The sequence below is a fragment of the Malaclemys terrapin genome, chromosome 1 (assembly GCF_027887155.1).
Source record: "Malaclemys terrapin pileata isolate rMalTer1 chromosome 1, rMalTer1.hap1, whole genome shotgun sequence".
NCBI lineage: Eukaryota > Metazoa > Chordata > Testudines > Emydidae > Malaclemys > Malaclemys terrapin.
Genome location: NC_071505.1, coordinates 10,347,727 through 10,636,084, shown reverse-complemented (window position 1 = coordinate 10,636,084; position 288,358 = coordinate 10,347,727). Strand labels below are relative to the sequence as shown.

Here is a 288,358-nt window from a genome sequence, read left to right as displayed (position 1 = left end):
GGACAGCAGGCTTTATCGGAGTGTCATACGGTGTATTGCTCAATTATTTATATTATTGCAGTCATGGCTACAGGCTGTGCCTGAGGTCCAGACTGTGTTAAGTGCTGTACACACACATAGCAAGAGGCATTCCCTGCCCCAAAGAGCTAAATAGGCGAGACTGTTAAGGTTATGAAAAAGGAAGTGCTGTTTATGCACATTTTACAGATGAAAAATGGAGGCACAGCAAGTGAAAGGCCTTGACCCATTGAAGACGAGTGACTTGCCCAACAGCACAAAGAGTACCTGTGACAGAGTAACAGAGGGTCCTGTGGCACCTTTGAGACTAACAGAAGTATTGGGAGCATAAGTTTTCGTGGGTAAGAACCTCACTTCTTCTTGCATCTGAAGAAGTGAGGTTCTCACCCACGAAAGCTTATGCTCCCAATACTTCTGTTAGTCTCAAAGGTGCCACAGGACCCTCTGTTGCTTTTTACAGATTCAGACTAACACGGCTACCCCTCTGATATGTGACAGAGCAGATCACTGTACCCAGATCTCCTGATTCCCAGCCCAGTGCCTTACCCATAGACCAATTTATGTGGCTTAGAAAAAAAGGACCTCAAACTGATTTTCTGGGAACCCTGACCAATATCTAGTAAATTCATTTTTATATACGTCTGACGAAGTGGGTATTCACCCACAAAAGCTTATGCTCCAATACGTCTGTTAGTCTTAAAGGTGCCACGGGACTCTCTGTTATTTTTATATACGTATTTCTTTATCCACTTGGAACTTTGAATTTCCCCCAAAATGAGGGAGTGTCATTAAAATGTAGAGGAATACCACACAAGTAATAATAAATACACCTATTGTGTCTTTCATCTCTGGATCTTAAAGCACTTTACAAACTTTAATGAGTGGCGGTCTAATAAAAAAACAGGTTTTGTTTTATTTGGAGCGAATAAGGAACTCACGCTTAATAATACAATATTTTGCATTTACCGTATACGAAGTCTTCTATTAAAAATAGTACGTAGCTTTTATATAGCACTTTTCATCAATAGATCTCAAAGCATGTCACAAAGGAGGGCAGTATCATTATGCCCATTTTACAGATGGGGAAACCGAGGCACGGAAAGGGGAAGTGACTTGCCCAAGTTTCCCCAGCAGGCCAGTCGCAAAGTCAGGAATAAAATGCAAGTCTCCTACCTCCCAGTCAGGTGTTGCAGCCTGTAGACCCAACTACCTCCCTATTAATAGACCGCTACTGCATTACTCTTATTTTATGCCAGCACAACTTCATTGATTTCATTTTATTTTAAAGGGAAATTTATGTATTTTCAAAACCCACCTGAATGGGATGCTGGGGTTGAAAGTTCAAGAGGCTGATCCAAAATGCATTAACGTCAAGGGGAGTTTTTCCATTGACTTCAATGGGCCTTGGATCAGGTCCTGGTCCTGCAGTACAAAGTTGAGTTTACCACATTGGCTGGAAGCTGTCCTCATTTCACACAGACAATAAAGCATCACCACTGTTAAACTGAAGCCATAGAGATTTACCTTCAGCGAACTCACCCCTGTGTTTGCAGTATTTCCTAAGCACGTGCCTTTCTTTGTGCTGGGGATAGGCAAATACTGAATTAATATTATTTGGGTATCTCAGGCAACAGACACGTTTTTCCTATATGGCCACTGCGCTGCACATGTGTGCATGGACGTCTCAGTCACGGTTGCTGTGGGAACCAAATCTTTCAATCTCCTGACTCCTGTGCATTGACATTCTTAGCCATAACGTTGCACTGACGTGGCTTTGTGCATCGAATTTAAATGAGCACACCCGAGGGTATAATCTATTAGAAGCCACACACCATTGAAGGGCAGTGACCATGTAAATGCAGCTTATCGGTTTGATTGTCTGTAAGTGGGCACAGAGACAAAGGGAATGTACTGTGCTTTTGTTGGAATCAAGGTACTGTTGGCAGAAATAGGTCAATAAGCAAATGACAACGCTCCTCCCCCTTCCACCTTGAACCATCTAGGCAAGCTGAGATGACTCAGGAAAGCAGTTGAGCTGGGAGTGAAAACCGGTTGGTTTGTTTTTCTTATTATTCTACTGGGTTTTCTTATTTGTAAAGTAAAGTAATGTTTGTGAAAGGTGCCGGATCAACAGCCCTCAGAACTGGAAGCCTCTAGTCATAGAACAGGTGCAATATAGCAGGAGCAGTTCAAACCGTCCTGCAGTGCTCTGCCAGCCTCCCTCAACCTGGAGAATCACCATTGCATGGCTGGGCAGACTCATTTATCGTAGAGTGCCTAACTACCTTTGAGGATCTGGGCCTTAGCGCCAGATTCTATCACCCATACATCCATTGACTCTGTCACTAAGCAGCTACATATTGTGATTCTGCGGTCTTCAATGATCTGGGGAAAGTCGAACCTGTAACCTAGCAGTTAAGGCTGTCTAGGCTTTGAGCAAACCAGTGCCCCATTATGGCTTTATGATAATCCATTGATGGATTTTTTTTTGTCAGAAAGTCACTGTTGGGTATAAAAAAGAGAGTGAATTGGTAAAAGATACTGTGACGCTGGCAGATCAGATGCCTGCTCATGCCAAGGCCCCAGGCCTCACTGAACACTTACAAATGCATAGCTGGAAACCAGTCTTGCTTACCTGTGTGTTAGCAGTATCAAAACAGCCATTGGCTGTTAAGTTCATAAGCATGTGTTTAGTGTTATAAAATGCTTGTAGGATGCTGCATGTGTTGTTCTCACTCAACTCTACCCCATGTTATAAAGTGACAACAAGCATCTGCACTGTAAACCTCTGTGACTACGTAACTCATCAAACAGGGGAAAAGCCTTTTGTAATGCAAATGATGGCCTCTATCAAAAAGATGTTAAATCCTGTTCATTAAATCCAAATGAGCCATTGCATGAGATCAAGGATCAAAGACTTTGTTAAGTGCATTCCTCCCCTCATTCACGAAGAAGGGACTTGCATGGGAACTGTTGCTCTCGGCTTGATTTCTGAGGGAAGACAATATTAAAATGTCTCACAAGGAAAAATGATCATCTCTTTGCAGTTTGAACTCTCACAGGACTAGAGACTCTCAATTGAAGCCAGGGGTTATCCTTAGATTTGCCCTGAAAGACCTTTTGAATTGACCTATCACTGCAACTCTGTCGCTCTGAGGATTTAGACTGGGGCTCATTTGTGTTATATGCTTGCTTGCTTGAACCTGTAAATAACTCTCATTTTTCCTAGTTAGTAAACCTTTCGTTAGTTTATTACAGAATTGGCTACAGGCATTGTTGTTTGCATGAGATCTAAGATACAAATTGATCTGGGGTAAGTGACTGGTCTCATGGAACAGGAAGCAACCTGAATATTTTGTGATTTTTGCTGTAAGTGACCATTTATCACTAAGTCCAGCTTGCCTAGGTGACAAGATAGGAGAGTCTAGAGGGACCGTCTGTGACTCCAGGGTCAGACTGATATAGTGATCAGAGTTCACTTCTGTTACTGGGTTGGTGAAATCTAATTACAGAACTTACCAGCAGTTTGGGGTGTCTGCCCTGTTTTTGACAATCTGAGGTAGGCACTCATAGTCATGAGCCACTCCAGTCAGTGGGACAGATACTTAGACATCTGTTAAGTAGATTAAACATATTTACAGAGGCAGCAGTCATTATACCTCTTGTGAACTAGCCAAAAAAAGGAGCCACTGTCATGACTATAGGTGGGCAGAGAAAGGTCATTCCGTCTCATGGAGGATTTTGATATTTCAAAATTTGATTTCATACCAATTCAGAACAAAACCTAAATATTCCTAAAATCTCCATGAACGGGAGTAGAGCCCCAGCGCTGGGGCAGCCCTCATGGAAGCCTGGGGGGTCTCTGATTCCAAGGCAGTCTGTGTGGCACGTTGCCTTGGACTTGCAAACCGTGGAAGCCCTGCAGGCCAGAGCTGCAAGACTGGGAGCTGGGGCTCCCTGGACTTCCAGGTTCTTGGTTGTCTGTCAGTCTGCCTGGCAGGTGGCTGAGGAGCTTGGCAGGTGAGCTAGTGCGAGGCAGGGTCTGAAACCTGCCTGGCTTCCCTCTGAACATCATTGACATTGAACTCTTTCCACGAAACCGTTTCAATTTAGATGACTCGGCGAATTCCAATAACAAAGCGTTTCATCAGAATTTTTCCAACCAGCTGTAGCCATGACAATGATCTACCTACAGGGATAAACTGGAAGAGATTTAAGGCCTAGGGGCCATTACCCTAAAATTGTAGGATGCAAAAACAACGTCTGAACAGTGCACAAAGCGCAGCTCCAGGAGCTGGGATTCTCACTTATTTACAGACGTGCAGTGGATTTATCAAATTGTGGCTCTCTGGATAGTTAAGTGAAGGGAAATCAGAGAAAGGAAAGAATTATTAGTTCACCCAACCCATTTCCCAGCTAGTGCAGGATTGTCCCCAACAGTGTATTTGTGAGTGTTTTCCAGACTTGTTTTACAATGGTTAAGAAGCCTCACATACCTCGTCTATACACGCCTGCTTCCCTTGACACAAGGATTTAAACTCTGCAGTCTGGCAAGTCTTATCTCATGATCTTTAACCACAATGATGACATCAGATGCCAATCTCAAAGTATCGTGTTTATGACTTAGATCTCAATTCCATCCCCTGGGGTTTTATAGAGCCATTACATAAAAATGATGACTCTACACCAGATAGTAAAAGTGTCTGCTTAATAGAAGAGATGTTCTCTGAACTGTGCCCAAGCAACATGGTTCCCTCTTCAATAGGTCTGCAGTGCCACAGGCAATAGTGATGACTACAAGATAGAGGAAGGTGCTGAGAGAACCAAAGAGAAGCATTGAGGAGCTCTGCATCTTTCCTCCCAAACCAGTTCCTCTCCCTCCTTACTCCCCCGTTCTTGCCAACACCTGTATCCTCCCCCTGGCTCACATCCTTGGTGTCATCTTTGTCCCCTATCTCCCACTCCGAGTCCTCACACATCCGGATCCTGCTCTTTCTTTCTTCAAAACAGATAGAAAAATCCACACCTTCCTCACCATCTCCGTGGTTAATGTATTTGCCCCTTCCCCAGGTTTTTAGTACCCATACCTCAATCACCGCCTCTTTGCCCCCTCAAATCCCATCTCGCTCCTCTCTAGCCATAACATGGCCGCTAAAATCCATTTTCTTCTGAGCACAGCACCGTCTTGGCTTCCCCTTGCTTTCTGTATCAAGTTCAAGCTTCTCGTCCTGTCCTTGAAGCCAATGCATGACTCCTCCCTGGCTATAACACTGCTTTCCTTTCTTACCACTTCCCACCCCTGGTGGCGCTTCATAATCTCCTCTCACCCCCGCCATCTTCATGCCTTCGCCCATGATACCCCCAAAGCTAGCATCCCCCACCCGAGCACACCACGCACCCAACTTGTCTTCATTCATATCCCTCCTTAAAAGTCAGTACCGCTTAGAGATGCACAGACACTAACCCGTGTCAGCAAACCTACTCTCACCACCCTTTCATTAAAACAAAATGAGCAAACAGGTCCAATCAAAATGATACTCTATGCTGCCGCATTGATCTATCTGTCTATCAGGGCTGGTCACACATTTTTCATTGAAATTTCTCCAGATGGAAAATTGGGTTTTCAATTCAACAACGATTGTCATGGAAAGTGTTCACTTTCCTCAAAACTTTTCAATGGAAAACGGAAACATTTTCCGCCGAAACCCAAAATATTTTCCGTTTTTCTCGAGGCATGATGTGGTATACATCCCACACTGGCAGAGAAAGAGTTAACTGGAGCCAGAGAGCAATGAGTGGAGGTGGGGGCCAGGCCCGATTTAGGATTAGGCCTAGCCGGGGAGGAGCTGGGTGCCTGAATGAAGGACGAGTCCCAACTGAGAGGAGCAGGGTGACTAATTAAGGAGAGGACTCCAGGACAGTAGATGGGAGGCAGCAGGCCAGGCTAGGCTCTGGACTCCTGTCCAGAGAAGGGAGCCTTGGCAGCTGGCCAGGAGAGACACTGGGAAAAGTCCAGAGTGGAACAAGCTCCTGTGGTGAGCCTGGACAAGAGGGCAGACAACAGAGAGGCAGCCCAGGGTTCAGGTTTCTGGAGGAAAGAGACATGCACACACACAGAGAAAGAGCCTGGGGAGAGGAGGCAAGGAGTCGGGCCTCCAAGGAGAAGGCTCTGGAAGGCATCACTCGGTATAAGTGCCAGAAAGAACTCTGCAGAGCCAGGGAAGGGGCAAAGAGTCTGCGGAGGAGAAGGGACCGAGTGGGGAAAAGGGTCCAGACACAGGTTGAGGTAGGAAGTGGTCCAGGGATGCAGCAAGGACTCTGAAGAAACAGACCTTAACTGCTTGCTGTAGGGACCCTGGACTGGAGCCCAGAGTGTGGGTGGGCGGCTGAGTTCCCCTACTGGCCCCTGAGGAAAGTGGCATGGAAACAGGAAGGACCGTAGGCATTTTGCCATCTAGGGGAAAAAACATTCCCCCGCCTCTCCCTGAGCAAAAAAAAGAAAAAAGGAGAGGCCGAGCAGCACAGCAGTATGGATATTGGCCCCCAGGGCAACTGCCCTGATCCACCGCCCTCAGAACTGGCCCTGCGCAAAAGCCCCCTGATAGAAGGCTTGCAAGGACTATTAAGCCCACACTTCGGCCGAAGACCTGGAACGTGGTCACTGGACTCTTGTTTGGTGGGACCCCAAGGGGTGGGGCTAAATGGGAGGGGTGGGGCTAAATGGGAAGGCGGGGCTAAATGGGAAGGGGTGGGGCTAAATGGGAGCTGGCTGAAGGGCTGAGTTATAGCAAGCAGACGGCCGGAGTGACTGTGGGCAGGGAATTGCAGAGGATGAGAGCCTGCCATACCACATCCAGCCACGAGGAGGCGCAAGAACAGTGAAAAGTCAAAATTTTCCATACGTAAAAAAAAACCCATTTTCCAACCAGCTCTTCTTTCTATCTATCCATCCATCCCATGCTTATCCCCACAGCAGCTGAGGAGGACCAGACAGGGAGGGTGCTGGGGTGCAGTGGGGATGGAAAAAGTAGTATGGGGTGATGTCAGTACAGACTGTATCATAATGCATGCGCTCAAAGGGGTGTGTGCACAAAGGGGGTGTACGCACGGCCAGCCTCAATTCTCGCCCTTCCTACCTTTTGAGTGCCTGACTTTGCAGCCTGAATGTTCTTTCAATATAGGTGGGGATTTTTGGCGGGAGGCAGCATGTCATGTGACTTGGACATGGGTGGCCAGGCCTATGGTCAGAGCAGGAACTGGTACCCAGGAATCGGAACCCAGGTGCCAGAGCCAAGGGTCACTGCTGGAGTCAGGCATCAGAACACTGAAGGTCGGAACCGGGTTACCTGGAGTGAGGCAAGGCAGGTGCAGGGTCAGGGCCGGATTAACTCTCCTGTGGGCCCGGGGCTATTACATTTTGGGGGGCCCCTGTATACAAGTCTTTTTCCTAATTTAAAACAAAACAATCACAATTATGGCATCGAGTCTATTAACGCTATACTAAACTTGCCTTTTAGGGATAACTCAGTGGTTTGAGCATTGGCCTGCTAAACCCAGTGTTGTGAGTTCAATCCTTGAGGGGGCCATTTAGGGCTCTGGGGCAAAAATCTGTCTGGAGATTGGTCCTGCTTTGAGCAGGGGGTTGGACTAGATGACCTCCTGAGGTCCCTTCCAACCCTGATATTCTATGATTCTATGCGCATCCCTGGGGGGAGAGGGACAGCGTGTCTCTGTGCGCTGCCCGCACCTGCAAGCACCACCCCCACAGCTCCCATTGGCTGGTTGGGAGCTGCAGGGGCAGTGCGCAAAGCTGCCTCCCCCTCTCCCCCAGCCAGGGGGCCGTAGAGATGTGCCAGCAGCCGGCCGCTTCCGGGAGTGGTGTGGGGGCACAACATGCAGGCAGCCTGCCTGAGCCCTGCTGCGCCAGGGCCCCCCTTAGCCCAGGGCCCTGAGCTAAAGCCCCTGCATTAATCCAGCCCTGTGCATGGTGAGGGAACAAGCAGACACAGCAGCTACCACAGCCATGAGCAAACACTTTGAGCAGCCGCTGAACTGCGGCTGCTGCTTCTCCTGGGCTTAAGAGCCAGTCTGCCAATGAGGCAGTGTAGCCAATCAGGCAACCTATTACAAGCCTGTTGCGCTCATTGGGAAGCCTGGAGACCGGCTCTGCTGCAGGCCCTGATCCCTGACAGGAGGGATGGAACAACAGAGACACAGTGCAATACGTAAAGGAGATCACAAGAAGTGGTCTTCATTCTACAGTCAATGCACGGATCAGACCAAGCCAATTTCACCGCTTCCATGGGAACAGTGCCCAAGTGGGATGTAACGAATGCATCATAGATTCCTAGATTCCAAGGTCAGAAGGGACCAAAGTCATCTAGTCTGACCTCCTGCATAACACAGGCCAGAGAACTTCCCCCAAATAGTTCCTACAGCAGATCTTTTAGAAGATCATCCAGTCATCCGTGCGGGTCCATTTTACCCCAAACTCTCACGTCGAAGGAGATTCAGTGCTGTGCAGAAGGCAAGCACAAGGCCAAGGTGCCATGTGAGGCCCTGAGGGGCTAAAGACGAGCAAAAGTCTCTGTGCCAGGCTCTGTCCCTCTGCACAGCTTTGAACTTCATCCATTCCGAGGTTCTGAGGCTGCTTGAAGCGTTGCCCCCGTGAGATGGAGCCACATCTTTCTGGACTCAATAAAGCCACTCTAAAGCTCATTGCTGATAAGGACAGTTTCACTCCCTTCAGACGGGCAAGCTGCCCGCTGTGCTCAGTAAAGACACAGTTGAGGCCTTTGCCCCATATGTATCAATACTCCTAACGCTCAAATAGCCAGTTCTGTGCGAGATGTTTTCAAATCGTTCTCCCAGAGCTAGATAAGAGGCACAAAGGCTACTGCATATATTTCTGCGAGAGGGAGACATGTTCGGCACCTTTCTGTTACAATGCCTTCCATTGTTCTTTGTTTGACTGGAATTATAAAAATAAAAATAACAGCTTATGCAGGCACTTCAACATAGGAGAGCTTGTAGTGCAGTCTGAGGCCACTGGCATTACTCAGTTCTCCTAATGTACAATTTGCCTTTTAATCATTAACCATTTTCTTAGCAGTATTAATCTGAGCTCCAGAGGAATCGCTCTAGAAAGAGCTTTGATCACTTTGGGGAGTTATTTTTAAAAATCTTAATACCAAGAGGAATCTAATGAATTGGAATCTTTCCATTGATTCCAATGGGCTTGGGAACAAGCCAGTTGTTGGTATAAAGTTGTCTTGTAAAAAGTCAATTTTGAAATTTACACATGATTAAAAACTAAGACATCGACTGTCTTATCAAGGATCAGACTTTTACAGAGGCGCAGATTTGCCAGAATATATACAGGGTTGAAGCGAGACAGATGACCACCTATCAGACAGGGAGTAAAAGAGCCAAAAAGTGTAAGAGAAAGATCTAAAGGGTGATAAAACACAGAACAGTGAAAAATGTGACAATAAAATACTAAATGTGAAATGCACTTGTATTCATTCAGCCCAAAGCCTGCATTAGAACATGTTTTACGAAAAGCTTAACAGAGCAAAAACTAATCCAAGAAGGAGTTACAAAGAAAATGTACCACCCATGATACAAGGGAATGCTAAGAAAGGAGCCAGTGTGGTCTGGGTGTTGGTGTCAGGAAATCTGAGTTCTTATGCTGGTTCTATCACTTACCTGCTCAATGACCTTGGGCAAGTCACATCCTCTCTCTCTCTCTCTCTTTTTCCCTTTGTGTGTCTTATTTAAACTGTAATCTCTTTGGGGCAGGGACTGTCTCTTGCTCTGCGTTTGCCCAGTGCCTAGCACAATGGGGTCCTGATCTTGATTGGCTCTAAACTACACCATTATACAAATAATAATAATAATAATTAATAATAGACATAAAGGCTATTTGATGTCCCCAGTGATGCATATATGGCTAAATTGAGTAATCTTCCGCACTGTTACCCTCACTTGTGTTATGTTTAACATTTAGGGAAGTAGTTTAGTTGTAAACTGCAGCATCTCCCTGCCAACCTCTCCCTCTAACCCTACGCCCATTCTGTGGTCTAACCCCACCCCCACTCTGCAAGGGAAGGGGCACATTATGGTGTAGGGCAGCTGGTAGAGGTGTCTCTGCGAAGGGCTTTGCGCACCGTCGAGCTCTCTAAAACAATAAGTAAACACCACTCATCCTCACATGTGCTTATTCTTTTACCATCAACCAGACTGTTCAGTCAAGATGAAATTAATCAGAAGCGACAGCTAAAGTGGAAACAAAAGATGAAGATGATATTTCAGCCAGTGCATTGTGATGTTTACCAAACAAGTTACAGGGTTACCGCATTTGGTTCAGGATTTACATAAGTCTCACAAGAGGATTATGAGAAACGCCCCATCGAAGCACTTAGCAGCAAGTAGCAGAGAAGGACTAAGTTTCTCAGGGAAGCAATCAGACTATTTTATGTGAACATGTTTATCCTCTGTTTACCTGACTTCCCATCGTGCCTTTATATGTCACGGGCTATGTTATGTTTCCCACATGCACAGTGGGCAAACTAGGTGTTTCCAAGCCTAGCTAACTTTTACTTCAGATCAAGTAAATGAGAAGTATAAAATCTCCATGTGAGTGAGAGCATACAGAGAGTCACTCCGAAACATTCTGCATCTGAAATGAAACACAAAATGGCAGCTGCCTCCCAGTTCCCCCCTGCAGCAGGTAGGGAGTATCTACAATTAAAGGTGTAGTACAGAGAAAACAGAATCTCCTTTCAGTTACAATCACAGGGTGTTATATCACTGTGTCAAAACAAGGGCTGTGCAAATTGTTCACTATGAAACCAGATGCCATATGATTTTCACTTCCCCATAACCTGGGTTATAATTATGAAATGGAGATCAATCTGATTTATGGCTCGCTAAGGTTCACGCAACTTCTAAGAAAACCTGGCGCTGAGTTATGACTTTGCATCGAAACCATGCGACTTCTCAGACGGTTCCGAACGCAGTTCACTTAGGGATTTTGAGTTTTGCTGAACGTAAAACTCAAAGCGAAACTTTGGGGGCTTACAAATGAGAAGAAACTAAAATCAAGGGCAAAGTTTGCATAAACCACAGGGGAAGTGAAACCACCATATTTTACGTAGATCTGGTGAAAACATGACAGCTTCATGTGAATGATACCAAAGATCCTCTCCTCTTCCCTGAAGGGTGAAAGAAGGGGTCAGTCAATCTGTCAGTCCGTCTGTGGGTCTGTACAGCGCCCATCACCATAGTATCTTAGTAGAGCTGATTTTAAAATGTTTTTTGTGGGAAATATTGAAAACTTTTTTTTTTATTTCCCATTCCATTTGTTTGTTTGTTTGTTTGTGTTTCAAGGAAATGAAACCGAAACCAAAACATTTTTTGTTTTCAGAAAGCAAAAATTTTTAATTTCTGTTCTCCACACACATACATACATTCCTTTTTCTCCTCTTTTCCAGTGACAAAATTTGCCACTAGGAAAAAGTGGGGAATGAGTGAGAAAAGTGGAGGAAAAATGTAAAACCGAAACACTTTTCCACCAAAAATATTTTCAGTGGAAAATTATCAACCAACCTTGTACCTAATGGTGAAACTTGTGAAACTATGAAATAACTTCTCTAGAGGTGGTAGAAACTCCAACCCTTGGGTCATTTAAAACTGAGCAAGAGAAGAGCGTGAAAATATGTAAGAGAGGCCAATGCTGCGCTTAGCAGGTGACTTGATTGGGGGATCCAATCCCGCGGCAGTGCTACAGCCCTGAAATCAATGGGATTTCTGCATGCAGAGTAGGCGACCTAGAGCTATAGGCGTTTTTGCATCTCTGATTGCCATGATATTTAATGTGGGGGAGGAAGGAATGTCTATGGGTCTGATCCTGTGAGCCATTGAACATTACCTGAGAAGTCCTCAGTTCCTATTGATTTCAATAGGCTGATAGCGTTTCTCAAGAGCCACTGAGTACCTTGCAGGATTGAGGCTAACATGGAGGTGAACAGTAGTCTGACATGGATCTATTCCAGGGATCAGCAACCTTTGGCACACGACCCGTCAGGGAAATCCACTGGCGGCCTGGGACAATTTGTTCACCTGCAGCGTCCGCAGGTTCGGCCGATCACAGCTCCCACTGGCCGCGGTTCGCCATTCCAGGCCAATGGGGGCTGCGGGAAGCGGTGGCCAGCACATCTCTCAGCCCACGGCGCTTCCCTCAGCCCCCATTGGTCTGGGACGGCGAACCGCGGCCAGCTGCGATCGGCCGAACATAGGTTGCCGATCCCGGATCTATTCTCTTAGCAGCATTTGCTTCTTGTACCTAAACCTTCCAGAGGGACTGACTCTGCTTTTTAACCAGCTATAGTTATAAGACTATATTATACCAGGGGTGGCCAACCTGTGGCTCCAGAAACTCTTCAGAAGTTTCCAATGTGCCGGGGCTGCTCTCTGCTCAACCCCTGACTCTGCCACAGGCCCTGCCCCCACTCCACCCCTTCCCGGCCTCTCCCCTGAGCCTGCAGTGCCCTCGCTCTCCCCCCCAGAGCCTCCTGCACGCCACGAAACAGCTGATCTGGAGGGGCGGGGAGTGAGGGGGCGGGGAGCTGCTGGGGGGCTGCTGACATATTACTGTGGCTCTTTGGCAATGTACATTGGTAAATTCTGGCTCCTTCTCAGGCTCAGGTTGGCCACCCCGGATATTAGACATTACACTGGAGTTTCCCTTTGAATGACACTGGTTATCATATTTAAGCACATTATATTTTTTCCTCTATTCCTGTGGAGATTTGGGGCCACGTCCTCAGTGAGGGTAAATCAGTGTCATTCCACGGAAGTCAGTGGGGCTATGTTGACCAGCTACGGCTCTAGCGCTTTATAACCTAATGGCTCGATTCAGAAAGTTATCGGTTTCCAAATGATTTTTCTATTTTCGGTTGCATTTCCTGGCACTTGATTCTCCGGGTGATTCAAAGGATTTCCTGGACCCTGGCTCTGCAGTGAGGTCAGCCATTCTGAACGTGTCTTCAGTCACACAGGCACTGAATAATAAAATTAATAAATAATAGCCGCCTACGCTGTCACTATGTCAAATGGTAAAAAAAAATGATAGCCGGCCCATTTAATTTCAAGTCAATGGAGGGATTTACAGGATTCATTTCTGAAACTGGATCTATTTGACTCTAATGAGACAAAATATGGGAATGTTAAGACTCTGCCTTACATTACTTCCCTGGTATCTGAATAAAGAAAAAGTAGGTACAAAGAGAACTGTGCTAAGGACCCCCTGTAATGGGTCCCCCCTTTGTCTCAACACCCTGCCTTAAATTAACTCCAGTTTTGTTTGACCCGGGGTTGCAGACCTAATTCTAAAGACAAGCCCCCGGGTAGTCTCTTAAAAGTGACCTCGACCACTTGAAATCTATGCAGCTTCAACAAATGCGACAAAAGTATTTAAAATGTGCCTAGCACACTGTGGTTGCTACTAGAAATAGGGGGAGGGTGACATTTTTCATCCAAAACTCTTTTTTGACAAAAAAATGTATATTCACATCAAATGATTCATTTAGCAAGTGCGCATCACATTTCACAATATTTGGACCAAAAAAAAAAAAAAAGAAGAAAACAATTTTGAAGAACAGTAGACTAGTAAGAGGCCAATATGGCTCCATTAGGAACTCTTTCATACCCTGAAAATCACAAAGGAAGTCTCCAAAAAGTGGAAAGTTGGACAAATTGCTACGGATGAATATAAAATAATAGTGCACACATGTAGGGACAAAATCAGAAAGGCTAAGGCAGTGGTTCTCAAACGTTTGTCCTGGTGACCCCTTTCACACAGCAAGCCGCTGAGTGTGACCCCCCCCCCCTTATAAATTACAAATACTTTTTAATATATTTAACACCATTATAAATGCTGGAGGCAAAGCGAGGTTTGGGGTGGAGGCTGACAGCCCATGACCCCCCATATAATAACCTTGAGACGCCCTGAGGGGTCCTGACCCCCAGTTTGAGAACCCCTGGGCTAAGACATAAAAGGAGTTATACCTAGCAAGAGACATAAAAGATAACAAAAAGAGGTTCTATAAATACATTAGGAGCAAAAGAAAGACAAAGGAAAGAATAGGTCTTCTACTTAGCAGGGCAGGAGAGCTAATAACAGATGACATCAAGAAGGTTGAGGTGTGTAATTGTAAGGGGACCGGGTGTGGTGAGCGAGGGGGACCCTAGGCAGCGTGCCCAGCTCAGGGAGATGCCCCCAGCCAAGAGTCCTTCAGGCCAGACTTGGAGGGGGATTGTAACCCCAACAGGGCGGGGGCAACTCTGGGAAGAAGGGTCCTGCCACCTAGAGCCTGAGGGCGTGTGGCCACTGCCAGAGCAAGTGTCCGACTCACAGCGTCCCTGCAGCACAGCCAAGGCCTGACAAGGAGGCCTGGGCTGTGTGAGGAACAGACTGAACTTCACTTACATTCCAGAGACGCTGGTTGTGATGTCCCCGTGCCACAGAGCGGGGTGACGTGTTTTCCTTTCCTGTCCCATTTGTTCCTTATTTTTTTTAATTGATTGCTGTTTCATAAATTGTATTTGCTTTGAACTATATTTGATGATCAGTGGGTCAGGGAAGCATCCAGTGCAGAGAGAGCACCCTGGAGTGGGGACACCCTAGCCCCTGCCCTAAGTGACCACGACAAGGCTGGGGGGTCGAGTCTCCCAGGAATCCTGGGCCCAGCCTTGTTGGGGGTTACGAGGAGAGTGGAAGGGGGCTCCTCTAGGTCAGGCAGGGCTCCGGGTAAATGGAGTGGGAGCAAGGACTCAGATCCTTTCGCTAGCCGATTTCACCGGGATAGTGTATAAGCCAGGAAAGTTCCCCACAATAACAGGACTATTCCCCTTACCTAATGCCTCTTTTGCTTCAGTCTTCACTTAAAAAAGTTAATTGTGACCAGATACTCAACACAACTAATAATATAAACAAGGGGGAGGGGGGACACAAGCCAGAATAGGGAAAGAACGGGTTACAGAATATTTAGATAAGTTAGATATATTCAAGTTGGCAGGGCCTGATGAAATTCATCCTAGGGTACTTAAGGAACTAGCTGAAGCAATCCCGGAACCATTAGTGATTATCTTCAAGACCTCATGGAGGACGGGTGAGCTCCCAGAGAACTGGAGAAGGGTAAATGTACCTATCGTTAAAAAGGGGACCAGAGGACCCAGGGAATTATAGTCCTGTCAGCCTAACTTTGATACCTGGAAAGATACTGGAACCAACTATCAAACACTCAATTTGTAAGCACCTAGAGGATAATAGGTAGGGCTGAAGATTTGTCACAGCATTTTTTATCAGAAATCATGGAGCCATCACAGTAAATTTAGTAGAAGTCACGAGTTACTACATTTTCTATGACTGCTCCCTGAGCTTTGATAAAAAATGCCTTTCCCCTCTCCCTGCTGAGGGGGCACCGACCACCTGCAGTGGCACCCTACACCCCAGTACCACAACCCTAATCCCGACCCAGGGCAGAGGGGCGGCACAGAGGGGGATTGGGGAGCAAGCCCAACCCACCTTCACTCCTCAGAAGCAATTCCTGTGGCTCCTGTGTCCTGTGGGACTGGGCCCGATGCCCCTCTCCAGTCATGATGGAGGGTTGGGTGAGTCAAACCATTAATAAGACGGCGACCCAGAGTGCCCAAAGCAGGGAGCCGGGCCCAGCCATGAGGGACAGGAGATGCAGGGGTGAGTAACGGACACAGAAAAGAGTCATGGACAAACAGAAAAATCACGCTATCTGTGACGGTTTTCCCACCATGACAAACCTGCAGCCCTAACAGTAGGGTAATAAGTTATAGCCAGTATGGATTTATTTTGTCAGGAATAAGTCATGCCAAACCAACCTAACTTCCTTCTTTGACAGGGTTACGAGTCTCACGCTGGCCTAGTGGATGGGGGAAACAGTGGATGAGAGATACAGTATACTCCTGTTTATCCGAAACTCTATTATCCAAACCCAGGGCTGGTGCAACTACTAGGCAAACTAGGCAACCACCTAGGGCGCCTAGTGGTTGAGGGTGCCTAAAAGCCCGCTCAGGCGAGGAGGTGAAGTGGAAATGAGCTGGGGCGGGGGAGCACGGGGAAGATCGACTGCAGTAACGGGGGGGGTGCACAGGGGAACCGCTCCCCACCCCAGATCACCTCCACTCTCCCTCCTCCACTGAGCACACAGCCCCCACTCTAATTCTCCTCCAATCGGCGCCGCAAGCCTGGGAGGGGAGGAGAATTAGAGCGGCGCCGGCTCTGGGCTGAGCCTGGGGCAGGCGGTTGGGGTTCAGAAGGGGTCTGGGGTACGGGCTCTGGGAGAGAGTTTGGGTGCAGGAGGGGACTCTGGGCTGGGGCAGGAGTTTGGGGTGCAGGAGGGGGCTCAGGGCTAGGGCAGGGGTTGGGGTGCAGGGGGGAGTGCGGGTTCTGGGCTGGGGCCGAGGGGTTCCGAGTGTGGGAGGAGGCTTCAGGCTAAGCCTGGGGCAGGGGGTTGGGGTGGAGGAGGGGGTGCACGGTGCAAGCTCTGGGAGGGAGTTTGGGCGCTGGAGGGGGGTCAGGGCTGGGGCAGGGGTTTGGGGTCAGGAGGGGGCTTGGGGAGCAGGATGTGGTGCATGGTGCGGTTCCAGGAGGGGGATCAGGGTTGGGGCAGAGGGTTGGGGTGCAGGAGGGGGCTTGGTGCATCATGGTGCGGTTCCAGGAGGGGGATCAGGGTTGGGGCAGAGGGTTGGGGTTCAGGAGGGGGCTTGGGGTGCATGGTGCTGGTTCCAGGAGGGGGATCAGGGTTGGGGCAGAGGGTTGGGGTGCAGGAGGGGGCTTGGTGCATGGTGCGGTTCCAGGAGAGGGATCAGGGCTGGGGCAGGGGTTTGGGGTGCAGGAGGGGGCTTGGGGAGCAGGATGTGGTGCATGGTGCGGTTCCAGGAGGGGGATCAGGGTTGGGGCAGAGGGTTGGGGTTCAGGAGGCAGTGATGGGTGTGGGCTCCGGCTGGGTGGCACTTACCTCGGGCAGCTCCCAGTCAGCAGCACAGCAGGGCTAAGGCAGGATCCCTGCCTACCCTGGCCCTGAGCCACTCCCAGAAGTGGCCAGCATGTCGCTGTGGCCCCTGGCCGGGAGGCCTAGGGGGCTCCATGCGCTGCCCCTGTCTGCAGGCACCGCCTGTGCCACTCCATTGGCTGCCGTTCCTGACCAATAGGAGCTGCGGAGTCGGCACTCGGGACGGGGGCAGCACGCGTAGACCCTCTCCTCTCCCAGGTGCTGCAGGGATGTGCCAGCTGCTTCTGGGAGCAGCGCGGGGCCAGGGCAGGCAGAGAGTCTGCCTTACTCCTGGCTGGGAGTCTCTGCTCTGCCTCTCCCAGACTGCAGCCTTCCCTCTCGCATCTTGCGCCTACCTGCATCGTCTGTCACCGGCCTTGTGGCAGCGCCAGGAGCCCTCGCAGTCCTGCTGCCATGGGAGTGAATGAGCAGTGCAGAGCAGCCAGGCCCTGCAAGGAGAAGGAAGAGAACAAGCCCCCGGGGGGGGTAGAGGGGGAGGCCACTCTGCTGCTCACTGGCTCCTGCCCTCTGGACTATCCAATCTTCTGATTGCCCTCCTAAAATCCGTGTCCTCCCTGCTATTTGGCAAATGGGGAGTGTATTGTATCTTCATTTTAGTAAGGCTAAAATCCCACATGACTTTCTCATAAGCAAACTAGGGAAACGTGGTCTAGATGAAATTACTATAAGGTGGGTGCACAACAGGTTGAAAGACCACCCTCAAACAGTCATTATCAATGGTTTTCTGTCAAATTAGGAGGATGTATTAAGTGGGGTCCTGCAGGGGGTCTGTCCAGGGTCCATTCAACATTTTCATTCACAATTTGGATAATGGAGTAGACAGTGTGCTTATAACATTTTTGAATGACACCAAGTTAGGAGGGGTGGCTAGCACCCTGTCGGACAGGATTAGAATTCAAAATGACAGTGACAAATTGGAGAATTTGGTCTGAAATCAGCAAGATGACATTCCACAAAGACAAGTGTAGAGTTTTTCACTTAGGACTTTTGCTTTTACTTCCATTTTCTTTTTCTTTTTTAAAGATTAAAAAAAACTTAAATGAAACAAAACATTTTATTTCAAGTCAAATGGACTGTTTCGTTCAACCTAAAATGAACTTTTTTTTTTACTTTGCTTTGTCAAAAAAAATTGAATACGGTTCATTTCAGGTCAACTGAAATTTTATTTTTAATTGTTGGTGCAGTCTCTGAACTAAAAGTTGGTTATTCACACAGTTCTACCCAGAAATATGTAATAAAATTAGTTTACATACATCTGCTACTGATTTCTCTGCTAATATTTGTGGTTTTACAATCACTTTCTTTTTTTTAAAATAGTTTCTCTCAGCCTGGACAACTGACAGTCAATGAGGTCACGTTGGCTATGGTTTATAGTCAATTTCACTTTCAGGTTCCCAGCACAGTAATATTTGTGTTGCCAACATCACAAGGGAATAATTACATGTTTAAAGAACACTACTTCCATTGGAATTTACTTTTTAAAAAAACAGTGTTTCTGTTGCTCTTGGCTGTTGCAGGAGTGTGGTCATTATTGTGAAATCTCAGTTTTGGACCAGATTCCAACAGAGTTCTTTTAACCATTCAGTACTTAACCCTCCTGTACAAGGTGATTAGTTGGCTCACTGCCAGGTTAGGAGCACATGAGATGGTGACTCATCGGTTTCCAGGAGTCACAAGATGAGCAGAGTTTCCTCTCTGAGTCACTGAATAAAGATCCCTGCATTAGGTGGCCTTTTTGTCATACCACAGGGTTCTGCTGAGTGACTCACACAGGTAAAGTACATATGGTGCAATCAGCAGCCATCATGAAAATAATGCACGAGCCCACCTACAGAGCAAGCAAGAAATGCAAAATCTCTCCTGTCAGTTAGGGATCCAACATGATTACAGACTGTAACAGGTTTATGCAGGGCTACCAGCAGGAGACTTATAATCTGTGTTTTCAGTGGGTCACACATCTATGGGCAAAGTCATTGGGAATCTTGCCCATATATTAAAAAATATGCCTTGGCAACATAAATAAGATGCTATCAGAAGTGCCCCCTGGATATTTATTTTCTCAGCTGGGTTTTCATGGTTTATCTAAATGACTGTCCCCAGTGCTTCATGGGACACACCGTACAACTCACAAAAGCTAGAATTAAGCAGCCTGAATGCAAGGGAATGTATTATAAATATAAATGCAGTGTGTCCAGGTTTGGCAAGCAGACGAGAGAACTGAAGCAGGCTGAGAAGGGGCAGGGATTAGAGATGAGCAGGAAATGGGTTTCCCATCCATGAATATTTTCAAGAGTTCAAAAATGTTTTCCCATCTTAAATTGGATGAAGAGTCAAAATCTTGAAAATATTCACAAACCAAATGATTTTCCATTTCAGAACTGAAAATGTTTAGTTTTGATCATTTTGAAACGTTTCATTTCAGTTTGGACTTTTTTTTTTTTAGCTTTTTTAATCTAATTAGCTAAATTTCAAAATGAAAAATCATTTCAAACCAGACACGTCCGAATTTTTTTGTTCTTGAAATGTCGGCATGAAACGTTTCAACCGTTACAAAACTTTTTTCTGGACCTTTTTGAAGTTGAGAAGTTCTCCTAACTAATGCTTTTGCGGATTGGGAAGTCTGTCCCGCTGACTTCAGTTGGCTTTGTATCAGGCACTTGATCTATTGTAGGCTGCTCTGTATATCCCTATCAGTATATTAAGTAATCGCTGTGTATATTGCTAGCAGTATATGAGTGGGTGCAGGGGGTGCTGCAGCACCCCCAGGTTTTACGCAGGGCCACTGGCTCCACGCCCTGCTCCCCAGCTGCTGGCCCTGTGCCCGGGGCTCCGCTCCCCAAACCCACGCCCGGGGCTCAGATCCCAGCTGCCGGCCTCGCTTCCCAGCCATTGGCCGTGTGCCCGGGGCCCGCTCCCAGAGCCCCAGTCTCGGTCCCATGCCTGGGACTCTGCTCTTTGGGCAATGGCCCCGCTCCCTAGCCCCTGGCCTCTGGCCCTATGCCAGTGGCCCCGCACTCAGTCCCCTGCTCCCGGTGCTCTGCTCCCGGGCTCCTGGCCACTGGCCCCACGACCAGGGCTCTGCTACTGGCCTTGCACGTGGGTCCTGGTTCCGCTCATAGCCCCGTCCTGCCTTTACCCCCTTACCCGTGTCCAGGTCCCCCCCTCCTGGAGACACAACACTGCTCCTGGCCCCTGCTGAGGGGGTATGCGGACGGGGGTAGCGGAGCTGGCTTTTAGCACCCCCGCTATTAAAAGGGTCCCAGCGCCACTGAACAGAACAGACCCGATTTACATTCTCCTAGCCAAACCCAGATCCTGCCATGTGTCTTTGGGTCTCTCAGGCCACGGCCACGTTACAGACTTCTGCCAGCAACAGCTCTGGTGGGCAGGGGGTTGATGAGGTCTGATCTCTGACCAACGTAGCCGTGCTGACAAAAACCCCTAGTGCAGATGCGGCTATTCCAGGGTTTTTTCCTACTACAGCTTGTTCTGCTCATAGGTGGGGAGGAGGGGTGTGAAATAAGCTATACCAATTAGAAGCACTTTGCTAGTATAGTATACGGGTGTACCTATCCCAATAAAGTGCACCTAATGTAGACATGGCTTCTGTCTGGTTCCCTCATGTTCAAAGTGGATTCAGTGCTTCCCAAGGACAGCAGGCTAGACCATTAAGGCAGCGGCTTTGGGGTCACAGCATCAGCAGATGGGGTCAAGGCGATCCCTAGTGTATTGAGGACGCCATTTTACTCATCACAGCATGACCTCACCTGGAAGGTGCGTGCAAGATAATGCTACGTGGAGAAAACTATTTTGCTCTGCAAAATGGCGTCCTCCATGCTGTCTGGGGTCCCAGGAGGAAATAGTTCATTAAAATGGGGTCATGCCAGCAAGTTTGGGAACCCCTGCATGAAGGCTACTGCTCTGGCATTATTTCTTAACAACCCTTAAGAGTAAGGTCTTGGGGGACTACTGGAAAAGGCCTTCTTCCATTTTTCCATTCAGATCCCTGCTTTGAAATATTCTTTCCATTCTATAATACAGAGACAGCATGCTAGTGACAGATCCAGAGATGATGTTACTACCTGCTAAAGAGCACCCCACAATGTCATAGTGGGTTCATTGTACAAAACAAAAGAAGACAGACTCCCTTCTCCATGGTGTTAATAATCCAAATAGACAACACAATGCTGCACTGACAGACCCAAGAGAACTATTTTATGTACAGGATACAATATCCTTTTAACAATTGTACAAAATTAATCACTCCTTTAATTTTTCTTTCATTCATGATACACAATACACACCCACAGCAGGGAAGTTGGTCTTACCTTCTGATAAATGTGCACTGAAGAGACTTGGTAACCTTCCCTTTCATACCATGAATCAATGTATGCACAAGAGCTTGTTATCTAAAGCCATTCAGAGTTATCTGTCTCTGTAACTTCCTGCTTCTCAAGTCTAAAACAGCACCACCTCATTCTGCGAGCTGACCAGTCTTCATGATGCACTCTAACTCAACCAGAAATTATGGGCTTCATCCAGGAATGACTTGAGGAAAGTCTAGGGCTTGTCTCTGGCCTGTGTTATAATTAGGGGAAAAAGGGATAGCTCAGTGGTTTGAGCATTAGCCTGCTAAACCCAGGGTTGTGAGTTCAATCTTTAAGGGGGCCATTTAGAGATCAGGGGGGGAATTAGTCCTCTCTAGTGAAGGCAAGGGACTAGACTTGATGACCTTTCAAGGTCCCTTCCAGCTCTATGAGATAGGTATATCTCCATATAGTATTATTAGTTATGATAATTGATTGATTTTACCATAGTGCCTAGTCATGGACCAGATCCCTATTATAGGAGGCCAGACTAGATGACCAAAATGGTCCTTTAAAATCTAAGGCCTTAAAATCTGTGAATCTATGAGCTAAAACACAGACTCATCAGACTATCCCTATTCATCAAAGCCCTTAAGCATGTGGGCCTTATGCTGAACAGGCATGGGTTTAAGCACGTGCTTACAATGCTTTGTTGAATCAGGACCTCAACAGGGTTGGTTGGGCCTGGTCAGAACTAGGATGGGAGACCTCCAAGAAAAGCAATCACAGGGTGATGCAAGAATTAAGGGGCTGATTCCATAAAGTGCTAATGCAATCAGTTCCTACTAGTCAATGGAAACTGAGGAGCCTTGTCAACATCTTGCTGGCTTAGATGTTCATCAAGTGGGGCTCCTCCCTCTGCATCAACGCTTGGCCTATGCCTGAGCATGGTCCTGGAGACAGTGCACCGCTGGAGATGCTGCCTGTCATAGGGAGACATTGAGAACTTGACCCTGACAAAGTGTCATCACTCAAAATTCTAGGGTGATTTTGGAGAGGTTGGCAGAGTTGCAAAGGGGTATCGAGAAAAGGAGACTTGACGAGCAAAGGCTGCTGCGGGTAGTCTGTGGAGTACGGTCTATGCAGTAATGGAAATGACGTGGCTGAAAAGAGGATGTGTGGTTGGGTGGCTTAACTTTTCATTTCGTTGCTTTTATGGGTCTGAGTCAGTTACGCGTGTTGCAGCCCTCCCTGCGTCACAGCAGTGGATTTGGGGGTTGGGTTTATTTTTGTATAATACTATCCTGGGTCTGACATAAATAGAGAAAAGGTGGGAAACTCAAAGACTAAAAATACTCCATTCCCATGGGCAAATCCAGTTTGCCACATTCACATGGACAATTAATGAGACCTCGAGTATGAGTCAGATCAACTGGATTTGCCTTGTGACTTGTTCTGATGCATTTAGGAATTTCATGGCTCTGACAAATCATTATAGTGTTACTTACAGAGCTGCTTAGACTGGGCCTGACTCTGATCTCAGTTACACCTGCGTAAATCTGGAATAACTCCATTAAAGCAAAACCAGCGTAAGATCAGAAGCAGGCCCACTGCTGTATTGTGTAAATAACTATTTGTGTCTCCAGAATAGAATCTCCTAGGAACAGTAACTGCTTCTGGGTAGAAGCTAGTTTTTCCTGTAAAACATGCTAATGATTTTGGTTTTGTTTTCAAACATGCCAGCAGTTTAGGCCATATCATGGATGCCGCTGTTGCACAATTCCAGTTTTTGAAGCAAATCAAAACCTTTTTTGGGGAGTTTATATAAGCAAACAAAAAATTCATCCAGAAGTAGGGAAAGGAGGGTTGCCAGGTGTCCAGTTTTTGACAGGAAAGTCTGGTTGAAAAGGGACCTGTGCAGTGTCCAGTCAGTAGTGCTGACCGGTCACCAAAAGTCCAGTTAACACAGTAACCAGCTTCCACCACCGGGAGGGCGGGATGAGCAGCTGACACCAGAGGGAGGGATCCTGACTGCATGCACCATTTAAGGAGCAGAGCTGGCAGCCAGGGTCACCACCTGTGATGGCCCAGTGGGGCTTCTCTGCCTCCCAGGGCCCTGGCTCTTTCCGGCCCCTCATTCTGAGGATTCAACCCCCTCCTCCCCCATCTCTCCTCCGTGCCCTGATTGGGCAGGCTGGCTCCGCATCAGCTCCTCCCAGCCCGGCTCTGCAGGCAGCAAGCAAGTCCTGGGAGAGTGGGGAGAGATGGGGAAAGGGGGGAGCGAGCGCCAGGGGTAGGGGGGCCTGTAGTGTCCGGTTTTGAAAAATTGGAAAGTTGGCAACCCTAGAGAAGAGATGTAAATGTATGACTTGAATGTGTCCAAGTCATTCTCCTGCAAATATTAATATCTGTCTGACTCTCTAACTAGGTTCTTATATTGGTGACTGTGATGGAGCTTAAACCCTTTCATCTATAAGGCAAGGGAAAGAATCCCAATTAGTCATGCTCCGCACCTGGGAGGGAGGTTAGCTAATTGCCTCCTGACCGGAGGAGGCAGCGGAAGGCCTTATAAAGAGCTAAAGGAGCTCAGTTTGGGGAGCACAGACCCAAGAAAGAAGAGGTAGGGAGTTCCCTCCTTCTCCGTCTCCTGGGAAGGGCCTGGGGTAGGCAGACTGGGGAAGGCTGTGGGGACAGAACTGATCCCAGTGGCAGGTTCTGGAAAGAGGGGCAAGATCCAGGGAGAGACTGCAGAGAAGGCAGGATTGTCCTACAAAGAAAGACCCACAGTGACCAGAGTAGGATCCTGTGGAGGGAGCCCCAAGACAGGGTTTGTAAGCAGAAACAGAAGACTACAATAGCCCAAGGGGGCAGAAGAATTATTCAGTTTTGTTTGGACTTGTTCATGGTATCCCAGAAGGAGGATGAACTTAAGAACAGAAGAACGGCCATACTGTGTCAGACCAAAGGTCCTTCTAGCCCAGTATCCTGTCTTCTGACAGTAGCCAGTGCTAGGTGCCCCAGAGGGAATGAACACTTTGAACAGAACAGGTAACCATCAAGTGATCCATCCCCTGTCGCCCATTCCCAGTTTCTGGCAAACAGAGGCTAGGGACACCATCCCTGCCCATCCTGACTAATAGCCATTGATGGACCTATCCTCCACGAACTTATCTAGTTCTTTTTTGAACCCTGTTATAGTCTTGGCCTTCACAACATCTTCTGGCAAGGAGTTCCACAGGTTGACCGTGCGTTGTGTGAAAAAATACTTCCTTTTGTTTGTTTTAAACCTGCTGCCTGTTAATTTCATTTGGTGGCCCCTAGTTCTTGTGTTATCAGGAGTAAATAACACTTCCTAATTTACTTTCTCCATACCCATAGACGCCTATCATATCCCCCCTTAGTCATCTCTTTTCCAAGCTGAAAAGTCCCAGTCTTATGAATCTCTCCTCATATGGCAGCCGTTCCATACCCCTCATCATTTTTGTAAACTTGATGTGACTTGGCTGAAGGGCTGAGTCACAGAAGACCCAGCGAGAGACAGGCAAGCAGCAGGAGGTGCTGGAGCTGACGTCCCATGCAAGGTCACATCTGGGCACATGGGGGTGCCCTTAGATGGTCATCCTTCCAGTGACCATCCCCATAGAATCTGGGTTCCAATGTCAAGATTTGGTTCAGGAACAAATTATATGGTGCAGTTAAACAATGTTCAGTCCAGATTTACTGAATCCTGTGTTTCCAACTGGCCACATGTCACCATAACAAACTGCACCCCCGGCCATAGCTGCCATCTTTGTTGTAGGGAGTAGCATAGGTGGAAAATAACCTCTTTATTACATGAGTCATTCACTGCGGTAGAGTAGCCATGGACTAAATGGATCATGGAGACCAAACTCCCTTTTTAGCCCTAGTTAGGTCTCTCCAGGGCAGGGTGAAGGTCCATCAGGAAGGTGAAACGGCTGAAACATCTACTTCCTCTCTGTGCTGTCACTTCTCTGTGGCTGCCATTGCCAGCCGGGCGTGTCTCACAGACACTAAATACACATGCAAAAAAATAATAATTTTGGTTCCCTCTTAACGAGGGTGATAAAAATGCTGCTTCTGTTGCCAAGCGACAGCTGGCAGAGCAGGAAAAGGAACGTGTCAGTTTCTCTTTCCAGGGGCTGAGAAACTGTGAGTCGGACCTTCTTCCCGTTGAGTTCCTGTTATTCTCCAAAGGCAGCTTCAGCAGATAAATAAAGAAGAGGCGTCTCCTTTTCTCAGCCAAATCCGAATGTTTGTCTGGTGTTGCTGCCTTGTGAATCAGTAGCCAGTGCGGTCAGGAGAATCACGTTTCCATCTGGTACGTACACTCTAGTGCCAGATGGGGGATTGGTGGCTGAATAGCAATGATGTGATCTTCATCACCCTCCTCGTGAGATTCATGATGATCTTCCAGTTTAGTCACCGTTTAGCTCATCAAAATGCTGTCTTTCTCCTGTGTGTCCCCAAAACATTTAGGCTGCATTTCACAAAGACCTGGTTGGTTTTACATTCACCTACTTCAATCACAACCAAGACTCATTTCAACTTGTACGTAGCACCTTGTGGCTGAGGATCTCAAGCATTTATGAATTTTATCCGAGTATCATGCCCCAAATGCATGGCACCCGGTCGTGAATGGGTTCACTGTTCGCTCAAAACATGCCGACAGACCATCATAATGGATAAAAACTCTCAGGTGACTTTCTTTTATCCAAACCTGGGAGCCTAAAGTTAGGCAGTGTTCTGCAGCAGAAGGAAACCTGCAATGTGCAGACGTGCATATCTATATTATGTGATAACGTTGAGAGGCACAAATACAAAAGCAGAGACTAGAGATGCATTTTGGGGGATCCATTCTCCACTGCGTCCAAGCTCCATTCCGACACAGTGGAGCCCGTAGCATCTCCCTGATCCTCCACCGCCCAGCCCTGGCCTCAACTAGAGCTGCGGAGAAGTTCTAACTTACCCCACTGCCATCAGGTCCCTTAAGGTGCATCCACGCTGCAGCTGGGAGTGTGCTTTCCAGTCCAGGTAGACAGACACATGCTAACTCTGCTTTTGCTACCATGCTAAAATTAGTAGCATAACCAGGAGTAGCACAGATAGCAGCATTGGGCTAGCTGCCCGAGTATGTATCTAGGGGGTCCGGGTGGTTTGTACTCAGCCTGCCAGCCCAAGCCGCTGCCTGTGCTACCCTTGGCTACACTGCTGTTCTTAGTACATTAACTCAGGAAGAGCCGTCTACTCACACAAGGAAGCATGCTCCTAGCTACAGTATAGACATACCGTTAGTGACTTGGCACCAGTGGGAGATCAGTGTAATGGAGCTCTGGTCTGCCACACTCACCGTCCACCCCCAAAGCATCCTGAGATGCCTCCTACACCACAGGTCAGTGCGTGGCTGGCACAGGATGTAGCTACACCAACTCCACCAGCTTTATGCTAATGGAGAGTTGCACTGCATAGGGGGAGCTCTTAATGACCATTTCTGGACAGTTCCCATCCACTTTGTGCTGCTCAAGCATTACAAAACGGACATAGCAGCCCAGAGACTCTGACCCTTTGAATTGACCCCTTGATTCGTTTTCCAAGGCTCAGCACAGTAATTCATTTAAAAGGAAAAATATAAAATAGAAAGCTTAGAGAACCACACAAGGAATTTCTAGAGTCTTCTATGACACCCCTGACTGACATAAACTATACCAACGTAAGTGAGAAAGTGTAGAGGCCCTAAGTCATGATCCTCTAGCAGTGGTTTGAGCATTGGCCTGCTAAACCCAGGGTTGTGAGCTCAATCCTTGAGGGGCCATTTAGGGATCTGGGACAAAGATCTGCCAGGAACGGTACTTGGTCCTACTGTGAAGGCAGGGGGCTGGACTCGATGACCTTTCAAGGTCCCTTCCAGTTGTAAGAGATAGGTATATCTCCATATAATATAAAAAAGAGGGCGGGGGGATAAACAAATCCCAATTCAATTCCTCCACTCCAACAAGAAACCCGGAAAGGTAAGAACAGCCTGAGCTCAGACAGTTCCCCCCATCCCAAAGACTCCCAAGGGAAGAGTGAGTTAAAATGAGGGCCATTGTGTTCAGGATGGGTGTTATTTTTTTAAATGATCTGGACTTTCTGTGTATTTCTTGCGCTTAAGTAAAGAGTGCTGGTGTTTTAGAATCCTGTGCAAAGTGTGTGTTATCTGCTACATCTGCCATGCGCCCCTGGATGAGATAAACTGTGGGCCCACATGGCTGGCGCTCTGGGAAAGGGTGTGTTAGAGCAAAGGGAGCGTCTGAGGGGGTCAGCACTGGTAACAGGGGCTAGGTTATGGTAGCTGGATCACCAGGTCTTCAGCGTCAGGAGGGTGTGCTAGACAGAGGGTCTGCAACCCAAGAGTTTGCCTAAGAACCCTAAAACATGGGCAGTGCCTGGGTTCTGTTCAGACTCCAGAGGCTTAAAGCACCTGGAGATTCAGAGATTGGATCCCACCACAGCAGTTTGGTGAGTAGCCAAGAGGGGGCGCTCGACTAGATCTATGACATAGGCATGAACAAGTTTGCATAAGACATCAGTTCAAATCTGTCAGCAAAGGGGAATCTAACCGTGCTGTTTGGACAACAGTGAGGGGAGTAGAAAGGACTTAAGGCCTGGTTCTCATCTACACTACGGCCCCTTTACATCGCTCTGGCAGTACATTGCACTTGCACCCACTCTTAAGGCCCCAGAATGGTGTAGAAAGGCCGTAGCATGATTGAGAATTCAGGCCACTGTGTGTAAATCCAGACTAGATCCATCAGTTTACTGCAGCTTCTCGGTACATGACATTGGTGGCGGATTCTGTTTGTCAGAAACGTGTAAGACCACTTGATTTAATGGCTCTCGGGAGGTATAGTGTTCAGGGGGTGTTGTTATGTAGGGATTACGACCAAGTGGACTTAAAGGCCTATAAATACTCATTCACAGATTTATAGAGCTTTTTGCCTTGGGCCATGGAAGAAGAGCACTTGGGTTGCATGCTATGGCTTGTTCACCAAAGCTGTTGTCCATTGTTTCCCAGGTCTAGTATCGCACACTAGGTCTATTCTACATATGTATAAGTCTGATCAAGGGACTTATTTACAACTCAGTTCCACTGTGCTGTTTTTTGAGATTACCTATGAAAACTAGCTTTGATCCATGTTACCAACATTACATCAATTGTTTTGTGTGATTGTAGCAATCTGGACTAAGTAGGAAGGCTGGTATTAAAGCCACCTAATCAATGCTGCTGAATGCTTGCTAGAGCCATAAAATAACATTAACACCTTTCTTTCTTTATTTCTATTACAATAGCACCTAGGCGCACCAATCAAGGATCAGAGCCTCATTTTTCAAGGTGTTGAATAGACACCCAGAAAAAAGACAGTCCCTGCCCGCAAAGAACTCACAGTCTAGGTTATGAGAAGATACACTAGTTGGACAAGATTAACAAACAGACAACAGGGGGACACAGGGAAGGACAAGGTCACAATAAAGTTATCAAATATTTAACCAGAGATCTAAGCTCATTAGTAATCACCTTCCTAGTCAATGTCTTGTGTAGGTATATGACAGAGTGCTCTCAATGAAAGAATGTGGAGACTTTAGGTGATTTTAACCTTACCTTTTGTTCTTTAGACTTATGGAAAGAGATTTCTGTTTCAAGCTCCCAATTTATCTATTTTAAATTATGAGCAAATCAATACGTGACTGCAAAAGTTAAGAAAAACTTGACATTGTGCTTTGAAGCTATGGCCTTGAGGTTTGTTGTCTTGAGAGTAATGGGCATTAACTCAAGTCTGGAGGCTAAACATAATTGAAACTTCATGATGAGCAAGGTGGATATTCCAGCATTTGCTAGTTCCACAGAAACTACACACACACACACCCTACCCACTGGATATTAAGTTGCAAACTCTCCTCTCACTAGAACAAACTATCAGTGGTGGTCCATTCCCTGAGGTCAGACACTGTCTCTTTGGAGCTACTGAAAGCTTTTAGAAAATATCCTCTCTTTGCAAGGGGTCGCATACAGTGCAAAGTTCAGGTAAATGCAGCATCCTTTCATGTTTTATTTCTCTTAATGCTCAGATAATCTTTATCTCTGTGCCTGGAGCCATGTGGGCTTGAACTGTAAGATTTCACAAACAAAGCCACATTGGGCCTTCTGAGAACTTGGATGGGGAGACTGCCAAGAAGAGTAAATCGGTGCAGTAGGACTAGCACTGGGGATTCAGCAGAGGGCATTCTTCCCTTGGTATATTGAACCAATGCCCAAGATGATGTTAGCGGGCAATGTGCTGTAGAACGTCCTCCCTTTAAGATGCAAATTAACATCAAATAACTTGTGGTCATTAAAAATTCGTCGGCACTTTTCATAAGTGTGCTGGCTACATTTCAATTTGGTAATTAAAATTTGCCTGCAGTTTAAACTGTTTACTGTATTTTTCTACCCTCCCTGACATAAAGTGTTGTACAGTGTTGCTCGGCTCTGTTCAGCAGCTGTTATGCTCCACCCTAGAAGTGGCTGCATTTCAGTGGAGGGAAGAGGCCCTGAAGTGATTCCCATATGCATAGTTTGTAGAGCACTTCAGATGAAAGGCACTACATAAATGCCAATCATTTAAAATCTTCAGTCTCAGAGAGGACTGAACGTTTCCATCCTGAGGAGTGTGGTGATTCAAGAAATGAGCTAACCACTCAGTCTTGTGACGTAGGGCTCAGACAGGACCTATAACTCCTTTTCCTCTCTATTTATCTTCTCCCTGCGTGTTATGTCTATTATTTTAATGAGAGAGGACTTGCAGTCCTCCGCCACCTCCCACCCATTCCCAGCTCTCCATTGCCGGAGGACTGAGTTTTGGTCCTGATCCTGAGATCCCATGAGCACCCATAGCCCCCATTGGTCCATGATGCACCTTTTACAACGTTGGCTTGCAGCAGAGAACCACACGTTAATGCAAAGTGGAGCCTGCATATTGTTCCAGGAGGTAACTAAAGCCTAAAATGTACTCAGTGTTTATAGCCTCCAGGCCTTATAAACAGTGTGTGTAGAAGTGACTCACTGGTCAGGTTAGTGATCCATCGCTGGGGAAGGAATCCCTGTTGTTATTAACAACAGTGAGGCACGTTCTGCCCTGTTATACCTGTCCAAGGGCAGGGTCCCCATTCAGAATCCCTCTTCAGCAAATGACTTAAGCACAGGCTTAAGTCCCATTGACGCTGGCTCTGATTCAGTGAGGTCCTTAAGCGTGTGCCTTTAATTTATTTCACCTGCTTAAAGTCAGGCATGTGGTTAAGGATCTCATTGAATCAGGGCCTTAAATGGGACTTGAGCACATACTTAAGTGCTTTGCTGAAGAGGGATGAACTTAAGCCCCCGCTCCAAATCTCTGTTGAATTGGGGCCTTCAGCTAGGGTATGTTTATACTCTGGTTTGTCAGGTGTGGAGTCTTTTGTTGTTACATTAATTTGTTTTTCATTTGAATGTGTGGCCAGAGAGACAACAACGTGGCCTGTAAAAAAAGGATAAATAAATCTATTAATGCATGAAAGATGAGAATAAAAGGCTCCAACATTCCATCATTCCCCGATATGTCCCTATGCCCAGCCCGGCTCATGGTTTTGCCAAGAATCAGGTGTTGCCTGGGCTCGTCTCTATTTTAACTAGCTCTAGTTAAAACGCTTGACTTCAGCTCTTGGACTGAAAAGTTAACAGCCTTGGTTACAGCGATGTTTTAAACCCTCTAATAGGAACCTCTTGTAATGGAAACGCTGACAGAGGCAGTAGAAAGGAGACAATGTAATTAACAGCTCACCTTTATTTGGATTAAATTCCATTATCGCATGTGGTGGGTAACTTTCTTCTGCTCAGACTGATGGCATTTTGCTGCTTCATGTGAGTGGAAAGCACGGCTTAAAAATAATACCAATTGTATTTTTGCATTTATATTCTGCTTTACATCCAAGGAGCTCAAAGTGCTTTACAAATATTAAAGGCATATGGCCCAAGTAAACCTCCCACTTCTGTCTGAAATGTTTTTATCTTCCTCGGTTACAAATGACACCTACAATTATTCTAATAAGAAATCGGGGGCGGGGGGAGGGAGTTCTCTGTTTTATCAGTTTGTTTACTTTGTGCATTTGACTGCACTTTGCATTAAATTCACTTCCCCATTACTTCAATGGGACTATTTACAAGCTTTAAAATTAAGCATGTGCTTAAGTCTTTCAGGACTGGAGCCTTAGGGTATCCAGGATAAAAGGAGCACATATGCCTTTAGCTGGCCCTCTGCACAGAGTGAATTTCATCCAAAAGGCACAGTCAATTTCACCATAGTCAGTCTTTCCTGGTATTTCTGTGGGTCTGCCATACAGGAATGGGGCACAGAAAAACATCTAAAAAAGAAAACAGGAAAATGGGGCTATGAACTAGGATTGGTAGAAAAATATCTAATTTCAGTGAAAATTTATTTTTTTTCCCTCTTCTTCCCCCCCAGCCAGCTCTACTTTTAACTCATCTTTTGAAAAAAGACTAGATCTCAAACTGGCAGTGTCTCTAGAGGGCCAGTGCAAATAATCAAGCTGAATATTGTGCCCTTAGGTTTAACAAACTCCAGCTTTGTTGGACTGACGGGAAGCAGTTCCAATGTTGAGAAATCCGTTGGAAAGAGCCCATCAGCGGTGCCCATATTCTAGCCCTGGGACCTCTAGGGAGAGCACATCAGCTGACCTGAGCTGCCATGCAGGGTATGGGGGAGGAGGCAGTTTTGCAGGAAGAGAAGTAGAACTTTAAAGATCAGTATTAATTAGCACCTAGCAATGAAGAGGAAGTGACCCTTTTTCTAAGTCTCTAGCCTCCAAGGATCTCAAAGCATTTTACAGACATTAACGAATTAAACCCTAATACCACCTAGTGAGGTCAGTGGTGTTATCAGTGGGCGGACTGAACCGAAGAGAGGTTAAGAGCCAGATTCACAAAGGAACTTAGGCAACTAACTGCAAGTTTAAGTGCACACGTACAACATTTAGGTGCCACTGGCATTCACAAAGTCCCTGCTCAGCTGCCACCCCACCTGGTAGGCACCTAAACTTACTTAGCTCCAACATTTTTGCAGTAAAAGTTCCCTCCATGCCTAAGTTTCTGCCTGTGGGCACCTCCCTGCTGCCTCCCTCTAGGCAGCCAGACTCCTAAAACTCAGCTGGCTCCACTAAGCAAAGGAAACTAGGCATTCGGCTGCCTATCTCACCTGTGGAGCCCAATCTGGTGGACGAGCGTGGAGCTGGCCCTATCGGCTCAGGTCCCATTTGGCCAGAGGTGCTGCTGCCCACCTTCTAACTTTCCACCCAGTGATTAGCACATTCACCCGGGATATAGGAGCTCCAGGTTGAATTCCCCCCTCTGCTTGATAGGGAGAAAGGATTTGACTAGGGAACTGCTACCTCTCAGGGGAGTGCCCTAATCATTAAGCTATGGGTTATTAGGATGTGGGGCTCTCCCACAGCAGCATATCACATAGTCCAGTGGTTAGGGGGCGCTCCTGAGCGAGGGGGGAAACACTGTTCAAATACTTTCTCTCTATATCAAGCAGAGGGGCAAATGGAACCTAGGTATCCTACATCCTAGGTGAGTACGCTAACAATGGGGCTATAAGGTGGACTGTGATGGGGCTTGCAAGAATCAGCTTAGACGCTTGATTCCAGGAGACAGGCTCCAGGCTGTAGTTCACAAGCAGAGATAGGCAGTTTTCTGAAACCTCAATTCAGGTGCTGAATTCCCCAAGAGAGGAGGGTCTTAAGAAACAACCCTTTCAATCAACATCTCCCATGGGCTAGTTTAGGTGACGCCCTGCTCAAGGGGCTGGTTATTGTGAATTCCATTCTTCCGACCCTCTCTCTCCCCGTTCATTCTATATGGAACCTGGGAATTTACCCCCAGTTTGTGAATCCCAGTGATTTTCTACACGTTGCAACGGAGTCGGCACTAGGCATAAGCAGACTAGGCAAATGCTTAGGGCCCCAAGCAGCTCAAAGGGGCCCCCTATTTGCTTTTTATTGTGTTTTGTGGGATGGGGGATATTCCTGCTTAGGGCCCTGTAGTGGGGTGGTCACCAGGAGAACCCCCAAGCTGCAGGCCTGGATAAAGACCGGGACAGGTACTGGGGCTACAGAGGGGTAGCCTGGTATAGGCAAAGGCAGCAGGTCCAAACCCCCCTTTGCCAGTGATGAATGGCGTGTACACTGCAGTCTGCCCCAGTGAGCGGGGGCTAGATAGTGACCGGCAATAGCCATATTCTGAGACGAAGTGGGGATAGTGGGTGGGGGTACTGCTGGGGGCAGCACCCAGTTAAAGGGGCACCGGGGTCCTGGGAGGGACACGGGGGCCAGCAGTGGCGGCGAGACACGGGCCTGAAGAGGGCACTCTGGAAGCTGGAGAGCTAATTCCCGGAAGTAACCAGCAGGAGGCGCGGCCGGGTGAGTCTGTGCCCTGTTACAGGCCCCCAGTGAGCTAGCACCGCCCCTGCATTGCAACATTGGCTACGTCCAAACTATGAGCTAGAGGTGTGTTTTCCCTGCTCATGCACGCTACTTGCCCTTGCTCTCATCAAGCTAGCATGGGTAACCATTTGGAGCACATACCCGCCAGTGTCAGGGCACCATAGCAGCACTGGAGATGGGAGGGTACAGACGTTATCACACATCTACCAGCCACCCAAAAAATCCAGATTGCAAAATTGGAATACTACCCAGGTGACAAATCTACACACTCCAGGCATCAAATTGCCCTCAGGAGCCTTGGGCCATGAGGATCAGGGGTTCAGGTTTGTTTTCAAGTAGTGTGGGTTCTTTTCAAGTAGTTTGACATGTCTGTAATTACATTATCCCACTGGCTGGCAGAGGTTCTTTCATGGGCTTAGCAATGCTAGCAGTGCACGGGAGGTGTTTGTTTGGGAGATGGGCTTACTGCTCACGTTCCTGTTTCTAGGTCAGCAAGCAAAGCAATTACTCTATAGAAGGGCAAGCCCAGAGGCTGGGTTTTAGTTTTGCCTCCAAAAAACCTCATTTGTTTATTTGCAGAACCATACCCCCATGGTAGTTCAGAGCGGAGTCCTGATTTAGCCAGCCTCCCAAAGTGCAATGGGGTGGGAAGGGTTGGATAAATGGCTTCAGATGTGGTCAGTCACCTTGGGCAGGTCTACACTACAGCCGGGATCGACACTCTGAGATCAATCCACCGACGGTCGATTTAGCAAGTCTAGTGAAGACCCTCCAGATCGACAGCAGATCGCTCTCCAGTCGACCTCTGTACTCTACCCCCCGATGGGAAGAGTAAGGTAAGTCAACGTTTCTCCCGTCGACCCCCTGCAGTGTAGACCACTTGGTAACTCGATCTAAGGTATGTTGACTCCAGCTACATTATTCACCTAGCTGAAGTTGCGTAGCGTAGGTCAACTTACCGCGGTAGTGTAGACATAGCAATGCTGAACTGGGCTCACCTAGCACCACACAAGTCCAGGCAATAGATACCAGGGCTTGGATCATATTGGACCCCTGATATTTCCCTTCAGCATTTTCTCTAGAAACTCTTCTGCAGTGAGCTGCAGCCGGTTCACGTCTGCGGGGCCCATGAGATCTGATGGTGTACATGTATATCAAGCCTCTGAGAGGACAGGAGTCTGGCCTGTGAGCTGCTCCAGCGCTTTGGCTGCTCATGGCCCCCCAGCATTGACACTGAGAGAGAGTTTGCAGCTGTGCAATCCGTGCATTGGCATCTCCATTTCACCCTGACCATAAGTCATGAGGAAGGTGTTTAAAGCGAAGCAGATGCATATGTGCAGAATCAAGGCCTGAGCCACACCCCACAATGTCTCCCCCCCTTTTTTTTGTGTTCACAAACTGATCCTGATTCCTATTGCCATATTCACTAACCATAAGTATTAAATGAATATGAACATATTCCAGCCTATTGGTCTTTGCAAATTACCCATTTTCTCTTCAACTATCCATGAATCCCTTTTGCTGGTGTGTGCTGGTCTGTGCTTGAATAGGTAACTGGGACTTTTTAAACAAGAGGATAATGAATGATACTTGTGGGATTCACAAATATTTTCACTAATACTGGTGGTAATCTCTAAAATAGCTGAGTCCACCCAGGACCGTAAAGTTAAGGACCTTAAAAATCTGTCCTAGCGTTGGACTGGAAGCCACTGAAAATAGCAAGGCACCAGCGTGATGTTCTCACCCATGTGCTCTACCTAGAATGTGGGCCCCAGTATTCTGAACCAACTGGTGTATCTGCCTGGCCTTCAGGATCATCCTCAGGTACAGTGAATGGCAATAGCCTAGGGCAGGGGTTGGCAACCTATGGCACGCGTGCCGAAGGTGGCACACGAGCCGATTTTCAGCGGCACTCACACTGCCCGGGTCCTGGCCACCGCTCTGGGGGTTCTGCATTTTAATTTAATTTTAGCTGAAGCTTCTTAAGCATTTTAAAAACCTTATTTCCTTTACATACAACCCTAGTTTAGTTATATATTATAGACATATAGAAAGAGACCTTCTAAAAACGTTAAAATATATTACTGGTACGCGAAACCTTAAATCAGAGTGAATAAATGAAGACTCGGCACACCACTTCTGAAAGGTTGCCTAATTGGCACATACTGGTGCTCTGTAGTCTGCCAGGGGACAGGTACAGTGTAATGGTGAGAAGGCATCAGTTCATCTTACGCACTATCTGAACAGCCTGAGTCATAGTTAATGTTGCATCTCTGTCCTTGTTTGTTTCAAGATGCTGGGATCCATATTTACAGTACTGTAACGGAAAGTAGAATTTGACCCAGAGTTAATGGCTAATCCATTTGCTCCACACCTCTCACGTCTTTACTGTTCTTTTTTGAACTTTCCTTTGACTTTTCAGCACATGAAACTGTTTGGATCAGATAACAGATTAGCCAATCAACTCAAAAACAAATTAGCGCTGCTCTGGGTCTGTATCATCTGGCTCAATTTCACTCTGACCTTCACTAAATTGCGTGAAATACCGTTGTGCTGACTGAAGGGGTTAGCCTGTAGCCAAAAGTAGATTAGGAAGAATGGAAGTGTGGTGGCTAGCAATGTTCTTTTGTCCAGCTTTTATTCATTGCCAGACAACAGTATTTCATTCTTCCGATAATTACATTTGCCTCGCCTTTCATTTTCTGTGAATTTCTTAAGGCAAAAGGTGCCAGCTTGAGATCCCCAGAGACTCTGGTCCTCTATCCAGAGTACAGTCAGTCAGTACACGTTGTCCTACACATTTTCCTGGCAATGCTTCCTAGCCCTGGAGGTGTTGAGAGAACTGTAGGGCTAAACAGATGTCAATAGTTAGTTAACAGAGGTGCCAGTAGATGGCGCTCAAGAATACATTCCCAGGCTGGGTAGGACCAATAAAACTTCTTGTGCCCTGCAAATGGCTTCCTCTGTGCAACTCTTTATATGAGCTCTTAAGAGGGGGAACCACCGGGGGGGCGGGGTACATTCTCCATGGCCCCATTTAATCCTTGACCTCTCTGGATTTGTCTTGATTAGGAAGAGTGGGTGAGTTATGTTGGGCCTAGCTAAACCCAATCTAAACTCAACTCTTGTCCCTAGGGTAGAGGCAGGATGTAATACTTTGTAATTCCTGCCTAAGCTAGTGCCTGAGCCAAGCAAACCATAAGCCACAGAACATCAACTGCTTGTCTTCACTTTCAAGGCCCGTCACAGTCAGTCCCCACCCTGCCCTATCATCTCTCATTCCTTGTAGAGCTGTCAACGCTCACCTCCGATTGGCTCACGATGCCGGCCTCCATCACCCACTTGTGACATCTTCAAACAAGCACTTTCATGCTTTCTCCCATGCTGCCCCACTCACTTGCGGGACATTCCCCATAAACATCTGCAAAGCTACCTTACTATCCACCTTCAACGCCCTCCTCAAAATTCTCCTTTGCCATGAGTCCTACAAAGACCCCGACAAAGGTTAGGCTGTTGGTGTGGTGAGATCACCGCCTATCAGACTGACTCCTTGTACCTTCCTGTCTGCATGTATCCATCTGTTGTCTCTTGTCCTATACTTAGATTGTACTTAGCTCTTTGGGACAGGGACTGACTTTTGTATTCTATGTTTGCAGCACAATGGGGTCCTGGTCCCTGACTAATGCTCTGCGCAGTACAGTAATATAAATAATAACCAATCAATGAACAGCCATGTCCTAGTTTTCTATATGGAGGACATATGTACTGCCCCCTCCGTCATTTTCTGTATCTCGCTCTATCATTTCAGGACATTTGCTGGAAGTGTTCAATGCGTCTCCTAGCTATATAGGGAAAATTAGCTAAATTATTCGCCAGTATATTAATATGTCTATAGCACCATAGGTGTGTCTGGTTCTTCTAGAATGGTTGAGAGCCAGCAGTTCCCGTGAGACTGTGCAGGAGGTAGGTTCAGATTGATGGGCATTTGCAACTACCTGAGGTTTTAGGACCGAGCAGTCAGTCACCTGATTATCTGGCAGAAGGTGCTGTAGCTTATCATGGGATCCTGCTGCATCTGGAGAATAACAACCCTGTGCTCAGTAGGGTGCCTTACAGCTCTGATGGTTTGGGGAAGAAAGGGAGGAGGTTTCTACATTGTCTGGTATTATCTACCCGGGTGATGGATGCAGCTCAGGGCTGGAGGCTGGTTAGAAGCACTGAATTGACAGAACAAGGATTAATGGTCTCAAGTTGCAGTTGGGGAGGTTTAGGTTGGATATTAGGAAAAACTTTTTCACTAGGAGGGTGGTGAAGCACTGGAATGGGTTACCTAGGGAGGTGGTGGAATCTCCTTCCTTAGAGGTTTTTAAGGTCAGGCTTGACAAAGCCCTGGCTGGGATGATTTTAGTTGGGAATTGGTCCTGCTTTGAGCAGGGGATTGGACTAAATGACCTCCTGAGGTCTCTTCCTCCGCCTTGCATGGCCCTGCAAAGCACCTTCCCCTGTGCATGGTTTATGACCTTCCTTGGCCCTCTGGTAACACTTCGTTATTCAACATGTCAAGGGCCATCATTACCAGTTTAGACAAGAGCTCAGACTTCTCACGAAGTTTGCTTATCTAATCACCATTGTCAACATTTTAAATTCAGCTTCCTCAATACAAGGGTGTTCTTCTAATCACTGGAGGGATCAAAGGGTACTAGTTCTTATCTCAAAGGATCTGTGTGTGTACCCAATTCAAGAGAGCTTTTCTTCCAAGTGCTGTTTCACACCCCTGTATCTCATCCACTGCAGCCTTTTTGAGTAAGGTCTATTAGCATTTATAGGGCCTATCAGCCCAGGATATGTCCTTTGATTCCATGGCTGTATCATTAGCCAGCAACGACATTTAATTCCTCTCTTTAGTGATTACAGTTAGATGGGTGGATCAGTGTTTAGGCCTGGCACAGATGTTGTACATGTATAACCATTAGGGGACGACAGTGGATGAGAAGCTGGATATGAGTCAGAAGTGCGCCCTTGTTGCCAAGAAGGCTAATGGCATATTGGGCTGCATTAGTAGGAGCATTGCCAGCAAATCGGGGGAAGTGATTATTCCCCTCTGTTCAGCATTGGTGAGGCCACATCTGGAGTATTGTGTTCAGTTTTGGTCCTCCCACTACAGAAAGGATGAGGAAAAATTGGAGAGACTCCAGCGGAGGGCAACGAAAATGATCAGGGGGCTGGGGCACATGGTTTACAAGGAGAAGCTGGGGGAACTGGGCTTGTTTAGTCTGCAGAAAAGAAGAGTGAGGAAGGATTTGATAGCAGGGAGGGAGGTTCCAAAGAGGATGGAGCTTGGCTGTTCTCAGTGGTGGCAGATGACAGAACAAGGAGCAATGGTCTCAAGTTGCAGTGGGGGAGGTCTAGGTTGGATATTAGGAAACACTATTTCGCTAGGAGGGTGGTGAAGCACTGGAATGGGTTACCTAGGGAGGTGGTGGAATCTCCATCCTTAGAGGTTTTTAAGGCCCAGCTTGACAAAGCCCTGGCTGGGATGATTTAGTTGGGGTTGGTCCTGCTTTGAGCAGGGGGTTGGACTAGATGACCTCCTGAGGACTCTTTCACCCTAATATTCTATGATTAGGGTTGAGCATGTGATTTTTTTTTTTTTAACCAAGTAGCTGTACTAGCACAACCGCTTGTGTGGATGCAGTTATCCCAGTGTAAAGGTGCCTTTCCCAGTATCGTTTATTTCCCTTCCCATTTGGGAATGAGGTATACTGGTATGAGGCAGCGTTATACAGGTATAACTACACCCATACCAGGAGTTTTACCACTTTAACTATACAAGTTTATTATTATAATTATTATTACTATTTATTGCATTATTGTAGCACCTAGGAGCCTTCTTCATGGATCAGGACCCTGTTGTGCTAGGTGCTGTACAAACACACAACAAAAGACAGTCCCTGCTCCAAAGAACATAACATCTGAGGCCTGGTCTACACTAGAGACCTATAGCAGTATAACTACATCACTCGGATGTGAAAAATCCACACCCCTGAATGACAGTTATACCAACCTTAACCCTGCATGTAGACAGCACTGTATCGGCCGGATAGCTTCTCCAGCTGACAAAGCTACTGCCTCTCGGGGAGGTGGGCTAAGTACGAGCTCTCTCCTATCGGTGTAGAGCGTCTTCATTACAGCACTACACCGGTGCAGCTGCAGCAGTCCAGCTGCGCCAATGCAATGTTTTAAGTGTAGACATGCCCTCTGTAGTTAAAGCAGTACAACCTTGGTGTGTAGGGAAGGCCTCAGATTGTAGCAGATCCTCTTTCTAAAATCCCCCCGATCTAAAGAGATCCATTGCTAGTGCTGATGCCTAATGCTCTGTGTGTGTGTGTGTGTGTGTGTTTGTGTGTGTGATGACAAAGAGAAAAATGTAGGATTTGGGTGGACAAGTAATTTCCTGCATTTACTTCACACTCCGGGCTGCAGCCGTATCATGTGAGTCTCCTTAGCTGTTGCTGGGTTTTCGGATCTTTATCAGCTTCCAGGTTTATGTGGGGTTGAACATTACAGATCTGTAATCTGATGTCTGACGAAGTGGGTACTCACCCACGAAAGCTTATGCTCCAATATATCTGCTAGTCTATAAGGTGCCACAGGACTCTTTGTTGCTTATTACAGATCTGTAGGAATTTAGGATCCAAAATCCAGCCTGTGCAATAGCAAAGGCTGCTGCTCTTCCGGCCCTCCCAGGGCAGCTGGGGAGCAATAAAGCAGAACAGATAAATGAGTGATGCAGAGAGAGAGAGAAAGAGACAAAGGGAAAGTGCTCTACAAATATGGAATGTGTCAGGCTCACCTCTGCAGGAGGAAGAAGAGGGGGTGGGGCAGGTGATCTGAACTAGAGAAGAAGTACTCCTGTTCTTTTTGCGGATACAGACTAACACGGCTGCTACTCTAAAGGCTCCAGGTGTGCTCTCAGTCACAGAAGCTGATATTTACTCCGCTTTCTGGCTGCAGGGGAATAAGCAGAAGCAAAACCTGCAGTCCTTTTCTTACCTCTCCCCAAAGCCAAAACAGCCCTGGAGCAGGAGGGAGGGACAAGGGATGACTGACGGTCCAGTGTCTGACAGCCTGGCTTCTATGGGATTCCTAAAGCGGGAGTCTCCCCATATCTGGTCAAACGGGGGGGCAGTGTTCTTTCTCCTTTTACTTAACTCTTTACACACTGTGTTAACTGGTATCGATGGTCCATTTGATCGTGTAACTTCGCATAGCTAATAGGCACTTCCCTCGAAGTGTTTTACGAGCATTGGCCCAGATGCATAGCTGGTGCGACTGGCCTAGCATGCGGAAGGAACTTTGGAGTTGGCCCATTTTATTGTATTGATCTCTTTCCCTGTGATTTATAAACATGCCCATTGTATGGATGTGCCCATTCACATTGCAGTAACTGAAGCTGTAAGTTCATTGGGGCAGGGACTGTCTGCTTCTCCTTGTTTGTGCCATGCCTAGCATAATGGGGCCCTGATACTGGTTGGACCATCGGACCATAATAAGCATGGTTAACATGAGTGGTGGGAGGAGAGCTGGTGGGGGTCCCAGTTGGCCTTGGAATCTATAAATCCCCCTGTTCATTCCCTCCCTTCCTGGGCCACATCTGCAAGTGTTGAACATGTTGAGGGCAATGCAGGCAATCCTGTTCTCCCAAAGCCAGCAGTTCTCCCCCGTCTTCCACTCCTTACCCGGTCCATTAGTCCCTCCGCCCCTAACCCATTCACCAGTCCCTCATGCATAAGCCAAGCTCTTCTCTTTGCTTTTGCTGACAAGTGCAGGAAGGGATGCAAAGCTCAGTTGATGACTCTACCCACCCTGAGTAAGAAACCAAAGATTTCATTCAGTGAACAAGCCAAGTGGCTCTGAGATACTTTGGCTAAGTTACCTTCGTTCTCGAGGCTTGTTCTGACCCAACTTGCTTATTTGAAAGTAGAATCAGCTCTGTATACTTTGTATGGAAATTATTAAAAGATAATAAGCCAGCAAACTTGCAATCAAACAAATTTATCACCAGACCTAACTACTATGAATTTTACAGAACTAATTAAGAAAACACAATTATCAAATCAAGCTCACAAATTGTAATCGACTCTTGGCCTGCTAAATCCAGAGTTGTGAGTTCAATCCTTGAGGGGACCATTTAAGGATCAGGGGCAAAAAAAGTGGGGGATTAGCCCTACTTTGAGCAGGGAGTTGGACTAGATGACTTCCTGAGGTCTCTTCCAACCCTGATATTCTATGAAAGTTTTGGAATCAAAACCAAACTGGTTTAAGGGCTTGTCTACACTTAAAACGCTACAGTTGCAGTGCATCAGTGAAGGGGGAAGAGGTTCTCCTGTCAGGATAGACACTCCACCTCCCCAAGAGGCAGTTGCTAGGTCAGTGGGAAAATTCTCCCATCCACCTAGCACTTTCTACACCAGGGGTTAGATCAGTTTAACTGTGTCGCTCAGGGGTGTGGATTTTTCACCTCCCTGAGCTACATGGTTATACCAACCTAGTTTCCTAGTATAGACCAGGCCTAACTTTGCTTGGAGGCCGGCAGCCGCGGCCGGAGGAGCAAGGGGAGGGGGGCGCAGGCTGGCGGCCGGCAGCCATGGGAGGACAGCAGGCGCGGCTGGAGGAGTGGGGGGTGGGAGGGCACAGCATGGCGGCCGGCAGCTGCGGCCGCAGGAGAGGGGGGGAGCCACGGGGGTGGCACGGCAGGGCCGGAGGAGCCATGGGGGGGGAGGGCGGGGCGGCCGGAGGAGGAGCCAATGGGGGGGGTGCGGAGCTGCTGGAGGAGGAGCCATGGGGGCGTGGCCAGAGGAGGAGCCAAGGGGGCGGGCGCCTTCTTTATGTTTGCTCCCCCTCCTCTTAGAAGCTGGCTACGCCACTGCTTGGAAGCCTGAGTGATAGGCTCCTTCTGGAGTTCATGCTTACTGAGGGTATGTCTACACTACCCGCCAGATCGGCAGGCAGCAATCGATCCAGCGGGGATCGATTTATTGCGTCTAGTCTGGACACGATAAATCGACCCCCAAGCGCTCTCCCGTCAACTCCTGGACTCCAGTGCCGTGAGAGGCACAGGCAGAGTTGACGGGGGAGCAGCAGCAGTCGACTCACCGCGGTGAAGACACCACGGTAAGTTGATATAAATACCTCGACTTCAGCTACGTTATTCACGTAGCTGAAGTTGCGTAACTTAGATCGATCACGGGCCCCCCCACCCCCAGTGTAGACCAGGGTTGAGTATTTGTTCCCCTCCAGTCTGCTTTGGTACCACAGTAACCAGCAGCTCAGACTCCCTCTTACAGAGTACGGCGGAGTTTCACTGACACTTGTCACTCAACCCAAAGGGGATTTTCAAGCAGGACTTGCTTCAAATTTAAGTTTAGGGAATGATTACTGGTGCCTTCCGAGTGTGAACACGTCAGCTAGCATTCAGACTGCACACACACATTCAGTCCTCGAAAGAACTAGCAAAAAAGAATAATGGGAAGTCGTCTTCACCTTTTGAAATAAAAGATCAAAAGAAACCAGACTAATATAGAAATTTAGATATACATTTGTGTTCATGTACCCTGGTTACAGACACCTTAGAAAAACCTAAGAAAGACAGATAGGAATCCCTTTGCCCCCCACTAAAATGTATTCCTGTCTGGGGTGGAATGAGACAACTGTTGATCAAAGCACAACAAATAAAGAAAGATATCCTAGCCCATTGAAACTCTGGGGGACGTAGGTAGGCAAAATGAGATTGCACATATTCAGGGCTGGCCAGAATGTCCGTGATTGATAAACTTCCTACTCTTGCAGAAAATTATATCAGGTTTTTAATGACCACAACTGTTCAGGACATGATCGCATACAAAAGCAACAGGGCCATATCCTGGCCCCTGCTGCAGCTGTTTTACACTGCCCCGGCATCTTAATTGTCTGGTGCAGGATTCCTCCAGCCTAGGGGAACCTCAGGTGGTCTAGAGCCAGAAAGGCTCAGAAGTGTAGAACTGGAAGGGACCTCAATAGGTCATCTAGTCCAGTCCCCTGCACTCAAGGCAGGACTACATAATAACTAGACTATTCCTGACAAGTGTTTGTCTAATCTCTTTCTAAAAATCTCCAATGATGGAGATTCCACAACCTCCCTAGGTAATTTGTTCCAGTGCGTAACTATCCTGACAGTTAGGAAGTTTTTCATAATGTCCAACCTACGTCTCCCTTGCTGCAATTTAAGCCCATTGCTGCTTGTTCTATCCTCAGAGGTTAAGGAAAACACATTTTTCACTGTCCTTGTAACAACCTATTATGTACTTGAAAACTGTTATCATGTCCCCTCTCAGTCTTCTCTTCTCCAGACTAAACAAACCCAATTTTTTTCAATTTTCCCTCATAAGTCACATTTTCTAGCCCTTTAATCATTTTTGTTGCTCTTCTCTGGACTTTCCCCAATTTGTCTATATCTTTCCTGAAATGTGCTGCCCAGAAGTGGACACAAAAGTCCAGTTGAGGCTTAATCAGGACGGAGTAGAGCGGAAGAATTACTTCTCGCGACTTGCTTACAACACTCACATGCTAATACGGCCCAGAATAAGGTTTGCTTTTTTTTTTTGCAACAGTGTTACACTGTTGACTCTCATTTAGCTTCTGATCCACTATGATCCCAGATCCCTTTCCACAGTACTTCTTCCTACACAGTTATTTCCCATTTTGTATGTGTGCAACCGATTGTTCCTTCCTAAGTGCAGTACTTTGCATTTGTCCTTATTGAATTTCATCCTATTTACTTCAGACCATTTCTCCAGTTTGTCCAGATCATTTTGAATTTTAATCCTATCCTCCAAAGCACTTGCAACCCCTCCCAGTTTGGTATCATCTGCAAACTTTTTAAGTGTACTCTCTATGCCATTATCTAAATCATTGATGAAGATATTGAACAGAACCAATCCCTGCAGGACCCCACTCAATATGCCCTTCCAGCTTGACTGTGAACCACTGATAAGTGATCTCTGGGAATGGTTTTCCAAACAGTTATGCACCCACCTTATAGGTAGCTCCATCTAGGTTATATGTCCCTTGTTCGTTTATGAGATGGTCATAGAATATCAGGGTTGGAAGGGACCTCAGGAGGTCATCTAGTCCAACCCCCTGCTCAAAGCAGGACCAATCCCCAGACAGATTTTTGCCCCAGATCCCTAAATGGCCCCCTCAAGGATTGAACTCACAACCCTGGATTTAGCAGGCCAATGCTCAAACCACTGAGCTAGCCCTCCCCAATCATGAAATATAGTATCAAAAGCCTTACTAAAGTGAAGATATACCACATTTACCTCTACCCCACCCCCATCCACAAGGCCTGTTACCCTGTGAAAGAAAGCTATCAGGTTGGTTTGACAAGATTTGTTCTTGACAAATCCATGCTGACTGTTATTTATCACCTCATTATCTTCTAGGTATTTGCAAACTGATTGATTGATTATTTGCTCCATTATCTTTCCGGGTACAGAAGTTAAGCTGACAGTTCTGTACTTCCCCTGGGCTGTCCTTATTTTCCTTTTTATATATTGGGACTATATTTGCCCTGTTCCAGTCCTCTCCCGTCTTCCATGACTTTTCAAAGATAATCGCTAATGGCTCAGGTATCTTCTCAGTCTGCTCCTTGAGTATTCCAGGATGTATTTCATCAGGCCTGCCAACTTGAAGACATCTAAATTGTTTAAGTAATTTTTAACTTGTTCTTTCCCTATTTTAGCCTCAGATCCTACCTTTTGTTCACTGGCATTCACTATGTTAGATGTCCGATCCCTACTAACCTTTTGGTAAAAACTGAAACAAAAAAAGGCATTTAGCACTTCTGCTACTTCCACATTTTCCATTATTGGCTTTCCCTCCTCATTGAGTAATGGGCCTATCTTATCCTTGGTCTTTCTCTTGCTTCTAATGAATTTGTAGAATGTTTTCTTGTTACCCTTTATGTCTCTAGCTAGTTTAATCTGATCTTGTGTCATGGCCTTGTTAATTTTGTCCCTACAGGCTTGTGTGGTTTTTTTTATATATATATATACTCATCCTTCGTAACTTGACCTAGTTTTCTCTTTTTGTGGGACTCATTTTTGAGTTTCAGACCATTGAAGATCTCCTGGTTAAGCCAGAGTGGCCTCTTGCCATACCTCCTGTCTTTCCTACCCAGTGGGACAGTTTGCTCTTGTGCCCTTATTAATGTCTCTTTGAAAAACTGCCAACTTTCTCAAACTGTTTTTCCCCTAAGGCTATGTTAGGTCGACTTACAGCCACTGCATTAATTACTACAGTGGCGGTTGTCCACACTACCCTCCGTCTGTCGGTGGTGCACATCATGAACAGGAGCACTTCCAAGGACTGAAGAGGGGCAGTGTGGCAAGCAGGGAGCCGGGACCCCAGAGGCAGCAGGGCTCCATGTGAGGAGCAGGGAATCTGGGCAACAGCCCAAGCCAAGAGCCTGGATGGCAGCCTAGCTTGGAGTGGATCCCGGGCAGCAGTTGCTTTCTTGTCAATTTCACAGCTCCTGGGCAGCTATGAAACTGACAAGAATGAAAGCCAACAGCCCATGTAAGGAACAGGTGTCTCCACTGACACTGCATCACCCTAACTACACTGACATAAGCCCCACGCCTCTCATGGAGCTGGTTTTATTATGTCGGCATAGCAGGGGAGTTACATCGGCGGGAGGAGCATTTCAGCATCTACGCCTCCACTGTTTTGTCAACAACAGCTGACTTTTAGTTTTGTCGACAAAACTGTGTAGTGTAGACAAGGCCTTAGCCACCCTTCCCAGGAGATCTTACCTACCAACTCCCTGAGTTTGCTAAAGTCTGCCTTCCTGAAATGTATTATCTTTATTGTGCTGTTTTCCCTCCTACCATTCCCTTGGTATCATGAACTCATCATCTCATGATCACTTTCAGCCAAGCTGCCTTCCACTTTTAAATTCTCAACCAGTTCCTCCCTATTTGTCAAAATCCAATCTCGAACAACCTCTCCCCTAGTTGCTTTCTTCACCTTCTGAAACTAAAAACTGTCTCCAATACATTCCAAGAACTTGTTGGATAATCGGTGCCCTGCTGTGTTATTTTTCCAACAGATTTCTGGGTGGTTGAAGTTCCCCCTCACCACCAAGTCCTGTGCTTTGGATGATTTTGTTAGTTGTATAAAAAAAGCCTCATCCACCTATTCTTCCTGGTTAAGTAGTCTATAGCAGATCTCTACCATGGCATCATCCTTGTTGTTGTTGTTGTTTCTTTTTTTTTAAACCCTTTTATCCTTACCCAGGGCAGGACATCTCCTTGGGAAGGCACAACTCACATTGTTTTTGCTTGCAGTACAACAGGTTTCTTTTGGGGGAAGCTTTTATTTCCCTGACATTATAAAATAGGCCTTCAAGAAGCTCTGTGCAAAATGACGACCATGTAACCATGCAGTTTGCCTGCTTCCATTGCAAACCAGATAGTTATGAGTGAATCTGGTTTATGATTTTGAATCAAAACCATGTGAAATTGGCAGTTTCTTGGGCCTCAGACTTTCCAGGCAAAGCTGGGTGAGTCTTGACTGCTATGACCTGGTTTCACTTTGAGTTTTGGGATTGGTCTGAAACTGAAACTCAGGGCTTGGGGGTGTGTGAATCTGCTTGTCCTGAAAGTGAATCAGACACCCTGAACCTTAGCAAACTGAAATCAATGACCCTACCCTCCTATGCCAATTCACAGCTTGTTCCCGTTCCCATCTAAAGCAGAAGGTGGTTTGTCATTGGCTTATATGGGGCAGCCTGTGCTACAGTGACTGGCGTGCCACTCCCCTCCCGGGCTTAGCTACTTTCTCTTTAGACTGAAAAGCTATCAAATGTGTAGTGGTGTTAGGGCCAGGAAGAATTCTGTAACTGTGACTAATCCAAGTTAATTTTATTGGATCCTTTGTACATTTTTCATTGACCTCTCAGAATCAGTTTAAATAAAAAGTGAATGGATTTATTGGGAGTCAGTATGTCTACCTTTTGTGCAGCCCAGTGTCTATAGAGGTGTAATATCCTCATCCATCTTAACCAGTAATCATGATCGTTGAGAGTAGAACCATGCAATTACAGGAAATTCTCCTAAATTTCAGCTAACAGGGACTCAGTAGTAAAATGTATCTAACACAAAGGAGATGATCAAGGGCCCGATCCTTACCATGCTACTGGCCTAGTCTTTTTACTGCTTTGCATCATAAAACATGCGTAGTCAATGGAGGACCGTTGCACCAGCCAGAGTGACCACAGTTGATGGTGTCACCCCAGGCATTGTGTAGTGAAGTTCCCAGATCTGGCTCAATCCTGCTAATCCACAAATCTCTGGGGTGGCCCTGCGAGCAGCTCCAGGTAAGGTCAGGGCGTACACTGCTTCGCTGGGGTGGTTTGGTCCATCTTGGTGACACAGCTGAAAAGCGTGCCATGCTGCTTTTGAATATGATGAGCAATTGGAGGAAGGCCAGATCTCTGCGGGATTGTGACATTTCGCGCAAAGTCAAACCACCAAGGATTTGGTGCTGATAGCACATATGGATAGCCACTCCAAATCTGCCTGCAAGAGAGTCCAGATTTCGGACCCAGATAGCAATACAGGTAGTACAGAGGTTGGACAGGTCCTGAACTTTATCTCAGCACAAAGACGTTTTTGCATCCAGAAGCAAGACATGGGCTTTGTAGTCTTTACAACTGTGAGGGACCCCAGTTTATTCAAAGGAGCTACCCACGGTAGTAAAGCACTCCACCTGGGAGTAGGGCCCAGATCCTCAAAGGTATTTAGGCGCCTAACTCCCATTGATTTCAGTGGACGTTAGGCACCTAAATACCTTTACAGCTCTGGGCCTAAGTTTAAAGGACTCAAGCCTACCTTAGGTCAATGGATTTGGTGACAGATCCTTGAATGGCAATACAATTGCTCACAATGTCCAGTTGCTGGGACTGATCACTATCTGATGCCTCAGAGGAAAGAGAAATAATTATCCAAAAATAAACACAGTAGTAAGGGCTCTACCAATAGTGCAATTCTGTATTAGGGTCAAAATTCTGTCTTAATCTCTGCAACGATCAGTTTATGCTCTTACTAATGCAATTTGATTGTTCATAGAATCATAGAAGATTAGGGTTGGAAGAGACCTCAGGAGATCATCTAGTCCAACCCCCTGCTCAAAGCAGGACGAACCCCAATTAAACCATCCCAGCCAAGGCTTTGTCAAGCCTGACCTTAAAACCTCGAAGGATGGAGATTCCACCACCTCCCTAGGTAACGCATTCCAGTGCTTCACCACCCTCCTAGTGAAATAGTGTTTCCTAATATCCAACCTAGACCTCCCCCCACTGCAACTTGAGACCATTGCTTCTTGTTCTATCATCTGCCACCACTGAGAACAGCCGAGCTCCATCCTCTTTGGAACCCCCCTTCAGGTAGTTGAAGGCTGCTATCAAATCCCCCCTCACTCTTCTCTTCTGCAGACTAAACAAGCCCAGTTCCCTCAGCCTCTCCTCATAAGTCATGTGCCCCAACCCTCTAGTCATTTTTGTTGCCCTCTGCTGGACTCTCTCCAATTTGTACACATGCTTTCTGTAGTGAAGGGCCCAAATCTGGACTCAATACTCCAGATGTGGCCTCACCAGTGCCAAAGAGAGGGGAATAATCATGTCCATCAATCTGCTAGCAATGCTCCTACTAATGCACCCGAATACGCCGTTAGCCTTCTTGGAACAAGGGCACACTGCTGACTCATATCCAGCTTCTCTTCCACTGTAATCCCCAGGTCCTTTTCCTCAGAACTGCTGCTTAGCCAGTCGGTCCCCAGCCTATAGCAGTGCATGGGATTCTTCCGTCTAAGGACTCTGCACTTGTCCTTGTTGAACCTCATCTGATTTCCTTTGGCCCAATCCTCCAATTTGTCTAGGTCACTCTGGACCCTATCCCTGCTCTCCAGCATATCTACCTCTCCCCCCCAGCTTAGTGTCATCTGCAAACTTGCTGAGGGTGCAATCCATCCCATCATCCAGATCATTAATTGCATTTTTGATAGAAAACTGTTCCATAGACATTTTTGACCAGCTCTATTATTTGTCATAAAATGATCCTTTCATTTTAAAAATCCTTCCGCGGCATTGAACTCGGACTCCTGCAGCAGTGAGTCCCACAAGTCTCCAAATAGAACACATTCAAAGAAGCAATTGTTTGCAGGGTTCTGCTGGGTTTTTAACAATGGTGTCCTGAGCCCAATGTTAAGTGACTGTAAATTGCATTTCACTTGGAAGTCCATTTCACTGTTGCACATTAACATTTCAATGTCTTTTCCTGGATTCTGTTTATTTGCCGCTCACCCTTAGTGTTGCTTTCTCAGTTCAAAACCCACAAGTGATGCACAGATAGGATGACTCATGTTATTATCAGTGGCCTGTTCAAAATGAATGTGTTGGTCTCTGTTTATTCATAGCAGACAGCTATCCGCATCACAGGAAGTGTCAGCACTGTGTGCACTAATTGGCCCTCTTACTGGGAGTCTCAGCAGAGGTGCCTAGGACAGACTGGGCTATGGAGACTGAACTGCCCCTCAAATCAGCATGGAGGCAGATTGGCATAGCAGTGTGGAGGAAGCCAAGGCCTGTGCTGCAGATAAGCATCAATAGAAGATTTCAAACTCCAGAGCTGTCAGGCCAGCAGCCTTTGCCTGAAAAGAAAAGGTGACTCTAAATCAGTGGTTCTTACCCTGGGGTGCATGCACCCCCTGGGGGTGCAAGATGCCCTTTCTGGGGGTGCAAGACATGTCAGATTTTTTTTTTAGAAGGTAAATCATCGAAAACACAAATTACTGCTCTAAGTAAACTTGGAATACACACGCTCAGGTTTCCACCACCAAATCAGCTCTTCAAAGTCAGCCCAGCTTTTCAGCTGTGGCAAAGAGCCCGGTGTGACGTTGTGCAGTCTATATGGTTTTATAAAAACATGATAATAAGTGAATATAATATAACTGAGATCGTTTTAGAAAAATATGGTAAAAAGTGAATATAACGTAACTGGGATATGCTTCATGCAAAAGGTCTCTTGTAAGCTATCGTTACAAAGCTTATAATCTACTGAGTGTGATCATCCGATTTGTATAAATGTACCACTCTTGTATCTAAAACTAGAAATATAAAATATAACTCTGAGGGCCTCTTGTAATTATGTAAAGAGTGGGCCATTAATGATGGTTTGGAATCTTGATGACTCCCATTGTCTGCAGATGGCTGTGTTTACCTGTGAGTCTTCCTGTATATGTGTGTGCTGGCAAGTGAGTAATGAAGTCTTGCAGTGACATGTGATCATGTCACCTGAACTGGAATCCATCTTTAACCTGGTGCATTTCCAGTGAGTGGGGGGGGGGGAGGTGGAAACCCAGAGGGACAAAGGGTTCCTGCCTTATGCAAAAGATATATAAAGGGGTGGAAGAGAACAAGGGGAGAGAGGAGCCATCATGAAGAATCCCTTAGCTATCACCTGAGATGGAACAAGAGCTGTACCAGGGGAAAGAATTGTGCCCAGGCCTGGAAGGTGTCCAGTCTGAGAAAAACTTACTGAAGCATCTCTGAGGGTGAGATTATCTGTATTCAGTTTGATCAGGCATAGATTTGCGCATTTTATTTTATTTTGCTTGGTGACTTACTTTGTTCTGTCTGTTACTACTTGGAACCACTTAAATCCTATTTTCGGTATTTAATAAAATCACTTTTTATTTAGTAACTTACTCAGAGTATGTATTAATACCTGGGGGAGCAAACAACTGTGCATATCTCTCTATCAGTGTTATAGAGGGCGAACAATTTATGAGTTTGCCCTGCATAAGCTTTATACAGGGTAAAACGGATTTATTTGGGTTTAGACCCCATTGGGAGTTGGGCATCTGAGTGCTAAAGACAAGCACACTTCTGTGAGCTGTTTTCAGGTAAACTTGCAGCTTTGGGGCAAGTGATTTAGACCCTGGGTCTGTGTTGGAGCAGACGGGAGTGTCTGGCTCAGCAAGACAGGGTGCTGGAGTCCTGAGCTGGCAGGGAAAACGGGAGCAGAGGTAGTCTTTGCACATCAGGTGGCAGCTCCCAAGGGGGTTTCTGTGATCCAGCCCGTCACACCCGGTTCCTCTGAGGCTAGCTGGCTGGCATCCTTGCAGTTCTTAATCTTCTGCCTATCAGCCATCAGCTGTGGTCCGGTAGCTGACAGACTATGGTGCAATGGGTCTTACGAGGTAGCAGAAACTGCACTAGCAGGCTCTGTCAGGGAAAGAAAGCAGCAACGGGGTGGTATGCGTGCCTGGCAGGGGCTGGCATCTTTTCCAGCAGTTGGGAAGAAGCAATTAGCATTCTACAGAGCCCTGCTGCAGTGTTGCATTGCACATTCACGAGGACCCGGCCACCCCAGGCTTCAACTATTCAGACACTGACATGCAATTGTGTGCAGCATTCCAAAGGATGAATAGCATTGGCCTAAATTCCAGACACAGCTACTCAGCGCTGACACCCGCTCCCAGAACACACACACACACACACATATTTCCCTTACAGCGTGAAGAGCTGTCCAAATTGTTAAGTCATGCAGCAGACACACTCTCCCTGTCCTCTCTAGCCCTCCCTCCACCACAACTTCACATGTTGAAATGGATTCTTTTTATAGACTTACATATGCCCCCTTCCCTCACCCCCCAGCAATCTATCTAGGATGCCTAGATGCAGCAGTAATAGGTGCCTTAGAGATTACCACAGACTAGGAAAAAAACAACAAGGAGTCTGGTGGCACCTTAAAGACTAACCGATTTATTTGGGCATAAGCTTTCGTGGGTAAAAACCTCACTTCTTCAGATGCATAGAGTGAAAGTTACAGATGTAGGCATTATATACTGACACATGGAGAGCAGGGAGTTACTTTGCAAGTGGAGAAACAGTGTTGACAGGGCCCACTAGGGGTTCTCAAACTGGGGTCGGGACCCCTCGGGGGTCACAAGGTCATTACATGGGGGGTCGCAAGCTGTCAGCCTCAACCCCAAACCCCGCTTGTCTCCAGCATTTATAATGGTGCTAAATATATTAAGCAGTGTGTTTAACTCATTGGGGGGGTCGCACTCAGAGGTTTGCAACTTAATTGGCCTCTCAGAGTTGGTAAGACAACTCCCACCTGTTCATGCTCTCTGAATGTGTGTATATATATCTCCTCAATATTTATTCCACTCTATATGCATCCGAAGAAGTGGGCTGTAGTCCACGAAAGCTTATGCTCTAATAAATTTGTTAGTCTCTAAGGTGCCACAAGTACTCCTGTTCTTTTTGCGGATACAGACTAACACGGCTGCTACTCTGAAATGTGAAAGGGGTCGCCAGTAAAAAAGTTTGAGACCCGCTGCCATAGACAGACAGCCAGCCCTTTATCACCTCGCTGGTGGTGCATGGCATTTCGAAAGCACCTATCTCCTGCAAGAGGGCTAGTGTAGTGTCAAGCGATCTACAATGAATTATAGCTGCATTCAAAGTAAAAGCTTCGGGCTGTGACCTGTTGTGTGGATAAGGGCACCAAGACGGATGAAGATCTTAATGAAACCTTTGTTTACGATTACAATAGTAAATAGTGACTTTTGTGTGGGCCCCACCCCGCTTTAGTAGGGAGTAAATGATTTCTGCCTTGCTCCCCATTACTTACGTCTCACTAGCCCATGACTTTAGGAGGAAACTGGAAGACTCCTTCTTACAGACCTTTAAACTTGTCCTGGTCCATTTGTCGCCGACTGCGGCTGGCTTTTTTTACAGACCATTTTATGTGACAGACTGAATCAGACTTTTGTTATCCTGGACAACTTAGAGTACAGGCCTCTGCATGACAGCTCAGCCCTGGAGAAAAGAAAGCTCCCTAATGGAAGATCTGAGACTGGTCTCTGTCATAGAACCATAAGGTTAGATGGGTCCGCAAGGGTCATCTAGTGATTCTAGTCTACCCCCCTGCCAAGACGTAGTATTTGTTGTCTTTGTCGTGTCCATGCTCATAGGTGCTTGCAATAAACCCGTGTGCTGGTTAAATAAACCTGGAAAGATGCCCCTGTTATTACAAATTAACAACGATGTTTGATTATAATTATTGTCTTATTATTTTGTTACATATTTACATATTTAAGTAGCTACCAAAGTGTGCTAGACACCTTACAGACAAATGAGACAATAAAGTCCCTTATCTGAGGAGCTAACAATATAAGGCCTAGATTCTGATCGCTTTACTCACATCCATTGCATATTACTCTCAGAGTAAAGTACTACGTAATGTCAGAGCCCTAAATAGTGGCATCCCTTTATGGGAAACCCTGACAGAATTTAATCAAGACGAAACCAATAAGGTTGTACAGCCATTTATTAGGGTTCTACAGAAATGACTCTTCAGTGTCATAGGAGCTGATTGCCAGCTGGTGCACGCTGCCAGTGCCCCATGGATGGAACCACGACAATTTACACCAGCTGAGGATCTGCCCCATAGCATTCAATAGTGCATGAAATCCTTCCTCTGGGTCTTTTTATACCATTGTCCCACTCCACTGCAGCAATGGAATTCGCTATTAAATCCTGTAGAACTTCACATAAGGGCACAGATGGTGGGGGGTGAGATGCAACAAGATGCAAATGGTTAATTCCATCTTGCCCTGTTCTAAACACCCTTTTGATTGGGGAGGAGTAAATATTTTTAAACCTCCTGGAGAAAATAATGTTCCTTGTTAGCCAAAACCCATCTGAGGAAGGTGGTTTTGCTTGCATGTCAGCCTCCAACTTTGGAGGGTGTAATGTGTGCATGAAGTCGGGTTTGGATCACATTTATGATGTCGGGGGGAGGGAGGTTCCTTGCTGTTGACTTAGTTCTTTTGGTAGACAGAGCAATGAAAAGGCAAGGCCCATATCTGGAAATAGTCCCTCTATTGACCAAAATCACAGCCTTATCTCTGGGATTTAAACTGCTTCTGGGAACATCTGGATTTTTGGTTGCACATGTTCTAGCACTTTCATCCAGGGTGGTGTTTCTTCACTCGATCATGATTATCATTTCTGCTGGTGTCTAAACTTCAGTGATACTTTTTGGTCACAGCCATTTGTCTGGGCCAGATGCTCCGCCTGTGACACGCTCCATTGCTGTGGATTTGAACAGGAATTTAACACTGGTACCAGGACTGGCGTTAAAAATCCATTAAACTGAGATCTTCTATTTATCCAAAAGCAGAACAGGCTGCCACAATGCAAGCTTCTCCCATCAGGATCTATGCTGATCTGTAGCCCAACCATTCAACAAGGTCCATGCGATTTTTGGACCTTGGACAATAATGATGAGTAGGGAAGCTTGTACTGAGTCTTCTAAGACTGCCAACAAATGATCTTCTAAAACCCTTTAACTAGGGGCTCAAATGGGTTGGTAGGTTCTGTCTCATAGCTACGTGTTTGCTAGGAACTGAGCTGGGATCACCAACTCGTTTGACCTAGGTTAGTTTTTCTGTGTAATTAACTAGCTTGCCTACAGACTCACAGAAGCTAGAATTAGAAAAGACGTACTAGCCCATCTCTAGTTGTGTGCTTGGCTTTGGGTCTGGTTGTCCCCAAGGAAAAGGGGCAAGTTATGAAATCGTCTCAGAGGACCTGATCCAAAGGCAATGGAAATGAATGGCATGAGTCACCCTGGGCTTTGACTCACGGCCTTTGGGTGAACTTTAGAAACCTAAAACAGTTTAATTGGCATAATTTTAGTTCCATCGATTTTGGTCAAATTCACTAGGTGTTTGATTGGCGGGACAAGCTCGCCAAGTATTCCCAAAGTGTAGTGAAAAGACAGGCCTATGGAGCATCTGTCAGTGGGTATGATACACCCAGGAGAGCATTACACACATTGTGTTTGGGGATTGATCTGCTGTGACATTCCTGCAACAGGCCACCTCTGCCATCACTCTCCTTTCTCCTACAGTCCAGCACCGTCTTTCATCCTCACTCTTTGAGACATCCTTTATGATTCCTGATCGTGTATGGGAATCTTCGTCACACTTCCTTGGAGATCATGGCATAGAAAGGATCTCTCTGGTTCAATCTCTCCTTTGTCCCACTGGCTGCATAGTCACTCGTCTCTGGGGTTAGGCTGTGCTCTACGCCTCCCAAAATCCACCTCTAGCGTGTGGCCGCCGAGGATACATCTTCACAGCACAGTTAGCTGGGTGTTAGCCCTAACTCAACTCCAGCTAAACTCTAACTAGCTGACCCAAGGGATGCTGATGCTTGAGGCAGTCATGCAACAATTCAGCAGCGGCTAATCCAATCACTCTGTGCTGCTAATCCAATCCCGCTGTGTAACTCAATGGTTGTTCTGAAATGTTCTTGCCCCCCCTTGAGCGGGGCTGGAGCGCTCACTGGAGCTACCTGCTGCAGCGAAGCCACGCCGGGTTTCTGTACTCATATTCTGCCTCAGAACAGGCAGGGGGACGTCTTTGCAGGGGCGGGATGCGTTTTGTTTGTGTGGGTGTCGAAAAGCGTAGTGGGGACGCTACCCTTCTGAACAGAGCTGCGGAGCACTTGCTGGTGGTCTGCAGAGAGCTGGTTTGTCCCACGGTCCTGGGCGATGCTGCTTTGTTTTTATTGCATTAAGAGCAAGATAACAATACATTCCATTCCAGCCAAATGTTACGGTTCCATGCGGGCAATTGCTGTGTCTGTCCAGGGACACTAGCCAACTGCCCGTGGGAGCAGAGGTGCTGGAACAATTTGTATAGTGCGGGTGCTGAGAGCCATTGAACCAAACTGTAAGCCCTGTATATGATGGGAACCACTTCAAGCCAGGGGGTGCGGCAGCACCCCTCGTTCGAGCACCTAGGCGTGGGAAGGAAGGAGGTCGGAGCGATTGCAAATCGGCGGGGAAGTGTGGCATCGTTGTTGAACCAGGGCCTGCCCTAGGAAAAAGCCGGGGAACCCCTGCTCTACAGGCCCACGACCGGGACTGACCTGCTCTAAAATTAGTCCTGCTGGAAAGCGAGACCTCCTGTTAGGAAGGGAATTTTATTTTGGGAAACGCTAGAAATAGTTCTAGCTGTAGACAGGTAAAGAACCAGAGCGGATTGGAAATACTTTGTAGCAAGCAAAGCTTCAGGCATGTTGAAGAAACTGCTCTGTACGCTCAGAGGGGCTGGAGCAAGGAGTGCTGGGGGGTGCAGCTGCACCCCCTGGCTTGAAGTGGTTCCCATCATATCCAGGGTTTACAGTTTGATTCAATGGCTCTCAGACCCCGCACTATACACATTGTTCCAGTGCCCCTGTATATGATCAGAGGGATTTTTTTTAACTCTTTCAATGCCCGCAGGCGGAAGGTGCCACTTCCTTAGGACCCGGCAAGCACAGTTCTGTGGGCACGCACGACAAGCCCCCCCGTGAGGGCTCTGGAGAGTTAATGCCATTCATCAAGACTAAGATGGCCCTTTAAGACTTCCGGGTTGAGAACCGAGATGGTGTGGAGTTATGCCCTCCCTTCCCCCACTGCCCTCCCCGTAGTCCATTGACAGTGTAACAGGGAGTAAGTGGTGTGATTTAAAACACACCCCTTAGTTAACTAGGGCAGAGCTCCATTCTTCAGCCTGTTTCTTTCCTGCATGCAAATCCCCTGTGTCCGTGGTTTCTCTTCTCCACCTCGCGTAGCATCTTGCAGCGAGGCATCGCCTGATCTCCCCCAAGATCCAATTAGAATCCAGGCCCTTCCGCCCCACGCCCCCTTTGTGAAGGCAGGAGTTGTCCTCCTCGCCCTTGCTCCAGCCAGTCGCCAAGGTAACGCAGCAGCGAAACAAGCGGGCCCAGCTATTCGGGCCAGCTCCCTGAAGGATGGTTCAGCATCCATTAACCCTTTCATGGCTGCACATTAGGTGGGCGGGGGATGCTGATGTTCTCTTGATACATTCCAACCTCTGTCTCTGCCAGAGCGGTTAAGGGGTGTGTGAAAAGATACCAAGGACTTCACTTCCCCCTCGTAACTCATCATGTAGAGCCCGGAAGGCTCGCTAACGCCCTCCCTGTTTTCCCCACATTTGGAATTTCCTGGTAGTTTCCTTTTCTTTCCCTCTCTGGACAGTCGATATAGATTCAAGCCCATGCAATAGGGCCCCCTCTCTGTGCAAATGGAACAATCTTCCCTTTGCCTTCAGCGGTCTCAAGCGTGATTTTTTTTTTTAAGTCCCAAGAGATCACAGCATTAATAAACAGCACTCAATGCGGTGGGTAAGGCCTCAGGTAACTACGCAGGGTGACCAGACAGCAAGTGTGAAAAATCAGGACAGGTGGTGGGGGGTAATAGGAGCCTATATAAGAAAAAGACCCAAAAATCAGGACTGTCCGTATAAAATCGGGACATCTGGTCACCCTATAACCATGGCAGAGGGGAAACCGTTGCATTATTAGCGGTGGTATGTCTGAGTGACTGACTAAAGGCACACCTATCTATCTAAGGTACTTAGAGCCACCTAGGACCACAGTATCTGGGCACCTTACATCCTTTAACGGTGTTCGCCTCACAACACCCCCCTGAAATAGGGCATTTCTAGCAGCCTCATGCCACAGACTTGCTCAACATCACCCAGAAAGTCTGCAGCAGAACTCAGGTCTCCTAAGTGCCTGCCCTGAGCACTGGCCCTCTTTCCTCCTTGCGTTACAGCCTGTGTGTGTTTGAGCACCGCTAGCCCTGTAATTCAGGTTTTGTATTAAGCAGAGAGGAATCTGAATCACAAAACTCAGATGGGGACCTCGGTCAATGTTTCTCAAATGCAGCCACCGTGGCTGCCACAGACGCTTTTGGTGCAGCCGTGACAGCCTCCTGTGCAGTGATTGGCGGGGTGGGGAGGGCACAAAGCATCCGCCCCTCCCCCTCCTTCTTCCCCTCCCTCCTTGTTGCTCCTGGATGTGCCACTTCTGGAGAGAGGTGGGGCACAGCGCTGCAGGAGCACGGTGGGTTCTTGACCCACCTTGGCGGGAGGGGGTTTGGGCAGCAGGCTCCAGCAGTGGGACTTCAGGAACCTGGCCATCTGGGCCTGGGCTCCAACCGTGGGACAGCGGGTACTGACCTCCCTCCCCCCCGCCCCCCGGCTCTGGCCAGGTGGCCCTGGCCTCCAGCTGCGGGGCTTCTCAATGGTAGCAATGGTCTCAAGTTGCAGTGAGGGAGGTTTACGTTGGATATTAGGAAAAACTTTTTCACTAGGAGGGTGGTGAAGCACTGGAATGGGTTACGTAGGGAGGTGGTGGAATCTCCTTCCTTTGAGGTTTTTAAGGTCAGGCTTGACAAGCCCTGGCTGGGATGATGTAGTTGGGGATTGGTCCTGCTTTGAGCAGGGGGTTGGACTAGGACCTCATGAGGTCCCTTCCAACCCTGATATTCTGTGATTCCATGATTCGGCCTCCTGCCCCTGGTTCCAGCGGCACAGCAGCAGCAGGCGCCGACCCACAGCTCCGGCCACGCAGCCCCAGCCCCTGGCACTGATCCCCTGCCCCAGCTGCATGGCATCAGGCGCTGACCCACAGCTGTGTGCCCGGGCTCTGGCCACGGAGTGGTGGGAACTGGCCCTGGGTGCTGACCCTTGACCCTGGCCACACAGCAGCGAGCGCTGGCTCTGGCTGCGGGCACTGAGGCCCGGTCCTGGCAGACATCAGGCCATGGCTCTGGCCACGCAACAGTGGGACTCATCCCCCATCCCCATCGCCTCTGGACCCCGCTGCCTCCCACAGCCCTGTATCCATCCCCCCCAACCTCCAGGACCCTGCTGCCTTCCTGGCCTCATCCCCATCACCCCCACTGCCTCCCCCGGCCCTGCATCCATCCCACCATCGCCTCTGGCCCCTGCTACCTCCCCGCTTGACCCCCCCATCCAGGGCTTAAAGGGTTCTTGGGGCTTGCTGAGAAAAGTGATATTAACAAACATGCAAGTACCACTTTTCTCAGCAGACTACTAGCTATCTGTGAAAAGGGATAGTTGTATGTCTGTTAATTATCAGAGGGGTAGCCGTGTTAGTCTGAATCTGTAAAAAGCAACAGAGGGTCCTGTGGCACCTTTGAGACTAACAGAAGTACTGGGAGCATAAGCTTTCGTGGGTAAGAACCTCACTTCTTCAGATGCCATCTGAAGAAGTGAGGTTCTTACCCACGAAAGCTTATGCTCCCAGTACTTCTGTTAGTCTCAAAGGTGCCACAGGACCCTCTGTTGCTTATGTCTGTTAATATCACTTATCACTTTCCAGAGCCCCCCAGGTAGCTACTAAGTGTGCTGTGATATTAACAAATATACAACTATCACTTTTCACAGCAAACCCCAGGACTCACTAAGCCCTGGATGCGGGGGCCAAAGCGGGAGGCAGCTAGGGTGACCAGATGTCAGAATTTTATAGGGACAGTCCCAATTTTGGGGTCTTTTTCTTATATAATCTCCTATTACCCCCCACCCCGTCCCGATTTTTCACATTTACTGTCTGGTCTAGAGGCAGCATTATTTATGTTATTGAGTCTGCCAAAAAAACCCTACACATATACATTACAATGATTTGCCCAAATACATGTGTTAGTCTCTAAGGTGCCACAAGGACTCCTTGTTGTTGTTAATGATTTGGATGTGAATCTGTATATTTAATTGTTTTTCCTAAAGTTAATTAAGTATTTTATGGGAAAAAAAGAGTCAGTGCGGCCACCGGTGAGAGTTGGTAGCCGCACTCTGAGGCCACCAAAAAATTTATTGCGAGAACCCCTGACCGAGGTGCTGGAACGAAGGGTGCAGGGTGGGGGGGTGCTGCGGGTGCTGCCGCACCCCCTGGCTTGAAGTGGTTTCCATCACAAACAGCGTTTACAGTTTGGTTCAAGGTTCTCAGCACCTGCACTATACAAATTGTTCCAGCACCGTTGGACATGGATTTCCAAGTTGGGGGGCTGGAATTCAAGGCTTTGGTTCTGTCCCTTCTCCAGGAATAAGAACAGAGGAATTGCCACACCAGAGCAACAATCTGCTTAGTCCAGTGTCCCATTTCCCACAGCAGCCAGCATAAGAGGACATGCAAGGAACCCTGTAATGAATGAGATGCCCAGAGGAAACTTTTCCTTTATCTCAGGCTATCAGTTGGCTCATGCCCTGAAGCTTGAAGGTTTCTATCCCTTTTCTAATTGTGGATGTGCTCCTTAGTTGAACCTTTTGTTAATCCTACTAAGCTCCAGGCCTGAGTGCTATCTTGTGAAAATGACTTTCACAGCCTAGTTAGCAGCTGTTAGCAGTTTGAAATGTGTTGCCTTTTGTTTCACTGCCTGGCCCTTGAAAGCCAGGATGGGTTGAATGAAACCACAGCTAGGCGTGCCTGAATCACTTCCTCTACACCACTACATCAATCTCCTCCCTAAATTAAATGGTCCCAATCTTGTCAATCTCTCCCTCCCTCCAGCAATCTTTCCCTGGCTCTGATCATTTTCACTGCCAGTCTCTGAACTCCTTTCTGTTATGAGGTAGGGAAACCAGTACTGAAATAAAAACAACAAGGAGTCTGGTGGCACCTTAAAGACTAACAGATTTATTTGGGCATAAGCTTTCGTGAGTAAAAACCTCACTTCTTCGGATGAAATAATGGGCCTAATTCTGCTCTCACAAGTAGGGCTGGTGGGAATTTTTTTGGATGGCAAGGGGTTTTTTGACTTTTAATTGAAAAATGAAATTTCCTGTCTCCAAATCATTAATTTTTGGAAATTAAAATATTTGGGGAAAAAAGCTTTAACATTCTTCAAAATGTTTATAATTTGTTTGCACTAGTGGGAAAATTCCCACTTTCTTTCTAGTGTATTCTCTTCCCTTCCCTTTTTTTCCAATGGGAGGTGGGGGGGTTAAGGGAAAGTAAAAATGTGACAGGGGAGACCCCTGAAAATTAAAAAAAAAAAATCAACAATTTTTCCACAGAGCCAGAGGGCAGAGGGAGCTGGGCTCTGGTCCCCGAGCCCCAAGGAGCCAGCCCAACGTGGGGAGAGGGAGCTATGTTTGGGTGGGCCCGTATGCTAAGTGGGTGGCCCGCAGCCCACCCGTGGCTACACCTTTACTTTCTGCCCCCGCCAAAAAAAAGTTAACCTGTCCAAACTATCTATCGCAGGGCCACTGTTTGTACTCCTCCAAGCGACACCTCAGAGGCAGATGTGTTATGAAACACCAGCGCCGTACGCCTCCGTGTGCTGCTACACATGGGCAGCTTGTGGGAAGCGTGATGGCATCTGCCAGGACAAGACGTGTGGGGCGCTCGCTGCCTGTTGCGTTGGCTCAACTCTTCCTGGCTGGGTCTTGGGAGCGGCCAAGTCGGGATCAGAATCCCAACTATTTGTGGAGTAGGATCGGGGGGGGGGGGCATTCAGCAACAGTTATTCCACTTCTCCAGGCTCGCTGGACCCTTCTGGGAGAGGCTGGGATGCGCCGGGGAGCAGCAGTTAGATTTTGTCTGGCTGTTCTGTTCTAACCCCTCTGTCTGACTTCATCCTATTTCAGCTCCACTGGCCCACAGCATAGGTTACCAAAGGTCACGTTCAAAGCTGCTGATCGTAATATTACAGGGCCGCCTGCCTGTGCCTTGCAAACACAGGAGTCGGGGGGAAGGGGCGCTTACAGCCCAGGACTTGCTGGTTTGTTTTGCTTCTCTTGTCGGCCATCTTGTTTATTTTAGGGCCTTGGGGAAGGGCATTCAGAATCAGCAGTGTAACCACACAAGGGACAAATTTCCTCCAGTCTGTAAGCTGACTCGGATCCAGCTAGCTATAGGCTCTCTCCCTCCCAACTCAGGCATTTCTCACTCACACGGAGTGGATGGGAATCAGTGGTACATGGCACAAGACTGCAGAATCAGGCCCCAATTTATCATCATTACTATTGTGCATTTGTAGCAGTCCCCTCTGCTGGCCAGCAGCGGCACTGCTCAACTGTGTGTCAGAGGCCACCTAGCGCTAACAGCTGATGGAGATTCTCCTTTAACTCTCTCTAAATGCCAGGTTTGTATGGCACCTGCCACAATGACAGCTAAGTGCTAGATGTCTGTGCTTCCGGAGCAGAAGGACTCGAGTGCTAGTCCTGCTGCCATGAAGTTTTGAATGGCCAAACGTGTAGCAAAGGAACAATTGTGAACCCCTAGGTGGCCACTGATTTGTTGCACTATACGGACCAGATCCTGAGCTGGGTAACTAATGCAGCACCCTTTCCTTTAGTGGAGCTGAATGTTGATAAATGCAAAGTAATGCACGTTGGAAAACATAACCCCAACTATACATATAAAATGATGGGGTCTGAATTAGCTGTTACCACTCAAGAAAGAAACCTTGGAGTCAGTGTGGAGAGTTCTCCGAAAACATCCACTCAATGGGCAGTGGCAGTCAAAAAAGCGAACAGAATGTAGGGAATCATTAAGAAAGGGATAGATAATAAGACAAAAATATCACATTGCCTCTATATAAATCCATGGTACGCCCACATCTTGAATACTGCATGTAGATGTGATCGCCCCATCTCAAAAAAGATATATTGGAATTGGAAAAGGTTCAGAAAAGAGCAATAAAAATGATGAGGGGTATGGGACGGCTTCCATACGAGGAGAGATTAATAAGATAGGACTTTTCAGCTTGAAAAAGAGATGACTAAGTGGGGATAGGATAGATGTCTATAAAATCATGACTGCTGTGGAGAAAGTAAATAAAGAAGTGTTATTTACTCCTTCTCATAACAATAGAACTAGGGTCACCAAAGGCAGCAGGTTTAAAACAAACAAAAGGAAGTATTTCTTCACACAACGCACAGTCAACCTGTGGAACTCCTTGCCGGAGGATGTTGTGAAGGCCAAGACTATAACAGAGTTTTAAAAAGAACTAGATAAATTCATGGAGGATAAATCCATCAATGGCTATTAGACACAATGGGCCGGGTCATAGGCGCTGACTTCTTTGGCACCGGTGAGTGCTCAACCCCACTTTGCCTCCGGCCCCGCCCCGACTCCACCCCTATCCCACCCCCGCTCACCCCATTCCAACCCCCTTCCCCAAATCCCCGTCCCGGCCCTACCTCTTCCCCACCTCCTCCCTGAGCGCACCACATTCCCGCTCCTCTCCCCTCCCTCCTGAAGCTTTCAACAGCTGTTTGGCGGAGGCAAGTGCTGGAAGGTAGATGGAGGAGCAGGAACGTGGCACACTCAGGGAAGAAGGCGAAGGAGGTGAGGCGGGGCAGGGCGGGGAGCTTGGCTGCCAGTGGGTGCAGAGCCCCAGAGCACCCACGAAGTCAGCGCCTATGGACCGGGATGGTGTCTCTAGGCTCTGTTTGCTAGAAGCTTGGAATGGGCAACAGGGGACTGATCACTTAATGATTACCTGTTCTGTTCATTCCCTCTGGGGCACCTGGCACTGGCCACTGTCAGAAAACAGGATACTGGGCTAGATGGACCTTTGGTCTGACCCAGTATGGCCGTTCCGATGGTCTTATGAGCTATACTTATTTACACCAGCTCAGGATCCGCTCCTATATGTTCGATAAACCGTCCCCCGCTGCATGGAGGGAGAAGGCATCATAACAACAGCAGGATACCAACAGCAAAGCAGTTGCATTTATTGTACTGGCAGTGATTTTCTCACAGTGCCAATGGCGTTCACTGATTAACAGCGAAAGAAATGGGTAGATCCCTGCCCCCAGGAGCTTACAGTATAAGTCAGACAGAGCACGGCTAGGGATTTGCCATGAAATGTGTCTCCATAGCTGACATAAGCCATCATCCCTTACCTCATGGCTAACTGCTTTCAACGGAGAGCAGGCCAGCCCCTGCGCCATACAATATTTCAGAGGCACAAAGGGAAAGCAGCCAAGTGGCTGATACAGGCTAAGACATCTCATGCCAGGAGAGGGTTTTCCTGCTATTCAGGCTTTCCCTGTGCTCTCCAGTCTGTCTGTCTGTAGCCATCTGTTGTCGCTTGTCTTACACTTAGATTGCAAACTCCTTGGGGCAGGGACAGTCTTTCTGTTCAGCATCTTGGACTATGGGGTCCCAGGCCATAACTATGGTTGCTAGGGACAATCACAATTCAAATAATACATTTTTCCGTTCCTTAAGTTCCAATTATATCCCCTTGGTGCACACTAAATAACTCCTTGCTGCGCTCTCTCTCTCTCTCTCTCTCACACACACACACACCCCACTGGATCTCAACACCATGGCCCTGACGTTGCTGAAGAGGGTTTCATCTGGGATCCAAACTTGGATCCAGATTGTGTGGCTGGTGTCTCCAACCTCTAAGATCAAATCAGTCCTGAACTTTGGGTGGTTAAAACACCAGGTGTGACTGGAAACTGCAGCTTGTTTAATCACAGCCTATCTTAGTGGGATGCTTAGCTAAGCTCTATCCATCTCCTGGAATGTTTTTGCTCTTCCCTCAGAAATCAATCCCTTCGGGCCCTCAGCAAGGTTGACTGGAGCTCTTGTCACTCCCTCCTCCTGTTTGTCTACATCTTGCTGGTATTTGGGTGGCCAGAACTGAAAGCCAGATTCCAAGCACAGTCTCACCAGAGCTGCATAGCGGAGAGGGACTAGCTCCTCCCTGCAGTAGGTTGCAGGAACCACCTGATGGTAATGTCCATGTTGATGGCTAATTTTTTTGCTCCTTTACTAGCCAAAAAATTTAGCCAACTTTACCTTTTTTCCTTGCCACAGAAGTCAAACCCCAAAAACTTGTTCCACGCCCTCAGCCGAGAGGTGCATAGAATCTAGAACCGTGGGGCTGGATGGGACCACAAGAGGTCATCTAGTCCAGCCCCCTACATTGAGACAGGACCAAGTATCCCTGACAGCTGTTTATCTATCCCGTTCTTTAAACTCACTAGTGCCAGGGATTCCACAACCTCCCTTGGAAGCCTGTTCCAGAGCTTAACGACCCTCATAGTTAAAAAGTTTTTTTTTTTTTTAAGATCTAACCTAAACCTCCCTTGCTACAGATTCAGCCTATTATGTCTTGTCCTACCCTCAGTGAACATGGAGAACAATTGGTCAGCATCCTCTTTATAACAGCCCTTAACATATGTGAAGACTGTTATAGAATCATAGAATATCAGGGTTGGAAGGGACTTCAGGAGGTCATCTAGTCCAGCCCCTTGCTCAAAACAGGACCAATCCCCAGACAGATTTTTACCCCAATTCCCTAAACAGCCCCCTCAAGGATTAAACTCACAACCCTGGGTTTAGGAGGCCAATGGTCAAACCACTGAGCTATCCCTCCCACCAGACTCTCCATCATTCTTCTTTTCTCAAGACTAAACATGCCCCGTTTTCCAAACCTTTTCTCATTTGTGTTGCTCTCCTTGGGCCTCTCTCCAATTTCTTAAAGTGTGAGGGGTTTGAGTGCCTGTGTTCAGTCTAAGCAATACGTACTTCTGGAGGGCTCGCTTGTTGCACCATAAAGGTTCACTCCTTTGATTTCATCCTTTCCTTGTTATACAAACGTAGCTCTACTTGCTGTGACGCCTTGCAGAACTGGCTCAGCTGGGATCTCCGTTGTAGCCGCACCCACAAGTTCCTTGGCTTTGCTACTCCTGGAGTAGCTTGCAGAGACTGGTGAACGGGCGAGGATTAGATGGTAAGAGCAGAGAAAAGAGCCTCCTGTCAGGAGTAACCTTTAAAGCTGCCCTGCCTGGAGGAACATCTCCTCTTTGCAAAGATACAAAATGTACCGCACAAAGAACCGAGTCGGGGGGGGGGGAGGGGGGCTGGATGCTTCATAACACACCCGTGTGCTGCACATGTGCAGGAGCTGAGGGCTCTCAGGCCAGACCAAAGCACCTTGGTAAGAGGTCTCTTTTGAGATGAGAAGCTCTGGTGGCCTCTTCTCCTTCCCGAGTAGATGACTTGCTTTAGAGCCAACAGGGCATGTATCCTCCAGTAGCAAAACTAGATCCCTGGCTGGCACTGGAATCTCCAGCCACCATGGGATTAACACATAGACCTTTCTATGGTGGCTTCCTCATGAGTTGGGCACTATTGGAGTAAGCCCATTGGCAAAGGCAGAAATTGGTTGTCGATGCTGTCACACGTGTCTCATGAACCTTAACATGCATGACATGCAGTGACCGGTGTAACACGGAGACCGATGTACCAGAGACTTCACGGCAGCAGAAATTTCCTGATAGCCTTGAAAATACCCTGATCCAAGTTATGTTTATGCAAGCAAGCTTCTTATCTGGGTAAGCAGAGCAAGGCCAATGCTATCTGGACTTTCTGCACAGCTCCTGCTTGTCTGGTAAACAGGGGAGGCAGCGTGTTCATATGTTATGGCTAATGGCTATTATTAGTTTTGGGTAACACAGACGAGCGAAATTTTGTTTTTTTTCAGGACAGCTCCCTCCCTCCCTCCACTGGTGTCCCAAGCTGGAGACCATGGTCCTATTTAGGCACAGAACAGGTAACAGGGGCAAGTTCCCCGCCATCCCCACATCACCTTCTGCCAGGGTGTTCAAACCTGCATGGAGAGTTGGTGTCTATTGGGGAGTTTGGTCTCTGGGCCTGTTTAGGCTTCTATGCAAGAGGCCAGCTCCTCAGCTGGTGAAAACTGGCTTAGCTTCATTAACTTCAATGGTGCTACACTGATTTACACCAGCTGACAATCTGGCCCAAGGAGTTTATCACTTGAGGGCAGATTTTGCCCTCCATTACCTCAGAGTAAATCCACAGCAGCTCCCCTGAGCTTAATGGAGGTAACAGAGCACAGTTTAGCCCTTGGGATGTTGGTTTCTGTAGTGCACCAATGTTCCCTCCCCAAGGGGGTCCACAGCCTCTGGATGAGAACTGCATTGATTAAAGAAAACAAGGAAACTATGCCTGGATTGTAAACTCCACCTGGAATGTTGTGGCCCGGGACCATGAATAAATGAGCAAGGTTCAGGGTTAGCTTTGGAGGAACAGTCCAAAGTTTGGATACTTATCCAACCAGGAGGAACCCCCTTTCCCATGGCCCAGAGCCACCCGGGCATCCCCTACCGGGCTGTGGACCCTCATGGAGTGGGAACACTGGGATTTCCTCTTTTTCACGACTTCTGGGTTTTTACTAGGCTGACTCACCACCTACTCCCCCATCCCCTCCTCAGCTTCAGGACCCCTCTAGACCCCCTCCTTCTGGCTTCTTCCAAAGGTGACTGACTGGCCTGCTCCCTCCTTGCATTGGTTTGGGGATGGCTACGAGACCTAGTGACCCAGAGTTCTTTAGCAGAAACTGGGTCCCAGATCCTCAGCTCAGTGTGAATCCACGTAGCTCCACTGACACAGCTCTGTTGACTTCAGTTTACCCCGGTTGAGGATCTTTGAATGGCCCAGTGCCCTGTGGGGCTCTGATTTTAAGGCTTTTGTCCTGCAGCAGTGCACTCTGGGAAGTCTTGTCCAGTGAGTTTCTGGACGCTGTTGCTACAGTCGTAAGGTTGGGATCAGGGGCTGGACAAGTCACCTGCCTGCCAGGAGAGTTGGAGTAGGAAGTAGGCCTGTCAACTGGCTCCTCAACAAGCAAACAAAAATTCACGGAGAACAGCTCGCTAACCCTCTTTTGAAGGGGAATTTTGGGAGCTAGTCCCTGCCAACCCACCCCATGAAAACAGAAAGTGGGGAGAGAAGCAATCACCCATTTGCTTCCACCACCCACAGGAGCAGGCTAGTAGGACACCAAGGATCTTAGAAAACATGACACAAACCACCATGCGCCATCTTCTGCTGGGATGTTTTGCAGGAGACCCAGCCCACCCCAGCCAAGCAGACAGGTTGCTGCTTCCTCTGCTTCTGAGTGGGGACCTTCCTGCTACCCCACAGGGAGGATCCGCTCCCCTCCACCCCCCCGCCATGCTACTGGCCCTACGACCACCACCACTCCAAGTGGGGGGGAAGGCCGCAATGCAGGAGTGAAGCCCCAGGCGGATCTGTGTTGCAGTGTGCCTAGGACCCTGGATTGCTTTAATCCAGGACTGTGGATGTGGTGTGTTCTGGAGTGGGGGTTTATAAAATGCAGAACCCTCCAAAAGTTCAGAGATTTAGACTACAACCAAAGCATTAACATGTTGCCGTTTGGCCCGTCTCAAAAAGCGAGGTTAGAGCTGCTCTAAACCAGCCCAGTTAGGAGGGGCGGAGGCTGAAGCCTGACTTGGACTGACCCATTCTGCAAAGCCTATTTATGGGGTGCAACAGCTCGTAGGTATAGTAGGGGCCTGTGCCGCGTCAGCCAAAGGGTTAATTAACAGAGATGAGCCCGAACCAGCTGGGTCCAAACCCTTCTGGACTGTGGAGATATTCATAGCCACATCCAACCTTTGCAACTGGCTCCCATCTGCCCAAAGGCCCAACCCGATGCCCCCACATTGTGGGGAAGCTGGAACCAGAACTTGGCTGCTCAGGCCTCTCTGTAACAGCACAGCTAAGGACTTGAACCTCTCCCGTTCAAAGTAACAGGAGGTTTGCCAACCCACGTCAAAGGGAACAGAACGAAGCCCTAGATGGGGAGGGATCTCCTCAGTGAAACTAGGGTGACCAGATGTCCCGATTTTTGGGTCTTTTTCTTATATAGGCTCCTATTGCTCCCCCACCCCCTGTCCTGATTTTTCACACTTGCTGTCTGGTCACCCTAAGTGAAACAAAGTATTCTTTGGTTACTGTTCTGCTGAACCAGGAAAAACCCTTGCAGGGGAGTTAACCAACAACTCTCTCCCGTGGTGTTCCTGCTATCTTTTGTTTTGGCCGATGGTCTCCAAAGAAAACTGCGTGACCGTCCTCTGTCTTCTTTTAGCGCAGAAAGAGAAAAGAGGGCTTGAGTTCAAAAACGTCAGCCACCTTTGAACACATGCTCGATGGCAACTATTCATCCATTTCACATTCAAACCTGCAGCGCATGGGGTGCGATTGGTCTTAGTGACACCTCTTTAAAGAGGCTGGGGCCATTAAGCCGTGAGTTCTAGTTATTCAACTGAGAAATAAACCCAATAGGTCTGACAGTCTCTTAAACCCAGAGTCAGTATGTACTGTACCCCACTAGGAAAGCTGCATGACTGAACTTTCTTCCTGCTCTCCCAGTGCATAGGGATGTCCATCCAGACTGTGATATTTTTAGGGGCAGGAGCTGTGTATTTTTATCTCATACAGCACCAAGCACACCCTAATAGCAAGACCACTCCTGTTTGTTTTACAGGGAGTTTCTATTGCACTTTAAGCTGAATAAAAGTGGGCTGATTTACAAAGGTGCTGTGCATCAGTAGCTTCCGTCAACTCCACTGGAAGTCGCCACTGTTTAAAAAGGCCTTAGACACCGAACTAGAAGTGGTCTGATTTTTAAGATCTGTCTGGATGTGTCTAACTTTAGACGCCCACCTTTGAAAGTTCTGAGCAGCGTGGGTGCTAAGGATTCCACAGTAGTTTTCCACCCGGGCTGGATTTGCCCCCTGGCTATCCCCACTACCCCCACCATTCTGCAGTATGCTGGTTGCCTGCCACTCTCCAACAAGTGACTGTGACTCAGGGCACGTCTACACAGCAAAGAAAAAGCTGCACGTGGCCCTTGACAGCCGACTCAGGCTTGTGGGGCTTGGACTGCAGGGCTGTTTCATTTCTGTGTAGACTTCTGGGCTTGGGAGACTCTTCCACCTCATAGGATCCCACAACTACACAGCAATGAAACAGCCTCACAGCCCGAGTTGGCTGGCATGGGCCAGCCACGGGTTTTTCTTTGTTGTGTAGACATACCCCCTCAGTGACAATCACCACCAGAGCTTGCATGGACAACACCCCTGTGCCGGTGTACAACCTCGCTAACCACAAGGGGGCGCTGTATGGGTCGCCCCCCCTGTGCAGCTCACACTTTGTAAGGCACGGAGTTGATCTGCCCGTGTACAGTAAATCAAACATTATTTGTATTCAAGGGGTGCTTGTCGGTGCATTAGGCACAGCAGGGAAACCGTGAATGAGAAGAATACCGTTGCCAAATGAAGGATCACGCCCAGTGTCTATTTCAACAAGGTATTTTATTGGTCCAGCAGCTGCAAAATATACAAATTTCTGAAAGGCATACCCTGTTCTTAAACTGGCACAGCTTTCATCTCAGGCAATTATTCCAGACATATATACAGAATACAAGTAACATATCATAAGTCAAAATCAAATAAACCCCAAAAGACCTACCCTTCTCTCCAAGCTCTGCAGCATACATTAAATAAATAAACAGCACTTCGCTATAAAATTATAAAAAAATAAATTCAAGTATCACAAAACAAACAAAAAGTCATTGGTGTGGTTCAGTTAGCCCCTTCTGCCCACCCACCCTGTGTTATAATGGCACGGCCCATGCCCAGTATTTGCTGTTTATAGAAATAGGAGAATGGGTGTCAAGTTTCCAGGGGAACACGATGGACAGAACCAATCCCAGCAAGCCCCTTTGCTTGCCTAACTCCTCCTCCAAGCCACCACCTCTTTGCCTCAGGGGATTGGTTTGAAGCGATATTCCACCACTTTCCCTTTCAACTAAACACACTCCTTTTCGGACAGATTCACATTTTTTGTAGATCCCACCAATATGAAGTTATTTTCGGAACGGGAGATAAAGTTTGTTTTGAAGTTTGGGTGTGTGTCAAATGGATCACGGGCCCTAAATGTTTGCGTTTGCTGCGTTATCTTTCCGTAGCAGGGGAAGAAACTTGAACTCCTCAGGAAGCAGTCCAAAAGATAGGTCACTCACTTTCTACAAATTAGTCTCTCTAAAACGAAGGAACTAAATGGCAGACATAAAACACACAGGCAAAAAGGGAACTCTGTATTTATCACAGCTATTCAAAAAACAAAAAAATTCTTCCACTTCATCTTTACAAGAATAGCGGTATATAAACAAACCTCACGTTGGCAGGTCACCAAGAAAAATATCTTCAATGGTCAGATATGGGCTGAGAGAGCCGCTACTGGCCCTTCCCTGGTGCTGCTTTAAAACGTACAAATGTACAAAGCATTTTCACTGTGCAAGACTAAAGCACTAGGCACTGCGGTTCACCTTTCCAAAGAAGTAACCACATTTCACCAGAGCTTTCTGCTCCCCTCTGCAGGAACCTCACCTGCTAACCGTTACCTGAAGCAAGAGCGAATACGAAGAAATAAAACGAACAAGAGTGGAGAACTCCCAGCACGATGCTGACAGCTCCGGACCCCCGCCCACTTTGCTAATGGACTATAGAGGGTACATCCTTTCAGCATACGATTCAGCTGCACTTTAAACCGTTAAGACAATAATGTATTGCTTGAGCTCCACTCTGCTTTTTGGCTCAGCGCTTGCGCACCGGAGAGACCATGCGGCGGGGTCAAAAGAGAGCACGGGTACTAGCCAAGATTTAGGGCTTGGCAGGCCAAGGAAAAACGAGACACTACTTCAATATTCTTCTCCTCCTCTCCCCACTTCTGGAGTGAGGCCGGGCGGGAGAAAATCCTGTACAAGGATAAAACAAGCGCACACAAACTTCTGCACAAATGACACAGTAGTGGTTATTCTTGGGCTTAAACCCCTTAACTTCAAACACAGAACGGACGGTCAAGAAGAGACTTACATACAGAACAACTGGAAGTTGGCCAGTCCCTACAACTAGTCCATAAATTAGTACCTCACACCCACCCTCTTCCCCTCCCCACCGCTAATACTGTAACTACCCACTGCTTTGCAGTCTTAATCTTTCAGCTCACGCAGTACAGAATCCAAGTATCTAGGCTTCATCTGTAAGAGGCAGGATTGGAGGGGGGGAAGGGGGAAGTCACACCCCTGCCACATGTAAAGTGCAAAAACAAGCAGTTTATAAAAAGAAACTATTGTTTAAATGCCTCTGAATGTGGATTTTTCCACACACACAAAAGAACTTGCTCTTCACGGACAGTCAGACCTCCATGCATCCCCAAGAGGGTTGTGTGTCTGCCAAACCCACCTGGCCTAGCATAGACTCCTACTTTAGAACAGTAAATCCTGCTCAAGTGCAGGGTAAAAACCTCTGGGAAGTGGAGGGTGCGGAGATTAATTACAAGGAAACGCCTCTTGGAGCACATAGGCCTGTGCTCCTCCCCTCCCCCACCCTCATCCAAACAACAGCAAGGTGGGGCTTCCCCCCAGTCCAAGCCTTCCTGCCACGTCAAGTCAGCAAGTAGCTCAAACCATCTCCCCTCAGCCAGCGCATCTCAGGTCGAGGCTAAAAGCAGATTCCATTTGTCTCAGAAGCAGATGTACACACCCGGCAGATCCCTTTGATATTTACAGAGCTATAGAATTGTTGTTTTGTTAAACGCAGCTGTAGAGTTCTGCTTGAACAGCCAAAGCTGTCACCCAACTGCCTCTGCCGTCAGGGCACGTGCCGCGAAGAGACTGGCTGCGTGCGTGTCACAGGACATCGCCGGTACCAATAAGGAGTGCCCAGTGCACGGAGGAGTTAAAGACACCCCTCCACTTTTGTATTTCTCTGCGCACCCGGTCTCCTCCACATATATACACACGAACGGGAGGAGACGGGCAGTACCAGCCATCCCTGCAAGGTCATGTCGCTTATACACAAAAATAAAGTCCAGCAACTCAGTGCACTAAAAGCACTTTACAGCTTGCTAGGATATATCGAACACCCAAGGAGACACAAAAAGAGATGGCCTATGGATTGGTTGTTGAATCCACTTTTTCCAGGTTGATGAGCTCTTCTCTCTCTCTCTCCCCCAACTCAATACAGTCCAGTCGGCAGACAAACAGCTATGGTAGAAGCAGCCAAGGGTCGACCTCGAGTCGAATGGAGGAGTACGATACAAGCAAACATCAGAAATGACGATGAAATGGAATCGGCGTCATCTGTAGGCTTCCAACGGCCCTGAAGAAATCATGATTGCTTCTGGGAGCTGTTCATGTTCTTGCAAAGAAAGAAAGCAAAGCAAGGGTTGGATTTGCCCTGTAACTCGGAAACCAAACAGCAAGAAACACACCAGCATCCTGTACATGCAGATGGGACATGGGGAAGGGAAGGCTAACATACAGCCACTGTAGGGATCACTGCAAAAAGCATTTACTAGGGAGGCAGGTCAGTCAGTGCCCACTGAGGGAACAGCCATGATTAAAAAACAAAAAAGCAACAGAGGAGATTTTCATCAGCATGCCGCCTGCCTCTCACCCTCTGCTCTCTACTGTTTGTGTTCGTGGCCCTCGCTTGTGTCATGTCTGTATTTAGACAGTAAGTGCCTCGCCGGATTCTATACTGCACAGTAATCAACACCAGTGCAGCGTGGATGTGAAATACTACCCATTTTGCACAGGTACACAAGGCCCAAGAAGGTGGAGACTCGGGATCTGGGTCTTCCTTTGTTTCTGCAGACCTCCTAGCAAATATTTGAATCCCAAGTAATTTGCACTAGTAAAGTTGAACCACCAGTTCTCATTTCAGCAACCCTATGCTAAGCGCTATCCTGCATGATGGCTGAATGAGACATGCACACACTGGCTGCTCCAACGGAGCAAGGGAGCTCGGCTTCCCGTAGTCTGCCTCACCGTGAACTATAGATTAAGTTCTCCAGACTTTTCACTTGCCCCAATACTGTCTCTAAAAAGCACTAGGGTTTTCCATTGCTGCTCAAGTCTAGACACCATCCAGCTATGGACCTCAACTGCAGCTCTTCAGAATTGCTGTTGCAAAGACATCCAGTAAACACCAATGTCAACTAGAAAAGCATTTTCTAATCCATGCCAAAGAGGTGAAAAGGATGCAAGTCTCAACAGCTAAACACACACTAGTCACAATGCAAGACTGACACCCTCTGCAGTGGTCACAACACTGAGCAGCCCCCACTAGTTATGGGCTATGAAGGTTTGTTGTGATTGGCAAGTTTTCCACATCACAACATCCCAGGGAAGGGAAAAGGGGAAAGAGACCAGTTTCTCAACAGAAATCTCAGTCCTGGCTGGGTTTATAGCATGGACCAAGATGCAGAAGTGGGTTGAGATGCTCTCACTGCTATCCAAAGAGACAGGGTCAGGTTAGGGAAGCCAGAGCATGCATTGAGCCATTTACCTTGGAAATATTAGTAAAGAGAAAACTTTAAGGAAGTGATACACAGTTCGTCTTTAAGCGTGAAGAGTGAAGGGGAAAGAGAGAAGGGGAGAGACTTTAAATTTGATTTAATAAAAGTGCATTCAGGATCAAAACAAATAAAAAAAGACCACACACACACACGCAACATTATAGTCAAAAGGCAACAGCTATCCTCCCCACTTGCTCCCCAGTGCCTAGATCAGGAGTCGGCAACCTTTCAGAAGTGGTGTGCCGAGTCTTCATTTATTCACTCTGATTTAAGGTTTCGCGTGCCAGTAATACATTTTAACGTTTTTAGAAGGTCTCTTTCTATAACTCTATAATATATAACTAAACTATTGTTGTATGTAAAGTAAATAAGGTTTTTAAAATGTTTTTAGAAGCTTAATTTAAAATTTAATTAAAATGCAGAGCCCCCCGGACCAGTGGCCAGTGCGAGTGCCACTGAAAACCAGCTCACATGCCACCTTCGGCACACGTGCCATAGGTTGCCTACCCCTGGCCTAGATGAACACTTACTATAGTCTCTTCCCAGCAAAGGTGCTAGTCTGCTGGTCTGTGATCTTATTTCTTGCCTGCTTTCTAGATTACCCACTATATTGTATACAATCCTATTAACAACAAAGAATCCAATCCATACTAGGATGGTGGTTCCCAGCCACTGATGCTTCAGGCTCTGGGAGCTAGAATTAGAAGGACGGGACATTAGGCACTCCGAGATCCTCAGCTGTTGTAAGTGGTCAGAGTTCCATTGACTTCAATGGCGCTACGACAAATTGACAACAGCTGAGCACCTGCCCTCAGCCCCGCCGTAGAGCTATTTACACCCATGAACAAAATGATTCAAGGAGTTTACATTAGCGTAACTTCTATCCCCAAATAGGGGTAAAAGTCAGGGTTGACTACGATTGGTGCAAGTTGCTCTCTCTTCTAGCTGCTAAGGAGGTCACTTAGATGCTGATAGAGATTTGGATCAGGGAGGAGGGTGTACGATGATAAACATGTGTCTAAGTCAGCCTAAGGTGAGATAACATACAGTCAGGGGGTTGGAAGAACATGCCAGTTACACATCACCTCTGAATTTGGCCCTAATGCCTTAGGTTCCTCTTCTCTACCTTAAAGGAGCTAAGCATGAAGGTGCCACCAATCAGTCAGCAAGGCAAGCTCCAAGCCATAATGGAGTCTGGCCTGCCCTAAGCTTTACTCTTGCAACTACTGTCAGAACTTGGAGAGCATCGGCTGGGAGCATCGGCTGGTTCAGCAGAGTTCTTGGCCTGGCAAACTGAGATAACTCTCCCAAAAGGGTTTTGAACCTCTGCTTCAGAAGGGGCATTTTCAGTGGCACAATCAGCATCAAGCTGTTCAGTGCCTTTTGATTACAATGTGGACAATATTAAGAAGCACCCTCACAAGCAGTAAGGAAAGGAAAAAGAAGCCGTGCATGCCATGCTAGACAAATCAAAAACATAAATCAAGACAAGCCTGCATTTGTCCTTTAACATACAAGAGCTGAGCTCCCCACAAACGAAAATCTTTCAGTCTCATGCCTAGGTTTGCTAACGTGACCCATTCCATTTCCCAACAACACAGAGGCTGTTAGATTTGATATTGCAGCTAGACTAGCACAAGATGAGAGGGAGATGATAAGAATTAATGAGGTTCGTCACTGTGTTCCAGCTGCTGCGTTCAAGCACAACTGAATTCTGCCTGATTTTACCGAATACTGCTCATTTTAGTTAACAGCAAATCCCAGCATCTTGAAACAAACAAGGACAGAGATGCAACATTAACTATGACTCAGGCTCTTCAGATAGTGCGTAAGATGAACTGATGCCTTCTCACCATTACGCTGTACCTGTCCCCTGGCAGATTACAGAGCACCAGTATGTGCCAATTAGGCTCCCTCGAACTAACATTCTGTTATTCTGCAACTGATCTGTAGAAAGCCACACAGTATGGAGTACAAAAGCAGCAGGGGTTAGGGCCATTCATTCAAAGCTCAGATACAACAGTGGCAAGAAGGGGGGAGGGCTAGCTCAGTGGTGTGAGCACTGGCCTACTAAATCCAGGGTTGTGAGTTGGGCAAAAAAGATAAAATAAAAAACTGTCAGGGACAGTACTTGGTCATGCTAATGAAGGCAGGGGACTGGACTCAATGACCTTTCAAGGTCCCTTCCAGCTCTATGAGATAGATCGATCTCTGTCTATATCTATCTATATAAAAGAATTATAATCTTGGCCATAGCTGGAGGTGTCTCCTTTACTGTCTACCATCACCAAGCCAACATGGATACACTACTCCCAAGAAGCCTCAAATCCTGATTGGCTTGTCACAGTTTTGCAGGTAGATGGTTACCATGACCCGACAGCTCTCAGCCCAAGTCTAAACAGCCTCCCTTGAGACAGGAGATAAAATCCTTCTAGGGTGAGGGGAGCAACTTGACGCAGGACCCTCCCCAGGAAGCTCGTTTGGTGCAACCTCCCACTCTGTGTTCCCTCTAAGGTGTGCAGCTGCGCACAAGAGGGCATCAAGGGCCACGCAATTACTTAGTGGAGCCGCGCAACCAGAGGTGGGCCTGGACCCAAAGAGGATGTGTAAGGTGAGGTGGGGGGTAAATGGGTGAGGTGGGGAGCATGGGGCATGCAGGGCTAGGGCAGGGAGAGACGCCTCTCTCCACTGCTGCCTGCCCACTCTTTCTGCAATAGGCCCACCCCCGTTTGGCTGGGTTATACAGAAGGGTAGCAGGATTTGGTGCCTTGACATCTTCAATATATCTAGATGCATAGGAAAAGATTCAATGTTGTCCTATTCAATTCCTCACAAAGCCATGATCTGATTCCCTAGCAGAAAGTAAGTGTTATAATATAATCTTTCAAATTAGAAAACTGACCATTCAAATGCTAAATGGCAGTTATCTACATAGCTCTTGTAACAGAAAACCATACAAGGCCTTGCATTACTTTTTAGCAAAAAGTAATACATAATATATAGCTTATGAAAATGAATACATAGCAAGGTCAACTGCAGATGAAGCTTCAGCAACCCTTTAGTAGAAGGGTACAGAAAGCTGCTTAAGTCTGATCAGCAATTCAGGTTTTTTGTTCACATTGGTGGCACGCAACTGCACATCACCTCGATATTGGTGTTGCACATACCAAAATTCATTCCGCACATGGAAGGAAAAAATTAGAGGGAACGTTGCTCCCACTTGTTGCATTCTAAGGAGGTGGAAAAATTGTTGTGTGGAAGTCTCTCCGTGAGCCAGAGATGCAAGCCATCCCTGGCCAGGAGGGAATAGCACGAACTAGACATGGGTTGGGGAGGGCGGAGGCTGACTGCACCAGAGGCAAAGCAGTCCCTCTCTCCACCTTCTAATCAGACACTGCTAAACCACATCTGCTGAAGTAGGAGTGTCACAGCTAACAGGAAATTAAGCCAGCACCCAGGCAGGAAGGAAGGACAAACCAGAACGACAAACCAGATTAGAGGGTACAAGCACAGATGAGAATCCTTAACAGATTCCAATGTCCTTGACCAAATGATTGGAAAGGGAGCAGGAGGGGGACTAGAAGAAGAGAGATTGGGGTTTAGCAGTAGCAGAGCCAAGACCCTTGAGTGTTTGAATACCACTGATGGCCCCTCTTCCCCCCTCCATAAAGATGCATGAATTCCCCCCTAATGAAGGAAGACTTGGGAGCCACAGAATTAAAATCCGGAACTCAATCTAGTTTCACAGCAGCAACAACAAAGAAGATAACAACACAGCCAGCTGGAAGGTAGGAGACACGCAAAGGAAAAACTCACAAGAAGATACTTACAGACACGCCTTCCCTAGCAAAGGCTGCAAGGAGACAAAGAGATAGAGAAAATGGAAAGAGAGGCGTCAGTAACAGAGGGCACGTAGGAAGGGAGTCATTTGAAATCAGCAAGAGGCAACCAACCAAAGAGCAATTCCAGGTCGAATCTGGGCAGAGGGTTAATTGGAAGGAGCGCTAGCATGAAGGACACCAAAACTGGAGGCCTCCTTACCATCCCCTTTAGTGCTAATTGGGAACCAGATGTCAGTGCAAAGCAGCCACCAACCAGAACCTCCAGCAATTCATCCCAGCCCGGCAGTGTTTGAACTTGCCACCTTACTTTTTAGGACTGGCCTACAAGACAGTGGAGAGGGCAACAGGGAATTAACATGGACCACAGGGCACAGGAAGAGCGGACAGACCAGGCAGCATGCTCTTATTACCCCCTAATGGGGGCACGGAGTTCCTCTATAACCAAGGTTGCTTCTAAGGCCTGAACAGACCCACTTTTATGGGTACTTGTGTAGCCAGCACCCCAGATCTTTAATTGTGGGGGGAACTGACTGGGAGGAAGGAGTTTTACTACTCTATTAAATATCAGACAAGCAATCATGGGGAGAAGTAAGCACTAAGCAGTGCCCCTAGAGGAGCTCCTTCCTCTATAATGGACAGACAAGAAAGCCCATGCGTCCCCCTGGGATTTGTGCAACCATACACAGCAGAAGGTTCCTGCCAGGCTGCGAATCAAGTCATGGCCAATAGAGTGAAAGCCAGTTTATCAGCTCCGTGACAGCTGGTCATTAGGGCTGCCGTTCAAAAAGGCAACACAGGCTGTTCTCTTGCCCCACGTCTAGCTAGGTTGGAGTTCTTGGGAGAGCGATGGGAAGGAAAGCAGGTGCGGCCAGGGCATAGGTTCCCAGAGGTCATTATTATTAAGATCATGTCAAGAATGATACCCTTATTGCAGCATCTAGAACTAAACTCCAGTCTAGTAAAGGACAGCTAGATCCCAGAGGAGGAAGGAGTGGCGATGCCAATGAATGATCTGGAATGAGAGTGGGCAAACCAGCACCATGCACCCATTTAGAAGCTTGCACAGTAGAGGAGTTCAGAGGCACTCGAATGGGGCCAGAGAGAAATATTAAATTTCAACAACACAGTTGCTTAGTTCAGTCTGGATTTGGGATTTTCCTGGGCTTCCAAGGGTCCCAAGAAGCAAGAGATTGAACAGCGAGTTAATTTTAGGTGCTTTTAATAGAAGGGAGGGTGCTGGTAGTAAACTGTAACTAAGTTTAGCTCAAAGACAGCAGCATAATTAAAATAATCAAAGGTTGCTCCCTGGATTAATAAGCGACAAGAAGCGAACAACAATAAAGAGAAGAAGAAGAATTCGACTAACTTGTCCAGGCAGCTGCGTGGGCACCTCTTGGGGCATACAGACTGGCAGGACAGCAGAAGAAGAAGCCACATGCTCGTCAAAGCTGTTGATGCGAGGTTTTTTGGTGGGCTCTGGGCTTGCTAGAGGGGTAACACTATTACGTCTCATGAGCGGGTTAGGTCCCTTCTTTGCTTCCTAAATTAGAGCGAGACAAAGACAAAAAGGAAGAAGGCGAAAGTTATGAAAAAAAAGCAATTTTAAATTCTTCTCTATTTCCCCACCCCAAAAAAACCCCATCTACATATATGGTGCGTGTTTGATGCATCAATGTCCCTGATCGCCAAGTGCAACACAAAGGTCAGGAGAGCCGTTCCAAGGGAAAAAACCCTACGTTCTGAACCCTTCTGGTTCTACGCACACAGAAAAGGCCACGACTTGCAGTGATAGTTGACTAGAACAGGAAGGTTCTTCTGTCTCCTTCTCAAGATCTTTCCCGCAGACCCAAACAGATAGGCAAGAGGAGAGCACAAAAGCAAGAAGCACAGGAGGGAGCTAGTCTAGCTAGCCAATGAGAGCGACTGATTCGGCAATTGGACAGAGCAGCCAGGGAAGTTCCACTGCAAAGGGCTTATGCTCACCTGCTTCCTGGAACTGCCCACAATTCCCGGGTGAAAGGGAGTGACAGTTACCCATGCAGCATATTAGGAGAACAACCAGAGCAATTTGTGCTTGTCTAGCTTCATTTTCTCACCACAGCCTAGCTCTTGTTATTGCTGCAGAACCCATTGCTACAATACAGCAGCTGTCAAAGGATTCAAAAGCTCTTGATCTACGCTACCCAGCCGGGAATTGCTTCACCCATCGCCGATCAAGCAGCCACCTCTAGGCGGGAAAGGCTGACTTCTGGCAACACTACAATGCAGTTTAGGACAGGAAGTGAAGAAGAAAGAAAGAGCCACCTGAAAGGGGGACAGTTTAAATTGGATCTATGAGCACAGCACCCCCGAACACTGTGCTGGAGCATGCCTTCAATGCCCACATATGCCATCTCCTAAATCAGCAGCACCACTGCTCGTAACACCTACGTGTTCCTATCCATGTACTGACCAGGCTTAACTCTGCTTAGCTTACAAGCCCACAGCACCAACTGTTACACCACAGCACATTCATCTCACTCCCCAAAGGAGACTGCCAACATTTTCCCTTCCTCTCCCCTAGCCCTCCACAAGCATAGAGCGCACTCACCCCTTCTGCTTAACAAGGAATGTGGCCTGATGGCGCTGTCCCTAACTACGGCACCCTGCCTCCTCCTCAGGCATTTATCAGTCTAAGCTCATTGGCTGTCAGAGGGCCTGATCCAAAGCCCGATGAAAGTCTGTCCATTGACTTCGGTGGGCTTGGGATCAAGCCCTTAGCATGTAGGGGAAGCACCTGAAGGCAGGTGGGGGGAGGGGGTCAGGGTCTTTAATTTCTGAAGCCTCCTAATCTGCCTGCAACACCTGAAGCCAGTTCTAAAATGGCTGCTCATGGTGCCCAGCCAAGCGATCCCCCACCCACTCTTGAAGTCCTTGTTGCTGGTTAACATTAGGAGGAAGGAGAGAGAGAGTGACCGAAAGATCTAAAGCAAAGCACAACTCACCTCTGTCTGGTCTCTGTGAGTGTTCACCGCTTCGACGTTCAGACAGATGGACTCCACTCGGCAACCTGCAGTGAGCAGCGAGAGACTGTCAGCAATTTATGGTTCCTCATTACTTTAGGGTAGAGCCCAAAGGCTTCTGTCAGGCTCAGGGACCCACTGTGCTAGGCAGTGCACAGACACACAGGAAGAGAGCCCCAGTCCTGCCCACAAGAGCCTACAATCTATCCTGAACCGAGGTGTAACCATCAGCAAACACTTCACCCAACCGCGCGAGCCAGCACGTCAAGGAAAAACGTTCCACTTACCATAGGCCACAGGTGTCAGCTTCAGCACCGTGTGAAGGGGGCATTTCAGGTAGGGCATTTCAGCTGGAAGAACAGCAAACAAGGGGGGAGGGAGGTTAGTGACAGCACAGGTGGCAGAATCCATTCTGCAAATGTGTTTGCATATGTATGGACTGACTCTACCCTTCTGTAGAGACCGGTGGGAGCTCCCCTCCCCGTGTATAACTTAGCACACTGCCGAGGTCACCCAAAGCACAGGTGAAACAAGTGTCCACCCAGGGCTCTACTCTACAGCTGACCCAACACCCCTGGCTAGTTCCAATCTCCCACTTCAGCAGCAGGATCGGACTGGGAGACTAAATGCCCCCTCCTCGGTAACTCGGGGACTCCTCAGGCCAACCCTGGAGCTCACTTGGCGGTGCCAGAGTTCCAACAGGTGTTCAAGGAATGACACTGCAGCAGCCCAGAAGCATAGGAGAGGACCTACACTCTCAGTGACCAGCCCACCTCATGATACAGCAGCGGCTCAGGTTGGTGCAATTCCACTTAAAATACTGCGAGCGTCATATGGCCCACTCTTTGCAGACACAGAACTATGCAGACACAGCAGCACCCCCAACACCAGCCAACTTTGAGAACTCCTTGGATGAGTGTGCAAGGAGTCCCTTTCTCTCTGAGCTTCTGTAAAATACCCCCATCCGCTTTCCCCTTGCAACCCAATGTAGAACAGCCGGAAACAACATGGGACCCAACTGCCTCCTGCTAAGTCTGCCGGAGTGGGCGTCACATACCCGCGCTCTTGTCTAGGAAATAAGCCAGAAGGCACCGCATCGCAGCCTGGTGACAGATCACAAGGACGTTCTCCTGCCTCTCCAGCTCCATGATGACTGGCTCCAGGCGCTGCACCAGATCTTGATATGACTGCAAAATAAACAGAGCGAGAGATAAATTCACAGAGCACAGTCAGGAGTTACAGGGAGTCAAAAAGCAACGCCACCGTTTTGGTCCATCTTTAAACCAAGTGAAACCCACAAAACTCCTGGAGTTTGGAGCTGTATCCATGACTTACAGGACAAGCTGGAACACTGTTGAAGTGATGCTTTACGTGGGGTTGGTAACAAGAGGAGTTTCCTTCTCCTACTGGATTCTTTTAAATTGGACATATATTCACAACCCCCCTCTCCTACTACACAGAAGAATCACCACCACCATTTGAGATCCACCCAACCTTTCCACAATGCCAGCGAGACTTTGCCTGGAGGTTGTGCCCTTCTGCTGAAGCAGATCTGTTCTGAACCATGCACATCTCTCAGCTCAAAAATGAATTTAGCGTTGGTGAAAGGTTCTAAATCAATCAGCCTTACAGACTGAGGTCTTCCATCTAGTCAGAGTACAGGAGGCAGAGGCAATGCAAGATCTCACACACCGCCAATCTGTTTTAACTCTGAATGATAGGGACCAACCTCTACAAATCAAGAAGTACTTTTGGCTCAGTGGAACATCTGGCCCTTGGCTTCTCCGCAGAGATTGCCAGCAAGGGTGCCAACCATGGTGGCCATCTACCCCCTAGGAATTGACTAAGTCACAAGTAACATGGATTTGAACTTGTGGCAAAAGGCTCTATGGCCCATTAGCCAACCCTTCCAAGTAATTTCAGCAGTTCTCTAAAATGAACACACCACAACTCATGATAGAACACTAAACACAAAGTCACTTCTCTGCTCTGGTACTGGGAGGAGAAAGAACCGCAGCAACAGACAGAATTCTGCTTTCATATCTGCACTGGAAACCAGAAGGGTTTATTAAGCTATATGGAGTTTTTGAGGATATTAATATCTGTTTCAGAAGCTCGTTTTTCTAGAAGAGCCATAAACTCTGGAGGACTGGCATACAGAAACACCAGTGTACAGAAACAAGAGTGGTAGCTGGTGGGAATTTTAGCCCCTACGGTCAATATTCCGCACATCACTATTCCATAACTTTGAAATCCACAAGCCTGTATTTTTCCAGGAGCTGGTGGATATTCCTCAGACATCTTTGTCTTTATTCCATAGCACTGAACTAAACTCCCATGTCAATGGACACACATCACTTCATCACCCCCTAAAAATGTACCATCAGCTCACTCCCCCAGCCAGCAGAGAGCGCTGGAGAGATGCTACCATCAGCCTCAGGAGGGTGTCTGAGGGCAGGGGAGTAAAGAGAACTCCTTTGGGATGAAAGATGCTACTTTACATTAAATATAGGGCCAGATTCAGATACCTTTACTCAGGTTAAGTAGCACCTTATGCCTCGAGCGGTCTTCATGAAATCAACGGGACCATCCATCAATTTGACTAAGGTATCAGAACCAGCCCGTAATAATTTGACAAGTGCCCAAAAGGGGTCAGCACTCACATCTAGTTACCACTTTGACTCAAAGTACTCAGAGATCCTAGACTGACCCATTTCTTTTCTGCCCTCTAGGCTGGATGCAGAGCAGAAGGGTATATGGGGATGATAGGAAAGTATGCGGCGTTTTAGACCAGTCACGTCCCAGAGGGTTTCTCTGCAGACATACCTCTCCAGAAGGGTAGCGGTAATAGTATTTGTCCTGATCGCGTAAAGCAAATTCCTCCGGGTGCTTCTCCTTGATCTCTTCGTAAGTCATCTCTTCACATACACCCTGCGGGAACAAGACATCCCTCGAGGTTATTTACTGGGCTCCAGACAACAGAGCTGCAGGTGCCAACCAATGCAGGTACCAGGAAGCCTTACAGCAAACCCTTTTCCTGCACATAGAGAATAACCTGCACTTGAGCCCCTCAGAATTCAGCTGTGCAGTGACCCTACATGGCTGCAATTTTAAACCAGTAGGTTAGAGACAAAAGCTAACAAGCAATTTGGCAGCACCGCATGTGCTACCAAAACCAGGCCGGCAAACAATATTGCCTCTTTACGTCTCTGGAGAGGTTTGACGTCACTGCTTGGGAAACGTCAGCACTGGCCGTCAGAGCAAGGCACTGAGTCAGCTTCCCCCCACCCACTCAACACTTCCACAGCACCTCAGTCCTGGCCCTCCCCTTCCCATCCTCGCTATTACAGCGCCAGGCCTCTCCTGGACAAAACACAGCCGCGCTGACCAGGTCACAGTGTGTTGGAGTGGGCAAACCTTGCTTCCACTGTGACATTTGGGCAGAGGTGGAAGGCCAGTGCCCTCACCGCTCTGCTCACCCAGACAGTGAGAGTCAGCAATTAGTAACCCAGTTAAGATGCTTACGGCATCGATTTCGTTGAGCGCCTTCCACTGTTCATAGGGCAGCTTGAGGGCTTCTGCCGTTTGGATTGTCCTCTTGAGTTGGCTGGTCCAGATTTTGAGGTCCTTCAGGTTCTGCTCCTCAACAAATTTGTTCAATGCAATGGCAAACTAAAGGAGATAAAACAAAGAGTGTGGTTATTGAACCTCCGCTACCCAGGGCTTCCAGATGGTCCTGTTTACCCCAGATTTCAGAGGTGCTCATTTAAGTGCCAGTAGTGCACTGAAATGTTGCCAATTCAGAAGACACATTCAGGCCAACACGAAGTATATATATCTGATGCCATCTTGTCTCATACACGGCATATTACACAACCAGGGACTTGCTCCCCCCTGCCCAAATACAAGAGGGATATTGTTCCCCTACCTTCTTGCCCCTATTGGAGAGTCCAGAGTCGCCTCCAATCTTCCCCTTGAGGTTGAATTCGCTCTCGCCATGTCGACACAGATAAATGGTGCGGGGCTGGACATGGATGTTCATTAGGTAATAGACAATCCTGCTCTGGATGTGATCCTGGACCCTGTTCACCAGGAACCTCCGGCCAACATCGATCACTTTGATCAGAGACACGTCCCTGTGGAAACCATGGCAAGGAGCAGTGGAAACATGAAGCAAAGGCAACTGTCGAGAATAAATGTCAAGGGGATATAATCCCCATGTTAAAAGGATTTGCTGCAGGGGTATTTCATGGTAGCTTTAAGGCTTTTCTTTGAAATCACTGCTACATTGAGACTGGCCAGACAATCTCCATTTTTCTTGTTCCGTTAAAAAAAGATTAAATAAGATTCTTCTGACTCCAGGCCCACGGCTGGTAGCTAGCACAAGCCTCCATTGTAGGAGAGATCTGGGATGAGGCAGTGTCCCCCATGTGGCTTTCACACCTCAGGACAGTTGGGATTGACACCACACATTGAATGACTGATTACACTGAAACCCTGAAGGCCCAGAGAAAGCCACCTGCTGCCCCACACCCATGCCAGGTGCAGAAAGTCACGGGATGATGGAGGAGTTACTCATGGTAAAAAAGTGTTCCCAAATGGAGAAGCAGAGGAGATAAATATGCAGCACTGCAGACTAAAACTGGCTCTATCCAGAGTCACTTAGGGTGGCCAGGGCCTCCTGGGTGTCTGCTCTGGCTGGAGAGTTGATTACGGTAGGGGCCAGCTCCTTCCCAGGGCTCGCAACATTACAGAGCTTTGATGGGATGATGTCAAAGGTTCAGAGAAGCACCCTACATCTCAGCTGCCCCTCCAAAGTTCTTGGGTCTGGAAACCAGCCTGAAAGCCTCAAGAAATCAGCGCACGCTGCTTCTGGTCAGCCCAGAAATCGCATGTAAAAGTTACCACAGGATGCTCTGGTACTCTGGCTCCAGGCTGGAGCCACAAGGCATAAAGGATGGTGAAAAAGCCAGATCTTTTTGGCCCTCCAATAGATGCTTGAGTTTAATGAGAGTTTGGGACTCACTCTTATTTTATTCTAATAAATTCACTTTTTCAAACAGAAACTGAAATACAGATCTATATTTTATTACCCTTTTCTTCCAAGACAAAACACCTTCACGCCAAGCTATTTCAAAGCAAAACCCCTTACCTGTCATAGTTATCTGGGTCAAGCGGCTGGTAGCTGGCCTGGTAACAATTGATTCTCTTCATAAAGTCTTCCATGGCATCAGTTGAGTTGCAGTCCCTATAATCCGGGCTGGACAATTTAACTTCCTGCAGCAACACAGAAAACAAATCAATGCGTCATCAGAAAGCTTTCTGTGCAGACAAAAGCTAGCGCCTCAGGTCAACGACAGTGCAAACACGATGTGTCTTGGAACAGTCAGGCTGGTCTAATATCAGGTGTCAAAGCTCTTCCAAGAGTCAGGTACAAAGAGTCCACTTACAGGTGGAATTCTGAAGTTATAAAAGAAGTAAAGTAAGAACGAATGGGAAGTGTAAGATGGGTAAACACATGGCTGCAACGCGTAGCTTGGGTTACCATTTCCTCTCCGAATCAAAGATTACCTAGCTTAAGGGTTTCTCAGTGATTTAGCCTCAACATTTAGTTGCCAAGAAAAGAGAAGTTAGTCCAGTGACAGTCTCAGCTCCCTAACGAGTCAGCTGAGCACACCCACAACATGGGAAAAAAAATACACCATCCAACTACTTGTAAAGAGAACCAGTGATGTCTACGTGGTTAGAGTGGAACATGGGAAGCAAGTGACCTTAGGCAAGATAGTTGTACAGCACGTAGCAGAATGGGGATCTTGTCCATGAATACCTACTGCATTAGAAATACACCTCTACCCCGATAGAACGCGACCCAGCATAACACGAATTCGGATATAACGCGGGAAAGCAGTGGGGAGCCCCGGCCCTTTCAAGCGCCACCCAAGCCCTGCTGCTTTACCACGTTATAGCCGAATTCGTGTGGAGCCCTAGGCCCTTTAAATCCCCACCCGAGCCCGGCTGCTGGAGCTCTGGCAGTGATTTAAAGGGACCGGGGCTCCCCGCAGCGGCTGGAGCACTGGGCCCTTTAAATCACCACCGGGGAAGCCGGTCCAGTCCGGCACGGTGTACCGGCTCTTGCCAGTAGGCCGTACCAGACCGTACCCAATATAACACAGTCTCACCTATAAGGCAGTGAGATTTTTTGGCTCCCGAGGACCACGTTATATCGGGGTAGAGGCGTAATTTAAATGTTTTGTGCCTCAGTTTCCCCATCTGTGTAATGGAGGTAATAGTACTTTACTTCCTCCCAGTGGCATCATTAATTAGCATCTGTGAATTGCTTTAGGATCCCTAGATGACACATGCTGTAAGGCCACAATGTTATCATCCAACATTTACTCTAAGTTTCTGATACTGCAGCACCAAGCTTAGGCATTGCAGCTAACAGTGTTGGTGTTGCAATTACATCAACACGCTGACCCTACAATGGCTTACACGTGTCAGTAATATGGACACCAATGCAACAACTCATGCGAGTCAAGTTAAGTGTGTGCAGAACTGTTTGCAGGATCAGGGCCTTTTGTCATTGATGTTATTATTATAATTTATTTTCTTAGGGTACGTCTTCACTTACCGGAGGGTCCGGCGGTAAGTAATCGATGTTCTGGGATTGATTTATCGCGTCTGGTTAAGACGCGATAAATCGATCCCAGATCGATCCCGGAAGTGCTCGCCGTCGACGCTGGTACTCCAGCTCGCCGAGAGGAGTAAGCGGCATCGACGGGGGAGCCTGCCTGCCGCGTCTGGACCCGCGGTAAGTTTGGACTAAGGTACTTCGAATTCAGCTACGTTCTTAACGTAGCTGAATTTGCGTACCTTAGTCCGAAGTGGGGGCTTAGTGGGGACCAGGCCTTATATTGCATCTGAGCACTAACACACTGTTAATCTGTAACGTCCGGTGAAGCAGAAACTTACACACAATTTTATCTCCAAGCACGTACTTATGCATTAACTAACTTGAAGGGAAGTTATTGATTTGTGTAAAATAAGGTGTGAGCTATCCACAGAGATAAGAAGGGAAATAACCAAATCAAGGATAGACAGAGAGAAATCTGGTCAGCTCCAAGGTTTTTCTTTCAGTTCTTTTGGGGGCCTGCCCATGGAGGCCAAACTCCCATTGAACCTCACAGGAACTGTGCTTGTATAAGGGTGACAAGATGGACCCCATTCAAGTGTAGGATGTTCCCAGGTGCACCCTTACCTGTCTGAATGTAACTCAAAGCTGTGTAGTTGCTAGTATCATTAAGGGAATTCTATGGAAAGGGGAAGAATGAGTCAGCTTCCTATATGGTAACACCAGACAGCAATACAAGACAAACCCGTGCCATAAAACCTTGTCACCTAGGGACAAGCACCATTTGAACTCTGGGCATCGAGCCAATGGAGTTTGAGGTGCTGTAAAATGACTTGGAATGTTGTGATGTAGAACTGGAGATAAGATTGGCAGTTGGAAGAGTGTCTGGTAACAGGTTAGCAGGGAAAGTGAATTTTCATTAAAGAAATAAAAAAAGCCCCTCTCTGCTCTGGCCAACCCTAAGGCAGGGGTTACCTCTTCTGACACATGCACAGGCAGGGCAGGGCACCAAAAAGACAGCTTCTCAAGAAGGAAGTTGCATGCCATTAATGTTTCTTCCCTAGCTAAGACTTCATCTAGCAGGGAAAAAAGTGTGTAGTGAGGCCCGGTTACGGTCTTTTCTTGTGCATCTGTTTAATAGCAGACCTTGAGTAAAGTTTTCAAAAAGCACAGAAGTGACTTAGGAGCCTAAGTCCCATTGACTTGCACTGAGATTTAGGCTTCAAGGTCATTTTTGAAAACGGGATTTATACTCCAGTCACTTAAGCACTTTTGAAAAAATTGCCCCTCATTATGAAGTTATATTGTGACAAAGTGGGAATATTTTGTAATATTTTGTATGAGTCATGTGAGCCTCGGTTTCCCCCATACTTTGGATTGCTACCAAGTGGTGGGAAAAGGATTACAGTTTGCTCTCAGGGCAGACTACAAAATACAGATGTGTGTCACCCCTGTCTGGGTGGAACAATTAGCGTCATTAAGAAACTGGCTGAAACTAGCTCAGATCAACAAGGGGTCCAGAGACATAATGCAAGCTCCAGTGACTCATAACTTGAGTCTCACCAGCAGGAAGCTCCAGCCAGGGGGTTGTGAACTCAGGATGGTCCTGCCTGGAGAACAAAGGACAGACATGACCAACAGGGAATAAGAGATGGCTTCTGGAAGAGGCTCGGGCCCCTCTCACCTTGGAATGGACTAAGGAAGGAAGTCAGGGAGAGACAGAGCTTGAAAATGGAGTTCCCCACAGCTTGGCTGGTGAATTGTGTCTTGACCAGAATGGACTACGCTTTAACCTTCGTTTCTCTGTGCTAACCTGAGGACTTCCAATGCTGCGTTCCACTTGACCAATAAACTCTACTCTGTTTTGAAAATGCTGTTTGGGGGTGACGCTGCAAATACTGGTTGGGGTGCGGTAGTCCTTGAAGAGAACACACGTCTCTACCAGGAGTCTACCTCAGTTGGACTTGCTGAGCAGCGCAGGGCTGCTGGAGCCCAGCAGCTCAGTCTAGGAGGCCGTGAAGCAGCGTGGCCTACCCTGAAGGAAGAGTGAGACCCCCATGGTCCTGAAGGGGCTGGTGCCAGACAGTCTTTACACACTTTCTGCCCGGAGAGAGGTAAAAACTAAAAATCCTCAGCTGCCGCTGAAGTACAATAAGCTGATCACCAGCTAGGGTCAGATACAATCTGTGCAAATGCAGGATTTAGAAATAGATAATAGCTTTCCATTCTCACCATAACATTGGTGGCAACCACGGATGGGTCATTGCAAACAGATTCAATGAAGAACACCTGGAAGACAAAGCAAACACCGGTTGAAGACTGGCAGTGAAACATAGGGAGTTTATTATATCCAGCCTGATGTCTGCTCTAACCACTCCATGCAATTCTGAGTAGAATGTTTCAAAACTATTTCCTAATCCACCGTATGGCAGAAAGTTTCCCCTCTCACCAGCTCATCTATTTTATTCTCCTTGGCTTGGAGATCTTAGTGGGGAGTTGGGTGGAAATGTTCTTTATGTTTGGTTCCCACTAACCTGGGCTCTGGAAACCCAAGGTCAATTCCCTGCTCCGCCACAGACTTCCTGTGTGACCTTGGGCATGTCACGTAGCCCCAGATCCTCAAAGGTATTGAGACTCCTCACTCCCAAGTTAGGCAACTAAATACCTTTGAGGACCTGGGCCTAAGTCTCTCTGTGCCTCTGTTTTCCCATCTGTAAAACAGCACTTCCCCACCTCAAAGGGGTGTTGTGAGGCCTAAGAGATACTCAGAAACTATGGTAACGCAGGCCATATAAGTACCTTAGATAGATAAAAGTCTGGCGTATACTGACCTTGAACCCATTTTCTTTGGCAAAGTTTAAGACCATTCCTCTTCTCTCCCTTGTTGTATTGGTAGCATCAAAAACCTATACAATAAAAATGCCAGGGAGGTCACCTTCAGGGGACATTTAAATAGCTCTCGGGGGAGGGGGAGAATTGTTTGACAATATATTTGCTGAGGTTTAGAATCAGAAAAAGGAAATAATAAATTCATCACTTAAGGCAGTTTTCAGTTATAAGCCTTTGATTCTTAGAACAAAAACATGGCAGTAAAAACCTCCAGAAGGCAAGTAAGGGAGCAAAAGGGATCCCGTGGATTTAATGGCATGTGCAAGGAAGGATGGTCTTAAGGCACTGAAGTTGTGGGTTCAGTTCCTGGCTCTCCCACCACAAACTTCCTTTGTAGCCTTGGGGAAGTCACTTAATTCCTCAGCCTCTTTTCAGCCCTGCAAGTAGCAGGTAGAATACTCATAGGGAGGCTGTGAGGAAGGCTTCGTTCATGTTTGTGAGGTACTGTGGTGATGGGACCAATCTGAAGTCCTACAATGATGGGAACGGCCTCTTCCCCAAGGCGCTGTTCCAGTGTGTAGAACACAGGCTGCAGGATGCAGTTTCACTGGGGGACTGTCTCAGCACACACTGACAGTATTTTGAGGATGGAAAGAGGCCTCTTGTTTCAACTAGCAGCCCCCCATCTGAACTTACCGCGATCTGGCCACCTTCCGCCGACAGGTACAATTTGACGTCTCTCAAGGCAGCTAAGGCACATTGTCTGCAGCAGAGGAAGAAAGAGATGTTTCTTAAGTAACTAGAGATGCTTATAAGAGCCAGTGGCTTGTTCCTGATGAAGCAGCCTTAAAGTTCCAACTCCTCCTAACCTTCCCACAACCCACGATTCCTGGTACGATTCCTGGTACGATCGTGATATCCCCGATCGACGGTCCGGAGCTGTGCGGCCAAAAGCCCCCGTTCTAGCATTTACCGCGAGGCCACCGGCTTCACATCCATGAGGTTTGCCCACTTTGCAGATGGGAATCCCAATTCTGACTTCCTGTGAGTGACTGATTAGATAACAGCTATAACGCTCTGTGAACGTGAAGCCACTCTGCAGGCTAAATGTTATTCAACGCCTCAACGGACAGCGGCCGGCCTTGCACCTTCTGGTGGCTCTGACAAGCTAAAAGGGAGCTGCACTCCACTTTCTCACCACAGAACCGCAAACCAGGAATGTCAATAGCCTGGTCTGGAACTGGGGAGTCCCTGGGCTCCAAGGACGATACTCTTAGGGCTCGCTTTTCAGAAATGCTGAGACCCCTCAAAAGTTCAGCTAACGTCAATGGGAGCTGCAGGTGCTCAACACTTCTGAAAAATCAGGACCTAAGGCTTAGATCCTCAAAGGGAATTGGTGCCTAAATCCCTTTCAGGATCTGGGCCTAAGCCCTGAATGGCATTCAGGCAGCAGGGGAAATCTTAAGAGACTGGGTCGGACCATGTTTCCAGTTACACTGTTCTAACTCCAGAGTAATTCCCTTGAAATCAGGGGGAAGGGTTACCTCCAATTTACAGCAGATTTTGGCTCAAAGAGAGCGGGCGGGTTAACAGAACGAGGCAACAGCAAACTTACTTCCGGACATTCATGCCCTCCTCGTTGTCAGGGCGGAAGAAGTCATAGGAGCTGTAATGCTTCACCGCCTCCCGGCGATACTCTCCCACGTTGAAAACTGCAAGGTGAAGGCAGGCAGTGAGTACAGCATTGGAAAGGGGCCAGCTAGTATGTCCCATACACAGCTCAGCAGGCTCCAGGAGCACGACAGTATGTACGGAAACCCATCCAGAGATTGGCAGGAAAAGGGTTAACCCTCTCTCTCTCTCGCTACACCCCCACTACGAAACTAGCATCTCCAGCAGATATTCTCCAGGGATCCCAGCCGCAAGGGTGTCAAACACGACTGGGCTTAGCAACCCACTGCTCCACTGCAAGGAGTTTCTGGCAAGTGCCCACACGCTCTGGACAGATCCGAGAGCCAGATTCACCCTGGGAGGAGGTGGAGCAAAAGGCTTTGGGAAATCCCTCATACACTGAACTCAGCTGCAAGAAGCCCTTTCGATAAACAAACCAAATGGGCTTGGCCCCCTCGGCGAAAAAGGAACATCAATGGAAGGGGCAGGGGGCAGGCAGAAGCCACCAAGTAGTCAGGATCCTCTCTCAAGGATCTCTCTCCCCGATGGATGTGGACAGGGCCGGCTCTAACTTTTTTGCCGCCCCAAGCAAAACAAAAAAAACAAAACAAAAAAACCGCCCCGCTGTAACACACACCCCCCCAGCGCCGCCCCACCCCGCCGAAACAAAACAAACAAAACCCCTGAGCGCCGCTCTTCCACCCCAAGATTGGCCGCCCCTTACAAGGTGCCGCCTCAAGCACGTGCTTGGTCGGCTGGTGCCTGGAGCCGGCCCTGGATGCGGAAGAGGGAGATCCTGCCAAGCTCGATCCATTGGAGTGTTTAACTCCACGGGCGCCTCCCCAGTGGACCAGGGCACTTCTAGCAGGAACGGCTGGCTGGGGCCTCACCTTTTGTTGGGACACCAATCCAATTGAGGTAGCGAGTCAGCTTCTTGGAGATGTAAGTCTTCCCCCGAGCTGGAAGGCCAACCATAACGATCACAGTGGGGGAATTGGTAAGCTGCGGCCCACAGGCTACAATGAAGAGAGAAAACACACAAGCAGCCATTATAATCCCTCAGCATCATCCCTGCAAGGTTTGACAAAGCAGGCATCAGGGCGCTTATCCCCTCAGTGCATCGACAGCAAGAGGAAATCTAATACCTCCCTCTTTAGACTTCCCTCTCCCCATCAAACAACTGGCGCCAGGCACTGAAGCCTCTAGTCTGCAAATCTGCTGACTCATTTTTGCAACAGGATCTGCTGAATGATCACGTGTCAGACTAAGCAGAGACGGGCAGCAGACAGCTCTGGGGTCGCCGGGTAACGAAGCCCGATGCAATGCCTGACGAAACCAAGCAATACCTCTTCTCCTAAGCACTGATGTACCGGGAGGGAAGGCAGACAGTCTTACAGCTGAAGCTCAGAATTAGGAGACATGGTTCTACGTCCAGCTCTACCACCGACTTACTGCATGACCTTGGGCAAGTCACGTCACCCCCGTGCCTCAGTTTCCCCATTTATAAAATGAGGACAATAATACCGTCCCCACCTCACAGGGAAACCGGTGGACTGCTTCAATAAAGAGCTAGTGTAATGCAGGCGACAATGGTATGATTCATTATGTTTGGTTTGCTGGTTTGAAACACAAGATACTTCTCCTCCGAACTTGGTTCCCAGAAGAGTTACTCAGTATCCAAGCTCTTTGGAACTTTAACGGGCCGCCTCCTGCATATGACTTCCCAGCGACCTAGACCTTCTTCTATACAAGTGGGTAGTTCACTGGGATTCAAAAGGCACTGACTGAAGCTCCAACTGGTGCCAGCTTCGTTTCTAGGCCTGCCTTAGCAGCAAGGCGTTCACGGATCACACATGCCCCGCAGAACTGGCTCCTGGCTAATGCTCTCTGCTGCTGCCACTGCCGAGATAGCATAGCGCACCGGCGAGGGCATTCTGGAGTTGGGTCATTACAGCATCAACTTGCAGGATGAGGTCAAGTTAAACCACGCCCAGTCCCCACTTTGTGACTTTGCTTCCTCTTACACCACTCCCGGAAGACTCAAGTGTTCTTGAAGTCCTTTGGCAACAAGGTGCTTGAGAGCACAGTGTCCTGAACATCCCAGGGACACGGGAAGTGCATCACTGCAAGTGACTTCTCACTGAAACGGCCTTTAGTTACTTCGCTCCTGTCACAAAGTGCAAAACGGGGGCTCACAAATGCAAGCCACAGCAACGCTAGCCAGACCTAGGCATAGGGCAGGCCTTATTCAGACTTCTTTCCCCACTCAGGAAATACACCTCCACTGGGTCCTGCAGAACGGCCCTGCCCATTCTAGTCCTGTCTGTCTGTGCCCAGGAAGAGATTCAAATTAGGTACTGGATTTATGATGCGGGGAAAAAAAATCCATGAAAGACTAAGATGTGAGCGCTGCACTTAAACTTGCAGACATGACTGCAGGCCTCTAAAGCCCTGAAAGAGATGGCTATAAACTCACAGGACTGTCCCTTCCAACCAGCTTTCTTAGAATGAGTAACAGCTTTTAAGTAAACAGAAACATGCAACTGACCATCCCCTTGAGCTTGAAAAAGGACAGAAATAGTATAATACACATTAGCTGCAGAGCTGTGGCCATTCCGGAAGTGACATTTAAGAGTGAAATGGTCCATTACAGCCTCCACCACTTACCACATGTATATAAAGCTACTTTGAAGCAGGTACTTTTTAAAATTTAAAGCCCGATCTGTGTCAATGGATTGAAATTCAGTTCAGAGAGGATAGTAGAAAAAGCACTATCTAACATGGCGGCAGTTAAAATATTTGTTAAAATAAAGATCCCTCCTCATTTAACCTAATTACATGACCAAAAAGTAGCAAGATTTCTGAGCCAAATTTCTCTTGTATTTAGACATCTCCACCCCCAACAAGGTCTCTAGGAAGAGTCCCACTGCTGCACAAGGGAAGAAAAAGCCATAGGACATGCTCCTGAACCTCAAGGGAAAGGACTGGCACTTACTCCAAGTATAGAAAAATGCAAGAAAGGATGACAGCTGTCATTGATGGCATAATAGAATCTGGATTATAGTTGAGTTCCTTAATGCTACTTGGCATCCCATATGCAAAACCTCCTGGTCTTCATGCTAAGCATAAAAAGAGCCTTAAATAAGAGTCACCTATGGACAACTCAGAGTGAAGTTATCTGCAGTCCTCATTTTTACCCACAAGCCTTTCAAGGGCATTTTCCCTCCATTCCTTACACACAGATAGTTCTGTCTAGTTTGTCAGCCTCATCAGAATGGCATGCAAGGAACGAATGTCTTTTGTTATTACAGCAAGAAAAGTAAATGTAATAACCACACAGAATGAAGCTGAGTTTTGTGCACACAATAAACAGGACTCCAATCTCATTTGGCTCCATCAGATCAATCTAGATCATGTGACTTGCTGAGCTCCGCCAATATTTTTGAATGGTGCAAGCAAGAGGCAGATTGCTGGAAGGGGATGGGACTTTTCTCAAACTAGATTTGGGAGTTGCAGTCAAATTTAAGGGGTGTAGATTCCTTTCAATGTCTATGTAAATTCCTGTGCATCTAGATCAGGACAGATTTCTACCGCCTTGCATCCAAAGAAAACCCCTAAAGCTATTGGGAAAAGGACAGCCTGGTACAAAATGATAGCAACAGAGAAAAAAAACTGATTAGATCCTCGAGTCATTCCTCTTGCCAGTGCCTGATAAAGCTGACTAACAGAGGATTGGATCTTAGCCAATATGGGGGGGGGATCAACACTGAAAAAATCAAAGAATGATAGAATGGTTAACTTAAAAAAAAATGCACACAAGTTTTTCTTGCACTAAGAAAAAAAAAAATGAAGCCGGTCTTGAAACACTCCAGTAAAAGACTGAAGCAAATCTGAAAAGAAAAATTAATTGGCGGGTCTGTTCAGCCTTGCTCTCCTGAATTACCACCTCGCCTCCCGGTTCTGCAGGGCAGGATTAAAGGAGAGTTCCCCCAACTTTCCCACTTGAGCTCAGCTACCACAAGAGATCCCCAATCCCAGACCTCAGGGCAGCACTGCAGGTGTTTCCCCATCTCTACACTCACAGCAGCACTGCTGAAAGTCTCACCATTGGCCAGGGAGGGTGAGAGATGAAAGAAGAAACTTAATTTGCTCCCTTCCCCCACAGCAGAAAAAAGATCCACAACACTGAGCCAAGAGGAATTTTGCCAAATGTGCTCGACATTAAAAATAAATAGATACTTGAACAGAGAAGGGAATTGGACTGTTCGCTCCACTGAATATTTCATTATTCTTATGCTCCAGTTAATTAAACCTGACCCTGCAAGGATGAGCATGCACATACACACAGGCAAATCTGCAAAACGTAGGGTCTGATCCTCAGAGGTGCCGAGCACACACACTGCTCCCACTGACTTTAATGGGAGTTGCAGGAGTTGAGCATCTTCATTTGGAAATTTTTCCATCAGATGCATTTTAAGGAAGGTCCATAAACTCGGGGTTGGGGTGAGTCATTGGAATAAAAGTACCTCCTAAAGAGAAGTAGCAGCTGGGGATTGTATGTGCACTTCCTTGTTAAGAACCTGACCTAAAGCCCACCAAAGTCAGTGGGCGTCTTGTTTCCAGGAACTAAATGAAAAACTTGGAAAGGTGCAAAGCGCGGCGCACATAAAATGAACCAAAGATTCGGTTAATCCTTTCTAGCCTCCACTAAACATAATACAGATTTCAGTGTAACCAGAACAAGTTCCAACTGTAAAGAGGATTCAGCTAGGATCTTTAGAAGCACAAAAATCAGTGCAAACATTTCCCCATGTGCCACGATATTCATCAAAGCGTGTGTGAGGGGGATTTCCTGCTCCTACCAACCTGAGTTTAAAATAGAAAAGCCCCCCAATCAATTTTTACTAGCTAAATAAAGACTGTTAAGTTTATGCCAAACAGACAGCAAGAATACAAAGCTGCAAGATCACAACAAACAACAGAATGACACTGGGTTAGGAGGGGCTGCAAAACAGATGTGTGTAATATACCTGTCTAGACTTTTCTACAATGCATATACTTTATAAAAATATACATGCTCATGTGCACATACACATTTTGTATAGAGAGAGATAAAAACACTTTGGTAAATTAGTGCATAAAGCATTTCTATGGTGCTCTTCAGCATGGTGTGTGTGTCTGTATGTGGGTATGCACTCTGGTAGTTGACTCCACAGACTTGCTTGCGTGCACACAACACACACAGGATACATATATATGAGGTATATAATTGTATACACACAAAATGGTACACATGCAAATTGAGCAAGGATGAAGGAAGAGAAAAGTACCAGCTACGCATCCTCAAATATTCCATGCACACACACCCTCCCTCTTGTAAAGTGAGTGGCTCTGCCCATTAAGCCGTCTGCAAGAACTTGGCTTCACAGACTACGTGAGAGACGTGCAACTTGACAGAAATTTAATGGATCACCATCCAAAGGCGGGCGGGAGGCATCGTTTCACATCCATTCAATTTCCCCTAACAAGAAGTCAGCCCATCAGACTAATTATTTCACATGCACACACGCAGAAAAATTCATGCGGTTGGCCCGGGAAGCTTTTTGATGATGCTTAAAAGAGACACTATCGCTCCCTGCTTTCCCTGGGATTTCACGCTAAGTGCATTAGATACGAATCTCTATTGTAACTCAGTATTTGCTCTGCAGTCTGGAGTGATGTTTGTGCTCCTTGTTTTATTTGGATGGAGCAGCGGCGGGGGGTGGGGGTGGGGGGATGTCCTTGATGCCCAAATGAATAACATGAAAGAAATATATCCAACAGATTATTAGGACTCACCCCCGAGGGGTCCCATTCCGTGTTAAGGGAGAGAGTAATTACAAGCTCCATTATCACATCAACTAGCACTTCCACGGAAGTCTTGATAAACCAAAATACATCACAAGCTCTCTCCCCCTCAGCGATTTACGTTGATGACTGTGGAGTACCGAGGATAGGGCCATATCGGTTGTATAAGGATTTCTTTAAAAAGCCAAACACCTACGTGGAGTACCCTGTAAAAGTCCCATCTGCTAACTATATAGCTAATCTCCCCAGACAGGAGACCTGTTATCCTGTAGAAATCAAGGTCCTGCTGCCACACAGATATGCAGCCTTCTCCATAAAGCTATTTCCGACTCAGTTACTCTACCCAGCTGACTGACAAAGGAACGCAGGGGGTATCAAATCCCACATGTAGCCCTGTTCTGGGCATCTCGGACAGAAACCCCAGGGGTCGGTCTTCTTCTTACGCTTTGGCAACACTTGCATAGTTTCTCCAGCCAATAAAAACTCATTTAATTTGACTGGCAAATCCATTAGGACAATATCGTATAGTTTTCTCTATAGGACCAGATGGCATTCAAAACACACACACACACACACACACACACACACACACACACACACACACACACACACACACACACACACACACACACACACACACACAATTTTAACCTCAGCTGTTTAAAGGGGCAGTGTTTCTGGTCGCGGGACACAAATATACAAGCTGCTTTAAAAGAATAAAGCTTAGCTAAAAGACAAGACTATTATCGCTGACTGCCCAATTACTTCTGTATATTCCCTGCGTGCAGAGTACAAGCAATCCTCACCTCACAACTGCTGTGTTTGTGCAAAGGTTTCTAGACTGCTTATTTAGGAGCGGTCAAAGTTATGTGACTTGCATCTTTACAGCTTTGCTTACATATAAGTTGACCGACTCCCGTTGTGATGCTTTGTACTGCAGTAGCACCTCTAGGATCCCGGTGTTTGCGTTTTTGTTTTCATTGAATGGTTCCACTTTTTGACTATGAGGCTTTCTGTTCATGCCAGTTTAAAAAAAAATCCAATTATGAAGCTACTGTTTCTGCTTTATTATTCACACCGCTTACCCCTTTCACCTCCCTCCTACGGGATCACAACCAAAATCAAGTCACTTATGCAACTCATTTTGCACATGGAAGCAAAGGGTGAGGGACTTCCCAACGCGAAGTCAATGGTAAAACCCCAAGCAGAATCAGGCTTTTGACAATCCCAGCATAAAACGTGAGTGATGTAACTTTACAAAATTAGGTCGCGTTTGCCAGGCCATGGTTCTGAAAGTGGAGATCCCTGGGTGCAAGAAGCTATAGAGATGCGGTGTGGCACTGCATCTTCTGCAGCTCCTTAGCAAAGAGGAGAATTAGGTGCAGGGATTTCTTTTGGAGGGAGGTGGGACTGCCCCGAGCTCAGATCTCCCTTACGGGGGAAGAAAGGGGCCCTGGGAACAATGCAGCAGGGAAAATGCAGCATCCATGCTTTCCCCCTCCCCTCTCCCACCCAATCCAGCAACGCTACACGTGGGGAAGCCACACCAGCCATCTCCCAGCACGACAGATCCCTGGTCCCGTCCCTCCAGCAGCCCCAGGGTCAAAGAACGGGAAGGCGGCGGGTCTGGACCCTGCCCGCCCAGCCGAGGAGCAAGGCACACTGTCGGATGCGGCAAAGCCACCGCCATTTCCAGCCTATGGCCACCCCCCCACCCCCGCCTTCCCACCCGCCCGGAGGAGTCACACGCGCCAGCAGCAGTCCCTGCCTCCAGCCATGCGTGCAGCCGGAGGGGGCGTGCTGCGGCTAGACCGCGGCTAGGGAGCATTTCAGGTCACTCGCCCGCCCATGCCGGCCGCAGTAAGGACACGCAGACGCGGAGCTACGGGCCGGTTATACGGCCATTCAGGCGCACAGCTCGCCAGGGGCATCGGCCCACCGCTTGCAGCAACCCTCCCTTCCCTCCCCCGCCGGCCCGGCAGCTGCACCTCCCCGCTCCGCCTCACACGGAAGCTCTGCTCAAGGTAGACGTGGGAGCATCTTCCTCCCACCGACTCCGCTGGAGGGGCACACGGGACAACGCTTGATTTCTAGGGAAACACCATTTCCCCGAGCCTGCCCGGTATCCTCCTCTCCGGGGTACATTCCCACTGCTCTCCGGTGCAATCGTCCTACGTGTCCAGGTTATGTTGCTAACAGCGCCCATGATCCGTTTTAGTGAAATGTATTTAAAAATTAAACCTTAACCAGTCTGGCGCATTGCCTTTCCTGCGAAATAACGACCGGGCAGCGATAACACGGGGCGATGCTCACCCGAAGGGACAAATCCATGACACAAGGGATGGCCCCTTGGAACAAGAGAGGGGTAGCCCCCCACCCACCCCAGCATCCCACTCACATCTTGTAGGGACACACAGCTCCCCCCCACTCGCGGCATCCCACGCCCATCAAGCGCCAGGACCGGCAGTTCCCGTAAATGCACCGCAAGTGAAATAGACCATGGTCCCCCCTGCCGGTGCATTAGCGCGCATAGAGACTGGCACTGCTCTGCGTAGTGCGGGCACCGCTGAGGCTTATCCCCCCCACCCCCCCCGCCCTATTCCCACACATCTGTCCTCCCTCCGCCCCCCGCCCCCGCTGTACTATACTCACATCTGCGGGGCAGCGCAGGGTGGTTATCATGGGGGAGCCAAATCTTCTGGATCCGGCTTTGCGTCAGCTCCATGGGCATTTTTACAACCCAGGTCGGTTTGCGCTCCGTGTCCGGCTTGGTGGAGAGATGCACGGGGAAGAGAATAAAAATGGGGCTTTTTTTTTTTTTTTCTTTCTTTTACAGGCGGGCCCGGATGCGGCAGCACCTGATGTCTTTACACGCTAGTCTTAAGGCTTCTGCTCACGCAGTGATTGCAAAGTAAGGCCGGGACACTGCCCTGAGGGGTGGGGAGCCCAGCAGCGACAGAGTCAAAACCAGCGGGCTGCACGTGTTCCCCGGGACAAGGGGGCTTGATTCTCGCCGACCCGTCAGCCTCACGCCCCTGCAACGCTGCTCCGCGGGCGGAATTCCCCCGGGGGCTTCCCTCTGCAGGAGCCGGTCGGGGAATGCTAATGCGACGGGTTCCCGGGAGTCTTCCTCCACCTCCTGCCTCGCTCGTGTGTGAATGCCCCGACTCCCACCTCGCCGCAGCTATTTCTGCAGCAAAAGACCGGCCGGCAAACCCTGCGTCACCCACAGCCCGCCCCTAGCAGGCAAGGGCGGGGGAAATTCTTCGCAGGGAGCAGCCGGCATCAGGAGAAGCAACCCGTGCTGCCCCCGCGTGGCGGCTAGCCGGGTTGCAGCCACCCTGGGGGCTTGGCGATCAACTTTTTTTTTAAACAAAGGACTCACATTAGGGAGACAAAAAGAAGAACAGGAGTACTTGTGGCACTTCTGAAGTGGGCTGTAGTCCACGAAAGCTTATGCTCTAATAAATGTGTTAGTCTCTAAGGTGCCACAAGTACTCCTGTTCTTCTTTTTGCGGATACAGACTAACACGGCTGTTACTCTGAAATTAGGGAGACAAGCTTGCAACAAATCCATGGAGAACCTACGCGACTCTAGACTAATTTTAAGAGCGCAAAGTATCGCTCCCATGTATGCATGTTGTATACATTCTCTATCTAGCATTATATACTAGTCTGGGTGCAACACCCACTGGTAAATACCGGTGCATGCATATTTTATACACACACTAAGTGTATAATCTATACACACATTTATTGCACAGTCAGATATCAAAATCTTGAAACTATAAGGGTATAGTCCTCATATGCATAAGGGGAAATTATGTACTGTAGAGTAGCTCTAAAATATAGACATGTAAGTATTTTCACTGAACTGTATTGTGAATACACTAAACCCCAAATGGATTATTTCCCTGAGATATACAGCAAATATCAATGGATTATTTCCCTGTATATTGTGTTTACACAATGCACGGGGATGAGCTCCTCCCCATTAAGGGGTGAAATATAAATGCAAAAGTTTTTGTATGTAAACCAACAAAGAAAAATCCCTGGCTCTATCCTTTTGCTGTCTGCCCCCACTCAGGCTCCTGTCACCTTTATGCAACCGAGCGGAGATCAGGAGCTTATTTTGATAGTACAATTATATTTTAGATTTAATATCCACCTCCTCATTGAAAGCTATGCTGCATTTCAGCGCGCGCACACACACACACACGCACGCGACACAAAAGGCAAAACGCAGACAGGGGTGTGGGCTGCCGGGTGCAGGCACGTCCCGCACGTTCCGCATGACTCTGCGGGGAAGCCTCAGCCCTAGCTACAGACGCTCCTTTCATCGCAGCTGGATGCACTTGCTGCGGCAGGGAGATGCAGCCCTTGGAAGGAGCCGGCGCCTGGCGCTGCGACCGGTTCGCTCTCCAGCCCTCCCGTGGGCGCTGATCGCTCCCTTCTCCTGCAGTTCTTCAGAGAGGGGCTTGCTGCCTGGCAGGCGGCTAGGAAACTCCAGCACCCAAGATTTAGTTCAGCTGGGTTATTACAGGAGGAGCAGCGCGGATGCTAGGCACGTACTCCTGCTGGTCCAGCAGCCCTGTATTAACAGCTGACCTGATGCTTTTATTACCAAGCATAGTAATTTACACAATCCAATAGTAAGATTAATGGGGGGAAGTCACTAGTCTCTAATATCCAGGTATTAGTGCCCTGTGAAGTGCTCAGCACCCTTCATACTCACTGAAGTCAGCAGAAATGTGGGGTCTCTCTCCAAATGGCTTACTCCAAAACCTATGGAAGGGGGTCCTTCTATGGACATTGGATCAGGCCCAGAATGACAAAGGCAAGAGAGAGCTCTTGTGCACAAGAATAAATCATGAGGTTGAGGGGGGAAGGGGAAGGATAAATGCTTAATATTGTCCTTGGCAAAGTTAATTCCCTGCAGGATTAATGACTGATTATGGTTAGATTCCAGGCAATGACCTATAGGGCCCATTAGCTTGGTGCTGCCCGGTCATTATTTCACAGGAAAGGCAATGCACCAGACTGGTTAAGGTTGAATTTTTAAATTGACCAGATTTTTATCTGATGGCCAGCTACCTTTTCAGTTTAAAACAATGCTTCCAGGCTAGCGGAACTGCCTTAATGAAAACAATCCCAGGGTGGCTGAAATAAATTAGCATAGCAAATAAAGATGTGAAGATAAAATTATGGAAGAGCCAGAAAAATATACCCCAAGCTTGTGGCACCTTAGAGACTAACAAATTTATTAGAGCATAAGCTTTCGTGGACTACAGCCCACTTCTTCGGATGCATAAAAGTGGGCTGTAGTCCACGAAAGCTTATGCTCTGATAAATTTGTTAGTCTCTAAGGTGCCACAAGTACTCCTGTTCTTCTTTTTGCGGATACAGACTAACACGGCTGTTACTCTGATACCCCAAGCTTGTACAGGGCATGTCCCCAGCATTCCCAAAGCTGCTTCGTTTAAATATGATGGGGCAGATCCTTAGCTGGAGTAAAGTGTCATAACTCTATTAACTTCAATGGAGCTATGACAACTTACACCAGGTGAGGGTCTGCCCCCAGGCAGCTACTTCATTTATGTAGAAAGTTTAGAAGCGGTGATGAGCTCAAGATGTGATGAGCACGATGTAAACACAGCGACAGACGAACACACCACAGGTGTTAGATGCTACATTATAGGCCCTTATGCAATATTGGGAGTCATGAGTCTGCTTTAATCATTTTTAACATACCTATCATGCGGGAAAACTAAGCCATTCCAACAAACTGGCACAACAACATTTAGACTGTATAGTGCACTGTTGATTTCTGGAAGTAAATCTATATATTTTTGTTACAAATATACAGCGAGAACGTATAATTGGCCACAATTTTACTTTGCAATAAATATACAATCACCCATGTAAATGTAGCCTTGACTGAGGAGATTAAAATGCAAGGTCCCAAAAACCACTCGGTGGGGATGGCGGGAGGGAATCTAGTAAGGGAGTTGGGGGAAAAATCCACAAGGGTAAAAAACAAAATTGTATGTCAAGAGCAGAGAGAGTTGTTACAAAATCAGGAAGTGGGGGACCCCGTAGATCAAACAGTTAGACACTACAATATACAATTTACGTACCAACCATCCTTGCTATAGCCACAAGATACAGGTAGAATTATAGAATCATAGGTTTAGAAGGGACCACAAGGGTCAGTCTACCCCCCTTCCAAGGTACAGTACCGTTGTACAGCCTCTGATTTGGTTGTATCCATAGAGGCAAAGGCATTCCGTTTTCTCCATTCCATCAGTGAAAGAATTTCTCATGTCAACTTTCTCCAAGGAGTCACAATGAGTTTCAAGGAAGAGTTTAGTTGTGTCTGAATTGCAATGGGCTGAGATGCTGCTGCTAACGTACAGCAACACCAGGTCCACTAAAGTCTGTAATTTCGCTCCTGATTTAAAGGTGACCTGAGAAGGCAGGAAAATGTTGTCATGTCCTTATCCGATGATGTATAAACTTTTTCCTCCTGCTTGTTTCTTTGCATGAAAAATTCAGATCTTGTGATGCCACACTACCCCGGAAAAGGATTAAGGTGGATGCTGGAGAGAGGGAGGTGTTAAGTAACCTGACTGTCCACACCTAAAGGATAGTTAAGCTTGATAGGCAAGCACCTGCTGAAGATGGGAGTCCAGCTGGGCAGGAGAAGGACTGGTATAAGGCCAGGAAGAGAGGGCAGAAGGAGGCTGCAGTGTGGAAGCCTGCAGTCACTCTCTGGACTTAGAGAGGGAAAAGGAGGAAACTCAGGGAGGGAGTAGAAGTTTTGGACTCCTGGGCCTGAGGGAAGGGCCCACGCAGAGGGGTGATGGAGGAGGAAGTCTGACAGAGATGGAATAGGAAGCAGTCCAGGTAAACAACAGCAGGATTTTGGGATGGAGCTGACCTTGGCTGCTGATTGTAGGGTCCCTAGACAGAAACCTGGAGTAGTGGATGGGCCCAGGTTCCCCTACCTGCCACTAGGGAAGTGGCATAAGCTTGAACTGGAGGACTACTGGGAATAATACCCAGTCAGCCAATCCTGAGAGACTTCGGAAGGGAGAAACCATATAGTGACCTGGCTGGAGGGCTGAGTCACCTAGAGGAAGTATCACAACTCCTGGAGCGTGAACAGGGCCGCAGCCCATGAGAGATGGAAAAGGGGTCTCAGATCAGGCAAAGCTATTTCCCAGATGTAGCCACATTACAAGCAGGCACCCCAGTGGTGAGCAGAGAACACTGTGACACTTGTATATCCTGTTTATCCTGGGAGACTTGTGGATGACTGGAGAACTGGTAGGGTAGTGACATCACAAGTACCAAGGAAGTGAAACCTGATTGAATTAAAATCAGATCCTCTTTCAATTAGGCTACATAATAATTATTGGCCAAGATTCCCCAAAACGGGAGCCTAAAGTTAGGTTAATCCTTAGGCACCTACGTGACCTGATTTTCAAAGGTGTGAGCACCCAGCTACACCCGCTGAGTCAAATTGAGGATATGTTCATTGGTGTTCGTGCAGCATTCAGATGCTACGATGGTGGGGTCATCTAAGTAAACAGAACATCAAGAAAAGCACTAGGTGCTGTAAAACAGCTTCCGTCTAAAGTGCAGTGGTAAAAAGCACAGCTTCTCATACACCAACATGCTTATCACACTTGTAAGTAAACTTCACACGCTGCTTCCTCAATTCCGGGGCCATGAGTTGTTTAGTTAATTCCCCTTTATGAGGGCGCGAGACTGGAAGTCACTTAGCAGTGGCCATCTGTGTATTACTCAGGACTGCGTGTCAGGCGGCCCATCACGCAGCGTTCCCTGCATGTCACCCAAGGTGAGGGACGCCTCCATCAAACAAAAAGGAAAAAAGCCAGTTCTCTGTGGACCGCAGAGCCAGAGGGAATGGACAGGATCTGGCTGTGAAGAAAGATGCAGAGGAAGGAATACAAATAACAAAAGTCATTATGGAATATTCAGGAAAGAAAGAATCCTGTGATTTGGACCCAAAAGGCTTCCTGTCCATTGGTCAGCCACATCCCACCATTTAAAAAATGGTGCTACTAAAGGACCTAGCTAGAGAGTGATCTAGGTGGTGCGTTATCTGCAAGGAGGCTACGTCCCTTTAGGATTTGCCATGCTGCTGCTGCAGAAATAAACTTACCCTGAACAGGGTTCTTATTCTTCTTCAGTTCATATACAACACTACAGCCCCTTTTGTACTGCAGCAGCTAAGGCCCTGTAGCTTGGAAATTCCATTTAGCCATCCAGGGGTTTATATAGCCTTCATCACGAAAGCACTGAGTGCTTCCAAGATCAGGACTAGAGGTACATGGGCAGAGCTGTGGTCCAAAATTGGAGTAGCAGGGGGTGTTGCAGGTGAGGATGTATGTGCATTGGCAGAGTTTGGGGTGTGGATGGGGGAGGGATAGCTCAGTGGTTTGAGCATTGACCTACTAAAGCCAGGGTTGTGAGTTCAATCCTTGAGGGGGCTACTTAGGGAGCTGGGGGAAAATTAGTACTTGGTCCTGTTAGCAAAGGCAGGGGACTGGACTCAATGACCTTTCAGGGTCCCTTCCAGCTCTATGAGATAGATACTTGCATAGCATCTCCACATAACACAACTCACTCTAGTCTAGTGTATGCTAGTTCCTTGCTTGCCATCAGGAGAACCAAATGTACCTACGTTTAAAATTAAACAAGCACATTTGCATTTAAAAAGTAGCCTAAACAAGGCAAGAATCAAAAGGAAGAAAATGTGTGGAATTTAAGAGAAAAACAAGGACCTCTTGTCAACCATAGACAGCAGGACCTGGAAATACAGTACACTACCATTTCCATTATACGCCTCCCTTTGCTGGCTTCAGGAATTTAAAAGTCAGCATTTGAAATTGGCTTTTTGGCTGCAAAGTCTACATTGGAGAACTTCCGGTGTTATTGGGGAGGGGTCATTTTGGTCCATTTTCACTTAAGTGGGGGAATTCTGTGCATGATATTTTGGTGGATTTCAGATGCTTTTTAGTTACTATCAGATTCTACTCACATTGAGTAATACCATCTCCTTCAAATAGCCCCAATGAAATTGGCACAGTTAAGCATGGCAGAATTAGACCCTGGATAAACCAGGGCTTCTAGCCCTGTTGGAGAGAGAGGGAATTGGAAATGCCTTTAAATAGCTCTGGGCCAGTAACCTTTCAGTTCTGATCTCCTCAGTAATAATCTCTCTCCTTCTTTCTCTTTTTATTTATCTCTTTTTTATTTTTATTTATTGTCCTTAAATAACGCACAGTAAAATGCTCTGGGCTTGAGATTTTTTCAATCCCTATGGCAGCTCCGGACAACAATTCACGTTAAAATTAATGGGAACTGAATGTCAAATGCCCTTTTGGCCATTTTGAAGATCTCAACAAAATCGGTAAGAGCAACTTGACTGCTCAGCACTTTTGATAATCAAGCCACTTATTTAGGTGCCTAAATATGGTTTTAGATGGCTTTGATTTAGGTGCCAAACTCCCACTGAATTTCAGTCCACGGAGCTCCTTTAAAAACTGAGGCTTGTGATTTCAAAGTCTTGGTCTATGTGTTTAATTTTTTGTTTGTTTGTTTGTTTCTCTGCTGTTAGAAACATGAGCGTCTGACACCAAACCCTACATGTGTGTGTGCCCCAAGCCTTCTGGACGCTTGAGTCAGGCTCTAAACATAGCAACTGCTGGGCCTTTTGTCTCTGATGGGTCAACCCAAAGCCCCAGAGCTAAATGCTCCAGTCTTTTGGAAGAACCTGGACCTGAATTTGGCAGCTTGGGTGCATCTTCAGTAAAATCTCTCCTATTAATATCCACTGTACAGAAATAAAGATTAACAGTGATTTATTTTTGAGAATGCTGACTCCCAAAGGACATGATTCCTATTCTTATTCCCAAGGAAGCTTAAGTGGAAAGTTTATGTCACTTCCATGTTTCATGGTCTGAAGTTTGGAGAGGAAACCAGATTCACTTCTCCATGATGTGGCACAAAAAGTGCAGCGTAGACTGCAAAGGAACAGACTGGGTCTGTCAGAGCAAACTGATGATAATATGCAAAATCTCACTGACTCAGAGCAGGACTTTATATATTTATCATTACAATGGCTCTGGACTTAGCATGCATGCCAGATGATGTCAGTGTGTACTGAGATTATTATGCAAAAGTTGCCCAAAGCTTTGGCTCGAATGGCCCATATCACACTCCAAAGAGAACTACTTCCAGGCCAATGAGGAGAGTTACAAGAAAAATAGTGGGCATTCACTGGTAGCGACGCTGGGATATAACTACAGATTCAGTACATGGATCATTCGACGGTTACCCGTTCTGTTCATTCCCGCTGAAGCACCTGGCATTGGCCACTGTCGGCAGACAGGATACTGGGCCAGATGGACCTTTGGTCTGACCCAGTATGGCCGTTCTTACGTTGTTCTTATTGGGAATTATGTCAGAGGCTGTTACAAAATACTGTACCTAAAACCACTGTACTTTCCCCCGGGGACACACGGGAAATGACTGAAAGCAATGTAATGAGGTTGCAGGAAAAGAAGGCAGGGTTTCAGTTTTTTAAAGTTGATGACAAAGGCATGATCTGAATACAGGCTACGGAGCCAGGACCTGAGGTCTAGATTCAACAAAGTACTTAAGAGTGTGCTTAATTTTAAGCACACACTTATGTACTACTAAAGTCTTAAGCAGCTGCTTAGGCGCTTGGCTGAATTGGTGTCCAAGGCCCAGCTCCTCAAAGCTATTTAGGTACTTAAATATTTTTGAAGATCTGGCCCCAAATTCCTGAGCTCCAATAACAACTCACTGTGTGGCTTTGGAGAGTCACCTATCCTCTGTAGGGCCTGAGTCCACTGACGTCAATGGGAGTTTTGCCACTGATCGCAATGGGAAGAGGATGTGGGTTGAGTGTGCCTCAGTTTCCCTATCAGCTAAAGTTCATAAATAACCATCGAGGTGCTAAATGTTTTATATCACAATAGTAATAAAGGTGTCTTTTGTTCCATTTTTATAACAAATGGACCAGTGTTTCCAGTTCTTACTTACATGTATGCATGGCTCGGTTTCTTTAAAAAAATAAAAAGCCAGACCCTTTGGAAACCCAGAACTTGTCTGCCACTTCCTGGGAGAACCTGGGACTTTCAAAAGCACAATGAGAGACTATGGCCATTTCAATCTCTTGGGACCCAGCTACGAAGCTATTTTCACTGCCAACTGCCAATTCTCTCTTGCTAGACTTCGGAAAAACATGTGAAAAATCACTGAAGGGAAAAGTTGGTGGAGTGGGAGGTTTTGTGAACATTGGGAAATATTTGCATTAGGGTTTGAAAAAGTAGTGGAAGTCCACCAGGAAACCAGCACTCTGCATTAGCGAATCATACCCCATCCCACAAGCCAGGCTGGCATAAGTGGATGGCATGTATAGGAGATATAAACGGTCTCCTCTTAGATTCCTTCTCTTTCCCTGCCACACCTTCATGTTTCTCTGTCTTGTTTGTCTCTCCATCCTTCACAGATTTTAAGGCCAGAAGCGACTGTTAGATCATCCAGTCTGACCTCATCCATCACACTGGCCAGAGAAATTCACCCAATGATTCCTACAGCGGAGGTAATTGTTCTGTCCTCTTCTCCATTTTTAACCCTATTATTTCGACTGGATTTCTCTCTCTCCTCACCTTCCCCCTCTCAGCCTTTGCTCTTTTTAGCCCAGGCTCTATTAAATAGACGTTGAACCCATTAATTTTTGAACTGCAGTCAAACCCACCAAGCTTAAGTTGGCACAAACAAAATCAGACAAAAATGATTTCTCATAGATTTCATGGAGTTTAAGGCCAGAAGGGACTATAGATCATCCAGTCTGACCTCCTGCATATCACAGGCCACTCAACTTACCTAGTTACCTCTGTGTTGAGCCCAATAACTGGGGTTAGACTAAAGCATTTCAGTCCTCAGAAGCCTGAATTGTTGTGTGCAACACACAGAGAACACAGAGACCAATAGTGTCAGTTATTTAAAAGGGATGACAAAATTCTAATTAAACAGGCCAAAAAAAACCCCCTGAAGAGCAACTATTAAAAGACACAAAAACTAACAGCTTTTTTTTTTTTTTAAAGTACATCAGAAGCAGGAAGACTGCCAGGCAGTCAGTGGGGCCGCTAGACGATTGAGGTGCTAAAGGAACGCTCAAGGAAGGCAAGACTGTTGAAGAGAAGCTAAATCAATGAATTCTTTGTATCAATCTTCACTGCAGAGGATGTGAGGGAGATTCCCACACCTGAGCCATTCTTTTTAGGTGACAAATCTAAGGTGTCAGTAGAGGAGGTTTTGAAATAAATTGATAAATGAAACCGTAAAATCACCAGGACCAGATGGTGTTCACCAAGAGTTCTGCAGAAACTCAAATACAAAATTGCAAAACTAACTGTGGTATGTAACTTATCGCTTAAATCAGCCTCTATACCATGAGATTAAAAAGACTGGGACTGTTCATCTTAGAAAAGAGAGGACTAAGGGGGAATATGATAGAGGTCGATAAAATCATGAATGGTGTGGAGAAAGTGAATAAGGAAGTGTTATTTACCTTTTCTCATAACACAAGAACCAGGGGGTCACCCAATGAAATGAATGGGCAGCAGGTTTAAAACAAATATAAGAAAGTACTTCCTCACACAACGCACAGTCAATGCGTGGAACTCATTGCCAGAGGATGTTGTGAAGGCCAACAGTATAACTGGGTTAAAAGAGAATTAGATAAGTTCATGGAGGATAGGTCCATCAATGGCTATTAGCCAGGATGATTAGGGCTGTAACCCAATGCTCTGGGTGCCCCTAAACCTCTGACTGCCAGAAGCTGAGACTGGATAACAAGGGATGGATCTTGATAATTGCCCTGTTCTGTTCATTTCCATCTGGCACTGGCTGCTGTTGGAAGACAGGATACTGGGCTAGATGGACCATTGGTCTGATCCAGTATGGCTGGTCTTATGAGTTTCCACCAATGCCAGAGGCCCCTGCAGGGGCAGGGAAATTGCTTAGGTCAGATATGCTCAGACGATTCTAGCAAACCACCTGCTCCCCATGCAATAGAAGAAGGTGAAACGCCCCCAAGATCTCTGTCAATCTGGCTTATAGGAAAATTCCTTCCTGACCCCACATCTGGCAGAATTTCCCCAGACCGAATACAAACTATTTAAAAATAAATACTAAATAAGAGCGTACAGTTGAGCCAGACAGAGCCCAGCCACAAAATCAGAGTAAAATTATGTCCTCCTGCCAGGGGTCTATGCAGATGAGTGCTGTCACTTGATAGGTCACTCTAAATAAGCACTGCCATTAAACTACCCCTGATGTTTAAAGTCAGGAAATAGATTGATACTTAATATACAAGGAATATTTCCAACTCTACAATACTTAGGGTCTGTTTTCATGGTGCTGCAGTCCAACCATCGCAATGCTACCAAGTGTGAGTGTGCACAGGTGAAAGCAAATTGCAAACAAAGATCACGAGCCAGATTCTTGGTTATGGCCAAAATGCACACAGTAGGTGCTGTGCAAAAGCTAGCCTAAACCGCCCCGTGGTCCTGACCCTGGTGCTCTGTGCATGTCATCCCCTGTGTACTGTGATACAGAAGCTCAAGGAATGGACTGGCCTTTAACTGCCACATGGGCCTGAAAACCACGCTTCCCCCTTCACAGCAGTACCTCCTTCCTCCACTCTGCGCTGGATGAGCAAAGACATACAAGCCTCTGGTTTGGATCTATGCCCTTGCACTGGTGTGATCTTCCCTAGGCCAGGCTGTGCTGGACTCTGGGAGGGGTTCTATGGATTTCAGTGGGACTGCTTGAGGATGAAGGTGCTATACTCAGTAAGTAAGGGTGACCGATTTGGGGCCCTGAGAGAGGCAAAGAAGGACACCCTGCTGAAACACATGATTGCAGCACCAAAGCACTCGCTGTTCCAGTTTTGGAATGCACATCAGGTTGAATGACAAATCTGACCAAGTGAAACTCCTTCCTTCCCCATTAAAAATAAAAAATTCTACCCGTTATGAGAAACGATCAGACACTAAAATAGCAGCCGAGAAGTTGGCCCACTGCTGAGCAATACATTCGGAGTCAACCTTTAGCCTTCCTTAAAGCTGCTACCGGTGGAGCAGTTTGATGGAGTCCGATTTATTGGGCTCAGAGGCAGAGTAACTTCTGCTGCTAAGGGAAGTCCCTGTGCACTAGTGGTTGTCATAACAGTACAAGCAGCTCGGTTCAAACACTGCCTCCTCCAATTTTTAAATAGTCCAAATCTGCCACTTCACTGCTGAGAAACAGGGAAAAGTCACTAACTGCACAGGACCCACAAAAACTGGGGTGTGAATTTTTCCTACCAACTCTGTGAGCAGCAGCTAATTGCTGCCTCTCTCCAGGGGATAGCTTGGGGGCCTGAGAATCAGGCCTGGAGTATCTAATCTCATCTGGAACTGCAGGTTCTGTTCCTGGCAAGAGCAGCTCAGCCCTACATCATTCAGTGATCGAGAAGTTGAGCTCCCTGCAGTTTATTCTGGGTGTAGTTTTCAGATGAGATGCTCAAAAACAGGGGCCCTGCCTGTACATTAAATCCCATGGTCTATTTTGTAAGCATGGGAGTTCGCACCAGTGTCTTTAACCAAAACTTCCACCGTCCCTACTCCCTGCACTGATGAATAGCGTGTAGCTGGCCACTGTCCTCCATACTAAGAGCCAGAGGCAGATTAGGGGTTTGTGGGGCCTTGAGCCAGAGCAAGTGAGGGTCCCTCCCCACCACTTCTGCCTGCAGTTCCTCTCCCTCCTCCCCCCACACTCCTGCCATGGAGTCGGGTCAGGGCGCAGGGGCTTCCCCTGCTCTCCAGCAGGAGCACTGGGGGAGCAGGGCAAGCACCTGTGCCCAGACCCCGCTCCACAGCAGGAGTGCTGGGCGGGTGGGAGGAGCAGGTCGGGGCGCAGGGGCGCCCATTTTTCCAGGAGCCCCCCAATTGGCCAGGGCCCCTGGGCATGGGCCCCGTTGGCCCAGTGGCTAATCCGCCACTGCTAAGAGCAGCTGTATTTCAGTGGCACTGGCTGTGTACTGAAACTAACTGCTGCTGTGTGTACCACTGAGGACTACTGGATGGAGTCAGTGCTATTCAACTCTATGGCATCAGCTTTATACTCACTAAGAGCAAATTTCCTTTAGCTCAAGGGCTCCTGAAGCAGGAGGATTTGGGTTTGAATTGTTAGCTGGCCGTCGATTTATTACAAAGTACTTTGTTAAGCACTTCGGGATCCCCTTGGGATGAAAGGGGCTAGACGAAGATCATGGTAGTCCCCAGAGCTACACCAACACCAGTGCTGCCAGCCTCGAGAAATCAAAAATCACGAGTCAGACCCCCCCGCCCCCCAAAAAACTTTTTTTTTAACAAAAAAAGATTATCTTGTGTTTTTTCAGTCTCTCTTTTGATTTTTGAACTCCCTCTGCCCAACCCCAGTGTGTGTGACAGTCAGTGTTGCCCACTCACCATCCTTCACAGATTTTAAGGCCAGACTCTCACTACAGACACTCTCACCCCGATATCTGCCCATCCCCTCCCCAGAAATTATCCTGTCTTCCAGTCGTCCCATCTGTTCTGTCCCCTGTCCTGCCAGTTCAGCTCCCCATCAACTCTCAGCGCCCCCCACACACTCACTTCTGCTCCTCCTGGGGTTCTTTATCTTCCTCTCTCACACCTGGGGGGGGGAGCTGCAGCGGGGCCCCTTCCAGGCCATGTGCTGCAGGGGGAGGAACAGATGCACCATTCTGTCCCATTGCTCACAGGAGGGGAGGGCTGAGGAGGGAACAGAGTCCAGCTGAGCTGCAGGGCTCTTTGCTGCTTCCCCCATCCCCTCCCCACCCGCTCCCCTCCTGTAAGGACAGCGAGGGAAGGGGAGGGACACTGCCGGCTTGCGGCAAAGCTGAACTTCACAAGGGGACTGGAGCTTCTCGCATCCTCACCAGCTGAGCTCCAGCATCCTCTGAAATCCCGTTACTTGAGAGAAACTGGCGGGAGTTGGCAATACTGGGACACCAACGGTACTGAGGAATAACCAAGGCAGACAAAGAGGCATGGTGACTTCAGCGCCATGAAAAGACATACAGCATGGAGGGGCAAAGTGGTGTTTGGGACAAAGGAAAGATCAACATCCAGGGTGTGGAGAACATCATTTATGAGCTTCTACGGGACGGTTACTAACGGAGAGTCAAACAAATAGTACAAAAACGCTTTTTAAAATAAGCTATTGCGTCCTTTCTGATCTGTGACTTAACTAAATGTATTTGGTTCCAATTAACGCACTTAACCAAGAGATATAATTAAAGGCCAGTCAGAAAAGGAAGTAGAAATTTTTTTACAAATATGGGGGAAGGGAGGTATGTATGAACAGTGCAGAAAAACTATCACAAACAATCAATAAGGCACCTGAACAAAGATAGGAGATTTGATTATTTAAGAACCCAGTCAAATAGTAACAGCCTGAACGGCAGAAGTCTAAACCTACTATACACACAGAGGATTCAAATCTACGTCTGGGTAAAATATTTAACATTGGGGACTAAATATCGGAGTATTTTTTCCAGCCTGAGGGTTTGTTTAGTAATACAGGCGCACCTGGTGGCCTGCAGTAGAAGCCAACATTTTCAAGATGGAGAGCCTAAAACGGGCATCTTCGTCCATATTTTAGGCACCAAACTACAGGGCCCAATTTGCAGAGGTCCCAGTGATATCATGCTGCTGGCCAGATGTCCATGGGAGCTGTAGGGCTCAAAGTCAGGCCGTTTATTTATGTGCTTAACTTGAGGCACCTCTATTTGAAAATGAAGGGCTCAGTGAGTTGTCCAAGGCCACAAAGCAAACCAGCACCAGGCGAAGAACTCAGGAGTTGTTGGGTCTCAGCACTTTGCTAAACCCACTAGAGTATTTTAGAGGCATCTTTCCATTTAAGAAACATGATTGTCGACAGTTGTGAAGAGAATATGCATTTGTCATTGTTTTTAAAAGAAATGACTCAGTCTGAGGTACTCCACCGCTGCTCTATGGAAGCCTTCCAGATAGCAGGCTTATGAACCACAGATTTAACCCATTGACTACTGGTCCTCCAAGCTGCCATAATTCCATAGAAATCAGTGGAGTGCTGGGACATCACTGGCCCATTTGGCCATCTGACAAATGTGTTTCCCTGGATAGAATGAGCCCCTGGCACCAGTTAAGTCGTTTAAAGGTACAGACTGAGTCTTGCCTCAATTTCTGTGGATAAGGTCTTAAATGATGCAGGGTCAGCTGCACGCAACCATCTGAAGCCAGCATTTAGAGTATTAGAACAGGAACATTTCTCAACACCAAAAGGCCTCTAGGAAGTATATGCAAGAGGCTTATGCAATGTACTCTCAAAGTTTCTGCACGCTCAAATCTAACACTGGGCAAAACCAAAGCATGGGAGGCCATATAACAAACTGCTACGTCATGAAGTAACTGACTGTGGCTTTCTAACCCGCAAGCATAGTTCTTCAGTCTCACATGCGTAGAAGGTAAAGATGGGGCCTCAGCATGTTTCAAGCTGGGGAATTTGATCCAGTCCTTTATAGAAATAGAAGCTGGATGCAAAGTTCAAGTCTGGATCCAAACACCAATATTCAGGAGGCATTCAGCTCAATCTCTGATAGACACGGTCTTACACCTGCGGTTCTCAGGCTCCTGTATCTGTACCAGCATGGATTGAGCCTTCAAGATTTTGTAACTAGATTCTATTCTCAGGTCTGCCATTCACTCACTGTGACCTTAGCCAGGTCACTTAATGACTATTAGATTTGCATCTTCTTCACTGGAACAATGGAAACAATAATCCTTTACCTCACACGGGTACATTTGGAGAATTAGAGTTTGTAAAGCAATCTGAGATCTCAGATGTGATGATCCAGATTCACAGCTGGTGAAAATGACCACTCAAGTCAAGGGTGCTACTCAGATTTACATCAGCTAAGAACCTGGCCCTTTAAGAGCAGGGTATTGTTATTGTTAGTGGACTACCTCACACTGTTATTAGTCCCATTCATTTTAATGGGGCTAATTGTGCTACTCAGCCTTAGAAAGAGTGGCAGAATCTCACCCTTAGGGCTGGTCCACACTAACCCCCCACTTCGAACTAAGATACGCAACTTCAGCTACGTTATTCACGTAGCTGAAGTCGAAGTATCTTAGTTCGAACTTACCGCGGGTCCACACACGCCAGGCAGGCTCCCCCGTCGACTGCACGTACTCCTCTCGCGGAGCAGGAGTACCGGCGTCGACGGCAAGCACTTCCGGGATCGATTTATCGCGTCTAGACAAGACGCGATAAATCGATCCCAGAAGATCGATTGCTTACCGCCAGACCCGGAGGTAAATATAGACGTACCCTTAGAAAGCAAGTTACTCTATTATCCAATGGTCCTCACTGGTAGGAAGCATTTCTGCTCTCTCATTTACATTTACCTTTCATTTAGCTCAGGTGCCATTGCCCCGGTAATCCCATCTCTGCCATGTGGGAAAGCTGAGGCTGTCTTTTGCAACCCAGCCACCTTCTTGGGCCTACTTTATCCAATGATGTCACAAGCCAATGGCAGTGACAGCCCCACTGCTACCATGGGAACTAATATTGACCCCCATACATGAACACAACTTGGGGACTTCATAGAGTAGCAAAGTTACAGAGGCAGGAGCTTCTCTTTAGACTAAAACCACTTCAATAATCAACAAAGATGCAAAAGGAAATAGATATTTTTAGTAAAATCAGCTGTGGTTTAAAGTTTGCCTGCAAGCAGCTGGTTTAAGCAATGAAGCAAACAAAAGAAGAAGACAAAGTGGTGTTTGTTTATTATTATTGAGTGGTGATGCTCGGCTTTTAGGCAGCACAGTACCTCGAACCAATTGTAAGTCTAGAAACCAGGAACTCCCGAGTTCTAACTCCAGCATCACCTCTGGCTGTGTATGCATAACCTTGGGCAAGTTACTTAAACCCTCTGGGCCTGATTTTCCATTGAACTGGAATGGTGCGATTACACCCGAGGGTGCAACATACTGGCGAAGCAGCTGTGTGCCTCAGTTTCCCTATTCATAAAATGGGTGTAATACTTAGCTAATGGAATCACTCAGTTAAAATCAGTGTTTGCACAATGCTTTGAAATACAAAAAAGAACAGGAGTACTTGTGGCACCTTAGAGACTAACAAATTTATTAGAGCATTTGTTAGTCTCTAAGGTGCCACAAGTACTCCTGTTCTTTTTGCGGATACAGACTAACACGGCTGCTACTCTGAAACTTGAAATAACACGGCTGCTACTCTGAAACTTGAAATACAAAGCACTACGTAAGTTCTAGTGATTTCAAAGCTGCTGTGCTGATGGGACTTTAGAACAGTGTGTAATTCTACAATAAACCTTTGCACTGAAAACTCCTATCACTTTGAAGGATCAGACTAAACTCTTTATTCCTAGACTTTTAAGGCCAGAAGGGACTGTTTTGATCAACGGTTCTGACTTGCATAATGCAAGCCATAGATCTCACCCAGTGATTCCTGCCTGGAGCCCATCACTTCTGATTGAAGTCTGATTGGCTCTCTCCAAGCAATAGTCCCTAACTCTGTAATGGTGACTGATGTCTGCTAGAAATGACAGACTCTTCCAGAATGGCGGAGTGTTCTTAAGGGCAGACTGTCAGAGGGGAACACACAGGGCTGGTGCAAGGAAATTTCGCGCCCTAGGCGAAACTTCCACCTTGTGCACCCCCCGCAGCCCTGCGGCAGCTCCCCGCCTCTCCCTCCCCCAGTGAGGCGCCCCCCCCCCGCGATAGCTCCCCCACCCCTGCCCTGAGGTGCCCCCCCCCACAGCAGCTCCCCCCCTCCGGGGAGCCATGCGGCAGCTCCCCACCCCAGCTCACCTCTGCTCCGCCTCCTCCCCAAGCACACCGCCCCCGCTCTAATTCTCCTCCCCTCCCAGGCTTGCGGTGCCAAACAGCTGATTGGCGCTGCAAGCCTGGGAGGACCGCGCGCTCGCAGAGGGGGCATAGGAACGCTGTAAAAAAATAATAATTGGGGGCACCGCTTTTTGGCGCCCCCAAACCATGGTGCCCTAGGCAACCGCCTAGTTTGCCTTAATGGTAGCACCGGCCCTGGAAACACAAGTCCAAATAATCAGAGCTCATACACAGCACCTTGTGTCTCTGAATTGGCTCTAACCATCCTGTGCCATTTCATTCTCCAAAATGCAGGTGCATTTAGGGAGGCAAAGTTAATCATTTCTCACCATTTGCATTTCAAAACAAAGTAGGTGCTGTCAAGAGATCGCTGATCTCCTGGCAACCAGTTACTCCCCAGCCCCTTGTATTCACAGAGGAAAAGCCCTGGTACCACATTAATAATGCCAGAGCCTGAACTCCTGAGATTACCCCCCAGAACAAGTACAGCCCAGGCAGCAGCAGGGTTGGCTTCCCCCACCCCAGTCCAATGTGCCTCAGCCCTGACCTGGGGGCACCACTTCCAGACACGAAAGGGGAAGTCCATTTCCACCGTCCAATTCAATCCTTGGCCTCTCTTTTGTGAGCTATGTTCACTGGGAACTGAACTGAGACAGAGAGCTCGTTTTACAAGGATTCCTAACAGCCCTCAACCTTCCTAGTCTCCCCAAGGGCCCCTGTCATGCCGTGTTCTCCAAGCAGGTAACATTCATTAATTACACCTCACAACAGCTTAGCGTTACTATTCCCTTTTTTCAGATGGGCAGGTATGAGGCCAGGCCCACCCCCCCACACACACTTTATGCCGGCCATAAGGGCCAATGATAGGGGGGAGAGGAACGAGCAGGGGGCAGAAGTTTGGGGGAAGAGGTGATGCGGGAGAGGGACCTTGCGGAAGAGGCAGGGCCTCAGGGTGAAGGGGTAGAGCAAGGGGCAGGGCCACAATCCAAGCACCTGTGGGGTCCCTCCCCATTTTTAAGGAATTTATGCTGCCCCTGTACAGAGAAGTGAACCAACCTGCCCAAGTCCAAAGAGCAAGTGAATATCAGAGCTGGGCATAAAATCCAAGAGTCCTGACTGTCATTACCGCTTGATCATACTCCCGCTCTCCTTATCAGGTGGCAATGACTTTTGGATAATACTGTCTAGGGCTAGATGTATCAATAAGCTAGAAATGAAAAGGTCCATATGCCAGTATCTCTCATGCAATTGAAATCCCAACCAACCTCTTTTAGAAGTGAAGATGGGATTGAATCTAGATAAGATGCCATTGGATGTTAACATAGCTATGAAGTCTGTTTCCCCCACCAGTGGCTGCTTGAATTTTCCTTAATATAGGGCAAGGATTTAAAGTAATCTAATTTAAACTCCAACTGAACCAGCTGTTTTTAATTTGTATATTTCATTTAATGAATTTACTCCATTCACTAAGGGGAGAGCTGGCTGGAAAATGGGGAGAAAACTGTACAAAAATATTCATACAATTTTATTTCCACTTTCACATTTTCCAACCCGCCCTAATTAACGTTAACAGGAAAATTTCTCTGAAATTATGAGACAAGATAAACAATATTTAGTGCTTTGTGTTAACATATTTTTCCAAAGGCATTTACATTACCCATCCCACAATGACATACTTAATAGCTATTTGGAAAAAAAATTCATTTGGATGTTTACCAACTACGTTCTGGGGTTTATTATGTAACAGTGAGTCAGAACCTTGAGTACCCTACTTTGAAACTTCAGTTGTTGTCAGTATGCTGCACATTATATTACGTGGCATTTCAGAGCAATAGAGGGGATAGAACTCCTGTTCCCTTGCTCCAAAAGCAAAGGCCCCTGTCATTTGAGCTAAAGACGTGTCCTTTTTAAAAGATTAGCAGTGTCAGGTCTATAACATGTAGTTGAGCAGAGCAGATTCCATAACATATATGGCCGTGGTGCAACCACATGCTGCTCAGTTCATTACAATATTTACTGATATCCTGTTAAGATGGACTGGGAAAATTCGCACCATTTTTATTGCTATGGTTCCAGCCTTGCTGACTATAAAACTGACCAAGTAAATCATAGAACTGGAAGGGACCTTGAGAGGTCATCTAGTCCAGTCCCCTGCACTCAAGGCAGGACTAAGTATTCTCTAGACCATCCCTGACAGGTGTTTGTCCAACCTGTTGTTAAAAAGCCCCAATGATGGAGATTCCACCACCCCCCTAGACAATTTATTCAATGCTTAACCACTCTGACAGTTAGGAAGTTTTTCCTAATGTCCAACCTAAACCGCCCTTGCTGCAATTTAAGCCCATTGCTTCTTGTCCTATCCTCAGAGGTTAAGAAGAGCAATTTTTCTCCCTCCTCCTTGTAACAATCTTTTATGTACTTGAAAACTGTTATCACGTCCCCTCTCAGTCTTCTCTTCTCCAGACTAAAAAACCCAATTTTTTCAATCTTCCCTCATAGGTCATGTTTTCTAGACGTTTACATATTTTTGTTGCTCTTCTCTGGACTTTCTCCAATTTGTCCACATCTTTCCTGAAATGTGGCGCCCAGAATTGGACGCAATGCTCCAGTTGAGGCCTAATCAGCGCGGAGTAGAGCGGAAGAATGTCTTCTCATGTCTTGCTTACAATACTCCTGCTAATACATCCCAGTATTATGTTTGCTTTTTTTGCAACAGCTTTACACTGTTGCCTCATATTTAGCTTGTGATCCACTCTGACCCCCAGATCCCTTTCCGCAGTACTCCTTCCTAGGCAGTCATTTCCCATGTTGTATGTCTGCAACTGATTGTTCCTTCCTAAATGGAGTACTTTGCATTTGTCCTTATTGAATTTCACCCTATTTATTTCAGACCATTTCTCCAGTTCGTTTTGAATTTTAATCCTATCTTCCAAAGCACTTGCATTGCTATATCATGCATTGATATACTGATTGCACCCAGGAAGGCTGAAAGTTTCTCTTCCCCATCCCTCAAAACAAAACCTTAGATTTCAGAGGGTACAGCACAGTCTGCACCTTCATTTCCATGAACGCTGATGTCACAGTTGCCGTTTACTAGTTTTGGTCTCATGGCTTTGCTCCCATGGATGCAAGAGCAACTGTTTCACATTTCAGAGTCCTGCGATTTGCCTGGAACACTTGCTGATCAAAACAACTGTTACAGAACCGTCTGAGTCAACAGGAGATCTGAAGAGCCTTATACAGTGCCCCACTCAGTGTCTGCCGGCAATTCCCTAATAAACAATTCCCAGGGTCAAACCCAGGGCAGGACATTCCTTAGCTTGATCAGTGTGGCGATCAGTTCTAGGGCAAAGATTTTCCAAGGCACCTCAGGGACGGGAGTTGGGCATTTAATTTCCACTGAGAGCCAGTGGGGATTTGCTGCCTATCTCCTTTAGGCACCTTGGAAAATCTCAGCCCCTCCATGCCATAGAGATTTTACTGAGCAAAGCATGGAGCATTTCCTGCTAACACAGAGCTAGGCCTTTGCCTGAGCTCAGAGTTTCTAGGCAGAGCTGCACGCTACACGGCAGCGGAGTGGAGGGTGTTGTTCAGATTGACACCTGAGCCACATTGGATGTTCTATGAATTCGGCTTCAGCAGACGTGGCGCTGTGATGTCATCCCAATACCACTGTTCCAACATTACCCCCGAGGGCCCATGCCCAGCGTTTGGGTGGCAGGGTAGAGATGGCAGCTTTCCCCCTGCTCTTGCCGCCAGGACTCTGGGGGTGGACTCCTGGAACATGGGCTTGCGTCATGCCACTAGCAATGCAGCTCAGGGTGGGTTCATTGAACTTAATGACTACAGCCAGACCCCATTCTCTTCCCCTAGCCCCTGTGTGAAAGCTGATCTCAGCAAGGACATTTGTCTTCATATGTGAGAAGGAGAAGCTCACAAATGGTGTAGCCGGACCCTTGCAGGGGCTGTCATACATGCATCTGAGTCACACCCATGGTGCATACATGCCACAGCGTTTGCAAAAGAAATAGGGTAAGGCTAGCAGAGCCTGAGGTCTCATTTGCCAGGACTCACACGTCATAAAGGCTCATGTGCAACTCCTGGGGGAATTCTGCGCCACTGCGCAATGCAGAGTTTTGCAGAATTCCCTGTTTCCCTTGCAGAATTTCTGGCTATCAGTAGGGGCCACTGGACTCTGCAGAGCCCAGCTTGCAGTGAGCAGGGCGCCCAGCCTGGCAGGGCTGGAGGCTGCACACTCTTTGATCCTCATTCTCCCGGAGACGGGACAGGGCCTGGGAGATGGAGCTCTGGCAAAGGGTGAAGGCAGGCAGGGCCACACCACATCATGTCCCCCCGGGTGGGACAGTAAAAAAGTTGGGGAGAATAAAGTCTTGGGGGAGGAGAGGAGGGCTAATTGCCCCCCAGGATCCCAATCCCTATCTAAGCCTCCCTGCTCCTTGTCCCCTGACTGCCCCCTCCTGAGACCCCCCACCCTAACTGTCCCCACCATGTTCTCTGTCCAGACAGCGGAGGGGCAGAGGGTTGGTTCCACACCACACAAGACGTGGCAGGATCCAGTTTTAAATTTACCCCCTGCCCTTGCTTCACTGAAGGGGGGAGGGGAGAGTTGCTCTTGACTTGTGTGGGGTACCAGGGAGTGGAAGCCCCGATCCCGCCTGAAGTCACTGGTGCAACCCCTCCCGCTCCAGCTGGGGAGCTGCACCTGGCCCTAGGGGCTGCAGGGTCCGCCACTCCTGGAATCTCCCTCCCTCCTGCCGTGGCTGCGGGAGGCTCCCTTGTCCCGCTCGCAGCCTTGGCGGGCGCGATGCGGCAGCCGGAGGGGAGGGGAGGAAACCCCCCGTTCCCCCACCCTCCAGGCAGCCTCCTTTGTGAGGGCTCAGCCCTGACGCGCTGCCCTGCCCGAGCTGCAGCCGCGCCGGAGAGCGTCCGAGGGCTGCAGGCAGCGCTGGAGCTGCCGGAGGATGAGTCGGAGCCGGCCCTGCACCAGCAGGCTGAGCGGGGAGTTGTCCCGGGAGAAGTTTCCCTGCAGGCTCTGCTCCGGCCGGCAGCCCGAGGGCACCTGTGCTGGCGGTGCCGCAGGGAGGGAGGTTAGGGGCTTGGGCGCCACACGGAGGGAGGTTACGGACTTGGGTGCCCAGGGAAACTTCTCCCAGGACAACTCCCCGCTCAGCCCGCTGGTGTGGGGCCGGCTCCAACTCATCCTCCAGCAGCCCCGTCGGCTCCAGCGCTGCCTGCAGCCCTCGGACGCTCCCCCCGGTGTGGCCGCAGCTCGGGCAGGGCAGCGCGTCAGGGCGTTGGCACTCGCCACCTGGGGCTGGGGCCGGGGGGCCCTGGATGGGTCCGGGCTCAAGGAGCGCCCAGCTGTGAACGTGGCGCCGAGCTCAACAGAACCCCTAGCAGCTCCTCGGTGAAGAACCTCTCCGAGCCCTGCAGCCCCTGGGACGGGCGCTCAGGGGCTTGCTCCGGCAGGGTTACCATACGTCCATGTGCCGGCCGGCCGGGAGGGATTTTTAAATATCGGAAAACCCAGACGTTTTTTAGATATTTAAAAATTCCTCCTGGACGGCCATTTAACAACCAAAAAGCCGGACATGTCCGGGGACCTCCGGACGTATGGTAACCCTAGACAAGGCTGCCGACTCGTGTCATGCTTCGTCTGAGGAACTGGACTGACCGGCAACTCATTTCACATAGGCCTCTGTGATACAGAATGACCGTCTGTCACTACCAGCACCAGCGCTGGATTCAAACTGGCAACCAAGAGATTGAAACTATTAGTTATAACTGTTGCTTAGACAAGATCCAGGAAGTTAAGGCAGCCACAGCAGCCTCGGCTATGCAGGATCAGCAAGAAAACACCAGGGCTGATATAGTCTTTACTCTCCAAGGTTTTGTCTGTGCCCGGCAATAGCTCCAATTTAGCAATCTATTGCTGCAGCTACACCCATGCTGACAGCTTATTTTAGATACTGTACTTATATGGCCCCTGTCTCACCATCTTCAATGAATTTGTCCTCACAACACCCCTGAAAGGCAATTCAAAGCTGTTATCCCCATTGCCCAGATGGGCAACTGGGGCCCAGAGAAGCTAAGTGACTTGCCCACGGAGAAGGGAATTAAACCCAGCTCTCCCGAGTTGCAAGTTAGTGCTCTAACCCCTTGGCAATCCTTCCTTGAAGCACAGAAAATGGCAAGCCAGAGTTTGCACCAACTGAACGAATCAGGCCTTACCCCTGCTTCGAAAAGAGGTAAAGCCCTGATGAGCTCAGTCAAGGCAAACCTTCACATTGCTGAATGGGGCCTATTTCCAAGCCCTGAAAATGCCATTTATGGATGTACTGTGCAACACTCGAAGGACAGCAGCAGTTTAGAAAATCACTGCTGAAGTCTGGAAGCTTGAAAAATATATGTATGTTTTCTCCCTCCAGGGCTCAGCAAAACATTAGTGCACCAGGGAGTTCATTCTCCTCTTGTTTACCATCCTCAGCTGTTCCCAAGGTTTCTTGGAAATCTGTTTTCAAGCAGAAGAGGCAGGGAAGCAGCAACAGTAACTGTTCATGCCCCTTTCACATGTCCAGGGAGGAGAATAGCTATTAACAGAGCCGGGGGTGGGAGGGAGATGAGCCCAACAGCACTTCCTCCAGCGTTGCACATGTGAAGAGGGCATGCACAGCCAGTGCTGCGGTTGGAGCGCTCACATGGCCGAGGGGGAGGCGAGCTCCCCAAACAGCCCGGGCTGTTTACCTACATACTCCAGCGATTGTGTTTCTCGGGACGCAGATGCAGGGTCCTGCCAGGCGCCAAGCAGAGGAACTTTCCCAGAACTGTGAGGCATTCACCTGCCTCGCTGCTGCAAAAATCCCCGGTTAAGGGTTCACTCCGGTTCCAGTTTGATAAACAAATTTACAACAAGCTACCCAGAGCATGGGGCGGCACTGAGAAAAGTGTTGGCTAAAGGGTGGGTTTCACATTTCTGCTGCTGAATGGCCTTCCAGTGGTATATAGGAACCTCTTAACCCCTTCAGTGCTGCCTCCAGGGCATGCTGAAGCCCAGATAGGGCCCTGTACCCAGGGAGCCTGCCCCACGCTCACCTTTAAAAGGCCTGGTTATGCCAAGGGTCAGAGTTCACCTGAGCAAACCATACCTGGCCCTGGTTTCTATCAGAGGTTTGATTTTTGAAGCTCTGCGTTGCAGTATTCATTAGTATCGACAGGCTGTATGGGGTTGTGGTTTGGGCAGGGGACTGCAAGCCCCAGGTCTGGGCTCTCCACATGGCTGAAGTGCTGTGGGAACTTCAGTAGGGTGCTTGGTCTGTACATTTCCCATCCCACACGAACAAGAAAGTGTTTTTTTTTCCCCATCTCTTTTCTTGACATTAGGGGTATGTCTCCACTGCATTGTAAAGATGGGTCTGTGGGACGGGCTTGTGGTCTCAGGCATTTCCAAGCCCATGCTCGGTTGGCCACACTGCATTGTAAACCCAGGTTTACAATTGCTGGACCCGGCCCTCACAACTGTGCTAACGTCCATCCTGCAGTAAGCAGACCTTCTGACACAGGTCTGCGGCATGACCTGTGTCCACACTGCAAAGTGACAGCGCTTGGACCAGATCTAAGCATGACTTGGGCTCTCACCCTCCCCCCCCCAGTAGGGTCCGCAGGCCTGAGTCCAGAAGGGTTCCTGGCCCAAATCAGACTGATTTCTGGGTGGACAGAAGGGGTTTGGGGGCTCAAACCTGAGTCTGAGGCCAGGTTTACAGTGCAGTGGAGACATACCCTAGAAGTTCAGAGTTGCCCATCCCTGGAAGGATCTCATGTAAGAGCAGTAGAATGAGGAAACTACCAGTACATATGTCAGGGATGGGCAGCCTTTGGCATGTGGCCCGCCAGGGAAAGCCCCTGGCGGGCCGGGCCGGTTTGTTTACCTGCTGCATCCGCAGGTTCAGCTGATCGCAGCTCCCACTGGCCACAGTTCACCGTCCCAGGCCAATGGGGGCTGCGGGAAGGGCGGCCAGCACATCCCTCAGCCCACGCCGCTTCCCGCAGCCCCCATTGGCCCAGGACGGGGAACCGTGGGCAGTGGGAGCTGTGATCAGCCAAACCTGCGGATGTGGCAGGTAAAGAAACCGGCCTGGCCCGCCAGCGGATTTCCCTGACGGGCCGCGTGCCAAAGGTTGCCGATCCCTGACATATGCCATGGAAGTGAAACGGCATTCAGTGCGGGGGAGGAGATTTGGAGTCAAACTGCTTAAAATGCTTGGATTCCATTTGCTTGTTTTCACCAGTTCCACTATCACCCCGACGGAAAGCTCTCCTTGTGAAAGAGTCAGCAGGGCCTCTGAACGAAGGTGGGAGAGAGTTAACAGCGCTCATCCCCGAATCAGCCACAAAGGCCTCTGAAAAGCAAGATGCCACACACAAAAAACGAAGACTTGGCATTTGAGGTTTCAGTGAAGAAACAAGCAGCAAGGGGGAGCAGAGTCTAATGGCCAGGGATGCCAAAGGGGGCCTGGCTTCTGGTCCTGGCTGTGCCACTGACCTGCTGTGCGACCGTCGGCAAGTCACTTCCTCTCTGTGTCTCTCCGTTTCCCCACCCACCTGTTGCCTGCCTTGGCTATTCAGACTGGAAGCTCATTGAAGCCAGCGCTGTGTCTCATTACATGTCCGTACAGCACCCAGCACAATGTCATCCTAATCTCAGGTGGGGCCTCTACGAGCTACCGTCATACCAGTAATAAACCCCCCTCACAGTCAGGCCTTCTTTATACAACATAAAAGACCTTATAAGCACCTCCTCACGTGCCCCTCAGCAGGCCGCTTTCAACAGCAAAACCTCAAATGCACTTGCTGAGTAACTCGGCAGCTCCAGTCTCTCAGGTTTAGAGCCAGTTTCTGCGTTTGTGCCTCCTAAAGAATCGATGGCTCAGAGTGAGACAAAGTAATGGGGGATGCAGAGGAAGTTAACACTGATGATGGGACTCACGGCGTTATCATGAACTCTGCCCCTGTTATGGCCAATCTCCCCTCCCTCCCGCTTCCCAAAGCCCATCTGATTCTCAAAATAACCAGCCGGAAGGTTGTGGAGACGAGACCAGAACCATGTAGAGGCAGTGTCGCCTAGCACTGGTGACCTGGGTGCTATTTGCAGCTCTGGCCTGCTGGGTGACCTTGATCACGTCCCTTCTCTGTCCCTCAGTTTCCCCATTTTACAGATTGGGGGGGAGGGATCTTGATACCAGCCTCCTTTATAATGTGTTTTGAGCTCTGCTAATGAAAAGCATGATGGAAGAGCTAGGTATTAATTATTATAGGGATATGGCAGCTCAGCACACATGGCGTCACCACCACATGGCCAGTCAGTGCAACGCATGGTGCAAAGGTAGGGTTACCATATTCTGTGCCTCCAAATGGAGGACACTCCATGGCCCCCGGCCCCGCCCCCACCCCCGCCCCAACCCCGCCCCCTCCCCTGCTTCCCGCGAACATTTAATTCGCGGGAAGCCTGAAGCAGGTAAGGGGGATGTGGGGGGGAGGAGGCGCGGCCCAGGCTGGCCCCCCGGCGGCTCCAGCCTGGGTCGGCTCGGGCCCTGGGGTGCCGGCCCCGGCCGACCACCCCCGGCCCGCCCAGCACTGCCGGTGTCGGCCCGGCGCACCCCCCAGCTCCCCGGCTCCCCGGGCTCCCCGCGGGCCCGGCTCCCCGCCGGCCCGGCTGACCGGGCTCCCCGCTGGCGCGGCTCCCCGCGGGCCCGGCTGACCGGCTCCCCGCGGGCCCGGCTGACTGGCTCCCGGCCCGGCACCGCGCCCCCGGCTCTCCCTCCGGCCCCACGCCCGGCCCGGCACTGTGACCCTGGTTCCCGGCCCGGCACCATGCCCCCGGCCCCGCACCGCCGGCCCGGCCGAGCACCACCGAGCCCTCCCGATTTTCCCGGACATGCCCGGCTTTTGGGGATTTCCCCCCGGACGGGGATTTGAGCCCCCAAAAGCCGGACATGTCCGGGAAAATCCGGACGTATGGTAACCCTATGCAAAGGAGATGACGCCCAGAAAGCAGCCCTGCTCCCTGACTCAGGCAGGCAACCATGAACTCCACTGTCCAGTGCCACAGACCTGTCATGGGGAGTTAGGCAGCAGGGGCCTTATGGCGAGGGGAGGTGAGACAAGGCAATGGGAGATGCTGGAGCTGGGGAGCAAGATGGAGCTTCCCCAGCGGGCGTGAGCAGAAGGGGGAGTGCCAGGCTGGAGCCTCATGGAGTTATCCGGGAGGGGAGGGACTGAATGGTGCTGGAAAACCAGGGGACTGAAGTGAACTGGCACCCCCTGCAGGCAATTCACCCACCCCCTCAGCCAGCACTGGGGAAGCAGCCACTGTGTGAGTAGCTGGTTTCTCCCAGCCAAGGTCGCTGTGAATTTCCATGCCACCTGTGTGGTTATTTTCTGCCAGATTAAGACACCCAGCGGCCACACTGAACAACAGCATCTTCCAACTGGCTCCCACTTCCCAGCTGAAGTAAGGCAAGGAGGGGACTCCAGAGCCGACCTGGACGGCATGTGCAGAGGTACTGTACGTCTGCTACAAAAGGACAGCAATCAGCAAGGTAAAGTGAGTCTGACGGGACAGCGACGTATTGACATGCAGTATCAAATCCCCCTGTTTGTGCCCTGTCTGCACATGGGAGTGTGTTCACCAGGTCTGGAATGTGTGTGGGTCTGCGGGAAGCCTGGATCAGAGGCGTGACAGAGCAATCTCATCCATCAGCGGCTCACTCCATTCCTGTCAGCAGCAGGAAACCCAGCCAGCAAGAGGCACCAACAGCAGCAGCGGGAAATAAACAGAGCAACAACCAGCAGCACTTGTTGCTGATGGGTAGCAGGGAGGGAGAAGCTGCAGAAAACAAGGGACAATTGTGAAGGTGAAAAGAGGGATTGGATGTTTACATGGATAGCCAGAATATCCAGCGTTATAATAGCTATTGCTAACAAAGAGAGGGAGAGAAAATCTCATGCTTTCGAGTTCAAACCAAACTCTGTTAGAGATTAGGATGAGACCTTCATGGAGGGCAGATTATTCCACATCTCCAACTGTGGGGTTGCTTGCACCTTCTTCTGAAGCAGCTGGGATTGGCCACTGTCAGAGACACTGGACGAGATGGACTGTGGGTCCGACACACCCATTGGTAGGAACTGCCAGGCTAAATTTCCACCCTTGGCTTCAGAAGCAGCAGCTAGAGATTCAGGAGAAGAGTGGTAAATCCACAGAGGGACACAAAGGAAAGGAAGCCAAGAGAGGGAGAGGGAATGGACATGAACTGCCCTGAGAAAGAAGAAATCTAAAGGCGGTGGAGAGGGTGACAAAGGAAAGGAGGAGGAAAAGAACTCAAAGATGTGGTGAAGGGAGAAAGGGAAACCACCACTAAAGGGAGACAATCACTAGAGGGAGCCCCAATGCAGTTCCACAGGGAGACACATCCATCCATCTCTCTGCCACAGAAACATACCACCTCGGCCCCCTTCTTGGCAGTCTCAGAGAAGTTTAGGATGGAATGGACCAAGGACAATGGGCCCCAATAATTGGGCTGCAGGGAGTAGTGGGGGGAGTTTATCTGCACTGCCCCATCTGAGCATAAACAGAAGTTTTAGAGTCTAGGGTGTCACATCTAAATTCTCATGGGGAAAACCAAAGGAAAGTGAGAAAAGAAGATAATTTAAAAAACCCTTCAGGGTCAGAAAGGAGAAGAGGTTTATTGCTCCCAAGTGAGCAGCGCTGGGAAGGCCAGAATAACATTTGCATCTTCATGATCTATCTTAGACCCAACAACACTGAAAAAAAAACAGCCCAATAGTTAAGATCATCTCTTCAGTGCCAGCAATTTCTGAAATACAGATGCCAGACCTATCAGATTGCACACACCGAACATAACGGGATAGACAGAGAAAAAAAGGCAACAGAATTTAGTAACTATGGTCTAGTGGTTAGAATAGGGGGCTGGGAGCCAGGAACTCCCGAGTCCTGATCCTGGATGTTACTGACTTCTGTGGCTTTGGGCAAGTCACTTAAACTCTCTGTGCCTCAGGTTTCCCTCATCTGTAAACTCAGGCTAATAATCCTTCCCTTCCTCACAGGGGATTTGTAAGACTAATTGAACTAATGTTTGTAAAAAATGTGAAGATGAGAAATGCAAAGTACTATTACATATTTAAAATTACTGTCCAGGGACTTAGCAACTCAAACATACCATCTATGAAATCTACCAATGCTGATTTGCTAGACTGAGTGCCTAGCACTCCTGAGGGGGGAGGGAGAGAAGGAAAAAGACAAAACAGGGGGAACGACCAAAAACTACTCACTGTTTTGTGATAAACCCACAGTCTGGTCAGCTGGTGCATGTCGGACAGATGCCATAGTGATAGAAATACCGTAGATAGCTAAAATAGAGCTGTATGTCTATCTAGGTAGATTATGCATTCCTTGGTGCAATCACCATCTTTCCTGTATATTCTGACCATTCATTCCATAAATGAATAAGCTCACTGAGGCCTCAAGCAATTCAAATCGTACCTCTTAGGGGTGCTGAATGGGATTTGACATCCCTGTAAATAACTATCTGCTCAGAATCAAACATGTCCCCTACTCATCTTGGCTTGTCCTGAACTTCACATCCAATAGCTTTGCTGGAAAAACAAAGACGGCTATGACGAAGCAGCAGGTACAACCCTGCAGATGTTCCCAGTGTTTGTAGCACAAAGAACTGAGGCGCCCAGATTCTGTAACTTCAGTAATGTTCCCTGTTCGACAGCGCACACTGGAACCAGTGTCACCTTTACTGATTATTAGTAGTACAGCTATGGCAGCTAGACGCTCCAGCCAGGATTGGGCTAGGGGCTGTACACATCCTGGCCTGGCAAGCTTACAGTCTAAACCAGGGGTCGGCAACCTTTCAGAAGTGGTGTGCCAAGTCTTCATTTATTCACTCTAATTTAAGGTTTCATGTGCCAGTCATACATTTTAACGTTTTTAGAAGGTCTCTTTCTATAAGTCTATAATATATAATTAAACTATTGTTGTATGTAAAGTAAATAAGGTTTTTAAAATGTTTAAGAAGCTTCATTTAAAATTACATTAAAATGCAGAGCCCCCCGGACCGATAGCCAGGACCCGGGCAGCGTGAGTGCCACTGAAAATCAGCTCGCATGCTGCCTTCGGCATGTGTGCCATAGGTTGCCTACCCCTGGTCTAGACAGACAAGGCAAACAACCAAAGGGTGGGAGGAGAAAGTGAGGCCTGGAGGGGAAAGGAACATGCCTAAGGTTACATGGCACAGCCATGAACAGAATCCAGGGTCTCTGGGTCCCAATCCAGTGCTCTACCCACTACACCACACTGCCTTTCTACGTAAGCCACCCGCAAGTGTCCCATGGCCGACAGCACACTCAGTGAGGCTAGCATGGGATTAGACAAGGCAACAAACTATTCTGAGAGGCGTTAGTGACTGAGATTCAGTGGGGTGGGTCAAGCTCAGGGCTCTCAAGATGGCACTGTTTAAATGAGCGAGATTCAACCAGAGGCTTTCTGACCTCCCTCTTGTGAGGCATGCTGGGGCTGGAAGGGGGAGGCCAGCAGAGCAGGACCAGCCCAGGAAAGGTGCTTGATCCACACAGCAGGCTGGCTCAATGCACTCCTCATCACCACTGTTCCAGTCTGTGCTGCCCCCTAGTGACTGCTGCCAACAGCAGCTGAGATCTGGCCTCCCTCACTCTGGGAGGGCAGAGTGGTGCTGGGCCTGAATCCTAGCACTCCAGGGGTTCCCCCAGACTCTCCAGCCCTCTTCCTGCTTTGGTGGGATGGGGAGGAAGCAGCTCCCTGAGTCGCCTTCTTCCTGTAGCTCACCTAAGCCAGGCAGGCCAGAGTTTTACCCCAAATATCTTAATGAAGCCCAGTTGCAAAGACCGTCCATAGAACCCCCAAATAAACCCCAAACCAGGGAGCAAAATGTAGCCGGTCTGAGAACCCCCAAGGCGTGAAGGGGGATCTGAATGCCAAGGGAGCATGCGTCACCCAAATGTGATACAGCAGGGGCACCAGCGACATGATCAAGCACTGACAGCTGCTATCTTTGAAATCCTCCCCCATACTCCCTCTAAAATCATGTGCTCCTTTTCTCTTATGCTAATCCACCTCTGGAGGCATGCTGCAGGTGAAGAGGCGTGGGAGCTTTCCCTTTGTCAGGCTCCTTTAAAGGCTGGCTGCATATCTGCATATCTGCTCATGAGGCAAGGATGAATCAGAGCCCAAATGTTTACATGACAACCATCTGCCTTTAGGGACTTGTGCCCGATTTCCAGCCCCCTCTCTGCAGCAGCAGCAAATGCTAAGGGAGAAGCCTCTTCTCTCTGGACCTGCGGTGTGGTTTGATATAGGTTGAAAACCAGATATTTCAACAGATCCATCTTCCACATGAATTCATGGAAGTAAATCACCATCCAGCTATCAAGCCACAAAGCCTATGTCTACCCTGTAATTACAGGGTAATTGCAGTTCGGGTAGGCATCCCTCAGCTTGCTTTCATCGCGCTGGCTCTGGTTGTGGAGCGGTGAAGCCATGACAGCATGCGCTTCAGCACGAGCTGTACAAACCCGCCCAGAACCTGGGATAATTACTCATAGGGCTAACCTGTGCTGCCCCCGTCACTGCTCCTTACCAGAGCTAGTGAGAGGAAAGCTACCTTGGGGACAGTAGCTACTGAGCTGTTTACTGGGGGACTCTTTCAGACAGGCTGCTCACAACTGCACAGGACTCCCCCACAGGGGCCAGGCTAGGAAAAAACAAGCATGTCTTGTAAACGCTCAGCTCACCTTTCCCTTCAGTGATGACCAGATTCCAAGACAGCACAAGGCACAACCAAGAAACATCAGATTTGTAATGGTCCATAAAGTTCAGCAGAGGGTAGGGAGGGCAGGGGCAGGCATGGGACATAAAACTGCTTTGGCCACACTTTACGTTAAAGGTTAATTTGTGAATAGCTTCTAAGCGGTTCATTAATAGTTAGAAATATTATATGTGTAATACATGGTTATGGAAGGTGCTATAGAAGATGGATAGAAGCAACCTATTGCTCTGTGAGAGTCTATTAAAACATCCTAATAATTCATTTACCCTTTATAGCCACCCTTGATATAAAGGGTGACTGCTACTTTTAACTCTTTTTTTTTTTTTAACGGACTTGATTTCCATTGGATGGTGTCCCTTTAGCTCATGGTGTCTTCCCAGCGACCTTCTAGGGGTACGTATACACACAGCCATCGCTTCAGCAATTACTGAAATGCAGCCACGTCTGTGATGGAACACAGTAGCACCGCACGACAATCTGCAAGGGCCTGCTAACGGCCACTGCATGGTACTGCCTTTGGACAAGCGACCTAAAGGACCTGTGTCGTGCTACCAAGACCCTGAGTTATCCAGCCCCTTCCCCATGTTTCCTTAACATCTCATGGCTCATGACACTGATGAATGTAACCAGCGTAGGCTGAGTCCCCTCTTACTACAGCAAGGCAGGAAGCCTATGGAAGTTAGCAGCGCTCAGCACATAGAGGTCAGGCCCTGAATAACTGGTGCCCTACCCCTCCTTCCTGGACTGCCCACTTAGTCATGCTTCCACACTGGGAAAGATAAGGCTTCCCCTGAAAGGGGTGAGGAGAGGCAGGGTGTTACTCGCTCCCTGTCACCAAGCAAACAGCTGCAAGGAAGTAAGTGGCACAATCGCGGTGGGAGGAAAGGGGACTTTCCAGCCTGCAATCACTGAGTTCGGTGGATAATCTTTCAGGATACGTATTTATTGAAGGCAAGATGATGCTGGGGTGACTTAGGAGAGCTGGGAGCCATGTCTGGCTTTGCCATGGGTTTCCTGCATCCTGTGGGATGCTCAGCAGGCACCGCCCATCCCACTCCTGGGAGGGTGCCACTCATGGCATGGTCACCTCCCAGGATTCTGCCCTTATGGGACTCAGTTTCCCCATCTGTAAGACACTGGCCTCCCAGGGGTGTTAGGAGCTTAATTCATTGGCTTTCGTACACCCCTTAGAGCTCCCTCGATGGAAAATGCAAAATATTATTAAAACCTGACATCCGAAGCAAAGGATATTTAACACAATGGCATATGAATCTGCACAGGGTTGTGTCCCACGGAGCTATACAACCAAACAAAACATCAAACTGGAATATAGCCAAAGACACATCTGGCCATTGTAGTAATGAAGATCTAAAGAAGGGCAAATTCTACCCTCAGACTTCATCACCCTGCTACAATACACAGTTTCCCAACAGGGGTGCTATAGCACAATTCTGTCTAAGAACTTGGAGAGTACGTGGCTTGATGAGAGAGGACAGCGTAGGTGGAGGAAGGACCTGAGTGTTGCACTGGCTTGGCCCTGTCCCTTTATCAGCATTGCCAACCTCAACACATTGGCTCAAGACGGGATTTTTTCCTACAAAAACCTGCTCTAGGAATTTGGGGCAGTTCTCTGGCCCGTGTTACACAGGAGGTGAGACTCGATGACCACAATGGCTCCTTCTGGCATTGGACTCTATGAAGAGATCAAAAGCCCGGAGTCAGGCCTCCAAAATCATGAGATCTTTTTTTTTTTTTTTTTACAAAGCTAATAATGTGTTTCTTTGGTCTGTCAGTTGATTTGGGCCTATCACCACGGTGGGTGCCGCCCACTCTCTCACTTGTATGGGGCAAGGGGAAATTGGCCCCCGCTGCAGGAGCTCTCGCCCCAACATCCGTCTCTCCCCTCTCCAGCTATTAATTCTGCCCCCACCGGTTCAAATCCCACCAGCTGGTTTTGCCCCCCCTCAGCTCGCACCCTCACAATTCATCTCCCCTAGTCTCACCTCTGCTCCTCCAGGGGCTCTTCACCCCACTCTCCAGGCCTGGGGGGGCTGCAGTGGGGCCCCCTCCCCGCCTTCTAGGCTGGGGGGCAGCTCCAAAGACTCTTCACCCCTCCCCCCACCCTTCCTAGGGGGCGGGGGGGGGGAACAGAGGCACTGTCCTGTCCCTGTTGCTCACAGGAGGGGGGACGAGGGCCAGAGCCACCCTGCTCTGGTGGGCTCTTTAGCTCCCTGCTCCCCTCCTGTGAGGACGGCTTCAGGTTGCCATGGGGTGAGGGTGAGCGAGAGCCCGCTCTGCCAGCGGCAGCTCTGATTGGTCGTTCTGCCCCAGGAGGTGGGCAAAGGGGGTGGGCAGCCAATCAGATGGCTCCAAATCACTAAGGGCCTGGGTCGTCTCACGTTCCAGCCCCATTGGCCACGCTGCTTCACGCTCACCCACAGCACCCCGCACGTTCCCGCAGCCGGGGGTACACGTGCATTTCGGAGAGCAGAATTTGGGCTAACGAGCATTCGGCTCTCTGACACCACAGGACAAGACGTTCTAGCAACAGGAGCATTGTTGTAAAGGCGAATCCATCTTCCTGCCCTTCCCCGCAAACACCTTTAAATCGGGGCCTGAACCATCCCAGAAATCACCCCTGCAACATTACGCACTATTCCCTAGACATTTTGGGAGGGTAGCTGTGGGGGGCAGGGAAGGGGAGAACCTCTAAGAGAATAAGGGTTTGGTCCAATTTAGCAGAAGCAACTTTTTGTTAATACACAGGCAGCTTTTAGGGAGATGCTTCCCTGAGGGCAACCCTCTGGGAGCAAAGCAACAGCACCTGAGGCAGAGCGGAGGGAGGGAGCCAGGGAAATTTTGGTTTGCAAAGTGGCTTATCGGTTCATTGTGTTGAGCTCTAATAGTTGTGTGTGCCTCTATCTAGGATTTTCTCTTCTGCTCATCTCTGTAGTACCTGAGCCCCTATTACACCTTCTGTGCAAAGATCTCAAAACGATTTGCAAACTAATGAATCAATCCTTACAGCACCCCCTAGAAGGTAGATATTATCACTGCCTTTGACATGAGAAAACCGAGTCTGGGACTTTCAGTGGCCTTAAGGGAGTTAGGAACCCCTTGTCTTTCAGTGGGAGTTGGATACCCGGCTTCTTTAGGCTCCTGAAAATACCAACCTAAGTGACTTATCCGAGGATACCCATCAACTCACTAGCAGAGCTGGGAACAGAACCCAGCCCTCCTGATTCCCTGTCCTGTGCTTTAGCTACTACACAGTAAAGAAGTGCCACAGAAATTGAAACCATTCCATTTGTCTTCCTAAGGAAACACACTTTGCCGCTCAATATAAGCTTGCTTGGCTCCCTGTGCGGAACTGTGATGACATACAGTGGTCGTTCGGTGTAGCACAGCATGCACTGACTTGTGGGCATCCCAGAAAATGTACAAGCAACTATGATATTGTATGTGCATTTAGCATCTTTCATCGGATGAGACAGACCCCTACATGCTTGAGCAATAGCTAAAGGCATCACCTTGCCCAGCACTAAAAAGGAGCCATCTCAACGGTGAAAACATGGCACCAGTTTTGCACCTGCCACATTACACAGAAGAGGGGCTAAAAATAACTTCTCCAGTTTAAACTGCAAGGGGAATTATCCTAGGCTTCAAGGCCAGACGGGATCATTACAATCAACTAGTGTGACCTTCTGCACAACACAGGCCAGAAAAACCTCACTCAGGGACTCCTGCATCAAGCCCATAACTTCTCTGTTAGACACCCAGCCAGTCTTGAAAGACTTCAAGGGATGGACAAACCTTAGATCAGCTCAAATGAGTAATTAGGGGCTCTCAGATACTATGGTGGTGAGCACAGCTAATATAATGCCTGATACCTTAGTATCCTGGCTACACTCTATCCCCCCTCACTACTCTCCGGTTTTGTTTGCTTGTATTTTGTTTTCAACTGTTCAGGTCTTTCCATCCCGTGGAAATGATGTACATCAGCCAAACTGGACAATCCCTATGTAAAAGGATAAATGGACACAAGTCAGATATCAGGAATGGCAATATACAAAAACCTGTAGGAGAACACTTCAACCTCCCTGGACACACAATAGCAGATTTAAAGGTAGCCATCCTGCAGCAAAAAAAACTTCAGGACCAGACTTCAAAGAGAAACTGCTGAGCTTCAGTTCATCTGCAAATTTGATACCATCAGCTCAGGATTAAACAAAGACTGCGAATGGCTAGCCAACTACAGAAGCAGTTTCTCCTCCCTTGGTGTTCACACCTCAACTGCTAGAAGAGGGCCTCATCCTCCCTGATTGAACTAACCTCGTTATCTCTAGACTGATTCTTGCCTGCATATTTATACCTGCCTCTGGAAACTTCCACTCCATGCGTCTGACAAAGTGGGTATTCACCCACGAAAGCTTATGCTCCAATACATCTGTTAGCCTATAAGGTGCCACAGGACACTTTGTCGCTTTTCATGGAAATGATGTTACCTTCAGTAGCACAGCGTCCCCAAGCACTGTGCTGGGGTGCTGGATCAGAAGTAACTCAGAGAAGAGATCCAAACAGCATATCATTTTGGGGAGTGCTTTGGGTTTTCCTTGTAGACCTGAACAATATTCAGGCCCAACCCTGCTTCAGCTGCCGGGTCAGAGCCCAAAGCAAAGTGAGGTCCTATTGAAATACTTCAGCAGCTTCCATTCCACAGAGGTCACTAGAATGTTAACTCAACAAGCACAGAGCTCAGGCCTGGATGGGCCAGATCGGTTCCAATTCAGTGTTTTTAAAGGGCCAGGTTCGGACCTGTCACCCACATGTAATTCTGGAGTAGCTCCACTGAAGTCAGTCTGGACTTAGTGAGATCAGGAGAAGTTTAGGGACAATTCCTAACATGTAAGTAGAAAGGGAGCTCATTCACAGTCTATTCCTCTGGCAGCCAGAAGGCCTGCATGTTGAAGAACCTGGAGAGCTCGCATTCCGGACTTTGACTGGTACAGGTTTCCCTTCTGTAGGACCTGATCCAACTCCTACTGAGTTCAACAGGAGACTTTCCATTGACCACAATGGGAATTGGCTAGGGGTCTTAAAAAGCATGCAGCCAACTGGATCCCCTGCATTGGCTCTGTGGAAGAAAACACAGACTTCACTCTTAGGTTGTTTGCAACAATTCAGAGACAGTTTATTCTCAAGCAGTTGCAAGGGGGAGAGTGCACACGGACAGGGGTTCTGCCTTCCTAGGCAGGTCTCCACCAGATAAACAATTAGGGCAAGCATTTATACCTTTTGTTGCATACAGTAATGATCAACAACCACGTCTTGTTTATACATATTCCTTCGTGATATCTTACTTTTCTCAGCAGTTCCTGCTACAGTCTGCATTCCATTCTTATCTACACAAGGTCAAAACAACATCTCTTACAGTTTTTCCCATTCGCTTCCCACTCACCCAGGCCTTGCCTTAAAGTCTCGCGTTATTAGAGTTAGCCTGACTCTTGTTCTAATCCTACAAAACTAAGGTGGTCTGCATTCAAATTCCTTTTATCCCTTTTTCCATTTCCACAGCTCACCCAATACCCCTTCTGCTCAATGCTAGAAGCTGAGAAGGGAGGCGTAATCCCAATTATGACCCAAGGCTCATACTCCCGTAGCCTCAGACATGGGTGGAAGGAAGAAATTTCATAAGCTTCCAGAGCTGCCTCAAAAATCTCCCGATTTTTGTGATGCCAGAGCTGTGGGTGCTGTAGGTATATCTGATAAGCATGGACAGGTATCACCACCATAGACAGACAGGCTGGGGTGTGGGGAGGAGGAGGGAGGGACCACACCTGCTACAAAGCAGACAACTTGAACCTCACTACTGTTTAGGGGTGTGTCTGGTGGGGGAAGGGGGGAAATGACATTATTTTTGTACGCATTTTATTGGATGCGAGTATTTTTCTCTGATGGCAAAAGGAAACTTGGGGGAAGACCTCTGGCTGGTCCATATCCCCCGCAGGCAGCTCTCCACACCCATGCTGAAAACTACATAAACATCTTGCCAGAAAACCCATGTCTAAAAAGGCTGGACAGGCACTCTGCTGCCAGGGGAGGATACTGGAGCCAGCTTCCCTGCCCTGTCGCTGAAGGAAGAAAGGGCTTATTGCTCTGTTCCAAGCTTGCAGGTTTCACCGTCTTCCTCTTGTTGGAACTTCCTTACTGGAGCAGACATGCATCCTGTATCCCGCAGTGACTAATGCCTTCGTAATGGAGGATTGTGCAATAACATGGCCACAGGGGAAACATCGTACTAACCCAGGGCACTTAGCAGCTGGCTTATGTCCTGACTCTTAAAAGTTGATCTACCTTAGAGATACATCCTGGCAGCTAGGAGGCCATGTTACAAAGCTCTAGCCCTCTTCTTAAGAGAGTGGTTGTGACTTTCCTCCCATCTCCCTCTGCAACAAAAAGAAAAAAAGGCAGGAAGGCTCCTATTGGGCCCTAAACACTGCAGAGATGATCACGGAGCCTTGTGCCACCAATCATCATTATCCTGCAAAACCAGAATATAATCCCCCGCTTCCCGCAGGAGACAGTGTTGATATTCCACTGCTGTGACACACAAGCTTGGCCTGGCACATAACATTTGCAAAAAGTCCAATTAAACCCAGTCAAGGTGAGAGACAAAAAGTCAGCAATGTTGTGGCATGCTTTCTTTTAACTATACTCCGGCAAAGCTGTGCAACTTCATAGGGTGGTGGAGGGCACGGATCAGCATTCATGTCCTGCTCCCCAGCAGTACCCAGCCCGGGCCAGGGAAGCTAATGATCCAACCAGTGGACCAAATTCGGTGATGAATCCTGGTCACATGCCACCTGAGGCACATGCTGAGTGTCAGGTATTGACACTTATGTTGCACGTATGCTAAGAGGAAGAAGGGGTTGGTTGGGAGGAGTTTTGGTTGTTTTTCTGCAGCGAGGCAACCAACCTGCAGCAGTTCCTCCCTCACAGGGTTGGGTTTGTCGAGGACTGTGCATGCCAGGCTTAAATATGTGCGTGGAAGTAGGTTTCTTATAAAACACAATCAAGGTTTGTACTCGTTCCCAGTTCCAATACAGGAGATTGCAAGACTTGCTGATCCTTGGGCCAAGGTCCCTTTGTACAGCAGCCTCTCTCTGATCAAAGGCCCCCCTCCCCCCCACCAGCGCCCTGATTGTCATAGAGTTCAGCCCCCATTTAGGCACCTGACTGAAAAGCCCAGATTAACACAAGTGCTCAAGCCCCGTCATTCTCCATGGGAGCCGCTGGGTGCTGAGCACTTTTGAAAGTCCGGCCTCCAGTCTCTGACCCACTGGTCTTTCCTCCCCGCAGGTGCATGTGTTTCTCAGTCTGTTACAAATGGTTCCGTCCTTCACCTGACAATACATATACAAATCTGAAATTGGCTGCCCAATCCAGCCGCAAAGATATAAACCAGGACAGGCTGCTCCGAATCTCAGAAAGGAACAGAAGTACATTCCTAGGCTGGGATCGCGTTCTATATAAACAAGCCTGCAAACAAGCCTGTACATACCCTGATCACCCTGACACTTAGAACCATTCTCTTCTCCCAACGTTTCCCATTCCTGTTGGATCACCCTCATCTTTCCTCAGGCCTTCCCTGGTCTTCCCCACACATGTTCGATCTCAGTATTTTACTGCAGTTTTCCACGCCTCTCCTCTGCTGCCAGTAGTTGTCCTGCCCTGTCTCACTCTTACCACACTACCTCGTCATCTCTGTTCAATGCGCCTCCTGTCAAACAGCCCGGCTGTGCTGAGCTGGTGGAGTGAGAAAGAGACCAGCTGCTTAGAAGGTTGGGGAGGAGAGAGATCACAGCAGAATAGGATGGAGGCTCATAAACTTTAAATCCTATGCCCCAGCCCTGCTGTCTTTTCACACCCTAGATCACCTACTGGATTTAAAGGAAGTGTGCAAGCCAGCAAAGTGGCAGGATTCTCATGCCCACATTCCCGGACAAGAGAAGGAGAACTACAGAGAGCTTCTCGGCTGGGGCAGACCTTTACTCCATCCACTTTCTTGATAAGATTCCGACGACCCATGCCTGCTGATAGCGGGGGGCAGAGTGAGGGCAGCCGGCTTCAGCAGTGTTACTGAGCATGCTCAGTACAAGCCACACAGCAAATCTGGGGGGGCACATGACCCCACATGCCCTCCCCACACGTCGCTCCTGGAGCTGGAGCTGGCATATTGTTCACCACAGAATCTAGGGGGGGGGGGAAAGACCTACGAGATCATCCAGTCTATCCTCACACCCAAACAGTTTGTTCCACACAGTCCATTTTATGGTGCTTTGTCCAACCTAGTTTTAAATGTCCAAAGTTGTGAGAGGTTGTTTCACATTTGAACAGATCTGTCTCACTTTCAGGAAGTCCCATCTCCCCCCCACTCTCCCCCACACACCATCCAGCCTGAAACTCCCCTCTCTCAATTTCATCCCTTAATTCCTACTTACATCACCTTAAACAGTCCCTTCTCTGAGCAAAGCTGCAGGGTTAGATTTAAAAATTTTATTAAGATGATATTAAAAAAAAATAAATAGTGAACAGAGTTTGAGCATAGAAGTTTCTGGTTATCAGGGAATAACATACACATGCTTGAAGGGACTATTTCCCCCGTGGCTATCACTCAACCAAACTTCACGTATTCAACTCAACCTTTCTTTATCAGTCAACCCCTCCAGCCCCCTCGATCGTTTTGGGTGAACTCTGCACGCCGATCTAACCAGCACGCTGTTTTGGCCCAGCAGGGATACCAGAAAAGAGCCCTCTCCTCCCAGAGAAGCTTATGCCATAAGTGTTTTGATGTACTAATCCTTTAAATGAGCATGTGCATTATTCATAGCCACAGGCTAATCCTACTTCCTTGAAACAGTGAAACCAGTTCTCCTCTCACACCAGTTTCACACCACTCACTTCACTGATGTACACCAGTTTAAAAGTGAAAGGAGAACGTGGCCCTTTATTTTTAAAAGGTGACCGGTAACTGGAAAGACGAAGCCATTGTGGGGTTATATGCCACGCTGCGTCTGCTCAGAGAGGGGCAGTACACAATGTTCATTTGAAATGTATAGGGGTTTTCTTCCTTTTGGTTTCCCACAGATGTCCTGTCCGATTCCCATTCTGCATCCCGGCACGCACCATGCTGAGATGTCACAGCTGTCACAGAGCCTTGCAGGCACACGGAACCAACATGTGTGGACATGGGAAGGGAATTTACTAACAATAATATCTAGCTTTTATATAACCCTCTTCATTGCTAGATCTCAAAGCACTTTGCAAAGGAGGTCAGTAGTCATTATTCTCGTTTTATGGTGGGGAAACTGAGGCACAGGGCAGTGACGTGACTTGCCCAAGGTCACTCAGCAGGCCATTGGCGGAGCCAGAAACTGAATGCAGGTCTCCAGAGTCCCAGTCTGCTTCCCTTAAAGTAAAGGCACTGCATCGCAGCAGCCCGAGGAGGATGAGAATCTACTCCCTCGGCAGCACTCACCACTCCTACACTTATCTGCGGGTGGCTCACAAGACAGCTAGTAGGTGCCTTTGTCCCCTGTAAGCTGTGTGCGTTGCCCTGTAGCACTTTCACCCCATGCTGGCCTGCGGCGCTTTGAGCCAAGCGGACGGGACTGACCTCAGTCAATCACTGAAGTGGAACCTCACAGAAATGAGAGATGGATTCAACCCTGTAATAAATCCATGACTACCTAGGAATTCCAGGCTGCCGCATTATGACAATTTCACTGGGGCTTCTGGGATAGAACTCAGCTCCTCCGGCTCCAAAAGCCCAGTCCCCTACATCTGCAGCTAGAGGAGAATCTCTGTTAGCAGTCTAGGTCCTATGACACACAGTTGAGCCCTTCCGATTCTATCCAGCAGAGAGCAACGACAACACACACACTAGCCAAAAAGAAACTGCTGAGCTCCAGTTCATTTGCAAATTTGACACCATCAGATCAGGATTAAACAAAGACTGTGAATGGCTATCCAACTACAGAAGCAGTTTCTCCTCCCTTGGTGTTCACACCTCAACTACTAGCAGAGCACCTCACCCTCCCTGATTGAACTAACCTCGTTATCTCCATACTGATTTATACCTGCCTCTGGAGATTTCCATTACTTGCATCTGAAGAAGTGAGGTTCTTACCCAGGAAAGCTTATGCTCCCAATACTTCTGTTAGTCTCAAAGGTGCCACAGGACCCTCTGTTGCTTTTTACAGATTCAGACTAACACGGCTACCCCTCTGATACTTGACACTAGCCAGGTCCGCTCAGCCTAAGTGGCCGAAGTCCATCCCACAACAACGCAGGACTGGTCCCTACTGTATATTTTTCCAGTGCTTTGTCCAGTCTGTACCATTTTCAAATGACTCCCTCACCCATTTCAGTGGGAGAGGTACTTCACCCGTACATCCGCAGTTACGTTAATCAAGGCCACCAATGCAGTAAAACATGTGCCTTTCAAAGAAGCGAAACAAAAATCCCACGTCCTTGTTCTAAACCCATTAAAACCGTGATCGGTTTAGGTACCTATTATTAGCGGACGGGGTGTGTGTGAGTAACACACACCGCACCTACACGCAGCAGAGCCCAGGGCAAGGCAGGGCAGTCAAATCCGAGCCCAAGCAAACAGGAAGCCAATCAGCTTTTCAAACGCCCCAATGCTAATAAACCACCCTCCAAGCACAACGCGGAAACCACCAGGCACCCACTGTTCCCGCAGCCCCGGCCTTGAGCTGGGAAGGGGAAGGGGAGTGGGGTCAGCCCCAAACCCACCGTCCTCCTCTTTGCCATTCAACCCCCCTGCAGCCCAGCCGCTGCCCCCGGGCCCGGTGCTGGCTCGGGACAGGGGAGGATGGGACAGGGGCAGCCACGCCTCGCCTGCCAACCCACCCCGTGGGCAGCAGCGTGCCCGCAGGGGGGCAGCAGCGCCCTTACCTTTTCGGAAGGGCATGATGAGCCGCGCGGCAGCAGGGCTCGCTTGGAGCCGGACGCCTGGGTTCCGCAGCCTCCCCCTGTCTGTCTGTCTGTCTCAGAAGCGAAGTGACATACTTGGTCAATTCCCGGCGCGCATCGGCGTCACTCGAGAGAGGCAGGAACTGTACAAAGGAGGAAGTTAAGAGCTGGCGGCACTTTCGGGACTGGGAGCCTTAACCCGTCTCTCCCCGCAGCCCTGAGCCGCCGCCCGGCGGAGCTCGCAGCTGCACGGGGCCGCGGGAGCTCGGGCGGCGGAGATCCGGAGGGCAGGGAGGGGTGTTGGCAGGTGCTGAGCTCGCTGCAGCGGTGGGGGCAATTGCACGGGGGTGCAGGGCGGGCCTCGTCCCAAGGCGGTGCTGGGGCAGGCGATATTTACCGTGAAACAGGCGGGGGAGCACAAACGGAGGCTGTGGAAGATCCACGAGAGAGAGGGGACACAGTCTCCTTATTATTTAATATTTGCCTGGCTTCAGCACCGAGGCAGAGGTGGGTTTAGATTGATCGATTTACCCCGGGCACAGAGAACAGTTGGGCCCCCTGCTCCCCAGGGGCCCAAGAACTGGGGGAGTCAGGAGCCATGCTCCCCACTTTTAAACGAGGGAGGGCCATGCCTGCTGCCCACTTTTTAACATGGGCGTCGTAGACTTAGGCAGGCGCAAAGCCCCTGCTAGGGGCACCAGCCTCTTCCCAGTGGGGGCCTTAGCCCCTCCCTCTCACCACAGGGTCCCACCACCTGCTTCTCCTCGACCTCTTCCCCCGAGGGCCCCACCCGCTGGCCAGGCCGGAAGCTGGAGCCAGGCCGCAGTAAGAGCCACCCAGCCTGGTCCCTGTGGGAGCCCCGGACACTCCACCTGCCCTGGGTGATGCGCCCTGGGGGAAGGGGACACGGTCCAGGGGCTTCAGAGCTAAGGCAGGTTAGTCCCTTCCTGTTCCGACACTGCGCTGCACCCTGGAAGTGGCCAGCAGGTCCAGCTCCTGGGGGGGGGGGCACGGTGCCAAGCACTGTCTCTGCAATCCCATTGGCCGGGAGCTGGGGGGAGGTGCCTGCGGGCAAGAGCCATGTGGAGCCACTTGCATGCCTCCGCCTAGGAGCCGGACCTGCTGCTGGCCACTTCCAGGGTGCAGCGCAGTCCGCGGTGCGCTGCTGACCAGGAGCCGCCGGAGGTAAGCCCATGCCCCAATCCCCTGCCCCGAGCCCCCCCAAACCTGGAGCCCCTTCCTGCACCCCAATCTCTTCATCCCCAGCCCCACCCCAGAGCCTGCACCCCCAGCCCAGAGCTCTGACCCCCTCCCACACCCCAACCCCCAGCCCCCTCCCACACCCTGCACCCCTCATTCCCAGCCCCACCCTGCAGCCCTCACCCCCGCACCCTAACCCTCTGCCCCAGCCCTGAGCCCCTCCCACACCCCAAACCCCTCATCAACAATTTTCTTCAACCTGGTTGCCAGAAAAAAAGTTTGAAAACCGCTGATATACATAACACATAATAGGAGCCAGGAACTCCAGATTCTAATCCTGACTTGCTGTGGGCACTGCAGTGGATGGGGTTCAGCACAGATGCCAGGGTGGGTCCGCCTGGGCAGCGCTTATTACAAGATCAGGGCCCAAGTCAGTAATGAGCCAATAACTGAGCATGGTGCTAGGAAGCAATATGTTGTTACAAGTGTCACGGCAGTTTTGGAGAGGGTGTGTCAACCCCAGTGCTCAAATTCCCTATTTGAATGCTTACAACCTGCCGAAATTTCCTCTGTGGGTTCAGTTGGTTACATGCTGCTTACCTTCCGGCCCTAAACCTTGCAACCTTTCTGCAGGCTGTGAAGACAGCAACCCCAGCCCAACTCAAAGAGGAAGAGTTGCAAAGCATTTGGGGATGCTTTGGGATAAAGATTATTTATTTGACCTAGACTAGGGCTTTCCATGAGCTAGGAGCCTGAGACCACTTTCTCCGTAACTGGACCCAGAGGGGAAAGGATGTTATTCATGGCTATAGACCTGCATCTCTATTTTAAATTCCCTTTAGCAGGGATTTTCATCATACACCATCCATTGAAAGATTAGGAGTAGTGTTATTGTTCATTCTCCCTCCCCGCGCCCCAACATCTTCACGTGTTTAATTCACTCTGGGCCAGATTCTGAGTAGCACCTTATTCCACAATTAGCCCAGTTTACATCAGGGAGGCCACTCATGAAATAAGGTGCTACTCAGTGGGGTGAAGGGTATCTAAATCCAGCTCTCTGTGTATACATCGAAACAGGTGCATGCACCAGGAAGGGTGAATATGAGCAATTAATTTCTCACAGCATATCCTCATCATAGGCCAACAGAACTTAATAGGGGCAAGTAAAGAGAAACCGTTACCCATGGACCTCTCCAGGCCAACTGGCACGGGGGATACAAGAATACCCTGATGCAGGTATGTACATTCTGGCTCACCAAAGAACGTCATGTGAGGTCTTAAATGAAAGTCAGGGTCACACTGGTCATTAATATCATTGTGAAATGTACATACAGATAAAACATAAGGAGCAACAGAGAGTCCTGTGGCATCTTTAAGACTAACAGTTAGTCTTAAATGTGCCACAGGACCCTCTGTTGCTTTTTACAGATTCAGACTAACACGGCTACCCCTCTGATACTTGAAAATATAAGGAGTTATTTATCTATATTGAAAAATACTTCCTTAGATTCTCTATCACCGCAGAGGTGGAGAATTATAAGTCTAGGATTGGAAGGGACCTTGATAGGTCATATAATCCAGTCCCTTGCACTGAAGTGGGAATAAGTATTATCTAGACCATCCCTGACAGATGTTTGTCTAGTCTGCTCTTAAAAACCTCCCGTGATGGTGATTCCACAACCTTCCTAGGTAATTTGTTTAACTGCTTGATTACCCCGAAAGGAAGTTTTCCCCAATGTTTTAGCTAAATCTCCCTTGCTGCAATTTAAGCCCATTATTTCTTGTCCTATCCTCAGTGGATAAGGAAAACACCTCCTCTTTTTAACAACCTTTTATGTACTTGAAGACTTATGTCCCACCTCAGTCTTCTCTTCTCCAGACTAAACAAACCCAGTGTTTTCAATCTTTCCTCACAGGTCATATTTTCTAGATCTTCGATCATTTTTGTTCCTCTCCTCTGAACCTTCTGCAATTTGTCCATGTCTTCCCAGAACCAACCACAATACTCTAGTTGAGGCCTTATAAGTGTTGAGTAGAATGGAAGAATTATTTCTCGTGTCTTGCTTACAACACTGGCTAATACATCCCAGAATGATGTTTGGGTTTTTTTGCAACGCTATTGCAGTGTTGATGTATTTAGTTTGTGATCCACTATAATCCCTAGATCCTTTTCTGCAGTACTCCTTCCTAGGCAGTAATTTCATTTCCCATTTTGTATTTGTGCAATTGATTATTCCTTCCCAAGTGGAGTACTTTGCATTTGTCTTTACTGAATTTCATTCTATTTCTTTCAGATCATTTTTCCTGTTTTTCAAGATCATTTTGAATTCCAATCCTTTCCTCCAAAGTGCTTGCAACCCCTCCCAGTGTGCTGTCTTCTGCAAATTTTATAATAGTACTCTCTGTGATGCCAGCAGACAAGTGCCAACTTATGCCAAAGTTCCCATGTGTCTATTGAATACTGACAAATTCATAGCTGGAATAAGTCTGGTTTATCTCGGTTAGTATTGTTACAATGGTATTAGAATTATAAGAATGTGTTTAGACTTTATTGAATGCTTGTGAGTTGCTGGATGCATTAATCTCACTTATAACATCTGTATCCGTATTGCAAGGTAATGTTTGAGTGGTTGTATTTCAGCCTCAGGGACTGTGTAAATCACCAGACAGGAGAGTGGCATTAACCAGCATGAAGTGCTGATCACACCAGGAAAGGTCCATTGACACACACCAGGAAAGGTTCATTGTCACACACTGGACTATTGTGGGATGTTAAAGAGGACAAAAGATGTTGGTTGTTCTGCCCTCCGCCCCCCTAAAGACAAGTCATGCAAAGCGGATTGCTCCCATCAGTTGAATTTGCAGCTCAGAGCACATGGCAGGAGGGGGGATAAAAACACCAAATAGAAGAAACAGGATCTTTATGCTGCTTGCACTCTGGGGAGAGGGACAAGGTTTACGAGGCATAAGCATGAGATTCCCAGCTGCTTAGTCTGGGTTAGCTCTAAAGGGCATATGAACTTCCTTATTATAGAAGTTTCTATTACCTTTTGAAAACTAAGATTGTACCTCATTTGTGTGTATATGTTTACCTGCTTTAACTCGGTAAATAACTCTCATTTCCTTTTCCTATTTCATAAATCTTTAGATACTTGATTGTAGGCTTGGCTATAAGCATTGCCTTTGTGTGAGATCTAAGGTGCAATTGTAAATCAAAGTCTGAAACTCGCTTCCCTCCTTAGCCCACCAGCGCCCAGATTTGTTAATCTTCCAGGAGACTGTAAAACCCACCTTTCCCCCAGGCATTGAGCAGGTTGATGTGCTGGAGCAGTCTCATTACATTCTGATCACTTCGCTGGCTTGGGGAATAGACACATCTTCATTTTTTTATATATTGAATACTGTTATTTTAATCCATGGAAAGAACCTAGGGTGTAAGATGAGTACTAAAAAGTTTAAAGAGGTAAATAAAGGAGTTGGGGAGAGCTGACCCATCGCTTTGGATTTCTTGATCATTGTGCTTTGAAAATCTCACCCCCAGTAAAGCTACAACACTGAGGAGCAGAGAAAGCAGATGTGTTTGTACTGAAGAAAATAATACTGTTAATCAGTCAAGCTCTACAACGGAGGTCAGAATCATTAGCCCCATTTTACAGAGGGGGGAAAATGAGGAACAGGGGAAGGGAAATGACTTGACCAAGCCCACCCAGAAGGCCAGTAGCAGAGCCATGATTAGAACGCACAGCTCCTGAATCTCAGCCCAGTGTGCTGTCCACTAGGCTATACTGCACCATGAGTAAAAGAACGGCCATGCTGGGTCAGACCAATAGCCCTTCTAGCCCAGTATCCTGCCTGCTGACCACGACTGGTGCCAGATGTTTCAGAGGGAATGAACAGAAGAGGGCAATTATCAAGCGATCCATCCCATCATCCAGGCCCAGCTTCTGGCAGTCAGAGGTTTAGGAACTCCGAGAGCATGGGATTGCAACCCTGACCCTCTTAGCTAATAGCCATTGATACACCTATCCTCCATTAATTTATCCTGGTATCACACCCTCCAATTAACAGTGTTCTTTGGTTCCTTTGGCGTTCACCCTCTCTAAGTTTCTATTTCAGTCGTCCAGTCTTTGTACCCATTCTTTGTTCTCCTTATCCACGTAAAACCTTGCGCACTGGTTTAGAAGGGCTGTTAGCATTTTAGCTCCTGCATGCTAAAAGATGCAAGACTTGAACTCCTCTGAGCATCGCCCACATTCTAATTGCGAGATACTTTCTTACCGACTCCACGTCAGGTCGGAGTAAGATCAGGATTAGCTTAGGTATGCTAATGCACGTGACTCACCGCAGTAAGCTGTCTGCAGCACTGACTGGCATGATCAAGTTTGTTATAAGCGCTTGCCACTGTGAGCTGGGAGAATCCATAAAGGCTGTTTCTATGGAGAGCGAAGGCTGCAATCAGGTATATCTGTGGAGAGCTGAGTGCTGTCAGATTCACCCACATTTTTCAATAGAGCAAAAAGCCCTGCCCAACTTTCATGAATTTCCCTCACATTATCTTGCTCCCAGAGCTGTGATTATAGTGACTCAAAGACTCGATAAATGGTGTATAAAATCATCTCATTAAAATGAATAATAAAGGCAAAAACATTTTATCTAGTCCAGCAGGAAGGGGGGACTGTGGAAAGAGGAAGGTGACCTTACAAGAGTTAGTTTTTGATTAGAGAGAATTTCAGAGTTCATGGAGACTTTGGTGGGGGGAAAAAAGAGGGGAGGTAGAATTAATCTTTAGGATAAAAATATTTTCCTGACTACCTGATAAATAAATAGATGCGTGTGCGTGTGTGTACAAAAGTCTCCAAAAGGGCTAAAATTTTCAGCACCACGGCAGTAGATTGTTATAACAAACTATTATAATTACACACAATTTGCCCATCTCTAACATCGTTCATCTAAGAAGCACAAACTCCTTTGAGGTCAATGTTTAAGCTCATTTTACAGATGCATAAATGGAGCTTCAGAGAAGTAAAAAGATTTCCCAGAGATTATGTGCTCACAGCAGGTCAGTAACAGAGCCAGGAATAGAACCCAGGAGTCCTGCCTCCCTACCCACAGCTCTAAGCACTGAACCCCACACTCCCTCCCCATGTTAGGAGATACCCCCCAGCCACCCAGTTGTCCCTTGCAAAATAATGCACCAGTTCTTCCCAGGCCAACATCCGAAAACTGGGAAAGCAAATGTATTTATCAAATAAATTGCTTTGCAAGTGAGAGGAACAGGAAACCACCACCCCTTGAAGACATTCAATATTCCAAAGGTGAAATTCACTCTTCTGCTGAGGGGCAGGATAGGGGTGGATTTCCTCCAGTATCTGTGCAACCTTTTGATAGAAACTACAACCTGACTTAAGTTGGTTTAATGCTGGATTCTCTGTAATTCAATGGCCATATTGTCTTTCAAAGTACATTGATTACCAAAGTCTCTGTTGGTGTGTGAGCGCTTTGGGACAGAGACTGTCTTTGTGTTGTGTGTTTGTATAGCACCTAGTACAGTGGGGGACTGGTCCATGACTCCTAGATGCTACTGCATACAAATAATAAATATTTACACTGGAAAGCAATGAGCCAAGATTTGTGGGCCAAACGGAGCATGGATTTAGTGCACTAACTTCCCATAATACTGTAGTTACAGAATGTTCACAGTGAATTCAGTACTGGTGCCAGCCTTGCAGATTAAATCCTCTCTCCACAGACCAGCTACAGCTCAGGAAGCGTAGGCCTTGGCTACACTTGCAGATGTAGAGCGCTGAGAGTTAAACCAGCCTTCGTACAGGTGAGTAGGGAAAGTGCTGCAGTCTGTCCACACTGACAGCTGACAGCGCACTGTCGTGGCCACATCTGCAGCATTTGCAGCTGCATTGGGAGTAGTGCATTATGGGCAGCTATCCCAGCATTCAAGTGGCTGCAACGTGCTTTTCAAATGGGGTGGGGTGGAGTGTGACAGGGAGCGTGGGAGGAGAAAGAGTGGGTTTTTGGAGTGCTGGGAGTGTGTCAGCATGCTGTCTTGTAAGTTCAGACCCCCCTCCCTCACTGAAAGCAAACAGCAGCGGTTTCTTTTTTTCTCATTGACCAGATAAGCAGCCGCTTGCCGAAACAGACCCCAACCCCGCACCGCCTCCCTTTTCAAGCAAACTTTAGCTGTCAGCACTCCAAACGGAGCTCCCCTGCCTGCCTCTCACTCATTCAAAGCAAACAGTAGCTGTGTTTGTTTTTTTTGATAAGCAGCTCCCAAAACGGAGCTTTGAAAGGGCACTTCCTCGTCCGGAGTTCACAACAAAACAAGAGAGCATGCTTCAGTTAAAAGGATTATGGGGTTTCCGGAGGTCAATCAGTGCGTAATAACGTTACTCCCGTTTACACCAGAGCAGCAGCGTCTCAGCCAATATGCAACAGCCGTTATTTCTCTCGGGGAGGTGGAGTACCAGCAGCGCTGTAGCCGCGGAGACACAGCGCTGTACGTGCCTTGCCAGTGTGGACGGGGAGTGAGGTACTGTGCTCTGGGAGGCTTTATTGCGCTGTAACTCGCAAATATAGCCAAGGCCTTAGTACAAGCTTCCCTGTTACTGCCACCAAACTGATCTGGAGTGACCACCTCTAGGCATAATGATGAAGTGGATTCTCCATATTCTTCCTGTCCTGGGCTTCTCGGCTGAGATTTCTAGCCAGGGTGTCAATGGAGATGTAGTTTCTGTGACACAGATTCAGCGAACAAAGTACTGAAGTGAAACCAATGTCATTTCACATAAGCCACAAAGCTGATCAGACAGACGGTAAAGGATTCTGAACATACCATTTCTGACTCTGGTTTTGAACCATTCATGAGTAGGTGACTAGAATCATATCTTTAGTATCACTGATCAACACGGTGGCTAGTGTTATTTTCAGGATTGTTCTATCACAGCCACAACCACCAAAGCGGTTTCTAAACAAGGAGTAAATTTATCACAAGCTCTTGGCTACATGAATCAGCAAAAAGAGGGGATTACTATTCTCCATCCCAGCTGTGGGGAATCCATCTTATACAGGCTCATCTAATGTCCTGCCAGCATCAGGCAAAACCAAGTCCCCTTTCCAGAAGCTGTAACATGGGTAATTAAAGTGTTTAGAAAATAGAAGGCATTTGCTTTGGCACAGTGGAAAACCCCTAATTTTGATGCTGACAGCTGCCAAGCAGGAAAATGGAGATTGACTGTATCAGTAGAGAACCCCGGTCACTCAGCTAATCTGTGGCGCTGCCTGCCTGGCCTGCAGAAGACTGCAATTTTATGTGAAATTGCAGACAGATGGTTTATAAATCTAAACATTGCATGACAAACTGCAGGAATTTTCAAAGCAAAAATAGTACATCAATAAAACCCTCAAGACAGAAATAGGCTGTAGGTACAGGCCTTGGACAATGTCAAATTAATGTCATGAGTATATACTCTACTAGTGTCAGTCTGCAAGGCTCATGTAGAAAAAGCCAAAGGCACAGCATCACGCGAAAAACAGACTTTCTCGTAAGAGTCCAATCCACTAATGCACTCTGATAAGCATCTGCAGACATTTATTAGTATTTATATTTCACTTTCTTCCAATATATTATCAAACCTCTTATTCATTTGTTTGTAATGTTTATGTGAATTAAGTGTACGAGAAAAGTGCTGGTTTGACAGCAAGTCCTCTATTAAGTAGAGCATGGACAGTGTATACTTCCCCACGCTGCCCCACAACCCTGACCTGGAGGAAGCTGACTCTCTAGGGTGAAGAAGCCAGTTTGGCCTCCATGGTCCACTCAACCCTCAGCCTTCCAATAAGGGAGCCAATTGTGAGGCTATTTTAAGTGATGTGGATTATGAATGTCAGCCCAATAGATTAGTAGATCTTCACTGGCAACAGTGGGCCTTTAGGTCCACTGTACAAATGGGGAAAGAGGCAGCAAAACTATTCCCCTCCCCCACCTTCTACATATACACCTCTACCCCGCTATAACGTGACCCAATAGAACACAAATTCGGATAGAACGCGGTAAAGCAGTGCTCCGGGGGGGGGGGGGGGGGGGGGGCAGGGCTGCGTACTCCGGCGGATCAAAGCAAGTTTGATATAACGCGGTTTCACCTATAACGCGGCAAGATTTTTTGGCTCCCGAGGACAGCATTATATCGGGTAGAGGTGTACTTGGTGCAAAGAGCCACTCATCCATTCCCACAGATCGCTGAACCATATGATCAAAATAGCATGAACTCTGAGCATTTGTACAGCAGCAGGAGCATTATTAATGGCATGAACTTTGTCTCAAGGTGGAAGCCAGGGGCTATACCCCAGGGAGATACAGATTCCAGTCCTAACTGCCAAGAGTCTATGGGCACGTCACTTAACTTCTCTGCCTGTTGTCCCCACTGTAAAATCAGTTCCTACATACCCCCCCCCCCCCAAGTAAAGGAGGAAGGCTCTACAGAAGTACAAAGTGTTACTTCGATGAACTAAAAAAAGGAAATAAAAAAGGATTAGAAATTGGACTTTTTTTATTTCCCTCTCAGTGGGTTTTAGAGTTGCAGCATCATCTTGTTTTACTGCTCCTAATTTACCATCTGGCAGCATCCTGAGGCCTCAAGCAGGACCAAGATTTCAAATGCGCTAGCTGCTGAACAAACACAGAAAGAAAGAAAGAAACCCCTTGCGGTTCTCTTGCTTGGGAGAATTCATTCGATTCCAGAACCACATTCAACACTAAAGCATTGATTTCATTTCCATAAAGCTTTTGAAAGAAAGAGAACATGGAAGCCTTCGTGAAGGTGCACATGAGCCTTATGGAAACACTCACACCCAGAGCAAACATAGGAGTTTGATTTCAAGTTATAAGTGAGTCAGGCACGACTAACGTTCATGCAGCGCGCAGCACAAAAATCGCACCCACCTCTTTCTTATTTTAGAAGATTATGCAGAGAATCTGACATTTTTGGCAGTTATTAAAAAACAAAACCTCTCCCAGTAGTGGGTTCTTTTGTTTCTATTGAATTTCAACGTTTTTACCCCAGGGCACTAGGTTACAATCCCAGCTCTGCCACTGGTCTGTTTGGAGACCTTAGGCAATTTACTTCCTGTCTCTGTACCTCTCTCTCTGTTTGTCTGTTATGCCTATTTAGATTTAGTTCTTTGAGGTGGGGACTGTTTCTTCCTATTTGCACAATGGTGGCCTAAGCAGTTTGGACCTCTGGGTGCTATCAATACAAATAATGCAAAACATTTTTGCTTGCCTGTTTGGTCTGGATGTTGGTTGGGAAGATTGATATTGAGCCTGGAGTATTTTTCTTTTCCTGCCTGGCTACCACATCACAGCCATGCATATCTTAGCCTGGCTTTAAACTATCTCTAACCATGTCTTGCTAAAGTTAAGCATCAAAGCCCCATTCCCAGAGGTACCAAACAGCCGAAGCTTTTACTGACTGAAGGGAGCTACAACTGTCCAGCACCTCTGAAAATCAGGCCCCTTAAATATAGAGTTAAATGCCTAACTTTGGCAGCCAAGATTGAAAATGCAGGGCTTAACACTTCATGCTATAAAACCTAAACTCTTCCTTGGCAAGTGGATACATAATATAAACATGTTCATTTTCTTCTTAATTAATGCTACTTTCCTCTCTGGTTTTAACGGTTGCCCATTTAAGGTATCAGGAGTGTTAAAGAAACAAAGTAACACATTCAAGCCCCACACTAATCAGATTATTTAAGACACACAGAGAGATGTGTGTGTGTGGAATGTGTCACTCACTTGTCACTGTTTACTTGAAGATAAGTAAAACTTTTAAAAAAGAGCGAGGGAGGATTGGATCCTGTGGGCCATGTGCATTTGCAGAAGGTGATGAACAGCTGAGAGAATAAGAAATGATAGATTTGAGAGAGTAGCGGTTTAAGGTGTAGGTGTGGAAAGGAATTTCAGGAGTTAATGGGAACATAAGCAGGCACTCGCAATAAGAGCTTTTAATGTTGGAAGGGGAAAAAAATACAGATAATTAAAGTGAGGTGGTTGCACAAATTACTTGGGGGGCAAGATCCACCAAGGGACTTAGGCATTGCAACACTGAAGCATTGAAGCACCTAACTTTAGACACCTAGAAAATCTAGGAACACTGGAATCCACAAAGTTAGGTGCCCAGACTTCCTGTACAATGAATGGGGCGAGAGAGGTGCTTAAGAATGCGATCCACAAAAGCCACCACCCTAGGCGGAGAGCCACCTAAGCTAGCCAGTGGGAGATGCTCAGGAGTGGTGTGTGCACTAACCCAGGCCTCTCTCAGAAATAAGGGTCTAGGTCCAGGCTGCAGGGAGGTGCCTGTCTCTGTTAAGCAATCCATGAATGGGCACCTGCTACCTGGAGCCAGCTGGCTCCAGCACCCAAGGCATTTTTTGCAGGAACGAATTAATCGCCTGTCTCACTCCACACAAAACAGGAGAACGAGGTGCCAGTGTCCACCTTATAACTTTTAGCCCAGTGGTTAGCGCACTCACCTGGGATGTGGGAGACCCAGGTTCAATTCCCCTAAAGGATTTGGACAGAGACCACCCACCTCTCAGGACTGTGCTCTAACCACTGAGCTGTGGGATAGTCTGATGTGGCGCTCTCTCGCTTTCTCCTGTTGAACCTGTTCCACTGTGGATCAATAATGAGTGACTGGAGCAGGGGGGACCGCAGCTGGGGTCTTCCATTTCCCAGGTGGGTGCCCTGACCAGTGGATGGTCATTCTGACACTCACGGGAAGAGTAATTTTAAAGTTTTGTTTCTTGGACACCAATAGCTGGTCACAAACACAGGCCGCACCCCTTCACTCAGGAAATATTTAAAGGCAGTAAATTAGGGCATCCATATTTGATGAAGCAAGTGCCATTAATAAGTGACACAGCTTAAAGGACATTTTAGGGCAGGCTTCAGTAGATTGGGATGCTCAGGGCAGGGTATTTCAACAGTGCCTTCGTTCGAATGATCTGACTTTTACAAACAAGTTAAGCCTCATCCTTATTACAGGCATTTCCTCATCTTAAACATGGGAAACCTAAAACCCAAAGAGGTTGTTCTAGGTCACAAAGCAAATCGATCGCAGAGCTGAAAATAGAACCTGGATCCCGTGCCCCCAATCCTGTGCTTTATCCATAGGCCATGCTGCTGCTCATTCAGGAATAATTCCTTAATGTCTGTAGTCAAGGTTTTGTAAGAGCAGATCCCAACCATCGCCACCAAGAGACGGTGTGCTTAACAGTCCAAAACACAATGTGCAGGTAACTGATTTGGAGGTTAGGTCGTGAAGGACAGAAAAAGCTGCATTTAAAACAGCAAAGAAGCAGACACATTAGGTAGACTACAAGATTTTTTTTTTTTTTTAAAGCTTGTAAATCAGGACACAAAGGGTCATACAGAAATTGCTGGAAAGTAAATAGACAAAAATATCATAAGCAAAAACCAGCAAGATCAAGGTGTTTGGTTTTTAAGGGATCAGCTGATAAAAATGCAGTGACATAAGATATTCACTGCACTGATCAACTACTGGCCTACACCCATAAAAATACATTTATATATGGGGGAAAAGATATCCAAGTATCTCACCATCCAGCAAGCTAAAAGGCTCTTGAGGCTGGTATCCATTTTAAACCTTTGTATGATTCTCGTGGCACTTTTACTGTGAACCAAGTTGGGTGAGAGATCCAGGGCGCCCTCTTCCCCCCACTCACACACAGTGCCCCAAGCCATTAGTTATTTCACAAAACACTGGAGTAAGCTGTTATGTACAAGTCAATGTGAGACAGAACAGTTTTAGGGTTCTTTGTATCCAACTCTACACAGTCTTTTGGATTCTTATACATGGATTTTTTTCAACATACTGGTACAGCTCACGCAATATTTCAAGAGGAGTTCAAATGCTCGGCCCTTAAAAAATGTTGAATAGATCTAATGAGACTTAAACAGAGCTACAAGTGCCATAACCATGCCACTTTAAAAAAGACAATTAGTGGACAGATTTGGTGTTCAGCGGAAGTGAAAACACAGATGACTCTGGCTAGAACCAAGCATGAAGACGACAGCTCCCCCTAGCTTTACACGCCCCTCACTACTGACCTGTAACTCTCCTAATATATCAGTCCTGGACCTGTCAAGCAAAGACAGCCAACAATACCTGATAGCATGGCGATTTGATGAAGTGTCTGTCCACTTGGAGACCTTCAAACCAAATGTAAACTGGGGTTCATACATAGGTCTCCAGCTCTGGATGGCTAGTTGCATAAAGTTCTCTCTCATGGGTTTAATTTATGTGTTTTGTCTAGGTTCGGGGGAGGAATAAGAATTTCAATTCTTTTCTTGATACTTTTCTCTGCATTCTGGTATGCAAAAGATTTCCCCTAAAACAAGTCCTTAATGAGTCAGAAGAGAACAGAGAAGCTGCTGCCTGTCCGGAGTCCCCAAATTACTTTGGATTGGGGAAACTGGAGGTTTATGAGCTGAGTAGAGATTCTGCCATGAAGCCCCAGAAAAGAAAAATATCCCAGCCCACAGTTCTTTTCCAAAGCCTGCTGCTCATAGCAGATGTCACATGACGCGCTCCATACTGCAGCACTAGAACAAGGAAACCAGAAAAAGAACACAGCTCCGCAGCGGTGGGTTTCAAGAGAGTGTGATTCATTGAAAGCTACAAAACACAGGATTCCAGCCCAGTAAACAGAACTTGTGCAATCAAAACACACAGATGTGAATCTTTCAAAGGATTTATACTTAAAAAACAGAACAAAATAAGCGTCAGTCACAATGAATGTAAAAAATCCATTCGAGGGGGCTTGTTTCCAGTTTGCTAGGAATGCTGCCGTCTTCTCTCTACTCCCAGCCTCCAGCTGAAAACACAATCGCTGGCACGGTGACAACCTGACCTAGGTCCTTAAGTCAGACTAGCTCTGCCAGGTCCAGTACTCTGAACTTATCCAGGTTGTAGAAACAAGCCTTCACCACTCGTCCACCAAAGTATCTTCCATTCAGATCCACCACAGCTGGAATCCAAGCCAAAAACAGGTCATGAAACACCGAGTAAGGTAAGCAATTCTCAAGCTAAACACAGTTCTGCTTAAAAAAATATATAACTATTTTTAAAAATCAACTTTTGGAAATTAACAGGGAATTCTAGTGCAATCTCTGACCTTTAATTGCTGATTCGACCCTCTCAAACTCTAAAAATATTCTCACTGCTTCATCATCAGGGGCACCAGGAATCTGACAAAAGAGACGGTTGATCAGAATGGTCAAAATATAGCTATGAACTGTTGGGCTTTATAGGAAAAGCAGGTAGGATTAAAAACATACAGCCACCAGGTGTGGTCTCATCGAGTGTGGTGCTCAGAGCTACCAAGGCTGAGTCCCACTTCTCTATGGGGAAAGGCTGTTCACTGGAACTGGTCTATAGCCATACACTGCTAGATGCCAAATTTTACAATAACTTGATGTACAAGGCGTGGCTATCGCAGCAAGAACCAAACAGTCCCGAGCACTCCCAGCTCAGAGTTTTTGCCTACTTCCTGATCTGAAAAGTTACGCCTTTATAGATGTGGTGAAGAGGTAAATTAATTCCTACCTCAAAGATGACACATTTCCCAACCTTGCCATATTTTTCACATTCTTCTTTAGTTTCACCTTCTAGATCTTCATCAACCTCTCCAGCACCTACCATGTTCTGCAAGTAAAAGGAGGAAAACCAATTCAACAGATGGATGCTACACAAAGGGTGCATCCTGCCACCAGGGGGAGCATTATAGTGAAACTATGAATGAGTTTTAAGTGTCAGTTCATCAAATCATAGGCCACCCATTCTAGCATCATATGATGCCAGTCAACTCCCTGGCACTAATACGCTATCCTTGAGTTACTGTTTCCTTTGTATGGCCCAAAGTCATGTTAACTAGCTGTCATAACTATAAAGGGAAGGGTAACAGCTGTCCCGTGTACAGTACTATAAAATCCCTCCTGGCCAGAGACTCCAAAATCCTTTTCCCTGTAAAGGGTTAAGAAGCTCAGGTAACCTGGCTGGCATCTGACCTAAAGGACCAATAAGGGGACAAGATACTTTCAAATCTTGGGGGGGGAAGGTTTTTGTTTGTGTTCTTTGTTTGGGAGTGTGTTCGTTCTCGGGGACTGAGAGGGACCAGACATCAATCCAGGTTCTCCACATCTTTCTAAACAAGTCTCTCCTATTTCAAACTTGTAAGTAAATAGCCAGGCAAGGCGTGTTAGTTTTCCTTTGTTTTCTCAACTTGTAAATGTACCTTTTACTAGAGTGTTTATCTTTGTTTGCTGTACTTTGAACCTAAGACTAGAGGGGAGTCCTCTGAGCTCTTTAAGTTTGATTACCCTGTAAGGTTAATTTCCATACTGATTTTACAGAGATGATTTTTACCTTTTTCTTTAATTAAAAGCCTTCTTTTTAAGAACCTGATTGATTTTTTCTTGTTTTAAGATCCAAGGGGTTTGGATCTTGATTCACCAGGAGTTGGTGAGAGGAAGGAGGGGAATGGTTAATTTCTCCTTGTTTTAGATCCAAGGGGGTTGGATCTTGATTCACCAGGAGTTGGTGAAAGGAAGGAGGGGGAAAGGTTAATTTCTCCTTGTTTTAGATCCAAGGGGATTGGATCTGTGTTCACCAGGAGTTGGTGGAAGAAAGGAGGGGGGATGGTTAATTTCTCCTTGTTTTAAGATCCAAGGGGTTTGGATCTGTATTCACCAGGAGATTGGTAAAAGGAAGGAGGGGGAAAGGTTAATTTCTCCTTGTTTTAGATCCAAGGGGATTGGATCTGTGTTCACCAGGAGTTGGTGGAAGAAAGGAGGGGGGATGGTTAATTTCTCCTTGTTTTAAGATCCAAGGGGTTTGGATCTGTATTCACCAGGAGATTGGTAAAAGGAAGGAGGGGGAAAGGTTAATTTCTCCTTGTTTTAGATCCAAGGGGATTGGATCTGTATTCACCAGGAGATTGGTAAAAGGAAGGAGGGGGAAAGGTTAATTTCTCCTTGTTTTAAGATCCAAGGGGTTTGGATCTGTATTCACCAGGGAATTGGTGAAAGGTTTTCTCAGGGCTTCCCAGGAAGGGAATCTAACTGGGAAATGGTGGCAGCGGAACCAGAGCTAAGCTGGTAGTTAAGCTTAGAAGTTTTCATGCAGGCCCCTACATTTGTACCCTAAAGTTCAAAGTGGGGATCCAGCCTTGACACTAGCTAATACAGCACAGATCAGCTGCGTTATCACAAGTTATTGAACAAAACTTTGTACTTTCAATGTACTCTGAAACGGCAAAAAAACAAAACTTCTCTTCAGTCCCCACGCTAGACACATTAAGACTAATAATCACAGGTATTATGGCAACTGTCAGGTGTTTTCCAACAACACAACAGGACAAGAATGATACCAGAGTGCACCATGGGGGGGAAAAAAGTTTGCATCTCATGGAGCTTTTATAACAGGAGAAAGGGGTTTGAGCACTAAAATTGAAACACACAGTATATATTACAAGATGTGAAGTTAAATGTCCTCCTGACTCACCCTTAGTAAGACCACTTTCGTTGGGCACTTTAGTATCTCCGTTAATGGATTCGAATCGGATTTCTTGGATGCATCGACTACAAAGAGAGTAAGTCATGGTACATGTTAAAAAAAAATTAAAACATGTTCAGTGGGGGGTCTACATTGAACTGTTCCAATAGCCGCATTCAGTTACAAACCACTAAATGTAGTCTCTGAGTAACAGCCTTTCACTGAACCAAGTCACTTCATGGCTACTTGTAATTACTAGAACAATTGGCTCTGTTTTAACAGGCTATCACTATGATCACTATGACAGCACGAATACCAAGCTGAAATACAGGCAATATATTTGCCAATAATCCTCAGTCAATTTTAACAGATACCAGATTTTCTAAGGTTCACCAGACTTCAGATCAGGGGACTCTGCTCGGAAAGCATGATTTCAGCCATGACTATAAAGCAGAGGTGGGCATACTCGCGGGACCGTCCTGCCCGCCCTTGAGCTCCTGGCCGGGGAGTCTAGCCCCCAGCCTGTCCCCCGCAGACTCAGCTCGTCGTGCCACCAGCACTCTGAGCAACGCGGCAGCATGGCCGGCTCCGGCCGGCCTGCTGCTCTGAGCGGCATGGTAAAGGGGCGGAGAGTGGGGGGTTGGGTAAGAGGCAGGAGGTTCCAGGGGGCAGTCAGGGGATGGGGAACAGTGGGGGTTGGATAGGCGTGGGAGTCCCAGGGGGTGGATAGGGGTTGGGGCATCAGGGGACACGAAGTGGGGGGGTTGGATAGGGAGGGTCCGGGGGGGGTCCCTGGAGGGGGCGGTCAGGGGACAAGGAACAGTGGGGGGGTTGGATAGGGGGTGGAGTCCAGGGAGGCAGTTAGATGCGGGGGATCCCGGGAGGGGACAGGGAGCAGGGGCGGGGGGCTTGGATAGGGGGTAGGGTCCCGGGGGGCAGTTGGGGGCGGGGGTTCCAGGAGGCGTCGGTCAGGGGACAAGGAGTGCGGGGGTTGGATGGGTCAGGGATTCTGAGGGGGGCAGGAAGTGGGAGGGGGCGGATAGGGGGCAGGGGCCAGGCTGTTTGGGGAGGCACAGCCTTCCCTACCCATCCCTCCATACAGTTTCAGAACCCCGATGTGGCCCTCGGGCCAAAAAGTTTGCCCACCCCTGCTATAAAGTGTTACCAGGAAACAACTGAAGGAGAAGGAAATCAGAACAAAAATCAGCATTTACAAATGTGCAGTAGCTTTTGCACATTACATTTACCTCTTAATTTCCCAGTGGTGATAACCTGGAAGATGGCTGGTTTGAAGGGCCGTTAAGTGAGGGTGTTACAGTAGAGGAGGATGACTTTTACATGGATTGTGTCCCAACTCACTCCACCCCTGGCACCCCTCCTCTGCTTGGGCTGTGCTCACAGGGAGCTCCCCTCTTGACCTGAGCTTTGGGCTGGAAAGCAGCAGCGAAAAAGAGGGCTGCATCAAAGGTGCCTGCTGAGAAGGAAACCTGCTTGTGCAGGGAGCACATTTTAACAGGGAGATGAAATGGGGGGAGGGGAGGTGCCTGACTACACCAAGGAAAGGCACAGGATGGAGCTGGAGAGGGTGGTGGGGAAGAGGATGAAGAGCTGAACATTTAAAGCAGTAGGGCCCAGCGCAATTGTTAACACTTAAATTCTTCAACGTCCACAAAGAAAACTGTCACCAGTCGTCAATGTTCCACAACTCGTCGACGTTGTGTACAAAGATACAGGGTAAACAAAACAAGAAAAGCCACCGCTGAGACCGACCCCTAATTCCACTCCTGTTCCCTTCTCAGAAACCGTCAAGGTGAACAGCTTCCCACTTCCACCAGAATGGAATCCAGTTACCTTTATCTGCAGCATCACCAACAATGATCTTTCCACCTCTCTTGCTTGTTTTCTCTACTGACAGTGCTGTGCTTAGCCCTTGTTCGTGCTTCCCCAGCCCTTGGCCCTCTCGGAAACCATACTTCTGCATGATTTTATGAGCGACTGTGCCTCTGTTGAGAGAGAAAGGACTGGTTGTCAACCACTCATTTCATTTCTTAAGCAGCACTGTCAACACATTTCATCTTAGTACTCAAGGAACTCAGCATAGGCCCTCGCGATAAGCAAGTTCCAGAAACCGCCACGCAATACCAACTGTTGTGTGCAGATGGTATCTGCAGCTGCTCTGTAAGACAAGGAGCTTACAACCCATGTCTTAGTTTAGTGTTGCCATAATATTTAAGAGAACATAGAAAATAGTCTAACCCCTAAAATCTTATTACATGCAGATTGACTATAAGAACATATATAGGAGCTTATAACACCTACAAATTGACAGCACTTTACAAAGCTGACTAATTATTATCATCCCCGTATTACAGATAGGGACACAGACACTTCAATCACTGAATAAAGCTGCTCACATTTGTTAAGTATAGCATGATTTTCATTAGCAACGAACATCAGTGTCACAGATTCCACAGGACCACAAGAACTGCCAGCATGGATCAGACTCAAGGACCAGCTATTCCAGTATCTTGTCTCTGACAGTGCCCACCATGAGACGCTTCAAAGGAAAACATAAGAACTCCACAGTAGCAGATGTGGGGCAATCTGTCCCCCATATTAGGTCACAGATAGGCTTAGGTCCTGAAGCTCAATAGCCCTTTCACAAAACTATTATCATAAGGACAACTCAGGATATTCTCAATACCCATTAACGTCCAACCCCTTTCTGAATCTTGTTCTTTGTCTTAATGACATCCTGTGGCAATGAGTTCCACTGTTTAATTACATGTTGTATGAAAAAGTATTTCCTTGTATTTGGTCTTGATTTTTCCACCTTTTAATTTTCCATGAAAGAAATTGTGAGTCAACAGTTCGCTACACAACCAAACAAGTATGGGCCTTTTCAAAACACAACTTGTGTTATGTCTTTAAAACATTTCACTTGCAGATCATGAATGGATGGGTCAAGATGTGACAGGCCTTACAAGACTACAGAAGTTTATACTGTACCATAGTATAAAGATCCCACTCTCTGAAAAGATTTTTTTTTTTTACTTGATAGGAATGAAAGATTATAAAGAGAAATGAAAGATCAGTGACCATTTAGCTATTTCTCAAATACACAATACAGTCAAATACCAATATAGTACATTAAAAGTACTTGGTAGCTCCGGATCACTGATTCAAGATAAGGTCTCCAGACAATCCTAACCAGATAAAATAAGTAGGTCTGACTCAATAGATTGGGGAAATCCTTTTTCAGATGGTATGAAAAAACCTTATTAGAAAAACTGCATAAGAAACCAAGTATATAAATATAGAAAAAGTGAGCTATAAGTATTCTATAAAATACTTGTGGCACCTTAGAGACTAACATATTTATTTGGGCATAAGCCCAAGGGGTTTTAGTCCACGAAAGCTTATGCCCAAATAAATTTGTTAGTCTCTAAGGTGCCATAAGGACTCCTCTTTGTTTTTGCTGATATAGACTAACACTCTGAAACCTATAAAATACTTGTACACTTTCTTGGCTGTGACTCTTGTGAGTGCTAGTACTGTAATTATCCTGCAGTTACATAAAAATTAACGTGTGTAGAGTTTAATATAACCATAGTTATCACAAATAAATATTACACCTTTCAGCTGAGGTCTCCAAGCACTTTATAAACATAAATTAGGCCTTGCTATATTCCCCTAAGTGGAATTATAAGCATTTTTACCGAAGAGTAAAGGGAGGCACAGAGTGGGTAAGGGTGTGGCACCCACAGCTGCCACTAACTTCAATCAGAGTTGAGATGCTCAATGCCTCTGAAAACAAGTCAGTGATTTGCTCAAGGTTACACACAACACACCTCTGACAAAAGCAGGAAAAAGCATTCGGGGTCTTGAACTAGCCATACGTACTTACAAATTGGCCACACCAGCATGGCATGGACAAACCATACACCTTTATACGGGAGAGGGCTCCAGAACTCACTAAAAACTGGCCATTCCTCCTCAAACTCATTGGCCCAATTCACACAAAACCATTGTGTACTCCACTTCCTGCTGGGTGGGCATGTATGCATTCAGATTAAGTTATTACAGTGAAGAATATACATGCAAAGACTGTGTGTTCTTCTCCATACTGACACAACATTTTTAACTTTCATCCTCTCCCCCCGTGAGGCACTTCTCATGAAATGTTAACTTGTGAACGATATTTACCCCATGTTAGCAAGGAAAGAATTACTCGGCCCGGTTGGGGACCGCGGTCTTTCTGGCTCATCATATACCGGAGGAGGAATAGCTGCTTTGGCAGATGGTGCACGAGGTCTTGACTCCTCTTCAAATGGAAAAGATGGTACAGCTGGAAGAAACATGAGACATTTACTGGTTGGTCAAAATACATTTGATGAACTATATGTCATCACCTTCCACCATTTTCAAATCTCATCTAATAGCATCATGGGCCTCTCTCTCATGTACACTGAGGCCTCTTAACAGGCAAATTATATTTACACTACCTCTAAGGTCCTTTATACTGCCAGAGTAAGACAACGCAGTCTTAGCGTAAAGGAGAATCAGGCCCTTTGTTTTCCTTGCTCATACAACTTACTATGTCTCCTCTCCACTATTAATTTTCTCTGTAACTAGGTTTAACCTCTGAAGTGTTTGGGGATATATTTGTATGGCATCTTACACTGATTTTTTGGCCTGGTCTACACTGTGGGGGGTGTCGATGTAAGATCCGCAACTTCAGCTACGGGAATACCGTAGCTGAAGTCGACGTATCTTATTCCGACTTACCTCCCGTCCTCATGGCACAGGATCAACGGCCACGACTCCCCCATCGACTCCACTACCACCGCTCGCTCCGGTGGAGTTCTGGAGTTGACAGAGAGTGCGTTCGGGGATCGCTATATCGCGTCTCGACGAGACGCGATATGGCAATCCCCGATAAATCAATCGATACGGTGGGTAGTCTGGACGTACCCTTTGTTTCTACAGGTAATAAGGGCTCTATCATCTCTACTTAGCTGCCCTTTGTTAGTTAGTTTCAATTCTCCACTGCATCTTAAGGCGATTTGTCTCCTCAACAGTAAATTCTCTGGAAAGAGGGAACCCAAACTTAAATTTTCTTTAATCACAAACTGAATTATGGAACGACTGGGTTATGCACAATTTGGTAACAAGAGGCTTAAAAGGAGTGCTCTGTACTCTTATGCATAGGAAGAATGACGCCTTAAGAAAGAACTGATGCAACTTTAAAACTGTGTGTTGAAAGGCTCTTTTTCTGTTGATAGCTTTGGAATAACAGATTCCCAAGTGAGATGAGCAGATCCGTCTCACAAATCAAGTCACACTGGGGTGGTGCTAAGGAAAGTGGCAGACAAGTGTGAATTTGAGAGTTTGTTTGCATATTTAATACTACGATTTCATTTCAGAGTGATTACTTCTGTTAATTACTAATTGTACCCAAACAAAAAGTTAGACTTCAGTTCGGGGAAATCATAGAAGCTGAGACAGAAGAGACCTCACTCAGATAATCCAGTCCAGCTACTGTCCAAATGCAAGACCGTTCCCTGTAGTAATTTTTTTTTAGGGTTTGTCCAGTCTAGATATAAGTGTCTCAGGAAATAAGGCTTACACTAATTCCCTTATGAGATCATTTCACACTTTAAGAGATCACACTCTTAGGTTATTTTTTCTGAGTTCCAGCCTATATTTAACTTTCCTGGACTGCCTCCAATTGCTCTTAACTATACAATTCTTAACTAAACAATTCTTCTTTGTTTTTGGTGTTTACAACCTTAAATTATTTGCAGACAGTTATGTCCCCACTTAGTCTTAGGGCTTGTCTACACTACCGCGTGGGGTTGATCTAAGATACGCAACTTCGGCTACGTGAATAGCATAGCTGAAGTCAACATACTTAGATCTATTTACAGCATTGTCTTCACTGCGGTAAGTTGACAGCTGACACTCTCCCGTCGACTCTGCTTGCACTTCTCGTTCTAGTGGAGTACTGGAGTCAACAGGAGCGCGCTCAGCAGTCGATTTATCGTGTCTATACTAGATGCGATAAATCGATCCCTGCTGGATCGATCGCTGCCCGCCGATCCGGCAGGTAGTGTAGACAAGCCCTCAGTTTTGTCAACCTTTACACATCTCAATTCCCTCCCCTCCGCCACCACCTTATTCTGATAAATCATTTCAGGACTCCCAAGGGAAAGAGTTCTTTATGTATAAAATATTCACAAATAAACATATTTATACTTGTACATGCATAATGAGATGTTAATGATTTTAAATTAAAAGCTAAAACTACAAAACAAATGTCAAGAAGTTTGAGTGTGCTTTTTGTTTTATTTAAATTATAAGTTTTTCTTTTTAAAAATAAACCTGTTTGAAATGAAATCTGAATTTAGTACAAAATATGTTAAGGCCTAAACTTATCAGAATCTCTTAAAACATTTAAATAAAAATGAATAGGCTGAATCCATAAGCTTCTATAAAAAATTCCGAGTTAAAGGCTGCTTTTCTATAGAAAGAAAAACGTTTTTCCATTGATTCTAACCTGTGAGGTCAAGCTTTATAAATATGGCACAAAAGGTCACGTACCATATTTAGGACTTGTACGGTTTAATAAAAGTAAATTTTATGCGCTATTTTGTGTGTTTAATTAAATTCTAGTTACCATCCTAATGCAGCTTGATGTAAATCAGGAGCGAAGAGTTAATTATCTAGTAAACAAGAAATGTATCATTCCCTATTTTCTAACACAATAAGAATCAAAAAATATTAAGCTATATAATTGCTTAAATAAAGATATATCGTTATAAGGCATCTTCCCAGGTAGCAAAAAGTAATGCAAAGGCTCCATTCAATTGAAAAGCAACAGGCTTTACTGGTTATATCAGCCAACGAAAATGCACCTCTCTTTAGAAAATAATTGAAATAAAAATGGAAAAGTTGATTTAAATTGATGATTTAAACTGAGGCTTTCCACTTAGTGATTTAAATCGCCTTGATTTAAGTGTCCTGATACACACATTACAATCTTTTCTTTAAAACGAATCTCACTGAGAACTACCCAGCCCTCACCTCCCAAGGGATAAACTCCCATCCCCACACACAGACCCTTGAAACAGAACAAGTACAAGAGTACTCAGGGGTGTGCAGAGGGTGGAGAAATCCTCCCCTGCCCACCAATATGGAGTGAAACAGCTCTGCAGCTGCATGGTTGGTCTACCTGCTGCACTTCCTCCTTTATCTAGCATGTGAATGGCTGTCACAATCCATGCCATCATGGATCAGAGAGTTATCCCACTCCTCACAGAAGAAACCCCTGTGAACTGCAGCTCTGAAGCATGCAGGTGGTGCAAATCCCCTGCTCAAGTTCCTAGCATCCTGTCCCCCTACCCTCTGCAGCAGTTCCACTGCAGCCAGGGACCACCAGGCCTGTGCAGGATCTGTCCCTCGCTGAGCAGAAAGTTGAAGTAGGGACTTAAACTGTTTTGCCAGGCTTAGAGAATGTAAAGGTCAAACCACTGATTTTGGTATACATACGTTCTTTGTCCTTCTCAACAAGAGACGTCGGTGGTGCGATGGCAGCACCTCCCATGCCTGTGAATGAAATTATAAGTCACATAATTGAAATGTAAGACATTCATGCAGATGAAGTGTTTTGTCATTTGAGATAACAAAACTCTTCCGGACACATTAATCCAAGTGCAAACATTCATCCCCAGGACTCCTACAAGAAAGCATGGTGCTCGCTGAAGGCCTTTGCATCCACATTTTTATATAGCTTGCTGCCAATAACAAGCATCAAAGGGGTGGAAAACGTGTCTGACTCTGGAAATCTTAGTGATGATAGTTAAACTGTTGCAAACTTAAGATTTCTAATATATCAAAGGGTACCATATCGTACCAAGCCGATGTGCTACGGGGATGTGAACAATACACATTATGAATACAATTGCCTTAAAATCAATACTCGTGATTTCAGGAGACTGTAGCAGGGAAGACTGCAGCAGTTAAGACTGCATGAAAATGGAGCTTCAACTCAAAGATTGTTTGCTCATCAAGCCAACTAAAAAATTATACTGTACTCAAGGACAATTACATTAACATAAGAGTGCGAAACAGAGGGCCTTTTCCAGTCAGGGAAGTGTGAATGGCAAAGTAGTTCTAAACATACATTACAGAACATAAAGCATTTTATTAAACATAACCCTGTTTCAAAAATGAAGGTCTAAAGAAGTGGGTCTGTATTACCAACGGTGAATCTGCTACTGAAATTCAGAGCAGATTTTTAGTTTCTCTGAACCGAGAGAGATATCCATCCACACAGAGCCACATTTTATTATTTGGCTCCATGGGCTTTCAAATAAGGAGAGGTGCAGTGACTGCACACATTAAGAGCAGTCAAAACTCAATCTTTTAAAATCAAACCACAAGAATGAGCTTATCCATCTCTGTTCACTGGAGCCTACATCATTCAGAAATCTCTAATGCATGTATCTAAAAACTAATGTTAAAAGGGAATTTCACAGGCAAAAAAGGTCTCTTTTACCCCTAAAAAATAACAACAGCTACTCCATAATAAAGTGACAAATGTATTATAGGAGGCCATTGGTCACTAGATTCTTGGGGTGAGAAGAGAGGAATAGTTAACAGCAAAACAAAAAGAACCCGACTGCAGAGTATTTGATTTGCCCGAGGACATAAAGTTAGACAATTCTCCTCTTACTTCTTTTCCTCCTCTCTCTCTCATAATCTTCATCTTCATCAGAATCTGGATCTGGTCTTCTTGAAAACCCGCTGGCTTCATGCCGGTCTTTACGTCTCCTAATAATTAGGATAGGAATTATGGTAAGAAACTATCAAGTGAAAAAAGAACTAACATTTCAGAGAAACGTTTGCAGTGTGAATTACATTACTAGCTCCTAATCTGCATTTCATATGATGCTTTATCAGCTAAGATGTCTCTTGTAAGCACACTGCCTGTTTTGATTGATTCTTTCCGGTTTTCACATTTTCTGCTTTCATCCTTTATAGAAAAATCATTTTTTAAACATTAGATGTGGTCCAATCCTCCAACAGATATTCACACTTACTTTCACACTGAAATCTAGTCATTGAGAATGCACAGAAATGAAGATCCGCACAGGTGGATCTGTTTGCAACCAAACCTCAAATTTAGATGGTTGCAATGGAAGAAATGCAGGATGTAATTACCAGGAAGGTAACAGAAGACCATAGCTGATTGTCTGGTTTTGAACAGTATGCCTACAGCATTACTGGCTTTCTGCTACAAAGATTAAGAACGTCAAAGATTAAGAAGATTAAAATGGTTCAATGAACCAAAACATTCACCATGTATAAATCTCAAATTGGTGAAAACGTAGATTAGTAAAATAAAAATATTTGTTTTGACATTAGGGTCATGTTTTAAGTCATGTAATATTTGCATGTACTTTAATACAATCTTAAAACGGGGATCATGACAGCCCTGATTGTGTTCTTTTAAGAAAGAAAAAAGTAGGTATTTGTAAGACATTACAAGCCTCAAACACAAAGGGGAAAGAAGTCCCATCCCCAGCACTAGCCATGAAAGTTGTGCTAACAGAGGGTTAGTTAAGAATAGAGGTCCCACAGTTAGGTATCATTGAGGCACCTGACAAACAATACTCTCAAGAGACTCACTGTATTAAAAAGCAAATATCCCCAAATATATTTTCTAGAGACTGCACCATACAAATATTTGTGATGCCGCAACAATGCATACATGCTTAGTGCAGATTTGGTTATTGAAACACATTATAGGAGTAATCTCATGTTCAAATCTCATGACATCACATCATTTTTTGAAGATGGTTTGTTTCCTGAGGTTGTAGAGCTGTGGTGGGCAACCTGCAGCCAGCCAGCCGCACATGGCCCGCCAGCTGCGCACGGCCCGCCAGCAGATTAACCTGATAGGCCGCGTGCGGCTCTCGAGACAGTGTTTACATTGACCGTCTGCAGGCATGGCTGCCCGCAGCGCCCAGTGGCCATGGTTCGCCGTTCCTGGCCAATGGGAGCTGCGGGAAGCAGCGGCCAGCACATCCCTGGGGCCCGCGCCGCTTCCCGCAGCTCCCACTGGCCGGGAATGGCGAACCGCGGCCACTGGGAGCTGCAGGCAGCCAATGTAAACACTGTCTCACGGTCCGCCAGCGGATTACCCTGACAGGCTGCATGTGGCCTGCAGGTTGCCCACCACTGTTGTAGAGCCATCAACATTCATTATGTATTTTTTCCCTCTCTTTTGTTGGGTTTACAGAAAAATAAAAAGGAGCCCTGGCAATCCATGGCGAAGCTGTAGGTAAGGGTACATCTAACTCTGCAGCTGGAGGTATAATTTCCGGCTTGGGTAGATGAACATGTGCTAGCTTTGATCAAGATAGTATCTAAAAATAACAGTATAGCCATGGAGCACAGGCAGGGGCAGCCAGTTACCCTGAGTACAAACCTGCCCAGAACCCTCAGTACTTACTCCGATAGCTAACCTGTCCAGCCACACCTGCCTTTAGCATGCTAGCTCACTCCAAGCTAGTGTGCGCACATCTAACCAAGCTGGAAACTACCTCTCCAGCCTGAGTGTAGAGTTACCTTAGGGTTCATTCAGATTTCAGTGACCCTTTGTGCCAAATAAGGAACAGCATGAAAGGGCCTCAGAGGGAGTCCCAGGTAGTCCTCTTTCACTGGCAGGGTGGTGATCACGACTAAAAGAAGAGGAAGCGGTCTACTTGACCAGAAAGGCGGAGGGAATTGGCAGAAGTAGGACCTAGGTTATCCCTCTTGTAACTTCACTGACGACAGAGGACACACATCATGGAGGAATTTGGCCCATTAATCCTACTAATAAAGCTGGACAGGTTTTCAATTTGTATTGAAATAGCAGGGGAAACATCTGCCAGCTATCCAATAAGATTAATCAGTTACTAATTTAAAATACACTATCCTACAGGAACCAAAGAGCTGTAGAGTAAATGCTTTTTTTAATGACACCAATGCTTTTACCCGGCTTGAGGAATGTCTTCTCTCATGCTTTGAGAAGCCATGAATAACAATATGCAATTAACTTCTTTTAACTGAAGGCTGAATAAAAAAGTGTCCCATCGCAGAAACCCAAACGAAAGTCTTACTTTTCTCTTTCTTCAATCTCTTTTTGCCTCTCCAGCTCACGCTGTCTTTGTCGTTCCTCCCTCTGGCGTTTTACTACTTTCTCATAATCGTTGGGAAACATAGGATCATATTCATCAGCCAAAGGAATCAGCACATCTCCTGCAGAAAACCCACTAGGTACGGGATCCTTACACAGAGAAAGCATAAATATCAATGTGATCAGCCACCTGAGAGCAGCAGTTGGAATCAGCCAGCTGTTTTTACCACTACCAACAAGAAGGTGAAATCCTAGTACGATTGAGGTCAATGGGAGTTTTGCCATTGACTTCAATGGGGCCCAGATTTTACCCTATGTCATTTTCCTCTCAAATTTTTGTGTGCAAAAAACAACTAACCCACCCCCTCCCTTCCAATCACAAAGAGATGCCAAACAAGCATAGCTAAGGTCACATTAATACCCAATAAGTTCTCTATCCGAAACTATAACCTGCATGCGTAGGGCAGTGAGGGATGCTTGGATACAAGCTCACAGGTTTCTTTCATCTGTCTGCTACTACACCTCTACCTCGATATAACGTGACCTGATAGAACACGAATTCGGATATAACACGGTAAAGCAGTGCTCCGGGGGGGCGGGGCTGCGCACTCTGGCGGATCAAAGCAAGTTCAATATAATGCGGTTTCACGTATAACATGGTAAGATTTTTTGGCTCCCGAGGACAGCGTAATATCGGGGTAGAGGTGTATATTATGGACTGACATCCTCAACCATTCTTATTCCATCTGGAAGGAATATCTGCTTTGCAGCAGGTAACTTTCAAAAAAGCTTCATTAAGATAGTTTGGCTTGACCCATTACCAAGAACTTAATAGTTTTTCTTACTTAATGGTCAAACATTAGATTTCTTCTGTTTGTTATAAAAGACCACTTCCAAGCATGGTAGGGTCACAATTTAATTTTTTTTTCAATCTACCTACCTCACAGGGTTGCTTGCAAAGTGCCCTGAGCTCCTCAGAAGAAAGGTGCTACGTAAACACATACTTTTTAGTTCAATTAAGAACACAAAGGGCTTGTCTACACAATGAGGTAATGCGCTCTATGATTTCTAAAGTGCACTGATGAGATGCACATTAATTGGCCTGTGTATACTCTCCTGGTGCACACTAAAGATTCCTTACTGTGGTTTAACATTATACTGTTTCAAACAGTACTATGTTAAAGCGCACCAACAGGGTTTACATGGGCCAGTTGTTGTGCAACATATCAGTGAACTTTAGAAATCACACCCCTATAGAGCACATAACCTCCCCCAGCCCCCCCATGTAGACAAGCCCTCAGTGATCTATAGATTTACAGACTGTAGCACCAGGAGAAGTTTGCATACATTTGGAATGTTCATGAGTGAAAATAAGTCTGAACAGAAGAGAGGCTAAAAGCAAGGAGAACAGCTTAGAGCAGTAGGACAAGTAAATTAATAAGTAAAATGCAGACTACTACAGAAGGCAGGGAAAGAAAACGAGAATTCAGAATCAGATGTAATCTGCTGTGTTTTCAAGCTGATCTAGCCTTACCTTTAAGCCAGCAGCTACATGAGGTGGTGTGTCTACAATCTGTCTGTCATCAGAAGAGCTCCCTCGCTTCAGGTCAATCACTGGAGCAAGGACTGTCGTTTGTTTTGTCCTCTGACTCTGAAAGCATCAAAATACAAAAAAAGCAGGAGAAGACAACACGTTCATTTTTTAAAAAAGGGGTATTTACTTCATATTCCTAAACTAGATGTTTCTTGATTTCAAGAAAGCTTAAAAACGGATGAATATTGTCTCAGGCCTCAATCCTGCCTCTCTGCCCCATGCAAAACTCACCATACCACTTGCATTTTCATTTTACCGACATATAGTTCTTCCTCAGCATTTCTAACAGTGCTTGATGTTGTGATTGTTCATTTCATATGTTATTTATGCACCAGCACCACGGGGAACAATACAGCTCTATGGCTAGAGTTTGTTGACTACCGCTGTAAAGTTTATACAGGAACACAGATCCTGCATAAACCATGACTATTCTTAAAGGGCTTGATCCTACCCCGCTGAAGTCAATGGGAGTTTTGCCATTAACTTCAATGGGAGCAGGATCAGACCGGAAGTGTGTTTGGTTTTCTAAGTCTAGAACTGAAAATATATCTTTCAAATTGAGAGGATCTCCTTAGTGAAGAGTTTTGTCTGAATAAGACCAGCAGAATAGTTTTTTTTCTTACACGAAAGTCCTGTTGCTTTTCACATTTCACCATGAGAAAAATAGAACTTTCTAAAAACAGGATTAATACATTATTATAGATATATATAGCAGGATGGGAATCCAAGGAAAGACAGACTGAGATTGCTGCATCATGATTCAGAACCACACAGAAGGGGGGTGCTTTAAAAGAACACATCTATCAGTTGTAGACTTATTTAAGGTTTCATTTGTACAGAACTCATTGTAAATTAAGGACTAAATTCTGCTCTCAATTACAGCTGCATAAATCTGCAGTAATTGCATTGATTTCCACGAGGATAACTGAAAACAGGATTTAGCCCCAACAAAGGATTTTACTATTTAAAAGTTTAACTATAATTTTCCTTCTTCTAATTGATCTTCTTTGCACCAGAAACTATGGAGACTTTGACATCAGTAGCAGCCTGTGATTGATGCACATGAAAAATACATTAATTCATCATCAACAAAAGAAATAGGACAATGATGAGGTCATGTTGCAATATATTAAGAGAGAAGACAGCTCAGTACAAACTTGCTTCTTAGTTTTCCCTGAAGGAATTAGTTTATACCTTCTCTGCCTCCCTTTCAACCTTCTAAGTGACTGGAAATATTCTCAGCAGCAATTTCTGACTTGACTGGCAATACCGGGAATCACACCACAGCCTCTGGAGGCTTTTAAAATGATAAGCAAGAAATGATGCAAATTGGTCAACAGCAACCAAATACCAAGAAGCACAAAATATTGAACATCTCCAATTTCCCATCACAGGCTGAAGCAGTCTTGCCTATTCACTTATTTTTAAAATTCTTAAGTGCCTAATTTAACGTCTTCAGGGTTAAATTTGGGCTCCATGTCAACACTTTAACTCCATTATTTATTTAAGAAATGAGAGCAGCTCCCACAGCCATGCTGTGCATATATTGATTATGCTATACTTTACACGAAGGGTCTCAGAGAACTTATACCTCTTTGTTCTTGCTTCTATGGTGTACTCCTGGGGGAATTCCGTGTCACTGCATGTGTGCAGAATTCATGGCCCCCACAGATTTCTTTGCTTCCCTGCAGAAAAATGACTTCTGATGGGGAAGGAAAGGGAAGCCACAAGAGCAGTCATGCAGTGCAGGCAGGTCAGTTTGGGCACCCATAGCAGCAGGTAGAGATGTAAATCACCATGGGGGGAGGAGTGGGCAGCTGTGCGTGAAAGAGAGAGAGAGACAGACACTGTCCCTCTCACTCACTATTGCGGCATGCTCGGCGTGGAGGGGCAGGGCTTTGGGGTATTTTCGAAGAGGCAGGTGCGGGGCAGGCTCTGTTCCCTCAGGCAGAGCAGAACATAGCAGCCTGTCTGCTTAGTGAATTGTTCCCATTGTTCTTAGTGAATTCCCCCAGGAGTATAAAAATTTAAAGGCTCCTATACATTGCCAGAGTGATGTAAAGGAGTCTGACTGTAAAGGACAGTATGACCTAATAAATACTTATGGTGCTTTAGTGGTTAGAACTGGTCTAAATTTTTGGACTGAAAAAATTTCCTATCAAAATGTGCTCCATGAACTGTTTGCTACTGACCTTTTTGGAGATGGTCAGTAGCCAGTATAAATTGTGAGTTTGAGTCCTCGGTCCTCACTTGCACTTCAGTTGCCTATGATGTAACACTGAGCATATGGCTGCATATATTTGTTGACTAATAACTAAAAGCAAAGGGTCAATACTAGCTACATTACTATTAGACAGAAGGGGGTTGGTGATTTCCTCCAATGCTCCCCACTCCCATTCTCCACCCACTGTATTGCAGTTTAAATAAGTTACCAAAATATTGAAGCCAGATTGATTATGTTGCAGTATTTTGACAAAAAATATGCAGAATTTTAAAATATTGTGCGCAGAATTTTTAATTTTTTGGCGCAGAATTCCCCCAAGAGTATTCTATTAGTGCCGCCCACTACCAACAGAAGGACAAAGCCTGACAATGCATCCAAAAGTCTGTACAGCAAGGGAAATGTACACTCCGCAGTGTGCTCAGTAGAAACGAAACCCTACTGAGACCAGCATTTCAGGTGAAAAATTGAAAAAGACAGCATTCCCAATGGCCAGCAACCTTGAGCCATCAGGAGCAGCAATATCTGTACCTTTGCTTGAGTGAGAGCCGCCTTCTTCACCTGCAACTGAGACTGCAGTAGTTTGAAATTTTTGGACCAGCCTTCTGTTTTCGAATCGCTGGTTTCCACTCCCAGGTCATCATAAAGTGACATTTTCCCCTTCTGTTTAAAACTAAAAGACAAAAGAAAAGTTAGGCTGAATTAATAACTATTTATGTCTAATATTTATAAAATTAACTAAATATTATTTTGGACACATTTGGACTCCAAGGTGTTGGGGGAGGAGATTTTTTTTTTTTTTAAAAGAAATATCAAAGATCATCAACAGACCTACAATTTCCTTTCCAAAACAAGAGCAAATTCTGAAGAAATAGCAACATATTAGTCCCTAATTTTTTTTCCTCAGACAATGGTACTTGTGTCTGTCTGTCTCTCTCATAAAGACGATAGGGAAATAAAACAAGCTACCATTCAAAAAGCTGCGTAGTGCTTCCATAAACGTCACCCAGGCATCAAGTGATATTAGATATTTTCTAATATTACGTATGTGGTGTCAGATGCGGTGGATTCACCATCTTTTACAAAACTTCACAAAACTTTTAAATTAAGACTAGCTGTATTTTTAAAATGTAAGCCACAGTTGAAAGCGAAGCTCTGGGGTTAATGCTGAAACTACTGGGTGAGTTCCCGGGGCATCATGCAGGTCACACTAGATGATCATAATGTCTTAAAATCTATGCATATATGTAGATTTTTAAATGTAACTCTTCCTGCTACACCTAAGAACTTTTTTGTATCATCCTTCTACACTAATTATGTTTGCCAAAATATCACCTGATATTTCCATAGCACACAAAGGCCCCCCAAATGCTTTTAAATTATAGACAATAAAACTGCATAACATTAACAGCGTAGGAAAAAAAAAACACTCTCCATGTGACATTACACCTGAATTTGAAAAGGATTCAGGCAAAAGTCATCACCTCCAGGCCTGCAGCCAATCACCCCCGCTGCATTAAGAGATCTCAGCCTACTGTCATCAGTAACACCTTCTGGTCATGGGCCTCTCACTATTAAGGCCTTGATCCTGCAATCAGATCCACGCAGTGGACCCCTAATGACACAGGAGCAAGGATTTTCCTGTGTGGAACCAACTGCAGGATTGAAACCAAAGTGACATTTATGTCATGTGATGACTGACAGTAGGAGGAGGGCCCAGAGCAGTACTGTAAAGGAAAAGAAAACAAGATATTGCCTCAAGATATGTTACACCTATCGAAGTCCCCAAAAAAGCCAGCGGAAAGTGTGAATGCAGTCCCCCACTACTACAAATTATAAATTATATTTGGGGAAATCACAGAGGTCAGCAGACCCGCAGTTCAATGAATGAGCCTCACCCTGAGAAAACCACCTTCATGATCATGGTATCTCCTCTGCCAGGTAAGCATGTGTGCAAAAACTTTATTAACTTCACTGAATGATGGTCAGGACTGACCATCATCCAACATTATTCAGCATCATGTTAATTTTAATGCATTGTGCCTAGCAATCTGATCATTCAAATACATTGGGATGGTATTGTTATACAACTCACTGTAAGCATAATTAGCATAATTTATGTTTAACGCTGTGCTCTTAGAGGCGATGCATGAACACTTTGAAATATATAACAAATAAACCAGTGTTATACAGTAAATCGAAGATCATGTAACAAAGTTCACTGCATGTAGAAAACTGATTTAATCTTGCATTGGGACAGAAATAAGATTGTCAACTAGGGTAGAGCACACTGCATAGAAACAAATGTGAATTTTTGCTTGGGCTATTGTTATTGTTTATACTGCAGTACCACCCCCCCCCCCCCCCCAAAGCCAGTATCAGGATCACTTGGCCACATGTAAACACACAACCAGGGGTGACCCCTGCCTGAGGAGTCTATAACACTTAACACCAGTAGTGAGAGAGTGACAAACCCCAGTTCTGATGGGAATAGGGTGACCAGATGTCCTGATTTTATAGGGACAGTCCTGATATTTGGGGATTTTTCTTATATAGGTGCCTATTATTCCCCACACTCTGTCCTGATTTTTTTCATACTTACTATCTGGTCACCCTAGATGGGAAGGGCCATAGGCACTAGCCCCTGAACAGAGCTGAGAATGTCCCAGTCCCTGAAGTCTTATATAAAAGGTCCTCACAGCGTAAGATGCATGAGGGGTGAGGCCTGGGTCGATGCCTGAGTCTGTGGCATGAGCTTACAGTGACTCTGCCATTCAGTTCCACCCCAGCCATCACCCAAATCATCATCCCCCAGGCCTACAGCCAGCCACCCCCGCTGCCTGGATCTGGCCAGCCCCCTGGTCCCCAGAACAGCCTGGCCCTGGGAGCTGCTGGCAGAGCAGCTCTTCAAGCCTGACAGCCCCTGGCCCCCTTCCAAGCCTCCTATGTAGCCCCCCAGCTGGCTGGGCCCAGTGCTCCCCCCATATATAGCCCAACCCCTCCCGATCTACCCCCAACAACCCACATGCTGGCCCGCCCCCCATGAATCCTCTAAGCTACCCCATAACCCCCTTGAATTATCCCATCCTCCCCATGAACCTCCCCCCCAACCCCCGACAGCCCCATGGCTGGCCCAGCCCCAGCCCCCCATGCACCGCCCAATCTGCCCCCCATGAGCCCCTAAACTACCCCATAACCCCTGAATTATCCCCCCCCATGAACCTCCCCCCCAACAGCCCCATGGCTGGCCCAGCCCCAGCCCCCCATGAGCCCCTAAACTACCCCATAACCCCCGAATTATCCCCCCCATGAACCTCCCCCCCAACCCCCGACAGCCCCATGGCTGGCCCAACCCCAGCCCCCCATGCACCGCCCGCTCTGCCCACAAGCTGCCCCCCATGAATCCTCTAAGCTACCCCATAACCCCCTGAATTATCCCATCCTCCCCATGAACCTCCCCCCCAACCCCCGACAGCCCCATGGCTGGCCCAGCCCCAGCCCCCCATGCACCGCCCAATCTGCCCCCCATGAGCCCCTAAACTACCCCATAACCCCTGAATTATCCCCCCCCATGAACCTCCCCCCCAACCCCCGACAGCCCCATGGCTGGCCCAACCCCAGCCCCCCATGAGCCCCTAAACTACCCCATAACCCCCGAATTATCCCCCCCCATGAACCTCCCCCCCAACCCCCGACAGCCCCATGGCTGGCCCAACCCCAGCCCCCCATGCACCGCCCGCTCTGCCCACAAGCTGCCCCCCATGAATCCTCTAAGCTACCCCATAACCCCCTGAATTATCCCATCCTCCCCATGAACCTCCCCCCCAACCCCCGACAGCCCCATGGCTGGCCCAGCCCCAGCCCCCCATGCACCGCCCAATCTGCCCCCCATGAGCCCCTAAACTACCCCATAACCCCCGAATTATCCCCCCCATGAACCTCCCCCCCAACCCCCGACAGCCCCATGGCTGGCCCAGCCCCAGCCCCCCATGAGCCCCTAAACTACCCCATAACCCCCGAATTATCCCCCCCCATGAACCTCCCCCCCAACCCCCGACAGCCCCATGGCTGGCCCAACCCCAGCCCCCCATGAGCCCCTAAACTACCCCATAACCCCCGAATTATCCCCCCCATGAACCTCCCCCCCTACCCCCGACAGCCCCATGGCTAGCCCAGCCCCCCCCCCATGAGCCCCCCCAATCTACCCCTCAACCCCGGAATTACCCCATGCCCCCGCCACGAAGCCCCGAACCCCCCCCGCGGACTCCCGCCGGCCGGGCTCACGCCCTGCCCCCCACCCCCGGAAATGGGGCCTCCCGGCGCGGCCTAACGCCCGGGCCTCGCGTCGCGCCGGGCCGCGGGGATCGCTCACCCCAGGCAGAGCCCCGCCCGCGAAGCGCCGCCGCGGAGGCAGGGAAAGGCGCTGGCAGTGTGCGGCGCCCCGGGCCGCACCGTACTCGGCCACTGCGCACACCCTGTACGCAAGCTGCGTAAACTCACTACGGCCGGACATCAGGGGAGCGAGGGAAGAGTTACGCAAACTCCGTAAGGGGAAAGCTGGCGGCCGGGCAGCTCTGCGAGAACCGGGCAGGAGGAGAGTCCTGCGCAAACTTCGTATCTTAGGGGCGGGGTTCTACAAATGACGTAGCATGGCCAAAGAGAGCGCAGCCTAAGGCCCCGGCCCACTGCTGACCCCTAGAGTCAGCAACCTGATATTGCATGCAGAGGGGAACCCACACCTGCAGCAAGAAGTTGATCCAATGACACAGTGGTTCTCAACTAGGGGTCTCGGGTTCCCTGGGGGGCCGCCAAGCATAGCCGGCATTAGACTCGCTAGGGCCCAGAGCAGAAAACTGAAGCCCAGCTGCACAGGACTGCAGCCTGGGCCCTGAGCCCCACCACCTGGAGCTGGAGCTGAAGCCTGAGCAACTCAGCTTCACAGTGCCCCTTGTGACGTGGGGCGCCGGGCAATTGCCCTGCTTGCTACCCCTTAACATCGGCCCTGGCTTTTGTGGTAATATATATATATTATATATATAAAATGGAGATATCCTATCTCCTAGAGCTAGAAGGGACTTTGAATCCAGCCCCCTGCCTTCACTAGCAGGACTAAGTACTGATTTTGCCCCAGATCCCTAAGTGGCCCCCTCAAGGATAGGGCTCACAACCCTGGGTTTAGCAGGCCAATGCTCAAACCCTGAGCTATCCCTCCCTGGGGGGTTTTTATAGCATGGGGGAGAAGGGGACTCAGAAAAAAAAAGTTGAGAACCCCTGCAATAAAAGATATTACCTCACCCACCTTGTCTCTCTAATGTCCCTGCAAGAGAAGTCCATGTGAGAGCAAAGGGGAACAGGCTTCCCAAACCTTACCTGCACTAAACACAGGGATCACGTCACCCAGCGCTGCCATACAGGCCTTGCCACCATAACCCTGGGTCCCAGGAAACCACAAAGGCAGCATTGCCAACTCTCATGACTGGCTCGCAAATCTTGGGACTCCACTGTCGCAATGATGCAAGAAGCTCCTCTGATCCCGCAATGATCAGGGCTGCCCCCACACAGCAGCAACAGCGGCTTTTCTCTGACTCCTCTCTCCTGCCTCCTGCTGCCTGGGGATTGTCCTCTGCCCAGGACCCACTTTGGTCACACTTCCCAGGACAGCACTGCTGGGGGTCCGGTAACAGAGAAGTCCTGGAGCAGCAGGAGGAAGGGGAGAGTCAGGGAAGTATTGCCAAGTCCCAGGGCAGCAGAAGGAAAGAAGGGGGCAGAGAAGTCTCAGGACAGTGAGAGGGGGGCTGCGGAAGTGCTGCTGAGTCCTGGACAGATCATGATTTTTTATTCCTTGATGTTGACAATACTGCAAACATTCCTTTTTTCCCCCCAGGCCCTGTTGGTTGTTTTGTCCTGATTTTTGTAACCACCCCCTGGCGAACTGGCCACCTGAAGTTAGCAGCTGGGCTAGCGAGAGTTGCATAAGAGCCCTTCCACTAGGCTTCTCATGTGTGGACATCCAACCAGCTCCACTTCCAAGCCCCCAATGCTCTGCAATCAACTGCTTGAACCATCCCTATCCCACACACATAGCTAGTCCCACAGGACACTAGCAAAGGGTGGGGGCTGCCTGGCTGTGAAGGAGGAGTGGGCTCCCGCTTTTCACCCTCTGATGCACACCTCCTTGAGACTGACCAAAACCACCCCCTCATTCATGCCCCATGGCAGATGTCCTGGTTTTCACTTTGCAACTCTGGGAGGCAGGAGTAGCTTGGGGACCTCAGCAGCAACACAACGATATAGGACCGTGTTTCCCTGTGCTCCTATCCTGCTCCTCCTTTTTTACCTTGTGCAACATTCTGCACCTGCACTGTGTGTGGGGGAAATCAAGCCCTTTGTGCGTGTAAAGCACGAGTGTTATGTCACCCACTAATGGCTGGCCCACAGGTAGGACAAAGGACAGCTAGCAAGGGGAGATGTCCTTGAGTAGAGAGGCATCTATCTTTGGAGAATGACCTTGGGCTTTATCCAGCTCCACCGGTGTGTGTAAGTTGTCTTGTACTGGTGTGGTGGTTCTTGCTACAGGTGAATTAGTTACCAGCTTCCATCCAGTTTCTTTAATAGATGCATATTGCACAACTCTTGGAGATCACAGATACACCTTGCATATTATTACCCCATTAACCGCCTGGGAGGAAGAGGGTGTCGGAAAGAGATGACAGAGAGGGGGCGCTCTTGTACAGTGTCTGCCTCCAGCTTTGGGTACATCTACACTACAGGGGGGAGTCGATTTAAGATATGCAAATTCAGCTACGTGAATAGCATAGCTGAATTCGACGTATCGCAGCCGACTTACCCCGTTGTGAGGATGGCGGCAAAATCGACTTCTGCGGCTTTCTGTCAGCGGCGCTTACTACCACCTCCGCTGGTGGAGTAAGAGCGCCGATTCGGGGATCGATTGTCGCGTCCCAACGGGACGCGATAAATCGATCCCCGAGAGGTCGATTTCTACCCGCCGATTCAGGCGGGTAGTATAGACCTAGCCTTTGACTCCTTCAGCCAGACAGTGAGGGGAAAATAGCTTCGATCTTTGAGACAGGAACAAAAACAAGTTTTTTTAATCACCGGAATGAATAAAAACAAAATAAATTCTGTTCCTTGGTTTCTCTTGTTTTTTTTTAAATAATATTTGATTGTAATACAATATCCGCCAGCTCCGCTCAGGGATGCTTGAAAAATTAAGTGACACACTAAATGACGCAGCTTCTTCAAACTCATTTAAGAAGAATTCTCTGGGTCCTGAGAGAGAGAAACTGAGCCCAGAATATCTTGTACAGAGGCGGATTAAGGGTTTGTGGGGCCCTGTGCCAGAGCAAGTGAGAGCCCTGCCCCACCCCTTCTACCTGTAGTTGGAAGCCCCTGCTCCCTGGCAGCACCCCTGTCTTTGTAATATAGAACACATGAAACCACCCATATTTGATTGTGCTTTCACCAGGTTTATACTTCTATTAAACAACATCTAGTTCTTCAGCCTACTTTTGAGCCCAAGTACACATAGGAACACCTGTTGCAATACAGTAATAGTGAAATAGTCACTATTTCAAACTATATTGACTGGATTTTGTCCTTATACTGACATACTTGTGTAACTTTGCCACATGGCCTTATTTTGGGCCTGATCTCAAACCCACAGGACTCAATTGGAATCTTCCCACTAACTCAGATGAGCACCGGATCATGCCCTAGGTGTGTGTTATATGAAACAGTATCAAATTATAATACCAACCCTGGATATTAACACTAGCGATCCTACAGTTACAGTATCTATTCTGAAATTCATGTAACACCCACTTGGGTTTTTCAAGATTCTAGAGCTCTGGTTTGAGCCTCTAGATCAGAGGTCCCCAAACTGTGGGGTGCACCCGCCTAGGGGGGAAATGGAGGAACATCCAGGGGGATGTGGCGGGGCCTGGGCCAGCCCCCATGGGGGTGGTGAAAGCACAATCAAATATGGGTGGTTTCATGTGTTCTATGTTACAAAGACAGGGGTGCTGCCATGGGGGTGGGGATCAAGCGCCTCCCAGCCCCTCCCTGCCCCAAGCTCTGCTCCAGTCCTGCTCCTACCCCCAGCCTCGGCTGCTAGCCACGGCTCTGTTCCTGGCCCAGGGCCAAGGCTGAGGGTGAGGCCAGAATTAGAGCCTAGGGTGACCAGATGTCCCGATTTTATAGGGACAGTCCCGATTTGGGGGTCTTTTTCTTATATAGGCTCCGATTACCCGCCACCCCCATCTCGATTTTCACATTTGCTGTCTGGTTACCCTAGCAGAGCTGCACCTGGCCATGGTCCTGGATGCGAGCCCCCACCACAGCCCAGCTGCGGCTCTGCTCCTGCCCCCAGCCATGGCCCCTGGCCATGACCCTGCTCCCAGCATCAGCCCCCTTACCTCTGTCTGCACCCCTCCCTCCATTGAAACTGCAGTCCTGCTCCTGGCCCAGCTCTGGGAATGGCACAGACAGGGATGAGGGGGGTGACCCTCAAAAGTTTGGGGACTGGTGCTCTAGATGGTCTGACCAATAAAAGTAGAGCTAAGAGGGGTACCCAAGCCCCCTGGCTCCCTTCCCAGCATACTTGGAGGAAGGGCTGGGGCCAGAAGAGACTAGAAACCCCCTTCTGGAGCAACTAAGGGAAACTTCTGCATGGGGTGAGCAGTTGGATGAACAGCCCAGCAAGTTAACTGGGGAAGGCGTGACAACAGATTGTTGAAGAAGACAGCTTCAGTTTGGAAGCTGGGAGAGACACAGCATGGCTCAGGGAGTTCCTGCTAATTCCCTTCCCCACAAAGAGAATTTGCACTGCTCTGAGCCTCTAGCTGCAGGGACCACGCAGCTCCAGCACTGCAGTGACCAGTAAGTATGTGGCAGAGAGAGAGAGATCCAATCCCGTACTGGCTACTAAGAACCATCCGAGATACCTGAAGAATCTCCGACCAGGGAACCAGTGAGCTTGGTTGGAGTCAGGAGAGGAACCTGCCCCACTCAGAGGTGGAGAAAAAATAAGGTGACTTTTGTTTAAGCCAGCCAATGACCCAGCAACGCTCCATCTCAGGAGATGCAACCTCTACTGTACCCTTTCCTTTGGGACAGTGCAGGGAGGGAGCTGGGGTTTGGAGAGTTGGTGCAGTGTTAGGAGGTGGGGAATCAGCATAAATTGCATAATTATGAATGTTTATTAATTATTCGTTAACCTTAACCCACTCCTTCCTCAGATTTTATTTTCCTGTTCCCAGTAAAGTCACCTCCTTTGTTATGCTGCTAGTTTGGGTGTAGCATTCCTTTACTGTTGTGTATTTTATTAACCTTATAGTCCCCTCTGTCCTGGGTATCATGCTCTTTTCCAGTTTGTAGTATGATCATGGATTTCTCAAGGCATAGCTCCCCTGTGTATCTGACCCAGTGAGGAGTCACTCTGAGTCAAGGCACCAGATACTAAGAAAGGACCATGCAAGGAGAGAGGAGAAGCTACTCCAAATACTGGCAATAACAAGCACCTGGGAGAGAAAGGGGAGGAAACTTAAGCCAAACATCAGGGAGGGAGCTACATTCATTTTTTGTCCATTTATCACCAGTGTCACAAATCAATCTTGTTTTGAACCTTGCTTCACCCTCTGGCTGGATCATTGTTCATCAGTGTATTTTGCTTCTGTGTTTCTTTGCAGTTTGTGGTAAGAGTGACTCTCTGCTGCCAGATGATGCTTTTTATTTCAAACATGATACCACACCCCTTGTACCAGGCATCATTGCGTTGTGTCCTGATTGCCTCCACATTTATAGCAAACTGTTCAGAAGAGTCGGAAGGTATGGGGGAAGTGAGGAGGCAGTTAGATAAAAACAACGTAACTACAAAGACATACATACCCTTTGGAGGCTTTTCTTGTATGCTGGCTGTTTTGTGGGCTTGTCTTCACTGCGAGGTTAACTTGGATTCTATCTCAAGTGTTGCCCCTAACCCAAGTCCCGGCCATACACAAACAACTCAGGATGACTATGAGTCGACAATGTGACGTGGCGGTGAAAAAAGCCAATGCGGTCTTGGGATGCATTAGGCGAGGTATATCTAGTAGGGATAAGGAGGTGCTGCTTCCGTTGTACAAGGCACTGGTGAGACCTCATTTGGAGTATTGTGTGCAGTTCTGGTCTCCCATGTTTAAAAAAGATGAACTCAAACTGGAACGGGTACAGAGAAGGGCCACTAGGATGATCAGAGGCATGGAAAACCTGTCGTATGAAAGGAGACTCGAGGAGCTCGGGTTGTTTAGTCTGACCAAACGAAGGCTGAGGGGGGATATGATTGCTCTCTTTAAATATATCAGAGGGATAAATACCAGGGAGGGAGAGGAATTATTCCAGCTCAGTACTAATGTGGACACGAGAACGAATGGATATAAACTGGCCGTGGGGAAGTTTAGGCTTGAAATTAGACGAAGGTTTCTGACCGTCAGAGGGGTGAAATATTGGAACAGCCTTCCGAGGGAAACGGTGGGGGCGAAGGACCTGTCTGGTTTTAAGATTAAGCTAGATAAGTTCTTGGAGGGGATGGTTTAATGGGAACATGATTTTAGTCAAAGGAACAGCATGCCATCACTGGTAAATAGTATAATGGCCAATGAGGGTCTGGCTGGAGAATCTTGCCTACATGCTCGGGGTTCTACTGATCGCCATATTTGGGGTCGGGAAGGAATTTTTCTCCAGGGTAGATTGGCAGAGGCCCTGGAGGTTTTTCGCCTTCCTCCGCAGCATGGGGCGGGGATCGCTAGCTGGAGGATTCTCTGCTAATTGAAGTCTGTAAACCACAGGATTTGGGGACTACAACAGCAGAGTCAAGGGAAAGGGTTGGGACGGCTTTGTGGCCTGCGTCATGCGGGAGGTCAGACCAGATGATCATAATGGTCCCTTCTGACCTTAAAGTCTATGAGTCTATGAGTCTAACTCTTGCTTGAGTGTGATGGTGGTTTGCACCTGAACTAGCTGTCCCATCCAGAGAATAGCAACACTTGAGTTGCTAACTTGACAACTTTGCAGTGTAGAAGCAAACCTAGTCTTGTCTAATTACATTGTAAGCTCTTTGGGGCAGGGATGTCTCTGAGTATATGTTTGTACCTAATACAATGGATCCTGAGTGAGACTTTTTTGCATTACCAGAAAATAAATACATTTAGCTTCTGTTATTTGTTTACCCTTTTTATTTTCTATTTACACCTTGGTGTGCATTTTTATTTAGATGCATTTCAGTGCTTTCCCTGCTTAACAATTTCATTGGGTAGGCACAGTTTTTCATTTACCCTGCAAATAGCCATTGTTTTTTGCACTATCAATTTCTTGCAAATAACCTTGCTTTGACCAGGTTATCAACTATACCACAAATAATTCTGTATCTCATTAATCCATCTGTGACTTGTTCAAATTCACACCACTTAGCTTTATTATGTAGGTCTCAACATAATTCCCAGGTATCTGGCCTGGTAGCTGGTTTCTCTTGAAGAAAGTGTGGCTTTCCCTCGTGACGTTCTTGTGTGGCTCTCAGCACTCTTGAAGTGTCTGAATGACAGAGTTTGCATCCCCTTGCAATGTATTATATGTTTCCAAAGCCTTTGGGTCTGCCACATGTAACACTGTAGCATGTGTTACACCCTATTGGGATTTCACCCTCTACAGTTTCCCTGCAATGCCCATGGCATCCAGGAAAATCTGGAAGCAATGCAGCCACCTACTTCAGTTCTTTGTCTGTCCCCTGCCAGATGGAGGGATTCAGGAGGCTTGCTGCATTTTTGTGAAACAATAGCTTTCCTTCTGACACTGGGTAATAAAGGTCAGACATGGGAGTGCTGACAAGAAATTGAGATTATATTTCCTGACCCTGCTTACATGTCCCAGGTCAGAGTTCCAAAGTCAAGTATCCCATGACAGAGGATTTCATATCTAATTTCAGTGGTTAGTGTTATAAGAAACGTCTTTCTCATCTTTGTTCTTTTTGTTAATTATACAGAATTGAATACAGACTCTAGAGCCCCCAAGCAAATGTATCAGAGGGGTAGCCATGTTAGTCCGGATCTGTAAAAGCAGCAAAGAGTCCTGTGGCACCTTATAGACTAACAGACGTATTGGAGCATAAGCTTTCGTGGGTGAATACCCACTTGGTCTGATGCATGACAAGCAAATGTGATTATATAGATATTGTTTGAGATATATGTTGGGCAGAGGTACCATCCTTACATGCTCCTCTCACGGCACAAAAGCTCTGTCTCAAGTTTCCCCAACGGAGTCTACAGCACACTTTGGTTACAGATGTGACTTAACCCTTCTGGCCAACTCAAACCCTTCCAGGGTAGCAGAGTCCCCAATTCAAAGTCCAACACAAACACAAAACGAAATGGATCTTCGGCCTTGCTGGGCTCAGCTTTCAGTCCTCATCCTTTCAGGTGGGACGCAGCTGTAGCAGCTTGCCTTAACACCAACCCCATAGGTTTCTAGTAACAAGCCAAACTAAAAGTCCGTGTCAGGCCTGCCCTCCTGCAGGGAAGCCTTGGCTGGCTGCAGTCTCCAGTCAGCTCCTGGGCTGGCCTTGCCCTGCCCCATCCCAGCCCCGCCTCTCATGCAATATGGGTACTACTATTGTCAGGGCCGGCTCCAGGCACCAGCCCAGCAAGCAGGTGCTTGGGGCGGCCAAGGAGAAGAGGCGGCACGTCGGGCTCTTCGGCGGCAATTCGGTGGCGGGTCCCTCTCGGAGGGAAGCACCTGCCGCTGAATTCCCGCTGAAGAAGAAAGCGGCGCGGTGGAGCTGCCGCCAGAGTGCCGCCGATGGCAATTGCGATCACGTGTTTGTTTGTTTTCCCGCCACTTGGGGCGGCAAACCCCTGGAGCCGCTCCTGACTATTGTGCTCCTTCCCAGTCACTCCCCAACTGGCTCTCCGCTTTCAACCACTCCCTTAGGGTTACCATTCGTCCGGATTTACCCGGACATGTCCTCCTTTTGTGTGCTAAAAATAGCGTCCGGGGGGAATTTGTAAAGCACTCACAATGTCCGGGATTTCCCCCTCCCCTGGCAGAGCAGAGCGAGCGGCTGGGAGGGCTGCAGGAAAGTCCCGGGCTGGACTCCGGAGCAGCTTCCTCCTCCCACCCCCCCCTCCCTGCATTCTGAGCCGGCCGGCAGCTCCTCCTCCTGCAGCCCACTCCGGCAGCCCTGTGCAGGGCCAGGGACCGGGTTTTGTGTTGTGCTGGGGAGCTCAGCCATGTGTCCGGCTGGCACAGAGCCCAACACCCTGTTCTGAGCAGCAGGGTAAGGGGGGGCAGGAGAAGGGACAGGGAGGTTCTGGATGGGGCAGTCAAGAAACGGGTGGGGGCTTTTGGAGGGGAGTGGAGAAAGTTTTGGGCAGTCAGGGTACAGGTAGGGGGTAGGGTCCTGGGGGGCAGTTGGGGGGGGTCTTAGGAGGGGGCAGTTAGGGGACAAGGAACAGGGAGTCTTAGGTAGGGGGTGGGGTTCTGGAGGGCAGTTAGGAGCAGGGGTCCCAGGAGGGGGCAGTCAGGGGACAAGGAGCGGGGGGTAGGGGGCTGGGAGTTCTGGGGGGGAGCTGTCAGGGGGCAGGAGTGGGGAGAGGGATCGGAGCAGTCAGGGGACAGGGAGCAGAGGGGTTTAGATGGGTTGGGAGTTCTGGGGGGGGGCTGTCAGGGGGCAGGAGTGTGGAGAGGGATCGGAGCAGTCAGGGGACAGGGAGCAGAGGGGTTTAGATGGGTTGGGAGTTCTGGGGGGGGGCTGTCAGGGGGTGGGGAGTGGTTGGATGGGGCGTGGGAGTCCCAGGGGTCTGTCTGGGGGTGGGGGTGTGGATAAGGGTTGGGGCAGTCAGGGGACAAGAGGCAAGGAGGCTTAGATAGGGAGTGGAGTCCCGGGGGGCAATTAGGGGCAGGGGTCCCAGGAGGGGGCAGTCAGGGGACAAGGAACGGGGGGAGGGTTGAGGGTTCTGGGGGGGCGGGAAGTGGGAGGGGCAGGGGCGGGGCTAGGGCAGGGCTCCTCCCGTCCTCTTTTTTGCTTGTTGAAATATGGTAACCCTACACTCCCTCCACGTCTGACAACTCTTGCAGAGGAAGCGGGGCAGAGCTGATTGAACCTACAGCACCTCATTAACCCTTCTAGCCAGTGTGGAGTTCGCACACCCTAACACACGGTAGACAGTACAAAAAAGTAAAGCACAAGACTTATTTCTCGGTACAGTGTCAGGCATTACGAGAGGGGGAAATGTGTGTAATGATTCCCCAGCATTTTAAAGTAACTAGCCTCCGTAAACAAATTCTGATGGCACTTACGCTGCTATGAATCGGATGTAACTCTACTGAAGTTCATAGGCAGGCCTCGGCGACACTACACAATTAAGTCGACCTGTGTTTGTTCGCTGTACAGCCACCGCAGTAACAGCTGCGATGGTTCATGTCCTCACTACCCTCCTTTTGCCAGCGATGTGCATCCTCACCAGGGGCGCTTGCACCAACTTACGTCAGGCAGTGGTGGCAGGGAGGCTCTGCTGCCTAGTGCTGATAGCCCAGCTGTCAGCTCCATGCAGAGCTCCCAGCTGGGAGCCAGGTGCCTGGCTCTAAGCAGGCCCACCGACAGCAATCCCGGGCCCCGGGCCAGGGCCATCCCTAGGGGGGTGCAGAGCCTGAGGCGGAAGGGTCATTTCCCAAAGCACGGGGCCCAGAGCGGTCGCCCTGATTCACTATACCCTAGGGACGGCTATGCCCAGAGCAGAACAGTCAATGGGCCCTCTAGAAAGGTCCACCTGACATTTGGGCGGTGCCCAGCCAGCTGCCAGTTGCGCTGCTTGATGCGCTCTTCTGGCCCGGCCAGGGCTTCCACATGCCCACCCAGCTGCCTTTGCCACCACTTGTACCACCCTGTGCACGGCTAGGAACCCTGAGGCCCACCCGGGCGATTTAAAAGGCCCAGAGCTCCTGGCTGCCACTCCCGCTCCCACAGCAGCAACAGCAGCCGGGGCCCCCCGTGCCCTTTTGAATCAGCTGGACCCCTTGGCAATTGCCCCTTTTGTCCCCCCCCATCGGTGGGCCTGGTGCTGAGAACCCAGGCTGTCAGCACCACATGGAGCTCCCAGCTGGGAACCCAGCCTCCCAGCGCCGAGAACCCAGCCTGTCGCTCCGCATGGAGCTCCCCCAGCTTAGCAGTATCTAGCAGAGATTCAGCATAATAGATATATATTGTAAGGGAAACCAGAATGAGGCTGGAAACAAAGGAAGAGAAATAGCTTCATGATAGTTTAGGTTTATTAACAGGGACTGGTCTAGTTCTAAGCAAACAAAGCCGTTGCCTAGGGCGGCAGATAATCATTTTTTTTTAATGCTCGAGTGGTGAAATTGAGTTGAGAATGAGAAGACAGTTTTCCAATTCAGTTATTCATTGTAAAACAGTCTACCAGTCTCACTAACGCTAAAATAATAAACTCCTACCTGAGGTTGCTAAGCGAAGCAATTAGAGGGATACTGTAAGGATTGGTGGGACTAGAACCTGGGATAGCTGATAGTGCCACCAGGAGGCCATGCAGAGTTACATCCGTGGAGCACTGTGGAGATTAGGTATTATACGAAGTACCTCCCAAAGAGTTCAAAGTGACAGCCCCAAGGACAAAAAACAGCTCCAAGAGCGCAACTGCCCAAGCAAAAACAAACAAACAAACAAACAAAAACAAAAAGGGGGGCCAGAATGCCACCCAAGCAAAAAAAAAAAAAGCCGCCCCTGGAATTGTGCCTCCCCAAGCACGTGCTTGCTTTGCTGGTGCCTAGAGCCGGTCCTGCATGTGCCCTATTTACCCCTGGTGGGTGCCCCCAGGAAGTTGTCTGGGAAACCACACGGACGTCTGCAATTCCAGACTACACCTCACTTTTTGATCTCCATTCTCTGACCCCAGCCTGACTCTGACCCTGACTCTTGCTTATCGAGCCCAGCTCTAGCAATCACTTCCATCCATGCTCTCTGATTACCGCCTCGTGGCTATCCATGACTTGTGGACACCAGCCCAGACATGACTGCTAGGCCAGACTGCCTATGCACACTCCCTTACAGCTACATCAGAGTGCTCTGCAATTCCCATCTCTGTGTGTGGTGTAGACAAGCCCTCTATCTGATAACAGAAAGCATTTGTGTGGAGTGGAATATTGAAAATACAAAGCAGAACAAGATGCTTTTTGTGAGTTGCAGAAAGATTCTATGTTAACATATGTGACGACTGGGAATGCTTTTAATACTGGAGAAGTGGAGGAAATTGGTGAAATTGTGCTTCCTGTCCCAATTGCCAACAAGTTGCACTGAACAGTTTGGCACGTGCATCCTTAGTTCCCCTAGCTTTAGCAGATATGTCCTTTGAAAGGGTACAAATTGGTATTGTGGGCCTCTTAGAGAAAAGCATCAGGGGATACCAGCATATATGGGTAGTGGTCCATTATGCCACACAGTATCCAGAGGTGGGCCCCATGCATTCAGTGATGGCTCAAATAGTAGGGAGGGAGTTCTTCTCTCAAGGGGCTTACTCAAAGAGGTTCTTATTGGTCAAGGAATAAACTTTATGTCCTGTTATTGCAAGAGCTATGGGGCTCCTGAAGGTTAAACCCTTTAAAATGTTTATATATCATCCACAAACAGACAGTTTAGTAGAAAGGTTTAACCAAACCCTAAAGTGTGGTTTTACAAACTTTTTAAATATAGACCTCCAAAACTTGGACCAATTGCTGCTACTACTACTACTACGAGGAGCTGTGGAACAAGGGATTCGGGCTACATTAGAACTTGGGATCAACAAAGAATCCAGAAGTCCTTGGTGCAGTCCAATTGCACTAGTGCCTAAACTGGCTGGCTGATTCTTTGCGGAATTTCAAGGGCTGAATGCAGTTTCACAGTTTGACACCTACCCTGTGTCCCAAGTCGACAAGCTCCTGAACTGACTTTTGAAAGCTAAATACATTACAACATTAGACTTGACAAAAGGGTATTGGCAAATAACTCCTACGCCAGATTCGAGAGAAAAGACAGCATTCACCACCTCACTAGGGGTGTTCCAGTTTATAGCTCTGCCCTTCAGGTTGCATGGGCCTCCAGCCACCTTTCAGTGCCTCATGGACCACAGACTTCATCACCACTGACAGTTAGCAGGAGCCTATCTTGATGACTGTGTGATCTTCAGCCCAGATTGGCAATCACATCTTGCCCACATAACATCAGTAGTGCAGTCCCTGGGAGAAGCCAGGTTAATGGCAAATCATAAGAAATGCAAATTTATTGCAAAACTATTGGTCGTATCGCAGTTTTGCATCTGTACTTGCTATTGCTAGAGAATTAGCAGAATTGCTTGGCGTACAAGAAAGATTTTGTGGAAGTGATCCAAGTCCAAAGACAAAGAAAAAAGACTCACTTTGATTATGAGGCTTGCGATGGACCAATTGTCAACCCTATCAGAGCTTGAGTGTGAATTTCTTTTATCAAGTAGTTGATACTGCCATACAGGCAGTCAGGGAACAATTTTCTCAACTTTAAGAACACAGCAAATCTTTCAGTGTTTTGTATAATATACCAGAACTGTCATCAAGCAGTCATGAGGCATTATTTTAACAATAATCTCCAATTCACCCTGACAGATGGCAATTCAAAGCATATAGATGCTTCAAAGGCTACATCTATGCTGGTGCACATACTTGGGTACTTACCCATGTTTATGCCTATGGAAGTACCTTATACTCACACTGAGTGTCCACATACGCTATGCTGGACATAGGTACATGATGTCTACGCACATATATCCATGTCAACACTGGCACTTTTTTGTATGCACATTTGGTGTTAGCATTTCCGGGGTGGTATCCCAGGGTTCTGTGCATCACAGAAGACACACTAGGCACCAGCTTACAGTGTGATGTTGGTACTCTCTGCCACCTTCACATATTTATCAATGGCAGTTCCCTCTATCAACTCTCTCCTGCCCAACTTGATGGAAGACATGGAGCCAGTGACCAATGACGTGTTTCTGCTCCTGCTCCTTCTTGCAGGACAAATGTCTATGAATTGCGATCAGCGAGAATCGTGGGTGAATGGACTCTCAACTTTGTCACAAGCTGAAGATAGATGACCGGGAGGATGACTGATCCACTGTCACCCCACAACACAGAGATGTAGGAGACTGCCAGTGTTGCAACTGTATGTTCCTAATTGGGCCTCTGCTTCTGGACCACAATAACCAGTACAGTGTGGCGGGATCACTCTGTCTTGGAAACTTGGGATAACAGCCAGTGTCAGCAGAGCTTCAGAATGAGAAAGTAGAAGTTCCTGGATTTCTGTGAGAAAACACTCACATCTGTAGACCCATACCAATGCAGAAGAGGGCGGCTATTGCCCTCTAGAAGCTGGCAAAGTTGGACAGCTACCCATCAGTCACAAATCATATTGGGGTGGAGAAGGGCACCGTCAGGCTCGTGGTGGTGCAGGTTTGTGACACTATCAACACTCTCATCTACCCAAGGATGGTTGCCATTACTAAAGTTCTGGAAATTGTCACTGAGTTCCAGAGAATGAGGTTACTGAACTGTGCATGGGCCATCGATGGCACCCACATCCCCATACTTTGCCCACTGAAAGAAGCGAGTCGAAAGGGTTACTATTAATGCATTCTTCCAGGCTTGGTGGATGACAAAAGCATGTTCACAAACACTAAATTCGGACACACATGATGTCAGGTTGATGAGGAAATTGGTACCTTACTTGTAGGAGGAGGAAGTGACTTTATTCCCCAGAAATGATGTGGTTCTGTACGGTGACCCAGCGTACCTACTCCTACCCTGGCTAACGAAACCTTACCCTGACATCAACAACCCTGAAAAATGGGAATTCTGCCTCAAACTAAGCAGCTGTAGGATGCAGCACCGTGTGCCTTTGGATATCTGAAGACTCGTTGACAACGTCTCCATAGGCATCCTGCTGGGTATGTGGCCAACACCATCCACATTCTTGTGGTGTGCTGTGAGACTACAGTGAATACTTTAAGATAGACTGGGCACAGGACAGGACTGGCTCACAAAGCCTTTGCAGACAGCCCAACCCAGGCTGAGGGTGTCCTCATCCCACTTAAACAGGCATTTGCGGTTTCCCAGCTAGTCAGTCAGACAAGCTTAACACCAGCTCCCTATTACTTTGATTCCCACCAGAATTAATTTTTGCTCATGGACAACCGTATTATTAAAATAAATTAAAGGCTATTGGAATTGTTTCGAAGATCACTGCATCATATGGGCCTGAAGTGGGTCGTGTAGTCTATCTCCCTCTATAGTGGCTGGATTCATTTCATTATACCTAAAGTATCCCTAAGAGATGGGTATCCAGTCCAGCCAGGAATTTAATCAGTAATCGCAATTTCACAGCTTCCATAGCTTGTTCCAGCTTGGCCAGAGCAGGGCCGGCTCCAGGCACCAGGCAACCAAGCACATGCTTGGGACAGCACCTGGTAAGGGGCTGCCAATCTTGGGGTGGCGGGGGGCAGCGCGGCGCGGCATTCCGCGGGGGGGGGAGGCGCTCCGGCGGCGCGGCGCTCGGCAGGGGGGCAGCGCGGGGCGGCGCTTTTTTTTGCTGCTTGGGGTAGCAAAAAAGTTAGAGCCGGCCCTGGCCCAGAGTAACCTCTCTCTTGCAGCTCAAGTCCATTACTGCATCTTACTTATGGGAAGAATTGATCACCTTTTTTTTACAATATCCAGGTATGTCCTGCACTTCTAGACATATAGGCAAATGAGCTGAGCTTTCTCAGAATTCAGGCCACGCGCAGACAAATAGTGCAGTGAAAAAACAGTGTATTAAGCTTTGAAATGAACACACTAGTGTTTTTATTATTTTCTTCCTGAGTTGATGCAGCATCACCCCTCCAGCAAACGCTCCCCGGGTAGTCCTCAAGACTGTTACTACAGAGCCTTCCACCTAATTCATACCCATATTAACCTGCATTTCCTGTTCAGCTTAATCAAAGCCTCTGAAGCCTATGGGTAGGTCTACACTACAATTAGACACTCACAGCTGCCCCAGGCCAGCTGACTCGGACTCACAGCATCAGGCTGCAGATCTCCTAGAACTGGAAAGGACCTTGAAAGGTCTTCAAGTCCAGCTCCCTGCCTTCACTAGCAGGACTAAGTACTGATTTTGCCCCAGACCTCTAAGTGGCCGCCTCAAGGATTGAACTCACAACCCTAGGTTTAGCAGGCCAGTGCTCAAACCACTGAGCTATCCCTCCCCCTTTAGTTTAGCTGTTTAGTTGCGAGGCGGATGTTCCAGCTCGGGCTGTAGCCAGAGCACTGGGACCCTCCTATCTCACAGGGTCCTAGAGCCTGGGGGGCTCCAGCTCAAGCCCAGAGGTCTACCCTGCAGTTAAACAGCCCCGCAAGCTATGCTGTCCCTAGTTATATATTTACTTAGACCAGGGGTTCTCAAACTGGGGGTCGGGACCCCTCAGGGGGTCGCGAGGTTATTACATGGCGGTCGCGAGCTGTCAGCCTCCCCCCCAAACCCCGCTTTGCATCCAGCATTTATAATGGTGTTAAATATATAAAAAAGTGTTTTTAATTTATAAGGGGGGTCGCACTCAGAAGCTTGGTCTGTGGAAGGGGTCACCAGTACAAAAGTTTGAGAACCGCTGACTTAGACTGTGAGCTCTTTGAGGAACATACCATCTTTTTGTTACTATGTTAGTACAACATCTAGTACAAAGTCCTGGTCCAAGACTGTGGCTTCTACTTGCTACCACAGTTCAAATAAATAAGAATATATCATGTCACAGCTTCTGGGGATACCCGCTATACCCAATTTTGCACAGTCTGCAATTATTGGTCAAAATTCTCGAAGTATCATCGACTAACATTGGCTTATGAGGATTTTGCTTCATTCAGACATTTTACGCATCTCCTGGCCTGCTGCTAAGTTCCAGAAGGCTGCAGAAACCCCACAGTAATTCTTGTGTGACTTTTAGCTGCCGTCTAGGAAAAACTGGGCATCTGCTAGCAGGATTCTTTCTCTCTGCCTCCTCTCTCTGATCCTCCCATGTCCCTCTCACCCCTATTCTCAGATGCCATGTTGCTGTGGCTCGCAGCACATGTGTAAGCTGAGAGACAAAGGGAATTCTCTATTGCTATTGCAGAGAGAAATATCCAAAGCACAAACCAGTACCTGTCTGAACACTTCACGCAGTAAAGTACCTAGTTGTCTATTACAGAGGAACATAAGGGTAGTGAAACTGTGAAAATCGAGGCTGGTCCAGCTAGTACCCAAAGGGGTGGAGGGGAGAAGGAAAGAGGCTGCCTGTCTGCCTGTCTGACCTGAAATTGTTTCAACATATTCCTTTTTCCTTAGTGCTTGACAAGTGACTAATGGAAGAAAGCACCTGGGGTGAGTTGGCTGCCAGCAAAGCAAGCTCTGCTCCCTCAGTAGATGGCACTGTCGCCTTGGTCTCAAGGTACCGTGAACCGTTACCTCCTGCTAGTCACATGATTTCCTTCCTCCACCTTAAACAGTAGTTTTGCAAAACGTCTCCCCACCCCTGGAGGAAAGCTGGTCCCAACCATTAGGGCTGTGATATAAAAGCAGATATGACTATAAGCACTGCAGTCTTCCCATCACTTTATTGTGTTTCTGAGGAGTTCCTTAAAGGCATATGACCAGGTGTCTCTACTGTAACAATAGTAATGACACCTGGTTCAACATAATACACACTTTGCTCTTTTGTGCTGTTTGCAAGGAGACTTGTGAACCTTCCTCTATCAACAATGCTTCTTTGTTTCTTGCCCTCCAAGGGAGACATTGGCAGAAATTCCCATAGAAAGAGGAGACATGTAAAATCGAGGTATATGGGTTGCTAGTGTTTGTAAAATGGGTGATAGACTTTCAATAAGAAACAGAGCCTATATTAGTACAGCGATTCGTCTAGCCATTAGATGTTGGTCTTTCTGAATCCGAGTCTAACTCCCCCTGACTTTTTGGACAGGAGTTGCAGCAATAAAATGCACCCAAAACTCTCCTCAGTGCTGCTGCCTGTTGAGTGTTGTGACAATCTGAGCAAGTCCCTGCTGCGGAGTGTGTGCGCCCCCGCAGCACAAGAGGTGATACAGCAAAGTGAGCAGCAGCTCCCACAGCTCTCAAAATGTGGTGGTTAAAGGGCAATATTAAGGAGTGGGGCTGGATCAAGCAGGTTATAACCCTGGTCCTTTTATCCTACCCCCACACCTTGTTTGCTGACATAACTCACTGGTATTTGTCACTGGATTTTCTCAAGAGTAGCCTGCAGAAGCTATGGTCCACTGTTTTGTACTTTATCGTAATGCTGCTCTGCAGTGCTTGGCTAGTTGGCAGGGTGTTCTCCAATGACATGGATCATGGAGACCAGCCAGAGGTGGTAATGAAGGGACACTGTTCTGGTCAGTGTCTCCAAAAGGAAACTAGCTCCCCCTGAAGAACACCTTGCACTTGCATAACCAATATTTGCTGGGTGCAATATTTGTTGCTGCTTTTATAAAGGTGCATGCAATGATCCCTCACCTTCTCACATACTCTCTCATGGCACTGCCATCCCTGGCTAGGAGCCCCCACTCCCTTTGCAGCATGGTCATCCATCTCTAGGCATAAGGGTACCTGGCCCTCCTGCTAAGTCCCTCTGCAGACTACCCATCTGGATCATTACAGTCCTTCACCAATATCAACCCCCAGATAGCAAAGTCTTACTTCTTCTTAGTCTCTCCCCAGAGGGGTACCAAACAAGCACTACCACTGCTCCCTCAAGTTTGAGACCTCACTCTTCCTCCATTCTCCCACCAGGTCAATGACCTGAACAGTCCAATTGCTCTCAGGTCCTTGCCCCTGTAGCCTTTTATTTTAAGTTAATTTTATTAGTTATATTACATGATTGAGGGGTCAGCTCTGGTGGCTACTGTCTGAAGTTTAACAGAGTTATCTCTGCTTGTTTTAGATTGGAAGCTCATAGGAACACATGAAACCATAGACAAGTAACACATACAATTACAAGAACAAGGTTCACCATCTTTTATTAAAGTTGCCAACAAAGTTATGAATGTCACAGCATATACTCCTAAATATATTTATGCACCAGTTATAACTACAGACATACTCGCATCCTCCTAGATAGTCTTAGAGTCTGATGGCTCTCTCATGGATTGATCATTAATACAGGGATGGTTCCTACTGGAGTTATCCCATAGGAATCTCAATTTTCCCATTCTGGGCACCCCCTTCTTTATAACGTGATTCTGTCCATATCTACATTCTGCACATGCACATGAAAGTGTCAACCCTCTTTTCCTTATTGGTCTGCATTACCTAGAAACATAAGGGAGCCCAAATTCTATAGGCTGTGCAGGTTCTCTTTATTCTTATTAGCACTGACACACCACCTGTATCCTGGGGTTAAAACACATGTTGGAAACAGATGTGCCTTTATAGCTTTTTTATGATTTAAAATTAATCTTCTGGCCATTTTTTTTTTTGTAATATTACCGCTTGGTAACTCATTTCCCATAATCCTAGGGCATCGGGGTTATTCTTCAGTCATTTACTTTTGTCAGCATTTCCTTATCTCCAAAGCCTAAAATAGCGACGCTAAAATCTTGCAGGCCTCAGCCTACAGGTCTTGCATTTCAGCCTCTTACTTATATCCAATACATGATTCCCTCTAAATACCGATCAATCTTATACTTCTATAATCTTACAACTTAATTCTATTTAACATACAATGAATATATATATCATATCACACAATAAATGGATAATACACTAAAATCTTGGCTACATCCCCATCCCTATGGGCCTACTGCTAAAGCAATTCCTGGCTCCAGCAGCTTATTTTCATAGTCTGTTCTACATCTGCTTGCTCTCTAGGAGAGAATACATGGTCTTCTCATTCCTACATCTCTCAACTGTATCCAGTCACCTGCCTTGACATTATATCCAGAACCCAGAACTAAAACCTTCTTGCAGTTCTCTTTCCCAAACCTCTCCTGAGTTCCTGCCCAACCCTCTCTACTCTGAGCCAGCTCTACACCACGCTCCCAGAAAATCTTCTCCCCTTCACTAAAAAGATTGCCTGTTCTCCCTTTTATTAGCACCAGGTGCCACCCCACCCCTTTATTCAGGTCTAACTAGGAAACACCTGCCTTTCCACAAAGGCGCTGGACTCATTTCCCTAAGAGGGGCTAGTCACCCTCTAGCAATGAGAAAGACAGCCTAGTAGGATTGTGCTACAAAGAGTTTACTTTTTCCTCTCCTCATTTCATTTTATGTAATGGAGAAATACAAAACCCTCCTTATGTTGCACAATGCAGGGACCAAATCAGATCTTATAGCAGAGAGAGAAAGGAGGAAGAATTGAGAAATCAGCAATAACGATTGCACTGTTTATCTGAAGCAGAAATGATAAAATAAAGAAAATCCCTACAGGGGTTGGGAAGTGAAAGCTCTATGCTGGCTGTAGGTGGCATGGGGCCAGATGCGCTGCATCTGAGGGTGCTAAAGGAGTTGGCGGGTGTGATTGCGGAGCCATTGGCCATCATCTTTGAAAACTCATGGTGATCGGGGGAGGTCCCGGATGACTGGAAAAAGGCTAATGTAGTGCCCATCTTTAAAAAAGGGAAGAAGGAGGATCCGGGGAACTACAGGCCAGTCAGCCTCACCTCAGTCGCTGGAAAAATCATGGAGCAGGTCCTCAAGGAATCAATTATGAAACACTTAGAGGAGAGGAAAGTGATCAGGAACAGTCAGCATGGATTCACCAAGGGGAAGTCGTGCCTGACTAACCTAATTGCCTTCTATGATGAGATAACTGGCTCTGTGGATGAGGGGAAAGCAGTGGATGTGTTATTCCTTGACTTTAGCAAAGCTTTTGATACGGTCTCCCACAGTATTCTTGCCGCCAAGTTAAAGAAGTATGGGCTGGATGAATGGACTGTAAGGTGGATAGAAAGCTGGCTAGATCGTCGGACTCAACAGGTAGTGATCAATGGCTCCATGTCTAGTTGGCAGCCGGTTTCAAGCGGAGTGCCCCAAGGGTCGGTCCTGGGGCCAGTTTTGTTTAATATCTTTATTAATGATCTGGAGGATGGTGTGGACTGCACTCTCAGCAAGTTTGCAGATGACACTAAACTGGGAGGCATGGTAGATATGCTGGAGGGTAGGGATCAGATACAGATGGACCTAGACAAATTAGAGGATTGGGCCAAAAAAAACCTGATGAGGTTCAACAAGGACAAGTGCAGAGTCCTGCACTTAGGACAGAAGAATCCCATGCACAGAAGAATCTACTGCTGGCTGGGTTTACTAGAACTCTCTCATCCTCAGCACTGGGAATAGAGGAAAGGTGGTCTTGTCAGACAGAGTGTGTTCTAGGACTCAGGACATTAGAGTTCATCCTGTGTGATCTTCAGCAAGTTACATATTCTCTGTGCCCATCTGTAAAATGGGGATAATTGTAATTCCTCACCTCAGAAGGCTGTTGTTTGGATAAATACATTAGTGTTTGTGAGGTGCCTCGCTTCTACAGTGATGAAAGCCATATAAATAGCAAGCCAGCTAATATAAAAGAGAAATTATTTAGAGTGGAATATACACAGCAATATTTGGAGTCCCAGGAAAGACTTACATAAAGCAACAATTTAAATTGCTTTCACATTTATTCTCACAAGGTGTCACCGCTGTACTCTGAAGATCTCACACCTCTTAATAAAAATGTTGAAATGTCTTGTTATATTTGTCTTGCACTGTCATTCCACTTTCATCGCACTCAGGGCCGGCTCTAACTTTTTTGCTGCCCCAAGCAGCAAAAAAGAGCGCCGCCCCCCCCGAGCACCGTGCCCCGCGCCGCCCCCCCGCCGAGCGCCGCCGGAGACCGCCCCCCCCGCCGAGTGCCGTGCTGCCGGAACCCCCCCCCCAGCGCCACGCCCTACGCGACCCCCCCCGCCGCATGCCGCGCCGTTGGAGCGCCCCCCGCTGAGCGCCGCGCCGCTGGAGCACCCCCCCCCCGTGGAATGCCGCGCCGCGCTGCCCCTCGCCACCCCAAGATTGGCCGCCCCTTACCAGGTGCTGCCCCAAGCATGTGCTTGATTGCCTGGTGCCTGGAGCCGGCCCTGATCGCCCTTTTAAAATAGAAAATCAATAAGGAGTAAATTATCAAAAAAACATGAGTCTACATGTTTGTAACAACTGGTTCGGAATATGCATATATTGATCGAATTCTGCTGGTGTAGGAAATGGGACTAACTCTTAGAAACCTGATCTTCCGAGAAATTTAATTTCTGCAGCCTCTGTCACACCCAGAGGGAGCTGCACACAAAGCATTTCACACATGTAGCAAAAAAAAAGCGCCGCCCCGCCAAGCACCGCGCCCCGCGCCACCCCCCCCCCCGCCGAGCGCTGCGCCGCCGGAGCCTGCCCCCCCGCCGAGCGCCACGCCACCGGAGCCCGCCCCCCCGCCAAGCGCCGCGCCGCCGGAGCCCGCCCCCCCCAGCGCCGCGCCCCGCGCCACCCCCCCCGCCGCATGCCGCGCCGCCGGAGCGCCCCCCGCCGAGCACCGCGGCGCTGGAGAGTCCCCCCCACCCCCGTGGAATGCCGCGCCGCGCTGCCCCCCCGCCACCCCAAGATTGGCCGCCCCTTACCAGGTGCCGCCCCAAGTATGTGCTTGATTGCCTGGTGCCTGGAGCCGGCCCTGATCGCCCTTTTAAAATAGACAATCAATAAGGAGTAAATTATCAAAAAAACATGAGTCTACATGTTTGTAACAACTGGTTCGGAATATGCATATATTGATCGAATTCTGCTGGTGTAGGAAATGGGACTAACTCTTAGAAACCTGATCTTCCGAGAAATTTAATTTCTGCAGCCTCTGTCACACCCAGAGGGAGCTGCACACAAAGCATTTCACACATGTAGCAAAAAAAAGCGCCGCCCCGCCAAGCACCGCGCCCCGCGCCACCCCCCCCGCCGAGCGCTGCACCGCCGGAGCCCGCCCCCCCCGCCGAGCGCCACGCCACCGGAGCCCGCCCCCCCACCAAGCGCCGCGCCGCCGGAGCCCGCCCCCCCCAGCGCCGCGCCCCGCGCCACCCCCCCCGCCGCATGCCGCGCCGCCGGAGCGCCCCCCGCCGAGCACCGCGGCGCTGGAGAGTCCCCCCCCACCCCCGTGGAATGCCGCGCCGCGCTGCCCCCCGCCACCCCAAGATTGGCCGCCCCTTACCAGGAGCCGCCCCAAGTATGTGCTTGATTGCCTGGTGCCTGGAGCCGGCCCTGATCGCCCTTTTAAAATAGAAAATCAATAAGGAGTAAATTATCAAAAAAACATGAGTCTACATGTTTGTAACAACTGGTTCGGAATATGCATATATTGATCGAATTCTGCTGGTGTAGGAAATGGGACTAACTCTTAGAAACCTGATCTTCCGAGAAATTTAATTTCTGCAGCCTCTGTCACACCCAGAGGGAGCTGCACACAAAGCATTTCACACATGTAGCAAAAAAAAGCGCCGCCCCGCCAAGCACCGCGCCCCGCGCCACCCCCCCCCCCCGCCGAGCGCTGCGCCGCCGGAGCCCGCCCCCCCGCCGAGCGCCACGCCACCGGAGCCCGCCCCCCCCGCCAAGCGCCGCGCCGCCGGAGCCCGCCCCCCCCAGCGCCGCGCCCCGCGCCACCCCCCCCGCCGCATGCCGCGCCGCCGGAGCGCCCCCCGCCGAGCACCGCGGCGCTGGAGAGTCCCCCCCAGCCCCGTGGAATGCCGCGCCGCGCTGCCCCCCGCCACCCCAAGATTGGCCGCCCCTTACCAGGTGCCGCCCCAAGTATGTGCTTGATTGCCTGGTGCCTGGAGCCGGCCCTGATCGCCCTTTTAAAATAGAAAATCAATAAGGAGTAAATTATCAAAAAAACATGAGTCTACATGTTTGTAACAACTGGTTCGGAATATGCATATATTGATCGAATTCTGCTGGTGTAGGAAATGGGACTAACTCTTAGAAACCTGATCTTCCGAGAAATTTAATTTCTGCAGCCTCTGTCACACCCAGAGGGAGCTGCACACAAAGCATTTCACACATGTAGCAAAAAAAAGCGCCGCCCCGCCAAGCACCGCGCCCCGCGCCACCCCCCCCGCCGAGCGCTGCGCCGCCGGAGCCTGCCCCCCCGCCGAGCGCCACGCCACCGGAGCCCGCCCCCCCCGCCAAGCGCCGCGCCGCCGGAGCCCGCCCCCCCCAGCGCCGCGCCCCGCGCCACCCCCCCGCCGCATGCCGCGCCGCCGTAGCGCCCCCCGCCGAGCACTGCGGCGCTGGAGAGTCCCCCCCACCCCCGTGGAATGCCGCGCCGCGCTGCCCCCCGCCACCCCAAGATTGGCCGCCCCTTACCAGGTGCCGCCCCAAGTATGTGCTTGATTGCCTGGTGCCTGGAGCCGGCCCTGATCGCCCTTTTAAAATAGAAAATCAATAAGGAGTAAATTATCAAAAAAACATGAGTCTACATGTTTGTAACAACTGGTTCGGAATATGCATATATTGATCGAATTCTGCTGGTGTAGGAAATGGGACTAACTCTTAGAAACCTGATCTTCCGAGAAATTTAATTTCTGCAGCCTCTGTCACACCCAGAGGGAGCTGCACACAAAGCATTTCACACATGTAGCAAAAAAAAGCGCCGCCCCGCCAAGCACCGCGCCCCGCGCCACCCCCCCCGCCGAGCGCTGCGCCGCCGGAGCCCGCCCCCCCACCAAGCGCCGCGCCGCTGGAGCCCGCCCCCCCCCAGCGCCGCATGCCGCGCCGCCGGAGCGCCCCCCGCCGAGCACCGCGGCGCTGGAGAGTCCTCCCCACCCCCGTGGAATGCCGCGCCGCGCTGCCCCCCGCCACCCCAAGATTGGCCGCCCCTTACCAGGTGCCGCCCCAAGTATGTGCTTGATTGCCTGGTGCCTGGAGCCGGCCCTGATCGCCCTTTTAAAATAGAAAATCAATAAGGAGTAAATTATCAAAAAAACATGAGTCTACATGTTTGTAACAACTGGTTCGGAATATGCATATATTGATCGAATTCTGCTGGTGTAGGAAATGGGACTAACTCTTAGAAACCTGATCTTCCGAGAAATTTAATTTCTGCAGCCTCTGTCACACCCAGAGGGAGCTGCACACAAAGCATTTCACACATGTAGCAAAAAAAAGCGCCGCCCCGCCAAGCACCACGCCCCGCGCCACCCCCCCCGCCGAGCGCTGCGCCGCCGGAGCCCGCCCCCCCGCCGAGCGCCACGCCACCGGAGCCCGCCCCCCCCCCGCCAAGCGCCGCGCCGCCGGAGCCCGCCCCCCCCAGCGCCGCGCCCCGCGCCACCCCCCCCGCCGCATGCCGCGCCGCCGGAGCGCCCCCCGCCGAGCACCGCGGCGCTGGAGAGTCCCCCCCACCCCCGTGGAATGCCGCGCCGCGCTGCCCCCCGCCACCCCAAGATTGGCCGCCCCTTACCAGGTGCCGCCCCAAGTATGTGCTTGATTGCCTGGTGCCTGGAGCCGGCCCTGATCGCCCTTTTAAAATAGAAAATCAATAAGGAGTAAATTATCAAAAAAACATGAGTCTACATGTTTGTAACAACTGGTTCGGAATATGCATATATTGATCGAATTCTGCTGGTGTAGGAAATGGGACTAACTCTTAGAAACCTGATCTTCCGAGAAATTTAATTTCTGCAGCCTCTGTCACACCCAGAGGGAGCTGCACACAAAGCATTTCACACATGTAGCAAAAAAAAGCGCCGCCCCGCCAAGCACCGCGCCCCGCGCCACCCCCCCCCGCCGAGCGCTGCGCCGCCGGAGCCTGCCCCCCCGCCGAGCGCCACACCACCGGAGCCCGCCCCCCCCCGCCAAGCGCCGCGCCGCCGGAGCCCGCCCCCCCCAGCGCCGCGCCCCGCGCCACCCCCCCGCCGCATGCCGCGCCGCCGTAGCGCCCCCCGCCGAGCACTGCGGCGCTGGAGAGTCCCCCCCACCCCCGTGGAATGCCGCGCCGCGCTGCCCCCCGCCACCCCAAGATTGGCCGCCCCTTACCAGGTGCAGCCCCAAGTATGTGCTTGATTGCCTGGTGCCTGGAGCCGGCCCTGATCGCCCTTTTAAAATAGAAAATCAATAAGGAGTAAATTATCAAAAAAACATGAGTCTACATGTTTGTAACAACTGGTTCGGAATATGCATATATTGATCGAATTCTGCTGGTGTAGGAAATGGGACTAACTCTTAGAAACCTGATCTTCCGAGAAATTTAATTTCTGCAGCCTCTGTCACACCCAGAGGGAGCTGCACACAAAGCATTTCACACATGTAGCAAAAAAAAGCGCCGCCCCGCCAAGCACCGCGCCCCGCGCCACCCCCCCCGCCGAGCGCTGCGCCGCCGGAGCCCGCCCCCCCGCCGAGCGCCACGCCACCGGAGCCCGCCCCCCCACCAAGCGCCGCGCCGCTGGAGCCCGCCCCCCCCAGCGCCGCATGCCGCGCCGCCGGAGCGCCCCCCGCCGAGCACCGCGGCGCTGGAGAGTCCTCCCCACCCCCGTGGAATGCCGCGCCGCGCTGCCCCCCGCCACCCCAAGATTGGCCGCCCCTTACCAGGTGCCGCCCCAAGTATGTGCTTGATTGCCTGGTGCCTGGAGCCGGCCCTGATCGCCCTTTTAAAATAGAAAATCAATAAGGAGTAAATTATCAAAAAAACATGAGTCTACATGTTTGTAACAACTGGTTCGGAATATGCATATATTGATCGAATTCTGCTGGTGTAGGAAATGGGACTAACTCTTAGAAACCTGATCTTCCGAGAAATTTAATTTCTGCAGCCTCTGTCACACCCAGAGGGAGCTGCACACAAAGCATTTCACACATGTAGCAAAAAAAAGCGCCGCCCCGCCAAGCACCGCGCCCCGCGCCACCCCCCCCGCCGAGCGCTGCGCCGCCGGAGCCCGCCCCCCCGCCGAGCGCCACGCCACCGGAGCCCGCCCCCCCCCGCCAAGCGCCGCGCCGCCGGAGCCCGCCCCCCCCAGCGCCGCGCCCCGCGCCACCCCCCCGCCGCATGCCGCGCCGCCGGAGCGCCCCCCGCCGAGCACCGCGGCGCTGGAGAGTCCCCCCCCACCCCCGTGGAATGCCGCGCCGCGCTGCCCCCCGCCACCCCAAGATTGGCCGCCCCTTACCAGGTGCCGCCCCAAGTATGTGCTTGATTGCCTGGTGCCTGGAGCCGGCCCTGATCGCCCTTTTAAAATAGAAAATCAATAAGGAGTAAATTATCAAAAAAACATGAGTCTACATGTTTGTAACAACTGGTTCGGAATATGCATATATTGATCGAATTCTGCTGGTGTAGGAAATGGGACTAACTCTTAGAAACCTGATCTTCCGAGAAATTTAATTTCTGCAGCCTCTGTCACACCCAGAGGGAGCTGCACACAAAGCATTTCACACATGTAGCAAAAAAAAGCGCCGCCCCGCCAAGCACCGCGCCCCGCGCCACCCCCCCCCGCCGAGCGCTGCGCCGCCGGAGCCTGCCCCCCCGCCGAGCGCCACGCCACCGGAGCCCGCCCCCCCGCCAAGCGCCGCGCCGCCGGAGCCCGCCCCCCCCAGCGCCGCGCCCCGCGCCACCCCCCCCGCCGCATGCCGCGCCGCCGTAGCGCCCCCCGCCGAGCACTGCGGCGCTGGAGAGTCCTCCCCACCCCCGTGGAATGCCGCGCCGCGCTGCCCCCCGCCACCCCAAGATTGGCCGCCCCTTACCAGGTGCCGCCCCAAGTATGTGCTTGATTGCCTGGTGCCTGGAGCCGGCCCTGATCGCCCTTTTAAAATAGAAAATCAATAAGGAGTAAATTATCAAAAAAACATGAGTCTACATGTTTGTAACAACTGGTTCGGAATATGCATATATTGATCGAATTCTGCTGGTGTAGGAAATGGGACTAACTCTTAGAAACCTGATCTTCCGAGAAATTTAATTTCTGCAGCCTCTGTCACACCCAGAGGGAGCTGCACACAAAGCATTTCACACATGTAGCAAAAAAAAGCGCCGCCCCGCCAAGCACCGCGCCCCGCGCCACCCCCCCCCGCCGAGCGCTGCGCCGCCGGAGCCCGCCCCCCCGCCGAGCGCCACGCCACCGGAGCCCGCCCCCCCCGCCAAGCGCCGCGCCGCCGGAGCCCGCCCCCCCCAGCGCCGCGCCCCGCGCCACCCCCCCGCCGCATGCCGCGCCGCCGGAGCGCCCCCCGCCGAGCACCGCGGCGCTGGAGAGTCCCCCCCACCCCCGTGGAATGCCGCGCCGCGCTGCCCCCCGCCACCCCAAGATTGGCCGCCCCTTACCAGGTGCCGCCCCAAGTATGTGCTTGATTGCCTGGTGCCTGGAGCCGGCCCTGATCGCCCTTTTAAAATAGAAAATCAATAAGGAGTAAATTATCAAAAAAACATGAGTCTACATGTTTGTAACAACTGGTTCGGAATATGCATATATTGATCGAATTCTGCTGGTGTAGGAAATGGGACTAACTCTTAGAAACCTGATCTTCCGAGAAATTTAATTTCTGCAGCCTCTGTCACACCCAGAGGGAGCTGCACACAAAGCATTTCACACATGTAGCAAAAAAAAGCGCCGCCCCGCCAAGCACCGCGCCCCGCGCCACCCCCCCCCGCCGAGCGCTGCGCCGCCGGAGCCCGCCCCCCCGCCGAGCGCCACGCCACCGGAGCCCGCCCCCCCGCCAAGCGCCGCGCCGCCGGAGCCCGCCCCCCCCAGCGCCGCGCCCTGCGCCACCCCCCCCGCCGCATGCCGCGCCGCCGGAGCGCCCCCCGCCGAGCACCGCGGCGCTGGAGAGTCCCCCCCACCCCCGTGGAATGCCGCGCCGCGCTGCCCCCCGCCACCCCAAGATTGGCCGCCCCTTACCAGGTGCCGCCCCAAGTATGTGCTTGATTGCCTGGTGCCTGGAGCCGGCCCTGATCGCCCTTTTAAAATAGAAAATCAATAAGGAGTAAATTATCAAAAAAACATGAATCTACATGTTTGTAACAACTGGTTCGGAATATGCATATACTGATCGAATTCTGCTGGTGTAGGAAATGGGACTAACTCTTAGAAACCTGGTCTTCCGAGAAATTTAATTTCTGCAGCCTCTATCACACCCAGAGGGAGCTGCACACAAAGCATTTCACACATGTAGCAAACACTGGTGGGTTTGGTTCTACGTATTTGGAAGATAAATTAGCCTCCCAACCCCCAGTCCAACCATGCTTGGAACGATCCAGCTCCTGTGACTACAGGATTGCAGAAGACTCATGCAGAGGAAAGTTTCTCCAACATTATACAGTGTTTACCAAAGTTCCCATCAGGGGCTAGAGAACTCATTAATCCCTTCCTTTCCTGGTTTGTTACAATGAAGCGTAAATATAAAGTAACCCTATGTCCTGCTTTTACTGGGACAGTCTTGATTTTTCATCTGATATCCCAGTGCGCCCGGAACTGCTTTCAGGACACATGAAATGTGTTCAGTTTTTCATTTCATCAGTCAAAATGTTTGGGGTTTTTATCACATGTGATATGTGTTGAAGACATATTGCTGTACCAAGCAGCATTTGTTCTGTGTTTAGTGGGAGCAAAGAGTCTGGTGGAACAAGAGTTCAGTGTGATGAACAGTTTGGAGCGGAGAGAAGTTGGCAGCAAGAAGGACCGGGTTCAATATCTAGGGGCTCCTCTGAACTCTTCAACACAGAACCAGCTCAAGCTCCCACCCACTAATCTGGGAAAACTTAACACCACCCCCGGGTGCTGGTAAGAGGCAATACTTCCCCATGCACACGCACTGAGTCTGTGTACAACAAGAGAGAACTTTTTTTAAAAGGGAAAGAGAACCCAGCATTTGTTTGGGAAGACGCCACAACCACATTCAAAAACATGCGATCATAAGCCAGCCTGACCCTACAGTGCATTGGGCAGTGTCCTTTGCCTCATTTTCCCACCTTGCAGTGGAAAAGTCTGACAAACAAATGTCCCGTGAGCACATCGCTCGCCTCTCCCTCCACTGCCCCCTCCCCCGCACAGTTGGCTATTCTTGGTCAGCAAAGACCCAGAGGGTGTGTTCATGTGTGGGGAGAAAGCATTGAGCAATGCTTCAGCTGTGGCTGACACCGCCACAAGTGACTCACAGTTGCCATCCCTCACTCTGTCGTTGCTGCCACGGTTCACTCTGATGCTGTCATTCACTCTGACCTGCTTCTCCGCTGCCGCCCTGTGCAATGCCACACTTTGAGCCGGCTCTCGGTGATTCTGGTGGGTCGTAGGGAACCTCAGGAGTAGTGCAGGCTAGGCAGTCTCTTTCACGGCAAGACTGTCCTACTCCAGGTCTAAGACTCAGCAGCTAGACTTGGTTATCAATCATTTCAGCTCTGGCAATCACTTAACAAAATAAAGATTGTCTGCTGAGTCTAATCAGCTCTGTCTTTAAACAGTGGAGAGGCCAAGTGGGGTTTAGGGGGAGGGATAGCTCAGTGGTTTGAGCATTGGCTTGCTAAACCCAGGGTTGCAAGTTCAATCCTTGAGGGGGCCACTTGGGGATCTGGGGCAAAATCAGTACTTGGTCTGCTAGTGAAGGCAGGGGGCTGGACTCGATGACCTTTCAAGGTCCCTTCCAGTTCTAGGAGATGGGATATCTCCAATTTCATTAGCTAAAAGCCCCTCCCGCCTTAAGAACACCTGTCCCCATCCTCTCTCTTTCCACTGGGATTTGGCATCACTACCCCCTGCTTAGTGAGTGCAGTTCAGTTGAGGGTGACCCCCTCAATCAGGGTACGCTAAGCACAGTTCTGCTGTTCCCCGTTACTCACACGATAAGGCTAACAACATTTCATTACCCCTGCATTCAATACTAAAGTGGTTTGTAACTCAACACCAGTCAAAACTGATCACTTTGGCAACGCAGTTCTGTCTGCTGGATACCTAAGCAGAGTAGGCATGTTAATGCAAATACGGACCGGCACAGGCGCTGACTTTCCGAAGTGCAGCGGGGTGCTTGACCCCTATCTCTGCCTCAGGCCCTGCTCCCACTCCACCCGTTTCCCCAAGGCCACACCCATGCCCCACCTCTTCTCGCCCCCGCTTCACCCCCACACTGCTTCTTCCCGACCAGTTCCACCTCCTCCCCCGAGTGCACCATGTCCTCACTCCTCCCCACTCCCTCCCAGCCTCCTGAACACTGTGAAACAGCTGATTGCGGCAGGGGAGAGAGGGGGACGCACTAATCTGCAGGGCCTGCTGGTGGGTGGGAGGGACTAGGGCACTGCGGGGAGCTGGTGGGGGGCTGCTGCTGCGTGCTCAACACCCTCCATTTTTTCCCTGTGGGTGCTCCAGCCCTGGAGTCAGTGTCTATGTGGTCTTGTCCTCAAGTCTTTCCCCCCCAGCTCATCACTAGATGTCAGGGGTGAGTTCATTTAGACCCTGCTTATAGCTGGAAAATATCCTCTTCTCTGAGAAATATACATGTGTGGCTGTTGGGTCAGAAGCTCGCAGTAGATACACCGGCACATGTTTTTAAAAAACATACTTCTCTCTCACTACGTTGCAAGCCTACAAAATGTTGCCACAAAGGCATCCTGGTTTTTTATTTTGAAAAGGTGGTCCCCGTAGCTAAGCAATGAGATCAAACATGCTGCAATTTCACAGTGGCAATCGGTGGACTTTCAAGAGCAGCTTTAACATTATCACACGTGCATCCTTTATTGGCAGTCAATAACACTGGCTTCCCTTGCTTCATCCACAGCACAGAGACCTTCCCAGCCAGTAACAGAGAAAGCCCATGAGTTGGAGAGGGCAGTGAAAAGCGACTCCGTCCAAGTGTTCAGATTCATGGCAATACAGTCATGGCCTGATTTTCAGAGCACCCACAACTTGCATTGAAGTGAATTTCCTGTGGATGTTAACTATTATTATTTATTATTTGTAGTGCCTAGGAGCTCTATGGACAGGACCCCGTTGGGTTAGGTACTGTGTTCTGCAGAGTGAGCTTGAGCGGGGAAGGTAAAGGAGAGGTCATCAGTTATTGCCATAAAAACTGCTGTTTATGTGAACAACTTCACAACCTGATCCAGGTTGCAAATTCAATCTGCATTTCCCAGTAGGAACAAAATCCAAACAATGACCAACCCTATTAACAAGGCCCCACCTACACGATCCCATTTATCTCTTTGCGTCTCAGAGGCAGGAGCGGCACCAGGGTTTTTGGCGCCCTAGGCGGGGGTCCTTCTGCGCTCCTGGTCGTCGTCGGCAATTCTGCGGCGGGGAGGGGGTCCTTCCGCGCTCCCGGTCTTCGGGGCACTTCGGCACTTGAATCTCTACACAGACTTCCCTTCTTCTGTATTAAGATCACGGCTCTGCTCCTTCAAAGTCCTTCATAATTCTGACCCTGTTTACATTTTTCCCCTTGTATCAGCAGGAAGGACAGAGATTTCCATCCTCTGAATGCAACAAATTTAGCCCTTAAAATAAACATTCAGCTCCAGGGATTAAATTCAATAGTAATTCAATTTCCCATAGGAATGGATGACAAAGAACAGCATTCCTTAACAACCCCATCCCTCTCCTTAGCACTCCTCCCAGGGTAGGGGTGTTAGCCATAAAAGCAACCACAGAGAGATGGAGGTGTGGGAGACATTTCCCATCATCCCAAATTTTTGCTATGCTGTTGCTGTCTCCCTCAATTCAGATGTAGGACTCATGCATTCTCACACCCAGTTCCCCATAGCTTTTCTTATGTATCATATTAGTTATGTTATTCTGGCAGACCTTTCCGCTCAGGTCATTATATTCTGCCTTGTTACATTTCCCCCAGTAGTTTTAATTAGCTAATTTATTCCTCATGATAATCTCTTAAATAGGCCCCTGGCAAATGACCATTGCAAGTCACCCAAGAATTATCTGCATTATACTGGTTGGTGAAGGAGAGCTTCTGTTCTCCCAGTCGCATAACACAAGAACAAAGGGACAGTTCATGCATGAAATTGAAAAGTGGCAAGTCCAAAACAGCTAAAAGGAAGTACTTTTTCACACAATGCATAATTAGACTGAGGAACTCATGGCCACATAATATCACTGAGGCCAAGAATTAGCAAGATTCAAAGAGGGATTGGAAATTTCCATGGATAACAAGAATACCCAGCGTTATAATTACTAATGCTAAGAAAAAATAGGAAGGGTTATAAAACCTTATGCTTCAGGATTTAGCCAATCTCCATTCAGATCTAGGATAAGATCTTTAAGAGAGGCAGATTATCCTACATATACCTACTGCAGGGTTTCTCACATCTTCTTCTGAAGCATCTAGTGCTGACCACTGTCGGGGGCAGGATATGGAATGAAATTGACCATGAATCTTTCTGATCTAGTGTGTCAATTCTTAAATAATCCTTAAAGAAATACAATATATATATATAGAGAGAGAGAGTCTGTAAAGCATCTTGTAATCTGGTCCTTCTTGTTGAAAAGTATAAAAGCAAGGCAAATGAATGAGCTAGAACAAGATGACAGGTAAGTGCTTTTATTTGTTTTTAACGTGATGATGTTCATTCCACCCTATTCCTTTCCCCTCACACCCTTTCTACTTTTTATAGAAGGAAGATGATGAACACAAGTCTATATCTGCCAAGAATGAGCAGCATCCATACTTTTGTTCCTGAAAAACACGGAAGAACTCAGACAAAAAATTACCCCTTCCACAGGTGACAACCGTGTAAACAGTATTATCTCCATCTACCACATCATCAGACCAGACCACATGCACGTAAAAGGATGTGTTATCAAAATATCTATAATGGTGACCTTAAAAAAAGCGAACAAGAAATGCTAATGGTTTTCTTGTTATTTTAGAAAGGGACTTTTTTCTTCTCCGTTAGAACAGAGAGCTTCCTGGAGCAAAAACAAATGAAGCTGCTGTCTTTATATATTAGTTAAAGAACGATTTAGCAAAGTTTCTATCATTTCTATTCAGTTTTTCAATTAATGAGAATTAACAAACAGTACTACTACTTAAAACTTTTAGCATTGTGCATGTTCAAAGGCTGCAGCATCATTAATAAAGACAATGTTCAAACACCCCATTGAAGAAGATAAGGATTATTAGCATCATTTTACAGATGGGGGAAAATGAGGCAGAGAAGTGACTTGGTCAAGGTCACATAGTAAGTCAGTGGAAGAGCCACTATTAGAATTCAGGAGTTTTAACTCTCTTTTCTGGGCTTGTTCTTTTACATCTTGTTGCCTCTTGGTGGCAGAAGCTGCTCCTTATTCTCAGGTGTTCCACTTTCTAGCTCCTTCTGTTCCCTTATTGCATTCCAGTGTTTATTTTTAATCTTTCAAGAATGAGTTTGGGACTGGTCAGTGCTTGGATGGGGCACCTCAAAGGAAAATTCAGGTGCTGCTGGGAGTCATATTGAGGCATTGTCCCCTGTTAATCAGTACTGTTGCTAGGTGATGCTGTGCTACTGAAAATGCCGTGTCTCAGAGATGATAAAAAAAAATGAAGGCTTGACTATATGTGCTCATTATATTTGCCGTGATTCTTTTCACAGAGAGTGGGTATGACCTGGCCAAATTTTAGTTGGGGTGATTACATACTACTTGTCAAAAAAAAATCACCTTCTGAATTGAAAAGAAGAACTTTTTCTTAATTCCCCCTGCTAAAAACTATTTTATAGTGAGGCTGGTTCACACGGCTGACACATTCCACACCAGTGATGGGTGAATGATCTTTACAGATAGTGCTCTGGGATCCTTCTGGACTAAATGCTCTAGATAAATAGTATTCTACTAATCCAGGGGTTCTCAAACTGGGGGTCAGGACCCCTCAGGGGGTCACGAGGTTATTACATGGTGGGTCGCGAGCTGTCAGCCTCCACCCCAAACCCGGCTTTGCATCCAGCATTTATAACGGTGTTAGATATATAAAAAAAAGTGTTTTTAATTTTTAAGGGGGGTCACACTCAGAGGCTTGGTATGTGAAAGGGGTCACCAGTACAAAAGTTTGAGAACCACTCACTAATCCATATCTTCTTTACTTTCTTACTTTCATCCCAAGACTGCCACACCCTGTTCTTTTCACCAGAGCAGATTATCAAGAGACTGTGGGACTCCCATCAGAGATCAGAATGAAATCTAGCCTGACCCGTTTCAAAACACAATGCAAAATCCATTTTTTCCAAACAAAGCAGGGGGGGAAAATCACACTCTAGATATTAGCAGCTGAATCAAAGACTGGGAAAAGCCAAGCTCATTTGAAGCAAAACTTAATATCATGTCAGGTGGCTACATCCTGTGTTATCTTGGTGGGCTCCTAGATAGACAGCCAAGTAGGGCAGAGATTGTCCGATTATCCTTCTTCATGTTTCCATATTGCATTATAACACTTCTTCCTGTGTAACACATGAACATATCTACACATCACATCTGGAGTATTTTCCCTCGGAAACCTTAAAAGAGCTGACAAAACATTAATAAACGAGGATGTTCATTGCCTATGGTGTTTATTAGTCACAACAAACATTTTGGGTTTTCCACTCTTGCGCACCATGATAACAGCTGATCAGGGTTTTTTTTAACACCATTTTGCACTGCTGTAGACATTGGAAGGGTAACAGAATGTCCTTGTTGTCAGGCATTCAGCTGTTCTGTACTTACCAGTAAATTACATTTTAAAAAACTACGTTAAAAGAACATTAAAGTCAGACACTCAGAAGTTAGGAAATGCCAGATAACCTTAATTTGTCCCTTTTGTGTGTGTGCATTAAGATACAGTCTTTAATGCTATGATCTCATACTATTTTTTCTATACAGCCCCTTTCCTTTACTTGCATCGGCTTTAATTATCCACATGTGTGTAGTATGGCTCTGCCTTGGGGAGCTGGTTTCAAAATGAAGCATGCAAACTTACCATCAGGTGGGCCATGGCAAGGAAAGAGGGATTCGCACTGCTAACACTGCACTGTTGTGTCAGAGTCCGGGGTAATTCTCAGTCCTGATCTCTCGTTTTCATGGCTGAGTGGGCTGCAGAGGCAATGTGCTTAGTCCAGGAACAGGGAACAAGTAGGAAGCTTCATTTAAAGCGCTGCATTCGCAGCCTCCAAAAGTAGCCCCAGACAGTTCACTTTGTCTGGGAGGACAGTGGTGATGAAACAGGGTCTGGCTGTAATGTGAGGCTTCCTAAGGGACAGAGATGGCCCCCCACAGATATCATGGTTGTCATTATGGACTGACCTCAGCCAGGACCTTTGGCAAAAGCCCCACCTACTTTAAGCTAATGGAGCCAACCAATCTACTGTCAGTAGTAGGTGTTATTCCTGCTGAGCCCAGCAACTATCGGGAGATGTGATCACAGGCCCTCAGCCAGTGCACAATTACAGAAGATAGAGTTTGCTTGTGGCAAGCGAAAGCTGACTGGAGACTTTCAATCCCAAAGTGATCTCTGCAAGGCACAGCAGAGCAGACCAGGAGTATTTCTGCTCGAGAGTGGACATGGTATTGAAGTGCTCTTAAGTTCCAGAACAGGCTGTTCAAGTCACTGTAAATCATTGCACCTCAAATGTTTTCACAGAGTGAACCTTTCTAAAGAGGTCCTCTCATGACTGCCTCCCCTTCCACTCTCAGTCCTGATCCCATGCCTTCCTTGAGGCAACTATGCTGCTTGGTTACACAAAAGAGTAACATCAGGACAGCATTAAGGAAAGGAGACAAGGTAATGAAAACTCGTTTGAATGCAAAGGGTGCTGCCAACCAGTTACATCACCCATTTTGTATCTGTCCTGTAATTTCCTCTCTCTGGATCTACAATTCCATTTAGTAGCACCAACCGCCCACAGACCTGACTGCTTTATTGTCCCTAGTTTAGTTCTGCTTTCCTAAGTCTTTGCTACACCCTGAGTTGTAGTGTCATTGCCACATTTGATCACGGCTGAATTTGCACTAAAGAAACACTGGAAAGAGAAAGTCCTGAAGCAGCAACAAAAGATGAAGAGAGTGGTTGGGTTTTTATAGTGACGATGTCAAAAATGAGTCTGGTACCCCTAAAACAGTCCTGGGCTGGCTACACCTAGCAGGAAGTGTCACTGCTTGAAGCCTGACAGATGCTTCCCCACAGTGTGAGAAGCAGCTCAGTGAATCATTTGTAGTCTTGAGCCCATTGCTATCCTTCAAAACACCTTACTGGAGGTAATTAACCAGCTATTGGACTTCCCTGACCTATAATTTCAGATTGGAAATAAGGCATACAGGTTCAGTTGTGAGAGTAAGTAATCACTGGAACAATTTACCAAGTCATAGTGGATTCTCCATCACTGACAATTTGTATATCAAGATTGGATGTTTTTATAAAACATATGCTCTAAGAATTATTTTTAGGGAACTTCTATGGCCTGTGTTATATAGGAGGTCAGACTAGATCAGGGTTTCTCAACCCAGGGGTTGGGACCCAAAATTGGGTTGCCAGAATGTTTCAAAGGGTTGCGTGCCAGCTCCTGTCCCATGGGTCTGCCTGAGCTCACCTCCCTGCTCCAGGCACTGCAACCTGTGGGGTCCCAGCGCCGCTCAGGGTTGGCCCAGCCGCCATGACGACAGGAGTCCGGGTAGGCCAAATTTGAGTGAGTGGCACCGCCACCCCACGAGCCAGGTCACAACTCCACTCACACAAATTTTGTCCAGTCAGGGGGGATGCGCCCAAACCTGAGCAGCACTGCAACCCTGGAAGTTACAACGCCCAAAGCAAAGAGCCAAGCCCAGCCAGCCGCACAGCAGAGGAGCTGCAGGAGCTGCCACTGTGGGATGAGTGCCGGGCAGGACCCAACACTCCCCAAGGGGCAGGACCTGAGCAAAAACACCCCAGGGCCTCCAGACTATTTACTGGGTCGTAACCACGCCCAGACTATTTACTGGGTCGCAACAGGACATAAACATTTACAAATGGGTCCTGAGCCCCAAAAAGGTTGAGAACCACTGGAATAGATGATCACAATGCTCCGTTCTGGCCTTGGAATCTATGAATCTATAATGGATAAAACAATCCATTTTAAATATATATTTGTCTGCACAAAGGAAAGACTCTTCTGGTTTTTTTACCTGATTGATGAGATGTGACCTTTATACTTTCTGCTTTAATTTTCTCACCATAACAGCTTCCTTCCTGGAGACCTCGGCAGTTTTCTCACACAGACCTAGGGAGTAAGTGTAACCATAAACAAGAAACCATACAACTCAGTCTAGCTGAAATAGTGGGGCAATGAACTTTCTAAATATTTCCCATGAATGGCAGACAGCTGCTTTTGGAAATTCTTCTTATGTTTTAACATAAAAAATCCTCAACGTGTGTATACTCCAAAAGCTTTTCTCCTAAAGAGCAAAAGCAGTAACGCAGGGGCCCCCTGAGAACTAAAACGTATCGAATGCTATCGTTTGGTAAACGGGCTCACTGACTAAGCTTAATTCTTGGAACCCTTTGTAACAGTTTTATGAAGCGGTAAATTCAGAGCTGAGTAAGCACAGCTAAGTCAACCAACAAGTTAATAACAACATAAATGTGTACAGCTGAAACTCATCATGTCCTCATTCAACCGGTCTCTACCCAGAAATATATGACAGCCTCTAGGAATGACAGACGGCTCAGTAAACTGTCCCAGGTCCTGGGTTGCAAGTGGTAGAAAGATTTAATCCAGCATCGTCAACCAGGAGACTCACCAATACTTGGGTGTCATAAATTAAATAAAGATATCCCCTCTCCTAGAACTGGAAGGGACCTTGAAAGGTCAGCATGTCCAGCCCCCTGCTTTCACTAGCAGGACCAAGTACTGATTTTGCCCCAAATGGCCCCCTCAAGGATTGAATTCATAACCCTGGGTTTAGCAGGCCAATGGTCAAACCGTTGAGCTATCCGTCCCTCATGATGTGCTAATAGCCAGAAGTGACATAGAATAGTAGAATATAATATACTGTAGTTTACATGTGGAACATGTGACCAAATGAATTATTCCTCTCTTAAAATTTTCCATACTCTCTCAGTATCTAGTCACTGGTTAAAAAAGGATGTTCTATCCCGGACAGAGTGTACTCTCTGACTGGCTCATTTCTGTAGCAATGTACAGTATGTGATATGATGTTATATTGAATGGTGCCATCAGCAAAGTCTTGGATGCAAAGTCAGTCCCCGACCTTGCTAAAGCCAATGGATGTGCCAAGAATCCTCTTTCAGACTCAACATCAGAAGCAGTCAAGCCCCTTTGTCTAGTATAAAGAGACAGCAGATAATGTGGGGAACTAATGATCACAGGCCACGTGTGACACATCACCTTCATGTATCAGAGGGGTAGCCGTGTTAGTCTGGATCTGTAAAATGCATCCGACGCAGTGGGTGTTCACCCACGAAAGCTCATGCTCTAATACGTCTGTTAGTCTATAAGGTGCCACAGGACTCTTTGCTGCTTTTACATCACCTTCATGTTGGTGCACATAACAAAATTCATGTGGTGAGGGTGGGGCTGAGGGGTTCGGAGTGCAGGACGGGGCTCAGGGCTGGGGCAGAGGGTTGGAGGGCAGGGGTGTGAGGGCTCTGGCTGGGGGGTGCGGGCTCTGGGGTGGGACCAGGGATGAGAAGCTCAGGGATGGGGGAAAGGGTTGGGGTGCATAGGGAGAGGGCTCCAGCTGGGGTGCTGGCTCTCGGGTGGGGCCGGGGATGAAGGGTTTGGGGTGCAGGAGGGTGCTCCAGGGCTACAGTGAGGAGAGAGGACTCCCCCCAGCTCTCTCTCCTCGCAGCAGCATCTGAGCTGCAGGGGAGAGGCGCCACTCCCCACCGTGGCAGCTCCAGGGCTGGGGCCGCGGGATAGGTGTCCTGCCCCTGGCAGTGGCAGGTCCAAGCCAGAGCTGAGTTGGAGCCGGGGGAAGGGGAGGGGAGGGGCGCCCTGTCTGCGACAGGTCCGGGCCGGGGCTGGGCTCGGGCCACCCCTCCTCCGGCTACGGCAGGTCCGGGGCTGAGTTGGGGCCGGGGGAGGGGCGCCCCCAGAGGCACCGACTTCATGGGTAATCCAGGGCTGGATCACGCACAGAGAAAAATTAACGGGTGCTCCTCAGTATCACTCACCAGCAACCAATCTCCCCTCCCAGCGCCTCACACCTGCCGGCAGCCCCGCTGACCAGCTCCTCCTCCTCCCTCACAGCACCTCCTGCCCGCTGCAAACAGCTGTTATGCGGCATGTAGGAAACTCTGGGAGGGAGAGGGAGGAGGCGGGGAAGAGGTGTGATGGGGGCAGAAAGGGGGCGTGAAGAGGCAGGGTGGGGACTTGGGGGAAGGGGTGGAGTGGGGGCAGGGCCTGGGGCAGAGGGGTGGGCCGAGCACCCTCTCCCCCGGCTAGAGGGGAAGTCGGCGCCTGTGGCGTGCCTTCCCCCAGCCGCGGCAGGTTGGGGGCTAGGTTGGGGCTAGGGGAGGTGTGCCCCTCCCCTGGCCGCGGCAGGTGAGCTGGGTGCGTTCCCTGAGTGCCTGCGCGGTGCTAAATAGGCTGCTGCGTGGCCGCACAGCTTACAGGGAACTTAGGCCACGTGGCACATCAGAGCGAAGCTGTGTAGATGGAGAGGCTTGATTGCAGCCTGTGTGTGTTGGAGGCAGAAATCCTAGAGAAGGAGTGTGACCTTGAGTACAAGCAAAAAGGCAGGGCTTCTTGGATACAGAGACAGGGCTTCTTGAGCAGACTTGGGGATTTCTGAGTATGGAAACTGCCTGGTGTTGTTTATTTCTACTGTGTTCAGAGAACAGGACTTGGTACATTTTTTATAAAAAGAAAAAAGATTACACCAAGAATATACCAGGTTTATATCATCAGTTTCTCTTCCTATTCTATTGTCTGTAGGCTCTTATCACTACAGTAGTATCTAGTCCTCTTCCAGTAGTGTATTAAGCAATGTGACTAACATCTGTCACATGTTGTTGGTTTTCTCATTTTCTCCCCAGGGGGAGAAGTGTGTGCAGTGGAGTGCTTTATGCTGGTTGGGTGTTTTATTGCTGTTGATTATTGGGGGGGGAGAGGGGGGTGGCGGCGGAAGGGGGGAGAGGTGTAGTGTTTTGTTTTGGGGGGGGGGGTTGTTAATTGATAACAGAAACAATCCTGCAAGGCCATGAAGTTGCTGGCTGTTCAGGCTAAAGGGACAACAATTACAAAAATAAAACTATTTCACAAGAAAGATTTCCAGATTCCAAATCCAACCCCTCAAGGTTAGGAACTGCCACATTTACACTTTCCTCTGTATCTCCAAAAATAGGTTGCAAGAATCTTTTATGGAGAGCGTTAGGCAATCAAAATATAGGGCTCACTACCCAGCTCTACCTGTAATAATAACACATCCCACAGCCTGCTCAGTATATGAAACTTTAAACATACAAAAAGAGTTTTTAAGGTGGACCCCTGGCTCAGCAGATAAGTCTGAGGAGAATAGGTTGAAAATCAGGCCTTTTACAGCTCTGCTCACAAGACATAGCCTCATTAAAGTCACTCACTTGGTGTTTAATTTGCACTGTGAAAGAGCAGCGGAGACACTGTGGAAAGTGAATGAGGAGAGTGATGGGGAGCAGGAGGCAGATTTAGGGGTTGCGTGGAGATGGGGAGAAGGACGAAGGGGTAAGGGGATAAGAAGCAGTGGGAGGCAAGGGATTTCTGTGTAGGAGGGTGTGGCAATATGTACTTCAAAGCAACACGCTATTCACCACAGTCATATAATTATGGTATGTTTCGTACAAAGTATGCCTTGTGAGGTATCATTTTAAAAGCCTTGATCTGTTGAACATTAATATCCTGTTGGATTGTATGTGCTACCATTGTATGCGAGGTTATGACATTTTGCTATTTGTGTGTTACTGAAATATGTTGTGAGGTTGGGAACACCCACAACCAGCCTTTCAGGTATAACAATGGAGTAGCCAGATGCCCTGATGGCCCATTGAAGGGAATCCACTCTACCTGCGACCACGTCAGAGACAGCACGTATACAATGGAGACTGCTTGACCCACAATACAGCAAAAGATCTTTCCAGCAAGCTGGAAGAAATTATAATAGAAGGGGAAGTGACATCATCACTTGGCGTCACTCCCCCCACAGCTCAAAACCTGAAAACATGTCTGGAGGACAAACTCTTTGAACTGGGGAGGGTGGTCCCAGGCTGGAAGGCAGTTGCAGCCTGTATATTAAAGATCTGTGACCCGTTTGTATCATCTATCAGGGTCAGACACTGCTTCATTCAAATCCTGTTTAGTTTATAGAACTGAGACTGAGAATTTACTTTTATTTCTTAGTTAACGAACTTTGATCTCTACCCTTACTACTTATAATCACTTAAAATCTATCTTTCTGTAGTTGATAAATCTGTTTTATATCTTACCTAAAACAGTGGGTTTTGGTTGAAGTGCTTGGGAAATCTCAGCTCAGTTTACAAAGGCTAGTGCGTGTCCTCTCCATATCGAGGAAGGGGTGGACTGGGTAATGAACTTACATTGGTAAGCTTCTGACCAGGGCAAGACAGTACAGTTCTGGGGTGCAGGCTTGGGGGAATTGGCTAGAGACTCTCTATTGTTAGTTCATGAATGGCTGGCAAAGCATTCATATAACTCAGTTGGGTGTGTCCCTGTCTGTGGATGTCTGTGTAAGTGCAGTACCTGCCAGAGATTTGTGGCTTAGCAACAGCATCACAATGTGAGAGGGATACCCCAGGTTAGTGGGACAGAAGGCTCAGCAGTTCCACAGTCCAGGTTGCACCCCAGGAACCGCATCACAGGGGGATGCTGCCCAGTCTAGGGCTGACGGTGTCAGGGAAGTATTGCTTCTCGTAAAATTCTGAACCAATCCCATATTCATAGAATCATAGAAATGCAGGGCTGGAAGGGACTTTGAGAGATCATCTAGCCCAGCCCCCTGCACTGAAGCAGGACCAAGTAAACCTAGACCATCTCTGACAGGTGTTTGCCCAATCTGTCCTTAAAAACCTCCAATGATGGAAATTAGAAAGTTTTTCCTAATATCTAACCTAATTCTCCCTTGCTGCAAATTAAGCCCATTACTTCTTGTCCTGCCTTCAGTGGACATGGAGAACAATTGAACAGTTATCTTTATAACAGCCCTTAACATATCTGAAGACTCTGATCAGCCTCCCTCCAGTCTTTCTCAAGACTAAACATGCCCAGTTTTTTTTAACTTTTCCTCATAGATCAGGTTTTCTAAACCTCCTATCATTTTTGTTGCTCTCCTCTGGACTCTCTTCAATTTGTTCACATCTTTATTGACATGTGGCACCCAGAATATGACACAATATTCCTGCTGAGGCCTCACTAGTGATGAGTAGAGCAGGACAATTACTTCCCGTGTCTCACACACAACACTCCTGATTATACACTTCAGAATTATATTAGCTTCTTTTGCAAATGCATCACACTGTTGAGAGGTAAGATGGGTGAGGTAATATCTTTTATTGGACCAACTTCCGTTGGTGAGGGAGACAAGCTTTCGAGTTTACAAGAGCTCTTCTTCAGGACTGACATGGCTACAACATCACATTGTTCACTCATATTCAATTTGTGATCCATTATAATTTCAGATCCTTTTCAGCAATTCTAGTGCCTAGCCATTTATTTCTCATTTTGTAGTTGTGCATTTGACCTTTCCTTCCTAAGTGCAATACTTTGCACTTATCTTTATTGAATTTCATCTTGTTGATTTCAGACCAATTCTCGGATTGCTTAAGGTCATTTTGAATTCTAATCCCATCCTCAAAAGTGCTTTCTACCCTTCCCCTCTGCAAATTTTATAAGAATACTCTGCACTCTATTACCCATTGTGCATATTGGCTTTACTGTGACATTATCACTTATATGAGTGATTGATATAAGCTCTTACATAGAAACTGTCATTATTGGGTCATTTCTGGAATATTATAAATACTTTCAACACAATTTTTTTTTAAATACTTAATGGAAGGAAATTTCATAACACTGTGCTCCCTAAGGATGCTGGCTACAGGTTAGCTGTCCATTAGCTAATACCGATTAGCTATCTCATAGCTACTTGTCATCTGTTCTTTTATTGCAGTACTACACAAACATATGGATTTACTCATATGTAGTGACAGAGCATGTTTCTCTTCTGCTGTTTCACACAATTTACAATATTTATTAAGATCCCCTCTCCTGATACATTCCTCTGCACCCTGTTCAGCTAATTCAGAAAGCAGGAGTTAATGTAAAGTTCATTAAGATGCTTATCTGTAATTCGTCAGTTCGAAAAAGTAATATAAGTTCTATGTGCAATTGTGAATCATGATGCATTAATCAAGTCAATGGTTTTCAAACTATTTATCGTTCAGCCCTTCTTTTATCAAATGAAATAAACTAGGAGGGGAGAGACTTAAGACAGTAATTGAAATGGATGGCAGTTCCTCTATCTTAGTGAGGAGAAGGTATGGAGTCTCCATTTCAGCAGTCAAGGAGAGGCATGAATTTTTGTGTGCATTGAAGGTTAACTTTTTAACCTGAAATTATCACACACACACACACACATACATTAGGAGAGGTGTAGGGCAGAATTAAAATGTCAGAAAGACTAAAAAACATGAATTGATGGTTTCTTATCTCTCATGATTTGGGGGGCCAATCTCATGATTTTTGGTAGTCAAACTTATGATTTTTGATCTCTTGAGGGGGTCCAACTCATTATTTTTGATCTCTTGAGCTTGGCGATACTGCTAACCATCTCCTGGGTGCTTGGCAGAAGATGGGAATGACCTGGCTGAGTCACTCCCATGTCTGCCCAGGCGCCCAGACCGACCTTACCAAGGTCGGCTAACAGAGCACCCAGGAGTATGACGACGATGGCTACCAGTCGTAATGCACCGTCTGCTGCCAAAAAGCAATGAACTGCTGCTGTGTAGCAATGCAGTCCCACGTCTGCCAGCACCCAGGAGACGTAGGACGACAGTGAGCTGAGCGGGCTCCATGCTTGCCGTGGTATGGCGTCTGCTCAGGTAAGCCAGGAAAAAAGGCGCGAAACAATTGTCTGCCGTTGCTTTCACGGAGGGAGGGAGGGAGGGTGGGCCTGACGACATGTACCCAGAACCACCCGCGACACTGTTTTTGCCCCATCAGGCATAGGGATCTCAACCCAGAATTCCAATGGGTGGCGGAGACTGCGGGAACTGTGGGATAGCTACCCACAGTGCAACACTCCGGAAGTCGACGCTAGCCTCAGTACTGTGGACGCAGTCCACCGAGTTAACACACTTAGAGCATTTTGTGTGGGGACACACACAATCGACTGTATAAAAACGATTTATAAATTCAACCTAATTTCGACCCAGTTTCGTAGTGTAGACATACCCTAAGACTCTGAGACTTAGATGAATTAAACCTAAGCTTTTGGGAACTCTCAGTTTCTTCACACTGTGTTGCCGTGAACTGTTCAGATTTTAATTTGTTTTCTTTATTTATGTTTATGTATAACTGTGAAGATAATGTGTGTGGATTATAAAATGGCCATGTTATGCTGTAAAAAAAATAGATTTGATAAAGTTATTTAATTAAATTCATTTCTTTGGTTCCTTTTGGGACTTGAATGTGGGGAGTTGACCCTGTGCAATCCTTGCTGAAAATCCTTAGAGACTGAACTCTGGGTCTCCAGCTACTTTTTCTATGGAAGTATGGGAGTTGCACTGGAGAAGGGCAATAAAGTGAACTCTAGCCCACCCAAAGGTTACACATAATCAAATATTAAGGAAGTTAGTAAAGAGACCTGTTCTAAGGCTGTAACAACCTGGTAGGATTAAGAGTACTCCAGGAATTGCATTTAAAAACAGGGCCACTGGGGTGGGGGGGGGGTGCAAGTGGGGCAATTTGCCCCAGGCCCCGCAGGGGCCCCCACGAGAATATAGTATCCTATAGTATTGCAACTTTTTTTTATGGAAGGGCCCCCCAAAATTGCTTTGCCCCAGCCCCCTGAATCCTCTGGGCAGCCCTGTTTAAAAAAAAAAAACAGTCCCAGGGGTCCATAGACTAATTCAAGAAAGAAAACATGTTTTATTTTCTGATTGAGAGGAGGTATGTATAATAACTTCCTCTGATTTCCATCAGGAGCAACTGAGATGTATAACAGAAGCACTGACGGTTACACTGAAAATAAAACTGATGAGCTTTGTGGCAGAGACTTAAGGAGATCAGCACTCATCAGGTCACATCTCTCCACCAAGGCTAGCCAGAAACTGCTCTCTCCTGGCTCTCATCCTATTAGCTGTGTGACAAGGAAGTGCTTTAAGTGCCCCTCTGGTGCTGGGGCTGCTAGCGCAGCTGCTACCTGCGGGGGTGGCAGGGGGGGGGTTCTAATGGGCACACAGGCTGGTTCTCAGTGGCCCAGCCGGAGGCAGAATTTGGGAACCTCATTCTGCAAAGTGTAGCCCAGTGGGCCAGCTTACCTGTATTAATTCATTGCTTTATTATATTTAGTAGTAATGCAAGAAACTACAGGCTTTTATCCTGTAAGATTTGGCTTTAGTAGATAGTGTGAGGCTTGAGGCCTATTACCTTTGTCATAGATCAACTTAAGTAACTCATAAGTTATAGGGAACTAAAAGTAGCACGCAAGAGGGGGAATTTTGTCCAAAATACTGACATCAGCCACCCACAGAACATAGCTGACACTAGCAAAGAACATATCTGATATCAGCATCCGGAAGGTTCCAGACAGAACGTCCAACTGCAAAGGTGCCATGACAGCAAATTAACGTGTATGCTAATAGGGTAACATCATACATATACTAACCTATAAAAAACAAACACCTTAAGGGAAGAAAATACAAATAAAACCCTCTATTAAATATGCATTAAACATGGCAGCATCAGCGTAACCTACTATAGAAGTAACATCCCAGGGGCAGCAAAAGGGCTGAAAAAATGTAAACCTTGGGAGGGGCCAAAATAATGGCCGCCGAAAAAAATAAAAACGATAACGGTAATAAAAAAAATAATGGTTGAGTATAAAAAATAATGATCAAGTATGTAAAATAATGGTTAAGTAGATTAAAAAAAAATAAGGGTGTAAGTATAAATGTCCAAATGTACTTTCTGCATTATCTCTATCGGCCTTGTTAAGTTAAAGTGTGTGTATAACTTTGCTAAATTATTAATAAATTATATATTTGTAAATAGATATAAAAAGTTCCTATGATGTAAGTGTTGCACCTGTGCACAGCAGGGTTCCCAAATTATATAATAATTTTACAGTAATCTTACTGGGCCTAATCTTGAAACAAAAACCTATTAATCCTCAAGTTACAATTATATATACCCAACTTTGGGCAAGGCTACAAAAGGGGAGGTGCGGGGGGCGGACATAGCCGGGGAATTTACATTTCCCACAAGGGGGGAGCCAAGGAGGGAGAAAGTATCTAATGATCCGGTTCCTCAGGGACAGCCCTGTCAGCCAACAACAACTTTTTACTCAGACCACACCTAAGGGCTTCGGGTTCCTCGGGTGAGAGTTTCCTGTTTGCACTCCGCTGGAGTATGAAACTTGGGGAGGGGGCAGGAGTCCCCGAGATGTCCCTAAATGACACTCCTTATTAATAATAATAATAATCAATAGGAGGAGGGGTGGGGCAGGGACACTAAGAAAACAGTCCCTTATTTTTGAAATACAATGTTGGCAACCCTAAGAGGAAGAGAGCCGGCTGGCAGCCACCTGACCTCAGAGTATCAGAGGGAGGGGCCTGAAGAGTTCATCCTTCTGACAGCAGCTTGACATTCCCACAAGCTGCTGTACATGGAAGGGGACTGTTAGCCCCTTATTGAAACTTAGTGGGGTTTTTGGCTGGCTCTCTCCCAGTACCAAAAGAAAAGGGAAGGGCTGATGAGAAATTAAGATCCTGAGACTGACAGTCCCCAGGGCCAGCGCTCCCAGTCAGCCGGATTGACAGGGCAGGCAGGTCAATGAGGGAGTCAGGAGCCTGGGGTCCTTTCCTCTGCGTGAGCTGGAGCTGCCTGAGCCAGAGTAGGGGAGAGAAGCAGCCTGTGGGCTTGGCTACACTTGTGAGTTACAGCGCAATAAAGGAGCCCCGGGAGCCCGTCCACACTGGCAAGGCACGTAGAGCGCTCTGACTCCGTGGCTACAGCGCTGCTGGTACTCCACCTCAGCGAGTGGAATGATGTTTGCTGCGCCCCCACTGGAGCGCCGCGGCACCAGTGTGGACGAGGTGTTGCATTACTGCGCTGTGATCAGTCTCTGGAAACGTCCCATAATCCCCTTAAGTCAAGTGGCCACTCTTCTCATTGTATTGAACTCGCTGTAGGAATGCGGATATGCTGTTTGAAAGCGCCGTTTCTGACAGCCGGCTGTTTATCTGCTCCGAGACAGATAAGTGTGGAATGCTGTGTGAGAAAGAGAGGCAGGTCTGCTGCTGTCTGAACTTACAAGACAGCATGCTGACATGCTCTCAGCCCCCGCAAAACCCACTCTGTCTCCCTCACGTACACACAACACCCCACCCCATTTGAAAAGCATGTTTTAATAACATATGGAGTTATACCTATCTCATAGAGCTGGAAGGGACCTTGAAAGGTCATTGAGTCCAGCCCCCTGCCTTCACTAGCAGGACCAAGTACTGATTTTTGCCCCAGATGGCCCCCTCAAGGACTGAACTCACAACCCTGGGTTTAGAAGGCCAATGCTCAAACCACTGAGCTATCCCTCCCCCGCGGTCACTTGCATGCTGGGATAGCTGCCCATAATGCACCGCTCCCAATGCTGCCGCAAGTGCCACAAATATGGCCACTCCAGTGCACAAGCAGCTGTCAGTGTGGACAGACTGCAGCGCCTTCCCTCCTGCGCTCTCCGAAGGTGGGTTTAACTCAGAGTGCTCTACATCTGCAAGTGTAGCCATGCCCTGAGATGGGCTGGAGGCAGAGCAGCAGCAGCAAGGAACCAGAAGAGGCAAAGCTGGGGAGCTGGAGCAGTGCAGACCAGCCGCGCTGAGGGGGACCCAGGGCTGGGCCGCCCCGGGAAGCTGCAGGCCCAGGGCTGGGGAATGGATGCCTGCTGTGCCACAAGTAACACCAGAGACGAGTGCGATGAGCAGCTGGGGAAAGCTTCCTTGCGGGGCCCCCTCCGGTCAGAGGGTATGGAGGGCGCTCGCGACGCCTCTGCCCGGGGTAGTGCATAAACCAGGAAAGTTCCCCACAATAGCAGGATCATTCTGCTGCTTGCATATAGTAGCTGGGGGAGGGAAGAAAACCATTTCTGTATTTTGAGTTGGGACACTTCACTTTTGTGTGCTCCTAATACATTGTTCTTGTTGTGTTTTCTTGGGGTATTGTAATAAATACCTTGGTTTAAACAAAAAATCTCCCAAATCTTGGCTAGCCAGTACACCTGTGGCCTAGTCCCCAGCTGAGAATAGACAATCAGCTAGATCTAGGGTAGGTTAAGTTTTTCTCCCTTGCTTCCTGGCTCAGTTTATCGCCTTCACAAACAAGAAGGAAAAGAGTGCAAAAAGTAACACAAGCAACAGTCTGGCTAGGGGATCAGAATGGAGTCCTCTGGTCTATGCTAGCTACCAGATAAGGCCCACTCTGACTCCACAAGGAGGCTCCTCAGGGCAGGTGGACAGGCTACCTCCTGCTCTGATTAGCAGCCCCTTTCTCCTGTTTTCCCTCTTTATATTGTCTAGCTGAGAATATGGGCCAATCATGTGATGATGATCAGATGTATCAGCTGATTCTCGCCTGCTGGACTTCTCTCTGGGGCAGAGTTGGCTGCTCCCTGCCCCCCCCCCCCCCCGCAGGTTATTAAAAGGGCAGATTGCCCTGTTACAGAGCCTTTCTCTCATCATTTCTGTGGTGGGCAGGGACATCCAGACCCCTGCTTTGCAGTGCCACAATCTCCCTCAATCTCAACATTTTATCCAAACCCCTTTACCTAATGTCCTTTGTAAGCAGCAAAAAGGCTATATTGGAAGGGTGGTTACTTCCTCATTGATCATTGTCACAGCAATATATCTACTGCCAGCTAAGAGTTACAAGGCTAACTAACACAAACTGCACTTGAAATTTTCAGCCACCCAAGGTCTCTGTTACTTCCAATATCAGGGTTAGTGAGGTAGGGTTGGATATTTTCATATCGTTGTGAAATCCCCACACTTGTAGAATGTGGGGACTCTCATGAGCCTGCACGGGAAGGGCTTACCAGCAGATGGCTGCCTGAAAAGGGGAGCTCCCTACCCACCTGCCAGAATCCACCTCCATCCATGTTTAAAGGTAAAGAGAGATTTTCAAAAATAACGAGAAAGCTGCACAAGGGACTGCCCCTATTGGCATGGCCGGATAAGTAAAGGATTTGTACAAAATAAAAGAAGAAATACAGCTAAAATCAGGGGAAAAAAAGATGGCCCCTGTCCAGAACTCCTTGCGAGAGCTGATGGGTAAAGAGAAGAATTTCCAGTGCTGCTATTAACCAAGGAATGCAGAATGAACTGAAGGACTTCAGAAAAGTCCCTCCTTGGCGAGGTAAATGACTCAGTTAATGTAATTCAAGAGTTTGGTCAGAAAAGAAATGAGAGTAAAAGTTTTGGGGTTCAAAACTACTTATTTAATTGAGGAAACAATCTCTATGAGAGGCAAAGCTATGATTTGCCTCTGTACAATGAAGTAAAATAAATCTGTCCACCAACACCATACGCTATGGATGCCTTCACTCAGATTTCACACACTTTGGCACTGGGGTGAACTTTCAAACTCACAGAAAATATTTTCATAGGAAGACATATGTTCGTACTGTGTGATCACCTTGCAGTAGTGCATTAAGCAGTGTGACTAACATCTGTCACATGGTGATTGTTCTCTCATCCTCTCCCCCAGGCGAGAAGCATGTGCAGTGATGTCTCTTGTTTTGGTAGGATTTTAGGGGTTTGTTTTGTTTTAAGATAAAAAATCATCTCTCTCTCTCTCTCTCTCCCTATGGAGGAGTGTTGAAGAGAGACCCAAACAGACTTCATCTGGAAAAAGGGGCCCTGAAGGAAGATTTAAAGCAAGCAAAAAATGAGGGATTCTTATGGCTCCACAAGCAACACATGGGGTCAGCTCTGAGGATAAAAAAATATCTAGGAAAGTTATAAAGTGCATGAAATCACAGAAGCATAGTGAGTGTGCAAGGAGCTGGAACTATTATTCCATGATCCTGCCAAAAAGAAGCAGGCCTGGCACCACTAAGTAGGGAATTTCCAAAGTGCTCTGGCTTGCACTTATTCATCAAGGATTGCCTCAATGGTAGATGGTTGGTGGAAGTCCCCACAATGCTAGTTCAGTCTCAGAAGATGAATATGGAGCACGATGCGGTCCCTGAATAGTCCCTTTTTACCAGCAGCACTTTAAAGATACTCATTGTTCTCTGTGTCACGTCATATACAGTTTTATCTATGACAGGCGATTGACCTTGGACTGTAACTTCCTGGCCAAGTGTAAGCACATTCCCATACTCCATTACAGCAAGACTTGAGGCTTTGCACCATGCATTAGAGAAGGAGGAGCTGGTATGAAAAGGGACATCACCTACCACATGAGGGAGCTCTGAGTTATCCTCAGCTGCAGTTCACCAGAAGCAGCAGTCACTGCAAAAGCACTATACTTTGGAATGGCTATGGGAGGTCTCTGGCAATTAGGTTTCATAGCAGAAGATATTAATGTGGAATCTTTTATTTCAACAGCCACCACAGCTGACTACTAGAATAAAATTTTAAAAAAAATCACACACATTTCTTGGTCATCCTTTAGAGTAAGATTCCATTTGTAAATGGCTTATAAAGGGTTAATGATTAATAGATGTTACAGACATCAGTAATATATGGTTATAAGCACATCAGTAGAAGGTGTTATACATGTTTCTAAGCAATCTAGAGTCCTGTTGGACTCTATAACAATCAATTAATCAGTTATTAAAAGATACATTAATCCTTTAGAAACCATACAGAAGTGGAACTTTAATATAAAGTGTGTCCTATTTATTAACTCCAACTTCTCTCAGGGGAGTATGTCAGAGAATGATTCCCACATGGCACCTTGATTTGGAAGGAGTTATATTCCATCTATGGTTTTCCATGAGAACACAAGGCATTCTAAGAATGGGAACAGGACATCTTCATTCCCAACCGGCCAGCCCTATCAACGGATGTTTATTCAAATGGACTTTGGAAGTTCACCCATCACATGTAGAAATTACATTTAAAAAGAGCCATAAAAATTGGCACTGCAATTTTCCAAGTGTTCTTCTTGCTAGCAGAAAAACACCACTGCAAAGCCAACCTGACATGTCCTGGGGGTGCTTTTCCTCCTTACAATTGTAACTGACAGTATGGTATATGAATTCAGTTATCACACACCAGAAAACCAGGTACCATCCAGCTCCTGTCCTAGTGAACAGAGTTTGCTTTTCCTCTCCGTAGTTAAACCCAAAGGGACGAGGGTGACCAGATGTCCCGATTTTATAGGGACAGTCCCAATTTTTGAGTCTTTTTCTTATATAGGCTCCTATTACCCTCCACCCCGTCCCGATTTTTCACATTTGCTGTCTGGTCACCCTAAAAGGGACAAAATTTTTCCATTTGGTAGGTAAGTGTCCAAACCTGGCAGCTAAAGCTTTTCCCCACCCTTTCTGACCGACAATTGAAATGAAGCTGAGGGTGCAAATAAGAGCCACCTACCTATCAACCACTTCCTACACACCACAGCTAAACTGTATTACACATCATTAGTTTCATTCTCTCGCACAGCTCTAGACAGCAAAAGGATGATATGCTGACCAGAGAGAAATGTCCTAGCTGTGCCCTCCAAATGGCTATCCCTTTTTCTGTCATAGTGCAATCGACAGATCATTGATTCACTGAGTGAAAGCCCCTTAACTTTTTAAAAACCTCCTCCCCATCAGCGTTGTGTCGAAAATACGTGACCAGGTTACATGGAGCTCGTTTTTCTTTTCTTGTGGGGCTTGCTCAGATCCGGAGAGGCAACTGGACATGGAACTGGTAAGAGATCATCGCTGCTTTCTGGAAAGTAAAACCAGGTTTACTATTGCTTGGTTGCTCTGGCGTAGGTTACTGACACGTTGACTGCTTTAAGGTAAGGCAAGAGGTTAGTAGATTAAAGGAACTTTGTATTCTAAGGAAGCAAGAGAAATGTGCCCACAAACCATCAACTGGAGACAATCCAGAGTGGGACCATTACCTGTTTTGTCTGAGTAACATATGACTCTTCTAACCCATCACTGGAACAGTGGGCAGATCAAAGGAATACTACGCACTCTTCTAGCACAAATAGATCTTTGATTTTTTTTTTCCATTTTGCATGAAACTTTAGGAAATATAAAAATAGAAATTGAAATGTCAATAACCTCCTCAGATAACTGGCAAGTGACTTTGGTGTACTTGCTGGTAGCGGATATATAATCGAGGTTTGCTACAGATGTGATTAATACCAATTATGCTTTTTCACCCCTTTAATAAATGCTACCTATTCATTCTAGAAGAAATTAGATTAACCTTTCACCACGCACTACTGGTTTATATTAGTATTACCTGTTGGGGTATTCACTTACCCTAAGAAATTGGCTGAATTTGAGGAACAGATTGGTAATATATAAGTAATTGGTATCTGTGTTTGAGTCTGAATTAGTATGTTTGAATGCAAAGATGTCTATAAATTGTAACGTCAGTACCTATGATATTTCTGTTCTAAACATCACAAGTATTTCCAACTTCAGAGGTAAGAGCCAGGTAAGAAATTCAGAAAGAAATTCTTTCATGGGAAAGAAACTCTGACAAACTGAAGACTTCATTGCTAATTGCTCACATCCAGCACTGGGTACTGAAATTGTACCAGAGCAATTGTAATTTTGAGAGGAGATTGTATTGTATATAATGAAACAACTTGACCTGGCTGTTGCCCCAATCTACTCATAAACAAAACGTTTAATCTCCAGGTAATTTTATCTTCAGAGAATAATGCATTGATACATCTGCATCTTTTTATTAAATGGAGACATTGTAATGGCAAAATGAAATGCCAGCATCCCCTGCATGATTTTAAATGATGCATGTGGCAGTCTCACTGTGAAATGTTCAGCAGGAGATATGTAAATGGAATCAGTTCTGGGATGAGTCAAGTCCTGTGTATCATGTTCTCTGTATTACTGTGCCCTGGGAGAGTACATACAGTGAGAGCACACACTGAGATCTGCATTTATCAGAAGCTTTTCTTAGAATCATGGAAAAACTGAGGGGTGTGTAACACTTGCATTTCATACTGAATTCTGTAATTGAATTCTGTGATGAATTTATAAATATAGAAGACTAACTTAAGATATTTCCATATAGTTATCTCTCCTGCGTTACACCCCCTTTTTCCTTTGCTTCCTGTACTTACTATGAATGCCTGTCCCGATACTTTCATGATTTTTAACTTCATTTTGTTATTCTCTTTATAATAATGCCCTTTGAAACTGAACTAACTCTTTACCAAAATCTTTTCCCCTCCAGTTTAGTTATTGTAGGGTTGTCTCTGAGTACTGCGGGTGCTAGTGTGTTGTTTTCTTTCTTATGGGGAACATGTAAAGGACAGTAGGGAGTCTTGCAAACGCATAGAACTAAAAGAGGATAGGCCAAATTATGGGCCAAACTTGACAATGTCTCTTTGTAATCACTGCACCTACAGTGCCTGTGGCACCGCATTTATCCTTTGATTTTCCAGCTCTCCCAGTATTGCAGATCAATGTAATAAAATAAATTCTGTTGCACAGTTCATATAGCACAGGGTTTCTGGGCAAATACACTGTCAATAATGAACATTTCTGGACGGAGAATGAAAATAAAAATACTTCGTTCTCATATAGCACTTTTAAGCTGTGGCTCTCGAAGAGCTTTCCAAAATGTGGGCAAACATCATTTCCCTCATTTTATAGATGAAGAGTCTGAGGCAGCGAGAGATCATTCACTTATTTAAGTTGCACAGTACAGCAGGGGTAGAGAGAACTCATGTCTCCTGTCTTCTGGTTCATTGGACATACTGTCTCTTACCTTCTTATTATTTATTGTTTGTGTTGTGAGAGCACTTAGATGCCCCAGACACGCACCAGGACCCCATTGTGCTAGGTGCTGTACAAACACAGGACAAAAAAGATAGTTCCTGCCCCAAAGAGCTTGCAATCCAACTAATCATCTTAGATTAACAGAAAATCATAGAATCATACAACCATAGGGTTAGAAGGGACCACAAGGGTCATCTAGTTTGACCCCCTGCCAAATGCAGGATTTGTTATGTCTAAGCCATCCAAGACAGATGGATATTCAGCCTCTTTTTGAAAACCTTCAGTGAAGGAGATTCCACGACTTCCCTAGGCAGTTTGTTCCATTGTCCTACTGTTCTTGCCATTAGGAAATTTCTCCTGAGATTTAATCTAAATCTGCTCTGCTGGAGTTTGAACCTGTTGCCTCTAGTCCCGCTCTCTGTGGCAGAGAGAACAATTTTTCTCCATCTTTTTTATGGCAGCCTTTCAAATACACCTCTACCCCGATATAACGCGACCCGATATAACACGAATTCGGATATAACGCGGTAAAACAGCGCTCTGGGGAGTCGGGGCTGCATGCTCCGGCGGATCAAAGCAAGTTCAATATAACGTGGTTTCACCTATAACGCGGTACAATTTTTTTGGTGCCCGAGGACAGCGTTATATTGGGGTAGCGGTGTATTTGAAGACTGCGATCATGTCCCTCCTTAATCTCCCCTTTTCCAAACTAAACATACCCAGGTCCTCCAGCCTTTGCTCATATGACTTGCATTCCATCCCTTTGATCATCTTTGTCACTCGCCTCTGGACCCTTTCCAGTTTCTCTACATCCTTTCTATACAGCAGTGACCAAAATTGGACACAGTACTGAGTCCAGCGCTGAGTAAAGCGGTACTATCACCTCCTGTGACTTGCAGGCTATGCCTCTGTTAATGGAATCCAAAATTGCGTTTCCTTTTTTTTTTGCCACAGCATCACATTGCTGACTCATGTTGAGCTTGTGATCCACCACAACTCCCAGATCCTTCCCAGCAGTGCTGCTGCCAAGTCAGTTATTCCCCATTCTATATTTGTATATTTGGTTTCTCTTCCCTGAATATAGCACTTTATATTTGTCTTTGTTTAATTTCATTTTGTTGTCTATAGCCCAGGGCTCCAATTTGTCACGATCCCTTTGAATTTTAATATACCGTATTGAAATGTGGCTCATACCCAGAAAGGACTAAAATAAAAAATTGAGAATTTAATTTAAAATGTAGAGTACCAGTGCTCAGAAATGTATACACAATGTACGTATCTGTACACAATGCCCATCACCATGGTATCTGGATGTTACATACAATGCTAAATCATCAAGCACACGCACAAAGTCCTCACTAGGCTGACCAGAGAGCAAGCTACTTTATAGCAACCCCTTGGACTCCCAGTTGCAGCAGCCCTTATCAAGTAAATGCCCAATATAAAAATACCCTTTGCTCTGTACTAAAAGACTGCCAACCCCATGATCTGATGGTCTAGGAAAGGTAGAAGTTGCTACAGACAGCGACTCTCTACGGTATCTCCACTTTGAGATGAAGAAATTTCCTCTTGCCCCATTAGGGCTTGAGTGTACTCCTGTTTCTTATTATCCAGTGTAATCCTCTTCGTCCACTTCCCTTATCATGTCACCACCGGTAACTCCATCAGCTTGCCATCTCCCAAGCTCATGATCATGGTATCGTCTCTGACTCATCTCTTTCCTTCTAACCCCATAGCCAGTCTCTCACTAAAGTTCCATTGTTAAAAACACATGCCCATGACTTTGGTCACACTTGCCTTGATAACTGTAACCTCCTCTCTAGCCCCCTCGTTTCTCCCCTCCAGTCAGTCCAAAACTCTGCTGCTAAAACCTGTTCCACTGCACTGACAGCCCCCTCCACCCCTTGAATTCCTTCCCGATAACATCACAGCTAACTTGGTGGCTGAACTTTGTGACTTTGTCCTCACCCACAACTATTTCACATTTGGGGACAATATATACCTTCAAGTCAGCGGCACTGCTATGGGTACCCGCATGGCCCCACAGTATGCCAACATTTTTATGGCTGACTTAGAACAACGCTTCCTTAGCTCTCGTCCCCTAACGCCCCTACTCTACTTGCGCTACATTGATGACATCTTCATCATCTGGACCCATGGAAAAGAAGCCCTTGAGGAATTCCACCATGATTTCAATAATTTCCATCCCACCATCAACCTCAGCCTAGATCAATCCACACAAGCGGTCCATTTCCTGGACACTACTGTGCTAATAAGCAATGGTCACATAAATACCACCCTATACCGGAAACCTACTGACTGCTACACTTACCTACATGCCTCCAGCTTCCATCCAGGACACACCACACGATCCATTGTCTACAGCCAAGCTCTAAGATATAACCGCATTTGCTCCAATCCCTCAGATAGAGACAAGCACCTACAAGATCTCTATCAAGCATTCTTAAAACTACAATACCCACCTGCTGAAGTGAAAAAACAGATTGACAGAGTACCCAGAAGTCACCTCCTACAAGACAGGCCCAACAGAGAAAATAACAGAACACCACTAGCTGTCACCTTCAGCCCCCAACTAAAACCTCTCCAGCGCATCATCAGAGATCTACAACCTATCCTGAAAGATGATCCTTTACTCTCACAGATCTTGGGAGACAGACCTGTCCTCGCTTACAGACAACCCCCGAACCTAAAGCACCAGCAACCACACATCACTGAACAAAAACACTGACCCAGGAACCTATCCTTGTAACAAAGCCTGATGCCAACTCTGTCCACATATCTATTCAAGTGACATCATCATAGGACCTAATCACATCAGCCATACCATCAGGGGCTCGTTCACCTGCACATCTACCAATGTGATATATGCCATCATGTGCCAGCAATGCCCCTCTGCCATGTACATTGGCCAAACCGGACAGTCTCTACGCAAAAGAATTAATGGACACAAATCTGACATCAGGAATCATAATACTCAAAAACCAGTGGGAGAACACTTTAACCTGTCTGGCCATTCAATGACAGACCTGTGGGTGGCTATCTTACAACAGAAAAACTTCAAAAACAGACTCCAACGAGAGACTGCTGAGCTGGAATTGATATGCAAACTAGATACAATCAACTCAGGATTGAATAAGGACTGGGAATGGCTGAGCCATTACAAACATTGAATCTATCTCCCCTTGTAAGTATTCTCACACTTCTTATCAAACTGTCTGTAGTGGGCTATCTTGATTATCACTTCAAAAGTTTTTTTCTCTTACTTAATTGGCCTTTCAGAGTTGGTAAGACAACTCCCACCTGTTCATGCTCTCTGTATGTGTGTATATATATCTCCTCAATATATGTTTCACTGTATATGCATCCGAAGAAGTGGGCTGTAGTCCACGAAAGCTTATGCTCTAATAAATGTGTTAGTCTCTAAGGTGCCACAAGTACTCTTGTTCTTTTTGTGGATACAGACTAACACGGCTGCTACTCTGAAACCGTTCACTGGCTTTCTGTCTCTTGCTGCCCTTTGCCTCCATCTCCCAGGCCTGGCTGTGAACTTTAGAACAATTTCCCATTCTTGTTTGCCAGATTTCCTCTCACCTGGTTCAAATCCTTCCTTACAACCCACTCCATCCCACCTTGTTCTCTTCACCAATGATCTCCTCATCTCTGCACCGCCCTACACTGCTGGCTTTTCTTTATCTTCTCATTTTTAAAGCTTCAGCCCTCTAGGTCAGGGAAGATGCTTTACTCAAAATGACAGGGGCATTACAAGGTATAAATACATACTAATGAATAATGCCTATTCAGTCCTTGCTCTCCCTGCTGAGACTGCCAGTGAAAAACCAAATGGCTCTGATTATTGTTGTGAGGTGGACATCACTCAGTTGGGCACTGTTCTTAGACTTCTTTCCCTACCATTTCTAACCAAACTAGTGTGATTCATTGTTTTTTTCAGTATTATCCAAGGTTGGAGCATGTATTCCGCAACCACCCATATATTCTGGCCGTATGTTTGTCACCCAGAGCAATTCCTCTCACAGGTGATGTTCTATTACATCCCCATTCTCCCCCCCTAAAAAAACCCAACCAAAACCCCAAATTGGGGAGGTTAATGCCAAAGAAAAAGGTTTGAATCGATATGCACGCAAATGCTTTTAATAGCCAAATCTCCTTCTTAGCAGAGTGACCTTTACCTGTGGGCATGAACACAGATGAGGCCAATGTTACAAAGGCCACATCTGAGTAAAAATGTGGTCAAGTCGATTCAAAACTGAAAATGCCCAAGCACCAAAATAATGTGCTGCTCACACGATCTATTCGATACCAAATGAGTATGCTGCTACTGCAATGTACTCAGCAGTTGCCCCGGAGAAGGACAAGCTCTTTGGTTTTACCACAATGAACAGAAGGGTATAAGAAACAAAAAAGGACAGAATAGAAAATAAATTCTCCCATTTTTTGCTTTGTGCCTTTTCCACACAGCTCTCTGTGCTTGGAACAATTTCCCTCTCAACTGCGTATTGAGAACTCTCCCTCTCTTCCGTAGCATCCCTTTTAAAAAATCTGCCCTTGGTCAGCGGTCGCTGGCATGGCTGCTTAGCACAGGACAGGAGTTAGGGACACTATATGTAGTGATACTCAGCAGCACAAACTGAGCCGGATTTTCTGGAATCACGTATAGCTCTGTAAAGTGCATGTAAAATACTACCAAGTCACATGCCTTCACTCATGTATGCTGGCGGTGGCATTTCACGCCCAAAGAGCACTCACTTTGTACAGTTTAAATGATGAGACAAGGTATCAGGCAATGGTGAATCAAGCCTGTCATGTTTAGTTAGTCCATGAGCTAGAGAGCCTGAACTACAGGCCCTATCGAGGGCCAGAAAACTGAATAAAGCACCTATACAGTCATTACAGTTGAGACCTGTCTCTTCTATACTGCAAGGAACTGTAGGTTTCTCCTGGCCTTTCAATGCTGATCTCCTTTCTGGTGCTGTTCACTATGCCTATGCCTGATTTTCTCATTTGTATTTTATTTGTATTAGTTAGATTGTAAACTCCTCGAGGAAAGGATTTTGTCTTCTTATGAGATTTTGTTAAGTACTACATATGTTTACAACACACATGGTCCAAAACCCCAGATACAAATACTCCCAAACTTCAGGGAACTTTTGAACTGGACCCAAACGTCACAGCTCAGATCCATTTCTAACTTACCTGTATACATAACCAGTGATAATAAAACAAAACAACTTCAGGGGGGAAAAGTTACAAAGACAGAACCGACACCCATTTTTTTACTTTTAGATCAAAAATAGTTGGGAAAAGTTTTCAAAGCTGGAACACAATAGTTCCCATTTCAGTCCAGCAGAGGGGTATCAGTTCTCCACTTCACAGGTCAGTTTCAATTGCCGGATACCATGTAAAGATTATATAGTTTCAGAAACAGCATCAAACCCCTTGGTGAAATGAGCTCCTGAAGTAGCCTTTTGTGGGAATCTCTGGATTTTGAGACAGGGTTGAGTTTTTGCGATCTCTTGGGAAAGGTTTTCTTCACTTCTGAACTATCTGACTGTTTCTATCTGCTGTGTTGCTTTCTCCAACAATTTCTGCGTAAATCTTCCGAGCTGCCAGCCTACTACTGTTCCCTTCCATGTCACCCATGTACTCAGGGAAAAAATGTCCTATTCTGTATGTTACAGGTTTATATTCCGCATCAAACCATGTCAAAGCTAGTGTCACAAACCCATGGAAGAAAAAAAAAAAAAGCAAATTCTTAGTTCAGATTATCATGGCATCTGACTCACTATGTTGTGTCTACCTAGTACTACAAAGACCCATGTCAAATTTCCCCTCTCACCTATTTTGGTAAAAAATAGTTGACTTTCTGTCTGGATTCCTGTATCAAACCAGTCCTCTAACTCGAATATTAGTATGAAATAGCCACAGTAGGGGGAAATTAGTATGGTAAAATTAGGTTTTGTAATGACTTAATTTTACCATACTAATTTCCCCCTACTGTTACTCACACCTTCTTGTCAACTGTTTGAAATGGGCCACCCTCATTACCACTACAAAAGTGATCAAAACCTAATAACACAAGAACTAGGGGTCACCTGATGAAATTAATAGACAGTAGGTGTAAAACACACCAAAGGAAGTACTTCTTCACACAATGCACAATCAGTCTGTGGAACTCTTTGCCATCAGATGTTGTGAAGGCCAAAGGTATAATTGATAAATTCATGGAGGCTAGGTCGATCAGTGGACAACAGGGGATGGATCACTCAAAACTGCTCTGTTCTGTTTATTCTCTCTGAAGCATGTGGCACCGGCCACTGTCAGAAGACAAGATACTGGGCTAGATGGACCATTGGTCTGACCTAGTATGGCTTGTCTTATGTTCTTATAGAGATGATAGGTAGCATGGGGATAAATCATGAAAGGCCATGAGTTGTTATGCCGTATACTACTGCCATGAACATGGGCGGCGGGTGAACCACTGGCTCGGGGAGGCTAGCCCCCCAGCCCCATCCATTCCACCCACCCGCCAGAGCCCAGAGCCCCCCCACTGTGACATCTGGCCCCCGCCCCAGGCTAGCGCCCCCAGCAACAGAGAGCTGCCCCAACCCCCTCAGCTCCGGAGTGCGGGGAGGGCGGGAAGTGTGGTCCCAGCCCCCCCCAGCTCCCGAGTGCCAGGAGCCTTGGCAGCATGGCCCCAGCCTCTCCAGCCCTGGAGCGCCGGGAGGGCAGGCAACACAGCGCCAGCACCAGCTGGGGCCATGGCACAGGGGAAGAGCCGCCCGCAGAGCAGGAAGCAAGAGGCGGATTGGGGATGGAGTGTGGGCAGGGCCACACCTGCCTGTTTGAGGAGACTCAGCCTCCCCCAGTCTATGATACCCACCACCCATGGCCATGAAAATGAAGACAAGTAATTTATGTCTGATGCAATGGAGAAGGGCGACATGGTGGACAGAAGCAAAGAAAGGGGTGACACGGTCAAAGGGATGAAGTAGGAAAATGATCCATGCAGCAGCGTTCTGAATGGATATGAGTGGGGCAAGATTGCATGTCAAGGCCACAGAAAAGGATGCTGTGAGATGCTAAGAGTCTGGATGAGTTTTAGTTGTGTGGATGGAGAAGAAAGGTTGGCTCTTAGAGATGTTGTACAGGAAGACTTGGAAAGATCTGGACACAGCCTGGCTGTGAGGATCCAGAGAGAGGACCAATGTGAAGATGACACCCACACTATGGGTCTGAGCGGCAGAGTGGGTGGAGGTGTTGTCCACAATCACTTACAAGTGTCATTTTTTGTGCAGTATTGTGCACAGCAGCTCAGCAGAACCCCAAGCATCTCACTAGATAAGCGAGCAGTTGCCCTTTACAATGAATAGATGAAATGTTGTGGGTTTTTATTAAGAATTTAAAGAGATGTAGGTTGGAATGCTGTTTGGTGAGATTCAGATCTACCAGCTGCTTCAAAGAGGCGTTTGAAGTCTCGAGGGAACCGTGCTTTTAGCTTTCAGGGAAAGTGAGAGTACGTGTTCACGAAATGTCTCTCATCTGATAACTCTTTAATTTTAATCACCCTGACAGTCTGTGGTAAAGCATGTGGTTAACTATTTCGGGTACAGCAGATCCTCTAGAAGCCACAATCCGCTGCTAGTTTAAACAAGGCAAATCCTTTAACCGTGAAGAGATGTAGGTGGATTGAAGACGTTAAAACAGTTTAGATCATTTGTGCACAATGGATCTCTTTGCCTACTTCCTGCCATTCCTCCTGTGTGCTCACTTGCCCTCAGCTTTCACTAAAGCAGGAGAGTGGGGGGTGGGGGGGTGGGAGGGGAAGTACAAAGCGAGACAGTAGGTGACAGTGAAAGTAAAGAAGAGGAACCTAGAGAATGAAATCATAGCACTGGGTTTAGAAATCACTGATTTCCATGGCTGGAAGTAATGTCAGCAAGGCCATGATTATCTATACAGAGAGGACATCTTAGGAGTCAGGGGTAGAAGGCAAGAAGAATTAAAGACAGAGGACGGTCTGGAGTTTGAGATCCTAGCCCTTGTCCTCTGAAGGGGTTGCATTATTGTTTCTTGTCACAGGAAATGGGAGGAGGTGATGAGCAGGGAAGTCTCATCATAGCAATTGTGATGTGTATTACAGATAAATAGCCACTGACCACATTTGTCTTATCTTTCACTTCCTACATTGACTGAAGGCCCTTGGTCTACAGATCACCTCCTCTTCTTGGCAGGTTCTGTCTCTAATGGATTCATCAATTAATCAGTTGCCCTTCCTAACACAGCACCCCATGCTAAGATAGCCCTCCAGGTCCAGAATCCCATCTTTGAGTTTCTCAAGATTCAGGGACCCGGAGCAAATGATTCCAGAACTTCCTTTGGGAATGCATTCACACAACACTGGGTCTACAGCAAAGCCTGATCGTGTCTCCCAACCAGCATTAATATGACCCACTCTTAATTAATCCTAGGTGACTGAGAATTATATTTGGATGTCATTTGCTGCTGTCATAACAGTCCTTGTTTTCTGAATGAATTATTTTTAGGTTTGCAACCTCCACCTTCTCACCATAAGCTGTTGTTGGTTGGTTGCTGTTTAGTGTGTGGGAACATAACTGTGAATCTCCTAGTTTTTTATTGTTTTGCTTAGTGGCTGTTGTAACTATTACTCGGTTCAATGACTTTGTGCTGGATTATCTTTGTTTTTTCAACATTACACCATACAATTAGGGATGCAAGTGCTGAGGCAGATATCAAGTTTAACTCTAAAATATATATATTTTTAATTTCATTAAGAAAATAAAATACTTAACCAGAATATTAGAAATTGTTCCTGATAAATAATTGCCTTTTAACTACCAGTATTTACAGGTGTCAAAATATGAACTTTGAAAAATAATGTCCGAATCTAAGGAAATGGAAAAATGGGCCAGAATATTTCTAATTAATTTTTATAGTGTTTTTGACCCTCATATTTGGGAGCCACCACAAAAGAAACTGGTCATGAATATTCCTCTATATTGAGGTAATGTTATTGGCATTGTGCCGCTGCTAGGCAGGATTAGGAGGTGTGATCTGAGCCCAGCCAGCAGGGGGCAGGCATGAGCTCACACAGCTATTGTTCCTGATAGCCATTCCCAGCCACCATGTCTCCTGCATTGCTTCTCTCTCAGAGTAAAGGAAGGAGAGTCGAACCCACCCCACCTAACTGGGCTCTGAAATTCATTCAGCAGCATCACCCTTACTACTGGGGACCAGGGCCGGTGCAACCTGTTAGGCGACATAGGCGGTCGCCTAGGGCGCTAGCATTTTGGGGGCGGCATTTTCTTCGGCGGCGACTGCAGCGGCTGGATCTTCGGCCGTCCCGGTCATCGTCGGCATTTAGGCGGAGGGAGCTGGGGCAGGAGGGGCGCGGGGAGGGCCGCCTGCAGCAAGTAAGGGGGGGGGGTGGCACGCAGGGGAACTCCCAGCCCCGGCTCACCTCTGCTCCGCCTCCTCCCCTGAGCACGCCGCCCCGCTCTGCTTCTCTCCCTCCCAGGTTTGCAGCGCCAAACAGCTGATTGGCGCCGCAAGCCTGGGAGGCGGGAGAAGTGGAGCAGTGATGGCGTGCTCGGGGAGGAGGCGGAGCAGAGGTGAGCTGAGGTGGGGAGCTGCCGCACGGCTCCCCGGGCGGGGGGCGGAGCTGCCGCAGGGGGGGTGCCTCAAGGCGGAGGGGGGGGTGGGGAGCTGCCATGGCGGGGCACCTCAGGGCGGGGGGGAGCTGCCGCAAGGGGGGCGCCTCAGGGCTGGGGGGAGTGGGGAGCTGCCGCAGGGCTCAGGGAGGGGGTGGAGCAGAGGTGAGCTGGGGTGGGGAGCTGCCGCACGGCTCCCCGGGCTAGGGGCGGTGGGAGCTGCCGCGGGGGCGGGGGGGTGCCTCAGGGCTGGGGGGGCAGGGAGCTGCCGCAGGGCTCGGGGAGGGGGGAGGGCACAAAGTGGAAGTTTTGCCTAGGGCGAAAAACATCCTTGCACTGGTCCTGCTGGGGAGTGGGAGTAAATGGTGCTGAGACTCAGTGACTCCAAGGCAGATTCCTTCTCTGATGGATTAAAGATGAGGGGTGAAATCCTGACTCCACTGAAGTCAATGACAAAACTCCCAGGATGAGGATTCTCCCAATATCCTTTCCTCCTCTTGTAGAAACCTGTGCTGCTAATAATCCTACTGATGACGTGAATGGCAGCAGCCATTGGCGCATGGGAGGTAAAACGTTGTATGGAGATCTTTTTAAAAGTAAAAATAATATAAGGCCAAAATGTTCAAAAGCTTGGCTAGGCAGAAAGAGCCATTTCTGTACCTATTTGGGGGCACAGGTGTGATTTGAGTGATATGACAGTTCTCCACACCTACCCCACGTCTCCCTCCTGCTCCACTTACCATTGAAATGCTATTTGAATAGTCAACTCTTCTCGCTGTGCATCGTGGATTACAATCTATGTCGTCACAAGGAAAGGGGTGTTTCATCCCCCCAAACACTAGAGCACCCTTGAAGAAGAAATTAAAAATCCAGACTTGAGAAAGTTCTGTCCTTTCAGTCACAAAGGCTTTTGGTTAATATTGGGGTTTGAGGTTTGGACGTTATATAGTTTAAAGATGTTTTGCATTAATTTAGTGCTGGTTTGACAGCCACAGACTCTGAAGGAAAAAAAAATCAGGAAGCAAATCATCCCACACTGACTCAAGGGTGTGTTGGAAGGGATTACCCCTCTGCCCCGAGAGCCCCTTCTTAGAAATCTGCCCCTGAATCGAAGGGAAAATTAGGATGCTTTTCCTGCCTCACATAGACCTTACCCTCTGTCTAGATCTTGGTAAACAATCTGTCAGAGACGATTGGTGACTTTATGGTGTATAAGTACCTTCACAGGGAGAACATACTGGGTACGAAAGGGCTGTTGAATCGATTGGAGAAAGGCACAGGAAAAGACAAGGCCGGCTCCAGGCACCAGCAGAGCAAGCACGTGCCTGGGGCGGCACATGCTAAGGGGCGGCATTCCATCCATTCTTGGGGCAGCAGAGTCCAGGCAGTTTTTTCTTTTTTTGCTTGGGGCAGCAAAAATGGTAGAGCCGGCCCTGGGAAAAGACACTGGCTGGAAGCTAAAGCCAGACCAATTCAAATGAGAAATAAGGCCCCGGTTTTTAACAGTGATGGTCATTAGCCCCCAAGGAGCAGAACTCTGCAGCACACAAGAGGTCCATACTCCCTCCAGGGCAGCCCAAATTCTCCCACACCCTCTACCCAGCCAAACAGTTCCGATTCCACTGCCATGGGCCCCTCTGCATTTATGGAAGAGGGGCCCCGATTGGCTTCTCAGAGACCAGTAAGCAAAGACCCACTCAGGTGCTTGAGAAGTCTTCTCAAAAGCAGAGTTTTCAATATGTCTTCCTTATAACACTTGGCAAAACCACCCCAGAGCTTCATTAAGCTATTAGTAGGTATCCGTGGACTATTTTAGTGGTTCTTTTGGAACTTCAGTACTACACTAAAATAGATAAGACAAGTGGTTCTCAACTTTTGAGGGCTCAGGGCCCATTTGTAAACCTTGGTGGCCTGTCGTGACCCAGATCATGCCCAAGATACCCCTCAGACCTGATGTGCCCCCCAGCAGGGGTTCATCAGGGAGATATCTGGGGTACCCCCACCAGCAACTGGGGAGAAGGGCAGTGAGCTAAGAGATGCCCCCAAAACACACAGCTCCTCCCACGGTTGATGGGGAGCAGAGGGTAAGGGGCAGGTGGGGATTTGTGGGCCTGGAGGTGAAGTGGGCATAGTGGGGAGCCTGGAGGACATAGTGAGGAAGCAGTTGGGGATTCTGGAGGGCTGGGGAAGGAATTGGGAGGGCAGGGGGTTGTGGGGTGCATTGTGGGGATGATGTGGGGTTAGAAGGAGGACTGGTGAACCAATAGCTCCCCCCAAGACACATAACTCCCATGCATGGCCAATGTGGGGCAGAGAGTAAAGGACTGGGGAAGTTTTGGGGTCCTGTGGCAAAGTGGGGGGGTCTGGAGGAAGGAGTAGGGGGCTGAGCGTGCAAGAGGATTATCTGGGGGCCAGGATAGCTAGTATGACAAAGGGGTATTTGCCTGGTTGTAGGGCAGTCTGGTACGTACTGGAGAACATGACACCATGACACCAACTGCTCCTGTCCCCCCACGGTTGGCTGGACTTGGCTGTCTGCTCTGGGGTTGCACCGCTCAGGTTTGCCCCAGCCCCCTAACGGGGAGTTAGCTGAGCCAAATTTGTGTGAGTGGCATTGCAACCTGGCACATGGGATCACAATGCAATTTACTCAGTTTGGCATCATGATGGGTGGGGGACTGAGCCAAACTGGAGCAGCGGTGCAACCCCATACCCCGGGTCCCAGTGCCCTGAGCGGGGAGCTGAGGCCAGAGAGCCCTGCAATCCTTTGGCACATTTGACAGTGTTGGATTGTGACCCACAGTTGGTAGAACCTGATCGAGTGAAGCTAACTAGTGGGTTAGGGGCCCATCCTGAGAGGCAGCTGCACCAGTCACTCAGTGGAAAGTGGAAAGACCATTAAAGGGAGCCCCCGCTGATCTGGAACAGATATTCCGGGTGTCATTTTCCATCCAGCCTGGGTTTTATCATTTCCTGTTCCCTGAAGATGTCGTTCTCTAAAGGAGAACCCCGTGTTACTGGCACCTTGGACTGGATTTTTCCAGGGCCATTTTCTATCTGGACTGGGGTTTCATCTCCCTTAGTCACAGGGGGTAAGCCCTTTAAAACTCCTCCCCCGCCCTCATTTTTAATCATTTTCCTTCTTTTTTTTTTTAATTCCATTACCTTATATGGAGCTCGTGATTTACATCAGGGCGACTGAGAACAGGATCAGGCCCCACGTCATTACTTTACTTTTGCAGTGATTCTTTCAGCTTCCAAACCAACTATGAGATGGCAGAACCTAGGAACAATGCATGGGAAGTGGGGAGGGGGTATTCAAACATGCAATCCCCCATTTGCTGTAATGGAACTAATCGAGTGCCCTAACCCTATGGCCATCGTTCCTCCCTGGCTGTCTAAGATCAAAGTTATTCAAAGCCCTCCAGCCATGTACTGTTACCCTAATGGACCTTCTTTCTCTTTGCAGGGAAGTGCTCCGCCCCACACTACATTGAGTTTGCTGAGATTACCATTGACAGGATCATGGTGGGCAGCAAGTTGCGATACAAGTGTGAAGCTGGCTATAGAAGGACACCTGGGAAGAGTAACTTTATTGACTGTATTAATGATACTGGGCTTATTCACTGGACCACAAAAGCTTCTGTATGTGAACGTAAGTGATTACCATCCTTCATAGAATCATAGAATATCAGGGTTGGAAGGGACCTCAGGAGGTCATATAGTCCAACCCCCTGCTCAAAGCAGGACCAATCCCCAACTAATTCCCCAACTAAATCCTGCTAGGTCTAAGCACATCTTCTATATGCACAGGCAATTTTCAATTGATTTAGCTATTATAGTGGCAACGCAATACTGTGGTAATGAATTGCGTTTTGTATTCTTACTTCTCCCTGGCAAACCCGCCACCCAGATATTGACTCCCACTGACAATACAAAACCTAATATACATAGAAGTGTGTACAATGAAATTAAAATAAAGGGTTCCGTGTATTATTACTATTTAATAAACATTTCCTGCAGAGCTGGAAACACCACAGTGTTGAACTAGTGCATAAGAAAAGGAAAGTAAAACAGACTCTAACCAGAAAGTGAAACTGACCAATTTATAATCAGAGGGTTAGCCGTGTTAGTCTGTATCCATAAAAACAACGAGGAGTCCGGTGGCACCTTAAAGACTAACAGATTTATTTGGGCATAAGCTTTCATGGGTAAAAAAGTCACTTCTTCAGATGCATGGAGTGAAAATTACAGATAAAGGCATAAATATACTGGCACATGAAGAGAAGGGAGTTACCTTACAAGCGGAGAGCCAGTGTTGACAAGGCCAATTCAGTCAGGGTGGATGTGGTGCACTCCCAATAATTGATGAGGAGGTGTCAATACCAAGAGAGGGAAAACTGCTTTTGTAGTGAGACAGCCACTCCCAGTCCCTCAGACAGTGACAAACACCTACCTAAGCTTTATCAAGCATTCTTAAAACTACAATACCCACCTGAGGAAGTGAGGAAACAGATTTACAAAGTGAGATGGGTACCCAGAAGTCACCTACTACAGGATAGGCACAACAAGGAAAATAACAGAACACCACTGGCCATCACGTATAGCCCCCAGCTAAAACCTCTCCAGTGCATCAACAATCTACAACCTATCCTGGAAAACGATCCCTCATTGTCACAGACCTTGGGAGGCAGGCCAGTCCTCACTTACAGACAGCCCCCCAGCCTGAAGAAAATACTCACCAGCAACTACACACCACACCACAGAAACACCAACCCAGGAACCAATCCCTGTAACAAACCCTGTTGCCTTCTCTGTCTCCATATCGACTCTAGCGACACCATCATAGGACCCAACCACACCAGCCACACCATCAGGGGCTCATTCATCTGAACATCTACTAATGTGATATATGCCATCATGTGCCAGCAATGCCCCTCTGCCATGTACATTGGGCAAACCGGACAGTCTCTATGCAAAAGAATAAATGGACACAAATCAGACATCAGGAATGGTAACATACAAAAGGCATTAGGAGAACACTTCAGTCTCCCAGGACATTCAATAACAGATTTAAAAGTAGCCATCCTTCAAGAAAAAACCTCAAAAACAGATTTCAAAGAGAAACTGCAGAGCTACAATTCATTTGCAAACTTAACACCATTAATTTGGGCTTGAATAGGGACTGGGAGTGGCTGGCTCACTACAAAAGCAATTTTCCCTCTCTTGGTACTGACACCTCCTCATCAATTATTGGGAGTGGACCACATCCACCCTGACCGAATTGGCCTTGTCATCACTGGTTCTGCACTTGTAAGGTAACTTCCTTCCTGTGCCAGTATATTTATGCCTGTGTCTGTAATTTTCACTTCATGTATCTGAAGAAGTGGGTTTTTAACCATGAAAGCTTATGCCCAAATAAATCTGTTATTCTTTAAGCTGCTACCGGACTCCTCATTGTTTTTGACCAATTTAGAGTCACACTGCAAGTTGAGTGAATAGAAAGAGTGGAAACACACAACTTACAAAGTGAAAGACATATGGTACCTGTCAGAGGACAAAGCTTCTGTCAGGAACAAAACAGAGATGGGCCTAGACCAAAATTGTAGCTCTGAACTTTGGAAAAATTTGGATCTGAATATGAATCCAAACTGCTCTTTATTTATCTGGGTGTTTATACGATGTTAACCATCGTAATTCCAGAGCGGCTCTGTGGCTCAGGCCCAGTTCTAGAATCAACATGCAGCATATCAGGGAAAATTTCCTAATGGTGGATATCTATTCATTTATTGTTTGCTGATGGCTGACAGCAAACTCAGTCCTGTAAGGATCACAAAGAAAGATGTGCTTCCTGCCCCAAGAAGCTAGTACACCTAAAACCATACAAATCAAACGCAAACCTCACTGGCCGCCCATCACAGTTTGACCAGTGGGAGGAGGATTTGCTATTTCCTTATACCCTTCTCACACTGCTGCCGCTCTGGTTTAGTCTCTTCTGACCACAGTAGAGCCTTCATGCCTCCTGACCTACTTAGCAGCGGTTTGGACGTTCATTTTGCTGGTTCCATGGGACCCCTGTCAGTGAGGCAACAAGGGGGTTTCCTTGTCTTGTCTCGCTCCAACACCCTGCCCCCATCACCGACTCATTCTTCTTCAACAAAGAGCAAACTCCCTCTTACCTGATGCAGTGATTAAACCTTTTTTGAACTATTTCAATCTGATCTGGTGGACATGTATCTGTCTCTGTGCCCCCTGGGGCACACCCATGGTTCCAGTCTTCTTTGCTAGCAGCCCTATGCTTCAGAAACGTGTTTGATGCTCAGTTATGGTCTGTGGTTGTTGTTATGTACACTCATAGACATCAGTAAGAACGGGCAGTGGAGCCAATCACAGTAGAGCTAGGCCACATGCTGCTATACTGTGAGTATGGGGGCACCTCCATTGACTTAAACTGAGATGCACCAAGGCTGAATATGTCCTGTTTTGTTGTACTTTAGATGGGAAATGGATTTAGGGATGTCATTTCTGGTAAGGTAAATCACAGGTTTGTATAGCAAAGCCACCTGGGTGCCAAATACTGTTTCTTTATAGCTAATCCTGTTATGCACCATTAACCAATACAGGAACACACCAGGTAAGGAAACAATTATCTTTACCTTCAAACTAAGAATGGGGAATATTTAGGTTAAATATAAGGAAAGTTTCCTGGCATTGAAATATGGTGTACTGGGCTGTGGAACAGTCTCCCTATGGAGGTAGTGGAAACCCTGTCACTTGTGACTTTTTAAACTAGACCCCACCAGAACATAGGAATTGCCAGATTGGATCAGACCAATGGTCTGTCTAGTCCAGTAAACTGTCTGAGAGGGGCCAGACCCAGATGCTTCAGAGGAAGGTCTAAGAAGGCAAATATGGAATACTCTGAATTATGTGGAGGCAGATTATGTGCTGTAAGGAACAACTTTGTACTGGCAGGGGTTGGCCTAGGCAATCAAATGGGGCTTTTCCAGTTATGAGTCTATAGAATATCAGCTTCTCTTACAGAAAAAGACACTAAGCTTAATCTTCTCCACAGGGGACTCCGGGGCTACGTCACAACAGTCAGAAAGAAAACCTGAGAATCCAGTCACCATAGTGCCATCTGACACAGCAGGTACCACTCATTAATGACTGTAACATATTTCTCCTATTGACTTCCACAGAAGCAGAAAAAGTCCAATGTTGAGTATTTTCAAAATCCCACCCATTAATGTTTTGTATTAGAGTTTGTCATCTTTGATTCAGACACAGCGGTTACAAAACCCACTTGCTAGGAGCAGTTGTTACTGTGTGATCAAATTTTTCATATTGCCCCAAAGAATTGGGAGAGACTGGTTTTCTCCACACAGGCCCATTTTGTGCCATTGCAAATCTCACTGATGCAATAATAGCCACAGTGGGATAAAAATGGCACCTAGCTAACTGTCTGCCTCCTTTGGATTTCATAGGTTACTGTGGGATACCCAGCCCTATGGAACATGCCACACCTACGGTGACACATTATGCCGTGGGTCAAGAACTGCATTACAAGTGTCTGAGCGGTTATAATGCTCGACCCCCAACCTCTGATATCAGCACATGTAAGGAAGAGCGTGGGAAAACCTTCTGGACCAGGCTAAGTCTGCTGTGCACTAATGACAGCAAGAGTGGAGAAGAGATGACACAACCGATTCCAATAACAGGTTCGACAGGGTGCTCTGGCATTGACTAGTCCCTGATGAATGAGGTGTTCGCTCCAGCTCAGATTCATTTCCCTTTGGGCAGGTACCAGCCATCTCCAGCTGGCTGTGACTCAGTGCCTCAGGTGTAGGGAACAATGTGAAATCTTCAGAGCTTCTGAACAGGATGTGGAAACCACCCCGGGGGAAGGGAAGAGGAAATGCCATGCTGCAGTATAGTGCTGGGTTTCTTTCACCCTATAGTCACGTCACTAGGCACGTGGCTACCAGCAAAAGAAAAGCTCAATTTGGGACTAGATTGTGCCTGACCCTGGTGCAGAACCAGTTTCTCCAGACATGCTATTGCCAGACAAGGAAAAAAGTCTCTGTATCATAGATGAGGTCTCCAAAGCCCCCCAATACAGCAGCATTAATTGCTACTTGTCAGAGCATATCCACCATCCCCACAACACACTGGCACTAGGTCACACACATGAAAGCTTCAGAAAATTATGTCTCATTGGAGCCCCTCTTGTAGCACTGAGGTTTAAGGACTTTATTGGGCTGTAGGCAGATCTATATAGGGTCTTTATACAGTCCCCCTTGCCACAGTATCTGAGCACCTCACAATCTGTCATGTATTGTGAGGCAGGGCAGTGCTATGACCCCTATTTTACAAATGGGGAACTGAGGCACACAGAGGTTAAGGCCCAGATCTAGAAATTAGTGGAGATATCCTATCTCCTAGAGCTGGAAGGGACCTTGCAAGGTCATTGAGGCCAGCCCCCTACCTTCACTAGCAGGACCAACTACTGATTTTGCCCCAAATCCCTAAGTGGCCCCCTCAAGGATTGAACTCACAACCCTGGGTTTAGCAGGTCAATGCTCAAACCACTGAGCTATCCCTCCCCCTGATCTATAATTGATTTCTGTGGAACTTAGGAGCCTAAGTATTGTTATGACTCTAGACCTAAGTCATTTGCCTAAAGTCACACAAGAAGCCTGTAGCAGAACAGGGAATTGAATCTTGGTTTCCGAATGTCTAAGCCAGAGGCCTAATGCCTGGACCATCCTTCCTCTCCAAGCTGACATGGAATAATACTGTGCCTCTTGGTGAGCTCAATCCCAGTTCACTGGATGCTGTAGTTTACATCACATTCATATATAACAGGCAGTAGACTGGGCACACACGCAGGCTGGAAGTGTTGATTGGTTGTTTAAAGAGCAAACATGGCAATTATAACATCTCTGTGTGATGAAAGTGAGCTCTCAGATGCAAGTGCCCACCTCAGCATGGCTCTGATTCCATGAATGACCATCCCTCCTCATTGGAAGCAATACATCAATAATTAACAACAGGAATTTCTCTCTTTTTAGATACATCAGAGCTGTTCCATGTCCCATCAGTGATGTTTCCTGTCACAGGTACACCAGGCTCAGCTCATTCATGGGTGGTATTTCTCCCTCCTTTAGGACAGTCACTTTCCCCCCTTTAAATTTGTGACTCCCCTTAAGAGACCTGGCACAATCAGAACTAAGGAATATTTTGCACCACACAATAATCACCTACTACTCTGTGACGGATGTAAACCCCAAAGAAGGACATACATTGTTCAGGGTGGTAAATGGTATAAGCATTTAAGCCACTTAGGGTGGAAACTTCAGCACCTAAGGGCATTTGGCGCCCGAGTCCCATTGAAAATCAATGTGCTGAGAACTGACAGTGAACTTGGCCCTGTAAGGATCACAGAGAAAGGTGCCAAGTATCGGGGGGTAGCCGCATTAGTTTGTATCCACAAAAACAACCAGGAGTCCGGTGGCACCTTAAAGACTAATAGATTTATTTGGGCATAAGCTTTTGTGGGTAAAGAAGTGAAGTGAAGCGAGGTTTTTTTACCCACGAAAGCTTATGCCCAAATAAATCTGTTAGTCTTTAAGGTGCCACCGGACTCCTCGTTGTTTTAGAGAAAGGTGCAGCTCCAATCCACAACGCCAGTACCCCTAAAACTATACGAATCAAACCAAAGCTGCACCAGCCGAGCAACTAGATTGTAAGCTGTTTGGGACAGGGACTGACTCTTACTGTGTGTCTGTATAGGAACTAACACAATGGCTCTGGTCTCGGTTGGGGCCTCTAGGTGCTACTATAATACCCATAATAAATAATAATAAGCGGGAGTGATGGAATGAAATTAAATGAACAGAGTAAATAGCATCACAAATATTTCCCATGATAGAGGCATTTGTATCCCAAGGCTATTTTGCAATGACCTCACCATAACTGCAGTGGTGAATGCTCTTAATATGGATCTCTCTGGCGCTTCTGTAGGAGTTCTGCAGGAGGGCTGAGTAAACAGCACTGCCGTGGTGCTGGGATACAGCTAGCTAGCTGTCTCTTTCTCTATAGTGCAGGGAGGCGAGTTCCGATCCCTTTCCTTTGCATCTGAAGAGGTGGGTTTTCACCCACAAAAGCTTATGCCCAAACAAATCTGTTGGTCTTTAAGGTGCCACCGGACTCCTTGTTGTTTTTGTGGATACGGACTAACACAGCTACCTCCTGATACTATCCCTTTCCTGACACCTATTTCTCTAAATTAACTTTGGGGAAACTGCTGTTTTCTTTAGAACCATGCTAATCACTCTGTGGTGTTTCAGACAATATCAGCAGCTAATAGATTTGATTTTTTGTGTCTTCTCAAAAGTTGCTGTCTCTGCGGTCTTCCCAATCATTTTCATCATTTTGGGGTGGATCATCGTACCGAAACTATGGTAAGTAGCATGGCATGGCAGGAATGAGTTAATTGAATCTAAACAATCCATAGCATACATGGAGCTATTAGCCACATCACTCCATACACAGCATAGGCAGGATTCATTGATGTATTCTTTTTATGATATAAATGATTAACTATATTAAATAAAGGCACAATGAAAAAATCAGGATTAACATTTTTAAGCTTGAAATGGGCACAAATCTGCTTACTCTGTGAACCTTGGCAATGAGTTTGTGAGACAGAGGTGTCAATAAGGGAATAAGTTGTCTAATAATGAGTGGACAACATTGCTAAGAGGTAAATGAGGTTTGATTGGTGCACATACACTGGATTTAAGGTGGATTTCACAACATTGATATAACAGGCATCACAGAAACTTGGTGGAATGATGACAATCAATAGGACACTATAATACTAGGGTACAAAATATATAGGAATGACAGAATAGGTCATGCTAGTGTGGGAGAGGTACTATCATAGGAACTAGGGGTGCTGGGGGTACGGGAGCACTCCCTGGCTTGAAGTGGTTCCCATCATATACAGGGTTTACAGTTTGGTTCAATGGCTCTCAGACCCCGCACTATACACATTGTTCCAGCATTCCTGGGCACTATATGTGAAAGAAAGTATAGAGTCAAATATAGTAAAAATCTTAAATGAATCAAACTGTACCATAGAATCTCTATGGATAGAAATTCCATGCTTGAATAATAAGAATATAGCAATAGTTGTATATTACCGACTTGCTGACCAGGATGGTGATGGTGACTGTGAAATGTCCAGGGAGATTAGAGAAACTATAAAAATATAAACTCAATAATACTGGAGGATTTCAACTATCTGGGGGGGGGAGGGAAAAGGGGGTTCGGGCATGGGATGGGGGTTGCAAAGAAAACCTAAAAAACGTGAATCAAGGTGCAGAGAAAAATGTGAGGAGGCGCTGCATTGTACATCAAGAATGTATTGTATCCACTTGTTCTGAGGTCCAGAAGGAGATGAGAGGCAGTAAGAACATAAGAATGGTCATACTGGGTCAGGCGAAAGATCCATCTAGCCCAGTGTCCTGTCTTCTGACATTGGCCAATGCCAGGTGCCCCAGTTCGAAGACCAGTTGAAAGCCTCAGGGTGAAGATACAAGGGCAAAAAATAGGGGCAATATCATGGTAGGGGTCTACCACAGACCACCAAATCAGGATGTATATAGAGAACATGAAAAACTGGGAGTTGCCCTACCAACTCTAAGAGGCTAATTAAGTAAGATGAGCAATTATCAGCAGGAGAAAAAAAACTTTTGTAGTGATAATCAAGATGACCCATTTCGAGGCCTGGATGAAAGTTAGCTAAAAAGGCTCAGTCCAGGTAAGACTGAGTTGATTTTTATAAGATGATGGAATCAGTTATTGTCGGTCGTGTTTCTTATCATCTGTATTTGGCAAGCAGGCTGTGCTCTTTCCGTTCCGAGGGAGGAGCTCAGCAGTTCTCGGTGCCTTTTTCATCATTATTGCCTTGTGCCTAACATAGGGCTGGCCCCTTCAAACCATTCAGAAACAGCAGCCGGGCCTGTTTACTAAGCAGGTACTTACACGGAAGGCACTTTGCTCCAGGGCTGTGTCGCCACTTCTGATCAATTTCCAGTTTAAGCTTAATATATTTGTTTCCATTTTTAAAATCGTAATTGCTTATTTTAAATAAATGGTGCACCTGAGCTCCAAGGTTTTGTTTGCTAAAGATGGCTGCAACACCCACTCCCTTCTATCCTCTACCAAAGAACTTTCAGGGACATGCTGCATTCTAACCAAAGGCTGTGATTTTACTGTCTTGCTACAGGAGACGGAGGAGTTTGACAGAAGACGTAAAGATTGAAAAGACCAAGTCCATTCTAATAACAGCAGCAAGAGTGGAAATGGAGAATGAGGAGGAAGCTCACAGACTAAAATCCAATATGTGAAGGAAGTAGCAGATGTTTCACTTTAATGCTCGAGTTGGATTGCAGTGGGACAGACTGGTTCCTGCCTAGAGCCAAGCTATCTGAGCTCTCAGTGCTAGGAAAAGACATATAGCACATGGAATATGGGCTGTAGTGTTATTAACAAAGAACTTCTTTCACGTTCATTTCAAGCTGCTACTATGTATGTATCTTGAAGAACATTAGAGTTAAAAACCTAAACAATTAAAAGTATGGAAATCACCTGTTAAGAGCAAGTAAATACATATTCAAATATATTCATAGTTTATATAATCTCTTTTTTAAAAGGAACATGTGTAAAATATCACATTGGATATTCCAGAAATAGCCTTCAGTCTGCCCCTCTATACCTGCCCAACCTGAAATTGTTTCCCAGAAATGCTCTTCACCCTCCTCTCTTATATCCTATGTATTTCCAATAGGGGCTATAAACTGGCACAAACTACCAGCCAGCACATGTGGTCCACAGGCCTAACCAGACTATGTGGCCATTATTAGGCAGAGACACCAATATCATGACGCTTACTCCTCCTGGACAAGCCACATATCTGACTCTCCCCATCCCATCTCTGACTGCTACACTCAAGAGATCACAGCTTATCTTATTTTCCACACATTGCCCAGAAATGACACCTTTCTTGCACATTCCCTATTCTACTTCGTGGGAGGAAAACCCAGTACACCCCAATCACTCTTTTCATGTGAGCTGAAAAGCTCATCATACCCTCTTCCTCCTCTCACTGTGAACCAGAGGTTTCACTTTGCACATACAGATCACACATCCATCTTCATCCATCCCCTCTACCCTTATATTCAGACTATCCCATTGATCAGAGCAGGCTAGTACGTTGTTTAGCATAAAGGAAAGAAAGGTGTTAGCCTTGTCTTAGAGCAGTGCTCCCCAAACTGTGGGGCTCACCGCCCTACGTGGGCGCAGAGGAACATTGGGGGAGGGGCATGTGGCAAGTCCCGGGCCAGCCCCCACAGGGGGCAGGGAGGAGTGCCACCCAACCCCACTCTGACCTAAGCCCAGTTCCAGCTCCGGCCCCAGCTCTACGCCCCCCCTGCTCTGCCCCTAACCCAGCTCCAGCCCCACTCTGCCTCCTGCTCTGCCCCCAGCTCCAGCCCCAGCTCCACTCCACCCCCAGCCCAGCTCTGCCCTCATTCCCTCTCTGCCCCCAGGCCAGCTCTGCTTCTAGTCCCAGCTGCTCCCCCATCCCCCATTTAGCCCCCAGCTCCACCTTCAGACCAAGCAGCTCTGCTGAGCCAACTGCGCAGTAACGAATGGGGGAAGCGGACAGACTCCATTACTGGTAAGGGGGATGCAACAGGAAACGTTTGGGCACCACTGCTGTCCCGTGTATCAAGAAGTACTTGACAGCTCATTCTGCCAAAGTACTTGGGGCCCTGGTATACAGGGGCAGAATTAAGTATGACTTTGGAATACACAAGCTGATATTTGACATATACATTTATTTCTGGGATTATATGAACTGCAAGTGCATTTGAATATTTATCTACCTTCCCGTAACTGCTCATCTTATACTAATGTAGACTACTAGCATCTTGGGGTGACTCCAAGAATGGGAACTACAGCATCCTGACTCAGCCTTATATTCTGCACCACTGGCTTGTTAATTCTTTTCCTTTTTTCTCTTGCTCAGTATTCTTGATAGTTACACTTTACCTGGTTGACACTGAATCCTATTGGGATAGACTTAGCTCATTATATGACTAGCTTTGTTAAGGTGGACAGCTGATTATCTAATCTCAGTGCATTATAGAATGCTTGTGCAACATTTTACCTTTAGATGCTATTATTTTGGGCGGGAAAAGGAGAAGTTCTATATTTATGTAATAGGGTGGATTGTTCACACCCTTCAGCTGCTGCAAGGGCTCCGAGTCCTGGCAGATTGGGATACAATACACTGCCTTGTTCCTAAATTATCTGACCCTCTTGCTACTTATTGCTTGCAGCTCCCTAATATTTACATTATACATTGCAGATGTTTCTGGCATATATATGCTGGCTGGCAGTTGGTCCTGCTCTGCACAGCTGGTTCAGTGGTTCTCCTGCTCTGAAAAGCTCACTGGAGAAAACAATCCTTCATCTGTCCTAAGGTGCACATTATTATGGAGAGTTCTCCATAATTTCTCCAAGAATTAACTGCACTGTTATATGTCCCAACTGCCTTGAAGCTTGTCCACTCTCCTGCTGTCTGGCTGGCTCATGAGTTCCCTCTCATGTCCTGTTATTTCTTTGTTTCTTGAAAGTGTACTTCTCAAAGTTGAAAGAGACGAGCTTTCGAGCTACACAGTGAGTTCTGCCTCAGGTCTGGGAAAGGTCATCAGTGTCACAGCTAAATACAATGTGGAACAGACTGTTAAGCATAAGGAGTTAACACATGTTGCAAGAGACCATTCAAAATGAAGTTGGCAGTTAACACCTCTGAAGTCATAGGACAAAAGAGGGTTAGTAGGTTACAGATTGTTGTAATGAGACATAAAACCAGAGTTCATGATTTTTGGTGTCTAGCTGAGGCTATGTTTACACTGGCAATTGAAAGACAAAAGTTTTGCTGGCGACAAGCACCAGTGTGAACAGCACTTTCTTGGCAGGAGCGCTCTCCTGCCAACAACACACAAGCCGCTCATTGGGGGTGACATTTTTTTGTCGGTAGGAGAGCTGACAAACAGCAGCTACACCGCGCGACTTTTAGCGGCACAGCTGTAGCAACACAGCCATGTCGCTAAAAGCTGTGTAGTATAGACAGAGCCTGATTGTGAAGGCCAGAAGAGGGGGTTCCCAGGTAAGCTCCGAGGTTTGACTTTTGAAGGTGTTGTGCAGGTTTCCTGTGAGGACGAGGACTGATTGAATGCCACTGCCCAGGTGGTGGCAGGGTAGGAATCATGGGGACACTGGTTGGCTTATAAAATTTACCACTAAGTGACCATGGTTCACAATTTCTGACCAACTCTTCAATGTGACTATCAATTCCTGGCCACTATACCACTGTGCGACACCTCTGCTTCATATATACCACCCCACGGGGCCCTTTGTGGACAGTGCGCCAGCACTTCTCCCCACATGGCCTTTGGTACTATCACCTGGGAGCCCCAAAGGAGACCATGATCAGCCCATGGTGACAATTCTTGTCTCACATGAAAATAAGCCCCAAAATAATCTGGAACAGTTTTTGGCCAACCCTGACGAACATATTTGAGAACTTCTTGTAACACCACATCCTTGGGCAGTGCCTCTAACAATGATTTGGGAGTGACAAGAGAGAGAGAGACCATTCAAGGCATTATTAGCCTTTTCCTGGCTCATAACCCCTCTTTCTGTGGGTTTGTCAGGTCAAGCCCAGGACAAGTGACCAACCACCTGATTGAGTTTACCCAGATAGTATAGTTCTGAGAAATTGTACTGATGTAGGCGATCAGCCTATTTTTTTTCTGTATTCTGCAAGTCTACCTGGATGGCATTAACAGTGTGGTTAACACCCAGTTCTTCGATGTGTAAAGTGAAAGTGAAGCCATGCAAATAATGATGCACTTTTCATACGTCCATATGCATGCTAGGGCCTTCCGCTCCCCGTCTGACTATTTCTGCTCAGCTGAGAGGTGTTGCCACTGGGAGTTTCACCCCCTGGTGGATCTGGGAGAGCACAGCACCAGGAGCCACAGGTGAGGCATCACACCTGACAAAAGTAGGGTCTCATAAGGCATAAGGCAAAGTATGCCAGTGTGGGAGCAGATGTACTATGTTGTTTGAGGTCAGTGGCATGGTAGTATAATTGGAGTGGCCAGTGAAACCACCCATGGATGATGCTTATAGCTACAGCAACAGCCAATACCAGAGGAGACGTTGGGGAGTACGTCTCTCCAATTGTTCCCCACAAGGTGGATTTCTGTATTCTGCAAGTCTAATACTTCAAAGCTCAGTGTCTGGAATAGATCCAGTCTGAGAAGGTTGACCCCAGAATGGACCACATAAAGTGGGACCATACCCACTTCTTGTTGATGATATGTCACATAGCGATCTATCTTGACCAGCAAAGTGATTTTCACATTGCCATAGCCAGATAGCGTGGACTGCACTGGCCGCAAGGCGAAATAGGCAAAATATCTATGGTATGTGGTGTATTTTATGAGTCAGATCGTGCTCCAGTGTCCAACAGCAGCAGTGTCTCCACACGCGCTAAATGGCAGGGGCAGATTTTAAAACTCTTCTAGGCCCGTGTCACCAAGTTGATCCCCTGAGCCATGGAATCATCGGAGGGGATGAGGTAATTGTGATGGTGTCATCATTTTTATGAAATAATTCTTTTAGGCGGAGTCTAGTTCTCCACAGAAGAAATAAAACCCCCTCTGACCACATACCTAATTGTCACATACCATCCCACATTAGAACTCATCAGGGAACCTGAAATAAATCTTTCATGAACCACCTCTTCTGGCCTTCTAACAGCCCCCCACCCACCAACCTCACCAAGCTCATCATGAGAAGCAAGTTCCTCACATATCAGGACACACCAACTCAAAGCAGCGCCAGACCCTGCCAGAACAACAGATGCAAAACCTATAGACATATCGCCACTGTTACAATGATCAACCCTCCCACCCACAACACACCTTTTGAGATCCGTGGGTCCTACACATGTCAATCCCAATATGTGATGTACCTCATCCAGTGCACTAAATGCCCCGATAACGACTATGTGGGTGAAACCAGACAATCTCTATGCTCTTGAAAGAACTCACACAGGAAAATGATAATAGACAAAAACAACTGTTCACCTGGGGGTGAACACTTTTCACAAAGCGATCACTCTATATCTGACCTCTCAGTCGTCATCCTCAAAGGAAACCTGCACAACTCTTTCGAAAGACGAGCCTGGGAGCTTAAATTCATAATTTTGCTGGACTCTAAAAATCACGATCTTAATAAAAACTCTGTATGTGTGTGTGTATATATCTCCTCAATATATGTTCCATTCTGTACATCCAAAGAAGTGGGATGTAGCCCACGAAAGCTTATGCTCAAATAAATTTGATAGTCTCTAAGGTGCCACAAGTACTCCTGTTCTTTTTGCGGATACAGACTGACACGGCTGCTACTCTGAAACCAATAAAAACACTGGTTTTATGGCTTATTACAACAATCCCCCCATTTTTGTCCTATGACTATAGAGGTGTTAATGGGCCACTGCACCCTGAATGGTTTCTTAGAATATGTGCTAACTACTTATGCTAAAATATCTGTTCAACCTTGTATTTAGCTGTGACCCTCTGAGTATCTTTCCCAGACCTCAATAAAAGCTTTGTGTAGCTAGAAAGCTAGTCTCACCAACAGAAGTTGGTCCAGTAACAAATATTACCTTACCCACCTTGTCTCTCTTATTGTAGAGTGGAAGTGTTAAATGCTTTCAGGCAATATTTGAATTTTTTATTTATTCTTTTCTCTTTGCTAAGGTTCAATTCCTCACTGATTTAACTAATATTTAGAGGATGTGTTTTAATGATTGCAAGTAAAATTCACAGTGTATGAATGGTCATAGTGGGTCAGACCAATGGTCCATCTAGCCCAGTATCTTGTCTTCTGACAGTGGCCAGTGCCAGGTGGTTCAGAGGGAATGAATAGAACAGGGCCATTTTGAGTGATCCATCCCCTCTTGTCCTGACCCCAGGACTGCAACCCTGACCAACTTGGCTAATAGCCATTGATGAACCTATCCTCCATGAAATTATCTAATTCTATTTTGAACCCAGTTATACTTTCTCTGGGCAGTCCGGTGAGTCTAGTCTCTTCTGTGTCTGTCTTTTAGAATGTAAGCTCTTCAGGGACCCTGACCCTGCAATGAGCTCTGCATAGCCAGACTTCTGTGTCCACATGGAGCCCAATGGAAATCAACATGGTTGTACATGAGTGCAGAATTCCACCCACGAGGACCTCATGGCAGGATCAGGGCCCAATTTGCTAGGTTTGGCTACAAAGGCCACAGCATTTCCATGCTTAATGTTGGTATTTCATATAAAATTACTAATTTTACAGTGACCATTGTCATTTATGTTAATGTAGTGTGAGGTGGTTGGGGTTTTTCCTTCTACTTAGACAAAATGATTTTTCTCAACACTGAATGAATAACAAAATAAAATAATAATTGTCCCAGGTGATTTGAGGACATCTTCTGTGTCACTTCTGTAGATCTTGTTTTTGATGCAAGATTCTGAAGACTTAAGATCTTATTTTCTCTCACCGGAATGAGCACCCAAATTAAGCATGTGTGGTGGGGGAGGAGATATACAGGCTGTGCCCATAACAACATCAAGCACATTTAGAACCACATTTAAAACTTTTAAATATAAACGGAGATCACATATTTGACAGATTTGTAGCAACAACAGGCCCAACAAATATCTTATAGTGGGAAGACAGTCATTCATAGATTCATAGCGCTTAATGCCAGAAGGGACCATTAGATAATCTAATCTGACCTCTTTTATAACTCAAGCCATAGAATTTCACCCAGTTACTCCTGTATTGAGGTCAACAACTTATCGTTGACTAAAATACAGCTTCCAGAAAGGCAGCCAGTCTTGATTTGAAGACATCGAGAAATGGAGCCTCCACCACTTCCCTTGGTGGTTTGTTCCCATAGTTAATGTACAAATCAATGATGATAATTATTATTCATTATCCATACTGTGGTACCAAATAGGAGCCATCGTACATGCTCAGCACAGTACAAACACATGCCCTTCCCCAGCCAAAAAAAAAAAAGTCCCTACTCCAAAGAATTTATATTGTAAGTATAAGACAAGAGACAGACAGACGGAGCCCAAGGAATCAGTGAGAGAAAACTGTTCTGCCTGAGTTAACACATATTGCAAGAGACCATTCAAAATGAAGTGGGCAGCTAATACCTCTGTGGTCATAGGACAAAAGAGGGTTAGTAGGGTACAGATTGTTGTAATGAGACATAAAACCGGAGTTCATGATTTTTGGTGTCTAGCTGATTGTGAAGGCCAGAAGAGGGGGTTCCCAGGTAAGCTCCCAGGTTTGACTTTTGAAGGTGTTGTGCAGGTTTCCTGTGAGGACAAGGACTGATTGAATGCCACTGCCCAGGTGGTGGCAGGGTAGGAATCATGGGGACACTGGTTGGCTTGTAAAATTTACCGCTAAGTAACCATGGTTCACAATTTCTGACCAGCTCTTCAATGTGACTACCACATCCTTGGGCAGTGCCTCTAACAATGATTTGGGAGTATCAGAGGGGTAGCCGTGTTAGTCTGAAGCTGTAAAAAGCAACAGAGGGTCCTGTGGCACCTTTAAGACTTGCATCTGATGAAGTGGGCATTCACCCACAAAAGTTTATGCTCCAATACTTCTGTTAGTCTTAAAGGTGCCACAGGACCCTCTGTTGCTTTTTAATGATTTGGGAGTGACAAGAGAGAGATATCAGTCAAGGCATTATTAGCCTTTTCCTGGCTCATAACCCCTCTTTCTGTGGGTTTGTCAGGTAAAGCCCAGGACAAGTGATCAACCACCTGATTGAGTTTACCCAGATAGTATTGTATATTTTAAATGTACAATACTACATTCCTATCTTGGCTGTACAACACCCATTCCTATCTTTTCCTGAGAAACTTTTTGCTATAGTTCTCTCCCATAGTATTTTCCCCACTAGTCTGTTCTGCAGAGAAGAAACCCAAAGGGGTATTGCCTAGCTTGAATAAGAAGAAAGAGCTGAGCCATTCATACTTGCGCAGAAGGTATTTAAATCCCTTATACTGCCTTTGTACAGGAAATGGGAAGCTAAACCACTTTTTCACACCCAACTTGAAGCGTTCCCCTTTAAAGCAATCTAACATACACTTGTCCTAAGCCAAAGTCATATCAGTTGCCTGATGTTCAAGAGCTTTCCCATAAGGATGCTACCACCAAGTCCTCTTTCCATCTCTGACACAGAATCCCAAGGTAGCTCCACATCTCAACATGGGTAGCTGTCACTCCCCTCAGCAATTAAGGGACATTATTTACATCCCACTCTTGTGCTGTGTAACAATAGGACTTTCAACATCACTAGTCATGTGTCAAAACCAAGGGTTTGATGCTCCTCACATTTAAATCACTCTTACCCTAGTGCAGGGGTTCTCAAACTGTGGGTCATGACCCCTTTTTAATGGGGTCACCAGGTCTGGCGTTAGACTTGCTGTGGCCCGGGGCTGAAGGTGACGCCCAAGCCCCACCACCTGGGGCCAAAGACTGAGCCCCACCACCTGAGGCTGAAGTCAGAGAGCTTCATCCGTGGGTGGCAGAGCTCAGTTTATGGGCCCCCCTACCTGGGGCTGAAGCCCTTGGACTTTGGCTCCCGCACTCCGGGGCTTGGACTTTGCCCTTCCTCTCTCCTGCCCTAGTTTGCAGGGCTTGGGTGGGTTCAAGCTTTGGTGCCTGCTCCTGGGGTCATGTAGTACTTTTTGTTGTCAGAAGAAGTTTGAGGACCCCTGCCCTAGTGTAATTCCATTACCTTCAATAAAGTGATTTCTGATTTATATTGGTGTAAGAGCTGAATAACAACACCTATAGCACTTTTTATCCATTAATTTCAAAGCACTTTCCAAGAGAGGGCAGCATCATTAGCTCCATTTTACAGATGAGGAAACTGAGGCACAGAGAAGGGAAGTGACTTGGCCAATGTCACCCTGCAGGCCACTGGCAGAGCCAGGAATAGAACCCAGATCTCCTGAGTCCCCATCCAGTGCTTTATCTGCTAGGCTATACTGCATCAGAATTAGGCCGCAGAACTCCAAGATTAATCCAAATAGGTTCTAATTATTTTTATACACACAATACTTTGCTAATTGAGAGTAACCATTTATTGAACTAACACAATCTTAGCACATCTCTTTGGAAGGGCTTGGACGCCAGTCCAATGTGGATATAGAAAGAGTTGCTTTTCTGCAATTTCTCAAACATGTGACAAGGCCAATTCTCTGTAACATTATTGGTATTTCTTTTCAAATGCCAAAACAATTCTTAAAAGACAAAAAATTGTTTGTTCGTTACTTTGGCAGTTCTCAGGTCACCACGGATCTGAGAAAACAAGTTCACTGAACTGTTTTTCCTGTAGGGATCATTGTGGCACTTGAAGGGGAAATTCTCAATAAATACCCTAATCCAAGTTCTGTAAAATCACTCAGGCACCATCGTTTGGGCATAATTTGGGCATAATTTTTTATTCTTCCCTCTCTTTGGACACTCATATCCAGGACCTAGCTCCAAGATCTGGCCTTTTCTCTTTGTCCAAACTGCTGAAGCTCTCGACCAAGTCCTTAGATACTTGCGTCTAGTCTACTGTAATTTCCTCCTACCTGGTCTTGGCTTTAGTTACCTTGCTACCTTCAGGTCCATTCAAGAGGCTGCTGCCGAAATCATCTTCCTAGCTCATCATTTTGATCATGTCACTCCCTTTGTGCAGTCCCTCCATTGACTTCCCTTCTCCACCACATCAAACATCTAGTCCTCACCTTCAAGGCTCTTTAATTTATCCCACCTCTTCTCTCAGGGTACATTTACATGGAATGCTTCTTTTTTGGCGGTGTGTAGAGGCCATACGTGGGTATAAATAGCAGTGTAGATGGGGAGGCCCAGCTTAGGTGAGCAGAGTAAAGACCCAGTTGATGGGTACCCATGTATATACCCTACACAGCTCTCTACTCACCCAAGCCAGGCCTCCCCACCTACACTGATATTTTTACCAGTGTCAAGTCGTGCTGCCTCCCGATTGCTGGAGCCTTTTCCCATGGTAGGAAAAGACTTCAGCAGAGGGGACAGGCTTTGGTGGGGGGAAGCAGCAGGGGAAAGGGTCCTTTCTTTGCCACAGTGAAAGGCTCCAGCAGTGGAGAGCTACTGAAGCTTTTCTCTGCTGCCTTCCCACTCCCAGCGCCTTTCACTGACACATGTAGCTACAACGCGCAGTGTGGCCGTGGCCTGCAGCTACATGCACCCTACATGCTGCTACCAGTGGTGTGTAGTGTAGTGTTGTGTCTTGACCATGGTACTTCATTTAACTCTTTAATTTCTGTCAAGGGCTGCAGGGACCTCAGATGAATGTTCTGTAGAAATTCAAAGAACTATCATCCATGACTTATTTTTTAATTTGTTAAGCAAGAGATTTCATTGTGTGTCAGATGCTTGGCTGAATAGTTAAGAGAGAAAACATATATTTCAAGCCTGCCTGTTTTGGTAGCATCTTTCCACTATCTCAAGATTGCAGTGTGTTCAAAATGGGGGAGGTGGGTTGTTAGTTCCTTTAGGGTCAGATTTTCAAAAGCAACCATGTGACTTGAGAGTATAAGTCCTATTGAAAACCACTGGGACTTGCACTCCTACGGCATATCAAATCCTACCATTAGGTCCCAACAGGCTGGTGCCCTGGGTCATATGCTCCATTTTTCCCCTATATGTAATGTAACTAAACATTTATGTTGCTCCAACTTTCAAGCTTGTGGGTCTGAAATCCTGTGCAATGAAATGCAAATGGAACGGGTATTCTTAAATAACGTGCACGTCCAGAGAAAGTCATTTAATGAAAGCCAGGCTGTCCTGCAAGAATCTCGGTAATTATGACACAGAACACTTGAACCTCAGTCACTGCCAAGTCGACCTGGGCAGTAAGATTGCTACCTTCACCCTGACCAACACTGTGCCACAGAATCAGCCACCCAACTATGGAGAATGGAAAATAATGCAATGAAGAATAATGCTACAGACTGTGTTACAACATATTCCTTGTGGGGGACCCTGGCAACAATATCTGACGACAGAGTGAACAGGCCCAGTCATATCTTGTCTGCAGCTTGCTGTAGTAACAATACACCCATGAACTTTGGGGCAGTTATTGCTGAACAGGACAGCAGGTAACTCTGGGTCAGCGATCAGAGCAGTTCATTGTGCTGGACAGTCAGAATGACATCTCTCTGTTTAAATGTCTTTTATTACCTCACCCCCTTTGTCTCTCTAATATGCTGGGCCCAACACAGCGACCTCAACACTGCAAACAACAATGGAAGATCTCTCTGTTTGACAGCGATGGCCCCTGAATTTAGACACCTGACCACGTACACTTACCATCCCATATTCCAAGGAAGAGAGGGGGTTGGGAACCTTTCCTATTGGCTGCCCTTTTACTGCACGTGGTTTGTGTGGTCTATCCTGCTTCATTTATTTAATTCTTTTCCAAACTGTGTCTCTCTAAAGCACTCTGAGCTTTTGCCTCAGTTGTTCTGACGCAACTGGAGAAAGGGATCAGTAAAATCTGCAGAGGACACAATGCAATGTGCGCTCCGTACCTGCTACATGTAATTTCAGCCCAGGTGTGGGTGCAGCAAAGCATCAAATAAAATGAAAAATCAGACTCAGAACATGCCGTCTACCTGTAACTGAAGTTGGGGGAAATCCAGAGAGGCAAATGGCAGGTAAAGGAGCAGAGACCCTCATAGCAAAGAAAGCACCCAAATTATGAATTATTACTAGTTAAGAATTGCCCAGGTATCAAGACTTTCAGAAGAGAAAACACAAAGGCCTGAGAGGGTAGAAAGTGGCAGAGTTTCTTCAGGCTTTCACAACGTATGTAATGCAACTCAGCACAGGCAAGCCAGGTTAACCTACACCATTGGGGTAGCTGAGACGAAACCTCTCTTTTCCCCTTCTCTAATCTACTTTGAACGAATGAATTAGAACATAGAGACTAAATATAAGATACTCTGTGATGTTGCTTGATATAGTACCCATAAGCATTGGTGCATCTAACCATTTCAAGGGTACAATTAGATATTAATACAGTACAATCATAGTAATAAGGCATCCATATGTGATCTTAGCACCACACAGACACAGGATAGGACAGGTCCTTGCACCCAAGAGCTTACAATCACAATAGACGAACCAGAAAAGCACTGGCTGAAAGGGTTACAATGTACAAGCAAAATGATTCACACCCTCATGGCTTCTCCGGCCCCTCCTCAGAGTCCTTTGACAGCCCCAACCACTTGCACTGCAGACTGGGAAGGGCTATCGGGTCAGTTGCAGGGTCTGTTGGCGCAATGGACAGAACCTTTATGAGCTTTCCTACAACCCCCCTGGAGAGTTTTGCTGGCTCCCGCTGCATCTCTGCAGAGTTGGGAGAGTTTCTAGTATGGGGAGTGCTGGGTCTTGCCCCATTCTTAGTCTCTTTTTCTTCCCCGAGGGGAAGGAGGCCCTAGTCCAGTTTGCTGAAGGTTGGGTAAGGCCCTCCTGGAGTCTCCGGTGGCTCAAGTTGTTTCCCCTGAGAGGAAGGACTCTCTGGTTTGGCCAGAGGTCTGCTGGGGTTGAAGACAGGCTTCTCCTGGCCTCTCAACTAACTCATGTGTCACCATCAGTGAAGGCAATGGAGAAGAACACACAGCAATGAGTGACATTTTCCTGTTACAGTTATAGGCTTTTCTGTGGTGCTCGTGACAGCAGTATCTGAGCACCTCAGGGACATTCACAGATTTATCCTCATGGCAGCCTCCTGAGGTAAGGAAGAATTCTATCCCTATTTTATAGCTGGGAAACTGAGGCACAGAGAGGTTAAATGGCTTGCCCTAGCTCACATGGAAAGTCTGTGGCAGAACCAGGAATAGAACAGAAACGTATAGTTTTAAATACTTTGGAGACATTTTAGATGGGGACCAAATAAATAGGAGATCTGACTTCCATCTGACTCCCACTCCAGTGCCCTCCCTCCCCAAGACCATCCCTCTCAATGACAACCTCTTACTTGTCCACACACACAAACAGAGGAGGCAGGCATATGTGAAGGAATGAGTGGAATAAGTAAAGATCTATTTGTGGGGGGTATTGCCTCTGTTTCATAGCGTGAGAGTGAGCAGAAAAGACATGTAGTGAGGCTTCCAGTGTGAACAGAGATGGAGCAGGTTGGCTGACATTATTATTATTATTTATGGTTTGTATTATGTTAGCACCCAAGGGCCCCAAACAGAACCAGGGTCCCATGGTGATAGCGCTTTCCAGACATAACAGTCCCTGTCCCAGAAAGCTGACGATCTCAATAAAGACAAGACACAATGAGTGAGGGTAACCAACAACAGGAGGGAACGGGCGAGGGTATCAGGACGGAGGGTATGTCTAAGCTGGGATCAGCAGTGTGATTGCAGCTTGTGTAGGCATACCTTTAATCTAGCTAGTGCAGCTAAAAATAGCAGCAAAGAAGGTGGCAGATTGGGCTAGCAACATGAGTCCATCCCAAGGCTCTGGGCAAACTTGTCTAGCCTGTACTGCAGTCGGTGCCACTACCTCTACGTTGCTATCTTTAGCCGAGCCAGATAAATACAAGCTAGTGTGGGTATGCCCACCCTCACTGCAACCACACCTCCCACTGCAATGTAGACCCACACTGAGACCATGTGGTTAGTTACAGGCATAACTTCATAGCATCCAGTCTTTTAAAACATTTTTTTCCTTCAATATAAATAACTAGCAACAGCCCTCTACCTACCACTGCCCTGCCCAGCCTGTCACCCACTGGAGGCTTAGAAACACCCGTAGGAATTACCTTCCTTCTCCGACGCAGTTCCCAGTATACGCTTGGCAGGAGGAGCTCTCTCCCTGCAGGAGTTTTCAGACTCCACGCTGAGCAACGCAGGGTACTTTGTACATGGCTCCCCGAAGAGGCATTTGGGTCACCACCACACTGGACATTATTGGCTGCATCACTCTATGGACTGAGATTAGCCCAGGCACAGAGCGCTCTGTGACTGGGGCATCCCTCCGCTGTGCTGCCCGCACCAGTGGAATGTGACGTCTCCTGGCAACTGCTGGGGCTCATGCCCTGAGCTGGGCACAGCTGGTTCATTCACTCCTTTGGAGTCCCAGGTATTTCAGGCTGTTACCAAAGCGAGTAGGGCATTTCTAGGTATAACCAGAGGAGTGTCTGAGCTTTCCCAGGGCTGAGGCTCTGAGAGACACGAGAGGAGTGTGTCAGGTGGTGGAGGGAGAGGTTACTAGCCAAATAGGTGGGGGATTCCATGTGGCACTGGAAAAAGAGGGAGGGTGTTTCCATTGTAAAGAGAGGAGGGGGGATTGTGAGTATGACTGTGGTTTCTAGCCTCTCAAAGGTGAGGGGGCAGGTTTCTGAGCACTCTAGAAGGTGGATGGAAGAACAGAGTGTGTGACAGGAAAGGCCCATGAGTAACCAGAGAGGTGGCTGGTGAAACCATTCGTCTCCTATTGCTGATGCCCTTGGATGTCCCCATTTCCCTGAAACAGCATCACTGGGTTTCATCTGTTCTTTAGTCCAGGTTTCAGTGCTTGGCCTTTGATAACTTTTTAATTTAGTGGTGATGAGCAATAAGGAACAGGCGTTGCCCTGGGAGCTGCTACAGTTCAGTACCCTAGTGTGCATTCTTCCAGGGGTAGTTACCATTCAGTGGGGTTTTCTAAGAAGTTTATATAGCTTTTTAAAAAGCAATTCAGTAGTTCAACCCTGTGAGCATGAGACTCCTTCACCTGAGTGAGCAGCAGGACTAAATTAAAGAAAATATTATCATTATTATTCTTTGTATTACAACAGCACAGAGACACCCTAGGATCAGGGCCTGCTGGTGCTAGGCATTGGACAAGCATCAAGTAAAAACACCCTAGAGAATTTACAATCTGGATTTATCATGAGATCCAGCAGGTGGGTGAAAGAGAAAAGGTGTGCGGCGTAAAAGCTAACAGTAAAACAAGCCTGGTTTTGCATAGGCTGCTGTATTCTGCATTTATTTACCCACCTATCAGTTGGCAGTGTTCTGTATGCATCATGACATCTTCTGGTAGTATTTGACTGGCATCCTCGTTGGAAATTAACAGTTACTAGCTCCTTATCGCAGTGATGTTGTAATTGCTCCTCATCTAACTCACTGCACAGGGTATCCACCAGTGTCCTCCATTTATTTTGGTCTTGTGGGGGTCTGTTCAGGCTTCTGAATGTCACCACCCATTATAAACAACATTTATTCATACTGTATTTTGGAAAGAAACATTTTAAATTTCATTGATTTCAACCCCCGCCCCATTTACTAATGTGTCTGTTTTCTCTTCAGTGCCTTTTTTCTCCCTAGAGAAGCAACCTTCCTATTCCCTTTAACCACTTTGGCCACCATTCAGGCCCAGACACTCAAAGGTATTTAGATCCTAATTCCCACTGAAATCAATGGGAGACAGACTCCATAGGTGGTGGGTATAATAGGCCAGGGGAGGGTAAGCCTCCCTTGGTGCAGCAGCCACTCACCTGCCTGAGCTGTGGTGGCCCCGCCTGTGCTCCGCCCCTTCCCCGAGGTCCCCACTGCCCCCTGCTGACTGGCTGAGTCCCTCCTCCCTTCCACACCACCCCCCTGGAGGTTCTTGCCGCTCCACATGTCCCTCCTCTCCTCTAACTTCCCTCCCCTCGAGGTCCCCCCCATCCTGCGTCCCTCCTCTCTTCCACTCCCCTCCCCTGTGAGGCTCCCTCCACCCGCTGCTCACCGCATCCCTGGGGCGGTGGGAGCCTCGTACGGGAGGGACACGGGAGAGGAGGGATGCAGTGAGTGGAGGGCAGTGAGGGCTTTGTGAGGGGGAGGAAAGGATGAATGCTTTGGGTGGTGGGGCCTCATGGGGGTGGGGGGCAGAGGAGAGAGACGTGGAAAGCGCGAGTGGTGGGGGCCTCAGGGGAAGAGGGGTGTGGAGGAGAGGAGGGATGAGGCAAGCAGCGGCAGGGGCGTGGAGCGGGGGTGCAGTGTGGGCGGGCCACGGGCAGAAGAGATGGGAAAGGGAGCTAGCATCCCCCAAGGGAATCTTCATCCACTGCCCATGATAGACGCCTAAATATGTTTGAGGAGCTGGACCTCACACCTTTCTCCTCCCCATTTGTCCATCTGGGAGCCTTAACTGAACGTGGGTGTTTTCTGTGTTGGGTGAGCTCTCCCATTTCCATCTCCACTTAGGTTTTTTTAACCTGTCATGTCATCACCTGGGCTGCGGCTAACTCTATTCTTCTTTTACACAGAGTGACGATGGATTTGCAACGAACCTGCTGGCTCTTTACAAGACACCACTGCCCTGCCCTGCATGAACTAGAGGGGAACAACAGAGCCACAGGTCATTCTCTGCCTAATGGCCAGAGAAAAGAACTATCATCTGGGTGTGGAGAGCAGAGGGAAAAAGCCAAAGGACTGTGTGAGCTGCAGGCCAGAGACAGTAATCTGGGAACTAGCTGCGGAGGGAGAGCCAGGCAGTGAGCAGCCTGAGAAAGTAATGATCCTGGAAAGCTGAGAACCAAGCCTAGAAGCAGGTTGGGGCTGACGCAGATGTAGCAGGGGCAGGATAGAGAGGATGCAGCCTATAAGCAGAAGGCATGAGCTGTGACAGCAGCACCATCCCTTCCTCACCTACACCTGCCAGCGTTAGAAGTGGGTGAATAATGGATTTTTCGATTTGCTGGTGATTCCGAAACAAAGAGTCCAAGTGACAATGTCATTTTTTTCAAAATTTTTGGAGAATTAAAAAAATTTCAAGCCAGGTCAAAACAAAATGGCTTATTTTGACCCGACTCAACATTTTTTATCTTGATTTTGGGTATCTTGACAAAAGCAAGGGTGGACCAGAGTCACAAAATGCAGGGTGGGGGAAGCTGCAGGTCATAGAATCATAGAATACCAGGGTTGGAAGGGACCTCAGGAGGTCATCTAGTCCAACCCCCCGCTCAAAGCAGGACCAATCCCCAACTAAATCAAGGTGCTTTCGCCCAGGATACTCACTCAGAATGGGAAAATTGCACTTGGGTCTCCCACGGTACAGAAAAGCACACGGGGCTATGCTGGTCTAGGCTTCTCTCGGTTGAAGCTATACCACTTTTGATAAATAATTGAATAGTCATTGAATCAAAGACTTGAACTCTCACATCCTAGGTGAGTGCTCCGATTACTAGGCTATAGAATCAGTCTCACTCAGGTTCCCTGGCCCAATGAATATTCATTGTCATTTGCAGACTATTCACTGAAAAAATACACCCAGCTCTAGCCAGAGCATGTCCAAGTCTGTGCTAGGAAAAGGGGTGGACCCTGGTTTGGTGAGGGGAGGAGTGGGTGGGCTGGGGGTCATGCACTCTGATGCCATTAAACTTACCCAGGAAAAGTAGTACAGCCCATTTTATTACATTTCCCCCATAGCACTGCCTTTAGGGGTTGCAAGAATGCAGGCTGGGAGACAGACCCTTCCTTCATGCTTTGCCCCAGGGGCACGCGCAAAGCCCTCTTCCCTGAGCGCCCATAAAGAGGAATCTCTGTGAGATCTTTCGTAGACATTTCCAACTGAAGAGCCTGCCACCCATGACTTGTAACATGGGACGGGAACAAAATGGCCCCAGCCTTTCCGGACCCCTTCCTCTCATAACAGGAGAAGTTTGGAGACAAATGCTTAGACTTGTTGGGAAGAGAGAGCTGTAAACACATTTAATAAACAAACAGGATGGGCTAAATGCAGTGTGTATAATGGTCAAGACAGCACAGCTACTGGTGAAGGCTCCCAACCCCTTTCTCCAGGGGGATATGGAGAGGTGTGTGAGTGGGGTCAGGAGTTTATTGTCGGGGACAGTCACTGTCAAACAGAAGGATCTCCTCCTTTCTGTACAGTTCAACCAGCTTCTCCTCTAACTCACCGAGAGTGAGCAGCTCGACTGCATTCTGATCATTCAGAGCAATGACTGCCCAGGACTTCCTGTGATTGTTATCAATCTCACAGCAGGCAGCAGACCAGATGTGGCTGGGCTTATTGACTCTGCCTCCAGCTATGTAATTGTTGCCCGGAACCACTCCCACAACGACGTATGTGGTAGCACACCCTTCAGTCCTACTCATCATTACCTCTTGTTCGTAGTTGTTCCATTTCCCACCATTGAGATTCATAAACTGTGGCACAATGTTGGTCAGGGTGAAGGTAGCAGCCTTATAGTCAGGGTCGGGTTGGTGCCCATTGGGGTTCAAGTGGCCCCTGTTGAAATTAGTCAGATTCTTATAATCTCGGAGGACGGCCTGGCTCTCATTAAGCAGTCCCTGGTCAACACCGATATCATTTAAGAGGATCCATTCAGTTGCCATTTCCTTTTGGTAATTTGAACTCATCAGCTTGAAAGTCAAAAAACAAATAAAGGGGTCAGTCACGTGTGCAGCAGAAATGGAGCCAGTGTCCTGGGGCAGGTGCCTTTGGAGGTCTAAAGGAATTGGTAGCCCTAGGCAAGAGATCTCCCCAGGGCTCTGTGTTCTTGCTTCTTGGGCCCCTGGGGCCAGTGTGTGAGTTGGAAGGAAGTTCACCAGCAGCCTCGTTCACAGTCGTGACTAGTGTGAAAGAGGAGCCACACTTGGAGTAACTTCCTTGCTTCCTGAGGGCTGGATTGTGCCCACAGTAATGTGGCACAGAGCTACCCTGACCCGGAGGAGCGCAGAAGTCTGCATTCGGTTTGGGGCAACTCATTCATAGAAAAATGTAAAAAAAATGGGAGGGGATTCTGAGATGAGCAATAGATGATCCACCCTCAGTGCTCTACAGGGAGCTGACAACTCCCAAGGTTTCTGCTAAAATGCCCCTAGGGGAACCACAGATTTGTCAGTTGACTCAACCCTGTCCTTGTGAGCCAGAAACACCCGGGTTAGTATATAATTCCATTTCAACGTGGAGATTGCATTAGTACAATAACGAAGTACATTTTTGACCACTGTTTTCTTGAGTTCCAATAAGAGTAAATCATAAAAATGCTTTGCATGACCACAGCACCTTTTCCCCGAAGAGCCGAAACCACTTGACAAAGATCAATTAACTCTCACAATAACTCTATGAAGTAGATAAGCATTAATATCTCCATTCTATACCTGGTGATGGCAGGGCACAGACAAGGTGTGACCTGCCCTAGGTTGCACAGCAAGTCAGTAGAAGTGAGGAATAGGACTCAGCAATTTTAGCTCCCAGTGTCCTGCTGTAACTGCACGTCTTTGTCACAATGATGTGACCCTGCACTACAGCATGGGACAGGGAATTCCCAGCTGTGGGGTGTGTGTGTGTGTACATATATTGGGATTTATTCTATATTTCAATTTTTCATGTCCAAGATTGTGCCCTATTGTAATGGAGAGGCAGTCAGGAGAGCATCTTACCTGGGGTTCTACCATCCAGCTATCAGGTCGCTTACCATAACCAGGTTGGTACACATACGCAGAGTATATTGGAATGCGGTTGTCCCTGTCGTACAAAGTAGCAAAGCGATACCGATTCTTGTAAAGTTGGCAAATCTGGGCTGGATTGGTAGGTTTGATGGCATCATTTGGGGGGGTTTCCCTGAAGAAAAACTGAGGGCATGTGTTTTCAAAAGATGTCACCACCTCACTGTTCCCCAGCATGAGGCAGCATATGGAAAACTGGAGCAGCACCAGCAGCAGCATGGGAACGAGTTAACGCCAAAGGCTCTTCTGTACCTGGAGAACAAATGTAAATAGAATTTAAGCTTGGTGTAAAAATGGTCTCCAAGAGGAGGAGTGAGAGGCTCTAGCCAGGGAACAGCTGTCCTATATGGCAACCACCTTGCCTCAAAAAGTGGAAACTAACATGGAAGTTAATGCTGCTCCTTGAGCTGTCAGAGAAGGAGGTTAAAGCACATACTTCAGGAGGGAGTCAATGGCACCATCATTTCTGACTGAGTCACACTCCTACAACAGGGGCAGGAAGAAGGAGGAGAGCTGTGTGAAGAGGTTGATGGCCTACATAGACATAACCATATTTCTCCATCTGGCTGGTTAGAAAATCACACTTCTCCCCTATCTCTGTGGCTGCAAATCCCTGTTCCCAAAGGGAAAATGCAGGAGATTTCTGCAATTTGAAATATGCAGAGTTTCAGGATCATTTTCCCCATGGTTATTCTATGTGAGGGGAGGATTTGGCTCAATCATTCGTATTTGGAACAAAGTAGACCTGCCAGCCACCAACCCTACATCTGCCTGTCCTTAGCTGTTAGCAGGAGGATATCCTGTTGCTTGGAGAAAACAACCTATACAATTACCACCACAATGCCAGAAAATCTGGATGTTTTATCCTAGTTCAGCCACATCTCATGATGCAAGATGAACTGGTCCAAAACTGCGGTTCTTCCAATTTCACTGGGATCTGCAAAACCTCAATCATTGGCGCTGAGCAAGTGCTATTAAAACAATTCGCCTACACACCTGTTTCAGAGGTCACCAGAACAGAAAGATTTCTGCATCAAGTAATTCGAACAATCATGTTATAATACATATCAAACCGTATTTGGATGGCCGCTGCTTTATATCAGCGGCTCCCTGCTATCAGCAGCCGGAGAGCTTAGGATATGATCCAAAGTTCACAGTTTTTCCATTATCTTCAACATCTTCAAAGGTTGATTGCACTTGGGTGGAAGAAAGAGTCCCAGAAACAGGTCTCTGTATTAGGTCTCCCTCCACAGTGTTTGCATTTTTTATCTCAAGAGACAATAGATTGGCTTTCACGGAAACGTTTTCCGGTCGGAAACTCATGATTACAAAATATATCAATAACAAGTTTTCAAAAAGAAACCAACCTACCGAGGGAAAGGTCTGCACACCAACTTGTCAATTGGCTTGATTCTGTTTGCACCACCAAAGTTGTAGTGGATTTTTCAAAAGCTTCCCTGAGAGAATGAGCCTACGAGCCTGAACCTGTTTATATATGTTTAAGCAGAGTCTGAGTGAGCTCTCTCCTGACATCTAGTGGTGAGCTGTAGAAAAAGACTTCAGAAGCTGATCTTATTTGCATGGACACACCCACCCTGCCTAGGTGCTCAGCATGGTGGGATTGCTTGCCCAAATGATCACTTGTGGCTGGTGTTGGATCCCCAGTCTCCTTCTTATTGGGGCAGGAGTAATAAAGGGTTGTTATCCTTGTTGTGTGAACCGAGGGCAGCAGAACTGTACCTGGCATACCCCTTGGAGGGACTCACCCTCAACTGCACAGCATTTGCTAGGCAGAGGATGTGGGTTCTAAAGCCCAATGAGTTGAAAGAGGGTGGGTACAAATATTTGTGCCTGGTGGTATGGGCCCTGGATGCCAATTGGTATCTCACCTCTCCAGGGTATAATAAAAGAGCTCATTTAGACTCAATTCAGAATCTTGTTGCATGCTGCAGAGCTGAAATCACTGATACCTAGGTCTAAGTATGCAAGAAGCCTGGGGAACAATCAGGGAGAACTGAAAGTCCTGGCACAGTCAAGGAACTATGATATGATTGGAATAACAGAGATTTGATGTCAAGTATCAGAGGGGTAGCTGTGTTAGTCTGGATCTGTAAAAAGCAACAAAGAGTCCTGTGGCACCTTATAGACTAACAGACGTATTAGAGCATAAGCTTTAGTGGGTGAAAGTTATTTTGATGGGATAACTCACATGAATGGAGTACTGTCATGGATGTATATAAACTGTTCAGGAAGGACAAGCAGGGCAGAAAAGGTGCGGGAGTTGCATTGTATGTAAGAGAGCAGTATGACTGCTCAGAGCTCCAGTATGAAACTGCAGAAAAATCTGAGAGTCTCTGGATTAAGTTTAGAAGTGTGAGCAACAAGGGTGATGTCATGGTGGGAATCTGCTATAGACCACCAGATCAGGGGGATGAGGTGGACGAGGCTTTCTTCCGGGAACTAACAGAAGTTACTAGATCGCAGGCCCTGGTTCTCATGGGAGACTTTAATCACCCTGATATCTGCTGGGAGAGCAATACAGCGGTGCACAGACAATCCAGGAAGTTTTTGGAAAGTGTAGGGGACAATTTCCTGGTGCAAGTGCTGGAGGAACCAACTAGGGGCAGAGCTCTTCTTGACCTGCTGCTCACAAACAGGGAAGAATTAGTAGGGGAAGCAAAAGTGAATGGGAACTTGGGAGGCAGTGACCATGAGATGGTCGAGTTCAGGATCCTGACACAAGGAAGAAAGGAAAGCAGCAGAATACGGACCCTGGACTTCAGAAAAGCAAACTTTGACTCCCTCAGGGAACTGATGAGCGGGATCCCCTGGGAGAATAACATGAGGGGCAAAGGAGTCCAGGAGAGCTGGCTGTATTTTAAAGCATCCTAATTGAGGTTGCAGGAACAAACCATCCCGATGTGTAGAAAGATAGTAAATATGGCAGGCGACCAGCTTGGCTTAACAGTGAAATCCTTGCTGATCTTAAACACAAAAAAGAAGCTTACAAGAAGTGGAAGCTTGGACAAATGACCAGAGAGGAGTATAAAAATATTGCTCAGGCATGCAGGAGTGAAATCAGGAAGGCCAAATCACACTTGGAGTTGCAGCTAGCAAGAGATGTTAAGAGTAACAAGAAGGGTTTCTTCAGGTATGTTAGCAACAAGAAGAAAGTCAAGGAAAGTGTGGGTCCCTTACTGAATGAGGGAGGCAACCTAGTGACCAAGGATGTGGAAAAAGCTGAAGTACTCAATGCTTTTTTTGCCTCTGTCTTCATCAACAAGGTCAGCTCCCAGACTGCTGGACTGGGCAGCACAGTATGGGGAGGAGGTGACCAGCCCTCTGTGGAGAAAGCAGTGGTTCGGGACTATTTAGAAAAGCTGGACGAGCACAAGTCCATGGGGCCGGATGTGCTGCATCCGAGGGTGCTAAAGGAGTTGGTGGATGTGATTGCAGAGCCATTGGCCATTATCTTTGAAAACTCATAGCAATCGGGGGAGGTCCCGGATGACTAGAAAAAGGTTAGTGTAGTGCCCATTTTTAAAAAAGGGAAGAAGGAGGATCCGGGGAACTACAGGCCAGTCAGCCTCACCTCAGTCCCTGGAAAAATCATGGAGCAGGTCCTCAAGGAATCAATTCTGAAGCACTTAGAGGAGAGGAAAGTGATCAGGAACAGTCAGTATGGGCAAGTCATGCCTGACTAACCTAATTGCCTTCTATGAGGAGATAACTGGGTCTGTGGATGAGGGGAAAGCTTTAGCAAAGCTTTTGATACAGTCTCCCACAGTATTCTTGCTGGCAAGTTAAAGAAGTATGGGCTGGATGAATGGACTATAAGTTGGATAGAAAGCTGGCTATATTGTCGGGCTCAACGGGTAGTGATCAATGGCTTCATGTCTAGTTGGCAGCCGGTATCAAGCGGAGTGCCCCAAGGGTCAGTCCTGGGGCCAGTTTTGATCAATATCTTCATTAATGATCTGGAGGATGGCATGGACTGCACTCTCAGCAAGTTTGCAGATGACACTAAACTGGGAGGAGTGGTGGATACGCTGGAGGGTAGGGATAGGATACAGAGGGACCTAGACAAATTAGAGGATTGGACCAAAAGAAACCTGATAAGGTTCAACAAGGACAAGTGCAGAGTCCTGCACTTAGGACAGAAGAATCCCATGCACTGTTACAGACTAGGGACTGAATGGCTAGGCAACAGTTCTGCAGAAAAGGACCTAGGGGTTACAGTGGACGAGAAGCTGGATATGAGTCGACAGTGTGTCCTTGTTGCCAAGAAGACTAATGGCATTTTGGGCTGTATAAGTAGGGGCATTGCCAGCAGATTGAGGGACGTGATCGTTCCCCTCTATTCAACATTGGTGAGGCCTCATCTGGAGTACTGTGTCCAGTTTTGGCCCCACACTACAAGAAAGGATGTGGAAAAACTGGAAAGAGCGGAGGGCAACAAAAATGATTAGGGGGCTGGAGCACATGACTTATGAGGAGAGGCTGAGGGAACTGGGATTGTTTAGTCTGCAAAAGAGAAGAATGAGGGGGGATTTGATAGCTGCTTTCAACTACCTGAAAGGGGTTCCAAAGAGGATGGATCTAGAAAGAGGTGGAATCTCCTTCCTTCGAGGTTTTTAAGGTCAGGCTTGACAAAGCCCTGGCTGGGATGATTTAGTTGGGGATTGGTCCTGCTTTGAGTGGGGGGTTGGACTAGATGACCTCCCAAGGTCCCTTCCAACCCTGATATTCTATGATTCTCTATTCTAAGTATTAGACCTACTTTAGGACAGGTCTCTATTGCAAGAGTGTGCCCAGTGGTAAAGCTCCCTCTCTAACAGCTGAAATCACTGAGAGCTGTGTTAAGTGTGGGGGGGGAGGGGCCCTGAAGACATCTTGGTGAGTGGGCAGCTGGTGGAGAGGTGTGGCAAGCAGCCAGAAGGGTGGTTGGGGGGAGGCGTGGCAGTTGTCTGTTGGGGCAATGAGCAGTGCAGTGTGTAAGGTGCCTCCTGACCCCCTCTGCCTTCCACACAGGGTGGGAGGTGAACTCTGTGGATGCACCTCTGAACTCTGGGGCTGCACTGGCCAAGGACAGCAACTGTGAGTGGGGTGCAGAGAAGGGACAGGCAAGTTAAAGGGACTTTTGAGTTGCTGGACTTAAGACCCTGAGGGGAAAAGGACACTACTCAAGTTACTTGGGGGTGGGTCTTTTGCTCATGGTTTGTGTTTATGAACCCTAGTTGAGGTATTTTCCCAAATTAATGTTCCGCCAGCATGATCTCACATGCATGGTATGTGGGAGGTCACACCACATGGAGAATGCCCTTCGAGCACCCCACCCCACCCCTGCCAGTATGAGCTTGCATGCACAGTGTGTGTGAGATCATGCCGGTGAAGGCGGAGCAGCACGCTTTTCAAAATGGCATCCTCCGCGTGTGACACCAGACAAGACCACGTTGGGTTTGATATCAGTACCAGCCAGGGAACAAACGACATAAAAACAAGACTGCCCAGCTTAACACTGGACGGATAGCCTCCCTAATCAAGACAAGGCGGCGCCTGGGCCAAATGTGAATGAGTGGCATTGTGACCTGGTGCAAACCGTTGCAACACCACTCAAATTTGGCCTGTGCGGCATGGCCAATGGGAGTGAGCAGAGCTGGATGGCTGGGATCGGGAGGGGCAGCCCTAGCCCAGGACAGGAATGGAGCGCTGAGATGAGGGGACACCAGTAAGCGGCTGTTGGTGGGCTGTGGGGATTGTTGGGGGGGCTGTGGGGATTGTAGGGGGGGGCTGTGGGGTGAGCTGTTGGGGGTGAGTGAGGGATGTTGGGGTGGTTCTCGGGGGGGAAATAGGGATTTACGGGTTGTGGGGTGGGGGCCAGGCTGCTGGGGGTCAGTGTGGGGGGCATTGGGGGCTGCAGTGACAGAGAAGTATACCAGGGCTGTTGGGATATCTGTGGGAGCTGTCAGGATAAGTGGGGGCTGGTGGAGACATTGTCAACCTGGTCTGATTTGCCAGTTAAACTGGGAGTATGGAGTGGCCTAAACGTAGCTGGAGCATAACCGTGAAGCTTGCAGAGAACACTAACGTTGTAAGAACAGTATTTTACACGTTCTGCCAAGGGCTTTTTGCCTACCTGTGCGCTTTGGCTCTGTCTTGTTGCTTAGTTTAAAGTTTGGCATGTAAAAAGCTGAGTTATGCATGATTTCTCTTGATACAATGTGTATTTATTACTAGTGTGAGAAGTCTCATAATTGCTGTTGCACAGATTTTCAATGAGATAAAATATGCTGACAAAATGTTAGTTAGGTTTTGAGCATGGGTGCTTTATCTTATGGTGACATCACACACAAGACAGTCTCCAAAATCTATCTCCTGCCTGACAGAATTATCAACTTGAGATCACTACTGCAGGGCATCTGCACTATCAAATGTAGCACTACGTCACTGCATACATCTATTATACTGGACTAAAGTTGGGAGTCTGTGCTCGGCAACTGGCATCCACATATGCACTCTCAGCCAGCAAAAAGTGATGGGCCCTGGCCCCCCATTGTTGGCACCAAGTGGCCCTTCTCAGGAGCTGCTAGCAGATACAGTGCCAAACACAACTTGCAGCAATTCATGAATGGCGCTGACAAAATGCCAGTCGTAGATTGCAGAACTCCCCTGTTGCACTGAAGGACGGTATAGGGAGGATAAACATTTCTTTTTTTTGCAACATCTTTGGGAACTGCCCAGGTGAGCTGGCAGCTGATATAACAATTTTTAACTAGAATATTTATCTTGTGTCTTGTGATGACATTTATGCAGCAATAGTTCAGTAAATGATCTTATCACATTTCGTTGGCATTGCACGAAAGCAATCTGTCATACTCGGGGGAGGGATAGTTCAGTGGTTTGAGCATTGGCCTGCTAAACTCAGGGTTTTGAGTTCAATCCTTGAGGGGGCCACTTAGGGATCTAGGGCAAAATCAGTACTTGGTCCTGCTAGTGAAGGCAGGGGGCTGGACTCAATGACCTTTCAAGGTCCCTTCCAGTTCTAGGAAATTGAATTAATGGAGATGTCCTTTTATTTATTATACTCTGCTGATGCAGGACTAGAATCCTGTTAGGCTGTTACTCCCATTTAGCAAATAACTTTGTCTCAGAATATACAAAATATCACAGTAATGTGAAAATGCACAAGACAGGGGGAGATAAACCCTACAGAACTAATTTTTTAAAAAAGGAAAAATTACAGCTAACTTGAGTACTTACAATCCACATTTAGGCACTTAATCACACCTCCATCACTCTAGAAGCTTTCTTTCTTTTGGTTATTAATCTCTCTCAATATCATTTCCACCTGATGCTGCAGAAGGACGTAGTATTTGATTAGCTGCAATTGCAGACCATGGAGTTAATAATTTGGGGGTTTAACTGATATACCGATAGTGACTACAAGGTCTAAGGTGCTTCCCTGCGGCCCAGCGACATATCCCAGGATGTTGGCCAAGTGCTTTGCCTTGGTTACAACTCACTTGTGTCATTACGGCCTGCAGGTTTAAATGGCTCCTAAGAGCAACATCTTACAGTGGGGTGGTTCATTCCCTCGGGGAGACGTGGTCTCTCTTCAAGTCCCTTAGTCGGAGTGTGAGCAAGAAAATAATTCACCCTTGGATCCCACTTAAAACTTGTCACTTAAACTTTAACTTTCTTAGAGGTCATCCTAGATGCCACAGGGTGTCAGCCCATCTCCTTCGGGACAGGTTCGATGATCTTTTCCAGCGTCTGGTGCATCTGAGGATCTAGCCCATATTTTCCATTTCTTTGTCCTCTTTTACTCTGCTGTTTCTTGATTTTACCTTTCATTTCCGCCATAATATAAAACTCTAGTTACTGAAAAACATGACTGTAATATAAGCTGTGAGTTTCCCTTTATAGAGGTAGGTGGTTCTCTATAATTACAAGTTTGTTTTCTGTCGATTGTATTTACTTTTACAGCTTAATCAGATGATATAAAGAATACAAACAAGGTGATAAATATATATGGATATAAGGAGAGACACCAAAGGCCGCAGAAAAATCTGTTGAATAATTGCTTGGTTCTGTTGTCTCTAATTAAGTAAGGTGGATTTTTCCAACAGCTCTGTCACAACATGAGAGTGGCTGTCTAGCTGAGGCTGCTTGGCGGAAGGAGGAGAAATGGAGTATATTTGTATTGTTCTAGACAGAATTATTCATGCTGGAGCCTGCAGCGGGACAGGGATCTTGCAGGTCCTGCTGGACCCACTGCCATAATAGCAGGAGCAGATAAAATGTACTTTGTTGCAGGTGGGATTGCGTGGGCAAAAAACCAGACTGCAGTAATTTGCGGAAAAACACAAAATCTCTTGTCAGTTTGTCATAAATAGAATTTCAGCAATGTATAGCAAGTGTTTCTTTTCTTTATTAAATAAAGATTTTAATGCTTAATTTAAGCGAGGGATAGAAAGAGATTTTATGTCTATTAACAGGATGTCAAGGCCGCTTCCCCACGCTGAACTTTAGGGTACAAATGTGGGGGCCTGCATGAAAACTTCTAAGCTTAACTACCAGCTTAGATCTGGTCCACTGCCACTATTCCCAAATGGATTCCCTTCCCTGGGAAGCCTTGAGAAACGTTTCACCAATTCCCTGGTGAATACAGATCCAACCCCCCTGGGATCTTAAAACAAAGAGAAATTAACCATCCCCGCTTCTTTTTCCCATCAACTCCTGGTGAATACAGATCCAACCCCCTTGGATCTAAAACAAGGAAAAATCAATCAGGTTCTTAAAAAGAAGGTTTTTAATTAAAGAAAAAGGTAAAAAATCATCTCTGTAAAATCAGTATGGAAAATAACTTTACAGGGTAATCAAACTTAAAGAGCTCAGAGGACCTCCCTCTAGCCTCAGGTTCAAAGTATAGCAAACAGAGATAAACACTCTAGCAAAAGGTACATTTACAAGTTGAGAAAACAAAGGAAAACTAACACGCCTTGCCTGGCTATTTACTTACAAGTTTGAAATAGGAGAGACTTGTTTAGAAAGATGTGGAGAACCTGGATTGATGTCTGGTCCCTCTCAGTCCCAAGAGCGAATGAACTCCCAAACAAAGAGCACAAACAACAGCCTTCCCCCCACCAAGATTTGAAAGTATCTTGTCCCCTTATTGGTCCTTCGGGTCAGGTGTCAGCCAGGTTACCCGAGCTTCTTAACCCTTTACAGGTAAAAGGATTGTGGAGGCTCTGGCCAGGAGGGATTCTATAGTACTGTACACAGGAGAGCTGTTACCCTTCCCTTTATAGTTATGACACAGGAGTTGAAGTATTTTTTTTACATGGTTTAAGGAAGATTTGTTTGGTTTTTTTAGTGGTAAAAATTTGTGCATGAATTCCATTTTCATATATATATTAACCAACCGTTTTTGTTTTGTTTTAGGGTTTTTAGTAGCATGGGGGAATCTCTCTCTCTTGTGGGATTTGCGGGATCTAAGGTTTTTGCAGGTAGGAGTGGGGTAAAAATGCAAGAAACTATGTGGGAGCAGGTAGGAGTGGCTATTGCATGGTGGGATGGGAACAGGATTAAAAAAAATAGTCCTGTGCAGGGCTCTAGTTCATGCCTACCCAGCTAATTATGGTGCCAGAATTGCTTTTGTGTACTCTACAGGACTTCTCCCAAACTACAAGTTATTTGCCCCATAAAGATGAACATTTGTTAGTTTCCTTTCAGACTTCCAAAGAATTCCCCAGGTTACATGGCTGCTGGAACAGTAATGAGAATGCAGCATCTGTGCGTGTGCTCACACACCCATCTTATTTAAACACACCGTACGTCTATAATTATCTAATGCTTTGTAAACAATGAAAAGGAAAGTCACAGATTAGACCAACCAAAGTTGACTTTACATGGCAAGTTACTGCAAGCGCTGGGAGTTTCAGTGTGCTGTATCAGTGTCCGCACCACGTGTTACTGCCCAGCAAGCTGGTGCATTGTAGATTCACAACTTGGCTTGCTGTGTATTACCTTGGTGTGTAAACAAGCCCTTAGATTAGTTCAGCACTCTACACCAGTGATGTACTGTCGGAGGAGAATATGGCAAAACAACTGGTGAATTGTATTGATGTGTTGATGATATTAGACCAAAGTACACACTTCCTGTCTCTGACTAAATATCCTGTCTGGCCCCTATCCAATGGCTGCTTTCTTCTTAGCATATGCACAAAATACCTCAGGTGGCACGTGACCAGGATTCATCACCGAATTTGGTCCACTGGTTGGATCACTAGCTTCCCCGGCTTGGGCCAGGTACCGAGGGGGAGTGCGACGTGAACGCTGATCCATGCCCCCCATATGTTTCTTAACTGGTGGGGATGAAAAACACTTAATGGACAAGCCATTGGCCTGGGGGATATCACAGCTCAGTACCCCCGGTGATATTTCTTTTAGGGTTGTTAGCCATTCCGTAGAGATTTCCAAAACAGTTTGCATTTGTTTTTTAAATCAGTTGAATATCAAAGCTCTTTCCATCTCAGTGGATAGCAGGACTAATGTAAAGCAAAGAGAGGTTACTGACCAGTAATTTTGTTCTTTAAGAATGTCACCTCTGCATATTCACACTTGTGGAATTGGTGCCTACTGACAATGGACTGAGGGTGACTCAATGCTAGGGGGTGCCATACACCACATAAGAACATCAGAACGGCCATACAGGGTTAGATCAAAGGTCCATCTAGCCCAGTATCCTGTCTTCCGACAGTTGCCAATGCCAGGTGCGCCAGAGAGAATGAACAGAACAGGTCATCATCAAGTGATCTATCCCCTGTTGTCCCTTCCCAGCTTCTGGCAAACAGAGGCTAGGGACACCATCCCTGCCCATCCTGGCTAATAGCCATTGATGGACCTATCATCCATGAACTTATCTACTTCTTAATGAACCCTGTTATAGTCTTGGCCTTCACAACATCCTCTGGCAAAGAGTTCCACAGGTTGACTGTGCATTGTGTGAAAAAAATATGTCCTTTTGCTTCTTTTAAACCTGCTGCCTATTAATTTCATTTGGTGACCCCTAG

At 47.4% G+C, this 288,358-nt stretch overlaps 4 protein-coding genes, 3 long non-coding RNA genes and 1 pseudogene across 13 annotated transcripts; 4 read left to right on the top strand and 4 right to left on the bottom strand.

Annotated features, from left to right (window-relative positions):
• Positions 1-71,046: 71,046 nt before the first annotated feature.
• On the bottom strand, positions 71,047-145,167 carry PFKFB3 (6-phosphofructo-2-kinase/fructose-2,6-biphosphatase 3). 5 transcript variants are annotated; one of them, XM_054016011.1, is made up of 18 exons: positions 144,867-144,951; positions 101,591-101,705; positions 93,982-94,107; positions 93,036-93,132; positions 92,117-92,183; positions 91,423-91,497; positions 90,824-90,880; positions 87,113-87,237; positions 85,889-86,096; positions 85,486-85,632; positions 84,787-84,891; positions 83,018-83,147; positions 82,248-82,310; positions 81,943-82,007; positions 80,325-80,498; positions 78,947-78,969; positions 75,107-75,157; positions 71,047-73,954 (listed from the first exon to the last, which is right to left on the bottom strand). In XM_054016011.1, exons 2-18 carry the CDS (start codon positions 101,667-101,669, stop codon positions 73,948-73,950), a joined length of 1,599 nt encoding a protein of 532 aa, XP_053871986.1. In that variant the 5' UTR covers positions 101,670-101,705; positions 144,867-144,951; the 3' UTR covers positions 71,047-73,947. The 5 variants fall into 5 exon arrangements, with proteins under 5 accessions (XP_053871986.1, XP_053872000.1, XP_053872008.1 ...); XM_054016025.1 differs by lacking the exon at positions 101,591-101,705 and having other exon boundaries at positions 144,867-145,167; XM_054016033.1 differs by lacking the exons at positions 101,591-101,705; positions 144,867-144,951 and adding an exon at positions 101,337-101,355.
• On the top strand, positions 101,632-111,206 carry LOC128830263 (uncharacterized). The gene is made up of 3 exons (XR_008443561.1): positions 101,632-101,682; positions 110,508-110,600; positions 111,106-111,206. It is a non-coding gene; the product is annotated as an uncharacterized LOC128830263 (long non-coding RNA).
• A 1,129-nt stretch (positions 145,168-146,296) lies between the features above and the next one.
• Positions 146,297-149,574, top strand: LOC128830258 (uncharacterized). The gene is made up of 2 exons (XR_008443560.1): positions 146,297-147,320; positions 148,379-149,574. It is a non-coding gene; the product is annotated as an uncharacterized LOC128830258 (long non-coding RNA).
• A 9,283-nt stretch (positions 149,575-158,857) lies between these two features.
• On the bottom strand, positions 158,858-181,171 carry RBM17 (RNA binding motif protein 17). 2 transcript variants are annotated; one of them, XM_054015995.1, is made up of 12 exons: positions 181,050-181,171; positions 177,209-177,350; positions 174,397-174,513; positions 172,846-173,012; positions 170,412-170,509; positions 169,226-169,282; positions 165,881-166,022; positions 163,526-163,677; positions 161,684-161,760; positions 159,728-159,826; positions 159,297-159,369; positions 158,858-159,149 (listed from the first exon to the last, which is right to left on the bottom strand). In XM_054015995.1, exons 2-12 carry the CDS (start codon positions 177,329-177,331, stop codon positions 159,046-159,048), a joined length of 1,209 nt encoding a protein of 402 aa, XP_053871970.1. In that variant the 5' UTR covers positions 177,332-177,350; positions 181,050-181,171; the 3' UTR covers positions 158,858-159,045. The 2 variants fall into 2 exon arrangements, with proteins under 2 accessions (XP_053871970.1, XP_053871977.1); XM_054016002.1 differs by lacking the exon at positions 181,050-181,171 and adding an exon at positions 179,280-179,526.
• Positions 178,473-178,626, bottom strand: LOC128830702 (U1 spliceosomal RNA; annotated as a pseudogene).
• A 32,852-nt stretch (positions 181,172-214,023) lies between the features above and the next one.
• On the top strand, positions 214,024-216,250 carry LOC128830447 (uncharacterized). Its single transcript, XR_008443580.1, has 2 exons — positions 214,024-214,267; positions 214,351-216,250. It is a non-coding gene; the product is annotated as an uncharacterized LOC128830447 (long non-coding RNA).
• A 17,303-nt stretch (positions 216,251-233,553) lies between these two features.
• On the top strand, positions 233,554-260,207 carry IL2RA (interleukin 2 receptor subunit alpha). Its single transcript, XM_054016233.1, has 7 exons — positions 233,554-233,804; positions 249,038-249,223; positions 252,644-252,721; positions 253,056-253,289; positions 254,643-254,690; positions 255,968-256,034; positions 257,867-260,207. The coding sequence occupies exons 1-7, from the start codon at positions 233,738-233,740 to the stop codon at positions 257,985-257,987; spliced, it is 801 nt and encodes a 266-aa protein (XP_053872208.1). The 5' UTR covers positions 233,554-233,737; the 3' UTR covers positions 257,988-260,207.
• A 15,294-nt stretch (positions 260,208-275,501) lies between these two features.
• LOC128830344 (endonuclease domain-containing 1 protein-like) lies at positions 275,502-286,408 on the bottom strand. 2 transcript variants are annotated; one of them, XM_054016163.1, is made up of 3 exons: positions 286,306-286,408; positions 277,218-277,535; positions 275,502-276,194 (listed from the first exon to the last, which is right to left on the bottom strand). In XM_054016163.1, the coding sequence occupies exons 2-3, from the start codon at positions 277,500-277,502 to the stop codon at positions 275,649-275,651; spliced, it is 831 nt and encodes a 276-aa protein (XP_053872138.1). In that variant the 5' UTR covers positions 277,503-277,535; positions 286,306-286,408; the 3' UTR covers positions 275,502-275,648. The 2 variants fall into 2 exon arrangements, with proteins under 2 accessions (XP_053872138.1, XP_053872137.1); XM_054016162.1 differs by lacking the exon at positions 286,306-286,408 and adding an exon at positions 278,655-278,754.
• Between the last annotated feature and the right edge of the window lie 1,950 nt (positions 286,409-288,358).

What these genes read in the sequence shown, in the direction of transcription:
- RBM17 (XM_054015995.1), bottom strand. Translation starts at nt 177,331, where the DNA reads ATGTCACTTTATGATGACCTGGGAGTGGAAACCAGCGATTCGAAAACA. An exon ending in GAGAGAGAGGAGGAAAAGAA is followed by an intron (nt 169,283 to 170,411) that starts GTAAGAGGAGAA and finishes TTTCATTCACAG; the next exon opens with GCATGGGAGGTGCTGCCATC. An exon ending in GGAAATGTGTCATCTTTGAG is followed by an intron (nt 159,370 to 159,727) that starts GTAGGAATTAAT and finishes CTCTTTTGTCAG; the next exon opens with ATTCCTGGTGCCCCTGATGA.
- IL2RA (XM_054016233.1), top strand. Translation starts at nt 233,738, where the DNA reads ATGGAGCTCGTTTTTCTTTTCTTGTGGGGCTTGCTCAGATCCGGAGAG. An exon ending in ACAACCGATTCCAATAACAG is followed by an intron (nt 253,290 to 254,642) that starts GTTCGACAGGGT and finishes CTCTCTTTTTAG; the next exon opens with ATACATCAGAGCTGTTCCAT. An exon ending in AGTGATGTTTCCTGTCACAG is followed by an intron (nt 254,691 to 255,967) that starts GTACACCAGGCT and finishes TCTTCTCAAAAG; the next exon opens with TTGCTGTCTCTGCGGTCTTC.
- LOC128830344 (XM_054016163.1), bottom strand. Translation starts at nt 277,502, where the DNA reads ATGCTGCTGCTGGTGCTGCTCCAGTTTTCCATATGCTGCCTCATGCTG. An exon ending in GCTGGATGGTAGAACCCCAG is followed by an intron (nt 276,195 to 277,217) that starts GTAAGATGCTCT and finishes TTGACTTTCAAG; the next exon opens with CTGATGAGTTCAAATTACCA.
- PFKFB3 (XM_054016011.1), bottom strand. Translation starts at nt 101,669, where the DNA reads ATGCCCATGGAGCTGACGCAAAGCCGGATCCAGAAGATTTGGCTCCCC. An exon ending in TTTCCTAGACAAGAGCGCGG is followed by an intron (nt 82,311 to 83,017) that starts GTATGTGACGCC and finishes CTGTTCTTCCAG; the next exon opens with CTGAAATGCCCTACCTGAAA. An exon ending in TTGCTAGGGAAGGCGTGTCT is followed by an intron (nt 75,158 to 78,946) that starts GTAAGTATCTTC and finishes TCACGCTTAAAG; the next exon opens with ACGAACTGTGTATCACTTCC.